We start from the raw sequence: 233883 nt of genomic DNA, 5'->3' as shown, positions 1-233883 counted from the left end.
ATTATTCTGCTGCAACCATAATTTGCCAAAAATGTAAAAACAATCAATTAAACGAAATATCAGGTGAGAATATGTATGCTATGTTTAACTCCCGAACATGCTATGGTAAGTTGAATGCTTATTTTTTGTTGTTGAACCAGAAATGAATGTTATGGATGTAAACTGAGACAGGGAGAAACAAACGTCACCCTGAACGTGAATGTGCACTGCAGCCGATAACAGCCACTTGTGAGGCATACCGCTGACATCTTTTCTCTAAAAATATAATATTTGGAAGTCTTGCACCTTTGTCTCGGTGCGGTCCATTGCCAAGATGGTGATGTCAACAAACTGGATGGTATTTTGGACGCTAAATAAGCAGGCGAATGCAGGCCAAGCACAACTTTAACAAAAAAAAATTGTTTGTTCACTGAAAAAAATGCTAACAGGGGGTGGATGTTAACCAAGGCACCACTGTAGGTGCAATAGACTTGATCACATACAACATTAAGGAGTTGGACAGGAGGACATGAATATTACTAGCATAGCGAGGGTACCTTATTCACTTAACAAATCCAAATGATCAGATATACAGACTGAAGAATAGTTGGTTGAGTGCCAATTATCATTTTAAGATGTGTAGCGAAGCCTACTTTTTTTGTCTGCTGTTTTTTGTAACAAAGTAGTGGGTGCATAGATGGGAGGGGCTCATCCAGCTAGCGGTTGTCATATCCTGTATGATGTCAAGCTGCAACTTTAAAGTAAGCATTTGAGCGCCCGGGTAAACATGAGGGAGATGCTCAAACATGCTCTAGTGGCACATATTACTAGTAAAACATAAAAATTCACTTTTGCATAACACACACTTAAATACACTTTAAATATACACTTTAATGCCCTTTTATGAAAATAACAGTCGCGCCACGATGTTAGCCCACTGTGCTCGGGGTTCTACTCCATCCCTGGTCCCAGTGGGGAGGACTGATAGGGTGCTGGGTCTGTTTACTGGAGACATACTAGAGATCTTTTCCTACTGAGACTGAACTTCACAGGTTCCAGAGGGCTTTAAAGGGGACCTATTAAGATTTTTTTCACTTCTCTGACCTATAAATGTAGTTCGAATTTTGTATTTTGGTGTTAAACGATAAAAGTTTCAGATAATGAGGTTTGCGTATTTGGAAGTGAGCCCTGAAAGACGTTTGGATGGCTCGAAATGCTTGGTTTCAAAAGGCTCCTATACTGTTTGCAGCTAACGGCGAGTGTAACCAACCACCACAGCGTAGGCATTTCTCATATATATATAAGTACATATATACGTATGTATAACTATTAGCACAAAACTACTACTTTATGTTACAACATCAACAGCAACATGATGCTTAACCTTAAACTGAAAGACTTTGGTCATTTAAACAAAAAAAAAACTGCCATTGGATGCAAAGGACCCCAGATGACACACATTGGTGTGTCAGAGGGTCCGCCAGCTGCCTGCATGATAGACAGATGGCCAATCAGAGGAAGAAGGAGACAATGGCAGCTTTTATTTCTTCTGCGCACATTCCACTGGAAGAAAGGCCCGAAAGTGACTTGTTCACTGTGTCTGGGTTGCGGTGCTTCCCGTTGATGTTGTCATTTTGTAAAACGAGATCTGGAAAGCATTTTTTTTTTCCTAAGTCAACATTGTAAGACCAGATTTCCTGCGAGGCATATGTTCATTGTCACTATTCTATTTGTATCAACTTTCGCAGTAGGCAAGTGGATCAATAGCAAAATATCAATACTTCAATTCTGGTATCGATTCTCATTTTACAATATTCATGTTTTGACACATTTGGGATGAGATGTGTTTTGGAGAGAAGCAGTAATAATCACAAGACATGATCTAATTTAAGCTCTGCTGTGTTCTTAATGATGCCATATTGGCAGGACTTCTGCCTGTAAATGTTAAGTACAGTAATCCCTCATTTATCGTAGTTAATCGGTTCCAGATCCGACCGCAGTAAGTTTAATTTCTGCAATATTAATACATTGAATATTTTTGTAGTTAGAGCATAAAAAACCTGCTTATGACTTTCTAAATCTGATTTTCACCTAGCGTAGTAGGTAAATAGTACATAAAATAAGCCATTTAAGATAGAAATAAGACTTTTGTTTCAATGCATGTCTTCCAAATGTGGACAGGAAGGGATGTTGGAGATGCCACAATGCCTGTCTTTGGCGATCAGTTCTCTGTGTATTACTAGTGACACCTAGTGGCCACTATAGACTTCTTCTTTCTCTTTCGGCTTTTCCCTTCAGGGGTCACCACAACAAATCAATTGCTTCCATCCAACTCTGTCTTCTGTATCTGTATCTCTCACACCAACTACCCTCATGTCCTCCATCACTCTACATCCATAAACCTCCTCTTTGGTTTTACTCTACACTCGTTCCTGATCCTATCTATCCTGGTCACTCCCAATGAGAACCTCAGCATCCTCATCTCTGCTACCACCACAGATTTTTTTTGTGAAAGATGAGAATTAATTTTATTTACTCTAATTTTCCTTTATTTTTCCAGACAACTCCCCTTATTTTAAAATGCAAACATTATAGTAAGTAGTGCTGCAGCTATCGAATAGTTTACTAATCGAGTATTGCACTGAAAATTTTGTTGATTATTCGAGTAATTGGAAAAAACATAATTTTAAAGTAAAATTAAATGGTGTGGGGCGGCACGGCGGTCTGGTGGTTAGTGCGCAGACCTCACAGCTAGGAGACCAGGGTTCGGTCCCCGCCCTCGGCCATCTCTGTGTGGAGTTTGCATGTTCTCCCCGTGCATGCGTGGGTTTTCTCCGGGTACTCCGGTTTCCTCCCACATTCCAAAAACATGCTAGGTTAATTGGCCACTCCAAATTGTCCATAGGTATGAATGCGAGTGTGAATGGTTGTTTGTCTATATGTGCCCTGTGATTGGCTGGCGACCAGTCCAGGGTGTACCCCGCCTCTCGCCCGAAGACAGCTGGGATAGGCTCCAGCACCCCCCGCGACCCTCGTGAGGAAAAAGCGGTAGAAAATGAATGAATGAATTAAATGGTGTGATCGACGCAATTCTTTTATCCGTTTCACGCTGGGACGGCGATACAACGGAGTCACAGATACATGTCACTGTGTTGAACTTCTTGTTTTGCCACATTTTCTGTCTGGTTAATTGTTGTAGCCGTTATAGTTTGTATGGTGGCCATTCCTGACAGGGAAGTAGCTGTAAAATAAAAAATTAAATTTAAATATAACTAGTATCAGGCTGCATGGTGGGCGAGTGGTTAGCACGCAGGCCTCACAGCTTGGAGGCCCAAGTTCAATTCCACCCTCGGCCATCTCTGTGTGGAGTTTGCATGTTCTCCCTGTGCATGCGTGGGTTTTCTCCGGGTACTCCGGTTTCCTCCCACATTCCAAAAACATGCTAGGTTAATTGGCGACTCCAAATTGTCCATAGGTATGAATGTGAGTGTGAATGGTTGTTTGTCTATATGTGCCCTGTGATTGGCTGGGCTGTGATTGGCTGGCGACCAGTCCAGAAAATGAATGAATGAATCAATAACTAGCATCGTTAAATTATTTTATTTTGTCTCCATGCATAATTGATAACTGATCCTGTTTTCTCCCTTCTCTTATTTTCAGCATATATGAAAGCAATACACCCCCCAAGGATTTGCTTTTATTCTGAACGGTCAGCAATGCCAAAACCAGTGTAGCCCAGCGTCCCCCTCCACGGCTGCCCTCATAGATCCATGTCTGGCCATGCTGCTTCCTTGCGAGCTCCAACACTGGTGCTCATGTTACAGAGTACACAGCGAGACAATGGCATACAATCGCACACATCCACTCGCGCCATTACACAAACAAGTCAGCACATAAACACCTGCATTGTGCCTTCTCACTTTTTAGGGGAATTTATGACATGTGACATATTTCTTCCTGCAAAGCATCAGATGTTGTGAAGTGTGCGCGCCCTTTTTTGGTAACCTCGGAACGTTGTTGTTTGCCAAGTCTGCAGCAGGCTCTCTTTAATTCAGATACCAACTGATGAGGTGTTACATACAAAAATATATTATTTCATATGAAAAGAAGGCTGTGCTGAGGGTTCATGGGCAATGATCTGTATCGGGGGTGTACAAACTTTCCACCAAGGGCCACAGATGAAAAATTAAAGGACGCAAGGGCCACTGATATTTTGTAAACAAACAAATATAGTCGATTGTATATATTTCAGGAAAACATGTTTCTCTTTTGCCCTATTTCTCCAGTTTTCCTCTGTTTTTTAATTTTTTCTTAAATAACTCTTGTAAATTTTCTTCTCGCAATATGACTTTTTATCTAGCTTTCCAAAAATTAAATATTTTTTTTCATTACTATTTCAACTCTATGCTACAAAAATGACATCTCATCTTATTATGAGTTTATTTTGGTAAAATGGGAAATTTTCTCATTAGGAAAATACTTTTTTTCTCTTAATATTTTGAGTTTATTCAGCTAAAATTAGTGCTGTTTTTTCAAAAAATGTCCAACTATTTAAATTATTTTTTTGTAAATCTTCTCGTAATTATGACTTCATATACCCATAATAGTCTGAACGATATTTTGAATTTCCCGCAAACTACTAATAAACCTGTGTTAGGTATGTTAATTATTATGTTGTTCTCGTAAAAATATGAAATTATCTTCTTAGATAATTATTTTTTTTGTCTTAATAGTTTGACTTTATTATTTTGGGGGATTTTTTGTTTTTTAATTCTATTTTTATAATGTGCAACAGGCCAATAAAAAGCCACAGACCACAAATGGACGTTGGACTCCCTCCTGGTCTAAATTATTCATCCTAAATTGTAGAGCAAGACTCTGTTCCAACATCAGTGAATGAATAATCAAACTGATGAAATAAAATGAGACTTATTTAAAACTCTAATATGGGATATTTACTGGTAAAAGTACCCATTGTACTTGCCTCCAGTCCATATATGAGCAAAAGCAAGAAATATTAGGTCCATATTTCATATGCATATTGGTTGTAGAGCAAAGTCTTGAAACTCCAAAGCCTCCGCACTCACCCCCCCACCCCCACACACACACACTTTCCCTCCTTCCCCCCGTGTCTCAGGAATGTGGGAATGATTGCCTTAATTTTATAAAGCACACGGCTTCCTTTGGTTCAATTTTCACCAACGCCATTAAAAAGAAGAAGCGGTTGTAAGGTCAGCGAGAAGCCATCTGGTTTCACCATCGCCGCGGCTTTAATGACCAGGTAATAAAAGTTCAATTTGAGAGAAATTACAACAGATGTTCCGGGGCTGAAAACACAGTCGGGTGAAACCTCAGCCTTACAGCAGCGTTGCTGCCGCTTTGATATACGCTGTAATATTACAAATGTTTCTGTGTTTTATAGTGTATTAAAGCTACCATGTAGCGTGGAAGCTGCCCCCAATATGGGATAGTGAAGTATATTGCAGGTTGTAATGAGGTACTAAGTTTCAACAGTACTTTGTACCGCAAAGACGATGATTCATCTCTTCGTCTATTCGTCACCTGCCCTTCATTTTAACCACAAATGTTCTTGTTCTTGCAAAAGTACACGCTAAGAATAGACATCATGCTAAATTACTACCTGTCTGACAACAAAAGGAAGCTTTGTATTTACAGACTAACCTCCAAGTCAGGTTGGGGTTGGTTCAAAATCAGCTGGCGTTTTGCACTGAATGATGCAGTCATGCCTGGAAAAAGGGTGGATCATAAGTTAGAGATTGATGTCATTCAAAAGCACTAGTCTTTCTGTCGAGACAGAGATAATCTCTGTGGAGTGACAAGGGGGAAAAAAACATGACAACGATGAGCAGGAACATTTAACAAGTTCACCTTGTCATTCAAAATCCACAGCTTCACGCTATCATGTTTTTTCAAAAATATATGAATAAACCACGCTGGTTCATGGTTGAATATGCAGATTTAATTATACATCAGGGCTGCATGGTGGTCGAGTGGTTAGCGCGCAGACCTCACAGCTAGGAGACTCGAGTTCAATCCCACCCTCGGCCATCTCTGTGTGGAGTTTGCATGTGTGGGTTTTCTCCGGGTACTCCGGTTTCCTTCCACATTCCAAAAACATGCTAAGTTAATTGGCGACTCCAAATTGTCCATAGGTATGAATGTGAGTGTGAATGGTTGTTTGTCTATATGTGCCCTGTGATTGGCTGGCGACCAGTCCAGGGTGTACCCCGCCTCTCACCCGAAGACAGTTGGGATAGGTTCCAGCACCCCCCGCGACCCCCGTGAGGAAAAGCGGTAGAAAATGAATGAATGAATGGAAATATGCAGATTTAATTTTACATCCGGGCTGCATGGCGGTCGAGTGGTTAGCGCGCAGACCTTGCAGCTAGGAGACTCGAGTTTAATTCCACCCTCAGCCATCTCTGTGTGGAGTTTGCATGCGTGGGTTTTCTCCGGGTACTCCAGTTTCCTCCCACATTCCAAAAAAACATGCTAGGTTAATTGGCGACTCCAAATTGTCCATAGGTATGAATGTGAGTGTGAATGGTTGTTTGCCTATATGTGCCCTGTGATTGGCTGGCGACCCTTGTGAGGATAAGCAGTAGAAAATGAATGAATGAATGAATTTTACATCCCCCCATAGACCCATAGCCACCACCTGCGGGGGCATAACGGTCCGGTGCATTGCGTTTTGGGTGGCGGTCAAGGGCGGGCGCCTGGGCGTCCTGCTCTTTGGCGGCCAAATCTGGTTCTTGGAACATGGAATGTCACTTCTCTGGCGAGGAAGGAGATATAGTCACCTTGATCCACAGTTTGAGTTCTGGAAGAAAATTTCTCAAGAGGGGCTGGACCTTGTTCTATTTTGGAGTTGCTGCAGGGGAGAGACAGCAAACTGGTGTGGGCTTAGTAATAGCCCCTGGCTTGGTGACTCTGTGTTGAAGTCATACTTGGGTCATTTCACTATGCCTTTGGGTTGTGGAGGGGGTCCTGACGTCGTTTGTGCCTTCTTGGAGTCCATCAGAAGGGTGGTGGAGAACACCCCTTACTTCATCCACCATTTTCTAAATGAATAGTATATCTGCTATGTCAATCTAGAGAGAACAATAGTGCTGAAAGTTTTACAATATCTCACCCTAATTTCCAATGCGCATAAAAGAAACAGTATCCTTTCATTTCCTGTCAAAGCGTTTAGTTTTGAGGAGCTCCAGTAAAAAGTCAACGCGAAGGAGTCACCCGTCGAGTTCACCGCTGAACCGTGAGAAAGCGTTTGCTCCGCTGACACATTTCTCAACCAGCCAACGCAGGAACGAACAGTAAACTTTTCAAGGAATGTTTTGCACGGAAATATCCAATTGAACGTCCTCGGGGCAGGTAATAATATGTTCATCTGTGTTCTCATGTCAGCCAGTTGTTACCTGTGTGAAAGTCATCCAAGCATTCATCATCTGTGTAGTACACACAATGTGACGCAACAACCACACTTTTTACTACAGTCACAACAGACTGGAAATGACATGTGTCCGAAATGCTTTGGAAGACATGCTAGCATGCATGCAATACAGATATCCTCAATGTTTTGTAATCATAAAACAAATGCTCAATGATTAATGGATAATTAGTTACTAAGTCCTAATGGCACATTTTGCTTGATGGCGGCCATGTTTTTCAACAAGTGTTGCACACACTTTATACACATGTGCTTGTCAGTCCGCTAAAGGTGTACTAAATAATGTAATGGTTTGGTTATACACCCTAAGGAGTGCATTGAGTTGTGTGAGAAATTTCAAGTCAATTTAATTCATTTAGTCAAACGTTTAATAATGGCACCACCATGCGATGTATTTGTAAGCACAGCAAACACAGTAGATGTGCATGTGTATCGACAAATTGTCACCCTTTTTTTTTACCATTGTGTATCATATGTTGTGTGTCATAATTCTGTCACATAGGTATTAAACAAATCATCATAAATGCCAACACAGTTTGTATCAGGGGTTTGAAGTCATTTTTAGCATCAAAATTGTCATAAAAACTGTCGTACTCCTTGATGAATACACGTACAGTCATGTGACGCTTATTTTTAATAATATCAAATTCAACCGAACAATGTACATGTAGACAAACAACCATTCACACTCACATTCATACCTATGGACAATTTGGAGTCGCCAATTAACCTAGCATGTTTTTGGAATGTGGGAGGAAACCGGAGTACCCGGAGAAAACCCACACATGCACGGGGAGAACATGCAAACTCCACACAGAGATGGCCGAGGGTGGAATTGAACCCTGGTCTCCTAGCTGCGCTAACCACTCGACTGCCGTGCAGCCCCGTACATTTGAAAAAAATCCCTTCTTTTTCTTGGTTAATTGGTTCCAGACCCAACAGTGGTAAGTGAATTTTCCCGAAGTAGGATTCCTTATTTAGACATGGAATATTTTCATAGACAAAGCATAGAAAACCAACTTTCTAAATACAGTTTTTAACATTATTAGAGTCTTCTAGCCATGAAATGACACCTTTACACTCATATTACCCAATATAGTAGACATAATCAAAGAAAATAAGACATAATATTGACTCACATTGTTGTTGTTGTTTATTCCTGGCTTATGAAACATTACTGACACCGAGTGACCAGTGCACGATACTACATATCTGTGTGTCAATGCATTTTGTGAATGTCTTATAATTGCATTTTAGTTAATTTAGTAATTTTTATGCTTTATTATGCTTAACTAAGGCCACAATTTGTAAACTACAAGTTTACTGATACCTGTCAACCCACATAAAATGTGTGCAAGATTGGTTGACGATATCCACGACTGTCTGCAAAGACATTGGTGCAGTGTATGGGAATTTTTCTTGTGTCGGAGGGAAGGAATTTTCTTTATTTTCTATCAAATTTCCCTTGTTTTCAAATGCAAACATTGACAGTTATGACGGCAGATACGTGACTCAACCCGAGTCCCAAACATCCAGTTCACTACTTGGCCATGTGAATAAAGGAGGTGGTCAAAGTTTGACTTCAATCTGAAGTAAACGAGCAGCAAAAACAACAGTTACATTGAAACGTGTGACAAGTGTGTAAACTCCTGAAAAGTGAAGCACGGCACATGCGATTGACACTCATACACTCTTGCCGTGATGGATCATCCCCTCCTGAATGCAAATAAAGCAAAACCCTCAGCCAGACTCTCTCTCACATGATGGATGAGCTCCTAAGAGAGTTTTTTTTTCCTTTTGAAACAGGACCGCGCTCCAAAAACCGACACACCAAAACACACTTTCAAGCCCCTCCGCTTCCTCCTCGTGGCTTCCCCAAGGTGAAGGATAAGTTCACTTGTGGGTTTTTTGTATGTTCCCACGACGGGCCAGAATGCATCAGGCGTACAAACCGTCCATGCCACGTTCTCTTGCGCTGACAAAGATGAGGTGTGTCGGGAGTATTGTGTTTCCGCACATGTGACTCACAGGTAGGGGTGAAATACTTTCACAACAACAAGGTCTATTGTTAAGATGGCATAACGTTTGTTAGCGGTGACAGAATTGTGATAGGTTTTGCTTTTGGGAATGTTTTTTGAAAAGAAAAACAGGGAAAAGAAAAATATCTTCCTCCTCCCGACAGTTATTAATGATAACCTCCACCTTGCACAACAGAAACAAATCCAACCACTATAATCAGCATTATATAAACATACAATAACCATATTCTACAATTTTTCATTAATTTTACACAAATATAAGTCTGAGAGGTTCCACAATAGCGTATTGGAAGTGTGTTAGTCTTACTGGGAACACGCCATTTCATTTCATGCTAATGAGCACTTCAACCGTAACACTCGCAACAGTAATCTGTCTTATTAATATAATTATTATGATTATTAGAATTATTGTCCTTGTGAGATAATTGAAACCGGCAATAAAAGCCTGTTGTTTCAGCAAAAAGTCTGGCACGTGTATGTTTCACTGAACATTACAGTCACATTACTGACACCTAGTGGCCGGTGTAGAATACGATATGTCACAATTTGAATGTGTCTTCTTAATCCCTTGTTGTTGTCAAATGATTATATTTTTCAATTAGACCATCATGTGTTTCAAATTAATTAATCATGATTAATCACCTGAAATATGCCCATTTTAACAGTATTTTATTGAAAGAAAGATATATCACAGGACAAAATTAATATTTTTATGTATTAACAGCGCCAAAGGACCTAAAACTGTAAATGAATTGTATTGAAATTTGTATTTCCCTTTATTTAAACCACACATACGCTCATAATAAAGATGTTAATGTTCGGTATGTCCCTTAATGCATGTCGTGGTCGTCTACTGACAATGAGGAAGTGTCGTTCCGATGCGTGGAGGCATGTTCATGAGTTGGAGATACATATATGGTGTTAGAATTGAACTGTTGTTGATGTGTTTCAATAAAGTTAGTAAAGCGTCAGACTCTGTGAGATGTGAGAACGCTACACCGTGCCTCCATCTGTCATCATAACATAGGTATGGTTTGCTGTGATGCGTATGCATTAATTATGCAAAAAAATTAATATATGAATTTACTTTTGATAAAACATAGTCGAGGAATTCAAACGCAATGTGTCGAGGGACGCCTGCACTATTTATCACACACAATAAAGTAAAATTAAGGAGTAGGACAAGAGGACACAAATGTTAATGTTAGCAAACACAAATGTTAGCAACACAAGTGACAGTGCTAGCATAACAGTCACATTTTAACAGCAGCATCATGCTAGGTTAGCATATTTGCTAAAGAAAAATTATGAAAAAATGATCAAACTTACAGCTGATGGATGGTTGGCAGAGCTTCATTCATTTTCAAATGTCTAATTTCAAAATGTCTAATATTCTAATCTACAGTATCTTCAGGTTAGAGGTTAGAGGTCAAGTGACCGTTTGAGCGCCTTTTCTATTCAAATGTGGAACAAACAATTGAGAAAGATGTTTGATTTTTTTTGGGACACATTACTGTTGGAACTCATTTTGTATTTGGAGGTTCAAATAATGTTCACAAACTAGTCGATAAAACCACTGCCATGAATGATGTCACATAAAGTGTCCGACCTTAAATGCACCACTCTATTTTACATTCATTCACTGCTTTGTGTTAACGCAAGGATTAGTCATTGAGCACAAAACGATTTAACAGGTCATCAATCACACACTGTTGACAGACAGCATGCGGAGAACTTCCTTTTTTAAGAAGAATTAATTATGCCCTAATTATATTTTCACATGCTGACCTTTCAGTCAACTCTGCCTCTACTTTTTTTTTGGCACTGGTTAAAGACAGGCAGGGGAGAGAGTGTGATTCCAAATTGCTGCTGTCAAAATGTCTGCAATTACTTTAATGGTTCTTTAATGTGTTTGCATCGCTGGATTTCTCCACCTTTTACATTATATTGAGCAGATTCTGTAAGTCATAATTTGGTAAATGGGTACTTTAAAGTGGAAGAAAAGCAAAGTTTGGTCGGTAGTATGGTCGGTTCGTATGGTTTGTAGTGTGAACATGATGATCCAAACCCTTGTGTGCACCAAAAAAGTAGACGGTGTTAAAATGTGTTAAAATGACAGCATAAAGCATGCAGAAATGACACAAGTGCAAATATTTTGTCACTTCTCTGTGTGTGTGTGATTAAAAAATAAGATGCTTAAATCAATAACAAAAGTTATCCTTTCATTTGTTGTGTGTAGTTATGTAGCAAGAAAGTCAATTTTTGATTGCTTTGCTTCACATCATGAACCCCACTACAGAAATGAGTGTTTTCTACACGCCCACTTCTTACACAATTATTTCATGATCAAATAGAAAATGTGTCCATTGCTGAAACTTTTTAAATATGTTGCCTTGACTTCGGCTGCATTGTCTTTTGCATAATTATTTTCAATTATTTTATTCTGTATCTGTAATGTTTGATAGCAAATGTTAACTGGACATAATACATTACCTGTAGCCACATTTACATGAGCAGGTTTTCTCTTTCCGAATGACCTTTCCGAAAATAATGGTATACATGGAAAGGAATATTCCAATCGCGTGTCTACATGCGCTGCTATAATCAACCAGAATAGTCAATGGGGCATGCGCCATTAAAACGTAAACACCAACATTACGTGATACCGACTTCCTCCAGTTTTTCTTTCACTTGTTGGAATAACTCCGTATTGACAGTTTTTCCTTCGTCCAGTCTTGAAATTTAGTTTGAATCAAAAACAAACTTTCCACAGCAGTCCAGTGTCGATTGCTCGCCTGCATTTTTTTAAATCGAAGAACATCTTGAGCTGCGTGTTGCGTCATATCTCAGCATTCGCTGAAAGAACGCACCCGGGAACAGGAAAAGATAAAGTTCAATCTTGCTAATATTTTATAATTAAGCTCGGCACATGTTTCATATACGTAGATATGTATTTTCTTTTTTTAATAAAACTGGACTTGTGAATGGCGTATAGAAGGGTTTAGATTCTGTTCCACAGATGGCGCTAATGCACACGAAAGCTGCTTGCCAACCGCCAATAAACAACAGAAGAAGAAAAACACCACGAAGAAGAACACAGTCTGACAACTTTCTGATTGAGCGGGTACAAGATACCTCAATCGGATTTGGGAAAGGAATATTCCACCCCTGTGAATCCGATTATATATTCATTCGGATTCGGATTGGCACTTTTCTTTCGGAATGAGGTGTATACAAATGTTAGATTCTTTCCCTTTGAGCAAATAACCCGAATTTGGAATATTTGGGTCCATGTATACGCTTGTGTAGTTATTTCGACTGGCATATTAGCAGTAGGCTGCATGGTGCAACAAAATATTTTTTTGGCTTGTCTACCAAAAGTGCTTCTTAGGTGTGTAACAGGAAATGCCTGGAAGTGAAAAGTTCATTCATGCTGCTAAATTACACTTTGAGACAAACAAAGTGTTTAAATCCTTCCTGCATGTTTCTCATCATTGTCATAGCATCACACAAACACCTCCTGAAGCGTCCTTTTTTTTTTTGTTTTGTTTTGTTTTCATTTGCGGTGCAGCTTGAACTTTGACAACGGGATGACTTCCTAATTTGCCATCCCATCATCTTTGCTGTGACATGATGTAAAACGAAGTATTGTCAAGCGCAATCACATGAGAGCTGCGGTGAAACAAGACACTCCACGCCGCTGTTGTGGCCAACGCACGCCAACAAAGCAATCAGAGGAAGGGGATTCCCGCTTTAAAGCGCCGCCAGCGATCAACTTTTAATGACAAACATTGCATGAGTGCACATGTTGTTCAAATCCTGTGATTTTTCTTCCACATAAATACAAAGTTCTGACATTTGTATACCACTCCACTTTGCAAAGATTATGAAAAATTATACTGTGTGTGTCATTAGAATGATACAAGCAAGAGTTTTCTCAGCTTCAGAGTGCATGAGGTCATTTCTGCATAATGTCGAGCTTCATTCCCATGACTGAAAGGCTGTAAAAGTTCACCGTGTGGCTAGTAAGCGCACGTCTCTGGCTTTATTTCGAAATGCAAAGCTCGACATTTAATCACAGGAATGAGTGCAAAGGCTTAAGTTAATTTAATGATGACAATAAATGTAATCGCAGTCGAAAAATTAGCTTAATTCATGTGATAGGACAACTCTCTTAAGACAGAATGCACATAAAAGCAATAATTGGGAAATAATGTTTTAAGACAAATTTTTTAATTAAAAGCAACAGTTTTACTCATAGGTTGTTATGAGTTACTACAGTACTACTATTACTGTTAGTATTACTACTACTTTTAACAGGAGGGAGAATAAGCTATGAAGTGACACAATATCATTCATCAATTCATTAATTTTCTACCGCTTATCCTCACAAGGGTCGCAGAGGGGTGCTGGAGCCTATCCCAGCTGTCTTCGGGCGAGAGGCGGGCTACACCCTCTACTGGTCGCCAGCCAATCACAGGGCACATATAGACAAACAACCATTCACACTCACATTCATACCTATGGACAATTTGGAGTCCCCAATTAACCTAGCATGTTTTTGGAATGTGGGAGGAAACTGGAGTACCCGGAGAAAACCCACGCATGAGATGGCCAAGGGTGGGATTGAACTCGGGTCTCCTAGCTGTGAGGTCGCTAACCACTCGTCCACCGTGCAGCCCCTGACCCTGAAAAAAAAAATACTGTATATACAGTATATATCAAAAAACTGAAAAATAATTAAGCAAAAACCATCCTGGCCTATTTATTTTACCTTTTATGTTAAACCAAGTATATAATATTATATGACTATTATACTAAAATAAATATATATAAACATTTGAATAATGAATGACCAAATTAAACTACCTATTTTTTTTTGGTGTTGTGCTCTCACGTATTCCATGTATATCTGATCAACAAGTATAAGTAACAATGTCTAAATTAGTAAAAACCAAAAGAATGAATCCATGTCACTAGTTTATCCATCTGCTTGACTGTGTTCTCATATTGATCGATACCCAGATGAAATGTGGTATGGTGACCTGCCCTTGATCTACGACCTTCTCGACCTCCAACCCTCGAAAAGATTCCACAAAGCCCATAACAGCAATCTGTAAAAATCAATTATTTGAATGGAATTAGGTAATGTGATAACTTGGCCAAAAGGATGAGATGTTGTCTTACAAGGATGCTTTTAAAACCTGAAACCTGTCCCACATAGTTCAGCTGCTTGAACAAATCCCAGATTGTTTTTTTTTCAGCTACTAGTGGTCATTTGTTGAATTGCAAACTCACCTGTACCTCAAGTATAATTTAAACACCAGTGGATCAAGAATTGATCCCTGAGGTACGCCATATGGAATGGAAATTGAAAAAAATCATCAGACACATTAGATGCAAAAAAACTGCAAAAACTAATCCAACACATTGTACCACCTTCGCCTTTTTGCAATACAAAAAAGACATCTCTTAAAAAGTAACTAGCAAATTCTACTTCACATTTTAAAACAGGTACTTTTTTCCTGTTACTCACCTCGACTTGTAGACCTGTACTTTTACTTGTACTGGAGTGCTAAATGTACTTTTATTTGAGTACAGTGTTTTACTACTCGTTCCTCTCCCTCTGCATGCAAACAACTACATTTCTGAATTTTGCACCTGAATTGTTTGAATTTGAAATTTGATGCATGAGGGACTCCACACATAATTAAAATTCACCGAACATTTCATTAGGTACACCTGCACATTTGAATTACATCAAACACACAAACTCGATCTGGGTGTGTATATGCATATGTACATGTATATGTATGTATGTGTATATATACACATAGTATATATTATGGAGGATACATATATACACCTGTTTACCTCCCCCAGTTTACTAGCTTGTGTGATCCAGGGTGAAACTCCCCTAGGCTTGTTTTCTCTTTTTCTTCTCCTTTTTTCTCTACAAGAAAAAGAAGAAGGGAGGGACAAGAGACTGAGGCTACCTCTGACCTTTTCGGATTATCCACCTGATGCCTGGGGTGAGTGACGAGGGGAAGTAGCGAGTGTAGTGTAGTGCTACAGGTAAAGGTGGGGGGAAAAGGTAGTATGTGTTCATTTCCTTTTTGGGTTTGCTTGGTGGCTCCAGGCAGTGGATTTTCACTGTGGCCTCACCTTGTTGCACATTGTCTTGTCACGGCAAAGTGTGTGAAAACTCCGCCCACATAGTTCTGAAAGGCTGAGCAAGGGAAACTTTACTCAACCTTCAGAAAGAGCCATGCCAGGTCCATTATTATTTTATTTTAGCATTATTTATTTAACAATGCTGGCACTCACAGTGTCTGCCAAGGAAAACACCAGCTGGCCAAGTCCTCACTGAAGGTGCAGGTACCAAATGCACCACCCTATACTACTACTATACTACTGTATCAGGTAATGTCACAAAGTCAAAGTCACTATAGGGTGTTACGTCATGTCTACAAAGATCGAATAATGTTGCAAATATTCACTTAGCATGCTCAGGTCTGGCACCAATTAACTGTGATAATGTGGGAGTATTATAATTAGCATCCAGTACATCCACTCATGTGAAAATATGAGTAATCAGTAATTACTGATTACCAAAATTTCACTGATTTTAAAACAACAGTGTATCAAGAGAAGATCCCGGAGGGACGCCCCACGTCATAAAAACAGAGAAGAATAAAAAATTCACTTACCATGCTCAGGTCTGGCACAAAATAACTGTAATAATGAGGGAGTATTATAATTAGCATCCAGTACATCCACTCATGTGGAAATATCAGTAGATTACCAAAAATTTCACTGATTTTAAAACAACAGTGGATCAAGAAAAGATCCCTGAGGGACGCCCCACATCATAAAAACAGAGAAGAATAAAAAAATCACTTACCATTCTCAGGTCTGGCACAATTTGACTTTGATAATGAGGTATTACTATAATTAGCATCCAGTACATCCACATCCAAAATATTAGTAATCAGTAATTACTGATTACCAAAATTTCACTGATTTTAAAACAACAGTGGATCAAGAAAGGATCCCTGAGGGATGCTCAGGTCTGGCACCAATTAACTGTAATAATGAGGGAGTATTATAATTAGCATCCAGTATATCCACTCATGTGAAAATATTAGTAATCAGTAATTACTGAAAATTTCACTGATTTTAAAACAACAGTGGATCAAGAAAGGATCCCTGAGGGACGCCCCACATAATAGAAACAGAGAAAAATAGAAAATAATGCATTAACAAGAAAGAAGGTGCTGAGTTAAGGTGCTGTGGTTAGCTTGTACCAAAATAAAGCAATGCAAAATTGATAGAAAAGTAGTCATGTCTCTACCATATGTCATGCAAACTCATCCAAATGGGGAGCAATGATTAATAATGAATAGCTCCCAACCAAGCTTATCAGCAATGCATGTATCTGATCAGGGAACACATTCTCTATTTAATTAACAAACAAGTAATTAAGCTTTTAGAAGGCAGTGTTCTTTCTATTAGGTTTATTGATGGATGAGTCAGTGGATCGTCTTGGGACGACACTGATGGATGCTGAGTGTTTTTAACAAGTTGAACCCTTTGCCCTGTCATATCTTACCAGTTTCATAGCCGGGCTGACACTTTTGGAATAACATATTGTACTTTTTTTTGTTGCTGATAATACATGCAATAAAATCCTTGCTGGAGCTCAGCATGTTCTGTCAAGTTGTGTCAAGTTGGCCCGCTCACATTCAGTTATCTGTTTTGCATCTGATGATTGAGCACTTAACGCTACCATCCAGACTCTTCTAGCGTTGAATATAATGTGGAACTCTTCCCGAGCCACAATGTGATTTTGACAAATTAGAACAGTTTTTTTGTGTAAAGACGCTTGGCCCGCTAGAACAGTGTGGAGAATATGTGGCTCTTCTGGGCCCCGGGGTTACCATAATGGCACTTTGGGGATCCATTAAAGTCGACGGCTGCATGTCTCAGTGTGTGAATCATATTTTCTGCTCCTGAACGCAGCTTGAGATGTATGGTTTGAATTTGGGGAGAAATGTTTCTTTTTCTTTGTCTCTTTGTCATACAAAGACACCCAGTAGTAATCAGTCTGTTTTAACAACACAAATGATCAAAAAACAACAACAATGGCATATCTTGTATTTTCTTCTCACCGTGTAGCTGTCAGCCACAAGTAGGAGGCACATTTTATTCAAGAGGAAATTGAAGGCTGCAAGAAACTGTTGTGTTTATTTTTGTAATTTTTTGCATTGTGTCGTCTGTGCAACCAGTAGTGGTTTACATTGCTGATATAGCTGACCAGGAACTATACGTAGTACTTCCTATTACCTGACTGGTCCTGCTTTTGACACAGAAAAAACATCGATTGCAAGTCGAGCCAAACCAAGTATGTTGTGTTATTGAATAAATTAAAGGCTTTGTTGTTACAGTGATTAACTGCAACAGTTAAGGGTGTGAAATGCATGTACACAACATTGGGCACACATCGGTCATTAACTCAAACCAAGGCGGTACATCAACCAGTTATGTGCAGTGACGATAAAAAATGAACACAAAAACTACAAATACAGAGAAATATCGTACGTGGAGGCACTTGCAGTACTCGCTCCTGAACGAGTGGGGGTTTGCATGAGCTCGAAGGTGCTTGTCACTGTCGTCCTTCCATAGAGGAAAAGCCAGTGTTTTTATTTCTACAGGACCAGCTGTTTTGCAGCAAGTCAAATGAAAGATCTTTTTGTGATATATATATATACCCAAGCTAGGATGCATGGCAGTCGAGTGGTTAGCGCACAGACCTCACAGCTAGGAGACCTGGGTTCAATCCTACCTTCGGCCATCTCTGTGTGGAGTTTGCATGTTCTTCCCGTGCATGCGTGGGTTTTCTCCGGGTACTCCGGTTTACTCCCACATTCCAAAAACATGCTAGGTTAATTGGCGACTCCAAATTGTCCATAGGTATGAATGTGAGTGTGAATGGTTGTTTGTCTATATGTGCCCTGTGATTGGCTGGCGACCAGTCCAGGGTGTACCCCGCCTCCCGCCCGGTGACAGCTGGGATAGGCTCCAGCAACCCCCGCCACCCTTGTGAGGATAAGCGGTCGAAAATGAATGAATGAATGAATATACCCAAGCTCACCAGGAAGTGATCATACTAAAACAAAGTATTAAAACTTTTTCTGGAGAAGGATAGAGTGTACATACATATAACATAATATATAACATATCTTAAAGTACATGAAAAGATATTTAAACAAGGATGCTTAGTTTTGGGAACTCGACTTGTTTGTTATGCACAATGCAAACCAAGAGATATTATAGCAAACATTTTTGTTTTGTACAAAAACCCACACTTAATGCGCACTAAATTACACTACACCACATTGCAATGGCAACAGTTTGAATCTATAACAGACTATATCCAGAAAAAAAACTTGTTTGCAATGTAAACACATAATTGAAATAGATTGCGTACTATCATGCACAGATTTTTTCTTGCAAAATAAAAGCTTTTCTCTGTGATACACATGCCATGCCAAGAATACCAGGCCGACTTTCCAAAGAAAATTGCCCACAAATAATCAAGCTTAAGCCTCCAGTTCAACTCTGTTCTGTGAAGTCTTTTTCACATCAGGCCTGAAGCTCTAAACAGCTGCTGCTTCTGCACTTTCTGTCATTGTAGATGAGAAACCCGAGCCTCACTATTGATCAGCCCTCCACTAGCAGGTTATTAGCAGCCTGATGTCTCCACATTCTCCTCAGACAATGTGTGTGTGTGTATGTGATAAATGGCCGACCAAAATAGGCGTAAATCTTCCCAGTAGAGTTAAAGCACCGTGAGGAAGTGCTGTCTATTTCAAATATGTTTTTGATCCTAACCAGTAATTCCTCCAACGCTCTGCTGATGTGACTGTTTTATTTCCTCTTCCAGATGTATATTCAATCATAATTACAATGATAACTGACACAATGTGACCGATTGAGCTAATTTACTGCTGTGCTTTTTGACAGACACACTGATGGTGTTATGGTTCCATCCTTTAAGGCTGACTGTAGTCAATATAACCTGACTAGCCTGTGCACTTGAGAGAATTTAATGGGAAATTGTACAAAAGTTGTGTAAAGGTAAAAATTTACAATTTGCTGCAAAGTTATGGAGTTAGAATAAAAAATACCAAAACCTTCCCAAAATATGCCTGCATAATGCATCCATTCACGACGAATTACTGAGATTTTTTTAATGGTTCAAAATAAGTTGAATTCTAAACTTGGCCTATTGTTCATGAATAACAAAAGAAAAGGCAGATAAAGGCAGGTCTTGAGAAAGAGTGGGGGGGGGGGGGGGGGGTATGTGAGTGAAATAGGGATAGGGATTGGGGAAATGTGGGGAGGGGGCATTGGAACGACATTTTGCAAAAGCACCTCTTAAGTAAAGAAAAACACAGGAGTTGAGCAGAAACAGCTGTGTGCACTGAAGCCTGACATCCCGGGGACAAAGAAAATGTGTGTATGATAAAAATAATAATCATGCAAAATATGAGTTTTATGTTCTGAAGAATGTTAAGTCAGAGGTACTTTAAAGGTACCCTATTATGCAAAACTCATTTTTAATAATGTGCGAACAGCATTATGTGTTTATTACAGGCTATCATCTCCCACACTTGTTTGCTCCACAAAAGGCTGCACGGTGGACGAGTGGTTAGCGCGCAGACCTCACAGCGAGGAGACCCAAGTTCAATCCCACCCTCGGCCATCTCTGTGTGGAGTTTGCATGTTCTCCCCGTGCATGCGTGGGTTTTCTCCGGGTACTCCGGTTTCCTCCCACATTCCAAAAAAAACATGCTAGGTTAATTGGCGACTCCAAATTGTCCATAGGTATGAATGTGAGTGTGAATGGTTGTTTGTCTATATGTGCCCTGTGATTGGCTGGCGACCAGTCCAGGGTGTACCCCGCCTCTCGCCCGAAGACAGCTGGGATAGGCTCCAGCACCTCCCGTGACCCTTTTAAGGATAAGCGGTAGAAAATGAATGAATGAATGAAGAAGGGAAAAAAACAGGCTTCGCTACACATCTTAAAATGAAACCCTCAAGTTTTTCCAATTATTCTTCAGTCCACTACAGACGTGGGAGCTGTGAGTCTGATTATGCTAACCTGGAATGATGTTTCTGTTATAATGTGAGTGTAATGTTAGCACTTAACATCACATACCTATGCTAATGTTGCTAACATTTGTGTCCTCCTGTCCCACTCCTTAATGTTACATTGTAGAATGTGATATATGGCATCCATTATGTTGTTGCAATATTCGGTATTTATAAAAGTGCACAATAACACTCTGTTGGAGACTAGTATGGACAGACACCGCTCATTAGCATTAAAGCTACAGACACACCGAGTAGGGCTAACAAAAAGTATTACAATATGGGACCTTTGGCACACAGCATCCCTTGAATGTTGCATCAGTGCTTCGCCATCATCATGGTAAAGACAGCACAAAAGTGAGTATGGTGTGAATGGACTTGAACACTTGACAAACTTGAATTAAGACACAAACTGACTGAGGGATCAGATGATGTTCACACATTTAGTACAATAATTATACCTTAATTGTTTGAATGGTTTTACTGTAACTGATGACCAAACATGTTGATGACTAGAAAGATTTAGGGAGGTGAACATCTTTATGGTGAACATCTCAATGTTTTACAACAGCGGTAAGGGGAGCATTCTGGGTAATTTCCAAAAACCCGTGGATGGCATGACTAATTGTGGCAGTATTCATTTACGCTCCGTATCGGCTCTTTGGTGCCTTTCCATTTTTCTCACATGTCTCCTTTTTCTCAGTTGCTTCAAGTTTGGCTGCAGTTTTATGAAGCTTTAGTTGACAATCATGATTTATGTCCGAATGTGCTGTGTTCCTACTCTGTGGGCTCCCATAAATCAGTGCAGCCAAAGAACCACAATGCTGCAGCCACGCCTCACAGGACGTCAATGACTATGCTGTAACATCGTATAAGTTCTGTCTGTATATGCTGTATTAAACCACACCACTGTAATTGGCAGGAGTAATTGGTTGACTTTCAAAACCAATAAGATTCATGACAGGGGACTCGGTGACTCAAAGAGTAACAACAAGACCCAACTTGACTTTTCACCTCAATACGGTATTGATAGGGGACCTATTATGCTCATTTTCAGCTCTTGGACTCCTATAGAGGAGATACACACAATAACCTGCACAGAAAGCTTTGTAGATCTTCCAGAATCTGCACCTATTCCTGATGTAGTTCCTTAGATTTCCAAAACAGTCAGTTTTATTTTATTCCATCTATGGCCCGCCCCATCTGTTGTGATTGGTCCCACTCATCTTGTGCAGCTTGTACCTGGGCATGCCCATATAAGGGAGTCCGGCTCCAGTGTTAGAAAAATCCATCTCAAACTTCTTTCAGGGCTCACTTTCAAATGCGCAAAACCTCAACCTGACTGAGTGATAGTAGACAGATCACCAGGCTTTATTTAAAGATGTGTAGCGAAGCCTGACTTATTTATATGTTTTTATCAAGGATGATGCCCTGTAGGACGTGGACTGTGTATACACAAGGTTGCTCACAAATTGCTCACAAACAGGCTCAAGGGAAAACGACATTAAAAGGTGACCATTTCATAGCTGCAAAACAGGAGGGAAACAACAAGGCTTCTTTAACATTTTTCATTCATTCATTCATTTTCTACCACTTTTCCTCACAAGGGTCGCTGGGGGTGCTGGAGCCTATCCCAGCTGTATTTGGGCGAGAGGCGGGGTACACCCTGGACTGGTCGCCAGCCAATCACAGGGCACATATAGACAAACAACCATTCACACTCACATTCATACCTATGGACAATTTGGAGTCGCCAATTAACCTAGCATGTTTTTGGAATGTGGGAGGAAACCGGAGTACCTGGAGAGAAAATCCACGCATGCACGGGGAGAACATGCAAACTCCACACAGAGATGGCCGAGGGTGGAATTGAACCCATGTCATCTAGCTGCGCGCTAACCACTCGTCCGCCGTGCAGCCTTTCTTTAACATTTTATTTTATTTATTTGTTTATAGAAAGTGGCCACATTGGAAGCTGTCATAAATTTCACTTCCTGTATGTGCAAATAACCAGGTGTCCCAATATATTTGTCCATGGAGTGTGTTTGGGCACACACTGTGCTGGATATGTGGTGATGTTTCAGGGTATGAAAACAGACTCTTAAGCCGGTCGGTTTGATCTGATAGGGCAACCACAATGTGTGATGTCAGTGTTTGCAGAGCTTTGACTGGAAAGCCTTTCCATCCTCGCCTTCTCCTCCTTTTCTCCTTTATTCCCTTTCCCTCATAGACGGTTCATGTGTTACTGATTACCAAAAGTCCAGGTCTACATGCAGACCTTCATATGGTTTGAAGCCCAGGTAGCAACACCACTTTGGTGGTTGGTGCACACCATAGAGAACGGGACCCCCGCACGTGTTCTGCATAGACTCACATGCGCCTTGCAGACTACAGACCTGTGTCTTTCCCTGAGGTCCTTTTGATTGACAGTACCCACTCCTGCAAGAGATTACGGTGGAGGACGGGGGGTACGAGGGGAGGGAAAGGGGTGAAGGGGTTTGAGGCCGGGGTGAGGGAAGAGTGAGAAAGAGGCTGGAGGATTAGGCCCACTGAGCTTCATTAACCTGAATGTTTACACAAGCTGATCTCTTGCAATGAGAGGCTTTTCCTTCCCACAAGTGTGCCCACCCCTTTATCCCCCACAACCACCTCAAGAATCTCCTGTCCCTTCCTCCATCCTCCATCACTGGAGCACCATCCGCATCCAAAGGGTCAAACCTGCGTGAAGTTTTGCCACCACGAAATACTGCTAAGATTGTGCAAACCAGCACGGATAATTGAGACTATTTTAGTTTTTGAGTTCTTAAAGATTAATATATAGGTTAATCAAAGTTTAAAGCAACCAAAAAATAATTCCATTGTGTTGGATTGTGGCATTAAAATGATGATATATACATATATGCTGGATTGGTCATATTGAACATCCTGTACCTGTTCTGTGATACCACAGGAAACTTGTGCATGACAAGTTTTGCACTCAGCTGCAACGTCTTTTTTGGACTATAATGACAAATACTGCCAAATAGCCGACACATAGCACATAGCACATAGCACATGCTAATTTCTGTTGTTGATCACATGGTCTCTTCCTGCCACTGCTGGATAGACATGGTGGGACGGAGGGATTTTAGATGCAGGATTAGATTTTAGACCAGGACACCCCTACCACTAATATCGGACGCTCTTTTTGTCCCAACCCTTCCACTGTCATCGCCATCATTAAGGCTGAAGATTATAAGATTTGTCATGGTAATGGTAATGGTAATGGTAATGGTAATGGTTTTATTTCATTTGAACATGCATCAGATTACAATTGAATGCATCACATAATCAGTTCACAGTTCCACATGTCTAAAAAGGAGTAGGACGAAGCAAAGCTTATTAAATCCTACCCCTCCATCTGGTACTTTTACAATCAGTAACTGTTACATTTGTTCACTTCCTGCTTTCCTAATGTAGTTTTTTTTATTTTATTTTTGTGAGAGTGTAATTTATGTCCTTCATATGTTCGGTGGCAGTGTGACTGACTTTGGAGTTGATATTTGTATTAATTAGACACAAAATAAGTCTGGACTTACACTTAAACTTGACTTGTATCCGTGTAACCTGTATACCTGAGCACCACTTTTATCCAAAATTGAGTTTTCGATGTTAATTAGGCATGGATTCCATTGCAAATGTGTTGTTTCCGTTACATTGAAAAACGCTACAATAAAGGCAATCCTTTTATTGGCCAATTCACAAATGTCTCCCAATATATTTTTAGGTGAAATTATAATTTAACAGTGAAGGATCAATACATTTGCTATACAATGCTACTACATTAAAGTACTACCTGGTAATAAAATATGCATTTAAATATACAATCCATATTTAATGACAGTAATAAATGATGCTACACTTTGCAAGTCTTTGATAAGGTTACTTAAGTAAAGTGGGGCAAAACTTTCTGTCCCGTTAAAGCCCAATTCAATAATGCCGTACAACTGTAATATAATGCTTAAGTACAAATGGGGCAAGGAGCCAGCAAATTAGTGCCAGTCATGCGTCCGACATCAAACACACCCGCGTGCACTTTTATTGTTGCTCTCCAAGGACCCATTTAGCCATCGAGAGCTGCGCCTGAGCTGGAGCAACAACACTGGGGGCTATTTGCTTCTCAGATTAAAGAGACTGAAGGAGATAGGCCCCGCCGAAAGTAGCAGTAGTGGCGGCGGCCACTGCCACCGCCGCACGAGACCCGCTTGTGTCGCTTCTCATCTCCAGGAGTGTTTTCGCTCAGCGTTGAGGTGGAAAAGCAAATTAGCATTCACTCTCACTCGACCCAGCTCAGAGGAAAACCCCGGAGAATGCTCTGATGACAGCTGCCAGATTGCCCACTCCAGAGAGTGGAACTGAGGCGGCACGGCTTGTGCTAAAGTAAACAGAGAGAGAAGTCCGCTTCGCTTGACAAAGTAGGCCGTGGAATGGATTTAAAACAACAAAAAAAATCGGCATCAAACGGGCTGAGTGGAAGTGGTTCCGCAAGAGGCACTTCTTTGCTGAGGGCGTGTAATGTTTCACCATCAGTGATCGTGAGCGCTGTGGCGGGTCAGTGCAGGTTGACAGGAAGCGGATGTAGAGGTTTCCACCCAAAACGGCACGGTTTAGTTTGGTGTGGAATGCTTTGGAACTGGAAAAAGCCTTGTCTCTCACACCAGTGACGGGACATAGGTTACCATCACCAACCACTGTTTTTCTTTCTTACAGATATGTATGTTATATTAATACAGATCAGCATATATATGCTTTAACCACTGCTTAGAATGCCACCCAGTAAAATGCTGCAATGCTGACACTGATGGTAAATAAGGGGAACGGGTTTGACTTGGGAGCAATAAGGGGAACACGTTTTTTCACGTTGCAAAAAGTGCCATACATGATATCCAGTACGCCCGCCACATTTCACCTAGCATTTTAATGGTAATGGTAATGGTTTTATTTCATTTGAACATGCATCAGATTACAATTGAATGCATCACATAATCAGTTCACAGTTCCACATGTCCAAAAGGAGTAGGAAGAAGCAAAGCTTATTAAATCCTACCCCTCCATCTGGTACTTTTACAAACGGTAACTGTTATGGTATTTGTTCACTTCCTGCTTTCCATAATATAGTTTACTTTTACAATCAGTAACTGTTTCATTTGTTCACTTCCTGCTTTCCATAATACATTTTATGTATTTTTTAATGACAGTGAATCTTCTCAAAGAACCTTATGACAGAAATTAAAACCTGGATAGAGAGTGTGTTTGGGCTTCTTACCGTATTGGAACGCTTCCCAATTGCCCTGTGATTGGCTGGCGACCAGTCCAGGGTGTACCCCGCCTCTCGCCCGAAGACAGCTGGGATAGGCTCCAGCACCCCAACTGCGACCCTTGTGATGATAAGCAGTAGAAAATGAATGAATGAATGAATATTAATGAGTATTAAGCAATATTAGGCAATGTCACTTAGGGTACACATGAAGTTAGAGGAATTGTACCACTGGATGACAGTGCAGTACAACAAAAAGTAGTACAGTAGGGATCAGTCCTTTTAGTGACCAATATGCCTACCAAACCGAACCATCTGGTAGAAAAATTGCTTGAAAAAGTAGAAGTGGCGTGGAATGTAGAAGAAGAAGAAAAAAATAACCCAGCAAGCAGACAAGAGAGCCAAATCACGACTGCCAAACACCGGCCGTCTACGCCGTCTCAGACAGGAAAGGGGAATCGGGGGGGAAGGGGGGGTCAGTGGAAGAAGAGGGGAGGCAGCCATTGCAGAAAAAGGGGACTGGGTTGTGCAGAAATAGTTTTCTGGGGGAGACATCTGGCTCTGATTAGGAACGGCAGTGAGGGGACAAGCCGGCTTTTGCCACTTGTTTTGACTGGGCCTTTCAGGGGAAGTCTGTGCTGTTTGTTTTCTAATAAGTGGCTCGTTAATTGATGAACACACGCTGGTAGTCAGTACGACTGGAGATTTGCATCTGAAAACACACTCAAAGCATACATTTTGTTTTTAAAAGTAATGTTTTGCTTTATTTTGAATATTTTAGCAGAGTTACATTATTTGTAATAATTAATTATTGTCCACTTTCTGTGTTTAACATGTATCCATTACTATTTTCTAATAGGGGGAAAATGATGTGTAATAGTAAAGTTGAAAGAGTTTTTAGAAAAAAAATAAAATGGACAGAATTATGTAGTAATAAATAAGTACAGAGTCAATAGCTTAACTAAATCATAAAAAAGAATAAATAGAATCGGTTTAAAATTAGATTTTAGATGAGACTACACATAATTTAAGGTGACCTAAAGAGGAAGCTAATTAAAAAAAAATGTGTTTGGTTCATTGATAAACACACTTTGAAATTGGCGTTTACATTTGAAAACATACGCAAAGCACGCATTTTTATACTTATATCAGTAACCTTGTTGAACTCTGCCCCCCCCCCCCATCACTTCATTGCACTACCTAATTGCACTACTGTACATATTACTGTTATTGTATCTTGTCACGTTCATAGATCATACTGTTTATAATCTGTATAATTTGCAATAGCCATACTATAGTCGTTTATATCCCTGTATATATCCACACTGTATCATAGTCACTTCATTGCACTACTTCATTGCACTACTGTACATATTACTGTTATTATATCTTGTCACATTCATACTGTTAATACTGTTTATAATCTGTACAACCTGCAATAGTCATATTATAGTAATTTATATCCCTGTATATATCCACACTGTATCATAGTCATAGTCTGTTATAGTTTGTACATATATCTGTCCATTTACAGCTCTATTTTATTTATACATTTACTTACTAATAAGGTATTTATAAATTTGCACTTCTGGTTGGATGCTAACTGCATTTTGTTGAACTGTACCAGTGACATGAGCAATAACAATAAAGTTGAATCTAATCTAATCTAATCTAATCTAATCTAATCTAATCTAATCTAATCTGATCTGATCTGATCTGATCTGATCTGATCTAATCTAATCTAATCTAATCTAATCTAACATAAATATTAAAAAAAGAAAAAAAGACTGGAAAATGAGAATAAGCATGATTAAATGTAGCATAGACGCTAATATAAAAAAGCCGCTTTTGCCTGGCTGTGAAATATCATCATTTCTGCAAAGAAACATTTCTTTTTTTCTTCAACTTGTGGTGTTGGCCTACTTTGAAAACGACCGTTGTTTCCAATCTGAAATATTTCAAACACCCATGGCAGCAAGTTCTTTGCTGTCACTTCTGCGCAGACATATTGAGTGCAAAAGGAACCTCATGGCACAGCGTCCCCCACCGCTTAATATGCATAAACCATCAAGTGCAGCTATGGCGGCCAAGCCAAACTCAGGCTGCAGGCCTCACAGACGAGAAGAGCAGGAGGCCTTGCAGTTCTTGTTGGCAAGCGTTCCCAGTCAGCTCTCCTCCGCTTATTCCCAAAGTCAATTGCCCATCAAAAACAAGACGGAGACACAAAAACATGATATCATGCTTTCATTTTGTTTACTCTGCTTTCTGATGCCAGTGTGAGAAGACTCTCACACAACGTAATGAGAATCGGAGGGAGGTGAAACTGGAGAGGCAGCCAGCCAGCCAGACCCTCGGAGGTTGGTGACGATGATTGGAGGTGATGTTTGCCTGGTAGCCGCCGCTTCTGCTCCGAGCGTTTTGCTACGTAAATGTCAGAGGGGTCTGAGCCCCGCTGTCTGGCACGGTTAAGCAAAGTCAAAGCTGCAAAGTGAGTGAAGGACGGCAGGGCGATTAGGACTGGCGTTTATTCACTGATGCTGTCTAACAAGGGCCACACTGATTGAAAGTGCATTTGGACATTTACACCATAATCCTGATTGACTAGGAAATGTAAAATAGGACGAACTATAGCCCTAACATTTCAGGAAGCATTTATTTTCACTCATTCATTCATTCATTTTCTACCGCTTTTCCTCACAAGGGTAGCCTATCTCAGCTGTCTTTGGGCGCGAGGCGGGGTACACCCTGGACTGGTCGCCAGCCAATCACAGGGCACATATAGACAAACAACCATTCACACTCACATTCATACCTATGGACAATTTGGAGTCGCCAATTAACCTAGCATGTTTTTGGAATGTGGGAGGAAACCGGAGTACCCGGAGAAAACCCACGCATGCACAGGGAGAACATGCAAACTCCACACAGAGATGGCAGAGGGTGGAATTGAACCCTGGTCTCCTAGCTGTGAGGTCTGCGCGCTAACCACTAGACCGCCGTGCCGCCCTATTTATTTTCAATACTATAGAAAACCAACTTTGATACATTTTAGAGTAGTCAGTGTAGCACAGTTACTATCCACTGAAAATGAAACTACACCACAAGTGAGTGAGATCACGTGACAGTATAGTAGATGTTCAGTAGATGGTTAGCTGCAAGAGTGCTGCCAGTATTGGGGAGATGCATGAATTGAAAGACAACATTCTGAATCAAAGCATGCCCAAAATGAAACTTAACAAGTCCAGTTGTGGAATCGACCAGAGCTGCACAGGTTGTTACTGGAATCCAGTCCTCCATGATGACATCTGTAGTGGAGCTGGTGGATACCTCGCATTCCTCCATCTTTTTTTCTCTTGAGGAAGCTCCACAGGTACTCAATCGGGAGGAGACGTACACAAGCCACTTGGAAAACCAGATTCCCAGGGCAAGGGATCATTTGCTTCTTTTAACCACAGTTCTTCTCTGTCGGCGGCACTCATGCAGTGACATAGTTACCCTGCTACTCAATTGTGTTGCCAGCTATTTGGACAATGGTAATGGTTTTATTTCATTTGAACATGCATCCGATTACAATTGAATGCATCACATAATCAGTTCACAGTTCCACATGTCCAAAAGGAGTAGGAAGAAGCAAAGCTTATTAAATCCTACCCCTCCATCTGGTACTTTTACAATCAGTAACTGTTACATTTGTTCACTTCCTGCTTTCCTAATATAGTTTAAGTTTTTTTTTTTTTCAATTGTACACCTTGGACTGGAACAATAACAAATACCCCGACAAAAATAATATTTGTAGATTTTTCTCAGGGGAAAAATGGTAATGGTAATAGTTTTATTTCATTTGAACATGCATCAGATTACAATTGAATGCATCCCATAATCAAATCACAGTTTCACATGTCCAAAAGGAGTAGGAAGAAGCAAAGCTTATTAAATCTTACCCCTCCATCTGGTACTTTTACAATCAGTAACTGTTACATTTGTTCACTTCCTGCTTTCCTAATATAGTTTACGTTTTTTGGGTTTTTTTTTTATCACGTACCGAAGTACGAGGTGATATGACCATTCAATGACATAATGGGTACCATAGTAAGTGTCAATATAGTGATATGTATAGCACATCATGACTGGTTCAAGACTCTTCATCCTTGTATTTAGCAAACATCAACTGCTTGTATTGTTTCTTGAATTGGCTCATCGTTGTGCATTGTTTGAGTTCCTTAATCAATCCATTCCATAGTTTGATTCAATAATGGCTGTGCGGATGGTAAATAAATACCGTTAACGTAACAGTTTGTACTGTAGCAGGCCTGTGAACACTGGGGTGTTGAACCTCTGGCTGCCACACCTTGGCAATACTCATACGTTTTATTCTTTTTGGGGAGGTGGGAATCAGTGTAAGATTATCCACAGGATGGGGAAACCAGCTGGGAAATGAAGAAGGACAGCGAATGGAGGATGCTGCCTCTGCTTACCAAACACAAACCCTGTTGCAGGCGTGAGGAGGAAGGTGTGAAGGAAACGTATCAATATCACCGCAGACGCTGCTCCCGTTTCTCAAGGGAGGGCTTTCTCATATGTAAGAGAGAGACCACATGTATTCCATTTGGATTTGTCAGACTGATAAATGCACTAATACTAGGAGACCAGCATTTGGAGGCTTGTCAAAAAGCCTCCATATGAAAGGAGTGCTTTGGTGTTGTAAGGACCTTCTGAAAAAAAAAGGGGGCTAGTCCAAGATTCTTTATATGACAGGAACGCTTTTCTGTTTTTTGATGTTGCTTTTGCTGACTTTGTGGCTTATTTATATTATGCAAGCTGACACTTACCATTGATAAATAGCAGGACCACCATTGGTAGGTATTGATGATGCTTGAGCAATCATGGACAGTGGTGCAATTGGCTCATATTGATTGACAGCAGGCGGCACGGCGGTTGAGTGGTTAGCGTGCAGATCTCACAGCTAGGAGACAAGGGTTCAATTCCACCCTCGGCCGTGGAGTTTGCATGTTCTCCCTGTGCATGCATGGGTTTTCTCCGGGTACTCCGGTTTCCTCCCACATTTCAAAAACTAGTGTGAGTGTGAATGGTTGTTTGTCTATATGTGCCCTGTGATTGGCTGGCGACCAGTCCAGGGTGTACATCGCCTCTCGCCCCAAGACAGCTGAGATAGGCTCCAGCGACCCTCGTGAGGATAAGCGGTAGAAAATAAATGAATGAATGAATGAATGAATGATTGACAGCAGGGCCGCACGGGGGACGAGCAGGCCACACAGCTAGAAGACAAGTTCGATTCCACCCTCGGCCATCTCTATGTGGAGTTTGCATGTTCTCCCCGTGCATGCGTGGGTTTTCTCCGGGTACTCCGGTTTCCTCCCACATTCCAAAAACATGCTAGGTTAATTGGCGACTCCAAATTGTCCATAGGTATGAATGTGAGTGTGAATGGCTGTTTGTCTATACTATGTGCCCTGTGATTGGCTGGCGACCAGTCCAGGGTGTACCCCGCCCCAAGAGAGCTGGGAAAGGCTCCAGCATACACCCGCGACCCTAGTGAGCTTAAGCAGTATAATGAATGAATGTGTTCCATTAATTATTTTTACCACTGAATTTTTATAAAAGCAACTTTATCACCAAATATGATCAATATACATGCAAGTACATGACGGATTTGTAACATGGGCCATGTTGGATTTTTACAACTATACCTTGTCATTCTTCCAAGTGATGGGACTGTCGGAATGACCTTTTCCCTCTCTCATTTTTCTGGAGGGGTTCTATCCCATCTTAGGTAATGAGCCAATCATAAGTTACTGACTGCAGGTAAGACCTGTGGCTGTGTGTCATTATCTCATCAAGCCATCAGTCATACACAAGCTGCGGCGCCCTAAGGGGGTCTTTGCCGGTGGGTACACAGGTGAACCCTTAAATCAGGTTTAATTGGGCTGCTGACTAACAAGTGTGCTTGAAAGGTGTGGGAAAGCCATTCGGCTGTCCAGGATGTTTATGAGGCTGTGACAGATGCTACACAAGCTACTTAACTGCATGGACCGAGAAAAAGGGGACTCTAATAGTATGTAATCAATAAAATAACAGCTATTAGGGTTATATGTTTTATTTTTTCACATTACTTTATTATTACCTTCGCCAAGTGCTGTGCAAAGCATAAGTGCAGCAGGGACGTTATGTTGTTGCCGGCGTTTATCTGTTTGTTTGTGCTCAAAATAACGTAAAAAGTTCTGAATGGATTTGAATTAACTTTTCAGGAATTGGCGGACATGGGATATGGAAGAACTGAGAAATTTAGATGGTGATCCGGATCTTGGAATTTTAACAAAGTTTCTTAAAGATTGTGAGATAGGACCATTTTTGGCATTTGTGCATATAACTCCATAACTTGGGGGAAAAAAATGATTCTTTAACAAAATATTCATTCATTCATTCATATATTCAAAATAAAATAAAGTTCAACAAAATATCAAAGACTGATCCAAAAAATTTAGAATTATTATTTTGCCGTGAATCACAATATGGCACTTGACGGAGGTCTGAAATTATTTATTTGTTAGTTAGCTGAATTTCACCCCCAAAAATCTGCAAATAAAAGAGACTTTTCACATCATATTTTACATTTTCAAATTAATTTTATTATATGTGCCTTTACTGATATAGATTTCTTTTTTGTATGTTTGTCACACTTAAATGTTTTTTTTATTAAGAGGGAGAAAGAAAATCCAAAAGCTTTCGCCATCGCCATCGAATTAATTGTCCTCGTCAATCTGTGCTTGCTATGACCTTCCCACCCTCAAAGACAACTCAAAACCCACCCGTTCAATTTTTTTTAATGTGTGACTTTTTATACTTGACTGCTGTGCATTGTTTTTAGTTCTGTATGTTGTATCTTAATGTGCTCTGTTTTTATTCAGCTTTATTTTGTTTTTATCTTACTGTAAGGCATCATTGAGTATCTTGAAAAGCGCTATACATTCATTCATTCATTCATTTTCTACCGCTTATCCTCACAAGGGTCAAGGGGGTGCTGGAGCCTATCCCAGCTGTCTTCGGGCGAGAGGCGGGGTACACCCTGGACTGGTCGCCAGCCAATCACAGGGCACATATAGACAAACAACCATTCACACTCACATTCATACCTATGGACAATTTGGAGTCGCCAATTAACCTAGCATGTTTTTGGAATGTAGGAGGAAACCGGAGTACCTGGAGAAAACCCACACACGCACAGGGAGAACATGCAAACTCCACACAGAGATGGCCGAGGGTGGAATCGAACTTGTCTTCTAGCTGTGTGGCCTGCATGCTAACCACTTGGTCACTTAGACAAGCCTCAAGCATTATATAAGTGAAGAGAAATACCCCTCCTCTCGTCCGAAGTCAGCTGGGATAGGCTCCAGCACACCCTAGTATAAGCGGCATAGAGAATGGATGGATGAATTCCCATCCCAAATTAACAACCTAATCCAGCATCTTAGTCTCGTCGGTTCTATTGATTCTCCTCTCCACTCAACACTGCACATTTATTGACAACTCATAAAGAATGTTTATTACCCTGCTTCCTCTCAGCAGGAACCTTCCCTGCAATCTTCCCAGTCATTTATGAGATCATTTGTCAAAGCCTCAAAGATTTTCTTCTCTCTTTTAATTCATCATCATGATAGTCCCCTGCCTTTTGTACTGTAACTGTACGTGCATGAAGCAGCAAGAGCAGGGGGTAAAACAAGACCATTAACTCCTTCGGAGTCTTCCTATTCCTTTTTAAAAACAAAATTTACAGCTGAGCCCAGACAGTAAAGTCGGGCCCCAGTTCCCAGAAGGAACGCTGCTAAACATTTATGCAAGGCCAGAAGCAAAAAAAAAACCTTATTGCAAACATGTGTCTCTTCCAAAGGAGCCCTCAGAGAGCCATCGAGGGGTGACTGAATCAATGTGCTGAAAGACTGACGGCTAATTCTCAGTGCATCATTTTAAGAGATGTTGGTTGTCTTAACACCTAAGATAAACCAGGTGAAAACCACTGGATGTTGAATGTTATGGTCTGGGGCTGCATGAGTGCTGCAGGCCAACATTGTGAAGCAGAGCATGATGGCAGTTTTTCAACATGATAAATGATGTTTTATTTGTTTTGGACATGCTTAAAAAGTTATATAAAGGTACAGTTCTACACAACTGAAAAGGAGTAGGAAGAAGCATATCTTATTCAACCCCTTCTCCATGTTGTGTGAAGTGTGAAGGTGTGCGCTTAAATTCATTCATTCATTCATTTTCTACCGCTTTTCCTCACAAGGGTCACGTGGGGTGCTGGAGCCTATCCCAGCTGTCTTCGGGCGAGAGGCGCCAGCCAATCACAGGGCACATATAGACAAACAACCATTCATACTCACATTCATACCTATGGACAATTTGGAGTCACCAATTAACCTAGCATGTTTTTAGAATGTGGGAGGAAACCGGAGTACCCGGAGAAAACCCACGCATGCACGGGGAGAACATGCAAACTCCACACAGAGATGGCCAAAGGTGGAATTGAACCGTGGTCTCTTAGCTGTGAGGTCTGCGTGCTAACCACTTGACCGCCGTGCAGTCCTGCGCTTAAATTATTATTCATTCATTTTCTACCACTTTTCCTGACGAGAGTCACGGGGGGTGCTGGAGCCTATCCCAGCTGTCTTCGGGCAAGAGGCGGGGTACACCCTGGACTGGTCGCCAGCCAATCACAGGGCACATATAGACAAACAACCATTCACACTCACATTCATACCTATGGACAATTTGGAGTCGCCAATTAACCTAGCATGTTTTTGGAATGTGGGAGGAAACCGGAGTACCCGGAGAAAACTCACGCATGCACGGGGAGAACATGCAAACTCCACACAGAGATGGCCGAGGGTGGAATTGAACCCTGGTGTCTTAGCTGTGAGGTCTGCGCGCTAACCACTCGACCACCGTGCAGCTTATTCAAAAGTATTTAAATATGTGCAATTTACACTGTACATTATTGTTCATATTTGATGTAATCTATTTATTCTCCACATTATTATTATTATTATTATTATTATTATTATTATTATTATTATTATTATTATTATTATTATTATTATTATTATTATTATTATTATTATTATTATTATTATATGGGAGCCAGGCAATGACATTTCGTTGGCAATTTCACTGCTGTGTTATTGTGCAATGACAATAAAGAAAGTCTATCTATGTAAGAAATAGTGGAAAAAGTATGAGTGTGTGTTTTATTATGACTGAAAACATGTTCAGTGAATCAGTCACTAGCACTGACACCCACAACCTTAGTCACTGCCTCTTCCAGGCTTCAGCTGCTGCTGCTGCTGCTTCTGCTGTGCGCGATTAATCGTCACCACGTGCCCACTGAGCACACAAGGCAGCCACAGGTATGTCCCCATCACCCGGGGCCACACCAGTGAAAGCCAGCTTGCTGTCAGAACCTTTCGGGCGTCCAATCACACTAACGAGATGTGATTGAGTGCAGCGCTGCCAACGAACAAACATTTGTTCCGTGCATATACCATCCACTGATGTATGGAGACTTTCCTTGTGTATGTCCATTTATCTGTCAGGCTGTGGCTGCTTTGACTGCTGCGCCGCAGTGGAAAAGATAATCACGCACTGGCAGATGGGGAGTAAAAAAAATTGTCCACCTGGACAAATTTTAACATTCTGTGTGTTCTTGGCTGAGTGTGCAAAAAAAAGGGTTAACGCCTGATCAAGTTTGTAGGAATTAAAAAAAACAAGTGCACACTTGACAAGCCTTTGGAACAAGGGATTTTAAAAAAGCAGTACTTTTCTCCTTGTTAGCGGGTGCACTCGTGCACGTCTAGAGACCAGTATGTTTACATATACACGATACAATCAGTCCTCCTACCAGTTATTTATAACTGTCACCTTGCATGATAGAAATAAACGTAAAGACTCGGAATAGAAATCAAAAAACGGTTCTTGTTGAGTACAAATAATTCCCTAATTGGATTTCAGTTGCCGCAAATGACATCATCATAAAGTTTTACTTAGTAGTGAGTACTGATAAGTATTGTTACTACCTCAATCAATCATATTTATTTATTTAACAACCCAATACAATACACTCATATGTGACTTTACTCACCTGTATACACCAGTCATTATTTGCACTATGACCCATTTATCATTGCACTAAAATTAATATATCTGCTCCTGCATATGCTCCTGTGCAATACTATGTGTATATTTTGGATACCTTGTATATATCTTGTTAAATTGTCTTTTTTACTCTATACTTTTTTTTTAAACTTGACTACTGCACTGAAAGGAGAAGCTCTCCAATCTCGTTGTACAGCTTGTATAATGACAATAAAGGCCATTCCATTCGTAATCATCCTACATATCTTTCATCCCAGTCTGATGTTATTTAATTAATTGTTTTTCATTTTTATTCATTTATTATTCCTGAAGGTATGCATACCAAGCATTTTGTAGTAGGTTCTTACAAACAGGAGTGCTCTCCTGTCATGATTGTATTAGTCATTTGGTGAAATAAAGGATTTAGCTCTGACTTACACTGTAAATCGCCCTAATTTTATTACTCTACGATCAGTAGTCAATGATATAAATTATGTCAACAAATAATGTCTGACAGTTGCTAGAACAAGCTATAAAAACGGCATCATTTTCCCTCATTACGCATGCTCAAGCCCTCGGGGTCGAACAATTGTCCACGGTTGGGTGTTTCCCATTGACACAATACATAGCTATGTGGGTGTAAACATACAATAGGAAAAGGAATGAGAAAATAATTGCCGTCCCTTGGCCGTATGTGTGTGTTGGATGTGCTGGGTTCTTTTTTCCATGGTTTTGCATTTCTTGTCATGCGAGTGGTACGTGAACTCCAGTTTGGAGCCAGGGGCGTTTGCCTTGACCCCAGCAACAACTTTAGCGTGTTTACCTTCAAAACACTTTCTTCTTTTTCATACAAAGCAGATACTTTAGTAAAATACAAGACAGACTGGGGTTGTTCTCCTGAGGCAATATGGAGGTAACTTTTTAATGATTTTCCAACTGAACTGTAATATGTATCACTAGAGAAGGATCACTTGTTGACTATGCTTTTAAGAGATGCTAATTTGTGACGTAGTGGCTTTTCATGACGTCAGAAAGGAAAAACGTCCTCCCCCAGCTAGTTGGTCCACCCCGTGTATAAGTCCACCACTTCACAGAGGTCAGCTTTGTAAAAAAAACTTTGTAAAAAAATAGGGATGTTCTGTTCAGAATTTTATGGTTGTTTGTCTATATGTGCCCTGTGATTGGCTGGCAACCAGTCCAGGGTGTACCCCGCCTCTTGCCCGAAGACAGCTGGGATAGGCTCCAGCACCCCCCGCGACCCTCGTGAGGATAAGCGGTAGAAAATGAATGAATGAATGAATGAATGTTCAGGATTTTATGCTGCCGATACCGATCCCGATAATGCATGAGTGAAATCGTCCGATACCGATACCAATACCGATCACATAGATGCAGTTTAAATGTACCACTGGCTACATTTGGAGGCACCAAGGTTTTTTCTTGTAAGAGATACTTATACAAAATGATATCACTGATATCGTCCGATATCAATCTGTGGCCCATCAATCAGAGCAGGGCTCAAGTAGGACTCATTACATTACTCATTAAATTAAGACACACAAAATGATGTGATACTAAAAGCATTAGTCTAAATCTGGTTCTACCATATCTTACTTATTGTGTGGAAATATGCGGTAATGACTATAAATGCAATCTTCATTTGCTAAATGTACTGCAAAAAAGGTCAGTAAGGATAATTCATAATGCCGCCTACAGAGAACATACTAACTCCTTATTTCTAAACTCATAAATACTTAAACTTGCTGATATAGTTCACCTTCAAACAGCTAAAATAATGCATAAGGCTAAAAATAACCAATTACCTAAAAATGTCATCCAATACTTCTCTACAAGAGAGGAGAAATATGATCTCAGGGAAGAACTACATTTGAAACACTTATATGCTAGGACTACGTTAAAAAGCCATAGCATTTCAGTATGTGGAATCAAACTATGGAATGGAAGTAAGGAACTCAAACAATGCACTACGATGAGCCAATTCAAGAAACAATACAAGCAGTTGATGTTTGCTAAATACAAGGATGAAGAGTCTTGAACCAGTCATGATGTGCTATACATATCACTATATTGACACTTACTATGGTACCCATTATGTCATTGTATGGTCATATCACTGCGTACTTCAGTAAGGGGTACATTATTAAAAAAACAACAAAAAAAACCCTTAAACTGTATTATGGAAAGCAGGAAGTGAACAAATGTAACAGTTACTAATTGTAAAAGTACCAAATGGAGGGGTAGGATTTAATAAGCTTTGCTTCTTCCTACTCCTTTTGGACATATGGAACTGTGAACTGATTATGTGATGCATTCAATTGTAATCTGATGCATGTTCAAATGAAATAAAACCATTACCATTACCATAAATTCCAGCATTATTGTTGGACCTCTGAGACTTATTTAAAATAGTAGAACCACAATACACAGGTTTACCTAACGAAATGGCCTGACCGGTGTTTTCCTTCTTTGTCCACTTTGTTGTTGAGTGAACAAATTGGAGCACAATGCTCTTAAAAAACAATGAACAAATGAATAAATAGCTCTTCATCATTCCCTCCCAGCTTTGTCTCAAACCATTGTGGGAATGGGCAGTGTCATTTTTCTCCTCGGAGAGCTTAGCTAGTTTGGCTGGCTGGCTTGAGAGGGCTCGGGGGTCCATCCCTATCAACCAGCGCCAATGTAAACACAGAAATTCCGTCCCAATTAGAAACGCTAAATGCATTGGACTCGGTACACTACAAGGGCCGGGTCCTGTGCAATTAATGCAGCCTGGGCTCCCACTGGCTTCCTCGGATGGCTGGGATGGTGGAGATGTATACAGTTTCAGTTCAAGGCCAGTGAGTGGAAGTCTGATTGGGCAGGTTGGACTCATCATGGAAATATAAACACAGGGGGATGAACTTGGGGGCTTGTGGGGTGGGAGGGGGTTGAGGTTTTCTTTGGGTCAGTCCTGCAGGGTTGCACCGCAGCAGGCCAGGAAGATATGTGAGGTGAGGGCGTCCTTTGAAGAACAGGCATTCAACAACAGACTGTGGAAAAAGAAGCAGACACACGTTTTCATTGGCTTTAAATCTGAATTCTTTCAAACAGAAACTTGCGATAGCGTCGATTATCCTTGGATTACTTTGCAAATTGATGGTGCAAGTGTCATTTTATACAGTCATACAATTTGGACTTCAGTAAAACTTCATCATAGGTCAAATAAAACCTCGCTTCCCAAAGTCAGGTACACATACTACGAGGGATACACGTTTTTATACACATTTTTATCTGAGGTAAGTGAATAAAAAATGAAAAAAAATTAGCGCTAAACACTGCTAATTACGTGTGCAACTGAATGTCTCACGGTGAATGGAGAACCGAGCAGAGTTCATTGCTCTGTGTGCTCCATATGAACAATAAGTAAGTTTGATTATTATTTAGTGGATTAATTCATTCACTACCAAAAATGTATATATACGCTCCAAAGGTTTTTTTGTGCAAAAGACAAAAAGAGGTGATGATGCAACTCCACAATAGAAGAGTACATTTTATAAGAACTCAGCATGCAACTTTCCTACTGAAATACATGTTGCACAGCAAACAAGAAGTAAAAAGCCACAGAATCTTGTAGCATTGACGAGATTACAAAAGTTGAATGCATTCACAATGTGCACAAGTGCGTAATTGCATGCAAGCACGCAGTTCAATTCCAAATGTCATAATTGTAAATATAAGCTTAGTTGTTTATATATTTTGCCTAATTATATATGGCTAAATTTGTGTGAAAATGAAAGTTGTGCAGGGCTGCACAGCGGTCAAGTGGTTAGCGCGCAGACCTCATCGCTAGGGGACCGGGGTTCAATTCCACCCTCGGCCATCTCTGTGTAGAGTTTGCATGTTCTCCCCATGTGTGGGTTTTCTCCGGGTACTCCAGTTTCCTCCCACATTCCAAAAACATGCTAGGTTAATTGGCGACTCCAAATTGTCCATAGGTATGAATGTGAGTGTGAATGGTTGTTTGTCTATATGTGCCCTGTGATTGGCTGGCGACCAGTCCAGGGTGTACCCCGCCTCTCGCCCGAAGACAGCTGGGATAGGCTCCAGCACCCCCGCGACCCTCGTGAGGATAAGCGGTAGAAAATGAATGAATGAATGAATGAATGAAGGCCATGCTTAACTACTGCTTTATTATGATTGTTAAACTTTCCCCATTAATTTGGTACTAAATTATTATGCAGACTTCAACCACTCAACCAAATTCAAGGCATTCAAACGGAAGGATGCCAACATCAAACTGGAATTAAAGATATGTAGGATGATTACAAAAATACACATCTTGACCTAGAATTACTCTAGAATTAAATAGTTAATTATACAGGTGTCCAGGTGTAGGGAGTACATGGACAAATTGAAGTAGAACTAAACAGTGATATGCAAGAACTTTGAGGACCTAATACTGTATATCCTAACAAGCAAAGTCAAGTATTTTAAAGAACTGTATACAAAATGAATGTAATATGAAAACACATTTCCAGCACAAATAGGATCCCCTTGAAACTAATCTTATGAGTGATGATTACACACTATAAACTATAGGGAAGAAGTTGATAAGAAGTGAAGAACTATTGTGTGTTGTTGTACAGTGGCCATTGTTGTATTGTTTGTTCCTTAGGTGTTGGCTTACTCTCAGCCTGTCTGGGGTGGTCTGGTCGCTGGCTGCCTTGCTCTAAGAGCCTACTCATGCTCAGCCATAATACCGACTTCACGGTACGGTAATAGTACGACTTCACACCCTAACACCCAATTTTAATTTTTAGAACTATTTTCAGTCTTTTTTGGAGTCGTTCTGATTATTTATTTCACTCAAGTGTGCTGCTGTCATTAACTTCTTGCAAGGGGGCCATTGCAATAATTAAATAATATGTCCTTTTCTGCTGCCCATCCATCCATCCATTTTCTATGCTGCTCATCCTCACTATGGATGAGCAGCTTTCTTCGAGCGACAGCTTTCTTCGAGCGAGAGGCAGGTTATCTTACATAGTAGGCTATTTCAGGCCATCATAGTCATTCTGATTATGCATTTTGCACAAGGTTGCCGCTGTCAATTAACTAGCACATTCTATTCTCCTGTATTAATGTAATTTATCTGACTTTGTGGACTATTTCAAGTCATCACAGTTGTTCCGATTATTTTGCACAAGGTTGCCACTGTCATTAATGACTTGCAATAGTGTTCTACTCTGCCATATTACTGCAATTCCTTGACTTAGTGGGCTATGTTCAGTCTTATTTGTAGTTGGTCTGCTTACAAATGTAGTCACATGTGAGCGAACGTGTTGGGGGTTTGATTGAGTCTTTGTATATCATTTTGATGATGAATCGTGTATCACGGAGCACATTACAGGGATTCTATGATTCTGCTATGTTAAGTGCATGTGTATGTGTGTGCATGAAATCGTGTGGGGCTCTTTACCACCTTTTCCAATCGTACCAAAATACAGTGAGTCAGTGCACTTAGACAAGACATGTTAAGTGGGCCCAGTCATGGTACAATTGGACTAGTGTGAGTACACCCTAAGACAGTTTGCTAACAGAGCTCTCACTCCATTGCCTATAATGAAAATCCATACTAAACATTTAGCACTGTGTGAGAAAGGCTGGAAATTCAATAAGATGCTTAACACAATTTATAAATGACAGGAAGAGGCAATCGAACACAGAGGGCTAAAAAACTAAGACGAATGATTTTCTGTGTGAAATGCGTTCATTTGGCTAAAACCTTGCTGCAGTGTCAGCAGCCTGTGTGCACAGATTGGTGGAAAATGGTACTCCAAGAGCCAAAATGAATCCCAATGCTGTTTTTTTTTCCCCCTGCAAAGATGATCTCTCATGCCGTCAGGAGGCGTCTTTGCTGAGGTGTTCCCCAAAACTAATGGCTGCTCTTGGACGTCGATAGTAAACTAATCTGCAGCCTGCAAGGCACAGGAAGTAGATCTCATTAGCGCTCATTGGACTGTCTTCTAAGGAAACTTTCATCTTTGGACAGCAAGCCCTTTTGAAAGCCAGCCTAATGTCACTTACTAGCTGTGGGGTTAATGGTCTATGCAAGATGTCTAATATGAGCCATGAAAGAGTGAGGTCATCTATAAGATGCTGGTGTTTTAACATGTGTGCATTCACAGCTGCAGTTCTTTTAACACTCATTCGCTTTCATGAACCTTATATATTTTAGACTATTTTACACTAACTAAGTGTGTAAAAACTATTAACGTCACACAAAAAGGATGTCGAGATTATACGTTTTTACTTACACATACTTACGAAACCTTAATCGTCTCAAAGTAACTATACAAATATACGGAGACGTGCTGCCACTCTGCGGGGAAACTTGGAAATTGCAGTAAAAACACACTTTTTTGCCGACGAGGGTTATAAAATGATGCACATGAAAGCGTTTTTCTCTCAGACTACTTTATTATTTAATGTTTGTTAGTGATAATGCAGATATAGAGCATTTTAGCGCTCATACGACTACAGTAAAGTTAGATATACAGTAACTGATTCGGACTTCCGCTATATGTTGTCATTTATATGTTATATGTTCAAGTTGGTGGACTAGTCGCTTAAATTTAATCTAAATATGTGGTTATTTCCGTCACGGTGGCTTAAAAGATGAACATTTTACTTTTATGACAGATTTTAGTTTTAGTTCTGTGACTATATCGGCAGAACCGGAAGTTTGAATCTATCACCATTATCGCTGTCTTTACCCTAGCCACGTGAGCGTTACTAATAAATGATTTTATATTTACATTTACATTTTAAATGACACACCAACAACAGGCTCGTCTATGATTACTAGACAAGTGGTGTATTTAATGACAAAATAAAATGAGTGATATCCATATTTTTAGTTGATAAGTTGATACCGGATATCCGATTCAGTTCAGGAAGTGTCCGTCTTGTTTTTGTTTTTCGACTGCTTCGTTTCGACGTTTTCTTACCACTTCAGCAGCAAACTTCACTCGCGTCCTCTCGGCTTTCAAAATGGGATGCGATGGTGGAACTATTCCCAAAAGACACGAGTTGGTGAAAGGACCCAAAAAAGTCGAGAAGGTGAATTACGTTGGCGAACTTTGCTAGATTGCTAACTAGCTCACGGCTAACGTCCACTTCGTAATCGTGGCTGTTTGTTTTTATAACGAATTACCGAGTCTAGAAGTCTCATTTTAAACACCCCTCTCAGAAATCCCTCTTAGTTTTTCCCAGTGGTAGATTTCTTTACATGGCTAGCTTTCCTAGCATGCTAGCTAGCTTTCCGTCGCTGAGAGAAATCATTGTTGTTTATCCAGGGAGCTGTTGTGGTTAAAACGCCACCATAAACTCGATTTGGATTTTTGTTGTTTGTCGCGATTAATATGTGTACTTTACAATTGCTCACAGGTTGACAAAAATGCAGAATTGGCTGCCAAATGGAAATACTGCGCCCTAAGTCAGGAGAAACTCAGACGTCCAATTGTTGCCTGTGAACTGGGAAGGTAAGTGAAAATGTAAACTAAATTTAAAATAACATATGAAAATGTGCACACTATGTTTAATTAAGTCCAACTACTTATTTGTTGTAGGCTTTATAACAAAGATGCTGTCATTGAATATCTTCTGGATAAGTCTGCCGAGAGACCTAACACTGAGGCCGTGACACATATTCGTGGAACCAAGGTGGGCTTCTTCTTTTTTTTTTGGTATTTACTCACCAGACGAGACGATGCATGAGATTGGGTCCATGCAAATTAGTCGGATTTTCCATTTGAAAGGGGTGTGGGTTGTCTCCAGGTACTCTGGTTTCCTCCCACATTCCAAAAATATGCATGACTCTAAATTGCCCATAGTTATGAATGTGAGTGTGAATGGTTGTTTGCCCTGTGATTGAATGGTGAATCCCGCCCAAAAGAGTCAGCTAAAACAGGCTCCAGTCTAGAGAGGACCACAATCGCAAAATTGTTCTCTCACACTTTAAAAAGTTAGTACATACCTCATGAACATCATATCCACTTCCCTGTTCTCGTGAAATCTTGTCACGTTGTACTCTTATGTCATGAGTATACACAGTATTAACGATTCATACAGTACTTGGAAGTGTGTGGAATTATTGGATTTGTTTTTGGACTACAGGATATAAAAGAACTCAACTTGACGGATAACCCAGAGTGGGAGGGAGAGAGAAGGAACACCAAAGGAGACAAATATGAAGACATCCACTGTGGAATGTTTATTTGCCCTGTTGTCGGGTTAGAGATGAACGGCAGGCATAGGTAAAAACAACACCAAACTCCACATAACATGGCGAATGAAAATGTAATGCCTGATGTTTTAATTTTCAGGTTCTGTTACCTGCAGACATGCGGTTGTGTCTTCTCGGACCGTGCCCTCAAGGAGGTGAAGACCGAAATCTGCCACAAGGTGAGCGGCACTTACACTTTTAGCCAGTAACATTAAGGCATTTTTGGATATGATAAATAGCTTTTATTTTAATGCAAATGTATATTTAGGTACCCAAATGATTTTACCATATTCAGACAATACACCCACCTGGTATATGTTTAGGACCGTTTATATGCACGTCTGGTGACGAGAAAAGCAAAATGTTCATTGTTATTGTTTGTGGAGAAGAAAGTTTAAGTGCAGAAGATTTAGCTAATTTCCATTAATTCTCATAAGGGGAAATAAGTAAATAAAAAAAAACTATAGAGCTAAACTTGCCATAGAAGTTTTGTGGAAATTTAACATAAATGTTGTACCATTTACAGCCACGGGAAACAATTTCACAATAATATTCTGATTAAGCAATCAGAACAAAGAAGAACAGCTGCCTACCAGTTTCATAAACACAAATTACTAGTTATTGATCAATGTTAAAAAAAAATCAGTGCATCATCCCATTTCCGAGACAACATTTTGGATGTTCCTCCCGTAAATGTGTGCAAACAATCTGGACAACATTATACTGAAAGTTCACTAATAATTACCACCATTGAGTTTATGCTGCAGCACACTTGTTGAGACTGCTACTGCTGCTTAAGTTGCTCTGTGTGGCCAGCAGCCATGACGCCTCTATGGGAACAGTGGCCTGGCTCAGCACCTTGTTTCTGTGCCACTGCTCCAGACAGTCCAGAGCCTCTGGGGAGACGTGGCTGTCAAATTTGTTGGCAAACATGCTGTTCCTGTTGATGATCCACGGCAGGTCCTCCACTCCGTAGATGCAAATGTCTCGTACATAACGGCCTGGAAAATGACCAGAGAAAGTACTCATAGTTTCCATATCTATTATTTTTCAACAATTTTAATTAAAGTGATAGTTTGGATTTTTTTTTACATGAAGTTGTATGACACCCTCATAAGCAGCGAAGCTTGTCAACAGCGACTCACTCCCCACTCCCGTGTCCGTGTCCTGAGTTCTGGTTGGATTTCGGTGCTAAGGAAAGTGGTTCCACTTAGTTGGTGGGGACAGTTAAGTCATGAGTTTGGCTTCTCAAAACAAAATGTGTTCAAAAGCATAATACAATTGCATCACAAAAATGTCTAATCATAAAAATCAGACCTTGGGAATCACTCTGCATTATTTTCTCTGCCGTCGTATCACTTTGCGCTCCCGCCTGTCAATTGTTGCGCACATTTGCTTCACCACTTTCACAGTGTTTACTACTTGTACAGTAAAACTAGACATCTGATTATGAAACAAATGATGATGACATTCCTTTTAGCACAAAGCCAAAGGGATATATTTATGAACCGGAATACACAGACGTCGCCGAACTTCATCAGATGGAGTTCAGTGCTAGTGCCATAGAGTTGAGTAACAACAACAACAACAAGGGGCTAATGGGTGGCAGAAATTAGCTAGTTCTTACCTGTGCTACTGGAACAGCAGAACCCTTCAAAACACGTCTCATCCTTTGTCCTGGGCGTGTAGGAACATAATCCTCCTTGCAAAAGTGTGGACTACACACACAAAGCTGTTTCACCCTAGCCGCTATTGTTCCCACATTATAGCCAATGGCAAGCAGCCAAAGTTGTCTAATAATAATGCCTGTTACAGGAAAATGATGGAATTTATACGGTGCCACTTTCTTGCTGTACCAGCCCGGATAATTACAAGTATGTACGTACGTCTCGTGTTACAGTGACCACCGTGATCCGTGCATCGAAACACTGTGAAAGACATAGACAGCAATGGACAGGCGGGGAGTGCAATGTGTTGAGACGGCATAGAAAACTAGAAAATTCCCGCGGAAATTTTGATGGACTGGCCACCTGTGCTGTGAACCTCGGGCCCGGTGTGCCAACGGCTACCGCGGTAGCACCTAGCAAGAAAGCCTCAAGTGCGGAAAAGGTTGATGCAGTCCCATAGTGTCCCCACATCATGCCAAGTGTGTATTTGCCTTTAAACTTGAGTAAATTAGCTAAAATGCTAACATGCTAACGGCTACCGTGCTAACACATAGCAAAACAGCCTCAGGTCCTGAAAAGTTTGGGGCAGTCCTACAGTGTCCCCACATCATGCCATGTGTGTATTTTCCTGTAGACATGAGTAAATTAGCTAAAATGCTAACATGCTAACAGTCATCATGCTAGCACCTAGCAAGAGGGCCTCAAGTTTAGAAAGTACCAAGGTTGTCCTATAACCTCCCCACATCATGACATGTGCTTAGTAGCCTTTAGGCATGAGTAAATTAGCTTAAATGCTAACATGCTAACAGTTATCATGGTAGCACCTAGCAAGAGAACCTCAACTTTAGAAAGTGCCAAGGTTGTCCTGTAACATCCCTACACCATGCCATGTGTGTATTTGCCTGTAGACATGAGTAAATTAGCTTAAATGCTAACATGCTAACAGGCATTATGCTAGCACCTAGCAAGAGAGCCTCAAGTTTAGAAAGTGCCAAGGATGTCCTATAACCTCCCTACATCATGCCATGTGTGTATTTGCCTTTAGACATGAGTAAATTAGCTTAAATGCTAACATGCTAACGGCTAACATGCTAGCAACTAGCAAGAGGGCCTCAAGTTTAGAAAGTGCCAAGGTTGTCCTATAACCTCCCTACATCATGCCATGTGTGAATTTGCCTGTAGACATAAGTAAATTGGCTTAAATGCTAACATGCTAACGGCTACCATGCTAGCAACTAGCAAGAGGGCCTCAAGTTTAGAAAGTGCCAAGGTTGTCCTATAAACTCCCTACATCATGCCTCGTGTGTATTTGCCTTTAGACATGAGTAAATTAGCTTAAATGCTAACATGCTAACGGCTAACATGCTAGCACCTAGCAAGACAGCCTCAAGTTTAGAGACTGCCAAGGATGTCCTATAACGTCCCTGCATCATATATGTGTGTATTTGCCTTTAAACATTAGCAAATTAGCTTAAATGCTAACATGCTAACAGCCATCATGCTAGCACCTAGCAAGAGAGTCCCAAGTTTAGAAAGTGCCAAGGTTGTCCTATAACCTCCCTACATCATGCCATGTGAGTATTTGCCTTTAGACATGAGCAAATTAGCTTAAATGCTAACATGCTACCGGCTAACATGCTAGCACCTAGCAAGAGAGCCTCAAGTTTAGAAACTGCCAAGGTTGTCCTATAACGTCCCTGCATCATGCCATGTGTGTATTTGCCTTTAAACATAAGCAAATTAGCTTAAATGCTAACATGCTAACAGTCATCATGCTAGCACCTAGCAAGAGAGTCCCAAGTTTAGAGAGTGCCAAGGTTGTCCTATAACCTCCCTACATCATGCCATGTGTGTATTTGCCTTTAGACATTAGTAAATTAGCTTAAATGCTAACATGCTAACGGCTAACATGCTAGCACCTAGCAAGACAGCCTCAAGTTTAGAAACTGCCAAGGTTGTCCTATAACCTCCCTACATCATGCCATGTGTGTATTTGCCTTTAGACATGAGTAAATTAGCTTAAATGATAATATGCTAACGGCTACCATGCTAGCACCTAGCAAGAGAGCCTCAAGTTTAGAAAGTGCCAAGGTTGTCCTATAACCTCCCTACATCATGCCATGTGTGTATTTGCCTTTAAATGTGAGTAAATTAGCTTAAATGCTAACATGCTAACAGTCATCATGCTAGCACCTAGCAAGAGAGCCTCAAGTTTAGAAAGTGCCAAGGTTGTCCTATAACCTCCCTATATCATGCCATGTGTGTATTTGCCTTCAATGTGAGTAAATTAGCTTAAATGCTAACATGCTAACAGTCGTCATGCTAGCACCTAGCAAGAGAGCCTCAAGTTTAGAAAGTGCCAAGGTTGTCCTATAACCTCCCTACATCATGCCATGTGTGTATTTGCCTTTAGACATGAGTAAATTAGCTTAAATGTTCACATGCTAACGGCTAACATGCTAGCACCTAGGAAGACAGCCTCAAGTTTAGAAACTGCCAAGGATGCCCTATAACGTCCCAGCATCATGCATGTGTGTATTTGCCTTTAAACATGAGCAAAGTAGCTTAAATGCTAACATGCTAACAGTCATCATGCTAGCACCTAGCAAGAGAGTCCCAAGTTTAGAAAGTGCCAAGGTTGTCCTATAACATCCCTACATCATGCCATGTGTGTATTTGCCTTTAGACATGAGTAAATTAGCTTAAATGTTAACATGCTAACGACTAACATGCTAGCACCTAGCAAGACAGCCTCAAGTTTAGAAACTACCAAGGTTGTCCTATAACCTCCCCACATCATGTCATGTGTATATTTGCCTTTAAAAGTGAGTAAATTAGCTTAAATGCTAACATGCTAACAATCATTATGCTAGCACCTAGCAAGACAGCCTCAAGTTTAGAAAGTGCCAAGGTTGTCCTATAACCTCCCTACACCATGCCATATTTGTATTTGCCTTTAGACATGAGTAAATTAGCTTAAATGCTCACATGCTAACAGTCATCATGCTAGCACCTAGCAAGAGAGCATCAAGTTGAGAAAGTGCCAAGGTTGTCCTATAACCTCCCTACATCATGCCATGTGTGTATTTGCCTTTAGACATGAGTAAATTAGCTTCAATGCTAACATGCTAACGGCTACCATGCTAGCACCTAGCAAGAGGGTTTCAAGTTTAGAAAGTTCCAAGGTTGTCCTATAACCTCCCTATATCATGCATGTGTGTATTTGCCTTTAAACGTGAGTAAATTAGCTTAAATGCTAACATGCTAACAGTTATCATGCTAGCACCTAGCAAGAGAGCCTCAAGTTTAGAAAGTGCCAAGGTCGTCCTATAACCTCCCTATATCATGCCATGTGTGTATTTGCCTTTAAACGTGAGTAAATTAGCTTAAATGCTAACATGCTAACATGCTAGCAACTAGCATTTAGCCACAGAGAGAGTTCAGAAGTTTATCTAAAAAATGAGCCATCAATCACGTTTCTACGTGGCCGTATGGCTGAGCTACAAGGCTGTGAAAAGTCTGTAAATTCTCGTTTTCTCTGGAATGCGGCTGTTCTAAAAATAGAATGGTGTACCTAATCTAGTGGCCGATTTTTTTTTCTATCGCGAATAGCGTCGCCATGGTTACACGAAACGTTCCAAAAAATAAATACCGCTGTAGTCCCGAGCGTCACGATTCCGACGGTGTAACATGTGTGGGGGTCCTTCTTGCGGTTTTGGCCGCATTAGGCGCGCAAAAATGGGAAGATTAAGATATAATAAGAAGAAAAATAACTAGAAAATTCCCGCGGAAATTTTGATGGACTGGCCACCTGTGCTGTGAACCTCGGGCCCGGTGGGCCAACGGCTACCGCGGTAGCACCTAGCAAGAAAGCCTCAAGTACGGAAAAAGTTGATGCAGTCCCATAGTGTCCCCACATCATGCCAAGTGTGTAATTGCCTTTAAACTTGAGTAAATTAGCTTAAATGCTAACATGCTAACAATCATTATGCTAGCACCTAGCAAGAGAGCCTCAAGTTTAGAAAGTGCCAAGGTTGTCCTATAACCTCCCTACATCATGCCATGTGTGTATTTGCCTTTAAATGTGAGTAAAGTGGCTTAAATGCTAACATGCTAACAGTTATCATGCTAGCACCTAGCAAGAGAGCCTCAAGTTTAGAAAGTGCCAAGGTTGTCCTATAACCTCCCTACATCATGCCATGTGTGTATTTGCCTTTAGACATGAGTAAATTAGCTTTAATGCTAACATGCTAACAATCATTATGCTAGCACCTAGCAAGAGAGCCTCAAGTTTAGAAAGTGCCAAGGTTGTCCTATAACCTCCTTACACCATGCCATATGTGTATTTGCCTGAAGACATGAGTAAATTAGCTTAAATGCTAACATGCTAACGGCTACCATGCTAGCACCTAGCAAGAGGGTTTCAAGTTTAGAAAGTGCCAAGGTTGTCCTATAACCTCCCTATATCATGCCATGTGTGTATTTGCCTTTAGATGTGAGTAAATTAGCTTAAATGTTAACATGCTAACAGTTATCATGCTAGCACCTAGCAAGAAGGCCTCAAGTTTAGAAAGTGCCAAGGTTGTCCTATAACCTCCCTACATCATGTCATGTGTGCATTTGCCTGTAGACATGAGTAAATTAGCTTAAAAGCTAACATGCTAACGGCTACCATGCTAGCACCTAGCAAGAGGGCCTGAAGTTTAGAAACTGCCAAGGTTGTCCTATAACCTCCCCACATCATGCCATGTGTGTATTTGCCTTTAAACGTGAGTAAATTAGCTTATATGCTAACACGCTAACAGTCATTATGCTAGCACCTAGCAAGAGAGCCTCAAGTTTAGAAAGTGCCAAGGATGTCCTATAACGTCCCTGCATCATGCATGTGTGTATTTGCCTTTAAACATGAGCAAATTAGCTTAAATGCTAACATGCTAACAGTCATCATGCTAGCACCTAGCAAGACAGCCTCAAGTTTAATAACTGCCAAGGTTGTCCTATAACCTCCCTACATCATGCCATGTGTGTATTTGCCTTTAGACATGAGTAAATTAGCTTAAATGCTAACATGCTAACGGCTAACATGCTAGCACCGAGCAAGACAGCCTCAAGTTTAGAAACTGCCAAGGATGTCCTATAACGTCCCTGCATCATGTCATGTGTGTATTTGCCTTTAAACGTGAGTAAATTAGCTTAAATGCTAACATGCTAACAATCATTATGCTAGCACCTAGCAAGAGAGCCTCAAGTTTAGAAAGTGCCAAGGTTGTCCTATAACCTCCCTACACCATGCCATATGTGTATTTGCCTTTAGACATGAGTAAATTAGCTTAAATGTTGACATGCTAACGGCTACCATGCTAGCACCTAGCAAGAGAGCCTCAAGTTTAGAAACTGCTAAGGTTGTCCTATAACCTCCCTACATCATGTCATGTGTGCAATTGCCTTTAAACGTGAGTAAATTAGCTTAAATGCTAACATGCTAACGGGTCCATGCTAGCACCTAGCAAGAGAGCCTCAAGTTTAGAAACTGCCAAGGTTGTCCTAGAACCTCCCTGCATCATGCCATGGGGGTATTTGCCTTTAAACATGAGTAAATTAGCTTAAATGCTAACATGCTAACATGCTAGCAATTAGCATTTAGCCACAGAGAGAGTTCAGAAGTTTATCTAAAAAATGAGCCATCAACCACGTTTCTACGTGGCCGTATGGCTGAGCTACAAGGCTGTGAAAAGTCTGTAAATTCTCATTCTTTTCACTGGCATGAGCTGTTCTAAAAATAGCCCAAATGTCCCTAATTTTTTGAACCATTGATTTTTGCGTTTTTCAAACGCGAATAGCGTCGCCATGGTTACACAAAACGTTCCAAAAAATAAATACCGCTGTAGTCCCGAGTGCCACGTTTCCGGCGGTGTAACATGTGTGGGGATCCTTCCTGCGGTTTTGGCCGCATTACGCGCACAAAAGTGGGAAGATTAAGATATAAGAATAACTAGAAAATTCCCGCGGAAATTTTGATGGACTGGCCACCTGTGCTGTGAACCTCGGGCCCGGTGGGCCAACGGCTACCGCGGTAGCACCTAGCAAGAAAGCCTCAAGTACGGAAAAAGTTGATGCAGTCCCAAAGTGTCCCCACATCATGCCAAGTGTGTAATTGCCTTTAAACTTGAGTAAATTAGCTTAAATGCTAACATGCTAACAATCATTATGCTAGCACCTAGCAAGAGAGCCTCAAGTTTAGAAAGTGCCAAGGTTGTCCTATAACCTCCCTACATCATGCCATGTGTGTATTTGCCTTTAGACATGAGTAAATTAGCTTAAATGCTAACATGCTAACATTCTAGCACCTAGCAAGACAGCCTTAAGTTTAGAAACTGCCAAGGATGTCCTATGACGTCCCTGCATCATGCATGTGTGTATTTGCCTTTAAACGTGAGCAAATTAGCTTAAATGCTAACATGCTAACAGTCATCATGCTAGCACCTAGCAAGAGAGTCCCAAGTTTAGAAAGTGCCAAGGTTGTCCTATCACCTCCCTACATCATGCCATGTGTGTATTTTCCTTTAAACGTGAGTAAATTAGCTTAAATGCTAACATGCTATCAATCATTATGCTAGCACCTAGCAAGAGAGCCTCAAGTTTAGAAAGTGCCAAGGTTGTCCTATAACCTCCCTACATCATGCGTTGTGTGTATTTGCCTTTAGACATGAGTAAATTAGCTTAAATGCTAACATGCTAACGGCTACCACGCTAGCACCTAGCAAGAGAGCATCAAGTTGAGAAAGTGCCAAGGTTGTCCTATAACCTCCCTACACCATGCCATATGTGTATTTGCCTGAAGACATGAGTAAATTAGCTTAAATGCTAACATGCTAACGGCTACCATGCTAGCACCTAGCAAGAGAGCATCAAGTTCAGAAAGTGCCAAGGTTGTCCTATAACCTCCCTACATCATGTCATGTGTGTATTTGCCTTTAAACGTGAGTAAATTAGCTTAGATGCTAACATGCTAACAGTTATCATGCTAGCACCTAGCAAGAGAGCCTCGAGTTTAGAAAGCGCCAAGGTTGTCCTATAACCTACCTACACCATGCCATGTGTGTATTTGCCTGAAGACATGAGTAAATTAGCTTAAATGCTAACATGCTAACGGCTACCATGCTAGCACCTAGCAAGAGAGCATTAAGTTTAGAAAGTGCCAAGGTTGTCCTATAACCTCCCTACATCATGCCATGTGTGTATTTGCCTTTAGACATGAGTAAATTAGCTTAAATGCTAACATGCTAACGGCTACCATGCTAGCACCTAGCAAGAGGGTTTCAAGTTTACAAAGTGCCAAGGTTGTCCTATAACCTCCCTATATCATGCCATGTGTGTATTTTCCTTTAGACATGAGTAAATTAGGTAAAATGCTAACATGCTAACAGTCATCTTGCTAGCACCTAGCAAGAGGGCCTCAAGTTTAGAAAGTACCAAGGTGGTCCTATAACCTCCCCACATCATGAGATGTGCTTAGTAGCCTTTAGGCATGAGTAAATTAGCTTAAATCTTAACATGCTAACAGTTATCATGCTAGCACCTAGCAAGAGAGCCTCAAGTTTAAAAAGTGCCAAGGTTGTCCTATAACCTCCCGACATCATGCCATGTGTGTATTTGCCTTTAGACATGAGTAAATTAGCTTAAATGCTAACATGCTAACGGCTACCATGCTAGCACCTAGCAAGAGAGCCTCAAGTTTAGAAAGTGCCAAGGTTGTCCTATAACCTCCCTACATCATGCCATGTGTGTATTTGCCTTTAAATGTGAGTAAATTACCTTAAATGCTAACATGCTAACAGTCATTATGCTAGCACCTAGCAAGAGAGCCTCAAGTTTAGAAAGTGCCAAGGATGTCCTATAACGTCCCCGCATCATGCATGTGTGCATTTGCCTTGAAACATGAGCAAAGTAGCTTAAATGCTAACATGCTAACAGTCATCATGCTAGCACCTAGCAAGAGAGGCTCAAGTTTAGAATGTGCCAAGGTTGTCCTATAACCTCCATACATCATGCCATGTGTGAATTTGCCCGTGGACATAAGTAAATTAACTTAATTGCTAACATGCTAACGGCTACCATGCTAGCAACTAGCAAGAGGCCCTCAAGTTTAGAAAGTGCCAAGGTTGTCCTATAAACTCCCTACATCATGCCATGTGTGTATTTGCCTTTAGACATGAGTAAATTAGCTTAAATGCTAACATGCTAACGGCAAACATGCCAGCACCTAGCAAGACAGCCTCAAGTTTAGAAAGTGCCAAGGTTATCCTATAATGTCCCTGCATCATGCATGTGTGTATTTGCCTTTAAATGTGAGTAAATTAGCTAAAATGTTAACATGCTAACAGTCGTCATGCTAGCACCTAGCAAGAGAGCCTCAAGTTTAGAAAGTGCCAAGGTTGTCCTATAACCTCCCTACATCATGCCATGTGTGTATTTGCCTTTAGACATGAGTCAATTAGCTTAAATGCTAACATGCTAACGGCTAACATGCTAGCACCTAGCAAGACAGCCTCAAGTTTAGAAACTACCAAGGTTGTCCTATAACCTCCCCACATCATGTCATGTGTGTATTTGCCTTTAAACATGAGTAAATTAGCTTAAATGCTAACATGCTAACAATCATTATGCTAGCACCTAGCAAGAGAGCCTCAAGTTTAGAAAGTGCCAAGGTTGTCCTATAACCTCCCTGCATAATGCCATATGTGTATTTGCCTTTAGACATGAGTAAATTAGCTTAAATGCTAACATGCTAACGGCTACCATGCTAGCACCTAGCAAGAGAGCCTCAAGTTTAGAAACTGCTAAGGTTGTCCTATAACCTCCCTACATCATGCCATGTGTGCAATTGCCTTTAAACGTGAGAAAATTAGCTTAAATGCTAACATGCTAACGGGTCCATGCTAGCACCTAGCAAGAGAGCCTCAAGTTTAGAAACTGCCAAGGTTGTCCTAGAACCTCCCTGCATCATGCCATGGGTGTATTTGCCTTTAAACATGAGTAAATTAGCTTAAATGCTAACATGCTAACATGCTAACAATTAGCATTTAGCCACAGAGAGAGTTCAGAAGTTTATCTAAAAAATGAGCCATCAACCACGTTTCTACGTGGCCGTATGGCTGAGCTACAAGGCTGTGAAATGTCTGTAAATTCTCGTTTTCTCTGGAATGCGGCTGTTCTAAAAATAGAATTCTGTACCTAATCAACTGGCCCATTTTTGAACGTTTCGGTTAATAGCGTCGCCATGGTTACACAAAACGTTCCAAAAAATAAATACCGCTGTAGTCCCGAGCGTCACGATTCCGACGGTGTAACATGTGTGGGGGTCCTTCTTGCGGTTTTGGCCGCATTACGCGCGCAAAAAAGGGAAGATTAAGATATAATAATAACTAGAAAATTCCCGCGGAAATTTTGATGGACTGGCCACCTGTGCTGTGAACCTCGGGCCCGGTGGGCCAACGGCTACCGCGATAGCACCTAGCAAGAAAGCCTCAAGTACGGAAAAAGTTGATGCAGTCCCATAGTGTCCCCACATCATGCCAAGTGTGTAATTGCCTTTAAACTTGAGTAAATTAGCTTAAATGCTAACATGCTAACAATCATTATGCTAGCACCTAGCAAGAGAGCCTCAAGTTTAGAAAGTGCCAAGGTTGTCCGATAACCTCCCTACATCATGCCATGTGTGTATTTGCCTTTAAACGTGAGCAAATTAGCTTAAATGCTAACATGCTAACAGTTATCATGCTAGCACCTAGCAAAGTGCCAAGGTTGTCCTATAACCTCCCTACATCATGCCATGTGTGTATTTGCCTTTAGACATGAGTAAATTAGCTTAAATGTTAACATGCTAACAATCATTATGCTAGCACCTAGCAAGAGAGCCTCAAGTTTAGAAAGTGCCAAGGTTGTCCTATAACCTCCCTACATCATGCCATGTGTGTATTTGCCTTTAAATATGAGTAAATTAGCTTAAATGTTAACATGCTAACAGTCGTCATGCTAGCACCTAGCAAGAGAGCCTCAAGTTTAGAAAGTGCCAAGGTTGTCCTATAACCTCCCTACACCATGCCATATGTTTATTTGCCTGAAGACATGAGTAAATTAGCTTAAATGCTAACATGCTAACGGCTACCATGCTAGCACCTAGCAAGAGAGCATCAAATTGAGAAAGTGCCAAGGTTGTCCTATAACCTCCCCACATCATGTCATGTGTGTATTTGCCTTTAAACGTGAGTAAATTAGCTTAAATGCTAACATGCTAACAATCATTAAGCTAGCACCTAGCAAGAGAGCCTCAAGTCTAGAAAGTGCCAAGGTTGTCCTATAACCTCCCTACACCATGCCATATGTGTATTTGCCTGAAGACATGAGTAAATTAGCTTAAATGCTAACATGCTAACGGCTACCATGCTAGCACCTAGCAAGATAGCATCAAGATGAGAAAGTGCCAAGGTTGTCCTATAACCTCCCCACATCATGTCATGTGTGTATTTGCCTTTAAAAGTGAGTAAATTAGCTTAAATGTTAACATGCTAACAATCATTATGCTAGCACCTAGCAAGAGAGCCTCAAGTTTAGAAAGTGCCAAGGTTGTCCTATAACCTCCCTACACCATGCCATATGTGTATTTGCCTGAAGACATGAGTAAATTAGCTTAAATGCTAACATGCTAACGGCTACCATGCTAGCACCTAGCAAGAGAGCATAAAGTTGAGAAAGTGCCAAGGTTGTCCTATAACCTCCCTACATCATGCCATGTGTGTATTTGCCTTTAGTCATGAGTAAATTAGCTTAAATACTAACATGCTAACGGCTAACATGCTAGCACCTAGCAAGAGAGCCTCAAGTTTAGAAACTGCCAAGGTTGTCCTATGACCTCCCTACATCATGCCATGTGTGTATTTGCCTTTAGACATGAGTAAATTAGCTTAAATGCTAACATGCTAACATGCTAGCAATTAGCATTCAGCCACAGAGAGAGTTCAGACGTTTATCTAAAAAATGAGCCATCAATCACGTTTCTACGTGGCGGTATGGCTGAGCTACAAGGCTGTGAAAAGTCTGTAAATTCTCGTTTCCTATGTGCTGTTCTAAAAATAGAACAAGAAATTCCCTAATCAAGTGGCCCATTTTTTAACGTTTTCGTTAATAGCGTCGCCATGGTTACACAAAACTTTCCAAAAATGAAATACCGCTGTAGTCCCGAGCGCCACGTTTCCGGCGGTGTAACATGTGTGGGGGTCCTTCTTGCGGTTTTGGCCGCATTACGCGCGCAAAAAGTGGAAGATTAAGATATAAGAATAAAAAAAATAATAATAACTAAACAGCAATAACAATATGGGCTGGCTCAGTAGCCAGCCCATAGACTGCTACTGCAAGTAGCAGTCTATGGGCTGGCTACTGGGCCAGTCCATAACTAAACGCACAAGGAATAACAATATGGGCTGGCTCAGTAGCCAGCCCATAGACTGCTACTGCAAGTAGCAGTCTATGGGCTGGCTACTGGGCCAGTCCATAACTAGAAAATTCCCGCGGAAATTTTGATGGACTGGCCACCTGTGCTGTGAACCTCGGGCCCGGTGCGCCGACGGCTACCGCGGTAGCACCTAGCAAGAAAGCCTCAAGTCCGGAAAAGGTTGATGCAGTCCCATAGTGTCCCCACATCATGCCAAGTGTGTATTTGCCTTTAAACAGGAGTAAATTAGCTAAAATGCAAACATGCTAACAGTTATCATGCTAGCACCTAGCAAGAGGGCCTCAAGTTTAAAAAGTACCAAGGTTGTCCTATAACCTCCCCACATCATGCCATGTGTGTATTTGCCTTTAGACATGAGTGATTTAGCTTAAATGCTAACATGCTAACGGCTACCATGCTAGCACCTAGCAAGAGAGCCTGAAGTTTAGAAAGTGCCAAGGTTGTCCTATAACCTCCCTACATCATGCCATGTGTGTATTTGCCTTTAGACATGAGTAAATTAGCTTAAATGCTAACATGCTAACGGCTACCATGCTAGCACCTAGCAAGAGGATTTCAAGTTTACAAAGTGCCAAGGTTTTCCTATAACCTCCCTATATCATGCCATGTGTGTCTTTGCCTTTAAATGTGAGTAAATTAGCTTAGATGCTAACATGCTAACAGTTATCATGCTAGCACCTAGCAAGAGAGCCTCAAGTTTAGAAAGCGCCAGGGTTGTCCTATAACCTCCCTACACCATGCCATGTGTGTATTTGCCTGAAGACATGAGTAAATTAGCTTAAATGTTAACATGCTAACGGCTAACATACTAGCACCTAGCAAGACAGCCTCAAGTTTAGAAACTACCAAGGTTGTCCTATAGCCTCCCCACATCATGTCATGTGTGTATTTGCCTTTAAACGTGAGTAAATTAGCTTAAATGCTAACATGCTAACAATCATTATGCTAGCACCTAGCAAGAGAGCCTCAAGTTTAGAAAGTGCCAAGGTTGTCCTATAACTTCCCTACATCATGCCATGTGTGTATTTGCCTTTAGACATGAGTAAACTAGCTTAAATGCTAACATGCTAACGGCTAACATGCTAGCACCTAGCAAGACAGCCTCAAGTTTAGAAACTACCAAGGTTGTCCTATAGCCTCCCCACATCATGTCATGTGTGTATTTGCCTTTAAACGTGAGTAAATTAGCTTAAATGCTAACATGCTAACGGCTACCATGCTTGCACCTAGCAAGAGAGCATCAAGTTGAGAAAGTGCCAAGGTTGTCCTATAACCTCCCTACATCATGCCATGTGTGTATTTGCCTTTAGAAATGAGTAAATTAGCTTAAATGCTAACATGCTAACGGCTACCATGTTAGCACCTAGCAAGAGGGTTTCAAGTTTACAAAGTGCCAAGGTTGTCCTATAACCTCCCTATATCATGCCATGTGTGTATATGCCTTTAAACGTGAGTAAATTAGCTTAAATGCTAACATGCTAACAGTTATCATGCTAGCACCTAGCAAGAGACCCTCAAGTTTAGAAAGTGCCAAGGTTGTCCTATAACCTCCCTACATCATGCCATGTGTGTATTTGCCTTTAGACATGAGTAAATTAGCTTAAATGCTAACATGCTAACGGCTAACATGCTAGCACCTAGCAAGACAGCCTCAAGTTTAGAAACTGCCAAGGATGTCCTATAACGTCCCTGCATCATGCATATGTGTATTTGCCTTTAAACATGAGCAAATTAGCTTAAATGCTAACATGCTAACAATCATCATGCTAGCACCTAGCAAGAGAGTCCAGAGTTTAGAAAGTGCCAAGGTTGTCCTATAACATCCCTACATCATGCCATGTGTGTATTTGCCTTTAGACATGAGTAAATTAGCTTAAATGCTAACATGCTAACGGCTAACATGCTAGCACCGAGCAAGACAGCCTCAACTTTAGAAACTACCAAGGTTGTCCTATAACCTCCCCACATCATGTCATGTGTATATTTGCCTTTAAATGTGAGTAAATTAGCTTAAATGCTAACATGCTAACAGTTATCATGCTAGCACCTAGCAAGAGAGCCTCAAGTTTAGAAAGTGCCAAGGTTGTCCTATAACCTCCCTACATCATGCCATGTGTGTATTTGCCTTTAGACATGAGTAAATTAGCTTAAATGCTAACATGCTAACGGCTAACATGCTAGCACCTAGCAAGAGAGCCTCAAGTTTAGAAACTGCCAAGGTTGTCCTATGACCTCCCTGCATCATGCCATGTGTGTATTTGCCTTTAGACATGAGTAAATTAGCTTCAATGCTAACATGCTAACATGCTAGCAATTAGCATTTAGCCACAGAGAGAGTTCAGAAGTTTATCTAAAAAATGAGCCATCAATCACGTTTCTACGTGGCCGTATGGCTGAGCTACAAGGCTGTGAAAAGTCTGTAAATTTTCGTTTCTTTCACTGGCATGAGCTGTTCTAAAAATAGAACTGGGGTGTCCCTAATATAGTGGCCGATTTTTTTTTCTATCGCGAATACCGTCGCCATGGTTACACGAAACGTTCCAAAAAATAAATACCGCTGTAGTCCCGAGCGTCACGATTCCGGCGGTGTACCATGTGTGGGGGTCCTTCATGTGGTTTCGGCCGCATTACGCGCGCAAAAAGTGGAAGATTAAGATATAAGAATAAAAATAATTATAACTAGAAAATTCCCGCGGAAATTTTGATGGACTGGCCACCTGTGCTGTGAACCTCGGGCCCGGTGGGCCAACGGCTACCGCGGTAGCACCTAGCAAGAAAGCCTCAAGTACGGAAAAAGTTGATGCAGTCCCATAGTGTCCCCACATCATGCCAAGTGTGTAATTGCCTTTAAACTTGAGTAAATTAGCGTAAATGCTAACATGCTAACAATCGTTATGCTACCACCTAGCAAGAGAGCCTCAAGTTTAGAAAGTGCCAAGGTTGTCCTATAACCTCCCTATATCATGCCATGTGTGTATTTGCCTTTAGACATGAGTAAATTAGCTTAAATGCTAACATGCTAGCACCTAGCAAGACAGCCTTAAGTTTAGAAACTGCCAAGGATGTCCTATGACGTCCCTGCATCATGCATGTGTGTATTTGCCTTTAAACGTGAGCAAATTAGCTTAAATGCTAACATGCTAACAGTCATCATGCTAGCACCTAGCAAGAGAGTCCCAAGTTTAGAAAGTGCCAAGGTTGTCCTATCACCTCCCTACATCATGCCATGTGTGTATTTGCCTTTAAACATGAGTAAATTAGCTTAAATGCTAACATGCTAACAATCATTATGCTAGCACCTAGCAAGAGAGCCTCAAGTTTAGAAAGTGCCAAGGTTGTCCTATAACCTCCCTACATCATGCCATGTGTGTATTTGCCTTTAGACATGATTAAATTAGCTTAAATGCTAACATGCTAACGGCTACCATGCTAGCACCTAGCAAGAGAGCATCAAGTTGAGAAAGTGCCAAGGTTGTCCTACAACCTCCCCACATCATGTCATGTGTGTATTTGCCTTTAAACATGAGTAAATTAGCTTAAATGCTAACATGCTAACAATCATTATGCTAGCACCTAGCAAGAGAGCCTCAAGTTTAGAAAGTGCCAAGGTTGTCCTATAACCTCCCTACACCATGCCATATGTGTATTTGCCTGAAGACATGAGTAAATTAGCTTCAATGCTAACATGCTAACGGCTACCATGCTAGCACCTAGCAAGAGAGCATCAAGTTGAGAAAGTGCCAAGGTTGTCCTATAACCTCCCTACATCATGCCATGTGTGTATTTGCCTTTAGACATGAGTAAATTAGTTAAAATGCTAACATGCTAACGGCTACCATGCTAGCACCTAGCAAGAGGGTTTCAAGTTTACAAAGTGCCAAGGTTGTCCTATAACCTCCCTATATCATGCCATGTGTGCATTTGCCTTTAAACGTGAGTAAATTAGCTTAGATGCTAACATGCTAACAGTTATCATGCTAGCACCTAGCAAGAGAGCCTCAAGTTTAGAAAGCGCCAAGGTTGTCCTATAACCTCCCTACACCATGCCATGTGTGTATTTGCCTGAAGACATGAGTAAATTAGCTTAAATGCTAACATGCTAACGGCTACCATGCTAGCACCTAGCAAGAGAGCATCAAGTTTAGAAAGTGCCAAGGTTGTCCTATAACCTCCCTACATCATGCCATGTGTGTATTTGCCTTTAGACATGAGTAAATTACCTTAAATTCTAACATGCTAACGGCTACCATGCTAGCACCTAGCAAGAGGGCCTCAAGTTTAGAAAGTGCCAAGGTTGTCCTATAACCTCCCGACATCATGCCATGTGTGTATTTGCCTTTAGACATGAGTAAATTAGCTTAAATGCTAACATGCTAATGGCTAACATGCTAGCACCTAGCAAGACGGCCTCAAGTTTAGAAACTGCCAAGGTTGTCCTATAACCTCCCTACATCATGCCATGTGTGTATTTGCCTTTAGACCTGAGTAAATTAGCTTAAATGCTAACATGCTAACAGTTATCATGCTAGCACCTAGCAAGAGAGCCTCAAGTTTAGAAAGTGCCAAGGTTGTCCTATAACCTCCCTACATCATGCCATGTGTGTATTTGCCTTTAGACATGAGTAAATTAGCTTAAATGCTAACATGCTAACAGTCATCATGCTAGCACCTAGCAAGAGAGTCCCAAGTTTAGAAAGTGCCAAGGTTGTCCTATAACCTCCCGACATCATGCCATGTGTGTATTTGCCTTTAGACATGAGTAAATTAGCTTAAATGCTAACATGCTAACGGATAACATGCTAGCACCTAGCAAGACAGCCTCAAGTTTAGAAACTGCCAAGGTTGTCCTATAACCTCCCCACATCATGTCATGTGTGTATTTGCCTTTTAACGTGAGTAAATTAGCTTGAATGCTAACATGCTAACAATCATTATGCTAGCACCTAGCAAGAGAGCCTCAAGTTTAGAAAGTGCCAAGGTTGTCCTATAACCTCCCTACATCATGCCATGTGTGTATTTGCCTTTAGATGTGAGTAAATTAGCTTAAATGCTAACATGCTAACATGCTAGCAATTAGCATTTAGCCACAGAGAGACTTCAGAAGTTTATCTCAAAAATTAGCCATCAATCACGTTTCTACGTGGCCGTATGGCTGAGCTACAAGGCTGTGAAAAGTCTGTAAATTCTCATTCTTTTCACTGGCATGAGCTGTTCTAAAAATAGCCCAAATGTCCCTAATTTTTTGAACCATTGATTTTTGCGTTTTTCAAACGCGAATAGCGTCGCCATGGTTACACAAAACGTTCCAAAAAATAAATACCGCTGTAGTCCCGAGTGCCACGTTTCCGGCGGTGTAACATGTGTGGGGATCCTTCCTGCGGTTTTGGCCGCATTACGCGCACAAAAGTGGGAAGATTAAGATATAAGAATAACTAGAAAATTCCCGCGGAAATTTTGATGGACTGGCCACCTGTGCTGTGAACCTCGGGCCCGGTGGGCCAACGGCTACCGCGGTAGCACCTAGCAAGAAAGCCTCAAGTACGGAAAAAGTTGATGCAGTCCCATAGTGTCCCCACATCATGCCAAGTGTGTAATTGCTTTTAAACTTGAGTAAATTAGCTTAAATGCTAACATGCTAACAATCATTATGCTAGCACCTAGCAAGAGAGCCTCAAGTTTAGAAAGTGCCAAGGTTGTCCTATAACCTCCCTACATCATGCCATGTGTGTATTTGCCTTTAGACATGAGTAAATTAGCTTTAATGCTAACATGCTAACAATCATTATGCTAGCACCTAGCAAGAGAGCCTCAAGTTTAGAAAGTGCCAAGGTTGTCCTATAACCTCCCTACACCATGCCATATGTGTATTTGCCTGTAGACATGAGTAAATTAGCTTAAATGCTAACATGCTAACGGCTACCATGCTAGCACCTAGCAAGAGGGCCTGAAGTTTAGAAACTGCCAAGGTTGTCCTATAACCTCCCCACATCATGCCATGTGTGTATTTGCCTTTAAACGTGAGTAAATTAGCTTAAATGTTAACATGCTAACAGTTATCATGCTAGCACCTAGCAAGAGGGCCTCAAGTTTAGAAAGTGCCAAGGTTGTCCTATAACCTCCCTACATCATGTCATGTGTGCATTTGCCTGTAGACATGAGTAAATTAGCTTAAATGCTAACATGCTAACGGCTACCATGCTAGCACCTAGCAAGAGGGCCTGAAGTTTAGAAACTGCCAAGGTTGTCCTATAACCTCCCCACATCATGCCATGTGTGTATTTGCCTTTAAACGTGAGTAAATTAGCTTATATGCTAACACGCTAACAGTCATTATGCTAGCACCTAGCAAGAGAGCCTCAAGTTTAGAAAGTGCCAAGGATGTCCTATAACGTCCCTGCATCATGCATGTGTGTATTTGCCTTTAAACATGAGCAAATTAGCTTAAATGCTAACATGCTAACAGTCATCATGCTAGCACCTAGCAAGAGACCCTCAAGTTTAGAAAGTGCCAAGGTTGTCCTATAACCTCCCTACATCATGTCATGTGTGTATTTGCCTTTAGACATGAGTAAATTAGCTTAAATGCTAACATGCTAACGGCTAACATGCTAGCACCTAGCAAAAGAGTTTCAAGTTTAGAAAGTGCCAAGGTTGTCCTATAACCTCCCTACATCATGCCATGTGTGTATTTGCCTTTAGACATGAGTAAATTAGCTTAAATGCTAACATGCTAACAGTTTTCATGCTAGCACCTAGCAAGAGAGCCTCAAGTTTAGAAAGTGCCAAGGTTGTCCTATAACCTCCCTACATCATGCCATGTGTGTATTTGCCTTTAGACATGAGTAAATTAGCTTAAATGCTAACATGCTAACGGCTAACATGCTAGCACCGAGCAAGACAGCCTCAAGTTTAGAAACTGCCAAGGATGTCCTCTAACGTCCCTGCATCATGTCATGTGTGTATTTGCCTTTAAACATGAGCAAATTAGCTTAAATGCTAACATGCTAACAGTCATCATGCTAGCACCTAGCAAGAGAGTCCCAAGTTTAGAAAGTGCCAAGGTTGTCCTACAACCTCCCGACATCATGCCATGTGTGTATTTTCCTTTAGACATGAGTAAATTAGCTTAAATGCTAACATGCTAACGGCTACCATGCTAGCACCTAGCAAGAGGGCCTGAAGTTTAGAAACTGCCAAGGTTGTCCTATAACCTCCCCACATCATGCCATGTGTGTATTTGCCTTTAAACGTGAGTAAATTGGCTTATATGCTAACACGCTAACAGTCATTATGCTAGCACCTAGCAAGAGAGCCTCAAGTTTAGAAAGTGCCAAGGATGTCCTATAACGTCCCTGCATCATGCATGTGTGTATTTGCCTTTAAACATGAGCAAATTAGCTTAAATGCTAACATGCTAACAGTCATCATGCTAGCACCTAGCAAGAGACCCTCAGGTTTAGAAAGTGCCAAGGTTGTCCTATAACCTCCCTACATCATGTCATGTGTGTATTTGACTTTAGACATGAGTAAATTAGCTTAAATGCTAACATGCTAACGGCTAACATGCTAGCACCTAGCAAGAGAGTTTCAAGTTTACAAAGTGCCAAGGTTGTCCTTCAACCTCCCTATATCATGCCATGTGTGTATTTGCCTTTAAATGTGGGTAAATTAGCTTAAATGCTAACATGCTAACAGTTATCATGCTAGCACCTAGCAAGAGACCCTCAAGTTTAAAAAGTGCCAAGGTTGTCCTATAACCTCCCTATATCATGCCATGTGTGTATTTGCCTTTAAACGTGAGTAAATTAGCTTAAATGCTAACACGCTAACAGTCATTATGCTAGCACCGAGCAAGACAGCCTCAAGTTTAGAAACTGCCAAGGATGTCCTATAACGTCCCTGCATCATGCATGTGTGTATTTGCCTTTAAACATGAGCAAATTAGCTTAAATGCTAACATGCTAACAGTCATCATGCTAGCACCTAGCAAGAGAGTCCCAAGTTTAGAAAGTGCCAAGGTTGTCCTATAACCTCCCGACATCATGCCATGTGTGTATTTGCCTTTAGACATGAGTAAATTAGCTTAAATGCTAACATGCTAACGGATAACATGCTAGCACCTAGCAAGACAGCCTCAAGTTTAGAAACTGCCAAGGTTGTCCTATAACCTCTCCACATCATGTCATGTGTGTATTTGCCTTTTAACGTGAGTAAATTAGCTTGAATGCTAACATGCTAACAATCATTATGCTAGCACCTAGCAAGAGAGCCTCAAGTTTAGAAAGTGCCAAGGTTGTCCTATAACCTCCCTACATCATGCCATGTGTGTATTTGCCTTTAGATGTGAGTAAATTAGCTTAAATGCTAACATGCTAACATGCTAGCAATTAGCATTTAGCCACAGAGAGACTTCAGAAGTTTATCTCAAAAATTAGCCATCAATCACGTTTCTACGTGGCCGTATGGCTGAGCTACAAGGCTGTGAAAAGTCTGTAAATTCTCATTCTTTTCACTGGCATGAGCTGTTCTAAAAATAGCCCAAATGTCCCTAATTTTTTGAACCATTGATTTTTGCGTTTTTCAAACGCGAATAGCGTCGCCATGGTTACACAAAACGTTCCAAAAAATAAATACCGCTGTAGTCCCGAGTGCCACGTTTCCGGCGGTGTAACATGTGTGGGGATCCTTCCTGCGGTTTTGGCCGCATTACGCGCACAAAAGTGGGAAGATTAAGATATAAGAATAACTAGAAAATTCCCGCGGAAATTTTGATGGACTGGCCACCTGTGCTGTGAACCTCGGGCCCGGTGCGCCAACGGCTACCGCGGTAGCACCTAGCAAGAAAGCCTCAAGTACGGAAAAGGTTGATGCAGTCCCATAGTGTCCCCACATCATGCCAAGTGTGTATTTGCCTTTAAACGTGAGTAAATTAGCTTAAATGCTAACATGCTCACAATCATTATGCTAGCACCTAGCAAGACAGCCTCAAGTTTAGAAAGTACCAAGGTTGTCCTATAACCTCCCTACACCATGCCATATGTGTATTTGCCTGAAGACATGAGTAAATTAGCTTAAATGCTAACATGCTAACGGCTAACATTTTAGCACCTAGCAAGAGAGCATCAAGTTGAGAAAGTGCCAAGGTTGTCCTATAACCTCCCTACATCATGCCATGTGTGTATTTGCCTTTAGACATGAGTAAATTAGCTTAAATGCTAACACGCTAACGGCTACCATGTTAGCACCTAGCAAGAGGGTTTCAAATTTAGAAAGTGCCAAGGTTGTCCTATAACCTCCCTACATCATGCCATGTGTGTATTTGCCTTTAAACGTGAGTAAATTAGCTTAAATGCTAACATGCTAAAAGTTATCATGCTAGCACCTAGCAAGAGACCCTCAAGTTTAGAAAGTGCCAAGGTTGTCCTATAACCTCCCTACATCATGCCATGTGTGTATTTGCCTTTAGACATGAGTAAATTAGCTTAAATGCTAACATGCTAACGGCTAACATACTAGCACCTAGCAAGACAGCCTCAAGTTTAGAAACTGCCAAGGATGTCCTATAACGTCCCTGCATCATGCATGTGTTAATTTGCCTTTAAACATGAGCAAATTAGCTTAAATGCTAACATGCTAACAGTCATCATGCTAGCACCTAGCAAGAGAGTCCCAAGTTTAGAAAGTGCCAAGGTTGTCCTATAACCTCCCTACATCATGCCATGTGTGTATTTGCCTTTAGACATGAGTAAATTAGGTTAAATGCTAACATGCTAACGGCTAATATGCTAGCACCTAGCAAGAGGGTTTCAAGTTTAGAAAGTGTCAAGGTTGTCCTATAACCTCCCTATATCTTGCCATGTGTGTATTTACCTTTAAACGTGAGTAAATTAGCTTAAATGCTAACATGCTAACAATCATTATGCTAGCACCTAGCAAGAGAGCCTCAAGTTTAGAAAGTGCCAAGGTTGTCCTATAACCTCCCTACACCATGCCATATGTGTTTTTGCCTGAAGATATAAGTAAATTAGCTAAAATGCTAACATGCTAACGGCTACCATGCTAGCACCTAGCAAGACAACATCAAGTTGAGAAAGTGCCAAGGTTGTCCTATAACCTCCCTACATCATGCCATGTGTGTATTTGCCTTTAAACATGAGTAAATTAGCTTAAATGCTAACATGCTAACAGTTATCATGCTAGCACCTAGCAAGAGAGCCTCAAGTTTAGAAAGTGCCAAGGTTGTCCTATAACCTCCCTACATCATGCCATTTGTGTATTTGCCTTTAGACATGAGTAAATTAGCTTAATTGCTAACATGCTAGCACCTAGCAAGACAGCCTTAAGTTTAGAAACTGCCAAGGATGTCCTATGACGTCCCTGCATCATACATGTGTGTATTTGCCTTTAAACGTGAATAAATTAGCTTAAATGCTAACATGCTAACAATCATTATGCTAGCACCTAGCAAGAGAGCCTCAAGTTTAGAAAGTGCCAAGGTTGTCCTATAACCTCCCTACATCATGCCATGTGTGTATATGCCTTTAAACGTGAGTAAATTAGCTTAAATGCTAACATGCTAACAGTTATCATGCTAGCACCTAGCAAGAGGGCCTCAAGTTTAGAAAGTGCCAAGGTTGTCCTATAACCTCCCTACATCATGCCATGTGTGTATTTGCCTTTAGACATGAGTAAATTAGCTTAAATGCTAACATGCAAACGGCTAACATGCTACCACCTAGCAAGACAGCCTCAAGTTTAGAAACTGCCAAGGATGTCCTATAATGTCCCTGCATCATGCATATGTGTATTTGCCTTTAAACATGAGCAAATTAGCTTAAATGCTAACATGCTAACAGTCATCATGCTAGCACCTAGCAAGAGAGTCCCAAGTTTAGAAAGTGCCAAGGTTGTCCTATAACCTCCCTACATCATGCCATGTGTGTATTTGCCTTTAGACATGAGTAAATTAGCTTAAATGCTAACATGCTAACGGCTAACATGCTAGCACCTAGCAAGACAGCCTCAAGTTTAGAAACTACCAAGGTTGTACTATAACCTCCCCACATCATGTCATGTGTATATTTACCTTTAAACGTGAGTAAATTAGCTTAAATGCTAACATGCTAACAATCATTATGCTAGCACCTAGCAAGACAGCCTCAAGTTTAGAAAGTGCCAAGGTTGTCCTATAACCTCCCTACACCATGCCATATGTGTATTTGCCTGAAGACATGAGTAAATTAGCTTAAATGCTAACATGCTAACGGCTACCATGTTAGCACCTAGCAAGAGGGTTTCAAGTTTAGAAAGTGCCAAGGTTGTCCTATAACCTCCCTATATCATGCCATGTGTGTATTTGCCTTTAAACGTGAGTAAATTAGCTTAAAGGCTAACATGCTAACAGTTATCATGCTAGCACCTAGCAAGAGAGCCTCAAGTTTAGAAAGTGCCAAGGTTGTCCTATAACCTCCCTACATCATGCCATGTGTGTATTTGCCTTTAGACATGAGTAAATTAGCTTAAATGCTAACATGCTAACGGCTAACATGCTAGCACCTAGCAAGAGAGCCTCAAGTTTAGAAACTGCCAAGGTTGTCCTATGACCTCCCTACATCATGCCATGTGTGTATTTGCCTTTAGACATGAGTAAATTAGCTTAAATGCTAACATGCTAACATGCTAGCAATTAGCATTTAGCCACAGAGAGAGTTCAGACGTTTATCTCAAAAATGAGCCATCAATCACGTTTCTACGTGGCCGTATGGCTGAGCTAAAAGGCTGTGAAAAGTCTGTAAATTCTCGTTTTCTATGTGCTGTTCTAAAAATAGAACAGCGATTCCCTAATCAAGTGGCCCATTTTTTAACGTTTTCGTTAATAGCGTCGCCATGGTTACACAAAACTTTCCAAAAATTAAATACCGCTGTAGTCCCGAGTGCCACGTTTCCGGCGGTGTAACATGTGTGGGGGTCCTTCTTGCGGTTTTGGCCGCATTACGCGCGCAAAAAGTGGAAGATTAAGATATACGGAATAATAACTAAACAGCAATAACAATATGGGCTGGCTCAGTAGCCAGCCCATAGACTGCTACTGCAAGTAGCAGTCTATGGGCTGGCTACTGAGCCAGTCCATAATAACTAGAAAATTCCCGCGGAAATTTTGATGGACTGGCCACCTGTGCTGTGAACCTCGGGCCCGGTGGGCCAACGGCTACCGCGGTAGCACCTAGCAAGAACGCCTCAAGTACGGAAAAAGTTGATGCAGTCCCATAGTGTCCCCACATCATGCCAAGTGTGTAATTGCCTTTAAACTTGAGTAAATTAGCTTAAATGCTAACATGCTAACAATCATTATGCTAGCACCTAGCAAGAGAGCCTCAAGTTTAGAAACTGCCAAGGTTGTCCTATAACCTCCCTACATCATGCCATGTGTGTATTTGCCTTTAGACATGAGTAAATTAGCTTAAATGCTAACATGCTAGCACCTAGCAAGACAGCCTTAAGTTTAGAAACTGCCAAGGATGTCCTATGACGTCCCTGCATCATGCATGTGTGTATTTGCCTTTAAACGTGAGCAAATTAGCTTAAATGCTAACATGCTAACAGTCATCATGCTAGCACCTAGCAAGAGAGTCCCAAGTTTAGAAAGTGTCAAGGTTGTCCTATCACCTCCCTACATCATACCATGTGTGTATTTGCCTTTAAACGTGAGTAAATTAGCTTAAATGCTAACATGCTAACAATCATTACGCTAGCACCTAGCAAGAGAGCCTCAGGTTTAGAAAGTGCCAAGGTTGTCCTATAACCTCCCTACATCATGCCATGTGTGTATTTGCCTTTAGACATGAGTAAATTAGCTTAAATGCTAACATGCTAACGGCTACCATGCTAGCACCTAGCAAGAGAGCATCAAGTTGAGAAAGTGCCAAGGTTGTCCTATAACCTCCCCACATCATGTCATGTGTGTATTTGCATTTAAACATGAGTAAATTAGCTTAAAAGCTAACATGCTAACAATCATTATGCTAGCACCTAGCAAGAGAGCCTCAAGTTTAGAAAGTGCCAAGGTTGTCCTATAACCTCCCTACACCATGCCATATGTGTATTTGCCTGAAGACATGAGTAAATTAGCTTAAATGCTAACATGCTAACGGCTACCATGCTAGCACCTAGCAAGAGAGCATCAAGTTGAGAAAGTGCCAAGGTTGTCCTATAACCTCCCTACATCATGCCATGTGTGTATTTGCCTTTAGACATGAGTAAATTAGCTTAAATGCTAACATGCTAATGGCTACCATGCTAGCACCGAGCAAGAGGGTTTCAAGTTTACAAAGTGCCAAGGTTGTCCTATAACCTCCCTACATCATGCCATGTGTGTATTTGCCTTTAAACGTGAGTAAATTAGCTTAGATGCTAACATGCTAACAGTTATCATGCTAGCACCTAGCAAGAGAGCCTCAAGTTTAGAAAGCGCCAAGGTTGTCCTATAACCTCCCTACACCATGCCATGTGTGTATTTGCCTGAAGACATGAGCAAATTAGCTTAAATGCTAACATGCTAACGGCTACCATGCTAGCACCTAGCAAGAGAGCATCAAGTTTAGAAAGTGCCAAGGTTGTCCTATAACCTCCCTACATCATGCCATGTGTGTATTTGCCTTTAGACATGAGTAAATTAGCTTTAATGCTAACATGCTAACAATCATTATGCTAGCACCTAGCAAGAGAGCCTCAAGTTTAGAAAGTGCCAAGGTTGTCCTATAACCTCCCTACATCATGTCATGTGTGTATTTGCATTTAGACATGAGTAAATTAGCTTAAATGCTAACACGCTAACGGCTAACATGCTAGCACCTAGCAAGAGAGTTTCAAGTTTACAAAGTGGAAAGGTTGTCCTTCAACCTCCCTATATCATGCCATGTGTGTATTTGCCTTTAAACGTGAGTAAATTAGCTTAAATGCTAACATGCTAACAGTTATCATGCTAGCACCTAGCAAGAGACCCTCAAGTTTAGAAAGTGCCAAGGTTGTCCTATAACCTCCCTACATCATGCCATGTGTGTATTTTCCTTTAGACATGAGTAAATTTGCTTAAATGCTAACATGCTAACGGCTAACATGCTAGCACCTAGCAAGACAGCCTCAAGTTTAGAAACTACCAAGGTTGTCCTATAACCTCCCCACATCATGTCATGTGTGTATTTGCCTTTAAACGTGAGTAAATTAGCTTAAATGCTAACATGCTAACAATCATTATGCTAGCACCTAGCAAGAGAGCCTCAAGTTTAGAAAGTGCCAAGGTTGTCCTATAACCTCCCTACACCATGCCATATGTGTATTTGCCTTTAGACATGAGTAAATTAGCTTAAATGCTAACATGCTAACGGCTACCATGCTAGCACCTAGCAAGAGAGCCTCAAGTTTAGAAACTGCTAAGGTTGTCCTATAACCTCCCTACATCATGCCATGTGTGCAATTGCCTTTAAACGTGAGAAAATTAGCTTAAATGCTAACATGCTAACGGGTCCATGCTAGCACCTAGCAAGAGAGCCTCAAGTTTAGAAACTGCCAAGGTTGTCCTAGAACCTCCCTGCATCATGCCATGGGTGTATTTGCCTTTAAACATGAGTAAATTAGCTTAAATGCTAACATGCTAACATGCTAACAATTAGCATTTAGCCACAGAGAGAGTTCAGAAGTTTATCTAAAAAATGAGCCATCAACCACGTTTCTACGTGGCCGTATGGCTGAGCTACAAGGCTGTGAAATGTCTGTAAATTCTCGTTTTCTCTGGAATGCGGCTGTTCTAAAAATAGAATTCTGTACCTAATCAACTGGCCCATTTTTGAACGTTTCGGTTAATAGCGTCGCCATGGTTACACAAAACGTTCCAAAAAATAAATACCGCTGTAGTCCCGAGCGTCACGATTCCGACGGTGTAACATGTGTGGGGGTCCTTCTTGCGGTTTTGGCCGCATTACGCGCAAAAAAAGTGGAAGATTAAGATATAAGAATAATAAAAATTGGTAAACACCACAAGGAATAACAATATGGGCTGGCTCAGTAGCCAGCCCATAGACTGCTACTGCAAGTAGCAGTCTATGGGCTGGCTACTGGGCCAGTCCATAATAATAGCTAAACAACAATAACAATATGGGCTGGCTCAGTAGCCAGCCCATAGACTGCTACTGCAAGTAGCAGTCTATGGGCTGGCTACTGAGCCAGTCCATAACTAAACAGCAATAACAATATGGGCTGGCTCAGTAGCCAGCCCATAGACTGCTACTGCAAGTAGCAGTCTATGGGCTGGCTACTGAGCCAGTCCATAACTAGAAAATTCCCGCGGAAATTTTGATGGACTGGCCACCTGTGCTGTGAACCTCGGGCCCGGTGGGCCAACGGCTACCGCGGTAGCACCTAGCGAGAAAGCCTCAAGTACGGAAAAAGTTGATGCAGTCCCATAGTGTCCCAACATCATGCCAAGTGTGTAATTGCCTTTAAACTTGAGTTAATTAGCTTAAATGCTAACATGCTAACAATCATTATGCTAGCACCTAGCAAGAGAGCCTCAAGTTTAGAAAGTGCCAAGGTTGTCCTATAACCTCCCTACATCATGCCATGTGTGTATTTGCCCTTAGACATGAGTAAATTAGCTTAAATGCTAACATGCTAACGGCTACCATGCTAGCACCTAGCAAGAGAGCATCAAGTTGAGAAAGTGCCAAGGTTGTCCTATAACCTCCCCACATCATGTCATGTGTGTATTTGCCTTTAAACGTGAGTAAATTAGCTTAAATGCTAACATGCTAACAATCATTATGCTAGCACCTAGCAAGAGAGCCTCAAGTTTAGAAAGTGCCAAGGTTGTCCTATAACCTCCCTACACCATGCCATATGTGTATTTTGTAGCGTAGGCTTTTACCAAAGGTATCAAAACGATTCCAAATAGGAACAATGGTTGGGCGCCAGACAGGGAAAAGATAAACTGACCTGTCAATTAACAAGATAACCTTTGGATTTATTCATCCGGCTAGCCTAACCTGTGCTACAGAAGTGAATAAAAAAAATACATAAGATACTCCAAGTCAATATAACTTATATATTCAAATCCAGAAAAAGAACATTCAAATTATTCAAATCATCATTTGCATTTCATGTAATCACAGAAAAAATCCCTCAAATTCTCATAATGAAAAAATTCATATTCACAAAATAATCTACTGCAAACTCAAAAGCGGATTCACAAAAAATAAATTAAATGTCCATTAATTAAATTCGATAAATTAGGAACCCAGATAGTCTGTTCTCTCCGTGAGGCGTGGGAGTGTGTGTGTGTATGGGTATGTGTGTGTGTATGGGTATGTGTTTGCAGGGGGTTAAATAGTTCACAAGTCATTTCACAATCAGTTCCGTCCAGTTCGATATGAAAGAAGGGGCAATGATTAGTGTAGGTGTATGGGTTGGGAGCTGTAATGTTCCAGGAGCTGAGGAAACCAGAAGGTAAGGGGAATGTGAGGAGAAAGGAAAATGGAGGAAGCCAGGAGAGTCAACGGAAGGAGACCAGACTTAGCTTTTGCCGACAAAAGAGGAGGGACAAAACAGCCACGGACAGCAGGTCCAACAGAGCCTCAGATCCAACCTGCTTCAAGAAACTTTCTTCTTTACCGCTGATAATTTGTCTTGTCTCAGTTTCTCCTTCAGTTTCCACATTAACTTGAGTTCATTCCTTTTTCGATTAGTGTCTTGAATGACTTAAAAATAGTTGGCTCTTAGTTCTGATCGTCTCCTTTCTTTTCCACTCTCACTTCACACGCTGAATCTCCTTTTACTCTGCCCTTTGTTCTCTTCATGCTCACAGGTGTTCCCTAATTAAATAACTTCCCCCTCCTTCTCCTGCTCAGGTGGCCAGAATTATTTGAGGTTTCCTCTATTCTCTGCCACAATTTGCCTGAAGACATGAGTAAATTAGCTTAAATGCTAACATGCTAACGGCTACCATGCTAGCACCTAGCAAGAGAGCATCAAGTTGAGAAAGTGCCAAGGTTGTCCTATAACCTCCCTACATCATGCCATGTGTGTATTTGCCTTTAGACATGAGTAAATTAGCTTAAATGCTAACATGCTAATGGCTACCATGCTAGCACCTAGCAAGAGGGCCTCAAGTTTAGAAAGTGCCAAGGTTGTCCTATAACCTCCCTACATCATGCCATGTGTGTATTTGCCTTTAGACATGAGTAAATTAGCTTAAATGCTAACATGCTACGGCTACCATGCTAGCACCTAGTAAGAGAGCCTCAAGTTTAGAAAGTGCCAAGGTTGTCCTATAAACTCCCTACATCATGCCATGTGTGTATTTGCCTTTAAATGTAAGTAAATTAGCTTAAATGCTAACATGCTAACAGTCGTCATGCTAGCACCTAGCAAGAGAGCCTCAAGTTTAGAAAGTGTCAAGGTTGTCCAATAACCTCCCTACATCATGCCATGTGTGTATTTGCCTTTAGACATGAGTAAATTAGCTTAAATGCTAACATGCTAGCACCTAGCAAGACAGCCTTAAGTTTAGAAACTGCCAAGGATGTCCTATGACGTCCCTGTATCATGCATGTGTGTATTTGCCTTTAAACGTGAGCAAATTAGCTTAAATGCTAACATGCTAACAGTCATCATGCTAGCACCTAGCAAGAGAGTCCCAAATTTAGAAAGTGCCAAGGTTGTCCTATCACCTCCCTACATCATGCCATGTGTGTATTTGCCTTTAAACGTGAGTAAATTAGCTTAAATGCTAACATGCTAACAATCATTATGCTAGCACCTAGCAAGAGAGCCTCAAGTTTAGAAAGTGCCAAGGTTGTCCTATAAACTCCCTACATCATGCGTTGTGTGTATTTGTCTTTAGACATGAGTAAATTAGCTTAAATGCTAACATGCTAACGGCTACCACGCTAGCACCTAGCAAGAGAGCATCAAGTTGAGAAAGTGCCAAGGTTGTCCTATAACCTCCCCACATCATGTCATGTGTGTATTTGCCTTTAAACGTGAGTAAATTAACTTAAATGCTAACATGCTAACAATCATTATGCTAGCACCTAGCAAGAGAGCCTCAAGTTTAGAAAGTGCCAAGGTTGTCCTATAACCTTCCTACACCATGCCATATGTGTATTTGCCTGAAGACATGAGTAAATTAGCTTAAATGCTAACATGCTAACGGCTACCATGCTAGCACCTAGCAAGAGAGCATCAAGTTGAGAAAGTGCCAGGGTTGTCCTCTAACCTCCCTACATCATGCCATGTGTATATTTTCCTTTAGACATGAGTAAATTAGCTTAAATGCTAACATGCTAACGGCTACCATGCTAGCACCTAGCAAGAGGGTTTCAAGTTTACAAAGTGCCAAGGTTGTCCTATAACCTCCCTATATCATGCCATGTGTGCATTTGCCTTTAAACGTGAGTAAATTAGCTTAGATCCTAACATGCTAACAGTTATCATGCTAGCACCTAGCAAGAGAGCCTCAAGTTTAGAAAGTGCCAAGGTTGTCCTATAACCTCCCTACATCATGCCATGTGTGTATTTGCCTTTAGTCATGAGTAAATTAGCTTAAATACTAACATGCTAACGGCTAACATGCTAGCACCTAGCAAGAGAGCCTCAAGTTTAGAAACTGCCAAGGTTGTCCTATGACCTCCCTACATCATGCCATGTGTGTATTTGCCTTTAGACATGAGTAAATTAGCTTAAATGCTAACATGCTAACATGCTAGCAATTAGCATTTAGCCACAGAGAGAGTTCAGACGTTTATCTCAAAAATGAGCCATCAATCACGTTTCTACGTGGCCGTATGGCTGAGCTACAAGGCTGTGAAAAGTCTGTAAATTCTCGTTTCCTATGTGCTGTTCTAAAAATAGAACAAGAATTTCCCTAATCAAGTGGCCCATCTTTTAACGTTTTCGTTAATAGCGTCGCCATGGTTACACAAAACTTTCCAAAAATTAAATACCGCTGTAGTCCCGAGCGCCACGTTTCCGGCGGTGTAACATGTGTGGGGGTCCTTCTTGCAGTTTTGGCCGCATTACGCGCGCAAAAAGTGGAAGATTAAGATATAAGAATAAAAAAAATAATAATAACCTAGAAAATTCCCGCGGAAATTTTGATGGACTGGCCACCTGTGCTGTGAACCTCGGGCCCGGTGCGCCAACGGCTACCGCGGTAGCACCTAGCAAGAAAGCCTCAAGTACGGAAAAGGTTGATGCAGTCCCATAGTGTCCCCACATCATGCCAAGTGTGTATTTGCCTTTAAACTTGAGTAAATTAGCTTAAATGCTAACATGCTAACAATCATTATGCTAGCACCTAGCAAGACAGCCTCAAGTTTAGAAATTGCCAAGGTTGTCCTATAACCTCCCTACACCATGCCATATGTGTATTTGCCTGAAGACATGAGTAAATTAGTTTAAATGCTAACATGCTAACGGCTAACATTATAGCACCTAGCAAGAGAGCATCAAGTTGAGAAAGTGCCAAGGTTGTCCTATAACCTCCCTACATCATGCCATGTGTGTATTTGCCTTTAAACGTGAGTAAATTAGCTTAAATGCTAACATGCTAACAGTTATCATGCTAGCACCTAGCAAGAGACCCTCAAGTTTAGAAAGTGCCAAGGTTGTCCTATAACCTCCCTACATCATGCCATGTGTGTATTTGCCTTTAGACATGAGTAAATTAGCTTAAATGCTAACATGCTAACGGCTAACATACTAGCACCTAGCAAGACAGCCTCAAGTTTAGAAACTGCCAAGGATGTCCTATAACGTCCCTGCATCATGCATGTGTTAATTTGCCTTTAAACATGAGCAAATTAGCTTAAATGTTAACATGCTAACAGTCATCATGCTAGCACCTAGCAAGAGAGTCCCAAGTTTAGAAAGTGCCAAGGTTGTCCTATAACCTCCCTACATCATGCCATGTGTGTATTTGCCTTTAGACATGAGTAAATTAGCTTAAATGCTAACATGCTAACGGCTAATATGCTAGCACCTAGCCAGACAGCCTCAAGTTTAGAAACTACCAAGGTTGTCCTATAGCCTCCCCACATCATGTCATGTGTGTATTTGCCTTTAAACGTGAGTAAATTAGCTTAAATGCTAACATGCTAACAATCATTATGCTAGCACCTAGCAAGAGAGCCTCAAGTTTAGAAAGTGCCAAGGTTGTCCTATAACCTCCCTACACCATGCCATATGTGTATTTGCCTGAAGACATAAGTAAATTAGCTTAAATGCTAACATGCTAACGGCTACCATGCTAGCACCTAGCAAGAGAGCATCAAGTTGAGAAAGTGCCAAGGTTGTCCTATAAACTCCCTACATCATGCCATGTGTGTATTTGCCTTTAGACATGAGTAAATTAGCTTAAATGCTAACATGCTAACGGCTACCATGTTAGCACCTAGCAAGAGGGTTTCAAGTTTAGAAAGTGCCAAGGTTGTCCTATAACCTCCCTATATCATGCCATGTGTGTATTTGCCTTTAAACGTGAGTAAATTAGCTTAAAGGCTAACATGCTAGCAGTTATCATGCTAGCACCTAGCAAGACAGCCTCAAGTTTAGAAACTACCAAGGTTGTCCTATAACCTCCCCACATCATGTCATGTGTGTATTTGCCTTTAAACGTGAGTAAATTAGCTTAAATGCTAACATGCCAACAATCGTCATGCTAGCACCTAGCAAGAGAGCCTCAAGTTGAGAAAGTGCCAAGGTTGTCCTATAACCTCCCTACATCATGCCATGTGTGTATTTGCCTTTAGACATGAGTAAATTAGCTTAAATGCTAACGTGCTAACGGCTACCATGCTAGCACCTAGCAAGAGGGCCTCAAGTTGAGAAAGTGCCAAGGTTGTCCTATAACCTCCCTACATCATGTCATGTGTGCATTTGCCTGTAGACATGAGTAAATTAGCTTAAATGCTAACATGCTAACGGCTACCATGCTAGAACCTAGCAAGAGGGCCTTAAGTTTAGAAACTGCCAAGGTTGTCCTATAACCTCCCCACATCATGCCATGTGTGTATTTGCCTTTAAACGTGAGTAAATTAGCTTAAATGCTAACATGCTAACAGTCATCATGCTAGCACCTAGCAAGAGAGCCTCAAGTTTAGAAAGTGCCAAGGATGTCCTATAACGTTCCTGCATCATGCATGTGTGTATTTGCCTTTAAACATGAGCAAATTAGCTTAAATGCTAACATGCTAACAGTCATCATGCTAGCACCTAGCAAGAGACCCTCAAGTTTAGAAAGTGCCAAGGTTGTCCTATAACCTCCCTACATCATGTCATGTGTGTATTTGCCTTTAGACATGAGTAAATTAGCTTAAATGCTAACATGCTAACGGCTAACATGCTAGCACCTAGCAAGAGAGATTCAAGTTTACAAAGTGCCAAGGTTGTCCTTCAACCTCCCTATATCATGCCATGTGTGTATTTGCCTTTAAACGTGAGTAAATTAGCTTAAAGGCTAACATGCTAACAGTTATCATGCTAGCACCTAGCAAGAGAGCCTCAAGTTTAGAAACTGCCAAGGTTGTCCTATGACCTCCCTACATCATGCCATGTGTGTATTTGCCTTTAGACATGACTAAATTAGCTTAAATGCTAACATGCTAACGGCTACCATGCTAGCACCTAGCAAGAGGGTTTCAAGTCAAGAAAGTGCCAAGGTTGACCTATAACCTCCCTATATCATGCCATGTGTGTATTTGCCTTTAAACGTGAGTAAATTAGCTTAAATGCTAACATGCTAACAGTTATCATGCTAGCACCTAGCAAGAGAGCCTCAAGATTAGAAAGTGCCAAGGTTGTCCTATAACCTCCCGACATCATGCCATGTGTGTATTTGCCGTTAAACATGACTAAATTAGCTTAAATGCTAACGGCTACCATGCTAGCACCTAGCAAGAGGGCCTTAAGTTTAGAAACTGCCAAGGTTGTCCTATAACCTCCCCACATCATGCCATGTGTGTATTTGCCTTTAAACGTGAGTAAATTAGCTTAAATGCTAACATGCTAACAGTCATCATGCTAGCACCTAGCAAGAGAGCCTCAAGTTTAGAAAGTGCCAAGGTTGTCCTATAACCTCCCTACATCATGCCATGTGTGTATTTGCCTTTAGACATGAGTACATTAGCTTAAATGCTAACATGCTAGCACCTAGCAAGACAGCCTCAAGTACGGAAAAGGTTGATGCAGTCCCATAGTGTCCCCACATCATGCCAAGTGTGTATTTGCCTTTAAACTTGAATAAATTAGCTAAAATGCTAAAATGCTAAAGGGTACCGTGCTAACACGTAGCAAAACAGCCTCAGGTCCTGAAAAGTTTGGGGCAGTCCTACAGTGTCCCCATATCGTGCCATGTGTGTATTTTCCTTTAGACATGAGTAAATTAGGTAAAATGCTAACATGCTAACAGTCATCATGCTAGCACCTAGCAAGAGGGCCTCAAGTTTAGAAAGTACCAAGGTTGTCCTATAACCTCCCCACATCATGACATGTGCTTAGTAGCCTTTAAGCATGAGTAAATTAGCTTAAATGCTAACATGCTAACGGTCATCATGCTAGCACCTAGCAAGAAAGCCTTACATTAAAAAAGTTCCTGGGTTGTCCTGTAACCTCCCTAAATCATGCCATGTGTGATTTATCCTTTAGACATGAGTAAATTAGCTTAAATGCTAACATGCTAACGGCTACCCAGCTAGCACTTAGCAAGATGGCCTCAAGTTTAGAAACTACAAAGGTTGTCCTATAACCTCCCTATATCATGCCATGTGTGTATTTGCCTTTAAACGTGAGTTAATTAGTTTAAATGCTAACATGCTAACAGTCATCATGCTAGCACCTAGCAAGAGACCCTCAAGGTTAGAAACTGCCAATGTTGTCCTATAACATCCCTACATCATGCCATGTGTGTATTTGCCTTTAGACATGAGTAAATTAGCTTAAATGTTAACATGCTAACGGTTAACATGCTAGCACCTAGCAAGACAGCCTCAACTTTAGAAACTGCCAAGGTTGTCCTATGACCTCCCTGCATCATGCCATGTGTGTATTTGCCTTTAGACATGAGTAAATTAGCTTCAATGCTAACATGCTAACATGCTAGCAATTAGCATTTAGCCACAGAGAGAGTTCAGAAGTTTATCTAAAAAATGAGCCATCAATCACGTTTCTACGTGGCCGTATGGCTGAGCTACAAGGCTGTGAAAAGTCTGTAAATTTTCGTTTCTTTCACTGGCATGAGCTGTTCTAAAAATAGAATAGGGTGTCCCTAATATAGTGGCCGATTTTTTTTTCTATCGCGAATACCGTCACCATGGTTACACGAAACGTTCCAAAAAATAAATACCGCTGTAGTCCCGAGCGTCACGATTCCGGCGGTGTACCATGTGTGGGGGTCCTTCATGTGGTTTCGGCCGCATTACGCGCGCAAAAAGTGGAAGATTAAGATATAAGAATAAAAATAATTATAACTAGAAAATTCCCGCGGAAATTTTGATGGACTGGCCACCTGTGCTGTGAACCTCGGGCCCGGTGTGCCAACGGCTACCGCGGTAGCACCTAGCAAGAAAGCCTCAAGTGCGGAAAAGGTTGATGCAGTCCCATAGTGTCCCCACATCATGCCAAGTGTGTATTTGCCTTTAAACTTGAGTAAATTAGCTAAAATGCTAACATGCTAACGGCTACCGTGCTAACACATAGCAAAACAGCCTCAGGTCCTGAAAAGTTTGGGGCAGTCCTACAGTGTCCCCACATCATGCCATGTGTGTATTTTCCTCTAGACATGAGTAAATTAGCTAAAATGCTAACATGCTAACAGTCATCATGCTAGCACCTAGCAAGAGGGCCTCAAGTTTAGAAAAAACCAAGGTTGTCCTATAATCTCCCCACATCATGACATGTGCTTAGTAGCCTTTAGGCATGAGTAAATTAGCTTAAATGCTAGCATGCTAAAAGTTATCATGCTAGCACCTAGCAAGAGAACCTCAACTTTAGAAAGTGCCAAGGTTGTCCTGTAACATCCCTACACCATGCCATGTATGTATTTGCCTGTAGACATGAGGAAATTAGCTTAAATGCTAACATGCTAACAGGCATTAAGCTAGCACCTAGCAAGAGAGCCTCAAGTTTAGAAAGTGCCAAGGATGTCCTATAACGTCCCTGCATCATGCATGTGTTAATTTGCCTTTAAACATGAGCAAAGTAGCTTAAATGCTAACATGCTAACAGTCATCATGCTAGCACCTAGCAAGAGAGCCTCAAGTTTAGAAAGTGCCAAGGTTGTCCTATAACCTCCCTACATCATGCCATGTGTGTATTTGCCTTTAGACATGAGTAAATTAGCTTAAATGCTAACATGCTAACGGCTACCATGCTAGCAACTAGCAAGAGGGCCTCAAGTTTAGAAAGTGCCAAGGTTGTCCTATAAACTCCCTACATCATGCCATGTGTGTATTTTCCTTTAGACATGAGTAAATTAGCTTAAATGCTAGCATGCTAACGGCTAACATGCTAGCACCTAGCAAGACAGCCTCAAGTTTAGAAAGTGCCAAGGTTGTCCTATAACCTCCCTACATCATGCCATGTGTTTATTTGCCTTTAGTCATGAGTAAATTAGCTAAAATGCTAACATGCTAACGGCTAACATGCTAGCACCTAGCAAGAGAGCCTCAAGTTTAGAAACTGCCAAGGTTGTCCTATGACCTCCCTACATCATGCCATGTGTGTATTTGCCTTTAGACATGAGTAAATTAGCTTAAATGCTAACATGCTAACATGCTAGCAATTAGCATTTAGCCACAGAGAGAGTTCAGACGTTTATCTCAAAAATGAGCCATCAATCACGTTTCTACGTGGCCGTATGGCTGAGCTAAAAGGCTGTGAAAAGTCTGTAAATTCTCGTTTTCTATGTGCTGTTCTAAAAATAGAACAGCGATTCCCTAATCAAGTGGCCCATTTTTTAACGTTTTCGTTAATAGCGTCGCCATGGTTACACAAAACTTTCCAAAAACTAAATACCGCTGTAGTCCCGAGCGCCACGTTTCCGGCGGTGTAACATGTGTGGGGGTCCTTCTTGCGGTTTTGGCCGCATTACGCGCGCAAAAAGTGGAAGATTAAGATATAAGAATAAAAACTAGAAAATTCCCGCGGAAATTTTGATGGACTGGCCACCTGTGCTGTGAACCTCGGGCCCGGTGGGCCAACGGCTACCGCGGTAGCACCTAGCAAGAAAGCCTCAAGTACGGAAAAGGTTGATGCAGTCCCATAGTGTCCCCACATCATGCCAAGTGTGTATTTGCCTTTAAACTTGAGTAAATTAGCTAAAATGCTAAAATGCTAACAATCGTTATGCTAGCACCTAGCAAGAGAGCCTCAAGTTTAGAAAGTGCCAAGGTTGTCCTATAACCTCCCTACATCATGCCATGTGTGTATTTGCCTTTAAATGTGAGTAAATTAGCTTAAATGCTAACATGCTAACAGTTATCATGCTAGCACCTAGCAAGAGAGCCTCAAGTTTAGAAAGTGCCAAGGTTGTCCTATAACCTCCCTATATCATGCCATGTGTGTATTTGCCTTTAGACATGAGTAAATTAGCTTAAATGCTAACATGCTAGCACCTAGCAAGACAGCCTTAAGTTTAGAAACTGCCAAGGATGTCCTATGACGTCCCTGCATCATGCATGTGTGTATTTGCCTTTAAACGTGAGCAAATTAGCTTAAATGCTAACATGCTAACAGTCATCATGCTAGCACCTAGCAAGAGAGTCCCAAGTTTAGAAAGTGCCAAGGTTGTCCTATCACCTCCCTCCATCATGCCATGTGTGTATTTGCCTTTAAACATGAGTAAATTAGCTTAAATGCTAACATGCTAACAATCATTATGCTAGCACCTAGCAAGAGAGCCTCAAGTTTAGAAAGTGCCAAGGTTGTCCTATCACCTCCCTACATCATGCCATGTGTGTATTTGCCTTTAAACGTGAGTAAATTAGCTTAAATGCTAAAATGCTAACAGTTATCATGCTAGCACCTAGCAAGAGAGCCTCAAGTTTAGAAAGTGCCAAGGTTGTCCTATAAACTCCCTACATCATGCCATGTGTGTATTTGCCTTTAGACATGAGTAAATTAGCTTAAATGCTAACATGCTAGCACCTAGCAAGACAGCCTTAGGTTTAGAAACTGCCAAGGATGTCCTATGACGTCCCTGCATCATGCATGTGCTTATTTGCCTTTAAACGTGAGCAAATTAGCTTAAATGCTAACATGCTAACAGTCATCATGCTAGCACCTAGCAAGAGACTCCCAAGTTTAGAAAGTGCCAAGGTTGTCCTATCACCTCCCTACATCATGCCATTTGTGTATTTGCCTTTAAACGTGAGTAAATTAGCTTAAATGCTAACATGCTAACAATCATTATGCTAGCACCTAGCAAGAGAGGCTCAAGTTTAGAAAGTGCCAAGGTTGTCCTATAACCTCCCTACACCATGCCATATGTGTATTTGCCTTAGACATGAGTAAATTAGCTTAAATGCTAAGATGCTAACGGCTACCATGCTAGCACCTAGCAAGAGAGCCTCAAGTTTAGAAACTGCTAAGGTTGTCCTATAACCTCCCTACATCATGCCATGTGTGCAATTGCCTTTAAACGTGAGTAAATTAGCTTAAATGCTAACATGCTAACGGGTCCATGCTAGCACCTAGCAAGAGAGCCTCAAGTTTAGAAACTGCCAAGGTTGTCCTAGAACCTCTCTGCATCATGCCATGGGTGTATTTGCCTTTAAACATGAGTAAATTAGCTTAAATGCTAACATGCTAACATGCTAACAATTAGCATTTAGCCACAGAGAGAGTTCAGAAGTTTATCTAAAAAATGAGCCATCAACCACGTTTCTACGTGGCCGTATGGCTGAGCTACAAGGCTGTGAAATGTCTGTAAATTCTCGTTTTCTCTGGAATGCGGCTGTTCTAAAAATAGAATTCTGTACCTAATCAACTGGCCCATTTTTGAACGTTTCGGTTAATAGCGTCGCCATGGTTACACAAAACGTTCCAAAAAATAAATACCGCTGTAGTCCCGAGCGTCACGATTCCGACGGTGTAACATGTGTGGGGGTCCTTCTTGCGGTTTTGGCCGCATTACGCGCGCAAAAAGTGGAAGATTAAGATATAATAATAACTAAACGCACAAGGAATAACAATATGGGCTGGCTCAGTAGCCAGCCCATAGACTGCTACTGCAAGTAGCAGTCTATGGGCTGGCTACTGGGCCAGTCCATAACTAAACAGCAATAACAATATGGGCTGGCTCAGTAGCCAGCCCATAGACTGCTACTTGCAGTAGCAGTCTATGGGCTGGCTACTGGGCCAGTCCATAACTAGAAAATTCCCGTGGAAATTTTGATGGACTGGCCACCTGTGCTGTGAACCTCGGGCCCGGTGTGCCAACGGCTACCGCGGTAGCACCTAGCAAGAAAGCCTCAAGTGCGGAAAAGGTTGATGCAGTCCCATAGTGTCCCCACATCATGCCAAGTGTGTATTTGCCTTTAAACTTGAGTAAATTAGCTAAAATACTAACATGCTAACGGCTACCGTGCTAACACATAGCAAAACAGCCTCAGGTCCTGAAAAGTTTGGGGCAGTCCTACAGTGTCCCCACATCATGCCATGTGTGTATTTTCCTCTAGACATGAGTAAATTAGCTAAAATGCTAACATGCTAACAGTCATCATGCTAGCACCTAGCAAGAGGGCCTCAAGTTTAGAAAGTACCAAGGTTGTCCTATAACCTCCCTACATCATGCCATGTGTCTATTTGCCTGTAGACATGAGTAAATTACTTTAAATGCTAACATGCTAACGGCTAGCACCTAGCAAGAGGGACTCAAGTTTAGAAAGTGCCAAGGTTGTCCTATAACCTCCCTGCATCATGCCAAGTGTGTATTGCCTTAAGACATGAGTAAATTAGCTTAAATGCTAACATGCTAACGGCTAACATGCTAGCACCTAGAAAGACAGACTCAAGTTTAGAAACTGCCAAGGATGTCCTATAACGTCCCTGCATCATGCATGTGTGTATTTGCTTTTAAACATGAGCAAATTAGCTTAAATGCTAACATGCTAACAGTCATTATGCTAGCACCTAGCAAGAGAGCCTCAAGTTTAGAAAGTGCCAAGGTTGTCCTATAACCTCCCTACATCATGCCATGTGTGTATTTGCCTTTAGACATGACTAAATTAGCTTAAATGCTAACATGCTAACGGCTACCATGCTAGCACCTAGCAAGAGGGTTTCAAGTTAAGAAAGTGCCAAGGTTGACCTATAACCTCCCTATATCATGCCATGTGTGTATTTGCCTTTAAACATGAGTAAATTAGCTTAAATGCTAACATGCTAACAGTTATCATGCTAGCACCTAGCAAGAGAGCCTCAAGATTAGAAAGTGCCAAGGTTGTCCTATAACCTCCCGACATCATGCCATGTGTGTATTTGCCGTTAGACATGAGTAAATTAGCTTAAATGCTAACATGCTAACGGCTAACATGCTAGCACCTAGCATGACAGCCTCAAGTTTAGAAACTGCCATGGATGTCCTATGACGTCCCTGCATCATGCATGTGTGTATTTGCCTTTAAACATGAGCAAATTAGCTTAAATGCTAACATGCTAACAGTCATCATGCTAGCACCTAGCAAGAGAGCCTCAAGTTTAGAAAGTGCCAAGGTTGTCCTATAACCTCCCTACATCATGCCATGTGTGTATTTGCCTTTAGACGTGAGTAAATTAGCTTAAATGCTAACATGCTAACGGCTAACATGCTAGCACTTAGCAAGACAGCCTCAAGTTTAGAAACTACCAAGGTTGTCCTATAACCTCCCCACATCATGTCATGTGTGTATTTGCCTTTAAACGTGAGTAAATTAGCTCAAATGCTAACATGCTAACAATCATTATGCTAGCACCTAGCAAGAGAGCCTCAAGTTTAGAAAGTGCCAAGGTTGTCCTATAACCTCCCTACATCATGCCATGTGTGTATTTGCCTTTAGACATGAGTAAATTAGCTTAAATGCTAACGTGCTAACGGCTACCATGCTAGCACCTAGCAAGAGGGCCTCAAGTTTAGAAAGTGCCAAGGTTGTCCTGTAACATCCCTACACCATGCCATGTGTGTATTTGCCTGTAGACATGAGTAAATTAGCCTAAATGCTAACATGCTAACATGCTAGCAATTAGCATTTAGCCACAGAGAGAGTTCAGACGTTTATCTCAAAAATGAGCCATCAATCAGCCAAACGGCTACCATGCTAGCACCTAGCAAGAGGGCCTCAAGTTTAGAAACTGCCAAGGTTGTCCTATAACCTCCCCACATCATGCCATGTTTGTATTTGCCTTTAAACGTGAGCAAATTAGCTTAAATGCTAACATGCTAACAGTCATTATGCTAGCACCTAGCAAGAGAGCCTCAAGGTCAGAAAGTGCCAAGGATGTCCTATAACGTCCCCGCATCATGCATGTGTGTATTTGCCTTTAAACATGAGCAAAGTAGCTTAAATGCTAACATGCTAACAGTCGTCATGCTAGCACCTAGCAAGAGAGCCTCAAGTTTAGAAAGTGCCAAGGTTGTCCTATAACCTCCCTACATCATGCCATGTGTGTATTTGCCTTCAGTCATGAGTAAATTAGCTAAAATGCTAACATGCTAACGGCTAACATGCTAGCACCTAGCAAGAGAGCCTCAAGTTTAGAAACTGCCAAGGTTGTCCTATGACCTCCCTACATCATGCCATGTGTGTATTTGCCTTTAGACATGAGTAAATTAGCTTAAATGCTAACATGCTAACATGCTAGCGATTAGCATTTAGCCACAGAGAGAGTTCAGACGTTTATCTCAAAAATGAGCCATCAATCACGTTTCTACGTGGCCGTATGGCTGAGCTAAAAGGCTGTGAAAAGTCTGTAAATTCTCGTTTTCTATGTGCTGTTCTAAAAATAGAACAGCGATTCCCTAATCAAGTGGCCCATTTTTTAACGTTTTCGTTAATAGCGTCGCCATGGTTACACAAAACTTTCCAAAAACTAAATACCGCTGTAGTCCCGAGCGCCACGTTTTCGGCGGTGTAACATGTGTGGGGGTCCTTCTTGCAGTTTTGGCCGCATTACGCGCGCAAAAAGTGGAAGATTAAGATATAAGAATAAAAAAAATAACTAGAAAATTCCCGCGGAAATTTTGATGGACTGGCCACCTGTGCTGTGAACCTCGGGCCCGGTGTGCCAACGGCTACCGCGGTAGCACCTAGCAAAAAAGCCTCAAGTGCGGAAAAGGTTGATGCAGTCCCATAGTGTCCCCACATCATGCCAAGTGTGTATTTGCCTTTAAACTTGAGTAAATTAGCTAAAATGCTAACATGCTAACGGCTACCGTGCTAACACATAGCAAAACAGCCTCAGGTCCTGAAAAGTTTGGGGCAGTCCTACAGTGTCCCCACATCATGCCATGTGTGTATTTTCCTCTAGACATGAGTAAATTAGCTAAAATGCTAACATGCTAACAGTCATCATGCTAGCACCTAGCAAGAGGGCCTCAAGTTTAGAAAGTACCAAGGTTGTCCTATAACCTCCCCACATCATGACATGTGCTTAGTAGCCTTTAGGCATGAGTAAATTAGCTTAAATGCTAGCATGCTAACAGTTATCATGCTAGCACCTAGCAAGAGAACCTCAACTTTAGAAAGTGCCAAGGTTGTCCTGTAACATCCCTACACCATGCCATGTGTGTATTTGCCTGTAGACATGAGGAAATTAGCTTAAATGCTAACATGCTAACAGGCATTATGCTAGCACCTAGCAAGAGAGCCTCAAGTTTAGAAAGTGCCAAGGATGTCCTATAACGTCCCTGCATCATGCATGTGTTAATTTGCCTTTAAACATGAGCAAAGTAGCTTAAATGCTAACATGCTAACAGTCATCATGCTAGCACCTAGCAAGAGAGCCTCAAGTTTAGAAAGTGCCAAGGTTGTCCTATAACCTCCCTACATCATGCCATGTGTGTATTTGCCTTTAGACATGAGTAAATTAGCTTAAATGCTAACATGCTAACGGCTAACATGCTAGCAACTAGCAAGAGGGCCTCAAGTTTAGAAAGTGCCAAGGTTGTCCTATAACCTCCCTACATCATGCCATGTGTGAATTTGCCTGTAGACATAAGTAAATTAGCTTAAATGCTAACATGCTAACGGCTACCATGCTAGCAACTAGCAAGAGGGCCTCAAGTTTAGAAAGTGCCAAGGTTGTCCTATAAACTCCCTACATCATGCCATGTGTGTATTTGCCTTTAAACATTAGCAAATTAGCTTAAATGCTAACATGCTAACAGCCATCATGCTAGCACCTAGAAAGAGAGTCCCAAGTTTAGAAAGTGCCAAGGTTGTCCTATAACCTCCCTACATCATGCCATGTGTGTATTTGCCTTTAGACATGAGCAAATTAGCTTAAATGCTAACATGCTAACGGCTAACATGCTAGCACCTAGCAAGACAGCCTCAAGTTTAGAAACTGCCAAGGTTGTCCTATAACGTCCCTGCATCATGCATGTGTGTATTTGCCTTTAAACATAAGCAAATTAGCTTAAATGCTAACATGCTAACAGTCATCATGCTAGCACCTAGCAAGAGAGCCTCAAGTTTAGAAAGTGCCAAGGTTGTCCTATAACCTCCCTACATCATGCCATGTGTGTATTTGCCTTTAGACATGAGTAAATTAGCTTAAATGCTAACATGCTAACAGTCATCATGCTAGCACCTAGCAAGAGAGTCCCAAGTTTAGAAAGTGCCAAGGTTGTCCTATAACCTCCCGACATCATGCCATGTGTGTATTTGCCTTTAGACATGAGTAAATTAGCTTAAATGCTAACATGCTAACAATCATTATGCTAGCACCTAGCAAGAGAGCCTCAAGTTTAGAAAGTGCCAAGGTTGTCCTATAACCTCCCTACATCATGCCATGTGTGTATTTGCCTTTAGATGTGAGTAAATTAGCTTAAATGCTAACATGCTAACATGCTAGCAATTAGCATTTAGCCACAGAGAGACTTCAGAAGTTTATCTCAAAAATTAGCCATCAATCACGTTTCTACGTGGCCGTATGGCTGAGCTACAAGGCTGTGAAAAGTCTGTAAATTCTCATTCTTTTCACTGGCATGAGCTGTTCTAAAAATAGCCCAAATGTCCCTAATTTTTTGAACCATTGATTTTTGCGTTTTTCAAACGCGAATAGCGTCGCCATGGTTACACAAAACGTTCCAAAAAATAAATACCGCTGTAGTCCCGAGTGCCACGTTTCCGGCGGTGTAACATGTGTGGGGATCCTTCCTGCGGTTTTGGCCGCATTACGCGCACAAAAGTGGGAAGATTAAGATATAAGAATAACTAGAAAATTCCCGCGGAAATTTTGATGGACTGGCCACCTGTGCTGTGAACCTCGGGCCCGGTGCGCCAACGGCTACCGCGGTAGCACCTAGCAAGAAAGCCTCAATTACGGAAAAAGTTGATGCAGTCCCATAGTGTCCCCACATCATGGCAAGTGTGTAATTGCCTTTAAACTTGAGTAAATTAGCTTAAATGCTAACATGCTAACAATCATTATGCTAGCACCTAGCAAGAGAGCCTCAAGTTTAGAAAGTGCCAAGGTTGTCCTATAACCTCCCTACATCATGCCATGTGTGTATTTGCCTTTAAACATGAGTAAATTAGCTTAAATGCTAACATGCTAACAGTTATCATGCTAGCACCTAGCAAGAGAGCCTCAAGTTTAGAAAGTGCCAAGGTTGTCCTATAACCTCCCTACATCATGCCATTTGTGTATTTGCCTTTAGACATGAGTAAATTAGCTTAATTGCTAACATGCTAGCACCTAGCAAGACAGCCTTAAGTTTAGAAACTGCCAAGGATGTCCTATGACGTCCCTGCATCATGCATGTGTGTATTTGCCTTTAAATGTGAATAAATTAGCTTAAATGCTAACATGCTAACAATCATTATGCTAGCACCTAGCAAGAGAGCCTCATGTTTAGAAAGTGCCAAGGTTGTCCTATAACCTCCCTACATCATGCCATGTGTGTATTTGCCTTTAGACATGAGTAAATTAGCTTAAATGCTAACGTGCTAACGGCTACCATGCTAGCACCTAGCAAGAGGGCCTCAAGTTTAGAAAGTGCCAAGGTTGTCCTATAACCTCCCTACATCATGTCATGTGTGCATTTGCCTGTAGACATGAGTAAAGTAGCTTAAATGCTAACATGCTAACGGCTACCATGCTAGCACCTAGCAAGAGGGCCTTAAGTTTAGAAACTGCCAAGGTTGTCCTATAACGTCCCACATCATGCCATGTGTGTATTTGCCTTTAAACGTGAGTAAATTAGCTTATATGCTAACACGCTAACAGTCATTATGCTAGCACCTAGCAAGAGAGCCTCAAGTTTAGAAAGTGCCAAGGATGTCCTATAACGTCCCTGCATCATGCATGTGTGTATTTGCCTTTAAACATGAGCAAATTAGCTTAAATGCTAACATGCTAACAGTCATCATGCTAGCACCTAGCAAGAGAGTCCCAAGTTTAGAAAGTGCCAAGGGTGTCCTATAACCTCCCTACATCATGCCATGTGTGTATTTGCCTTTAGACATGAGTAAATTAGCTTGAATGCTAACATGCTAACGGCTAACATGCTATCACCTAGCAAGAGAGTTTCAAGTTTACAAAGTGCCAAGGTTGTCCTTCAACCTCCCTACATCATGCCATGTGTGTATTTGCTTTTAGACATGAGTAAATTAGCTTAAATGCTAACACGCTAACGGCTACCATGCTAGCACCTAGCAAGACAGCCTCAAGTTTAGAAAGTGCCAAGGATGTCCTATAACGTCCCTGCATCATGCATGTGTGGATTTGCCTTTAAACATGAGCAAATTAGCTTAAATGCTAACATGCTAACAGTCATCATGTTAGCACCTAGCAAGAGGGTTTCAAGTTTAGAAAGTGCCAAGGTTGTCCTATAACCTCCCTGCATCATGCATGTGTGTATTTGCCTTTAAACATGAGCAAATTAGCTTAAATGCTAACATGCTAACAGTCATCATGCTAGCACCTAGCAAGAGAGTCCCAAGTTTAGAAAGTGCCAAGGTTGTCCTATAACATCCCTACATCATGCCATGTGTGTATTTGCCTTTAGACATGAGTAAATTAGCTTAAATGCTAACATGCTAACGGCTAACATGCTAGCACCTAGCAAGACAGCCTCAAGTTTAGAAACTACCAAGGTTGTCCTATAACCTCCCCACATCATGTCATGTGTATATTTGCCTTTAAACGTGAGTAAATTAGCTTAAATGCTAACATGCTAACAATCATTATGCTAGCACCTAGCAAGACAGCCTCAAGTTTAGAAAGTGCCAAGGGTGTCCTATAACCTCCCTACACCATGCCATATGTGTATTTGCCTGAAGACATGAGTAAATTAGCTTAAATGCTAACATGCTAACGGCTACCATGCTAGCACCTAGCAAGAGAGTTTCAAGTTTACAAAGTGCCAAGGTTGTCCTTCAACCTCCCTATATCATGCCATGTGTGTATTTGCCTTTAAACGTGAGTAAATTAGCTTCAATGCTAACATGCTAACAGTTATCATGCTAGCACCTTGCAAGAGAGTCCCAAGTTTACAAAGTGCCAAGGTTGTCCTTCAACCTCCCTATATCATGCCATGTGTGTATTTGCCTTTAAACGTGAGTAAATTAGCTTAAATGCTAACATGCTAACGGCTACCATGTTAGCACCTAGCAAGAGGGTTTCAAGTTTAGAAAGTGCCAAGGTTGTCCTATAACCTCCCTACATCATGCCATGTGTGTATTTGCCTTTAGACATGAGTAAATTAGCTTAAATGCTAACATGCTAACGGCTAACATACTAGCACCTAGCAAGACAGCCTCAAGTTTAGAAACTGCCAAGGATGTCCTATAACGTCCCTGCATCATGCATGTGTAAATTTGCCTTTAAACATGAGCAAATTAGCTTAAATGCTAACATGCTAATAGTCATCATGCTAGCACCTAGCAAGAGAGTCCCAAGTTTAGAAAGTGCCAAGGTTGTCCTGTAACCTCCCTACATCATGCCATGTGTGTATTTGCCTTTAGACATGAGTAAATTAGCTTAAATGCTAACATGCTAACGGCTACCATGCTAACACCTAGCAAGAGGGTTTCAAGTTTAGAAAGTGCCAAGGTTGTCCTATAACCTCCCTGCATCATGCCATGTGTGTATTTGCCTTTAAACGTGAGCAAATTAGCTTAAATGTTAACATGCTAACAATCATTATGCTAGCACCTAGCAAGAGAGCCTCAAGTTTAGAAAGTGCCAAGGTTGTCCTATAACCTCCCTACATCATGCCATGTGTGTATTTGCTTTTAGACATGAGTAAATTAGCTTAAATGCTAACACGCTAACGGCTACCATGCTAGCACCTAGCAAGACAGCCTCAAGTTTAGAAAGTGCCAAGGTTGTCCTATAACCTCCCTACACCATGCCATATGTGTATTTGCCTGAAGACATGAGTAAATTAGCTTAAATGCTAACATGCTAACGGCTAACATGCTAGCACCTAGCAAGACAGCCTCAAGTTTAGAAACTGCCAAGGATGTCCTATAACGTCCCTGCATCATGCATGTGTGTATTTGCCTTTAAACATGAGCAAATTAGCTTAAATGCTAACATGCTAACAGTCATCATGCTAGCACCTAGCAAGAGAGTCCCAAGTTTACAAAGTGCCAAGGTTGTCCTTCAACCTCCCTATATCATGCCATGTGTGTATTTGCCTTTAAACGTGAGTAAATTAGCTTAAATGCTAACATGCTAACGGCTACCATGTTAGCACCTAGCAAGAGGGTTTCAAGTTTAGAAAGTGCCAAGGTTGTCCTATAACCTCCCTACATCATGCCATGTGTGTATTTGCCTTTAGACATGAGTAAATTACCTTAAATGCTAACATGCTAACGGCTAACATGCTAGCAACTAGCAAGACAGCCTCAAGTTTAGAAACTGCCAGGGATGTCCTATAACGTCCCTGCATCATGCATGTGTGTAATTGCCTTTAAACATGAGCAAATTAGCTTAAATGCTAACATGCTAACAGTCATCATGCTAGCACCTAGCAAGAGAGTCCCAAGTTTAGAAAGTGCCAAGGTTGTCCTATAACCTCCCTACATCATGCCATGTGTGTATTTGCCTTTAGACATGAGTAAATTACCTTAAATGCTAACATGCTAACGGCTAACATGCTAGCACCTAGCAAGACAGCCTTAAGTTTAGAAACTACCAAGGGTGTCCTATAACCTCCCCACATCATGCCATGTGTGTATTTGCCTTTAAACGTGAGTAAATTAGCTTATATGCTAACACGCTAACAGTCATTATGCTAGCACCTAGCAAGAGAGCCTCAAGTTTAGAAACTGCCAAGGTTGTCCTATAACCTCCCTACATCATGCCATGTGTGTATTTGCCTTTAGACATGAGTAAATTAGCTTAAATGCTAACATGCTAACGGCTAACATGCTAGCACCGAGCAAGACAGCCTCAAGTTTAGAAACTGCCAAGGATGTCCTATAACGTCCCTGCATCATGTCATGTGTGTATTTGCCTTTAAACGTGAGTAAATTAGCTTAAATGCTAACATGCTAACGGGTCCATGCTAGCACCTAGCAAAAAACCCTGAAGTTTAGAAACTGCCAAGGTTGTCCTAGAACCTCCCTGCATCATGCCATGGGTGTATTTGCCTTTAAACATGAGTAAATTAGCTTAAATGCTAACATGCTAACATGCTAGCAATTAGCATTTAGCCACAGAGAGAGTTCAGAAGTTTATCTAAAAAATGAGCCATCAATCACGTTTCTACGTGGCCGTATGGCTGAGCTACAAGGCTGTGAAAAGTCTGTAAATTCTCGTTTTCTCTGGAATGCGGCTGTTCTAAAAATAGAATGGTGTACCTAATCTAGTGGCCGATTTTTTTTTCTATCGCGAATAGCGTCGCCATGGTTACACGAAACGTTCCAAAAAATAAATACCGCTGTAGTCCCGAGCGTCACGATTCCGACGGTGTAACATGTGTGGGGGTCCTTCTTGCGGTTTTGGCCGCATTACGCGCACAAAAAGTGGAAGATTAAGATATAAGAATAATAAAAATTGGTAAACACCACAAGGAATAACAATATGGGCTGGCTCAGTAGCCAGCCCATAGACTGCTACTGCAAGTAGCAGTCTATGGGCTGGCTACTGGGCCAGTCCATAATAATAACTAAACAGCAATAACAATATGGGCTGGCTCAGTAGCCAGCCCATAGACTGCTACTGCAAGTAGCAGTCTATGGGCTGGCTACTGGGCCAGTCCATAACTAGAAAATTCCCGCGGAAATTTTGATGGACTGGCCACCTGCGCTGTGAACCCCGGGCCCGGTGGGCCAACGGCTACCGCGGTAGCACCTAGCAAGAAAGCCTCAAGTACGGAAAAAGTTGATGCAGTCCCATAGTGTCCCCACATCATGCCAAGTGTGTAATTGCCTTTAAACTTGAGTAAATTAGCTTAAATGCTAACATGCTAACAATCATTATGCTAGCACCTAGCAAGAGAGCCTCAAGTTTAGAAAGTGCCAAGGTCGTCCTATAACCTCCCTACATCATGCCATGTGTGTATTTGCCTTTAGACATGAGTAAATTCGCTTAAATGCTAACATGCTAACATGCTAGCACCTAGCAAGACAGCCTTAAGTTTAGAAACTGCCAAGGATGTCCTATGACGTCCCTGCATCATGCATGTGTATTTGCCTTTAAACGTGAGCAAATTAGCTTAAATGCTAACATGCTAACAGTCATCATGCTAGCACCTAGCAAGAGAGTCCCAAGTTTAGATAGTGCCAAGGTTGTCCTATCACCTCCCTACATCATGCCATGTGTGTATTTGCCTTTAAACGTGAGTAAATTAGCTTAAATGCTAACATGCTAACAATAATTATGCTAGCACCTTGCAAGAGAGCCTCAAGTTTAGAAAGTGCCAAGGTTGTCCTATAACCTCCCTACACCATGCCATATGTGTATTTGCCTGTAGACATGAGTAAATTAGCCTAAATGCTAACATGCTAACGGCTACCATGCTAGCACCTAGCAAGAGGGCCTCAAGTTTAGAAACTGCCAAAGTTGTCCTATAACCTCCCCACATCATGCCATGTTTGTATTTGCCTTTAAACGTGAGCAAATTAGCTTAAATGTTAACATGCTAACGGCTAACATGCTAGCACCTAGCAAGAGAGTTTCAAGTTTACAAAGTGCCAAGGTTGTCCTTCAACCTCCCTATATCATGCCATGTGTGTATTTGCCTTTAAACATGAGCAAATTAGCTTAAATGCTAACATGCTAACAGTCATCATGCTAGCACCTAGCAAGAGAGTCCCAAGTTTAGAAAGTGCCAAGGTTGTCCTATAACCTCCCTACATCATGCCATGTGTGTATTTGCCTTTAGACATGAGTAAATTAGCTTAAATGCTAACATGCTAACAGCTAACATGCTAGCACCTAGCAAGACAGCCTCAAGTTTAGAAACTACCAAGGTTGTCCTATAGCCTCCCCACATCATGTCATGTGTGTATTTGCCTTTAAACGTGAGTAAATTAGCTTAAATGCTAACATGCTAACAATCATTATGCTAGCACCTAGCAAGAGAGCCTCAAGTTTAGAAAGTGCCAAGGTTGTCCTATAACCTCCCTACATCATGCCATGTGTGTATTTGCCTTTAGACATGAGTAAATTAGCTTAAATGCTAACATGCTAACGGCTACCACGCTAGCACCTAGCAAGAGAGCATCAAGTTGAGAAAGTGCCAAGGTTGTCCTATAACCTCCCTACATCATGCCATGTGTGTATTTGCCTTTAAACGTGAGTAAATTAGCTTAAATGCTAACATGCTAACAGTTATCATGCTAGCACCTAGGAAGAGAGCCTCAAGTATAGAAAGTGCCAAGGTTGTCCTATAACCTCCCTACATCATGCCATGTGTGTATTTGCCTTTAGACATGAGTAAATTAGCTTAAATGCTAACATGCTAGCACCTAGCAAGACAGCCTTCAGTTTAGAAACTGCCAAGGATGTCCTATGACGTCCCTGCATCATGCATGTGTGTATTTGCCTTTAAACGTGAGCAAATTAGCTTAAATGCTAACATGCTAACAGTCATCATGCTAGCACCTAGCAAGAGAGTCCCAAGTTTAGAAAGTACCAAGGTTGTCCCATCACCTCCCTACATCATGCCATGTGTGTATTTGCCTTTAAACGTGAGTAAATTAGCTTAAATGCAAACATGCTAACAATCATTATGCTAGCACCTAGCAAGAGAGCCTCAAGTTTAGAAAGTGCCAAGGTTGTCCTATAACCTCCCTACATCATGCGTTGTGTGTGTTTGCCTTTAGACATGAGTAAATTAACTTAAATGCTAACATGCTAACGGCTACCACGCTAGCACCTAGCAAGAGAGCATCAAGTTGAGAAAGTGCCAAGGTTGTCCTATAACCTCCCCTCATCATGTCATGTGTGTATTTGCCTTTAAACGTGCGTAAATTAGCTTAAATGCTAACATGCTAACAATCATTATGCTAGCACCTAGCAAGAGAGCCTCAAGTTTAGAAAGTGCCAAGGTTGTCCTATAACCTCCCTACACCATGCCATATGTGTATTTGCCTTTAGACATGAGTAAATTAGCTTAAATGCTAACATGCTAACGGCTACCATGCTAGCACCTAGCAAGAGAGCCTCAAGTTTAGAAACTGCTAAGGTTGTCCTATAACCTCCCTACATCATGTCATGTGTGCAATTGCCTTTAAACGTGAGTAAATTAGCTTAAATGCTAACATGCTAACAATCATTATGCTAGCACCTAGCAAGAGAGCCTCAAGTTTAGAAAGTGCCAAGGTTGTCCTATAACCTCCCTACACCATGCCATATGTGTTTTTGCCTGAAGATATAAGTAAATTAGCTAAAATGCTAACATGCTAACGGCTACCATGCTAGCACCTAGCAAGACAGCATCAAGTTGAGAAAGTGCCAAGGTTGTCCTATAACCTCCCTACATCATGCCATGTGTGTATTTGCCTTTAAACATGAGTAAATTAGCTTAAATGCTAACATGCTAACAGTTATCATGCTAGCACCTAGCAAGAGAGCCTCAAGTTTAGAAAGTGCCAAGGTTGTCCTATAACCTCCCTACATCATGCCATTTGTGTATTTGCCTTTAGACATGAGTAAAGTAGCTTAATTGCTAACATGCTAGCACCTAGCAAGACAGCCTTAAGTTTAGAAACTGCCAAGGATGTCCTATGACGTCCCTGCATCATGCATGTGTGTATTTGCCTTTAAACGTGAATAAATTAGCTTAAATGCTAACATGCTAACAATCATTATGCTAGCACCTAGCAAGAGAGCCTCAAGTTTAGAAAGTGCCAAGGTTGTCCTATAACCTCCCTACATCATGCCATGTGTGTATATGCCTTAAAACGTGAGTAAATTAGCTTAAATGCTACCATGCTAACAGTTATCATGCTAGCACCTAGCAAGAGGGCCTCAAGTTTAGAAAGTGCCAAGGTTGTCCTATAACCTCCCTACATCATGCCATGTGTGTATTTGCCTTTAGACATGAGTAAATTAGCTTAAATGCTAACATGCTAACGGCTAACATGCTAGCACCTAGCAAGACAGCCTCAAGTTTAGAAACTACCAAGGTTGTACTATAACCTCCCCACATCATGTCATGTGTATATTTACCTTTAAACGTGAGTAAATTAGCCTAAATGCTAACATGCTAACAATCATTATGCTAGCACCTAGCAAGACAGCCTCAAGTTTAGAAAGTGCCAAGGTTGTCCTATAACCTCCCTACACCATGCCATATGTGTATTTGCCTGAAGACATGAGTAAATTAGCTTAAATGCTAACATGCTAACGGCTACCATGTTAGCACCTAGCAAGAGGGTTTCAAGTTTAGAAAGTGCCAAGGTTGTCCTATAACCTCCCTATATCATGCCATGTGTGTATTTGCCTTTAAACGTGAGTAAATTAGCTTAAAGGCTAACATGCTAACAGTTATCATGCTAGCACCTAGCAAGAGAGCCTCAAGTTTAGAAAGTGCCAAGGTTGTCCTATAACCTCCCTACATCATGCCATGTGTGTATTTGCCTTTAGACATGAGTAAATTAGCTTAAATGCTAACATGCTAACGGCTAACATGCTAGCACCTAGCAAGAGAGCCTCAAGTTTAGAAACTGCCAAGGTTGTCCTATGACCTCCCTACATCATGCCATGTGTGTATTTGCCTTTAGACATGAGTAAATTAGCTTAAATGCTAACATGCTAACATGCTAGCAATTAGCATTTAGCCACAGAGAGAGTTCAGACGTTTATCTCAAAAATGAGCCATCAATCACGTTTCTACGTGGCCGTATGGCTGAGCTAAAAGGCTGTGAAAAGTCTGTAAATTCTCGTTTTCTACGTGCTGTTCTAAAAATAGAACAGCGATTCCCTAATCAAGTGGCCCATTTTTTAACGTTTTCGTTAATAGCGTCGCTCGCCCATAGACTGCTACTGCAAGTAGCAGTCTATGGGCTGGCTACTGAGCCAGTCCATAATAATAATAGCTAAACAACAATAACAATATGGGCTGGCTCAGTAGCCAGCCCATAGACTGCTACTGCAAGTAGCAGTCTATGGGCTGGCTACTGGGCCAGTCCATAACTAAACACCACAAGCAATAACAATATGGGCTGGCTCAGTAGCCAGCCCATAGACTGCTACTGCAAGTAGCAGTCTATGGGCTGGCTACTGAGCCAGTCCATAATAACAATTTGTGAGGTCAGTTTTTTTTTTTAAATTAGGCATTTTTGTAATGCAATTATATTATACTTTTCAGCGCATATTGTTTTGAGAAGCCAAACTCTTTAAATAACTGTCCCCAGCAACTGGAACTGGAACTACTTTCCTCAGCACCAAAATCCAACCAGAACACGCCATTTAAAAAAAAAAAAAACCTTGCATGAAAATTGCAGGACTAGTTATGTTCTTTGTCATGTTTCTCACAGCAGTGATTTTAACCAAAAAAGGCAAATGTTTTCATTGAATCTCAGATAAAACTGACTTTTAGGTAATCATTTACATTTGCACTGAGAAAGTTCCTGTCGACTGAAGCCTTGACATCTGCAATCCTGGCTGGAGCCACTTCAAGACAGGTAGTGGACCATTTAGTTTAAACAAATATTTATCAGCGATATAGACCTCCATATTTGTAGACAAAATGTCATAATCTACAGTACCATTGCAGCCGTTGTGCTTGTCTCCTTCTTGATCCCGCCACTTGATAGCTCGGATGGCTCCCGCCCAGCCTCCATCTGGGTTGCTCCCTGGAGCATCTTTGGACGGAACCCAAAACCAGACAGAGCGCATCCTTTTTCCATGGTCTAATAGAATATTACCAAAACTATCATCATCTAGTAATCAGAGTTTTACCTTTGATGTGGTTAAGCGTCACCCAGTAGTGCTCGTCTGGACTGAATGTGTCCCTGGACCACTCCAAGAGGTCGCGGGCTTTGGGGCTCTTCAGAACAAAGTTGACAAAGCCTCTCGTGAGTGCGTAGTAGGCTGTCCCAAAATATATTTGCATGTTGTGTGGAGGCGGACCTTTCTTGAGGCCTTTGAGGGCCATGTGATAACCAACTATCTCCTTGTGTTGGAGCTGCGTCCGGTGCCTCATATGCGCTGGCTGCTTGATCCCCGGTGTCATGTTGATGTCACGCCACTCTTTGCTCTGCATATAGCGCACCAGTTCCAGGTTGCTCTTGATCGGGAAGTCCTGTCCACACAAGTTCACCACCTTCCTCCAGCCGACCTTGGATTTGACCAAGTCAGTCATGCAGTTTAAATCTGCCTTCAGGCGGGAAAAGCCAGCGTAGGTCACGATCTCGCTCCGACTGGACAGGAAGATGTTTTCAAAGCAGTTAACCAGCTTCATTATGGCTGCTCTGTACTCCTGCGGAGCCTTTGCATCCACATGAACGCAGTAGACATTTTGGGGCATGTAAATCGCCCGAAGTATTCGCACAAAAAGCTCCAGCTCCTTGTGAACAGTCAGGATGAACGCTAAAGGATAGTTCTCCTCTTCATCGCTCAGGGGTGTTGAGATGAAATGAAGGTCCGTCATGAAATGGGAGCATTGAAGATCATTGTTTGTAATATAGCTTTGTATCTGTTAATAGAGAACACATTATATTATGACAATTAACAGAAAACCACAAAGTCCTTATAGTCATACCTGACAGTCACGTCGATGCCATTTGGTCTGTTCGTGAGTGGCAGGAAGAAAAGCACAGCATTGGGCAGAGAAAGGCCGACAAGTCAGTGGTTCCATGGGTGGGGCCTCCTTTGGCAATTTGCCCCGCAAGTAAATAACGGAAAAGACCATCACGCTCATCCCTAGGCATAATAGGAAGATGCATTTGGCCCCTTCAAGCTGGCACATAATAGACCTGCTTCTTCTTGTCATTCAGACAGCACCACTGCAAAGATGAAACACACATGGAAAAACCCAGAATTGGAACAGGTCTCATGGGGGTTTGGGGAAGGTTGAGTTATGTAGGTTGCCACTAATTCAGAAAATTGGTAACACTAAGAAACGCTTGGTAATTTTTTGTTTTAGGATCGCACCAACGAGATGGAAACGTGAATTACGTGTAAGCAGCTGAGGTTCTACAGTATCAAAATAACAGTAATAAAGCAAACATCTGAAACGGAGTAAGACGAAAGCAGTAAATTGACACTTGTTGACACAGGTTCAGCCTGGCAGGTCCACCGATATAAAGACGGTGTAATGACGAGCCTCATGCCACCTAGTGAGAATGCATTTGTTTTAAATGTTGTGCATTTTCTAAATATGCATACCTGTTGCAGGACTCATTTACATGAGTAAAGTCTTTATGCTGAATAATGCTATAAATTACTGGGGATGATTTATGCAGCGGTCACCTTCCCGGACCACCAGAAAATGTCCAAGAACTGTGGAAAATTGATACAGAAGTAATTGATTCCCTCATTTGCAAGTCAAACTCCCAGCATGCTGCTTGGAGGAATCTACTTAGCTGTGTAAATAATCTCACATTTCACAGATTTTGCTGTCTATATTGTCATTGTATCTTTGTAAAAAATAAAAAAAAAGCAGAGGCTTTTATCTAAACACGGTTCAAGATCAACATAGTTTTACCTTAAGGAAGATCAGCCCTCATCCGTTTGGAAATCAGCACCATTAGTCTCAGTCTGAAGTCTCAGTCGCAATCCCATCAAAGTCCTTTAAACTAGAACAGCAGCAGTAGTTGTTGCTATACTGAATATGTCCCTGTTTGATTTGGTTGTCAGCTTTGTGTGTACATGAGATACAGCATGGTTACCAATGCGTAGCGCACGCACACACACATCATTACACCTTACACATACACTCTCTCCCTGAGGTCCTCCTCCCCCACAGAGTACCCTGCTCACGTGTTGTCTCAGTTTCCATTATTTTCCATTGTTGTCTTTAGCTCTAGCTAAATGCACGCATATCGAATCAGCCTCACTGTCTGCTTAAGAACTCAAATCGCAGCATCCTTTCCTGGCTGTCCCGAGTTGGTTTGATGCTTGCTCAGCTCCTGAGATGATCCCTCTTGTGTCAGATAGAGAACATGGCGGCGGTGGCGGCTCACACCCACTCAGCCCCGCCCCTGCATTGCTGGACACAATAGAACCCCCCCACCGGTTTACCTTCGTATTTGTGTTGGACTGATCTCATGAGGCACACCGCCTTGAAACACTTTTATCAGTTCACTGCTTGCGGTGTTGTGCTTCCTGCACCCGTTTGTTCTGTCACAAGTAGGACAAAATAAGAGTGAAATAAAGATGCAAAAAGTCTAGAACAGGGGTCAGCAACCTACGGCTCCAGAGCCGCATGTGGCTCTTCAGCCTCTTTGTTGTGGCTCCCTTTGCAATGCTCAAATATTTGTTTTAACACCCAAATGAGGAAAATATGCATCTTTGTAATTACTTTTGAAAAAAATGGGACTTTCTGTGAGACCGTATACTAGCAAGAGTACTTGATCAACTCCGCTTTTTCTCCTCTGAACTACTTTGATACCCCAAAATTCCCTCCAAATCTGGCAGTCAATCAAAATCTTGGGAGACTCGCAATTTGCTCTGGATGTGAGCATGTTGCTACACATTTCTTGCACGGGGAGAACATGCAAACTCCACACAGAGATAGCCGAGGGTGGGATTGAACTCGGGTCTCCTAGCTGTGAGGTCTGCGCGCTAATCACTCGACCGCTATGCAGCCCCTATATTCTGCTGTTAAATTATATTTCGCGGCTCCATTCTATTTTTCTTCAGTGAGCGAGGGGGTAAAATGGCTCTTTTGATAGTAAAGGTTGCCGACCCCTGGTCTAGAATAATCTGTCGTGACGACAATGAGTCTGTAGTAATTATTCCAAATTGTACATGTTTCTTGATGTTATTTTTACTCCAGTATCTTATTTACCTATGAATTTATCCTTGTTCTGTTTTTTATTGCTATCCTTAATTGGATTCATTTTTATTTTATTAACTTATATGACATTTTGCTTTTATCTTGGTTGACATTTGTATTTATATATATATATATATATATATATATATATAAAACCAAAAATAACTTTTTCCCAATACCTACCATTCCTTTTTTCTTTCCTTCATCGCTACATAAGCCAGCTATCCATTGTTACACATTGCCTATTTGTCTCACTTAAAATAAAAAAAAGCAGGAAGTGAACAAACTGATGTACGCCAATGAAATATCGGGAGTGTCAACATATGAAACGGCATGACTGAATTATCAGTAACAGAAATGGAGAAGCTTTATGATTAAACAAGCTCTGCTTCCGCCTACTCTTTGTGGAAATGTAACTACGTGATGTTTCTAAATGGAAGTTGTTAAGCCTATCTGGAACAAATGAACCATGCCTTACCATACATTCAGATAAGATATTTTGCTGCTAAACAGTCTCTGTGTATTTACATTATGGTCTAGGACATCTGAGTGCCAAAGCATTGTTTTTTTGTAATGATTGTGTTTGCCTAGAAGCACGATTCATGACCGAGTTTTTACAGAGGCGGTGCAAATGATGAGCAATAACTCGATAAATTTGGATGCCAACATGGATTGAGGCAGGATTTTTAAATTTTTATTTTGTCTTTTGCATCTTCCTGTTTAGGGGAGTGTCCAAACCTTTTCCACGGAGGGCCACATACTGAAAAGGGAAAGGCTACAGTGGCCACTACATATTGTATATTTGTGTATGGCTTTTTAGTACATTCTGGGGGGAAAAAAATAACATACAGTAAAGACAAGCTTTGTGTTATTTGCTTCAAAATGCTGAACAAACTAATGCCCATGCTTGTAGTTAAGGAAGATATAATCGCAAAGACATACAGTAATTGCTTTATTAACAAGCAGCAAACACAACATGCTGTAAACACACTCATCTCTGTTCTCATCTCTAGTCTACTATATTTTTAAACTTGTACCGAAGTCACCCAAACATAAGACTGACTCCACTCTTTTCCAAGAAGTGGTTTTGGAAAAATAAGACCTCCAATACAAAATAAATAGAGTCTTTTATTCGAATGAAAGAGCCACAGTATACCCCTTGTTTGGCAATAACTAATCAGGAATTAACTGATCCTAATATAACTTTGTCCCTACCGTTGTGTGTGTTTTTTTTTTTTTATATGCTTCAGTGCGGTGACCCATTTCAAGATTCAGACATCATTGTGCTCAACGGCACCAAGGAGGAGGTTGAGAAGCTGACTCAGAAGATGGAGGAGAAGCGAGCCAAAGCCAAAACCAAAACTAAGGTGAGTGTGGTAATCCACCAGATTTTATGATAACGTGCATTATTTAAGCAAGAGTTGACATTTTATGTACGCTAATCAATGTGTTATATGTCCTTAAAGAAGTCAAAGAAGAGCAAAGCTGCTGAAAGTGTGACCACCTCATCACAACCAAAAGGTTTGTGTGAACAACCCAGTCAGATTTATGACTCGTGTACGGCTTACAGCAATACGACGAGAGACTCGTCTGGAAAGTTAAGGGACTGTGCATGATAGCAGCCGTTTTACATAAACAAAACAAAGACTTTACATGCTCATTTGTGTTTGTTTTTTGGTTAGAATGGACATTAGAATGTTGTATTCAAATGTCCTTACACAGAGTACAAAGTAAATATTTCCCCAAATGACCCCTCGAACCACCATCGTCACCATGCCTTTCTCTTATTGTGGTCGGAATATTCGTACTTATGTCTGCACTTTTGCAAAGACCTCTTCCCTGTGCGCTCTTCCCCCCCTGTGTGGGTTGCTGTTGGTGGGGATTCCCGTTTAGCTCTGTCGCCAGCCAAAAAAACACCTGCACTTTATTTATTTATGGTAGTTCCTATCACAACCTGAGGACCAAACCTCTTCCTGTCCACATAAACGCATAAAGAAATCGGAATTGACCTGCAATGTAAACATAGCCTAACGCCTCATTTTTTTTATGTTCCAACTTAACCGTTCATGTATGAAGTTAACAGTTCACTATGAGTTACTAATAGTGAAAAACATGCATGAGGCATGAATAATATCCATGAATACATTTGGGTTTTTTTGCCAGTGTGGTTGTCAAATGATTATTACATGTACAATATTACACCCTTACAAAGCCTTTATAATCTTAAATAAATACATCAAAATAAGTAAATAATGCTGCCATTTGTACTGGATACCATAGGAATTTCAAATATTATAAGGGTAACTGGGTCTGCGCGATGGACGAGTGGTTAGCGCACAGAGACCCAAGTTCAATTCCACCCTCAGGCATCTCTGTGTGGAGTTTGCATGTTCCGGAGTTGCATGTTCCGGAGTTGCATGTTCCGGAGTTGCATGTTCCGGAGTTGCATGTTCCGGAGTTGCATGTTCCGGAGTTGCATGTTCCGGTTTCCTCCCACATTCCAAAAACATGCTAGGTTAATTAGCGACTCCAAATTGTCCATAGGTATGAATGTGAGTGTGAATGGTTGTTTGTCTATATGTGCCCTGTGATTGGCTGGCGACCAGTCCAGGGTGTACCCCTCCTCTCGCCCGAAGACAGCTGGGATAGGCTCCAGCACCCCGGCGACCCTTGTGAGGAAAAGCGATAGAAAAAGAATGAATGAATAAGGGGAACTGCACTTTTTTTTCCCCATCATTCAATCCCTATATGAAACATGAACACATATTTATTTCCCTTTTCTGTGCATTATAATATAAGAAAATTAGTTAATTTCTTACAATGCTGTCTATTTCGACTATGAATCCCTCTAAAAATTAACCTCTAACAACGTTGCATTGTTTGCTATACATGCTCTGATCATGCATTAACACAATTACTGATGATAACATGTAATAGTTGCAGTATCTTGCAGTATTTGGATGATTTAAAACACTACCAAAACACATTTTGTTTACTTTGGTGTTACATGAATCCCTGTTACTGTGTATTTGCTGTGTGTTGTGTTAATGACCGAAGACTGTGTTGCTCTTCTTCATGCACCTCTGTCCTAAAAGAAGCGTATTTCCAGTCTGTTCAGCAGTAATTGACATTGCTTCTGACTTTTGTGCAGATGACAAACAAGTGAAGGTAGCACAAAATGGCGAGCTCCACAGCAGTGAGGAAAGCAGCCAATCAGGTACCGATACATGCCATTTTAACATTTAGTGTTTGCGTTTGTTGTTATTTTACAGCCATTCATTTGGTTTGCATTATTTTTTGTCAGATGTGGCAGGACCCTCGAGTTCCTCAGGCTCATCCAAAGGCAGCAAGTTGTCATTGTCGTCATCATCATCGGCCGCCACCAAGAGGTCCATCCAAGAAATGGAGGAGAAATCTGAAGCCTTCAAGTCCCTCTTCACCACCCACAGCTCTGCCAAGCGCACCAAAGAGCAGATCTCCAACTGGGTCACCCACACGCCCTACCACTTCTAATTCTCTCTCTTTCACACAGCTTTCCCTTGCCACCATTGCGTGCGCCCATGTTGCTCCATGTTTAGCTGATGTGGTGGACAGTTTAATGACTCCCCGGGCTGCTCACACTTTTGTTTTGCAGCATCTCCCCATGGATTAAGGTCCTCTCAGGTGATTTCAACATTTTTTTGGTGTAGTTTTTTCTCCTAGAAAGGTGTGCAGTCCCTTTCAAATCAATGAGATCTGACTTTTCGTTTAACCCCCTCGTGTTCTCTTAAAGACATTTAAATTAGTAGTCATTTGTATTACACATGCATTTGTGATATGAGCGAGTCTCACAATAAATTAACATAAAGCCATTCCCCTCTGTTTTGTGTATTGTTTAGCTGATATTGCTGATCTTTATAGCAATTTTTCAACCTAAATATGAGATCATTTACACAGTATTCAGTGCAAAGTAATAATCACACTCGCAATCAACTCGCTGCTGAACCTTGTTTGGAAAATACATCATAAACAAGCTGCTGCGTAATTATTACATAACCCATGCAGAATTATTACAGAACCCATTGTAGAACCACACTGCCTCCTACTGACATAATTATGTGGTGTTCTCATGTAGCTGATTAACTCACATCAACACTTCTATCAAGAGTCACAAGTCAGAAATAACACAATAATTAAAATATTTCATATTTAATTTTTATAAAACAACTGAAAATAAAGCTTGTCTGGTGGTCTTTAAATTGTGCTGGTGTACCTAATAGTGTCCGGAGAAGTTGTACTGTGCAAAAACAACCACAAGGGGGTGGCATTGGCTCGTTTGGCGAAAACGATATCATAGTTATAGGTAATATATCGAACAATGAACGCACATTCCATAATACAATTTTGTGTTGACATTCTTTATTGAAAGCAAAAACTGCATAGAGTAGTTTATTCTTTTTAATGATGAATTCATAACATATATTTGTGGACTGGTGTGATGGAGCGTATTTTATTTATCAGCTGTTTTTGAACAGTAAAGGTTTTGAATTGAAAACAATGTAATGTAATGCTTGTAATGTATGTACAAAATGCAGGCGACAGCTATCAATAACAGTTTTTAACACATTGATACACAAATATCAAACATACCATGCTACAACCAATATAAATAGAAATTAAACACAACACAACTCAACACATTTAGTCATTGTACATTTTTCTTTTTTTTCTTTTTTACACGATGCATCCCTTCTATTCCTTTTTTCTCTTTACAGATAAATTGTTCAATTTAGTAAAAGTAATTTGAGAGTTTGACAAGTTGATAGAGTTACGTTTGTCATATTTTCTCTTGAGAAGGATACCCAATAGCGTAGCTGTGACGACACTTTTGATGCGTTCATTAATTAAAGTCAAAAGTGTTGTGGAAGATCAGATAACAGGCGGCGTTTTTTTAGTCCTTAAAAGGCCTCCCTGGCTTTTGAAAGCGGATTCTTTTGGTCAGCCTGAGGCCATGTGGCTTTTTTTTGTAAAGGGAGGGTGGGAGGTGGAATTACCTAATCTTGAAATGTGTGTGTGTGTTTGTTTCTTTTTTCGCCTTTGCTTTTAACCTGTGGAATAGTTTAGTTCTGTAATAGCTGATAATTACGGAATTAGTTAAATGAGTTGCGAAAACAAGCAATAAGATTACTAAGAAAAATGTTTAAATGATCATAATGTTACTCTTTTAGGGAAAGAAAGGGAAAAAATCACACTATCATTTGTGCATATTACGTTTTTGCCCCATTCAGGTGTGTTGTGATGGTGCCTGGCGCATGCGCAGTGAGCAGTCACCAGGTGACGATGAGCATATGAGGCTTTCATGGTTTCACTCACTGGTCGAGACTGGAGCTTTGCAGATGTCTGTGCTGGACAGGATAGACTGGAGGGTGAGTTTTAACTTTTTTTAATACGCTCAAAACCTTAAAAAATAAATTGGAAAAAAAAATTAATTGAGTCTTTCTCATTGTGAATTGTTTTAGTGTAGGATAAAAAATATTTTATACTGCTAAATGACTTTTAGAATTGTTTTTAATTATAATTAATCATTTTACAGGTTAATAATTGGCTATAGAGTTTTTTGACACAATAATTATACCTCATAAATACATATTTTATACATCTTACATATGTATGTCTTTTGTGGTTATGAATAATTATATTTTATTCTCATAAGTCTATAAGTCTCATCTGGGATGATAAATCAAATTGAATCCTTGGATATATATATATTTTTAATGCAGATTTATCCACAAATGTTATTTTAATTGCTAGAAAAAAAATGTGAAAAAGACACACACAAGGGAGCATTTGAGTGTGTTTCAAAACGTGAGGCCAAGCGTGAGTAAGCCCCTTTAAGTCTACCCTCTGTCCATTCTGACGTAAAATAACATTTTAATCAAGCACTTCTTCACTTAATCTCCGAACCCCAGCCAAGCATCTTGTTGTTCCCATGCATGCAAGCATGCATGCATGCATGCTGGCTCTGTAGGGTCTGCTCGGTCCGGCTGTTTCAGTGTATAATTTAATCTCACGAATTATAATCTGACGTTTGCACTCGTCCAGCCCGGTGCAAAACCCATTTAATTAATATTATAAAGTGTCACTGTAAACGTGCATCTAATTATTATAGCCTATTCTTGGAACACAGCAATTTAAAACTAAAAAAATACAAGTCTGCAGTTATAAAAAGGAGGTAATACTATTTTGATGGCTGAATTGATACATGCTGAATCTTTAAAGCAGCCTTTTTTCGGACCTTGCAGAGCTCCACCAAAAATGCAAATGAGGTTAAGAAAGAAAGTAGCTTTTGGGAGGGAATGTTGCATGCCAGTTAGCCCCCCCTGAGGGCTTATTAGAGTTGAAACCAGGATTCTTAACCACGTCATTTGTAGAAAACAACAACGAAAAGAGTGCTATATCTGAATGCTCATTATTCAGTCATTAAACTGGAGTTTTTTTTAATAATATTTACTGTTAATAAATGTTGTATACTTGTAGAAAACCACCCAATATGACATTAATATAGTAGTTAATTATGTTGCAATTGTAATGTACTATGTAAATAACTAAACATATGTATTATTGCATGGCTACCAATAATATATTATAAACTATCATCTTTTCATATTCGTAAGGTAAACAAACAATGGAATAATAAACCACGTGTGCACAGCTACCTAAAACTGACTATAAAAATGTCCAAAAAGGGTGACAAAAGCGAGTAGTTAGTGTAAAACATCCATAAAAGGCTTTTCCACTGTGGTTTTTTGCTCTTCTGACAACCTCCAGACGGACAGTAGTCTGATTGGCTGGGAAAAAATTAGCCAATCAGAAATGTCCCCATTCAGGTTTTCTTTTTCCTGTGACGTCACCAAGCAGGATAACGCCCACCTCCAGTCAAAACTCTACTGACATTTTGCATATCTGCGCTGTTTTCGTCCATAAGAGGGAGTCAAGTTTTTTAAAAAGCACTGGTTGGGCCCAGTTGCTCCACAGACGCGCCGAGCCGCCACGGAGAAGAGACTTCTTTATTTTCTCTCCTTTATTAGTGGCAAAGTGGCAAAGTTTCCACTTTGGCGAGGTGGCAACCAATTCCCACTCCATTAAAAAGGTCTTTTTTTTTCCAAACACAGCCTGGATTAACTCAAGCGGCTTTTTAAATTAACTTTTTCGTGTGTTTTTTTTGTAATTGTTTCGCTATGTTGTGGAAACTAGCCGACAACGTCAAGTATGAGGATGACTGCGAGGTGAGTTGAAGGACACTGGGAAAAAAGAATGATTGAGGGTGACGATGGAAGTTTAAGTGTTGATATTAATGATGTTAAGACGTACAGGTGTGGTGACATTGTGGAAGTATGTGTTTAGATGTGGAAAAGTTTTTACAATAGCGAAAAAATTAATAACGGCTAACAACTGAGCAGGATGTCAAAATTCCCGTTTAATTGTAAATACTGTAAATTAAATTTGATGACGTTTATCCATTATCCTCCATCTTCCAGGAGAGACACGACGGCAGCAGCAATGGCAACCCGCGGTTGCCTCACCTGCCAGCTGTCAGCCAACACCTCTACAGCCCGTCTCCCTCCCTCTCACACTCGGCGAGCTCGGACTTCCAACCGCCGTACTTTCCTCCCCCATACCAGCCCATCTCCTACCCGCAGTCCGGTGACCCTTACTCCCACCTGGCCGACCCGTTCAGCATCAACTCCATCCACCAGTCCTCGCCGGTGTCCAACCAGCAGCAGCAGCCGCCGTGGCCCGGTCGCCAAAGCCAGGAGGGCCTGGCGGCGCACGGCAGGAGCGGCCTGGCAAGCCAGATCCTCGGCCTGGAGGGAGGCGGTTCCTCCGGGGTGAGAAGGGAAGCCTTCCGCCGGCCGGAGCTTCTTGCACCGCATGCACACGGCATTGAGTCGTCGGTGATCGGGGAGAACATGGGCATGCATGACATGGGCCATGGGATGGAGGACGTGCAGGTCAGTGAATGTTACTTGAATAGTATTTCAAACACTTCAAATATTTCATTATTAGTGTTTACATTACAAGTGTGCCCAAAGTGCAGCCTGAGTGCCATTTGAGGAACGCCACTTAAATGTATGGACCGTAACAAACTGTCAATCTAAAATAATATATTAAAAAAACAGCAAAATGGTGCAATGTACTGAAAACTGTTATTTTTGTTTCCTAATAAGTAACAATATTTCAGATATAAATAATGTGTCTGTGTCTGTACCTGCACATATCTACAAGGACTGTAAAAAAACTAAGAAAAAACAAAAAAATTATATGTTTATTTCTACCTTTCTAGCAAAATATTAAAAAACCTCTCATTATGAGGCAATTGTACACCACTATGCAATAATACAAATCATGAAATGTATCCACACTGATAATTATTATGCTTATAATGGCATATTGTAGAAGGCACATGTGAAAGTAAACAGCTCCTTGAATGGGCCGCAGCTTATTTTTTTATTGTCCCAAGGCCTCCATTCCTTACACCAGGAACTAGCTGTGCATAGGGCCCCATGGTCCATGCTATAGAATGTGGCATGCATATAGTTCTTCTGACATGAGTGGGGGTTTAGTTTCGACAATGACCCCTGATTGGCTGAGTCCCCCAAAATTTGGAAACATTTAAATAAGGTTTTGCTATCAGTTCAATTTCAAAATAACATCTTTTTTTTTTGCATGTGGCCCCCTTTAAAAAAAAAAAAACACAGTTTGGACACCGTTAATACATAATATGCTTTTAATTTGAAATTGCACTTTTGTTCTTTTTCTCAGCACGTAGATGACCACAGTATTATCATGGCAGATCAGACCGTTATCAAAAAAGGTGAGTGTCTAATATTAATATTATAACAAATTGAAGAAAAAAAAAGACAAAAATATGCTTCCTGGGTTGTAAAAGCTGCTGTAATTACACACAACTGCTGGATAGTTACGCTAAACCCTCTGCCTTGTTGTGCATGTACACCCTCTTGGTTGATGATCCTCCATTACCTGTGAGATGCACTTAACTTAAGCTACATGTGATCCCATTTTGGGTGTGTTTGAAACAAAACAAAAGAAACAAAAAAAAAACAAAAAAAAACTCCAACAATCTTTATGGCATTCTGCCAGAGCAGGAAATTAGGAGATGATCCCACATTGGGATGAAGGGGTGTGGCGGGGTGCAGCCTTGCATTGCATGTGAAGTTTTAGTAATTTGTTGGGACATGAACTGTTTTGATTGAGATGCTTAATTCCCGCATGCTTTGTCATCGGGAATCTATTATACATGATTTGAGTCAGAGCCGCAGCACGTTGTCTAATAACATTTTTAATCATTGACAGACTCATGTTCTGTCACTTAACGTCTTTGACGACAAATGGATAGATGCAGAGACTGATCGATGTGGGTTTTAGAACACTAAACCTTTGTACGTATACCTCGACTCAATGAGGTACGCTTTACAGCATCACTTTTAAAAACAAGAGGATAGATGTTATAAATGGTGGACCCCAACATCATGTATTGGCATACATACTGTATATGTCAGAGGTCTTCAAAGTCCGGCCCAGGGGTCACATCTTTATTGTACTGGCCTTGGAACCGGCATTGGAACATTACCAAGGAATATTAGCACCACAGTGAAAATAATAGTTTTGTTGAATATTGACCCTATGACAGAATATTACTAACAAACATACCTACAGTAAATATAGTAATAGTAGCTACGGTGTTTGTTGACCTAAACCACAAAAAAGGGGGGAAATCAGACAGACGCTTTTATTTATGAAATTATATATGCCAACTTATTTTTTTTTAGCTTTAATAATGTTTTAGAGTGCATGAGAAAGTGAACAAAAATATATCTCTCTTTGACGACTTCTTCACTTATTAATTTGTATTATTTTTAAATTACATGTTGTAATAGCAGTAAGGACGATGGCATGAGTAGCTTTTTTTTAAAGTGCACACAGAGGTAGAGAAAGGCTGTGGATGCTGACCACTCATGATACTACTGCTATATTGGAGGTTGCCTACAGCCACAACTGGTAAATGTCAATGTTGTGTTGTAATCGTACACTATTGAGTTTTCTACACCACGCACCAGACGATCATAAGAGGTCTGGCAGTTAACAATTAGCATTAGCATTAGCATTAAATCTAATAGATTGAATGCAATTGCCACAAACCCTGAGATATTGTCTTTTTGACTTTTAACTGCATATCAAGCAGATCATGACCCATAGTGGATAGTTTTTATTTTGTTTAATAAACAAAAAGAGTAATAATATTAAATATATGGTTAGCAAAAAGTAAATTCATAATATGATAATGAACAAATAAAGTTCAGTCATGATACAGGAAACCTACATAAAAAAATGCTTTAGCTAGACAGATCGGAATGTGATAGAGCCATAGTAATGACTCATCACGTCCTGTTCCCACGCTCAAGGGTATGCTGTGGGCAAACTAGGCTTTCTTTCCACTCGGGAGAAAACGCGGCGGCGTCACATCACAGTCAGTCCGTCAGCGATATGTGCACCATGCAGCCTCCACATGTGACTCTTGTGATTTGTGTCTCAGTATTAGGACTGCGAGGGGGCAGGAGCCTTGATCGCGTACAGAGGACTTGTTATCAGGGGGGCATCCTTGCGGGTGAGGATGAAGAATGATATACAGTAGCTTTTGTTGTGTATTTATTTAGTGTGCTGTATTGTCCTTATGTGTCCAGTGACTGTACGTGCTGATGTAGAGGGGGGGGGGGGGGGGGGATCATATCTCAGCCCTTTTATTACACTCAAAATACTGTAAACGTATATTTATAGTGTCGATTTTTAATTAAGGATGTTGGCTGATTAGCTGATATTAGATCAGGAGTTTAGTGTATGTCTGTGACCCTGGGTTTGATGCTTTAGTAGGCATAGCAAAAATAATGCACTGTTCTTACACTGTTAGTACAGTAGTTAGTATTAACCATAGCAAAATACTACCAGTCAGAACTTTTACATGTAGGATTTTTTTTCCAGTACATAACACATTGTGTACATGGTCAGTATTAGTGTTCAGTTTCAGTGCCCCCTCCCATCTCCAAGTCCCCCCAGTGAGGAGTATTACAAATATGTGTTACTCCTAACATGAACCACTTTGAAGTGATGTACATAGCATTAGCTTTATTGTTGCAACTTGTCAGCCATCTTGTTGGAAGGCAAAATATTGCAATATTGCAATATTGCATTGCAAAATATTGCAATATTGCAATATTGCATTGCAAAATATTGCAATATTGCAGTATATTGCATACTGCAAAGTTCAGCTGTGTTTGTCTTACTCGGAAAAAGCTTCATATTCTGTTTCATGTATTCCATAAAGATAATATATAAATACTTCAGTAACATGATCTATTTTGTAATTATACTTTTGTAGCAAAATACAGCAACTTGTCAGTTATATTTGTGGCATGTGTAAATATGAAAATACTTTTTATTTACTAGAAAAACATTTGTTTTTAATTTTTTGTTTATGAATATGATAAACATGAATCAGTCTAACCCTAACCCCCCTGAAAATGCAGCATTTTTGTGGCAAAAAAATTTAATTTTGGGCTATTTTGTGGAGTGGAGTGTATTGTAGTAAAACATTTAGAAGATGGTTAACATTCTTGTGGTTGTTTGCAGAAAAAAAGATCATACCCCCTACAATGAAACCCTTGATGTGACAATATAGCATTTTTGCTGCATCTTGTTGGCCATTTTTGTGGAATGTGTTGCTTTTTTTGTTAAGTGTGTCCCTTTGGTGATGTGTGTGCATGTCCATGTAGCTCATGCAGGCTCAGGGACCATCAATGACCCGTCCAGTTCAAAATTCCCCAAAAATCCCTTCTAAATCCAAATAAACCATGTTTAACTTTACCTTGCAGAAGATAATATAAATGATCATCGGCTATCAATCAGACTGACTCCTCAGCATCTCACCCAGACTGTCCTTCCTTCCTGTCAGGGCCTGTGACTCTTCCCAAAGGCAACGCACTGGGCCTCCCCTTCCAGAAGGAGTCCTTGCTGGGAATGGTTTCAAACCCCACCGAGGTGTTCTGCTCTGTCCCGGGTCGCCTCTCGCTGCTGAGCTCCACCTCCAAGTACAAAGTAACGGTTGCCGAGGTCCAGAGGCGACTTTCGCCACCGGAGTGCCTGAACGCATCACTGCTGGGCGGAGTTTTACGCAGGTCAGAGCACTAAACCTTTCAATTGTCACATAAGGATGTCAAATAGTTATAAAGGTGGCCTAGTAGTTAGCGTGTTGGCTACACAGTCAGGAGATCGGGAATACCTTGGTTCGATTTTCTGTGCTGTGGTGATAAAAAATGAATACAAAAAATACAAATACAGAGAAATATTGTACGTGGAGAACGTCCTGAACAAGAGGGGGTTTGCATGATCTAGAAGGTGCTTGTCACTGTCGTCCTTCCATAGAGGAAAAGCCAGCTGTTTTGCAGCAAGTATAATGCAAGATATTTTTGTGATATATATACCCAAGCTTGGCTGCATGGTGGTCGAGTGGTTAGCACGCAGCTAAGAGAACTGGGTTCAATCCCACCCTCGGCCATCTCTGTGTGGAGTTTGCATGTTCTCCCCGTGCATGCTCGGGTTTTCTCCGGGTACTCCGGTTTCCTCCCACATTCCAAAAACATGCTAGGTTAATTGGCGACTCCAAATTGTCCATAGGTATGAATGTGAGTGTGAATGGTTGTTTGTCTATATGTGGCCTGTGATTGGCTGGTGACCAGTCCAGGGTGTACCCTGCCTCTCGCTTATAAGACAACTGGGATAGGCTCCAGCACGCCCGCAACCGTCATGACGATAAGCGGTAGAAAATGAATGAATGTTAGTGTGGATTTTTCCTCAGAGTGATACCTCACTGCAGATAATAACTACACTGATAGGAGTGTCGGCACTGAGATGACCTCTTGCCACATGTAGTGTGTGTGTGAGGTTACAGTATACACTGTCCAACACCGCTGACTGGCAATTTAGTGCTTGGAGTGCACGTTTGGCTCTTCCCATGTGTCCGTGTTTAAGCATTTTTTTTTTAAGTAGGTCATTTAGTACAGAGGAGGAGGAGGATTGTTAGTGGGGGGTGGGGGGGATGGTGACGCAAAGGGCCACCACACATGCACGAACGCACACACACATATACACACATACCCCGAAAGACGCTGCCCATCGCTTGACCGCCACTCAAGCGTAAAAAAAAAAAAAGCATCAAAGAGGGACTTATGTTGTGTTATTGCAGATGACACAAACAGTATGGGTGATGCCTGCTTCATTTTCTCTTGGTCTTTTGGGTAAATTAAAGAGCTTGTTTATGTGCAATTTATTTGATATTAATAGATCCTGTGTGGGTGAGCTGGCAAGGGCTCGTCTGGCAGGTTATTTTGACCAACCTTTTTTTTTTTTTTTAAATGCTCGACATCAATCAATCCCAACAGTGTTTTTCCTTTATTTTTTACATTGGGTTTTTTTTTTCTATTATTTCTTCATTTTTGTTACAAAACAATGTGTTCAGTATGCACTGCATGTACAACCTTTCTTTTTTTAAATGCTCGACACCAATCAATCCCAACTGTGTTTTTCCCTTTATTTTATACATTGTTTTTTTTCCTATTATTTCTTTATTTTTGTTACAAAAAATGTGTTCAGCATGTGCTGCATGTCCAACCTTTTTTTTAATGCTCAACATCAACCAATCCCAACAGTGTTTTTCCCTTTATTTTTTACATATTTTTTCCTATTATTATTTAATATTATTAATATAATATTGTAATAATATATGTATAAAAAATATATAATAATATTATATAATAATATCATTTTATAATAATTATTAAAATATTATTATTTAATAATATTATTATTATTATTATTCCTATTACTATTCTTCATTTTTGTTACAAAACAATGTGTTCTGCTGTCATAAAATACGCAGCATTACAATTTTAACATTCATAACAGCCCTACAAGTGTATAAACAAGTTAAGCGCTTCAAATTAAAAGTACATTTGTGTTACTAATTTTTAGTTTCCATTGAACTTCAAATGCAATGACATTTTTATTGTGCTTTTGTCTTACTGTGTTTTAAAACTTGATTACTTTTGTTAAGTTGACAGCCACATTAATTTGTGCATGTGTGTTGTGTCTCTGTAGAGCTAAATCGAAAAATGGCGGACGCTCGCTAAGAGAAAAACTGGACAAAATCGGGCTCAACTTGCCTGCTGGAAGACGGAAGGCGGCCAACGTCACTCTACTTACCTCACTGGTGGAAGGTAGGACATGTCACTCACTCAGCGACGCTTTTTCCCTCGTCAACTGTAATTAGTCTCGGCCTAGAATGTGGCTTCAATAAAGTGAGAATGCAGGAATGTCAATCTACATGTTTCAAAAGCGCTATAAGTGCTCAGGAAAAGCCGTGCCCTTAACGCCATTCATCATTGACATTCTTAGTGATGGAACGTAAGTAGCACAGCTTTTGTCTTAACGTCGGGACTCTGTGTCCTTTTTTTAACAGCATTAAACGACAATAGGGCTGCACGGCGGTCAAGTGGTTAGTACGCAGACTTCACAGCTAGGAGACCAGGGTTTAATTCCACCCTCGGCCATCTCTGTGTGGAGTTTGCATGTTCTCCCCGTGCATGCGTGGGTTTTCTCCGGGTACTCCGGTTTCCTCCCACATTCCAAAAACATGCTAGGTTAATTGGCGACTCCAAATTGTCCATAGGTATGAATGTGAGTGTGAATGGTTGTTTGTCTATATGTGCCCTGTGATTGACTGGTGACCAGTCCAGGGTGTACCCCGCCTCTCGCCCGAAGACAGCTGGGATAGGCTCCAGCACCCCCGCGACCCTCGTGAGGATAAGTGGTAGAAAATGAATGAATGAACGACAATAGTCAGTCAATATATGTGATTGTGGCTTACCCCCCCAAAAAAGTATGCCATGCTCAATAGCACCTTCCATCTGCAAGTGTTTGGTCTGCAGTGGCTCCCCACTTTTTTTTGCCCGAGTACCAGAATCAGCTGAACACAATCCAGTTCATTGTGTCATTCTCCTGGGGGAGTCTTGGACCACCACATGCTCTTCTCCTTTTATCGCTGCATCATCATGCATGGAGACATTTAGGGGTTTCCAGCACTTGGCAGTCGTACCTTAACCCCGACAGTAATCAACTAGCCACGGGCGACAACCCACAGTACGGTTAGACTCTTTCTTCCTGTTTTCCTTCTGATTTTGATAAACAGTCTGATGACTCCGAGAATGTCTGAATGCTGTGTGTTATTTAGGGACCTTACTGCCTCAATCGGGACTTGTTATCCAGCTTGCATCTTGCCAGGAGGCCCGGCTGACCTTAAAGCTTCTGAATAGGAACCCGCATCCTCCACTGTAGTAGGGGCCAGTAGACCCCCTTAGGCAAAACCCCCTCTGCTGGCGTTTTGATTCACATGAGCCCATTATGATCATGCAAGTTAAGAGGGGAACTTATTCATATCAGCTCATCTTACCTTGGAGCTAAAGGATAATATCAGGGTTCCTATGCAAGTATGGAAAAGTGTGGAATTTGATTTGATTAATTTCCAGGTCTGGAGAGCTATGGAAAATTAAATATATTCTGGCTATTGAGCAGCCAGATGTTCTTCTCTAGGGCAATTAGTCTCATTTGTGTTCTATGGTTATCATCACACATTACTGATACGCTTATGTGGTAGTAACACAGACTAAAAAAAGCTAAAGAAGAAGCTAAATACTTTTAGTAGCTCAGCAGAGCATTCCTGTCATATAGAACTGGGGTTCTCCAACCACTGGGCACTAAAAAAAATACATTTTTAAAAACTAAATATACATTTTTCTGTAAATGCATCAAATTTTGCATGCGACCCACTATGTTTAACAGTACTTGAATGCACCATCGTACTGTGCTATGTGTATTGCTATGTACTATGTGTATTGTGTATTGTGATGCTCTTCTATAGGGCAATTAGTCTAATTTGTGTTCTATGGTTATCACACGTCACTGGTGCTCTTATGTGGTAGTAACACAGACTAAGACACAGACGTGAGGATAAGCGGTAGAAAATGAATGAATTAATTCAAGGAAAATTATAAGCATAAAATAGTGTGTGTGTGTTAAATATATGTTCTGGTCCCCCGGACAATTTTGTTAACTCTTTGCGGCCCTCGAGTCAAAATATCCCCGCCCCCCCCACCCGGGTTAGGACTTTGACTAGGCCACTCCAAAGTCTTCATTGTGTTTTTCTTCAGCCATTCAGCGGTGGACCTGCTGGTAGGTTTTGGATTCTTGTCCTGCTGCAGAGCCCAAGTTGGTTTCAGTTTGAGATCACGGACATTTAAGTGTGATTAACATGCAAAAAAGTACGAAATCAGGATGCGGTCCAACACTTTTTAATACCACTGTATTTTCTGTATAGTCTGGAAAAAGTTTGTGTCATATTAACGCAGTGCACTCTTGAATTTGAAGCTCTTATGACACTTTTGTTTGTTTGCTTTCTCCTCAGGTGAAGCGGTTCACTTAGCCAGAGACTTCGGTTACGTCTGCGAGACGGAGTTTCCTGCCAAGGCGATTGCAGAGTACCTGGGCAGGCCTCACGTGGAACGCAATGAGGTTAATTCGCGCAAGAACATGCTCCTCGCTGCCAAGTGAGTGCCAGAGGAATTTCCCTTTTTATTAGAAGACTTCTGTGTGTATCACACCCGGATTTAGCTGGAAATACTACAAACAGTATTACGTCAAATCATAACAAGACTTGTAGTGTTGGTAAACAAATAAAGTTTTAAAATTTAACGAGATGTAGTAAATCTTTGTATAGTTTTAATTGCTTTTGTAATAGTTTTTCTTAAATCCTGCAGGCAAATTTGCAAGGAGTTCACCGACCTGCTGACCCAGGACCGCTCACCGCTGGGCAACTCGCGACCGGCGCCCATCCTGGAGCCGGGTATCCAGGGATGCTTGACTCACTTCAGCCTCATCAGCCACGGATTCGGTTCACCGGCCATCTGCGCCGCAATGACGTCGCTGCAGAACTACCTGAACGAGGCCCTCAAACAGGTGGATAAGATGTACCTGAGCGCTGGCGGCGACACGGCGGGAGATGGCGGGAGCAAAGCGGCCGATAAACTGGACAAGCACCGGAAATGAGACGCTCTCCTGGGAGAATCCATTTTTGAACTCGGAGAAGCATCCTTCATGTTGCCGTATGCTTTTTTTTTTTTTTTTTTTTGACTTTTCTACAATGGAGAGCTGTCTGTTAACATGACAAACAACTTTGGGAGACGTTGGTGGAGGACAAGAGCAGGTGTGCTTTTTTTTTCTTTTATTTCCCCTCAAGAGGACATCATTTCAAGATGCTGTGATCTCCCCATCCTCCTCCTACTCCTCCTACTCAGTGCTGTCTGGAGGCAAATCCTCTGATTTCCTGTGTCTCAACACAAGGACCACATTTTATGAAAAAGAGACGCAATTCTTTCTGGTTTAAAAAAAGTCGAAAAAAAAATCTGATTATTGTTTGTGGTGCACCACGTCACTCACGTCAGGATGGATCCAGTGTTATTGTACTTTACTGACCTTCAGTCTGATGAGGTCCAAGAGAAACCTTGTCAGTGTTCACACAGAGGATGCTGCCATGTCTTTAAAACTAACGATGGACATAAGAATCCATTCATTCACTGATTCTTACACTGTGATACCAGTACCATCGGTAGTACGTGGAATTATTAAAATTTGAACGATACACTACAAAAATGATGTTTAACATATATTTTAAATCTCTGAGTAACTACACGTGCACAGGAAATAGTTATCATGTTGAACATTAACCCTTGTCTCTTCGATTGCCATTGTTCACTCACAATACAATCCAGGTTTAAGCCCTAAAAAGATGACTCACATATTTATTAAACACATTTAAAGCACAAAAAGTATAGCTACTCATTAATAATGGATAATAATGTCATGTAATCTATGAGTGGAGTCATGGTATAATTCCATGGTATAATTCCAGTAACAGTTTCTGATATTACCAAGTCCTTCCAAAGCCAAACAAATGTATGTGTATAAGCACACAGCTATGGTGCGTTGAAGGACCTCTGGACAAACTGCGACATCTCAACTCTTGGCGAAAAAGCATTATCAGTGAATCCACAATGTGGACATTAATCCACACTGCTCACCTGTTGTAATTCCAGTAACAGTTTCTAATAGTTACCAAGTTCTTGTGTGTCTAAGCATACAGCTATGGTGCGTTGAAGGACCTCTGGGCAAATTGCGACATCTCAACTCTTGGCGAAAAAGCATTATCAGTGAATCTTAAAGACGTAAACATTGAAAAAAACAAAAATTGTCGACTTTATTGGTACATGCATGTTGTGCATTTTACTAGTATTATCACATATCTATACAATATTACCAACTGAGGGCGTATGAGGTGTGTACTACGAAAAACAATTACACACATTGTGTGGAAATTCATATTGTTGATTACCTGCGCTTCCATACAATTGAAATTGGAGTCGCTGATTTAAATGCAATTTTAAAAAATATATTTGAGGTATTAAGAAGTTTGAGAACCATTGAATGAATGTATTCATTAATTATAAATGAGTCAAGTTATTCATTTGTTTACCACGTTATATCCTCTTAGTATTTAAAAAAAAATGACAACCTAATGATGAGTTTACTTTGTGTGTTGTGAGAATGAGTGGACATATACTGTACATATTTCTTTCTGATTAGACATTAAATCCCAATATAGAATTTTATCCACACTCCTGTCCCAGATGTAAATATTTTCTAATTTATGTTGTAATTTAATTGGCTTTTTTTGTTGTTGTTATTGTAAATATTTTTATTTTGTTTTCGTTGGTGTGTGGTTTTTATGATGACGTGTTTTATAATAAACGGGTTAGTTTTCTATTGAGTAGAAGATTAGGAAGTTGGGCGTGCTGATCATGATGATGTAAAAGATAAAAAAAAAAAATCAGGAAAAACTAGACGTGATGTTTTATAGCGAGACACGGTATTGTCTCGCTATTTCACTGATTGGTCATGTGTATGACCATTTTCCTTTTAATAAAACAGCAAAGTGAGGAGAAGAAAGGCTTCATTATTTGCTGTTGTGTAGTTTTTGGCCTCTGTGAAGCCAGGCAGCATCATGTGATGGACTCACAACGTTCGAGCTGTTCTAATTTTAAAAGGATACAAACCAATTGGCTCCAGGCATCATGGAAACTTTTTTTTAACTGTTCAGGTGATATTTTAAGTCACATTGTGAACTGTCAACAACAAAAAGTTAAATAAAGCTGCGATAAATTAGAAAAACACAGGCAATAAGGAAAATGGAATCTTTAAATTCACCTCTACACTACATTAACAGGTGTCAACTTTTAATTTGTTTTGTTTAATAAAGTTTTATAAATAGTGGTAAACAAACAACAATGATCGTTGTAGTTGCACATCGTATCGTTCACCACAAACAGATTTCCCCTGCTTATTATAGATAAAAACTTATTTCAATCTGCGATTAAATGCGATTAATTCTAAGTTAACTGTGTACAAAATGCGATTAATCACGATCAAACATTTTAATTGATACATATAAACTTCTTGTTACACTTGAATGTCAATTTAAAATGTAAATCGTGTAAAAAAATCTACACTAATTCGAGTTTAGTAACTTCTTTTTACACTTAAAAATGTCAATATATTAATCCTCATTCTAATTATAAAAATTGTGTTGCTGATGTTAGTGGTATTGAGCAGCCAGATGCTCTTCTCTAGGGCAATTAGTCTCATTTGTGTTCTATGGTTATCATCACACGTTACTTATGTGGTAGTAACACAGACTAAAGAAAGCTAAAGAAGAACCGAAGAAGAAGAAGCGAAATACTTTTAGTAGTCCCCAACCACCGGGCACAAAAAAAAATACATTTTTAAATAACTCTGTCAATTTTTCTGTAAATGCATCAAATTTTGCATGTGGCCCACTATGTTTGACAGTACTTGAATGCACCATCGTACTGTGCTATGTCTACTTTTACCATTTTTTTTCACTTCATATTTGTTCCAAAATACCGATACCAATAATGGTGACGTTATTGAGTGCTAATGTTTATATTTGTTCTGTAATTCATGTTCGCACGCTGCCTGTTTCCATACACATCAAACATGGGCGTTATAATATTCTGACTGAAAAACAAACCCTGATCTCTTACTTGTGGATGGTGGGTTTGTGGGTGCTTTTCATTTGATGTTGTTCCCTTCTTAGTTTTACACAATACCTAATACATAAGATCAATTTGATTACAATTATGTATATAATGAGAAAACGAGAAAATAGAGGTGGTTCCCTTGGTCCAATGAGGTTGGGACCACTGATATAGAGGATCTTTGAGCGTTTTGCAATGCTGGCGAAACTTGTGAAATTTGCTGATAATACAGAACCTGAAAACATTTGCAAAATTTGGGAATTGTTTACAGAAAATAATGTAAAAAAAAAAAAAGACATTTCTCCGCGACCCCTTCAATGTTGCAAGAAAAAATTGCTGGCCTTAAAGACCCGACCGCCTGCTGTGAACAAACATATTATTTTATCGCAGTGCTTTTATTTTGAAACCCCGACTTTGCTGATGCTTTTGACATACCGGAGTGTTTTTTATTTTATTTTATTACATTTTAAATACAAGTATGAAATACAATATGTTGTTGACCTGATGTTAGTTAGATTTTTTAGGCAAAACCCAGAGAGAGCCAATATTTGGGTTGTACCACTTTAACTTGTTTGGGTTGATACAGTCGTTTTCAGAAACCATCACGAGTCAATTATGTTTTTTTTTTTTTTTTTGAAATTTCATCTCTTATGTCTGTTTCCTTTCTGCGTCACTCATGATATTTCTCCCAACCAGTTGTACGGCGTCCAGAGTTCGACACCTCTGACGTACCAACAGCAAAATGGACTAATCATGAGTCACTCATCCGGTAAGTGGCTGCTCTGTCATGCTTATTTGGGCATAATCGCTGTTGCAAAGTGGCCCTTCTTTCCTCACATGTTCCTGCCGAGGACCGAAGGTAGCATTTTGGAAAAAGGCCGAGGCGTAGCCATTAGCGCGTACATGTCAGCTCAACAAGTATCAGCCTCTCCCCTCAGAACCTGTTCAACCAGAACTGTCAGCACAGTGGCTCAGCGGTTGACTAGAAGTCGCTGGTGTTAGAGATCAGATGATAGGATGAGGAAGGAGGTATCGGTGAAAGTTGGGGGAAGAGCAAGATGTTATGGACGGTTTAGGAGACACTTACTGGGTGCTCCTCAATACATTACTGTAATCTTCCACACATTGTTGACGCCAGGGAGAACCTAGAAGAACTGCCCAGTAAAGCTCAAATTCAGTTCATAACTTTGGAGCCACTCACATTTTTCCTCGTATTCCTCCGACGAGGAGAAACCTTCATATCGAGCAGGGGTCGGCAACCTTTACTATGAAAAGAGCCCTTTTACCCCCAAATCTGGGGGGAATTTTGGTGTATCAAAGTAGTTGATGGAGTACTCTTGCTAGTATTGGAGATAAACTTACATTAATGTATGTGTAAATGACTGTAAACTTACCTGATATGTTTATATGTATAGCCCAAACAAATTTCCATGACGCTGTTTTTTTTAAATTATCGCTAATTAATTTTTAGAAATTAATTTTTAGATATGTAAAAAAGTAAAAGTATTGCTTTTTTCCTTCATGTTTACCTGTGTGAGAGAGAACTGAATAATATATCCTGTCTGCTCATCCTCATGCTCATCCAATCACCAGTCAGAACTCAACCAGGATGCATTCATGGTCTTACATAAACTTGGATTTTTTAAAACTCATTACAATTTCAATCCTACCCTCTGCCATCTCTGTGTGGAGTTTGCATGTACTCCGGTTTCCTCCCACATTCCAAAAACATGCTAGGTTAATTAGCGACTTCAAATTGTCCATAGGTATGAATGTGAGTGTGAATGGTTGTTTGTCTATATGTGCCCTGTGATTGGCTGGCGACCAGTCCAGGGTGTACCCCGCCTCTCGCCCGAAGACAGCTGGGATAGGCTCCAGCACCCCCACGACCCTCATGAGGATAAGCGGTAGAAAATGAATGAATGAATGAAGTTTAAAAAAAAATATTCGAGTATTGCTAAGGAAAACACAACAAAGGGCTGAAGAGCCACATGCAGCTCTGGAGCCATGGGTTGCTGACCCCTTAAAAACAAGTGCTCCTGTCAGATAAGGATCTTTGACTTGTACTGTATACTTGTATTTTTGCACTAGGTTCTCAAAATCAGCAGAAAACTCCTGTCATATAGGAGATCTTTGACTAACATTTTTGCAGTAGATCATTGAGTAGATCCTTTCCAGTGGATCATTGACTCCAGTAGACACTGTGGCAGATTCTCACATGCGATTACTAGCCTTGTATATACAGAATGTTCTTGTAAACAACATCCATATTTGTTGTCCATTGTTGAATATGTGATGTGATGGCTTGTCAAACACTTTATGACCCCACATGACCAGAAAAGACCCCAAACTGATTCTTTCCATTGTGCTGTATGGCCTCGGTCAGCGGAGCTGCACCGCGCGGAACAATGTGAGTCCATGGCAGGGATTTCAATCTTGCTGAATGCTTCTGGAGACTGCACTGGAGCTGGATTCAGTGTGAAATATACCTTCATTTTGCAACAACAGCCCACATTAGTCGGATAACGTGCCTGGAAGTGCACCTGTTTGATACCGCAGCCTGCTTCTTAAGTCATGGTTTGTTTTCCAGTGATGCATCCATGGTCACAGTCGACTGTGGGAGTGATTCACAGACTAATAAGCACAGAAAAGCAGGCGAGTGTAGACTTGTCCAGCTTAGTCAAGGAATCCCAATAGCACTCTTTTATTTTGAAAGGCTCTGTAGTTCAGATTGAGTGAACCTCCAATGTAGGCCACAGTATGACAGCGTGGAAAAAAACATTCATTCTTGTTTATAGTGTTTTTTTCCGCCCATTTGCGACCAAATGACTGCTGAAATGCATGACTAAATATATTTGTTATTTTCCTGGCGACACAAAGATGGAGAAACACAATGACAATGAAAGCCACACATAAAAATGACCTTTTGCAGCTTTTTAATGCTGTTTTAATGCTGTTTTAATGCTGTTTCCAACTGGACTCCATACAACCTTTGGCCTCAGCAGTATGTTGCATATTACGGCTTATTTGCAGTGAGACTAATTGCTTGCATGCAGTTCTCCACCGCTGAAACCACTTTAAGAGGAGCGACATCTCAACGTGGCGTATTGTGACACCGGCTAACAGCACATTCTCCTTTTCTGTGGAACTCTGCAGTGGAGCTTGAATTATTTCCAGCACAGAAAGTAGATGGGACCACAAATCCAAATGAGGAGGGTACGTAAAACCAACACACATCATTTGAAAATAAATATTCTAAAATATATCTTTGTTTTTTTTTTAAATAAATAAATAAATAAATAAATATCTTTGTATATTTATAAATATAAATGAACATTATTTATATAATATTTTCATTATATATATTTATAATATAATATTATATATATATATTTATACATATTTAATGTATGTATATATTTTGTACTTGTATTTTTATGTATTTTGGTCCATTCTCAGGTGAATGACAAAAAATAAATAAATACAAAAAATATTTATATCTTTGTATATTTATAAATATAAATGTATATTATTTATACTATATTTGTATTATATATATTTGTAATATAAATATTATATAGATATTTATACATATTTAATGTATGTATATATTTTGTAGTCTATATATTTATAATATAAATATTCAATATATATATTTATACATATTTAATGTATTAATTAATTTTATTTTTATGTATTTTGGTCCATTCTCCGGAGAATGACAAAAATAAATGAATGAATAAATAAATAAATAAATGTATATTTATAAATATATAATATTTATATTATATTTGTATTATATATTATAATATAAATAATAAATATATATATTTATACATATTTAATGTATGTATATATTTTGTACTTGTATTTTTATATATATTTGTTTTATTTTGTACTCCTTTTTGATGGTAACTTTTAGTGTGAGTGGTCTGTCTGCCCCCAACATGACTCAGAAGTAACACCTGGACTTGTTATGAGTCTTCTTGGGAATGTAGTCCAGCAGCTGAGGAGGATACTTGAAGTATCTGGTCAGACTGCTTTCCTTTCATTTGTTCACAGGTAGCGTGGTCGCAGAAAGGTGAAAAAAGAACAGCACAACATGACAGCCAAAATGTAAAAAAATGTAAGACACTAAAACATTCACTGATATTTTGTTGTACAGTAATTTGTTGCCACATCATGTTTCCAATTTTGTGGCTTCACTCTATCATACTTTGTCAAAAATATAAAATTTTTTCATTAATAAATCTTGCTGTTGAAAGGTGGAATGCAGCCTATTATTAATAGTAAAAAAATAAAATAGTAAAGAAGTAAGTGTAGCACCATGAATTGCCTTAAAAACAACATTAAAAGTTTTAAAATCAACTCTAAAACGGACTAGAAGCAAAACAGCTCTTTATTTGACAGGAGTCAATCATAGGTTATGAAAAAAATAACATATATAACAATTGGAAATGTCATGGTTTTATTACTCAATATAGCAGTCTGACTCACGATTTCATCTTAAAAACAAGGCTACGATCATCACACAGCAACTTAACATAAAAAGTATATTTAAAAATATTCAACACAAGTACCAATACAAGTTTAAAATAAAAATAATAACTTTATCAGTGAGCCATAAAGACATAAACATGTAAGAAATGTAGGCTTTTTTTAACAGTGGTATATTTATAAATATGTATTTATAAATAGCATATCAAAGCATACTCCACATACTGTACTTCAGTTTTGTAGGTGGCCCCTGTGAAAAAGGTTTGGAACTGAAATAAATGTCAGAGGGTCAGTACTTAATTTTTTAAAAAGTAACTGTTGTGATTTCTGGGGAGGTGGGGGGGCTGAGAGGGTTTGCGTGTGTGTGCAGGGAGGAAAAGAGGGCGGGTTCTAAATGCGTTCTCAGCCTAATCCCTGAGGAAAATGTGGAAGAAATTAATCTAAATTACAAGGATGAGTCTGGAGTCTGGAGGGGCAACAAACGGAAGAGAAGGGGAGGAGGGAAGGTTCCTTTTCTTGTGTTCTGTACTTTGACCATTCTTCTCCTCCCTTGTTCCTTATCCACTGGCTCCAAAAGACACGCCCCTTTCCCTCACCCCCAACCAATTAGTAGCCAAGTGTAGCCGCTGTGGATAGTGGACCCCTCTGTCCCCCTCTCTGTCCCCTCTGCCCCCTTGGCTGGGGCCTCCATGTACAGACAGCAGATGTTGTCGGTTCTCAGGGAACGTACGTCACTTTGCAGGCCTTCTTGATAAACTGTGACGCCATCAGCCACCAAGCAGAACCTACATCAGCATCACTGTAAGAACACGTAGCTTTTATATATTTTTTTTCATTTTTAAAATTTTTTAATTTTTTTTATTTTTTTTCATTTTTTTCAATTTTTTCATTTTTTCATTTTTTTTCATTTTTTTTCATTTTTTTTACTTTTTCATTTTTCATTCCGGCCCAGGAGGAGCCAAAAAAAAATGTAAACTCTACCAGCGTTCCTGCTATAAAAGCTGAGCTAAGCAGCTCCGATGTTCCTTTCTCACAGGCCCGCCAACATGAATCAATTGATCGGAAAAAAGTGTATCGAGATATTGCTCATTGTTGTCATGGTAATAGGATTAAAGATTATTACAGGGGATTATTGATCTGTCTGAGTCTGACCGTTCCTCACATCTTCTATCTGTCCTCATCGCCTCTGTATCGCCTCCACATGGTCCATTCTCATGGGAACGACAAAGTGACAACGACAGGGAGAAACCACCTGCTGCAACAAATAAACTCAATGATAGATACTGTATGTGATACTATGAGGTATACTATAGTACAGAAATAGTACAACAGTAGTACACAAGACGGTGGACAATCAGACTGAACATCTCAGTGGAATATTTCCTTTAAAATACATCGGACCGATTTGATGCCATCTACGGACCAGTGTTGGCTCATGTGCCAGCGGTTGAACACAGCTGCCATATTTATTGACTAGAAATATTTTTCTAAATTTGAAATTTTATAGGTCGAGTGGTTAGCGCGCAGACCTCACAGCTAGGTGACCCGGGTTCAAGTCCACTCCGGTTTTTCCTCCCACATTCCAAAAACATGCTAGGTTAATTAACGACTCCAAATTGTCCATAGGTATAAATGTGAGTGTGAATGGTTGTTTGTCTATATGTGCCCTGTGATTGGCTGGCGACCAGTCCGGGGTGTACCCCGCCTCTCGCCCGAAGACAGCTGGGATAGGCTCCAGCACCCTCGTGAGGAAAAGCGGTAGAAAATGAATGAATGAATGAAATTTTATATTCATCACAATTCATGATTTGTTTCTACATATTTATATAATTAATTAATTATCAGATTTTTTTTCATTATAAATATATATATAAATATATATATATGAAAAGAGCAAGGCAAGGAGAAAATAAGAGCCGCATACGCCAAGGCAAAGCTGCTTTGAATGGACAAAAAATGCTTCCAGTATGGAGTGAATCATTGTTCAGCCACACTCATTTCCTGCATGTGTTTATCCAAAGAGAGGATGAAGCTCGTCCAGACTTGTTTGCAGCATGGAGCATTATAGTGTGTGTGTGTGTGTGTGTGTATGTGCACTCTTGCCTCTCTATTCTTATGTGTCACATCCCAGCTTTATTGTGAAGGCATTTTTTTTTTGTGGTGACAGTTTTAGAAGAAAAAAAAAAAGACACGGTTGAGCTCCTTTCACAATATTAGACCGTGTGTGTATTAGGGGTGTGAATCTCAGCACTGAGGATGATTCGATACACATCTTGATGCACTGCCAGCGATACGATACTTTAACGATACATGGAATTTTGTGGCGATACGATTCACCCTCTTTAACGATGCGATATGAAGTGATAATCGTTTAGTTCAAAGCAATGCGATTTGATATGATATGGTGCAATTTCTTGAGATATGATCCATTTCAACATGATGCAAATAAGCAAAGGAAGAAAAATCGGATGTCAGAAAATGCCAGTGTTTGAGGGCGGTGTTTTTCGACAAAAATCACAAGGTTAGTATGTTGTTTTTTTTCTGTTTTTTCAACTTGCTTCTAATGCACTTTTCTGGTCTAAAAAAAACAGATGAAACCTCACACACGCTCAACAGGGGACCCAAAAGCATCAAAAATGGCATAAAATGTCAGGTTTTGAGGGCTGTAGTTTTTGACAAAAATCACAAGTCAAAAGTATGTCGTTTTTTTTCATTTTTTTCAACTTGCTTTTAAAGCACTTTTCTGTCAAAAATAAAAGTGGAAACCTTACACACACTCAACAGGGGACCCAGAAGCATCCAAAAATGGCATAAAATGTCAGATTTTGAATTGGGTGATTTTTGAAAAAAAAAAAACGTAAGGGGTTAGTATGTCGTTTTTTTTCATTTTTTTCAACTTGCTTTTAAAGCACTTTTCTGTCAAAAATAAAAATGGAAACCTCACACACACTCAACAGGGAACCAAGAAGCATCCAAAAATGGCATACAATGCCAGATTTTGAATTTGGTGATTTTTGAAAAAAACGTAACTTGCTTCCAATGCACTTTTCTGGTAAAAAACAAACAAACAGGGGAAACCTCACACACGCTCAACAGGGGCCCAGAAGCACCCAAAAACGGCATGAAATGGCAGATCTTGAATTTGGTGATTTTTGAAAAAAACCTTAAGGGGTTAGTATGTCTTTTTTTTCATTTTTTTCAACTTGCTTTTAAAGACCTTTTCTGTCAAAAATAAAAGTTGAAACCTCACACACACTCAACAGGGGACCCAGAAGCATCCAAAAATGGCATAAAATGCCAGATTTTGAATTTGGTGATTTTCGAAAAAAAAAACAAACGTAAGGGGTTAGTATGTTGTTTTTTTCATTTTTTCCAACTTGCTTTTAAAGCACTATTCTGTCAAAAATAAAAGTGGAAACCTCACACACACTCAACAGGGAACCCAGAAGCATCCAAAAATGGCATAAAATGCCAGATTTTGAATTTGGTGATTTTTGAAAAAAATATAAGGGGTTAGTATGTCGTTTTTTTTCATTTTTTTCAACTTGCTTTTAAAGTCATTTTCTGGTCAAAAATAAAAGTGGAAACCTCACACACACTCAACAGGGGACCCAGAAGCATCCAAAAATGGCATAAAATGCCAGATTTTGAATTTGGTGATTTTTGAAAAAAACCTAAGGGGTTAGTATATCGTTTTTTTCATTTTTTCAACTTGCTTTTAAAGCACTTTTCTGTCAAAAATAAAAGTGGAAACCTCACACACACTCAACAGGGGACCCAGAAGCATCCAAAAATGGCATAAAATGCCAGATTTTGAATTTGGTGAGTTTTGAAAAAAACGTAAGGGGTTAAGTATATCGTTTTTTTCATTTATTCAATTTGCTTTTAAAGCACTTTTCTGTCAAAAATAAAAGTGGAAACCTCACACACACTCAACAGGGGACCCAGAAGCATCCAAAAAAGGCATAAAATGCCAGATTTTGAATTTGGTGATTTTTGAAAAAAACGTAAGGGGTTAGTATGTCGTTTTTTTCATTCATTTCAACTTGCTTTTAAAGACCTTTTCTGTCAAAAAAAAAAGTGGAAACCTCACACACGCTCAACAGGGGACCCAGAAGCATCCAAAAATGGCATAAAATGCCAGATTTTGAATTTGGTGATTTTTGAAAAAAACGTAAGGGGTTAGTATGTCGTTTTTTTCATTTTTTTCAACTTGCTTTTAAAGTCATTTTCTGTCAAAAATAAAAGTGGAAACCTCACAGACACTCAACAGGGGACCCAGAAGCATCCAAAAATGGCATAAAATGCCAGATTTTGAATTTGGTGATTTTTGAAAAAAACCTAAGGGGTTAGTATATCGTTTTTTTCATTTTTTCAACTTGCTTTTAAAGCACTTTTCTGTCAAAAATAAAAGTGGAAACCTCACACACACTCAACAGGGGACCCAGAAGCATCCAAAAATGGCATAAAATGCCAGATTTTGAATTGAGTGATTTTTGAAAAAAACGTAAGGGGTTAGTATGTCGTTTTTTTCATTTTTTTCAATTTGCTTTTAAAGCACTTTTCTGTCAAAAATAAAAGTTGAAACCTCACACACACTCAACAGGGGACCCAGAAGCATCCAAAAATGGCATAAAATGCCAGATTTTGAATTTGGTGATTTTTGAAAAAAACGTAAGGGGTTAGTATGTCGTTTTTTTCATTTTTTTCAACTTGCTTTTAAAGTCATTTTCTGTCAAAAATAAAAGTGGAAACCTCACAGACACTCAACAGGGGACCCAGAAGCATCCAAAAATGGCATAAAATGCCAGATTTTGAATTTGGTGATTTTTGAAAAAAACCTAAGGGGTTAGTATATCGTTTTTTTCATTTTTTCAACTTGCTTTTAAAGCACTTTTCTGTCAAAAATAAAAGTGGAAACCTCACACACACTCAACAGGGGACCCAGAAGCATCCAAAAATGGCATAAAATGCCAGATTTTGAATTGAGTGATTTTTGAAAAAAACGTAAGGGGTTAGTATGTCGTTTTTTTCATTTTTTTCAATTTGCTTTTAAAGCACTTTTCTGTCAAAAATAAAAGTTGAAACCTCACACACACTCAACAGGGGACCCAGAAGCATCCAAAAATGGCATAAAATGCCAGATTTTGAATTTGGTGATTTTCGAAAAAAAAAAAAAAAAAACGTAAGGGGTTAGTATGTCGTTTTTTTTTTCATTTTTTCAACTTGCTCTTAAAGCACTTTTCTGTCAAAAATAAAAGTGGAAGCCTCACACACACTCAACAGGGGACCCAGAAGCATCCAAAAAAGGCATAAAATGCCAGATTTTGAATTTGGTGATTTTTGAAAAAAACGTAAGGGGTTAGTATGTCGTTTTTTTCATTTTTTTCAACTTGCTTTTAAAGTCATTTTCTGTCCAAAATAAAAGTGGAAACCTCACACACACTCAACAGGGGACCCAGAAGCATCCAAAAATGGCATAAAATGCCAGATTTTGAATTTGGTGATTTTTGAAAAAAACGTAAGGGGTTAGTATATCGTTTGTTTCATTTTTTCAATTTGCTTTTAAAGCACTTTTCTGTCAAAAATAAAAGTGGAAACCTCACACACACTCAACAGGGGACCCAGAAGCATCCAAAAAAGGCATAAAATGCCAGATTTTGAATTTGGTGATTTTTGAAAAAAACGTAAGGGGTTAGTTTGTCGTTTTTTTCATTTTTTTCAACTTGCTTTTAAAGACCTTTTCTGTCAAAAATAAAAGTGGAAACCTCACACACGCTCAACAGGGGACCCAGAAGCATCCAAAAATGGCATAAAATGCCAGATTTTGAATTTTGGTGATTTTTGAAAAAAACCTAAGGGGTTAGTATATCGTTTTTTTCATTTTTTCAACTTGCTTTTAAAGCACTTTTCTGTCAAAAATAAAAGTGGAAACCTCACACACGCTCAACAGGGGACCCAGAAGCATCCAAAAATGGCATAAAATGCCAGATTTTGAATTTGGTGATTTTTGAAAAAAACCTAAGGGGTTAGTATATCGTTTTTTTCATTTTTTCAACTTGCTTTTAAAGCACTTTTCTGTCAAAAATAAAAGTGGAAACCTCACACACGCTCAACAGGGGACCCAGAAGCATCCAAAAATGGCATAAAATGCCAGATTTTGAATTTGGTGATTTTTGAAAAAAACGTAAGGGGTTAGTATGTGGTTTTTTTATTTTTTTCAATTTGCTTTTAAAGCACTTTTCTGTCAAAAATAAAAGTTGAAACCTCACACACACTCAACAGGGGACCCAGAAGCATCCAAAAATTGCATAAAATGCCAGATTTTGAATTTGGTGATTTTCGAAAAAAAAAAAAAAAAAAAAACGTAAGGGGTTAGTATGTCGTTTTTTTTTTTCATTTTTTCAACTTGCTCTTAAAGCACTTTTCTGTCAAAAATAAAAGTGGAAGCCTCACACACACTCAACAGGGGACCCAGAAGCATCCAAAAAAGGCATAAAATGCCAGATTTTGAATTTGGTGATTTTTGAAAAAAACGTAAGGGTTAGTATGTCGTTTTTTTCATTTTTTTCAACTTGCTTTTAAAGTCATTTTCTGTCCAAAATAAAAGTGGAAACCTCACACACACTCAACAGGGGACCCAGAAGCATCCAAAAATGGCATAAAATGCCAGATTTTGAATTTGGTGATTTTTGAAAAAAACGTAAGGGGTTAGTATGTCGTTTTTTTCATTTTTTTCAACTTGCTTTTAAAGCACTTTTCTGTCAAAAATAAAAGTGGAAACCTCACACACGCTCAACAGGGGACCCAGAAGCATCCAAAAATGGCATAAAATGCCAGATTTTGAATTTGGTGATTTTTGAAAAAAACGTAAGGGGTTAGTATGTCGTTTTTTTCATTTTTTTTCAACTTGCTTTTAAAGTCATTTTCTGTCAAAAATAAAAGTGGAAACCTCACAGACACTCAACAGGGGACCCAGAAGCATCCAAAAATGGCATAAAATGTCAGATTTTGAATTTGGTGATTTTTGAAAAAAACCTAAGGGGTTAGTATATCGTTTTTTTCATTTTTTCAACTTGCTTTTAAAGCACTTTTCTGTCAAAAATAAAAGTGGAAACCTCACACACACTCAACAGGGGACCCAGAAGCATCCAAAAATGGCATAAAATGCCAGATTTTGAATTTGGTGATTTTCGAAAAAAAAAAAAAAAAAAAAAACGTATGGGGTTAGTATGTCGTTTTTTTTTTTCATTTTTTCAACTTGCTCTTAAAGCACTTTTCTGTCAAAAATAAAAGTGGAAGCCTCACACACACTCAACAGGGGACCCAGAAGCATCCAAAAAAGGCATAAAATGCCAGATTTTGAATTTGGTGATTTTTCAAAAAAACGTAAGGGGTTAGAATGTCGTTTTTTTCATTTTTTTCAATTTGCTTTTAAAGCACTTTTCTGTCAAAAATAAAAGTGGAAACCTCACATACACTCAACAGGGGACCCAGAAGCATCTAAAAATGGCAAAAAATGCCAGATTTTGAATTTAGTGATTTTTGAAAAAAACGTAAGGGGTTAGTATGTGTTTTTTTTCATTTTTTTCAACTTGCTTTTAAAGACCTTTTCTGTCAAAAATAAAAGTGGAAACCTCACACACACTCAACAGGGGACCCAGAAACATCCAAAAATGGCATAAAATGCCAGATTTTGAATTTGGTGATTTAAAAAAAAATGTAAGGGGTTAGTATGTCGTTTTTTTTAATTTTTTTCAATTTGCTTTTAAAGCACTTTTCTGTCAAAAATAAAAATTCAAACCTCACACACACTCAACAGGGAACCCAGAAGCATCCAAAAATGGCATAAAATGCCAGATTTAGAATTTGGTGATTTTTGAAAAAAACGTATGTCTTTTTTTGTCATTTTTTTTCAACTTGCTTTTAAAGACCTTTTCTGTCAAAAATAAAAGTGGAAACCTCACACACGCTCAACAGGGGACCCAGAAGCATCCAAAAATGGCATAAAATGCCAGATTTTGAATTTGGTGATTTTTGAAAAAAACGTAAGGGGTTAGTATGTCGTTTTTTCATTTTTTTCAACTTGCTTTTAAAGTCATTTTCTGTCAAAAATAAAAGTGGAAACCTCACACACACTCAACAGGGGACCCAGAAGCATCCAAAAATGGCATAAAATGCCAGATTTTGAATTTGGTGATTTTTGAAAAAAACCTAAGAGGTTAGTATATCGTTTTTTTTCATTTTTTTCAACTTGCTTTTAAAGTCCTTTTCTGTCAAAAATAAAAGTGGAAACCTCACACACACTCAACAGGGGACCCAGAAGCATCCAAAAATGGCATAAAATGCCAGATTTTGAATTTGGTGATTTTCGAAAAAAAAACAAAACAAAAAAAAAATGTAAGGGGTTAGTATGTCGTTTTTTTTTTTCATTTTTTCAACTTGCTCTTAAAGCACTTTTCTGTCAAAAAGTAAAAGTGGAAACCTCACACACACTCAACAGGGGACCCAGAAGCATCCAAAAAAAGCATAAAATGCCAGATTTTGAATTTGGTGATTTTTGAAAAAAACGTAAGGGGTTAGTATGTCGTTTTTTTCATTTTTTTCAACTTGCTTTTAAAGTCATTTTCTGTCCAAAATAAAAGTTGAAACCTCACACACACTCAACAGGGGACCCAGAAGCATCCAAAAATGGCATAAAATGCCAGATTTTGAATTTGGTGATTTTTGAAAAAAACGTAAGGGGTTAGTATATCGTTTTTTTCATTTTTTCAATTTGCTTTTAAAGCACTTTTCTGTCAAAAATAAAAGTGGAAACCTCACACACACTCAACAGGGGACCCAGAAGCATCCAAAAAAGGCATAAAATGCCAGATTTTGAATTTGGTGATTTTTGAAAAAAACGTAAGGGGTTAGTATGTCGTTTTTTTCATTCATTTCAACTTGCTTTTAAAGACCTTTTCTGTCAAAAAAAAAAGTGGAAACCTCACACACGCTCAACAGGGGACCCAGAAGCATCCAAAAATGGCATAAAATGCCAGATTTTGAATTTGGTGATTTTTGAAAAAAACGTAAGGGGTTAGTATGTCGTTTTTTTCATTTTTTTCAACTTGCTTTTAAAGTCATTTTCTGTCAAAAATAAAAGTGGAAACCTCACAGACACTCAACAGGGGACCCAGAAGCATCCAAAAATGGCATAAAATGCCAGATTTTGAATTTGGTGATTTTTGAAAAAAACCTAAGGGGTTAGTATATCGTTTTTTTCATTTTTTCAACTTGCTTTTAAAGCACTTTTCTGTCAAAAATAAAAGTGGAAACCTCACACACACTCAACAGGGGACCCAGAAGCATCCAAAAATGGCATAAAATGCCAGATTTTGAATTGAGTGATTTTTGAAAAAAACGTAAGGGGTTAGTATGTCGTTTTTTTCATTTTTTTCAATTTGCTTTTAAAGCACTTTTCTGTCAAAAATAAAAGTTGAAACCTCACACACACTCAACAGGGGACCCAGAAGCATCCAAAAATGGCATAAAATGCCAGATTTTGAATTTGGTGATTTTTGAAAAAAACGTAAGGGGTTAGTATGTCGTTTTTTTCATTTTTTTCAACTTGCTTTTAAAGTCATTTTCTGTCAAAAATAAAAGTGGAAACCTCACAGACACTCAACAGGGGACCCAGAAGCATCCAAAAATGGCATAAAATGCCAGATTTTGAATTTGGTGATTTTTGAAAAAAACCTAAGGGGTTAGTATATCGTTTTTTTCATTTTTTCAACTTGCTTTTAAAGCACTTTTCTGTCAAAAATAAAAGTGGAAACCTCACACACACTCAACAGGGGACCCAGAAGCATCCAAAAATGGCATAAAATGCCAGATTTTGAATTGAGTGATTTTTGAAAAAAACGTAAGGGGTTAGTATGTCGTTTTTTTCATTTTTTTCAATTTGCTTTTAAAGCACTTTTCTGTCAAAAATAAAAGTTGAAACCTCACACACACTCAACAGGGGACCCAGAAGCATCCAAAAATGGCATAAAATGCCAGATTTTGAATTTGGTGATTTTCGAAAAAAAAAAAAAAAAAACGTAAGGGGTTAGTATGTCGTTTTTTTTTTCATTTTTTCAACTTGCTCTTAAAGCACTTTTCTGTCAAAAATAAAAGTGGAAGCCTCACACACACTCAACAGGGGACCCAGAAGCATCCAAAAAAGGCATAAAATGCCAGATTTTGAATTTGGTGATTTTTGAAAAAAACGTAAGGGGTTAGTATGTCGTTTTTTTCATTTTTTTCAACTTGCTTTTAAAGTCATTTTCTGTCCAAAATAAAAGTGGAAACCTCACACACACTCAACAGGGGACCCAGAAGCATCCAAAAATGGCATAAAATGCCAGATTTTGAATTTGGTGATTTTTGAAAAAAACGTAAGGGGTTAGTATATCGTTTGTTTCATTTTTTCAATTTGCTTTTAAAGCACTTTTCTGTCAAAAATAAAAGTGGAAACCTCACACACACTCAACAGGGGACCCAGAAGCATCCAAAAAAGGCATAAAATGCCAGATTTTGAATTTGGTGATTTTTGAAAAAAACGTAAGGGGTTAGTTTGTCGTTTTTTTCATTTTTTTCAACTTGCTTTTAAAGACCTTTTCTGTCAAAAATAAAAGTGGAAACCTCACACACGCTCAACAGGGGACCCAGAAGCATCCAAAAATGGCATAAAATGCCAGATTTTGAATTTTGGTGATTTTTGAAAAAAACCTAAGGGGTTAGTATATCGTTTTTTTCATTTTTTCAACTTGCTTTTAAAGCACTTTTCTGTCAAAAATAAAAGTGGAAACCTCACACACGCTCAACAGGGGACCCAGAAGCATCCAAAAATGGCATAAAATGCCAGATTTTGAATTTGGTGATTTTTGAAAAAAACCTAAGGGGTTAGTATATCGTTTTTTTCATTTTTTCAACTTGCTTTTAAAGCACTTTTCTGTCAAAAATAAAAGTGGAAACCTCACACACGCTCAACAGGGGACCCAGAAGCATCCAAAAATGGCATAAAATGCCAGATTTTGAATTTGGTGATTTTTGAAAAAAACGTAAGGGGTTAGTATGTGGTTTTTTTATTTTTTTCAATTTGCTTTTAAAGCACTTTTCTGTCAAAAATAAAAGTTGAAACCTCACACACACTCAACAGGGGACCCAGAAGCATCCAAAAATTGCATAAAATGCCAGATTTTGAATTTGGTGATTTTCGAAAAAAAAAAAAAAAAAAAAACGTAAGGGGTTAGTATGTCGTTTTTTTTTTTCATTTTTTCAACTTGCTCTTAAAGCACTTTTCTGTCAAAAATAAAAGTGGAAGCCTCACACACACTCAACAGGGGACCCAGAAGCATCCAAAAAAGGCATAAAATGCCAGATTTTGAATTTGGTGATTTTTGAAAAAAACGTAAGGGTTAGTATGTCGTTTTTTTCATTTTTTTCAACTTGCTTTTAAAGTCATTTTCTGTCCAAAATAAAAGTGGAAACCTCACACACACTCAACAGGGGACCCAGAAGCATCCAAAAATGGCATAAAATGCCAGATTTTGAATTTGGTGATTTTTGAAAAAAACGTAAGGGGTTAGTATGTCGTTTTTTTCATTTTTTTCAACTTGCTTTTAAAGCACTTTTCTGTCAAAAATAAAAGTGGAAACCTCACACACGCTCAACAGGGGACCCAGAAGCATCCAAAAATGGCATAAAATGCCAGATTTTGAATTTGGTGATTTTTGAAAAAAACGTAAGGGGTTAGTATGTCGTTTTTTTCATTTTTTTTCAACTTGCTTTTAAAGTCATTTTCTGTCAAAAATAAAAGTGGAAACCTCACAGACACTCAACAGGGGACCCAGAAGCATCCAAAAATGGCATAAAATGTCAGATTTTGAATTTGGTGATTTTTGAAAAAAACCTAAGGGGTTAGTATATCGTTTTTTTCATTTTTTCAACTTGCTTTTAAAGCACTTTTCTGTCAAAAATAAAAGTGGAAACCTCACACACACTCAACAGGGGACCCAGAAGCATCCAAAAATGGCATAAAATGCCAGATTTTGAATTTGGTGATTTTCGAAAAAAAAAAAAAAAAAAAAAAAACGTATGGGGTTAGTATGTCGTTTTTTTTTTTCATTTTTTCAACTTGCTCTTAAAGCACTTTTCTGTCAAAAATAAAAGTGGAAGCCTCACACACACTCAACAGGGGACCCAGAAGCATCCAAAAAAGGCATAAAATGCCAGATTTTGAATTTGGTGATTTTTCAAAAAAACGTAAGGGGTTAGAATGTCGTTTTTTTCATTTTTTTCAATTTGCTTTTAAAGCACTTTTCTGTCAAAAATAAAAGTGGAAACCTCACATACACTCAACAGGGGACCCAGAAGCATCTAAAAATGGCAAAAAATGCCAGATTTTGAATTTAGTGATTTTTGAAAAAAACGTAAGGGGTTAGTATGTGTTTTTTTTCATTTTTTTCAACTTGCTTTTAAAGACCTTTTCTGTCAAAAATAAAAGTGGAAACCTCACACACACTCAACAGGGGACCCAGAAACATCCAAAAATGGCATAAAATGCCAGATTTTGAATTTGGTGATTTAAAAAAAAATGTAAGGGGTTAGTATGTCGTTTTTTTTAATTTTTTTCAATTTGCTTTTAAAGCACTTTTCTGTCAAAAATAAAAATTCAAACCTCACACACACTCAACAGGGAACCCAGAAGCATCCAAAAATGGCATAAAATGCCAGATTTAGAATTTGGTGATTTTTGAAAAAAACGTATGTCTTTTTTTGTCATTTTTTTTCAACTTGCTTTTAAAGACCTTTTCTGTCAAAAATAAAAGTGGAAACCTCACACACGCTCAACAGGGGACCCAGAAGCATCCAAAAATGGCATAAAATGCCAGATTTTGAATTTGGTGATTTTTGAAAAAAACGTAAGGGGTTAGTATGTCGTTTTTTCATTTTTTTCAACTTGCTTTTAAAGTCATTTTCTGTCAAAAATAAAAGTGGAAACCTCACACACACTCAACAGGGGACCCAGAAGCATCCAAAAATGGCATAAAATGCCAGATTTTGAATTTGGTGATTTTTGAAAAAAACCTAAGAGGTTAGTATATCGTTTTTTTTCATTTTTTTCAACTTGCTTTTAAAGTCCTTTTCTGTCAAAAATAAAAGTGGAAACCTCACACACACTCAACAGGGGACCCAGAAGCATCCAAAAATGGCATAAAATGCCAGATTTTGAATTTGGTGATTTTCGAAAAAAAAACAAAACAAAAAAAAAATGTAAGGGGTTAGTATGTCGTTTTTTTTTTTCATTTTTTCAACTTGCTCTTAAAGCACTTTTCTGTCAAAAAGTAAAAGTGGAAACCTCACACACACTCAACAGGGGACCCAGAAGCATCCAAAAAAAGCATAAAATGCCAGATTTTGAATTTGGTGATTTTTGAAAAAAACGTAAGGGGTTAGTATGTCGTTTTTTTCATTTTTTTCAACTTGCTTTTAAAGTCATTTTCTGTCCAAAATAAAAGTTGAAACCTCACACACACTCAACAGGGGACCCAGAAGCATCCAAAAATGGCATAAAATGCCAGATTTTGAATTTGGTGATTTTTGAAAAAAACGTAAGGGGTTAGTATATCGTTTTTTTCATTTTTTCAATTTGCTTTTAAAGCACTTTTCTGTCAAAAATAAAAGTGGAAACCTCACACACACTCAACAGGGGACCCAGAAGCATCCAAAAATGGCATAAAATGCCAGATTTTGAATTTGGTGATTTTTCAAAAAAACGTAAGGGGTTAGTATGTCGTTTTTTTCATTTTTTTCAACTTGCTTTTAAAGTCATTTTCTGTCAAAAATAAAAGTGGAAACCTCACACACACTCAACAGGGGACCCAGAAGCATCCAAAAAATGGCATAAAATGCCAGATTTTGAATTTGGTGATTTTTGAAAAAAACCTAAGGGGTTAGTATATCGTTTTTTTCATTTTTTCAACTTGCTTTTAAAGCACTTTTCTGTCAAAAATAAAAGTGGAAACCTCACACACGCTCAACAGGGGACCCAGAAGCATCCAAAAATGGCATAAAATGCCAGATTTTGAATTTGGTGATTTTTGAAAAAAACCTAAGGGGTTAGTATGTCGTTTTTTTCATTTTTTCAAGTTGCTTTTAAAGCACTTTTCTGTCAAAAATAAAAGTGGAAACCTCACACACGCTCAACAGGGGACCCAGAAGCATCCAAAAATGGCATAAAATGCCAGATTTTGAATTGAGTGATTTTTGAAAAAAACGTAAGGGGTTAGTATGTGTTTTTTTTCATTTTTTTCAACTTGCTTTTAAAGCACTTTTCTGTCAAAAATAAAAGTGGAAACCTCACACACACTCAACAGGGGACCCAGAAGCATCCAAAAATGGCATAAAATGCAAGATTTTGAATTTAGTGATTTTTGAAAAAAACGTAAGGGGTTAGTATGTCATTTTTTAATTTTTTTCAATTTGCTTTTAAAGCACTTTTCTGTCAAAAATAAAAATTCAAACCTCACACACACTCAACAGGGAACCCAGAAGCATCCAAAAATGGCATAAAATGCCAGATTTAGAATTTGGTGATTTTTGAAAAAAACGTATGTCGTTTTTTTCATTTTTTTTCAACTTGCTTTTAAAGACCTTTTCTGTCAAAAATAAAAGTGGAAACCTCACACACGCTCAACAGGGGACCCAGAAGCATCCAAAAATGGCATAAAATGCCAGATTTTGAATTTGGTGATTTTTGAAAAAAACCTAAGGGGTTAGTATGTCGTTTTTTTCATTTTTTCAAGTTGCTTTTAAAGCACTTTTCTGTCAAAAATAAAAGTGGAAACCTCACACACGCTCAACAGGGGACCCAGAAGCATCCAAAAATGGCATAAAATGCCAGATTTTGAATTGAGTGATTTTTGAAAAAAACGTAAGGGGTTAGTATGTGTTTTTTTTCATTTTTTTCAACTTGCTTTTAAAGCACTTTTCTGTCAAAAATAAAAGTGGAAACCTCACACACACTCAACAGGGGACCCAGAAGCATCCAAAAATGGCATAAAATGCAAGATTTTGAATTTAGTGATTTTTGAAAAAAACGTAAGGGGTTAGTATGTCATTTTTTTAATTTTTTTCAATTTGCTTTTAAAGCACTTTTCTGTCAAAAATAAAAATTCAAACCTCACACACACTCAACAGGGAACCCAGAAGCATCCAAAAATGGCATAAAATGCCAGATTTAGAATTTGGTGATTTTCGAAAAAAAAAAAAAAAAAAAAAAAAAAACGTAAGGGGTTAGTATGTCATTTTTTTTTCATTTTTTCAACTTGCTCTTAAAGCACTTTTCTGTCAAAGATAAAAGTGGAAACCTCACACACACTCAACAGGGGACCCAGAAGCATCCAAAAAAGGCATAAAATGCCAGATTTTGAATTTGGTGATTTTTGAAAAAAACGTAAGGGGTTAGTATGTCGTTTTTTTCATTTTTTTCAATTTGCTTTTAAAGTCCTTTTCTGTCAAAAATAAAAGTGGAAACCTCACACACACTCAACAGGGGACCCAGAAGCATCCAAAAGTGGCATAAAATGCCAGATTTCGAATTTGGTGATTTTTGAAAAAAACGTATGTCGTTTTTTTCATTTTTTTCAACTTGCTTTTAAAGCACTTTTCTGTCAAAAATAAAAGTGGAAACCTCACATACGCTCAACAGGGGACCCAGAAGCATCCAAAAATGGCATAAAATGCCAGATTTTGAATTGACTGATTTTTGAAAAAAACGTAAGGGGTTAGTATGTCGTTTTTTTCATTTTTTCAACTTGCTTTTAAAGCACTTTTCTGTCAAAAATAAAAGTGGAAACCTCACACACACTCAACAGGGGACCCAGAAGCATCCAAAAATGGCATAAAATGCCAGATTTTGAATTTGGTGATTTTTGAAAAAAACGTAAGGGGTTAGTATGTCGTTTTTTTCATTTTTTTCAACTTGCTTTAAAGCACTTTTCTGTCAAAAATAAAAGTTGAAACCTCACACACACTCAACAGGGGACCCAGAAGCATCCAAAAATGGCATAACATGCCAGATTTTGAATTTAGTGATTTTTTAAAAAAACGTATGTCGTTTTTTTCATTTTTTTCAACTTGCTTTTAAAGCACTTTTCTGTCAAAAATAAAAGTGGAAACCTCACATACGCTCAACAGGGGACCCAGAAGCATCCAAAAATGGCATAAAATGCCAGATTTTGAATTTGGTGATTTTGGAAAAAAACTTAAGGGGTTAGTATGTCGTTTTTTTCATTTTTTTCAACTTGCTTTTAAAGCACTTTTCAATCAAAAATAAAAGTGGAAACCTCACACACACTCAACAGGGGACCCAGAAGCATCTAAAAATGGCATAAAATGCCAGATGTTGAATTTAGTGATTTTCGGAAAAAAAAAAAACGTAAGGGGTTAGTATGTCGTTTTTTTCATTTTTTTCAACTTGCTTTTAAAGCACTTTTCTGTCAAAAATAAAAGTGGAAACCTCACACACACTCAACAGGGGACCAAGAAGCATCCAAAAATGGCATAAAATGCCAGATTTTGGATTTCGTGATTTTTGAAAAAAACGTATGTCGTTTTTTTCATTTTTTTCAACTTGCTTTTAAAGCACTTTTCTGTCAGAAATAAAAGTGGAAACCTCACACACACTCAACAGGGGACCCAGAAGCATCCAAAAATGGCATAAAATGCCAGATTTTGAATTTGGTGATTTTTGACAAACAACGTAAGGGATTAGTATGTCGGTTTTTTTTTTCATTTTTTTCAACTTGCTTTTAAAGCACTTTTCTGTCAAAAATAAAAGTGGAAACCTCACCCACACTCAACAGGGCGCCCAGAAGCATCCAAAAATGGCATAAAATGCCAGATTTTGAATTTGGTGATTTTTGAAAAAAACGTAACTTGCTTCCAATGCACTTTTCTGGTAAAAAAAAAAAAAAAAAAAAAAAAAAACACACAGGGGAAACGTCACACACGCTCAACAGGGCCCCAGAAGCATCCAAAAACAGCATAAAATGGCAGTGTTTGAGGGCGGTGATTTTTGACAGAAATCTTTTTTTTTTTCCCAACTTGCTTCTAATGCCCTTTTTTGGTCTAAAAAAAAACAGGGGAAACCTCACACACGCTTAACAGGGCCCCAGAAGCATCCAAAAATGGCAAAAAATGCCTGTGTTTAAGGGCTGTGATTTTTGAGAAAAATCACAAGGGGTTAGTATGTCGTTTTTTTCTGTTTTTTCAACTTGCTTCTAATGCACTTTTCTGGTCTAAAAAACCTCACACACACTCTAACTATTTGAGAAACTTGACAAAGTGGAAAGACCAACTTTCATCAGTGGACCCAAACATTGACAGTAGGATGAAAAATTTCAGCTGACTGCTTCAGCTGAACACATGGCTGTCCAAATCCTTCATTGAGAATCCAATCACTTCTGGCCACACCTGAACAGAGGTGGAGTGAGACGGCTGACTGATAACCTCATCCAAGCTCTGAAGCTTTGGACTAGATCCCATGCTTCCACCGAGAGTAGAGAAGATGAGCTGGAGAAGAACTCCTGCCTCGCTGTCACTCAAGGACCCAACGAAGAATCCAGAAATGGTTGCCCTCGCTCCTGACATGGCAAGCTCAATGATCCTATCCTCTCCCTCCTCAGCCCATTCCATCAACCAAGGCTTTCCCAGCTCGGCCTCCACCATTGGTGCCCGCAGTTGCTATTCCCAACAGCGTCAATATGTCTAGGACACTAAGGGCCTTTGCATTAAACCTCATATTTAGCAGAGGCCCAGGGAAGTAAAACAATAACTACTGTCAAACCACATCAATTAGTTCAGAGACAAACAGTTAAAGTATCTGATCAAAGCATTCTAATCCATATCCCTTGTAAGAACACAGTGCCCAGTTCGACTCTAGTTAAGATTAAACATGCTGTGCTCAATGTCAGACCTTTAAGTAATGCATCATTTTTATTTCATGAGCTCAACATGCTATTCTGATTGAGTCTAGTCCTCTGAAACGTGACAAAACCAGGGTGGGGGTATGTGTGCCATATTTGAGGTGGTTAGCATGTCTGGAGATGAGGAAAGTCTGGATTCTAAGGAATGGGAATCCAAAAGCATTCACCAAAAATCAGTGAATGTATGGTGCAGTGCTATTTCAATATTATTTGTGTAATTTACTGTTTATGCTGTACATTGTTGTTCATATTTAATGTAATCTATTTATTCTCCACATTATTATTATTATTTATTATTTCATGGGAGCAAGGCAACAACATTTTGTTGGCAATTTCACTGCTGTGTTATTGTGTAATGACAATAGAGTCTATTTATCTATCCATCCATTCATCATCCATCCATCCATCCATCCATCCATCTGATATATATGAAAAATACTACTAATAATAAATAAAAACACAAAAATTACAATAAAATAATATAGTAATAACATCCACAAGTTATAATAAAATAATGAATTACAAGAAATCATAAATCTAGAAAAAAATTCTGAAATTTGGAAAAGTGGCAATTTCACTGCTGTTTAAAAAATAAAATAAATAGAAAATAAATAAATAAATACATAAATAAATAAATAGATAAATAAAAAAGGAAGTCTATCCATCCATCCATCCATCCATCTATATTTGCGTAATTAATTGCCATTAAACAGAAAAAAAACTGCGGAAAATAATCCATAAATGCTAAATGAAGGTGGCAAGGAAAACACAGGGATGAGGAATTGATGTCCTCAGGCTGTACTTGTGTCAATATGCAAACACCACACTGTGCGCTTTGTGCCTCAAAGCAGACAAACAGACATTTGAATAAAAAAGTCTGTGCTTGTTTGAAGACTGAGTGTCCGACAAATCGCAGCAAATGTTAAAATTCATAAACCAGAAATGTGATCTTTTGTGGTTTTTTTTGTTGTACGTTTGAGACACATTTGATGCACCTGCCTTTTTCCAGCTAGGACAAAATAAAAGCGCTTGAACACGTTAAATGAGCGTGACTGCTACACAGGCAACGAATCTGCTGATGCAACCACCGCTGGACAAACTGGCACGTCAAAAACAACATCAACACACACACATAAATAGAAAAAAAAAACACAAGGGAGGATAAGAGTGAGGGATGCCAGATGTGTTAGATGGGGGGGAGGTGATAAAGTTCATATCAGCATGTTTACACTCTGCAACTGCTGCTCTTCAGTCTTGTCTGATGAACTATAATGATTCTTATCATGGCCTTTAAAGTGGGAAACAAAGAATTACGTCCACGTCATGCTACACTTGGCATGAGAGCACCTGTTTGGGTGTGGGAGGACCGCAAAATATCAAGTAACACCAAGTCTTCACAGTGTAGCACCTTGCAACTAGGATACACATCATTTCTCTTCTCTTTATCCTCTACATCCTTCCATTTGGGAATATCATCCGTCGATATGGCCTCAATTTCCACTGCTAATATTCAAGTATACATTTCCACCACCTCCATCAACTCCAACATCCACTCCACCCTCACCAACTGCTTAACTGATATCAAAACTTGGATGGAACAAAATTTTCTTAAACTTAACAGTGACAAAACAAGATATTATCATCATCGGTCCCAAAAACATCACAACACCCACCCATAACTTCAGATCTTGGTATCTTCCTGGACCCCACCCTTTCATTTGAGCCCCACATCAAACAGTTAACTCGGACTGCATTTTTCCATCTTAAGAACATAGCCCGACTCCGTCCATCACTTACATTCTCTGCCGCTGAATCCCTGATCCATGCATTTATCACAACCATTATTGACTACTGCAACAGTATTCTCTATGGTACAACATCCAAAATCCTAAACTGGCTTCCTGTCCCCCAACGCATTCACTTCAAAATTCTTCTCATCACCTACATAACCTCGGTACGAGGTGCATTATTAAAAAACAAACAAAAAAAAAACCTTAAACTGTATTATGGAAAGCAGGAAGTGAACAAATGTAACAGTTCCTGATTGTAAAAGTACCAGATGGAGGGGTAGGATTTAATAAGCTTTGCTTCTTCCTACTCCTTTTGGACATGTGGAACTGTGAACTGATTATGGGATGCATTCAATTGTAATCTGATGCATGTTCAAATGAAATAAAACCATTAGCATTACCATTACCAACTTTTTATACCTGACTGTTTTAACTGTGTATAAACGGATGAATGTTGTATTTTAATGTATCTTTTACTCTGTTTACTTGCTTTTATTCAACTCCATTATTCTGTAAAGTGTCTTTGAGTATTTTGAAAAACGCTATACAAATAAAATGTATTATTATTATTATTATTATTATTATTATTATTATTATTATTATTATTTTATTCCTGTCCGTTGGTTCCTTCAATAAAATATGTGGTGTCCGTTTGTTTTGATCCTTAGCATGCATGAGTGACTATGAATAAGAGGCCTGAATGTATGTGTAAGTGTATAAGCTTAAACCATTGCTTGCATGCAAGTGTGTGTGTGTATGTGTGTGTGTGTTTAGTGCTTTGTCCAAACAGACAGACACAAGACGTCTCCAACAAGCAGGAAAAATGCGGTGCTTGAAAATATTTGTCTTGTTCTGACACGTTTCATCATTTTCCAGCACCACACCAACTGACTCACTTTACATATGCTGTCGAAATTTTCTACGTTTTCCGCTGTTTTGCCCGCTATTTGATTATTACTGCAATGACAGAGATATATTCTATATTTATTCAAATAAATGTGAATATCCAAAGGCTAATATGATAATGAGGTTCCTGTAGAAGCTTAGCTTAAAGCATAAAGCCCATTTCCTGTGTTTGCAGGTCATCAGTGCTGCGAGGTACACCACAGTACTTCCGTCTTTTCCTTGTCTTTGCCTCTGAGGGGGGTGGGGGGGGGCGCGCTGTCTGAACTGTCTTAATTTTCATCTGATTCCAATTTCGTTTAAGTGTGCCCCTGGAAGTTGTCTTTAAAGGACCCACTGTATGACATAAGAAGGTCTTTTCCTTTTGACTTTGGAAAACTAAAGGGACTTGGTGCAGAATCCACTCAACCTTGGTTCCATCTCATAATAAAAGCAAATGTGAATTTAAAAAAAGTTATATTAATAATAGAATATAATTCAGGCCAGGCCATCGGTATGAACATTATGGGAAACTTTTGCTTGTTAATTTCACATATTTGACCGCAAACCCACAAATTCCCCTAAGAGAAAATGAAAAAGACCCTTGACCTTTATTACGACATCTGATTAACAACAAAAGCAGCAGTTATTTGCATGCGTGTTTATGTCTCGGCTTTACGACCGTTCTTTGGATGCCGCAACTGTGTTGTGTTGTGTAGTGCTAGGTACTAGCTGGTACTAGCTGGTACTAGAGTTCCCAACCATCATTGTCTCTGTGATGTTGAGGCAGTTTGAGTCTTCCACCCACCATGTAAACAACATTTTGTACTGTGTGTTCTCATGCAGCATGAAGGTGAAGTGGTGACAAGTTCTTTTATTGTAGCCAAACTCTGAATCATTTTCCATTGTCAGGAGACAAGACAGCTGTTTGGAATATGGTGATCACACCTGAAATATAAAACAAGTTTCCTGTGTCAAGAGAAAGCAGTAATTGTCTTTACATTTTGTCGTTCCCTCCTCTTGTCTGTTTCTTACTCTTTGATTATCATTCATTCATTCATTCATCCATTAATTTTCTACTGCTTTTCCTCACGAGGGTCGCGGGGCATGCTGGAGCCTATCCCAGCTGTACACCCTGGACTGGTCGCCAGCCAATCACAGGGCACATATAGACAAACAACCATTCACACTCACATTCATACCTATGGACAATTTGGAGTAATTGTGAAATATAATACTGAATAATACATTGCAACTGTTTTTGTTTTACTATTTTTTTAATGATTTTTTTTTTTACTAATTTCAATTTTTTTTACAATGCACAGTGGAGAATATGAGTATTTGATTAGTATTCATATCATAGTAAGTATTTAATTTACCGGTTACCTAGACAGAATGTAAAGAAAAATCCTGCAAAAATTACATTAAATAAATTTTATATATAATACAATTTGGATTTGAATGAGGGACATCAGTATTTGACCGAGTACTTGGTGTACACAGATGTTTCTTGTGGTCGGGGGAGATGTACTGGTACTGTACTGGTACTGTACACAGGGCACATATAGACAAACAACCATTCACACTCACATTCAAATAAAATATATTAATTAAATGTAATTATTTGTTGTTCAGAGCATAGAAATCCTCTTTATGACTTTTTAACTAAGGTTTTTAGCATTATTAGAGCCCTGTAGACATGAAATAACACCCCTATAGTCGCCTTTACACTCCTATTATTCTTTGTTTATATCACTTTGCGTAAGCTATGGGATCACTGCAGGTGGAAATGCTGGACCGTGATGTAGCGAGGTACGACTGTACAGTAATTAATACCAGATTACACACACAGTTTGTGTGCTCGTGCATGTGTGTGTGTCTGCATGTGTGTGTGTGTAGAAAGAGCAGCAAGTGAAGGAGGGCTTAGGGTTAGTATGTACACACATAAACATCCTGCGGGCAATGGGAGTCATTCTGGGAATATTTATCTTTGCTGGTAATGCAAAGAGGCAGCCAACCTCTAATCTGGCCCTCAGCTATTTGCTGTGAAATTTCCCAATGGGAGGAGGGAGAGATGGGAAGTAAGCCGGGATGCAGGATGGAGGAAGGAAGTGGCAAAGTCAAGTGCAGAAGGGAAGAAGGAAGGTAGTTGTCTGGTCCTTACGTGTGCATAGACAACATATAGATGTGAGGGGGGGCGGGGGGGGGGCCTGAGGCGGGGTGATGAGGCGTGTTGGGAGTTCTTGTGTTTTGGTGGGCCTGTGAGGCAAAAAGAGGTGGGGTGATGGAGATGTGCGTTCATATATGTTTGTGTGTGGCCCCGCCTCCCCGGGGGCCATGCGGCATCTCTCAGCATCTCGCCTGATTCAAAGTGAATGGCAGCGTGCCGTGTGGCTCCATCGTGGCCAAATGACTTGTGACACTCCTCGCCTTGTTCTCTGACGTCTGAGGAGACGAGACGACACACACACACGCACACACACATAAAAACACATGTAAGCTAAACCGTCATCATTCTTCATTTGATGCGTCCCAAAGAGGAAACAGTTGGTAGTTTTACTGTTTACTCCACATATGTTTTGTCTTAACATCTCTGACCTAAACCAGCAAAATCCTGAAATAAGACAAAGAAAAAGACACACACACATTACACAGCTCCACCTCTTAATATTTGTGATGTTGCAACATATTTGCATTAATTTTTATGACGGTATTCATATTTTAACGGTGCTCAGTGTGTCCATTTGGGTGGCTTCGGAACTCTGTCATCATGTCACATGCAGTCTGCTCAGTACGCCGCTTGTCCTTGCCTCAGGCCACCCGCGACCAAGATATGCTTGATTTGACTCGCGCCATGTTTTCTGGTACACGCTGAACTTCATCACAGAGATTTGGACTGAAAACGTAGAAATCCAAGTCCAGTAATGCCTCGTTTATTGCAGTTAACTGGTTCCAGGCCGGACAGGTCAATTTCCACAAAACAAAATTCCTTATTTATAAACAATGTTTCCTCTAAACTGAATATGTGTGCTATTGTGCTGCTTCAGTGTTCATAGCAAATCCATACAACGCACAAAATACAATCAATCAGTGAAATAAAGTTCACTTTGTATCTTTTCACAATACAACTCAGTGAGTGGCAGGGAAAAAACAAATAGTAACATAATATAACAAAATGACAAACACTGTCCAGCCAATGATAAGATCCTGTTTACACATATTTGCTTATGCAGCCAATTAATTCATTAACAATGCACAAGCCTGTCACGATAACGAATTTTGGTGCTCGATATATGCTATTAATTATCGACCGATATTCAATAATTTTTTACTTTTAAAAAACAATTATCATTAAGATTATCATTCAAAGATCATTGTCAGTCTTGAGCCACTAGACGGTACTCAAGTGTTGTGTACTTGGTGTGAGGAATACCATATTAGCTAGAGCGTCACCACGTCATACACATTTCTTACTCTTGGTGTAAAATAACATAATAACATAATGGTAGCCATTATGTTATGTCATTGTATGGTCACATCACCTCGTACTTCGGTACGGGACAAAAAAATAAAAAAATTAAAACATTTAAAGGAAAAAAAACCCTTAAACCATATTCAGAAAGCAGGAAGTGAACAAATGTAACTATCTTGACAGTTACTACGGTACCCATTATGTCATTGTATGGTCATATCACCTCGTACTTCGGTACAACACAAAAATAAAATAAAAAAATAAATAAAAAAACTTAAACTATATTAGGAAAGCAGGAAGTGAACAAATGTAACAGTTAGTTATTGTAAAAGTACCAGATAGAGGTACTCCTTTTGGACATGTGGAACTGTGAACTGATTATGTGATGCATTCAATTGTAATCTAATGCATGTTCAAATGAAATAAAACCATTACCATTACCAAAAAGAACTATACACAGAAACACAATAGGTGGATAAAAACAGACAATACACTACCAGTGTATAATGCAGAATAGTAACCAACTACCATGTGAGCTCTAATCATATTGTTTTCCAGCCTTTTTTTTGTACAAAATTTGTACAGCAAAGCACTCTGGGAAATAAGAAGTTCTCTCAGGGATAATGCTGTGCTTGAATTCAATGCATACAGCGCATCACCGCTTCTTGTGCATTACAAGCTGCACAGCCACACTGGAACTGTGGCATTTGGCTTACAAACTATCGCCTTTATGCATCATTCATATTAGCATCTGCTTTTTAATGGTGAGTTTTTTTAATCAAGAAAATATTAAGTTTTGATTATTGTGACTATTACTATTGGTTAGAGCTAAATGCATACTGTCAATGAAAAAAATAATCAGTATGACCCAAAGTTTGTTATGGGAATAAATTGACTCATCTAATTTGCATATGACGATGTAACAAATAAATGAATTACAAATAACATATTTGTCATTTTGAGAAAAAAAGGTTTGCTACTACAAGAAAAATACTGTAAAAATATTGTTTCACACAAAGTGAAACAGTAATGTGGCAAGAATAAAAAACAAAAAAACAAAAAAAGTAATTTACCATGCTAAATATTTCATGTTACGTGAAAACGTTTTTGTGAGAAAATACAACACAGTATTTCTTCTTGAAATACTCTTTTATTTTCTCACTAAATTCACCTCATATTAATTTATAGAGGCTCATTCATGAATGTTTTAGTGATAATTGGCAACCCGCTCGTTAGTTGACAATCTTCATTGTAAGCGGTGGATTACGCAAGCAACGATGTATGTGTGGTGTTGCATCTAAGGGCAAATGACATACTTGTCTCTTTCAGTGAGTATCATCCAGACAAGGACTATACATGGCTGCCCTTCCCTCTGGGCCTCTCTAACCCCTCTCTGCAAAAACAGCACACTGAGGGTGTCTATCGAGACAAAAATCACTCATTAAAAACTCTCTGATCAAACAAGAGGACAGTTTCAACACGCTGGCTTCTGAGCTGGGAGGTCATCGTCAAAGTCGCCTCCTCGTTATCCTGTTATCCCGCCTTGGGTACTCGTACCTCTACGCACGACGGCACGCTGCCAGCCCCGCAGACGATTAATTAACCAATTAGGAGCCCTTCAGAGGCGTTTGAGGGCCCTCTTGTTGTCGACGGACACACACGGATACACGGGCTTCAATTATAGGGAGACGTCGAGCAGTGAGTGCTGTTCATCTCTCCCTGATGATTAGGTGAGGGACATTTTACGCTAATTGAATTAGGATTATTATCATGATGTCCACTCATTTCGCTCTTTCCCCAAAGCGCCTTCCTTATTAAATTTCAGAATCTATCATATGGAAGACACGGACATTTTACACATCTTTTTTTTTTTTGGAATGATCACTGTTTTGCTCTGAGCCAAATGTTTTCTTTTCAAAAAATCTTTTGTGTCTGCAAATTTACCTAAAGGGAAAGTCTGTATGTCTGACTTTTAGGGGGGCACGAGGGCTATAGTAATAAAGTGGAAGCTCTTAAATTGGATTCTCCAAAAGAGTTGCTAAATTTGGCATATGATCATTTTGGAACATTAAAAAAATACCTCCAAAGTACCTCCAGAGTTGGTAACAGAAACTATGCTTTAACTTTTGCTTTTTGTGACAAAGTCGTTTTGCTGCATTGTTGCAATGCTTAAGTTATAGGCCCGTTTGTGACGTATTGCACTGTGATCGCTCATGTTTTTTTTTACACTTTGTATTATTATGTCACACACTTGTTTGACAGTTAATAAAGTGTACAGTTGTCTCTTCAATTTGATCAAGGGGTCAACCCAGAATTATCCTAATACCCTAATACAGTATGTCTCTAAAGATGTGCAAACAAGGGAAAAAGCCCAGGTAAGAGTGTTAACTCTGCACTTCAAAAACTACAATTTAAGTAAAAAAATCTTACTTTTACTTATTTTTGATTTATTTTCAAAGAAAAATATGTCGGTTTTAATTTTTATTGGCTTTAATATTGGTTAAACTTCAATTTTTGCAGTATGTGTGATTTTTTTTTGGCTTTTTGTGGTTTTTATTTGCAACACATCATGCATAACATCACACAAGATGCCAAATATAGCAAGATCTAAATTTTGGAAGCATCATGATAGATTGCCAATATGTTTGGCTTATTTTATCTACATTTTTGGTAATGGTAATGGTTTAATTTCATTTGAACATGCATCAGATTACAATTGAATGCATCACATAATCAGTTCACAGTTCCACATGTCCAAAAGGAGTAGGAAGAAGCAAAGCTTATTAAATCCTACCCCTCCATCTGGTACTTTTACAATCAGTAACTGTTACATTTGTTCACTTCCTGCTTTCCATAATACAGTTTAATTTTTTTTTTAATTTTGAATTTACGTATATATTTTTTGACCCGTACTGAAGTACGAGGTGATATGACCATCCAATGACATAATGGGTACCATAGTAAGTGTCAATATAGTGATATATATAGCACATCATGAGTTCAAGACTCTTCATCCTTGTATTTAGCAAACATCAACTGCTTGTATTTTTATCCCAAAAGTCCCACTAGGAAGAAGAATGTCGATACAAAGTCGTCGTATGTTTTGTTTTGTTGTTTTACACTGCTTAACTTCTTTTCCCACTAAACATGTAAGCGGTCCATGTGTGATGAGAGTTGTATTACTTATATGACAGTTAACATGAAATAAAATGTACAGTTCAATTCAACCACAGTGGATTGTGTTCGACCTCAGCATGTCAAGCTTTACGCTGCCCTCCTAACCAAAGCGACAGAGGCCTTGTACTGCTGATGCAATGTGGGCCGCAGCACAGTATGCTGAGTGTCAAGCGCTGCCCGGCTCGATTAGGGCAGCAAGCAAGTGTGGGGGGCGGGGAGGAAGGGACAAGACATGGGAGCCAACCCCCTGCTTGTCATTCTTTCTTCATTTATCTGCTCACACTTGGAGGCAACCATCACAACACATGTGACCCCGATAGGACGGCACGCAGATACTTAGTTAAACGATGCCTTGACCTCTTGCTTGATACATTTGACCTCACGACACACTGGTCTGTGGAGAGTGTTGACCCCACAGCCCGGGGGGCCTTTTCAATGAGAGTAGCATACAAATATGTAGCATGGATGATGCTCACCATGCTTTGTACTTTCATATAAGTTATTCAGTAATGAATGAATGAATAAGTGAATATTCAATGGATGAATATTAGCCACGTTTACATGAGGAGTTTTTCTCTTTCCGAATGGAATCTTCTTTCCGATCGAGCGGTTACAAGATACCTCAACCGGATTGGAGAAAGGAATATTCCACCCCTGTGAATCCGATTATATATTCATTCGGATTGGCACTTTTCTTTCGGAATGAGGTGTATACAAAGGTTATATTCTTTCTGTTTGATCAAATAACCCGAATGGAATTGGAATATTTGGGTCCATGTATTCGTGGCTATTGAGTTCTACTGTGTGGAAACTCACTTCTGTCAGTCAGTTCTGAAACCAGTTAACCACGATAAACAAGGGATAACTGTAAATTGACCAACAGTGTGTTTATGTCAAACATTTAGTAGCATCTTAACACACTTACTAGAAATAATACGTCATAGTTGCTGTCTTTGCCAGCGGAAAAGTCTCAGTAGGGAATACCAGTAAAATACGACACAACTGTCAAGGATGACAAAAAGTGGTCAGGTCTTTACAAACGTTACATTAAAAAAATGAACTAAACTAGGCTGTTGGCAGGGTCGATACATCTCCATCTATACACCCCCCCACCCCCATCTGTTAGTGATCTCCTGGACCACTGTGAGCACAGTGAAGGAGCACAGTGGAGAAAAAAAACAAGGGGGCGGAACAAGAGTTTTTTTTTTTTTTTTTTTACTGCATCCTGGTACATCCTGTCTTAATGAGCCCCCCCTCTCTGTCTGCCCATCTGTCCCCAGCGGGATTGGTCGCACAGCTCCCCCCCCCATACCCCACCCGTGATAGTCCAGTGGTATGTTCACTGTTAGTGTTTATGTATTTTAGTCAAAGGTAACATCCCCTCTGATGGAAAAAAAGCACTGTTGGCATTTTGTGGCTAGAAACATCATTTCTAAAAGATGGCTCCCCCAGGAGGACAGGGATTAAGATATCCATCCTTAACCTTCCCTGATGACCCCTCTCCGGGGTGTAGTCTCATTAGCCTGAACTGCAGTGGCTTGTTAACCCCACTAATCGAAATGGGAATGAGCATAAAAAGAAGCCAAGAATTTACTGCTAAGGTGCGCACTTCAAAAGAAACGGGGGGGGGGGGGGGGGGGGGGGGGGTATCGGAAGACATCATTCAGTTTCTTTTTCTTACCACTCTTTGCTTCTCACTTTGTTATGTTCATTGTGTCAAATCGCACCCGCTGCACTAGAGTAAACATGGCATCAGGTTCCCTCAGAATTGAAGCTAATACTGTATACGTTTTAAAAAGACGTGCTGCAACACGTGCTAATCATGTCAAGCACAACATGCCAACGCCGTCACACTCCCATACAATAAATAAATACCGTATTATCATTAACCATCCATCCATTTTCTGTTTAGTTTGTCTTCATTCATATAATCGCCGTTCTGTTTTCGGGTGAGAGGCAGGGTACACCATGGACTGGCGGCCCAGGAAATCATATAGACATTATATAGTCATGACTCATAGGGTGACCATATTTTGATGACAGAAAACCAGGAAACTGGTAACAAGATACTTCAATGATACTCAAGGTTTACTCAAAGATATCTTATAATGAATAGACAGCTGTTATATTAGAAAATACTAAAAGTGTGAAAGTTTGTAAAAATGCTAAATACAAGGATGAAGAGTCTTGAACCAGTCATGATGTGCTATAAATATCACTATATTGATACTTACTATGGTACCCATTATGTCATTGGATGGTCATATCACTTAGTACTTTGATATGTGACAAAAATAAAATTTTAAAAAATGATAAAAAAACTTAAACTATATTAGGAAAGCAGGAAGTGAACAAATGTAACAGTTACTGATTGTAAAAGTACCAGATGGAGGGGTAGGATTTGCTTCTTCCTACTCCTTTTGGACATGTGGAACTAATTATGTGATGCACTCAATTGTAATCTTTATTTCAAATGAAATAAAACCATTACCATTACCAAAAAGAACTATACACAGCAACACAATAGGTGGATTAAAACAGACAATACACTAGCAGTGTATAATGCAGAATAGTAACCGACTACAATGTGAGCTCTATGTGTTTTCCAGCCTTTTTTTTATTTGTACAAAATCTGTACAGCAAAGCACTCTGGGAAACAGAAAGTTCTCTCAGGGATAATTCTGCTTTGCTTCTTCCTACTCCTTTTGGACATGTGGAACTGTGAAATGATTATGTGACGCATTCAATGTAATCTGATGCATGTTCAAATGAAATAAAACCATTACCATTACCATATTTCTGACAAAAAATATAATGGTGGCGCTGTTATATCACCACAAAGTTTGAGCCCGTGAACAGCTCAGCTCACTTTACAAAAGACCCACTATAACCATAAATGCACACTTTTAAGGGACTGACAAGCACATGTGTGTAAACTTAGAACAAGATTGGTTGCAAAACAACCACAGCGAGACTGAGAAACTGATTGGCCACAGCAGTCATTGAGTATTTGTCTAATGATAATGAAATTTTGAGAAAATCTGTACTACATGTATACTAGCATGTCCTCCAAAGCGTTTTGAACACAACCCTTCGGGGGCGCCGCAAACGTCATGTACAGTAGTACAATAGTGCCTTGTAGACTATGGCAAATGGGCTTGTAGACGAATGGGCTCGATCTAAACAATATATATAAATCAATAAATAATGATATAATAATAAGTCTTAGTATACTACACTAGTTGTTGTAACCCAGCTTAGTCTCTTCACCTGAAATCATGGCCTTACAAAGTAATGTCTTTTAATTCAAAGCAACAGCACAAAGTATGATGGCGCTGAAGGCTTGACGGTGTTTATGTAGGAAATTCCAATGAATCTTTTGCCAGGCTCATTCAAAATACCCCCATGATTGACCCCATTCTTGATTTGCAGATGCATTTCTATCAATCAGCTCGTGTGTGTCTAAGCGCAACTGTCTGTACAAATAACAAGCATCACCTTGCGCCTAAAAGCTGAGGTGCGGGATAATAGAAAGAGCAGGTTGGTATTAACAGATTTCATTGCCGCTATTGTGGCACACCGTGGAATCAGGATGAGGCCAAATCCCTCCCTGGGCCGACCTAACCAAACCACAGCGTCTCGCTTTGTTTGACTCGTATATAAAAAGAGGTTTGTGCTGAAACTGACACGACAGCAAGCAAACAAGCGCAGTGTAAGTGACACAAAGGATCCAGAAGGTAAACATGTAGCATTGAATAAATGGATTACACGCTCGTCTTGACAAAGTACCTTTCTGCACCTTGGGGATTTTGCAGTTTGCTAAGTGTTGACTGCCGCTCCCGTCCCAGTGAATAGATTTGGTTGTAGACGAGGTCTGTGGAATGGCTGTCTGCATGGTTCTGTAATGCTTTGCTATTGTTAGCGGTTACTACATTGGTTCTATTATCGGGATACTCACACTTTGTATAACAATTTGTTGGTTGTTTTCTTGCTTTTCAAATAAAAAAATAGTTTGATGTGGTAACCTTAGATTTTGAGTGCACACATGTATGACATACATAATGCAGCGCTCCATCAATACGAGGATGTTTTCCACTCAACAGCATGTGTGAGTGTGCAGACCCTAAACACCCTCAATCATCACCATGTTGGCTACATAGAGGAAGGGGAGGGACTAACTTGAGTGGTTGCAATTCAAAATGACAAAGCTACCTTCTACTATAAAAATCCAAAATATATATTTGCTATTTTTGCGTATGTACGTTATACATATAAATCAGGGGAGCATGCACTTTTTCAGCATGCAAGTTACAAGTTTCAATAAAACATATACATTCATTCATTTTCTACCGCTTATCCTCACAAGGGTCGCGAGGGGGGGTAAACCCTGGACTGGTCGCCAGCCAATCACAGGGCACATATAGACAAACAACCATTCACACTCACATTCATACCTATGGACAATTTGGAGTCGCCAATTAACCTAGCATGAGTTTCTGAGTTTTATACGCCACACTAATTGCTTTTTTGCAGTTATATCAAAGTTAAAGGAGACCTATTGTGCTTTTTTCCACTTTTCTGACCTATAAATGTAGTTAGAGTGTTATATTCTTGTGTTAAACAATGCCAAAGTTTCAGATAATGAGGTTTGCGCTTTTGGAAGTAAGCCCTGAAAGGCTCGTTTTCAGAAGGCGTTGCAAAATTGGTCCTTTGTGACATCACAGAGGCCAAGATTAGCCACTAGCCAAGATTCCCTTGTATGTATTGTATTTCAATATGTATGAATAATATGGGGCTGCACGGCGGTAAGCGGTGGTTAGCGAGCAGACCTCACAGCTAGCAGACCAGGGTTCAATTCCACCCTCGGCCATCTCTGTGTGGAGTTTGCATGTTCTCACAGTGCATGCGTGGGTTTTCTCCGGGTACTCCGGTTTCCTCCCACATTCCAAAAAAATGCTAGGTTAATTGGCGACTCCAAATTGTCCATAGGTATGAATGTGAGTGTGAATGGTTGTTTGTCTATATGTGCCCTGTGATTGGCTAGCGACCAGTCCAGGGTGTTCCCCGCCTCTCGCCCGAAGACAGCTGGGATAGGCTCCAGCACCCCCGTGACCCTCGTGAGAAAAAGCGGTAGAAAATGAATAATATGCTGGTCTGCCATGACGCTAACAAGAAGCTAACAAGCATGCACCAACATAAACCTTTTAACCTCATTTTAGTATCAAATTCTACTATCATCATTATGGTCTCTTCTGACTCAGCTTGAACTTCACTCGGTGTCGGTCACGGCCTCACAAGAACGTGTGGATGGACAAAGCGTGAAATGAACACCAGCCGGTAGCCCACATCTGTCAGGTAGGCCTTATTTGAATAATTAGATGAGACAAGGAAGTAATAACCATCAGCACTAGCAGCCACGCTGGGATATGACAGCTGGGAAAAACACTGAGCAGTGCAAATATTTTCACACACAAGTTTGAAATACGCAAAGAAACGATATAACTTGTGTTATGTATTAAGAAGTTCTGGATGAACACAAGAACAAAGAAACTCTTAATTGGAGGAACAAATACATTGACGCAATCAATGTCCCGAAATGTCTTTCTACATCTTTTTCTTCTATTTTATTTATTAATCTTTCATTGTTTTGCCTGAAAGAAGTAAAAAAAAAATCTGTCATTGCACTTGTCACTTTGCTGCATGTCAAGAGTACAGAATGTATTCAAGCCTGTGGCAAAGTGTGACCTTTTAGGCCCAGCCCGGACGCAGTTTTCCCCTAATTAAGCCGTCCTCTTCATGCATACGGAAATTCATATCCACACACACACACACACACACACACACTATGATGCCTCGTTCATTAGCCAGACATAGGGATCAGCAGATTAATTTAATCTGCATAAATGCAAATGTCCTGCTTGGGCTTCTACATTTTTAATCATAACATAATAATATGGACACATTTCTAATTAATGAAATGATATTTATAACTAAAAATATGATACTCGACAACATCACAGGAATATTAGAGGAACATGAAGGTGATTTTTTTTAATGTCCCACTGCAATTCATAAGTTTGAGACAATGACCACTTGATGACCTCATTAAGGCATTAAACACATAATAACCTCGTTATGTGGCACAAATTAACCTAATTCTGGAGGATCCTACAAGGCCTCGTCAGTGACAAGTCTGTGACATAGCGCAGGCGTGACAAAGAAACAGGACACGTCTTCCTGCCTGAAGAGCAAGCTTGAAACAAAATCAAGCGTGAAAAAAAAGACCTTCGCTTTATTAGACATGCAAAAATAAGCAAACACATGTTTACTCTCATAGGCCGACATACACATGGACGGTTTTGATCTACGCAAAGACGCAAAATGAGGAAGGGAGTGTCCTTGAATGTGTCAAAGTGATTAGGTAAGATGAGGTCGAAAAACAGTGGACGGCGCTCAATTATAGTATATTTAGTTAAATATGACATGGAATAAATACTAAAGATGCTTCCAGTCAATGTATTGGTACCAATAATTGACATGATTTTATTTTCATTCATCAGTATATTTAGTTTAGGGATCAGCTCCAGCATATCTGTGACCTGAGTGAGAATCAGCGGCATAGAAAATGGATGGATGGATGACATGGAATAAATTCTAAAGATGCTTCCAATCAATGTTGAAAAATATATACAGTATTAAATAAAAAAAAACAGGCGGGCTGCACGGCGGTCGAGTGATTAGCGAGCAGACCCCACAGCTAGGAGACCCGAGTTCAATCCCACCCTCGCCCATGCTAAGTTAATTGCCGACCCCAAATTGTCCATAGGTATGAATGTGAGTGTGAATGGTTGTTTGTTTATATGTGCCCTGTGATTGGCTGGCGACCAGTCCAGGGTGTACCCCGCCTCTCGCCCGAAGACAGCTGGGATAGGCTCCAGCACCCCCCGCTACCCTCGTGAGGATAAGCGGTAGAAATTGAATGAATGAAAAAAAAACAGGCAATGGGGACACAATATTATATATGTAGTTCAAACATTGCTGGAAACTTGTGATATAAATAGTGAAATAGATTAAAAAAGAAACATAATCACATATGATTTATTACAGATATTGTTATTATTGTTTATTTGATTTCATGTTCCCAACTTGAGATCAAAATAGAGCCAAAAACAGAACAATATAACATCCAATCATGTCACTGAATACTTTTCCCAGTAACCTTGAATGTATATTCAAAATGACGCATACACATTACTAACAGTGTACACACACTCGGTATAAAAGAGCTTTGGTGTCATTTAAAGTATATTAATGTGTGTTATTGCTACCTAAAAGGAACCTAAGCACCACTACCAGTGACTGGGCCTTGCAGCTTCCACTCTCTGTATGTTACGTCCTGTTGTGCTGAGCGGGGCCATACGGACGGACGTTTAACAAGTTCCCCTCCCGCCTTTTAAAGGCACGTTTAAACAAACATGACTCTCTCCCCCCCTGTGCATCCGCCGCCAGCCTCCCTTTGAGCCCGCCACTGTGTGAAAAGGTGGGAGAGAGATATTATAGTGTGTGTATGTGTGTGTGTGTGTGTGTGTGTGTGTGTGTGGAAATACTACAGGCTTGACCTCTAGTAAATACATGAGATTTCACACAGGGGGCCAGTGGATGAATGGAGCTGCCTGCCTGGAGAGTAGATGCAACAGGCCTGCGCTCATTAGCCTCCCTGAGCCAAGACAGGAGAAGAAAAGGAGGCAGGGCTTTACCGGGGTTTACCCTGTTGCTGCTACAAAAGAGGGCGTTCATGAGCGTGTCAATCCCTGCTGGGGGCCACTGAAATGGAAATGCAGTAATTGCTATGATCTGATGAATGGTCAGCTCTTCACCGCTTTTAGTAGGTTGAAAAAAAAAACACTTTTATTGCAATTTGTTGGTCTTTGAAAGCTCCTGAACATGAGATTGATGACCCGCTGCCAAAATATTAGGGACACACTGACAAAAGGAGAAGAAACTTTGTATGTAAAGTTTGGAGTAAAACATTGTAATGTTATGAGAATACGTTGGCATTTTACAAAAGTCACCTTATGACGCATGAGAATAAAGTCATATTATATGAGAGAAAATCACATTTTAAAAATAATATCGCAATATTACAATCATAAAAGTTGAGGACTTTTTCCTGTAATAATACAACTATTTACTTGTAGTACTGTATTACAACTTTATTGTTGTTACTTTAAGGTTTTTTTCTCATGGGATTACAACTTTATGATGATGGAGGCTATTTTGGTATCCAACGGTTTTTGGAGGTGTGTGTTCTATTACATGCAGTCATCTTTTTTTGTCCGTTTTTATATCTTTATAATGCACACAAAAGAGAATGTATTCATTCATTTTCTACCGCTTTTCCTCACAAGGGTCGTGGGGGTTGCTGGAGCCTATCCCAGCTGTCTTCGGGCGAGAAGCGGGGTACACCCTGGACTGGTCGCCAGCCAATCACAGGGCACATATAGACAAACAACCATTCACACTCACATTCATACCTATGGACAATTTGGAGTCGCCAATTAACCTAGCATGTTTTTGGAATGTGGGAGGAAACCGGAGTACCCGGAGAAAACCCACGCATGCACGGGGAGAACATGCAAACTCCACACAGAGATGGCCGAGGGTGGAATTGAACCCTGGTCTCCTAGCTGTGAGGTCTGCGCGCTAACCACTGGAGCACCGTGCATTTGTGTTATGGTGGAAGGAAATTAGCTTAACTTAAATTCACTAAAGTGGCCATTTTTACCTTGTTAACGGTGAGGAAAAATGTAATTTCCAACAGTTATCATTTGTAATAAAATAATTATGTGACATGTGCAACTATGTTATATAGTCCTAGTCTAATTTGATTTCATTTTCATACATTTTTGTCTTGCATCAGTATTGATAATGCTAAATATTCATAATAAACTAAAGGTAAAGTTCCACTCCAGTCCTGTAGATGGCTGTAGTGGTTTACAGCTTCATTGGCTAAGAAGCCATATTTAGCCTGAATTGGAGTTTTGTTGTCAGTTTACTAAAATGTATTTGGTCCTTTTTTTTTTAAATAAAAGTTGCTCTTTAAGTGCACCACCATAAATGGTAAACATTAAAGGAAACATTAAAGGTCTGCATTGTTACTTGTATGAGCAGCACCATTGTTTGGCTTTTAGACCTTTGCGTGTAAACAAGCCCTCAATTTGGCAAATCCTTCTCTTTGCGTCACAGGCTAAGTGTGAAAACAAAAGCAGTGTAGTGATCTCACATGACAACGACACAACCTGACATCTGCAGCCATGTCTTCAAGCAGCAAACGCTTGTTTCACAATTAATTTGGTTCACGGACCCGCTTGCTCTCCGCGTGGACTGACACCAGTTCGGCAGAGATTTGGCTCATTTTGCTGATCGCAGGACTTTCTAAAAGAGTGTGAACAACCCCTACGTACCCTGCAAAGGCTTTTTTTTTTGTTTTTGTTTGTCGACATCATGTTAAACAAGCCGGACGTGCCTGTGAGTTTCTTCCAGTTTGTCTAATTGAGACACTGCATGGAGAAGCTACGGGCTTTCTTTTGCCCGTAGCTTTTTAAACCGCCTTGGCAGCCCGCGTGTGTGTAATGCCAAGCTGGAGGCTGCGTCTTTGTACGCACTTCAGACTTTTTCTTATGCATGCATTGAGACGAATGAATCCCTCCAAATTTTTTTTTTTTTTTTTTATTTGGCACTCATCAGCGGGTGACTTGTGAAAAAGCGCCCAAGTGAGGATTGTAAGTGAGCAGGACACTCGTCACAGGTCCGCCCATGAGACTCAGTGACACCTGTCATCACAGCTTACTCTGAAGACCTGCTACGTAGCACCTCCAGCCTCGCCTCCGATGCCGTGGTACCACAGAGGGATGGGGAGAGGGGGGGCAGCAGTTTAATAGATCCTCTCTGTTCTCTACTGGTAGCTAGGTTAGCGGGCACATTGTGGGCTGAGAGGAGGAGGATGAGGAGACGGAGAGGGAAGTCGGCCTAGTTGTCCTTCAGATGATGTGTTCAGGGCCCTGTGGCTGTGACTTCCCACATGACTGCATGCTCAGGACAAAGAGGATGTGTGTGTGTGTGTGGGGGGGGGGGGGGGGGGGGGGGGGGCTACTGTTCATGCATTGCTTTGTAAACAATCTAATTAATCTTTCTTGTGAGATTAAATAACCTTTTTGTTCAATGCCAATTTTTATGCACGATTTTTGGATATATCCTGCTTGGAGATTCCTGGCTACAACCTCATAGCATTCCATTTAGAAGAAAACAAATAATATGGGTCTCTAATTAGTGCTGCATCAAAAAAATCAAAGATGTATATAATTTTGTGAGTGCTCAGTATCCAGTCATGCACTCATATTATATAATACATTGTTATGTATGAATATCTGCCTTTTCTATTATTACTGCCTACTTCACATTTGATGTTAAGGTCAATAAAGGGCTATAATTTATTGCTCAATCGCTAATTTAGCCACTTCGTTTGCATATATAGATATTGATCTGACTCTGTTCATACTGACAACCATTCACACTCACATTCATATCTATGTCGCCATTTAATCTCGTTTTGGGAATGTGGGAGGAAACCCACGCACGCATGGGGAAAACACGCAAACTCTACACAGAGATGCCCAGAGTGGGGAATCGAACCCGCGCTAACCACACAATCACCGTGCAGCCTATTTCCCCTACTAATTATAGAAAAAAACTTATTTGTATCTGCGATTAAATGTGATTAATTCTTAGTTAAACAAAATGCAATTATCGTGATTAAATATTTTATATGATTGACAGCTCTCATTTAAATATCATTAATGATAAATAAAGATGTATATAATTTTGTGAGTGCTCAGTATCCAGTCATGCACTCATTTTATATAATTAAGATTAAGATTAAGATTAAGATATGCCTTTATTCGTCCCTCAGTGGGGAAATTTGGATACGTTGTTATGTATAAATATCTGGCTTTTCTATTATTACTGCGTACTTCACATTTGAGGTTGAGGTCAATAAAGGGCTATAATTTATCGTTAAATCGCTAATTTAGCCACCTCGTTTGCATATAGAGATATTGATCAGACTCTTCATACTGACAGACAGCGACGGTTCTGCACTCCAAATGAGCGATTATTAGTCTGTCATGCGTCGCCATACTGAAAGTCGCCAAGACAGAAGGAGGAGGGGTCGGGTGGTCGGAATACTGGCTGTTTGGTTCAGAAAGCATTTAACAACTTCCCCTGGAAATTGAAAGAGGAAATAGTTTTGGGCTGGATTGCAGTGGGGAGGTGGGGGGGTGGGGGTGGGGGGTGGATGAAGCCCATATGAGGACCAGATGAAGAGAGAACACGGCAACCAAACAGGGCGGAGGGGGGGATCCTTTGATGTCTTTCGATTTACATGTCCCAACAAGACCAACGGCGGAAAAAAAAAAAACAAAGTGGTATTTTTGTGTATTTGTGTACAAGACAGGATTGTGTGTTTATGAGGTCTTTTACAAACTTTTCAAGATCCCCCCCCCTCCTCGCCAAACCGACTCTGTTCCTCACTAATGACTTCCATCCAGTGTGTTTTTTGTGTGGATGAGAATACTGTAAGAAAACATGCCAAGTCAATATCTAGGGTTGGGCAAGATACTTTCAAAGTACTTTAGTATTTAGTAATGCAACCTATGTTGCATTATTTCTTACTGTATTCTTTTGGCCCATATTTCCAAAATTGATAACCCTCTACATTAAAGTTGATGTAGTTATTGTTTACCACAAAGAGATTTCCCCTACTATCCATTTATCCAATCTATTTTCTATGCCGCTTATCCTCACTAGTAAATAAACATTCATTCATTTTCTACCGCTTATCCTCACAAGGATCGCGGGGGTGCTGGGGCCTATCCCATCTGTCTTTGGCCAAGAGGCGGGGCACACCCTGGACTGGTCGCCAGCCAATCACAGGGCACATACAGACAAACAACCATTCACACTCACATTCACATCTATGTTGCCATTTAATCTAGTTTTTGGGAATGTGGGAGGAAACCCAAGCAGGAGGAAACTCCACACAGAGATGCCCAGAGCAGGGAATCGAACCCGAGTCTCCTCGCTGTGTCGCCTGCGTGCTAACCAATCACAGTTTATTTCCCCTCCAAATTATAGATAACAACTTATTTGTATCTGCGATTAAATGCGATTAATTCCGAGTTGAACAAAATGCAATTATCGTGATTAAATATTTTATTCGATTGACTCATTTAAATGAAATTAAAGCTAATTTGTTACATACTACTGTGTATAATCATACTGTTGACAATATTACAGCAAATAAACATGTGTGGGCTGCACAGCGGTTGAGTGGTTAGCACGCAGACCTCACAGCTAGGAGACCAGGGTTCAATTCCACCCTCAGCCATCTCTGTGTGGAATTTGCATGTTCTCCCCGTGCATGCGTGGGTTTTCTCCAGGTACTCCGATTTCCTCCCACATTCCAAAAACATGCTAGGTTAATTGGGGACTCCAAATTGTCCATAGGTATGAATGTGAGTGTGAATGGTTGGTTGTCTATATGTGCCCTGTGATTGGCTGGCGACCAGTCCAGGGTGTACCCCGCCTCTCGCCCATAAACAGCTGGGATAGGCTCCAGCACCCCCCGCAACGGTAGAAAATGAATGAAAAATGTAAATGTCATAGTTGACATTAAACTGTGGATGCAATGTAGACTACATTTACTAATTCTTTTAAAGTAGCAGCTGATTCAACTGATATCCTGACAAGTGTTCCACAACACCAGTTTATTCATTTTTTTAAAGCTCAGCACTGAACAGTCAATCAGGTTCACAGTCATGCGCCCTTTTAACTGTCAAGAATTTCAAACTGAACTCACCGCAGGTGTTTTCCTCTACCTTGCAGTGTTTTGCAATCAGTTATACTGTCAGTAAATTATTTTTTTTTAATGTTCTGCTTCAGTTAGTGCAAGTAAAACAGGAAGGTCGATTGGAAGCAGGCCAAAGAGGGGGCGGGGGTTCACAATGAGGACGGGACACCCGCATAATTTAGGATTTCATCCAAATTGGGACCTGCACGGTTCTGGCTGCAGAGTGGCGTCTCACACTCGCTTGTGTTTGTGCTTGGAGTCTTCGGGCGAGTCATGTTGAGAGCTTGGCGTGGCGTTCTTATATCAGAACATGACTAAGGCATGTGTTATGACATTTGGTGGTATTTGCATATTCATTTGTGACATTAAGAATCCGTCTGCAACGCCTTAGGTGTTCTCTACTTCCTTGTTAAGAATACACTTTCCTTGTCTTTTTGCTAAGTGGCCAGACAGTGGAAGAGAGTATATTTCAGCCACTGGAGGTTACAAAACAAAAAAAAAAGGGAGTATTCAAGTATTCAAGTCTAGCTCTCACTCACTCTGGCTTTAATCAGGTCGGAAAAGCTGTGTTCTCATGCGATGCAGAGTCAAACACTCGCCCTGAGGATGGCGGGGGGTGGGTCAAGCATGGTGTGCTGTGTGTCGGGGGAAATAATATTGCGGGTTTTTTCCGAAAACCTCCACAAAAAGCAGCTTTATTTGGTCGATTTTGAAGTGATATTTATTGAAGAATCCAGAGAACAGAGACATTTTATAAATTGCTGTTTAACTGTCTTTAAAGGGGTACTACGGAGTGTACCGTCACTTTAAGACGCAGTGATTTAATGCTCTATCTATATGAAAATATACTGCAACAGTAAGTTGCAATATGTGCTCAACCAGTCCTGGGTGTACCCTGCCTCTCATTCAAAGTCAGCTGGGATAGGCTCCAGCATACTCCCTACGATCCTGGAGTGAGGATCAGCGGCATAGAAAATTGGTCGGTACCATTTGGGTTGATTCACGTATGATTTTTACCTGCAAATTAGGAGACCAGATATACTTTTAAACTGTTTAATCTTTATTTACAATGGCTGTGCTGTTTGGGTAGATTTCCATGTTTTGTTTTGTTTTTTACCTAAGAATGCATTGTCATTTTTGTCCTGCTGTTAATAAAAGACAAGAAGGAAAAGTGTAAAAAAAAAACAGGGACCATGAATGTAAATGGTATATTCCACTGTTTATACATTTCAGTTACCGCGGGTGTGTGGTTTTAGTTCATCGGTATGGAATTTTTACCCAAGAATCCAGTGGTAGTTTAAGTTGCAATAATAATGTAGGTGGCAGTGATATGCATTATAAGGTGGACAATGACAGAGAGAGGTGGCACGGCGGTCTGGTGGTTAGTGCGCAGACCTCACAGCTAGGAGACCAGGGTTCGGTCCCCGCCCTCGGCCATCTCTGTGTGGAGTTTGCATGTTCTCCCCGTGCATGTGTGGGTTTTCTCCGGGTACTCCGGTTTCCTCCCACATTCCAAAAACATGCTAGGTTAATTGGCGACTCCAAATTGTCCATAGGTATGAATGTGAGTGTGAATGGTTGTTTGTCTATATGTGCCCTGTGATTGGCTGGCGACCAGTCCAGAGTGTACCCCGCCTCTCGCCCGAAGACAGCTGGGATAGGCTCCAGCACCCCCCGCGACCCTCGTGAGGAAAAAGCGGTAGAAAATGAATGAATGAATGAATGACAGAGAGGAAGCCATGTTTTCTAAGGATACCACCGCCAATGGTGTAGTGGTTAGTGTTCTGGACTTTGGAGCGAGATTCGGGTTCGAATCTCCACTAGTAAGCAACATCGGTATTGGTCAGGAAGGGCATCCGGAATATAAATGGCTCAAGCCAAACATCAGTCCGAAATCAGGAAAGAAACCACTGCCAGTTGTTAAAACAGGCACCCCTTACTGGGTTTCCTGTGTTATGGTTTTTCTGAGAAATACACCACATGGTGGCCCATAGGGGGCGCCACATATTTCATTACAGCAAAAAAAGAAAATTGATATTTGAGCTCTGCGGTATCTCATCCCAGTGACTTCACAGTAAAGAAGCAGGAAGTAGAAAGGTTGAGCGTGGGGTCGATGTAAAGCAGCCTGTTTGCAGTCAAGCACGTCTATACAAGGGCAAGGGGAAGGAAAGCGAGAGACAGGAGGAGGGCGGGGGGGAGAAGGGCAGGACGCCTGGCCTGAACTAGAGTTAGCGGGTCTTTCAGTGTTCCCAGGGCCTGTTTGTGAAGGCAGCGTTCGGGGTTACAGGTCTGGCCCCAAGCACTGGCGCTGTCACTGGGAATTACAAAGAGGATAAGAGTGTAACCTGCACTAACGCGGCAACACACAGCCTGGAGGATGAGGAGGATGAGGAGGAGGATGGGGAGGGGGAAGCAAGGAGGAATTCCTTCCAGTGAATTTTTCTTAGACCAAATATAAGGCAATACTTTTTCTCCAGAAAAAGATTCTCAAAAATACATTGTCATATCCGGGGTCGAGAGACGAGGTCAGAGCCTTTCTTCCCGTCACTCACTCACACACATACCAGTAACCTGGAAAAGCGCAGCTGTGACACCAAGACCCATGTTCGAAATAGTGTTGATCAATGAAGCAATCGTTTATAGTAAAGAAATACTGTATGATATCCTTTTTCACCGCAGTTGTTATTTCCCGTGATTTTGATTTGTTTTGTTATTTTCCAAAAATGGGTAATGGAAAAGAGAGGTTCATAAAGCATAACACGTTCTTGGGGGATCACAAAGTCTAATGATGAAAAAATACTCTAAATACAGATTACAATGTTCCCCATGGGACACACACATACATTTTCCATGATATCGGACAATAACATCTAAACACAGTATCACACTTTAACACACCATATCACTCTCATTTTTTTTCCACGTGTACAGTTCAAAGATAGCACAAATAAAAAAATGTCCGTTTTGAATAACCATGACAAAAGCACCCCATTATTCAACATATCTGTAGAGAAGTTTAAGCATTTTTGAGAGAAAGAGTGCCCCCCAGCGTTGGTATAGGGTACTACTGTATATCATGTACTGTGTTATGCCATAACATACTGTAAATTATGTTTACAGAATGACTTACTGTTTACAAATATATCAGAAGCACACACATTGAATTCATATCAAGTTCATAATCAACATATATAATAATATATATATTGGGGCCGCACGGTGAACAAGTGGTTAGCATGTTGGCCACATAATTGGGAGATTGAGAGGACCTGGGTTCAAACCTCTGCTTGGGCATCTCTGTGTGGAGTTTGCATGTTCTCCCCATGCATGCGTGGGTTTTCTCCGGGTACTCCGGTTTCCTCCCACATTCCAAAAACATGCTAGGTTAATTGGCGACTCCAAATTGTCCATAGGTATGAATGTGAGTGTGAATGGTTGTTTGTCTTTATGTGCCCTGTGATTGGCTGGCGACCAGTCCAGGGTGTACCCCGCCTGAAGACAGCTGGGATAGGCTCCAGCATACCCCTTTGACAATGAGGATTAAGCAGCATAGAAAACTAATGAATTAATGAATAAATATCCCATCGTGTATAATGCATAATGAGGCAGTTTTGTAAAACATATGTTTTTATATGGCAACTTTAATTGCCTTGAGAGTTGTTTATAAATAAAAAGTAACAATAATAATTCTGATATGGAAATAACGATTCATATTTTGGACATATATATTGCTTTTCCAGATACGCAATATGCTTAACAGAAGCAAGAACAGAAGAACAGAAGCAAACAAAACAACAACAACATTTTATTGTTGTCATTATCTGCAATTTAATACAATTAATAATACAATTGTTTATTTAAATGTATATATTAATCTCACACATTTTTGATGTAGAATTTATTTAATAAAATATATAATTTTATTTTATATCAGCTTCAGTTGCATAATTTATACAACATTGAGATGAAATGTATAAAGAATAAAATGGCAAAGAATGTGAGTGCAAACCAAAGCAGGTGTGGAATTCCATGCTCACCCGGGGTTAAAACAGGGTCATTGACGAGGTCAAAAGGTCCTATAGGTACCCCCACAACTTTTCTGTCTTTAGAAACACACACACGCACACACGCACACACATGCACAGAAGCATTGTGAAGGTCCCTTTTGTCACGCAAACAGGGCTGGGCAGGGCTCCAATATACAGACAACATGCCAGGTTAAGTGACGGGTGTGGCGAGGTCACAAAGATCACCATCTCTTTAATTACGTAGGACAGGACGTGGTCAGCCACTTATATTTCAGCTTACCTGGAAGTGTGTGTGTGTGTGTGTGTGTGTATACACAATAGGAGTTGCATTCATTCCAGCATTCCAATTCCAGCTTGATACACTGAAATTGCTCATGAATGCACATTGGACGGTTAAATTACTGTTAAAGGGGAATTGCGCTCATTCACAATCCTTATTTGAAACATGAACACATATTTCTTTCCCTTTTCTGTGCTTTATAGAACAAAAAAACAAGTTAATATAAGCTAGTTAACAATGCACGCCTATTCCGAAGCCAATGGGCTTCCTCTCAGTTCTAAAACTGTTTCATTTCTTACCAGGAAAAAAAACAAATGACTCCATGCCATATGCATGCATGCCTAAAGGAACATGCTTTCACCGACTACTACAAGTAATAACTTAATGACTCTACTAGCCTACTTTCTCTTGAGGCTTAGAGGCAGGAACACACTCTTTTGGAGCGTGACCACATCACCCTGCAGCTCTTCCCCTGTTGTCATGTGCTTCAGGTGCACACAAGGAAACCCTGTTATGCTTTTTTCCTGCTAGTATTACAAATTGGAACTACTATTATGGACTTTGTACAGTACATAGACTTAGTTTTCAACTAAAGTTGAGACAGTTAAAGTACATATACAAAATCACTGTACAGTTACTTATTTAACCCCTGTGTTTTTTTTGCAAGGTGTACACATTTTTAATTAGTGATAATTTTCATTTTAATATTAACAATGCTGAGCTATTTACATTTTTTCATTAGTTCATTGCAAAATACTGGAATTGTATGATTTATTTTATTTTTTTGACTATGAATGAATCTCTACAAAACAATTGTGTCGGTCCGGAATTGCAATAAATAATAAATAATAAATAATAAATAATAAATAATAAATAATAAATAATAAATAATAAATAATAAATAATAAATAATAAATAGTAAATAATAAATAATAAATAATAAATAATAAATAATAAATAATAAATAATAAATAATAAATAATAAATAATTATTTTCAGAATGTATTTTCAGATTAAAATAAATAGTGCCATTCCATAGTCATTTGCATTACTGTAAGAGTCGGCCCTCGCTTGGTTTTCATGCATACGTTGCCTCATACACATTTGGTCAGGATTGCATTGCAATGAACTAAGTATGAAAACACGCTGAGATGTTCTTTGTTACTGTCTCCAACCAAAGTTGCATGATTTTTATTATTTTATGTTTATTATTTTAAACTAAACACAAGTTTTTTTTCCCCTTTGTGGCTTGGTCTCATCTAATCAGCATTGTCTAACGAATGCACTGCAGCCAAGATAAAACCCCTTTCAGCTTTTGTTTACAATAAACAACATGATAGGCATCACACAAGAGGAGGCCCTCAGGCTGGAGAGTGCAGGGCTAACAAAGAGGAAGGGAAAAAAAAACGACTTCAAATTAAACAAAATGTTGAATTACGACGTGATGATGATAATGATGAGGACGACATCTGCCACAGAGCTCCACAGAACACCACGCTCTGGAATTTTTTTCCAAGTTTTGCTTTCGGATTGTAAATCTCCAATTTGCAATGACTGTAAATTGTAAACGGTTGCAGCTCCACCTAAATAGTAGCGCTGATTACTATGAAACAGACACCGCTGTATTTACTTTCCAACAATCAACTAAATAAGAGCATAAAAACACGAAAGTAAGGACAACCAAAACTAAAGTCCAACCTGTGATGTCTAACATGACTTAAAATGATGGCTATTAAAGACGTGAGTAAGGTCTTTTATTTTTCTAATCTGATAAAACACCCCAGAAAGATATGCAGCATTTTGGTAATTTTTCGAAAACTGATCTTATTTTGCACAAATAGTGTTTTTTTTTCAATCCCTCGCCACTTCACACTCCGAATTTCACAGATTCACTCTACCATGGCTTTTCAAAAATATATACATTTATAAATCATTGCTGTTTTGTTACAATTATAAGATACCCAGAAAATGTGACATTGATGAGACAGCAGCCACTGTGTACAGTCCCGGACAAGAAGTAGGAAAAAACAACAATAAACTCCCAGTGCTAAAGAGTAAGTCTTATTTATGTTTGAAATGATTTATTTTCTGTTATTATATCTGCAATATTGAGTAATATGAGGGTATAGGTGACTATAGGGTTGTTATTTCATCTCTAAAGGGCTCTAAAATTGCTTTTAAAAATGTATTTACAAGGTTTTCTATGCTGTAACTGCAAGTATTAAATTTATAAATATTGGAAATTGACTTATCATGGTCGGGTCTGCAAGCAATGGACTGCAATAAACATGGGATTACTGTATCAAGTGTTGTGCTAAATGCTAAATCCTATGGCTAAAAACTACATTACATTTCAATGTACTATTACTAATTAAACTCAACTCTCTTTGCAGCGATTGTGTATTGGTCTGACATATTTTAAAGTCAATTTGATCAAGTCACTCAGAGACCGACAACAAAAGAGAGAGAAAGAGACTGACAAAATGTGTGATGAAGGAATTATGAGTTTGTTAAAGAAGATGACAGCTTTAGTGGTTTTAGTTCCCATGCTGTTTAACTAGCTATGGCGCATGAACTGTTCAGCATATAGTTTGGAAAAACAAATACATGAATTTAATCAAAACATAATTTTATTCCATTTTATGATGTTGATAACTGTATGTGTGGGGGGCGGCAAGGCTCAGGTGGTTGAGTGGTCATCTCCCAGCCTAAGGGTTGCAGGTTTGATCCTCCTGTGATCATGTGGAAGTATCCTTGGGCAAGATACAGAACCCCCCGGTTGCTCCTGGTGCTGCGTCACCAGTAAATGTGTTAACAGTGTCAAAGTGCTTTGAGTGCCTCGGAGGTGGAAAAGCGCTATACAAGTGAAAGACCATTTACCATTTTACTAATCTTTTTTAAATTTAGTCATTGCTACTAATACACTAATATAGGAGTACATTCTATAGTATGTGCACACTTGTACTTTATAGAGTTGCTAATGTCATTTAACACTCGTATGATGGTGTTGCATGTTAAAATGTTCCTTGAAACATTGCATGTACAGTTAATAGAGGCTTGATGATGGAAATAATTCACATGGCATTTTTTCCTATGGTGTTTCCGATGGTGTTCCAAGATTTCTGTACATTTTCTTACTTAATTCTTGAGTCCAAAATCCAGCGACTCAAAAAAGTGGAAAATACCACTCTGAAAAAAAAAATATAGCGCGTAATTTGGAAAAAATAGAAATTCTAGCTAAATTATTTTGAGAACTGGAAAGCTGGAAAGTTCATCACAAACTGGAAAGTGTGTGATGTACCCTTTCATAGTATTCCAATGATGTTAACTTGTGCGACTTTTAGGAATCGTCCCCGCCATGGGAGTCCCGTAAAATGAGCAGTTCTTCATGAAAGCTCGTAATACGTATCTGTCGTCCATAGGAAAGCAGTCGAGTTGGAACTTGTTGCAATGTGTCTCTCTACTTAAGAATGAAGAATGCAACCCTGTTTGTTGCTTAATTGCTGCAAAGGTATAAGTCACAGTAGCATGGTTGGCGATGTAAGCGTTTCCACCAAGCAGAAAAAAAAAAAAATGAATATTTTTTTGTAATATCGGTACTCAAATTATCAGAATAATCCTCGCAGCCCCAGTTAGTAGTTTTATCCATTACTTTCTGACAGAACCCGGAACCCCAGAAACACAAATAACATGAATGACACTGCTGCTTCATTATGTGCTTTATTTTACCTTCCACATGGACAAACTGACATTTCTCACGTTGTGAAACGTTTACATTCCCCTGGCATAATACACTCACATGAATGAAGTCTCCTCCACAAATCATCTGTCTAGCACCTTTCTTTTTGCCCTGACAAGGTCATTACTTTGCCTGCGAGGCAGTAACCAGTAACCTACCAACGTCGAGCCGTTGTCAGTGAGGCGACTCAATACCGCAGGTGAGAATGTGGTGATGATTTGGTTTATTTGCGAATATTGTAAATTTTGTGACGTTTTGACAGAAACCGGGCAAATGTCTTCAACTGAGGGAACAGGTGTAAAGTGCCTGTCACTTCTGCGTGCTATGATAATTAGCATAGATATATCTCTGTACGTGTCATGTTGCGTAAAGCAGTTACTTTAAACACTAAAGTACAGTAGAATATGCAATGAGTCATTAGTTATTTCATTTCAAATTAAGTAAGCCTATTTTAACCAGAAAACTTTTGCAAAGTACTTTTCCAAAGTAACAATAAATATACTACAGTATCCCTTTTTGGTAGCACGAGCGAATACAGAAAAACCTCAAGTTAATACGCCCATAAAAATGTCTATTTTTGACACAGGGCTCACCCCCCCCCCCCCCCACTCCTGAATCTTCCTGCTAGCTTGACATTGAGGGTGACCCTCCCCTTCTCTCTTCAGTTGTTATTGTTTGACACAATCTATCTATCCATGGGGTTGTATGGATATGAGGTATGCTGGAGCCTATCCCAGCTGTCTTTGGGCGAGAGGCAGGGTACACCCGGTACCTGGACTGGTTAACTATCAATCAATCTAAATTGCGACACAATCTATATTTAAATAGGACCCATTATGCTTTTTCTACTTTTCTGACCTACAAATATAGTTAGAATGTTGTATTCTTGTGTTAAACGATGCAAAAGTTTCAGATAATGAGGTTTGTGCACTTGGAAGTGAGCCCTAAAAGAAGTTTGAGAGGGCTCAAAATGCTGTTTCAAAAGGCGTGGTAAAACTGCCCCTTTGTGATGTCACAGAGGGACAGACTTCCTTATATGGTTCATAGTTAGGAAGCACATTGGCCATGTGACCAATCACAGTGGAGTGGGTAGAATAAATTAAAATAGACCTTTTTCCAGGAAGCATAAATCCAAGGAAATACAGCTGTAATTGGTGCAGATTCTGAGTGGGTTATTTTCTATGTGGGTTATTGTGTGTAGCTGCTCTATCGGAGACCACAACACAATACAAAGGGTTGAAAAATTTGCATAATAGGTCCCCTTTAATCCCTAAATATGCCTCACATACGTATTTCATACATTTAAAAAATTTTAAAATGAATCGGAGGCAGGTAGCCTTTAGCCTGATCGTCAAGCTAACGCTACAAGTTAGCCGCGTCTACATAACGCACATGTTATTTCTGATCATACATCAACTTGTTTTCACTTTGTTGCAATTTTTGAGGCTGGATTGATTGTGGAAACAAGCACTTCTGGAGCCAAACACACTTTTGCATCTCACACAGTGTGAAAAGTCAATGCCTGACAAAAAAAAAACATTATTTGTGACATTGAGGGCTTTCTAAGAGTGGTACATATGTGCTTCATTATCACGTATTTAAATTATGGTGAATGAGATATCCTCACTGAAAAAATGCCCTATTTTTGGAGACAAATCAAATAATTTTTTGACCAAAAATCCGAACATTTGTGGATCTACTCTACAAATATAATACAAATACTGTTCAGAAAAAATTGAACTGAAATTGAGCGAATAGCCAAAACAAAGAAAAACTACTTCTGAGTATATGTGGTACATTGTACACAAGTACAATGCACCACATAAAAAGAACGCTCCATTAAAAAAAAAAGACACCGTGACATATCGGCGTGTTGACATGATTAGCAATTTGACGAGCGCTACTCGGTGTTGACGCTGATGAGTCTGCCGGCGGATTACTGCAGGCCAGCTTTGAAATGTCACTCTGACTTGAATCTCTGCTATGATTCACTTTCTCCCTCTCCCTTTATTTTCTGCTGCATGATACTGAGCATGAGGAGAAATGTCAAAGAGTAGGATATCTTCTTAATAGGACAAAAGTCAGTGGTCTTAAAAATATTCTGAACATTAACTTTCCCGTGGATGGATGAGGAATTAGAATATTGGATCTGTTGCTGCTGTGTTGTACAGTCCTAATCAAAATGTTAACACCAGTTAAAAAATGTTAAAAATTCAGGACGTCCTAAGTACAAAATGCAAAAATAACAAATGGTAGTGAGACACAAAAATTTTTTTGCTTAAGGAATTTTTTCCAAAGAAGCATTAAAGTGAAATAGGCTGTTCATCACATGATCAAAAGTTTAAAACTGCAGCCTTTGAAAGACCAAATTTATGCAAAAATGTGGCTTCAATGGCAATTTCTGTCAGGTATTCACACTGTCATGATCTCTTCATGGCAAAGGCAAAAAAGCTTTCTGTCTTTGAATGTTGCAAAAGTTCTCTTTATCATCAACTTCTTAAAGAAATCCCATGGGGATACGAACCAAAAAGTCAATTGTCACCAGCCCTGAGCCGCAGGATGTAATTGTCCATCAGGACAGGGGACGTTCCTCAGCCCACAAGAAGGTTGTTACTGGTGCTGAGTCCATTAACCATCAGATGGCATCTGTGAGAGAATGCCCTCGTCTTTTTGGTCATGACAGTGTTTTTTAAGAGGGCAACTTTGCAACCATCTTGCATGTTCCTTTGATCTGAAACCAACCGAGAACATTTGGGGATTGATGGAAGGTGAAGCTTACAAAAATGGACGTCAATTCCGGACAGCGGATGCCTTCTGTGAAGCCATCTTCAAAACCTGGAGCAACAGTTCTGCTAGCCTCCTGGAAAACACTGGCATCAAGCATTCCTAATCCAATTCTTCAGGTGATTAATAAGAATGGCTCAACTCCGCATTACTGCGTTTTTTTTTTATTTCTATTTTAGAGAAGGTCTGGGTTTTTGAGCTATGTGGTCCAAGAGAGCTACTTTGTCCTTTTCTGCATTCTCATGTATTTCTAACCTGTATTAAAGTTACAAAATAGGTTATTATATGGAATGGATTTTCAATTTCCAGTTATAGTCCATTTTTACATACCAAAATTTCAGTATTTTCATATCCAAGTACCTCTAATTTTGTTGATATTTCACTTCACTGCATTATCTTGTAATTAGTCCGCTTCTCATTTTCATGCTCTCCAGTCAACATCTTCTCAACTTCTTTGCAACTTAGTGTCTTCTGGTCTTAAGGGCGCAACGTGGATGTAATTCTAATTAGCTTCCCACTGAATAATTACAGGCCTGTCTCTGCGTATCACTATGACATATTATACACTATACTATACACTATGTGCGTGTGACTTCACATAGGATAAATATGTGGTGTACTGTACTGCATGTCTTTGGTGTAAGTGTCGCTCTGAGACGCTTAATCATTCAACCATAAATCATTACAATAATACACATTTTGTATGACGTTCACACATAATGAACTACAAAGCTAATTAATGGTTGGACTGAATTAGTGTGCCTTTTTATTTTTCTATACATGCAAATGAGCAAATCTGTGTTTATTTCTTGACCCAGAGCGCAAATTAATGAATGAGTTTTCACAGGTTTGAGTTAATTAAAGGTGTTAAACTGTAAAGTGGCTGACAGGAGTATTCAACAAAAACTACACTTGGACATTTGAGTGAATTTCCCTCATTAAGGCGGCACTTCCACAAGCATTGACAAGGACGTGACAACAACCTGCTTGGTCTGGTTTTTGAGGTCGAGTTGTGATGAAGAGCTGTGTACCAGATTGTGTCAATTACTGTAATCCTCTCGAATAAGCACACAAGCTTACTTTTTACTTTACTTACTTTTTTTTGTTTACTGAAGTGAATTTTTAACTTTCTTGCTTCAAACTTTGGCATTTTTTGACAGTTAAGAGTAATATTAAACATGACAAAAGCGATGCAGTGTTGGTGAAGATATAAAAAAAACTAAACTATTTAACTTGATTCAATTTTGATTAATTTTAATTTTATTTAAGTATATTTTCTTCAGTTTCATACAATTCAATAAATCTTCCACATATTCCACAAGGTCATGTTTTATTTATTTTTTGCTGTAAAGTGGCAGGAATCGCACTTAAAAAAAATGTTCATACGCGTGTGTGTCTTGAGTTTTCTCGGTTTCCTCCCACATTCCAAAAACATGCTAGGTTAATTGCCGACTCCAAATTGTCCATAAGTATGAATGTGAGTGTGAATGATTGTTTGTCTATATGTGCCCTGTGATTGGCTGGCGACCAGTCCATGGTACTGGTGTACTGGTGTACCAGGGTACCTCTTGCTCGAAGACAGCTGGGATAGGCTCCAGCATACCCGCGACCCTCGTAAGGATAAGTGGTAGAAAATGAATGAATGATTCACTTTTCATTAATTTTAATTTTATTTGAGTACATTTTCTTCAGTTTTATGCGATTCAATAAATCTTATTCTATGAGGGTTTTTTTTTTGCTGTAAAGTCAGGAATCGCACCTTAAAAAAATATTTATACCTGTGTGAGTCTGAGTTTTCTCGGTTTCCTCCCACATTCCAAAAACATGCTATGTTAATTGGTGACTCCAAATTGTCCATGGGTATGAATGTGAGTGTGAATGGTTGTTTGTCTATATGTGCCCAATGATTGGCTGGCAACAATGTCTTGCTGAAATATGCCCCAGCATACCCCGTAACACTAGTAAGGATAAGCGGCTTAGAAAATGTATGGATGGTTTTGTGCTATGACACACTTCCCCAACTTGCTGCGAAACATAATGAAATATTAAATAAAATCGCAAAGAAGTTCATTTTACAGACAAATAGTCCAGTTTGTTTGTAGTTTCTCATAAGATGACGATACAGTCCGTGTAGCTGCACCAACATGGCGGCATTATGAATGGCCACACATGTCCTGATCTGCTTGATCTGTGCCCATCCGCTCCAGTTTCTGATTTGTTCCAGCAAGTCCATGGGAATGGCGACCACAAAGAACCCCCCCAAGGACAGGATTGAGATCCTCAACATTGTTATGAGTAACATTTGAAGCAACGGCACAGTAACAACACACACTAGAGAACAGTCAAATATTCTTGAGTGGAAATGTGTTTTGAGTATTGTGTTCAGGAAATTAGAAAAACATGAGCGGGAAATGATGGAATTTCCAATTAGGGACTTTATTTTGGGGACAAAAGCTGCTCTGTAATTTCTCATACACAATGTTCAGGAAGTAATGGAACGCTGTTTTATATTTTTCATTTTAAATGAAGATGTCATCCCTTGGAATTGAAATTATTATTAATTTCTATCTTAGCTCTTAAAAAAAGATGCCATGTCTTCGACTGTAATAAATTATATTACAATTACAAATTATTCTTAATCTACATTATTTGAACAACAGTACGTTTGTGACAAGGGTTGGGCATCGAGCATCGAAAGGAACCTGGACAAATTCTCTTGGAATTGTTCTTTTTTTTTCCTTTTGGATCCTTCTGTTTGGTGATCGAGAAAAAATCATTGGGAAAAAATGGCGGCATAATACCAACAAAGAAGAATCTGCAAGTGTGTGTTCATCCATTTCAACTCGGAAAGTTTGGCAAGCGAAACTTTTATGACCCTACATCTGAAAAGAATTGGAATCGAGAATTAATAAAAAAAAAACCACAAGGATTCGGAAAAATTCCGATTCAAACTATGCCCAACCCTATTCGTGACAAATGTAGTCTCGGCCTTCCTTGTTTTCTTCTCATCATCCTCCCATCCTCGATAGGCCATAAATGTGTCAGGGATCAAACAGCAAAGGTCATATCTTTTTGCTTACCTTATAATTATCTTTACCTTGCACAAATATTTTTACAACTGTCTTCTGAGGGTCGTTCAGGTTAGTTGAAGACTGGAATTTCTTTAGCACTAAGATGAGGTTCTTCTGGAAATGAAACAAAACGAAAAATACATCAAACATACTTAAATTATAAGTGTTTTATTAAATGCATCATCGAACAAGAGTTTGGGTTGGATTTGAATATCATTCCCATTTTTTATATTCAAAAATAATATTTACATTATATATGTATTCATATTTTATATGTTTTTAATAACAAATGTTTTTCTAAATGTATTCATTTTAAATAAAAAATTCTAAATGACTGCATTCAGATTAATAGTGTCTTGTCCTTCTGCTCTAATGATATTTTAACCAATCAGAAACCTGAAGAAAGTTATTTGTGGAAAATGAGGAATTCTCATAGACTGCAGGTGATGGGGTTAAACCTTTGACTCCAGCCCTGGCCCCGCCCCTCTCCTCTCCCCGCCTTCTACACCCCAGGGGCAAAAGAGCGGGGTGGGAGTGCGGCGGGGGGGTTGAACGACTCATGCCGTGCCAGAGATTCACACCGGCAATTTGAGCTGTCATCCTGCTCATGAATCACCTGGCTAAGGCATCATTACTGGGGAAGATTTATTGGACACACATTTTCATACTGAAGTAGCAAGTGGAAGAGCGCCTGAGGGCTGGAAGAGATAGGTGGGCAATATGTGAGATGAAGAAAAAGTTAGACAACTGTGTGGTAGAGGTGAAGAGTCTGTCAGGACTTTTTAACGGTATCCCAACCGCAGAATATGACAATTAAAAGAAACCTGATGCAGATATTTTCCTGGGAACTGACTCAAACTTAGAGACTAGATATGATTCAACTGGATAATAAAATGAGCTCACATTACAAACATACAACACAAAGTGGCAAGAAGCACTTTTAAGCAATATTAACACTTTCTGGACCAAATATTACTCCATACATAACTGTTCACGGAATTTCTGCAAGGAGATATGGGTAAATGACTACATTCAGTGTTTTGCAATAGAAAGGTCAAATTGAAAACATTCCAGGGAAACACAAATACTGAAATATACTGATTGCTGAACAAAACAACACACAACACAACACAAAACAAAACAAAAACAAAAAACCCAAACCAAACCAAACCAAACCAAACCAAACCAAACCAACCCAACCCAACCCAACCCAACCCAACCCAAACCAAACCAAACCAAACTAAACTAAACTAAACTAAACTAAACTAAACTAAACTAAACTAAACTAAACTAAACTAAACTAAACTAAACTAAACTAAACTAAACTAAACTAAACTAAACTAAACCAAACCAAACCAAACCAAACTCAACAAAAGTAGTAGTAATGTGATCTGATATGGCACTGCACTGAAAAATAAAGTTAATTTTTATGACATAAACAGTTGAACCACCTCCAGTTCATATTTATAACCCTTCTATGTCGAACAATTCAAGTCCTGTCCACCGTTTCTTTATTATTATTACATAAGTGTCTGCTTAAGCCAGCATTGACATAGACTACATGATCAACCACGACTCTTGAAATACATTTGTCTGTTTATGTTGACATAGGCTTTAGTTGATTCAGCCTATATCGACACCACCTTGTTCTTAACTCATTGACTACCAAAAACATCTGTAGACATCTGTAGATGTAGAATTCGCGGGAGCAACAGATGCATCTTGTTTGTGAATTTCAGACGCAGGTATTTCTGTCCCAGTAGGGGGTAACAGTTCTGTTTTCCTCCAATCGGCAGTAACAGCTTGGATATGAACTAAAACAAAAAATATGGACGTTAGTCACCGTTCTGGTTGAATTTGCTTCAAATCAAATTTTCTCTGTCTTATGGTTAAAATCAGGTGTTTTTGCTCAAACCACTCTATGTTCTACTGACGATTTATAAAGACCCCCAAAGGCTAAAAACAAACTCTTTTTTTCTGATGAAAGAAGAGAGTTTCTTTACATAGTTTCAATGTTTATGCAGTCCTAAAACTCAATATTCTGTGGAGCTGCCTAAAACTGTATGGAGCTTTCTTCTCTGAAAATTGCTGGCAGTGAGTGAGTTAAATGTTTGCTTAAGTTCATGTCGACATATATGGCCTGCCGCTATTTTCAAAATATAATTTATCCATTTATATCAACATGCATATTATAAAAATATTTTTAAAAATGGCCATTTATGTCAACATGCATTTTAGTAGTTATCTTAGTATTGTTATGAGTGTTTTATTCACCAATAATTGCTAAGCTGCTTTCTTAGATAAGAGTATAACATCTCTGCATACCTTACAGCAAGCCCGCTCCACACTCCTCTTCTCTTTTGGGTTGGTTCTAAGTGGTAGGCAAAAACTACTGCCCGCTATAGCCCCACCCCTGAATAATATACTCCTTAAAACAAGACACATATGCACAAAACAACAATGTCAACAAACTGCTGTAGGTGAAAAAAAGTGTGGATAAACAGTACGTTACGTTATTATGAGATAGTTACTTTTTTTCGATTTAAAACAAAACATCTGATGGTGCATTTCAGCTCCTGTTGACTGGTGGAAGCTGGGTTTTTATGCCATTAATGCACTCGATCCTATGTAAAACAATCTTTGTACTGAGTATTGCATGTGGCAGACATCCACACACAGCTAGTGGAGTGTAAACACAACGTTCCACGCAACATCCCGTGATGAACATGACCGTAGGCAAAGGTGAACCAGCAGAGAAAGAACTGGAGTGTTGCATTCATGCGGTGCCAGACGCTCCGTGTGATGTCTCGGCCTCTTGGCTGCACTGTGCTTGTTCTCTGCCGCCCGCGGCCATATTGCGTTCTCCAGGTGAGGCCCACATGCATCTGTGTGATCGGCTGGCTTTCTCTTTTTTTTGGCTCCCAGCTTAATTGCTTTCAAGAGGCTGTGTGTAGACAAAGGTAGCATTACTGCAGGCTATGCAGCAAATATTGTATAATTGTTTTTCTTTCCTATTGTGTGTTTTCATATTGTTTGATGTGTGACTCAGTGAGACTGCATTTTAAGAGTGAGGCTATATGGTGAGGTATGTGGGTGTGTGCATGCATGGTTTTCTATGAGACATCAAAAAAACTAAATAGAATATCCATACATCCATAGCTTATCCTCATAGGGTCGCATAGGGTACACTGGATCCTACCTCCACCTATGGACAATTTGGACTTGGCAGTTAAATAAATAAAATACATCATTTACAAATAACCCACAATAAATTTATATATGATACAATAAATTGATACATTATTGTTTCTGTTATTTTAAACAATATATTTTAATTTAGATGTTGTGACACATGACAACCACTTGTCAGCCAGTGCAGGTGCCGTTTTCAGTTCATGGTAAACAGTGACATCTAGTGGCCACTACTTGCAATTTATGCATAAACTACTCTGACAGTTCCATTTTTACTCCTGCTTAAATAACAATATAATAAACTACTATAGGAAATACATTTTTAAGTAAAAGTAAAGACATTATAAATGTATTTGCATCAGAGAGTATATGAGCTGATACATAATGCTTAGTTAAATTGTACGTATATGTGAGACCAGCTATGAAAATTAACAAGAAATTGGCATAATAATGTTTTACATGACTGTACATTGTAGTACACACTCTAATGGTTGAAATTATGAGACAAGAAGAGCTGACCACTTGATGGCAGCATTGTTACAGACTGAACTCCAGAGGACACTTGGTTCAGATGGCTTTTGCTGACAAGTCACATCTGAAGGGCTTTTAACCTCTCTCCCCTCCTGGTGGTACTGCTGGGAATTGATACACTGCATGATGCATTTGGGTTACGCTCTGCCTTTTTTTTCTTTATTTTGCTTGATTACATTACATGACATCACCGTAATTTAGACAAGACAAGCAGTCCTCTTCACAGCAAACGCAAGGTGTCAAGCGTTTCAAGTTCTTATGAAGGAAAGCAGCGAGAAATCAGACTGGCGAAGGAACAGGTGGCACTGTCACATGGGTTGTTTCAGAGGAATTCTGCTAAATGTTCTCCAATTGGTTGAGTCTGACCACAACGAGTAGAGAGATTGAGTGGAAACAGGTGTGGACAGGTGTGTTTTGTTGCCCAGGTGTGTCATTGCTTGCAATTTACATTGGAATCAATAAACAGCAATGAATGTCTACACAACGGTGGTCGAGGAGACCCGGGTTCAAACTTTCATGTTCTCCCCGTGCGTGGGTTTTCTCCGGGTATTCCGGTTTCCTCCCACAGTCCAAAAACATGCTTGTTAGGTTAATTGGCGACTCCAAATTGTGAAAGTGCCCTGTGATTGGCTGGCAATCAGTCCAGGGTGTACCCCGCCTCTCGCCTGAAGACAGCTGGATTAGAGTCCAGCATGACCGCAACCTTAATTAGGATAAGCGATTGTTCGGCTGTTGACCTCCACGGCACCAGTGGTGCGTCCGACAATGAGTGTGCAGAGGTGCAGATTCGGGAATATCTAGTTTTCTGTGCGGGTTATTGTGTGTAGCTGCTCTATAGGAGTCTCAATACAACTCAATAGAAAGGGTTGAAAAATGAGCATAATAGGTCCTTTTTAAATGTTCAGTTGTCCATTCAATAGCAATTTTTAATTATTTTTGCATCATTTTGTGCATGTCAAACTATAATTATTATATATAAAGTATGTTTTGTGTTAATATTTTGGGGTGTCTGTAATGGATTTCCTCTTGTGTTAGCTTTCTGGTATCATGTCTTATATTAATAAGAGAACATGTATGCAGAAAGTTTGAAAGCTTCTTTGGAATACATGAAAACAGACTGTTTTGGCGGAATAGGTGCAGATTCGGGAATATCTAGTTTTCTGTGCGGGTTATTGTGTGTAGCTGCTCTATAGGAGTCTCAATACAACTCAATAGAAAGGGTTGAAAAATGAGCATAACAGGTCCCCTTTAAATGGTCAGTTGTCCGTTCAATAGCAATTTTTAATTATTTTTGCATCATTTTGTGCATGTCAAACTATAATTATTGTATATAAAGTGTGTTTTGTGTTAATATTTTGGGGTGCCTGGAATGTATTTCCTCTTGTGTTAGCTTTCTGGTATCATGTCTTGTATTAATAAGAGAACACGTATGCAGAAAGTTTGGGAAAGATGGGAGCAAGCTTGTCAGATATTCCTGTAGTCACTCACCATAGTCATCTACAGATGTAAATTTTGGACAACACATTTCCAATACACACTTGTGTGACCTGCTATTTAAAATATGGTCAAACATATGAATATGGGCCATTTAAATGAACCAAACAGTATTTCTCTTCCTTCTTGTTATCCTTGCATGCCTTTTGATTTCAGGCCGCAAGAAAGCCTTAATAAATGGAAAAGACTCATCTGTCATTCCATCTAGCCTTGCTGGCGTTCCTCATTGTATCACTCAGCAAGCCCATTTTAGTGGAGATTTTGCAATCTCTGCGGTAGTTTGATAGCCTGATAGTCTAAAAGGCCGTCTGAGTGGGGAATATATTCAGACCTTTTTTTTTTCTATAAGCCTGTCGACCATTTTTTGTGCTTGTTTACGGCCCTTTTGTACACGTTTATTTCCTATACAACATCCCAAAAAGGTTATTTTTCCCCAATGTAACACAATGCTCTGCAGCCCTCCAACTGATGTGTCCGGTGAGACCGATGTTCGTGGATGCAGGAAACAAATCATCCAAGTGAAAAATAGCGGCCGTCAGGTTCTCTCTGTCAAATGGCAAGCCAGAGAACTCTTGTAGGCCATCGTTTATTCATGCACTCTAACACCTTGGGAGAGGCTCACACGAATAACATATAGGCTTCTCCTTGAGTCAGGGCTATAAAGTAGCCTAAAAGACACTTTGGGAGGCCTCTTTAGGAAAAGAGGAAAACATTGTAGGCCTGAAACTCTTTTTTACCCCTCATCTTGCTAGAAAAAAAATGACTTTTGGAAACCAATTGAACTTGTGTGCATGTGTTAAAATTTCCCTCCAATGAGAACCCTTGCATGCTTCACACCTCCATGCTTGCTGTGGAGTACTTATTAAATGGGAAAGATGCATGCTAAGCTCCTATTTAATATACTTCTGCCACCTTGCGGCCATTTTTATGGACTAAAACTGTCCTAAAAATGATCATGATCACCTCTTCTTGCCTCTCATGCATAAAACGTAAAAGAAGTATTAATACATTTTTGTCTACCTCTTTGGGATTAGGTGTTTGAGTTGAAAAAAACCCTTATAAATAGATAGGTCAATTAGATAAATTGTTTACTGATGATTGAGAACAACTAAATCTGCTGCGTTGCAATGCACTCTTGCCATTAACTACATAAATTTGCAATATTTTATCATCTTCAGGTGGGTTTTATCAGTCATTAACACAGGCCCAGTTGCTGATCCTGTTCAATTCACTGTTAATGATTTAGAATTACATTGATTAATTCTTTAGTGTCACTTAGCTCATTCAATCCCAGCCAAATGCTCATTATGTATTCATTCTTCACACTCTGTGATTGGTCAGTCACACACAGTGGCCGCCTCTCCCTGGACGGCGGCAGCTCAGCCGTCTCTCATTCATGTAGGCGGTGCATTTGGCAAGTTAAAAATGGCCACTGTTTTGGTTTTTATCAAAAGTTATTTGCGAAACTGAAATCTAATTTCACACTTAAAATAATGTACAGATGTAAGCCCCACATATTGCCGGTTAAACCACGCCTATGTCGAGTTTATGCCCCGCCCAGATACGGATAAATTTAATTTAGATGGATGAACAGATACAGATTGTGGTATGCCCATTCATTCCTACAAATAACCCTATCTGGGTCAGGAAATATATAACAACACCAGTGAAGAATGCTGAAACAAAACTCAATGGAAAATCTTACCAAGTAAAAGTTCAGCTGCTTAGTTGTCAGAGCAGAATCTCTTATTTAAATGACACGTATGAGACTCGCCCACCATACTAGTAGCACCGTCAGTTATGATGCTAGCAAGCTTTGACCAGTCCACAGCCAACTCTTGCCAGGTTTGGCATACTTTGCCGAAAATATCCTCCCCCGTCGTACTCCCTTTGAGACTTTGGAGGGTTGCCAGCTCCTCGCACATCTCAAAGTTTGCACTAACTCCACAAATAAAAATGTGCAGCTGTACTGTCTCCTGCACGTTTGTGCACTCATCCAGTGCTAATAAAAAAAAAGTCAAATTTGTTCGTCTTCTGCTGCAGCTGGGCATATATATTACCCCTGATTTCTTCAGTGCCTCTGGCGATTGTACTCGCTGACAGACTCACGGCATTTAAGACATCTTTCTTCTCAGGACACACCTCCTACTCAGTTGAGCAACCCAAAAACTGTCCCAAACGCGGAACGCACATCACGGATGCAGCAAGCATGAAACAGGCTTTACTCGATCACTTGGCCAGACTGAAAAAAAACATAATGTCTCTGGCATTGTTCAGAAGGGTCGTAGTTTAAGGACACATGGAATATATAGCCAGTTGGAGTGATATTGTGCTGCCCTCCCTATTGTACTGTTGCTTTAAGAGCAAGGCAGCACTTAGGGGAGGGGCAAATCTTGAGAGCAAGACCAGGAAGTAAAGCCAACAAAGTGGCTAGCATCAGAGCTTGGGACAGTCTTGGGGAAAGATTTCTGTAAACACTAATGTAAGTTGAAAATGACTCATAAAATTAATATAATACATTGAAATTTCATATAAATTTTCAATATATATCGGTGGGTGACATTGTACGTTGACGATATTTACACAGAAAAGGTTGTGTGCTAACCGGAATATTGGCGCTAAAGTTTGCGTGTTTTGTAATTGTGTGTGTTATGTGACTCTGCAATGAACAAATATATTGTTAAATACTGTTTACAGAGGTGATGTGTTACTTGCCAAGTGTGTAGCTGCTATTGTTCAACACACTGGAAGAAGTAAGTTAATCTGCCTCTAATGTACAATATTACACACTATTATACACTGATTTGAAAATGTAACTGTTCCATTGTGACTGTGTAACATCTGAAAGTATGTGGCAAGGGAAAGATTTATTAGATTTTTTTGTATTTGTTTTTTTTTTTTTTGCAAGCCACTACTGCTGCCTATTGTGTTTAATAGTCTTTTACATGTTTTCTGGAAGTGTAGTTTTTGGTTGTTGGTGAAAGTCAGGATAACCGGCACCTAGTAGGACCGATATTCAGTGCTAGGAACAGAAGAAAGCAAATAGCAGTATTCAACTTCACTTGCCAACCTCAGTTTTATTGTCATTAATTCTGAATATTCCATGTCCAGTCGGGAATAAAGACTCACATAAAATTTTGCGCTTGGTCCAGTCCGGCCACATATAGAACATAATGTAGTATCTACAGAGTCTTTCTTTATGTTCTATGATTCAAATGTAAACAGCAGAAAATTACACATTTTACAGTAACCGCACTTCCAAGTACACAGTTAAAGCATTCGGATACGTTTTTCTTTAAAGACTAAATGAGGACTATTTAGGAGATATGTCAGATTGTAATATACTGCATTTTTATACTGCATAGGTTTATAGGAGCATGTGATGGATGTGTGTGTGCTGCTTTACACTAAAGGCCCCCACTGGGAGATGCATCTGTCTTGACTTAAATTTACATGCATGTATGTAGAGGGTGGACACAATAGCACCAAGCAAGATGTGCACACAATTATTCTTTTTGTATTCACAGATAATAGCTGTAGCATCAGTCAAGATGTCTTCCTTGGCTTCATTCGGTGAAATATTACATATTTTGTCAAGGATGGAAAGGCTGCCGCTGGCTGGAAGTTGATGGAGGAGGTGGACGAGTTGCTCACTCTGGAGATTTAGGAGGAAGGTCTTCCCACTTCCTGACAACGCATGAACGTGTGGGAGTGTTCCTCAACTAAAGGAAGGAAAATAATGAGCAAGAAGGATATTCCATTGGAATAACAGCTAACGAGGGAAGAGGACAACTCAGGAGGTCTATCAGACAATATAATCTAAAGTTGTTTTTTTGTTTTTTTTCCCACTGCTGCTAAAATTCCACTTAATACTGCTTAGATATTTGTAAAGGCCTCTCAATAGAGGACTTTATTCATACATACTTTTCATGTTGGATGAAAGAGGACCTACTGGAAACTGCAGCAGAGTAGGAGTTCTGAAAAGTTTTGGACCTACAAATGTACATTCAAATTCGAGAATCACATTTGGTAACCTAATAAAATTTTGCAGTTCCCACGTGGGGCTGCATGGCGACCAAGCGGTTAGCTCGCAGGCCGTGCAGTGAGGAGACCAGAGTTCAATTCCACCCTCGGCCATCTCTGTGTGGAGTTTGCATGTTCTCCCCGTGCATGTGTGGGTTTCCTCCCACATTCCAAAAACATGCTAGGTTAATTGGCGACTCCAAATTGTCCATAGGTATGAATGTGAGTGTGAATGGTTGTTTGTCTATACGTATGTGCCTTGTGATTGGCTGGCGACCAGTCCAGGGTGTACGCCGCCGTTTGCCTGAAGACAGCTAGGATAGGCTCCAGCACCCCCTGCGACTCTTGTGAAGATTTAGGGTATTCCACCCATGGCCCACCTCCAGGCACGCCCACTCCGCTGTGGTTGGTCACACTCCCGTGTGCATGGAAACATATAAACACACAACACACAAAAATACAATAGCCTTATCTGTGCATTGTGGGAAACCATGCATTGCCAAGATAGAGTCGTTTGTATTGAATTGCTGTTTTTAAAATGTTTTTAAATCACATCTTAACGATTATGCAAGTGTTTACCACAAAAAGATTGACATCCCTACTTATAGATAAATGCATATAAATATGAGTCAACTATGGCTAAAATGCAATTAATTCTGATTTTAATCGAATGACAGCCATAATTTTTTTGGTATTTTGACCCAAAAAAACATGAATGCTGAATTGCAAATATGCGGAAATCCAATAAATAGCCTTATAACGAGCCAGTGTATGGATGTTTATTTAAACCACAAGCACATATTGCTGCAAGTGAAGTGAAAAAGAGCTCAAACAAAGACATATTGTCGAGGACTAGTAATTATGTGTTTTCTATGTAACATATGTACAATGGCTACTGTGAATGTGTGTGTGTGTGTATATAAATAGAGCAGGAATAAAAAGTATGTGTTTGCAGCACAGGAGCCAGGCTATGCTGGTGCCAGTGCCTTCACAAGCTCTCTGATGAATGGCCTACGTCTTAACAGCAGATACATGTACAACCCGTGTGGTATTACAAGGCCTGCTGCTGCTCTAACAACCCCCCTTTTCCACTATATGGCAAAAAGAGCACTCTCGTCTGTAAACACCAATCAGTCATGTTCACTTGTGTTGATTCTTTCACTGCTGACCGTCGCTTTAAATCGTGACTTCCTCTTGCTAGTGTCGCTTTCTCTTGAGGGATTTGTTAGGTCTCTGCTCCACATGAGTGCCTTGAGATTACTGTTGTTGTGATCTGGTTCAATAATATATAACTTCTACTTTAAGTCCAGTAAGCCAGTGGGGAAGAGTACCCGGTTGAAGCAGCGCAGTGCTTCTTCTTCTACCTTTTAAACAATAAAACGTAGAAAACTCTCATGACTTTGACATGTCTTATTGTGTAGGATCATGCTGTCTATCGCCACCCCCCCCATGTGCTAATTGATGACCTTGGTGTGTCCCATCTTCTCACCCACTGACTGATCGGCGTAATCGTCGGGATCATTATTAGCGAGATCACCAGCTCCCCCGCCCCCGACACAACGCCATTCATCACATCAAGACTTAATTGGATTGCTAATTGATGTGTAGAAACCCATGTAATTGCACTAAAAGGCACTTTCTGGTGAGCAGCAAAATGAAGGGGTGGAATGGGATGGGGAGAACACTCAAGCTGTCAGACACACTGTGTCCACGGCATGGTCACATGGTGGGATATGTCTGACCATCATGAGAAACACGCATGCGGATTTAGCCTTTGTCTTCTGACTTTGTAATGTTGTTCTAACAGTAATAAGGTACACAACTCGGAAAAAAATTAGAATTTCAGGATGGAACTAAAATTCACTATGCGGGTGATCCTTTGTAAACCTTTCAATGCACATGTTCAGTGTCCCAGTCCTTTCAATAATCAATGGCAAATGCATTCACATTTCATTTGAATGACGTGCAACGGAAATGTCTTTTAATATTGAATACATTTCCAATAAAGATACAGTAAGGGCAACCAAAATTTTAAGTTTACCTGACACTTTTATTTTGTTTTTCCAGCATGAAAAATAATACAATATTAATAACAAAATAAAGTGCACAAGGTACCTAGGTAGTCATCATTGTGTAAAATCCCATGGCGCCTTAGTAGGTGGTAGGAAAGATTTGTCGCGTTGCTGTGATATTTTCCTTGACCTTTACATATCCTACAAACAGCGAGACATTTATTTAGAACATCTCCTTCTTTGCAAAAGCCAAAGTGTTTACACACACTAGACTGCAATGGTGACTTAATTATTTATCGCTCGCCGACTTGTGCTTTGCCATGCTACCAGTTGTCTACTCATGATGTATTTGGTGAAAGAAAATTGATTCATTAACGAGATAATGCAATGTCAGTATTGCGTGTGAACTCTGAAAAGCTGAAACTTGACTGAAATGCAGTGAAATTTGTTGTAACATAGAATGAAAGCAAGAATAGTTTGAACTCTGGAATCAAACTAACAAGCTCTGTGTCAGTAACCAAGTTGAGGTACACACATTTCACAAACTGAATCGGGAAGACCTGAGTTCGAATCTCCGCTTGGGCATCTCTGTGTGGAGTTTGCATGTTCTCCCCGTGCATGCGTGGGTTTTTTCCCGAGTACTCCAGTTTCCTCCCACATTCCAAAAACATGCTAGGTTAATTGGCGACTCTAAATTGTCCATAGGTATGAATGTGAGTGTGAATGGTTGTTTGTCAATATGTGCCCTGTACCCTGTGGCTGGCGATCAGTCTAGGGTATATGCCCAAAATCAGCTGGGATAGGCTCCAGCACACACACCCGGCACTCCCAATGAGGATAATGATGGATGGAATCAGCCCCACCTGTCGACAAATTAGGGGTGACGGCGCATATAAGGACTGCAATTGGACATGGAAAGCATGTACCGGACCGTCGTGGTGAAAAGGGAGCTGAGCCAGAAGGCAAATCAATTAACATGTCGATCCATGTTCCCCACCCTCACCTATGGTCATGAGCTTTGGGTCACGGCCGAAAGAATGAGATTGCAGATACAGGCGACTGAAATGAGTTTCCTCTGTGGGGTGACTGGACTCAACCTAAGAGATAGAATCAGGAGCTCAGTCATAAGGGAGGGGCTCAGAGTAGAGCTGCTGCTCCTTCACACTGAGAGGAGCCAGTTAAGGTGGCTCGGCCATCTAGTGCCTCCCAGATGACACTCCCGGTGCTCCTAGTGGAGCTGGAGGAAGTGGCCGGGAAGTCTGGGCTTTGCTCCTGAGACTGCCGCCCCTGCGACCCGGACCCTGATAAGCGGAGGCGAATTCATGGTTATTACATTCATGAATACTCTCACAAAGTTTCTTTGAGGACCATGTATTTGCTCAGTTTCTCAATCAATCAGTGAGAGCTGATCATATTTTTACAAGAACAGACCCAATGGTGTTTTGGACACAAAACTGATATTCCGCCAACTATGTTGTACATGTATTTGTGTTGCAAGCAGTGGAGTGTACCACAGTACAGACATACTGTATGCACTAATAATTATACCCTACAATGAAATGTTACTTGGAGTGGACTTGGGGTATTAAAACGTTCTTCTCCTGGCTTGACAGGGGTATCACTGTTTGGTTTAATGTTGGTATGGTGGACCAGAACATGGGACGCTGGTATACCGGCACAAAACGTAGCATATACTGTTATGCTTGTAGCTGGTCTATGCTGTTTTTTTACAGCAGGGTTTTGCATAAATCTTGATTACATAACTTATTAATTACATTACATAATAACACTGCACAATATATTAATGCATCATATTGTTAAAATCTTCTAAAACATGTAGCAAGTGCATGCTTCAGAGAGAAAAATATGAGCAGACCAGTTATGCCAGTGTCAACTCCATCAGGTATTTGTAGCGGCTGAGTACTTCAGTGTGTGTGTGTGAGTAAATGTGTGTGTCACCTGTCACTGTCCAAATCAACAGTGGTGGCCAGAGCGTGCAGAGCCAGCAACGTGTCAGGTGCTGGACATCAACACCTCATGGGGCACAATGTCAATCTGGGCCGACAAGTGCTCATCACTGCACTGTGATTTGTGGCCACACACCTTTGGGGGGGCATCATAGGTTTGTGTGTGGCCGTTTTTGTGCATGCACGCTTAGTAAAGGATAAGACAGTGAGAGTTTTTATTTATTTTTTTTAATCTATGATGACTCAGAAGCTGAAGTGCATTGGTCTTTTGAACTTCAGAGCAGACACTGAAACCTGCTGCATCTGTCTGCACATATTCCTACTGCTGCCTCATTAGTGTCTTTAGTGGGAGGGTTACCTGGCTTTGGCTGACACTAAAGTCCATTTTAGTTTCCATGATTATGCAAAAACAGCATAATTAGGTTCTATGAAACTGTTAAAGGATGGACAGCATGTGGACCAAGAAAAGACCATGATTTAAGGATTCAGGGAATTTACTGTAAATGCACTAAATATAAGAGGAGACTTTATGTACTGTACCTAAAATGCAAAGAATATGAGCCATTAATTGGAAGCAGGTGAAAACTGGAGTTTCAAAATGTAATGTATAATATATGTATGCGTTGAAAATTATATACTGGCACTGCATTTTTAATAACTTTGTCGGAGGGCTGCATGGATTCCACCCTTGGGCATCTCTGAGTGAAGTTTGCATGTTCTCCCTGTGCATGCGTGGGTTTTCATTCCAAAAACATGCTAGGTTCATTTTATCCTCAGTATACTTGTTAATGATCACAGCATGTATATCAAACGATGCAATGTTGGTTGAGTTTTTTTTTAGAGGGATTCATAGTCAAAATTGGCAATAGTCAATGACATGCATTGTTAGCTAGCTCATATTAACTTGTTTTCTGGTCTTATAATACACAGAAAAGGGAAAAAAGTGTGTTCATGTTTCACATAGGCGGCACGGCGGTCGAGTGGTTAGTGCACAGATCTCACAGCTAGGAGACCAGGGTTCAATTCCACCCTCGGCCATCTCTGTGTGGAGTTTGCATGTTCTCCACGTGCATGCATGGGTTTTCAACGGGTACTCCGGTTTCCTCCCACATTCCAAAAACATTAATTGGCGACTCCAAATGAGGTATGAATGTGAGTGTGAATGGTTGTTTGTCTATATTTGCCCTGTGATTGGCTGGCGACCAGTCCCGCCTCTCGACCAAAGACAGCTGTGTCGAGGGATCGAACCGTCAACCTTCTGGATGACCTGCTCTACCTCCTGAGCCACTGCCACCTAATTCACACCCACATTCAGGGATGTTTGAGAGCTAATGTTAAAAGCCACAGTCATTACAACATTTACAAATACAGTACAAAAATACAAAAAAAGGGCAGAAGAGCGCCGTGCATTGTTGCTTTGTGCGAGCACATTCCAACATGATTATGTCATTCACAAGTAACACAGACACCCATTCCCACACGCGAGTCTGTCCTCCCTCTTATCCTTCTCTCTCCTTCACATGCTCTTAAATCTCCAACCAATTCCACCTATGCCATCACTAATGTGACAGTAGACAATAGGTTGCGGTACCTCGACAAGACTTCCACCTAATAATTAGCGAGCGCTTTTGATCCTCGTGTCCCCGTGATTCTTGGATGGCTTCCTGGTCTTTGAAGGTGGTTCTGACAGGAAAAAAAGCTGCTTTCAACTACCCAGAATCCGTTTGGCTGTGCCTGTGCAACTCGGCTTAGCTCTCCACAGGCCTCTTAAGGTAAAAGAGCTGTCCCAGCAATCGTGCGCCTCAGCTGGCAGGAGCGTCTTAGAAGCTGCTAGCGACACACTAAGCGGGGGAATCCTGCAGTGCATTAGCAGAATTTAAAGAAAGAGCGGCTAAACTAGACACTTCCATGCTGGGAATGTCTGAGATCAAGTCTCCCAATTTCATGTTGAGCGTGTAATATTGTATGTCTTGTATTTTCTTTCCTCCTTGTCCTTTTGAGTCATATGCTGATCATATTATTATCAGATTATTAGCAAAAAAAAGCATATCAGATTATATTACCTGGATCAAAAAATCTTTGAAAGTTTTCTCTAAAGTTTTCTAAATATTTACTTAAATCTTGTCAATATAGGAATTATGTGTGCATGTAATTGGTATATTGACTTGTAAGATAGTTTTGTAGTGACTTATGCTTCAATGCTTCTTTGTTATGCTTGCATAGCTCGGGACTCACCTCAGTATTAAGTTCATTTTTGATACAGCAAAAACTCAGTTTTTGTTGGAATTTACATGTTTCTCTGGAAAGTGTTCCCAAAATCTGGATTCACTAACTAAAGGCTGGACTGCAGTGTATTTGTTTGCAAAGTATAAGTTAGACTTCCTGTCCCTCAATTAATGTCTTTTGTGTCAGAATCTGGTATGCCTTTATACCATACTGAATGTTCTGTAGCAAAAAATCTGTTTCCCGAATACATGTAGTATCTTTTAACCTCTACTTCCTGACATATCTCCCTGTCCTTTCTTTGCTTTGTGGGCAGTAGCAGTTAGTAAGTAAGCTGTTGATGCTGCTTGTCATATTCACATAGATAAAACTACTCACTGTTCTCATATCTGCAACAAATACATTTTACTTAGTAAAAAATCTTAAATTAAGATTTTACTACCAAACATAAGCAGGACCTTCAAGCTGGAAATACTTACTTTAAGAATAAAGTACATTGTTTACCTTGTTATAACCGATAAAAAGTGAAATGCAACATTGACTGGGTAGGGAGAGCGAGGATTGAAACTTCTACTTTTTGGACGATCTGCTCTACTTCCTGCGCCAGGGCATTGCTGACGTAATACAACATACTAGTGTAAATTAATAAATCTGTATCCTGAAACTTGTCCACAAACCTTGAAATAAGCCTAAATCCATCTAAAATGACAGAAGGGCTTGACAAAAATAAGATAAACTGACTACATATTAAGAAAAAAATATATAAAAAAATATATAAATATTAAAACACGCAAAAATGAAAACTTAACCCAAATTAATCCTGACACTAACCTGAAACCTTGAAATAAGCCCAAATTCAGCTCAAAAAGTCTACTTGTTCCACCAATATATATCTTAACTCATGCTAAATCACAACCAGAAGTGCTAATTTGATTAGATGGTAAATGGTCTTTCACTTGTATAGTGCTTTTCCACTGTGAGCACATTTAGCTACTGCTGATGACGCAGCATCTGCAGCGTTCAATATCAGTTCACTATCTTGCCCAAAGATACTTACACCTGATCACAGGAGGACGGAGGATCGAACCCAAAACCTTCAGGTTGGGGGGAGACCACTCTACCATCTTATCGATATTTATTTCTTTGAACCAGTATATACCAAGTTGCTTTACAAAATCTGTTATTTAGTCAATGATCTGTATTGGTCATAAAAAATGCTTTACAGTATGTCAGAAAACTTTCTGTTTAATTAAAATGTTAAATGTTAAAACATTGTTGTTTAACACTTCCTAAATTAAGCCTTAATTAAGTTATTGAATCTTTAAACATGATTTTTCTTGGCGGGAAAAAACAAAATAACTCATTTTTAAAGTCATTTGCTAGATTTGAACACAACAAAGTGTAATCCCTTATTCTAAAATTAAGGTTATACTACTAAATCAATAAGTAAGTAGCCATTAAAACTAGGCAAATTATCTATAGAAATATGACTTTAAATCTTGGCAAGTGGCAAATAATTTAGTACGGAATTAGTACAGCCATAGTTAAAAAAAAAAAAAAAGCCTTGAAAAAACCCACACTATTTTAGTGAGATACTATGCTGTTGTCCTTAATCAATCTTTTCCTAGTTCGCTTGGAAAGACAACAGAAAATGGAGCGCTGCGGGTTCCGCCTGTGATAAATATGCTAAGTTTTTTTTTTGTTGCAGGCTTTGTGCCAAATTAATCACTTCATTAGCTCAATATACAATTGAATGAATAATTAAAATGGATGTTTATTCAGTCTGCTCTGTCACAAGCTCCGCTGCTAACAGCCAAGTGTTGGCCGTTATGCATAACAGTAATTCGAGCATGAATGCAGATGACGATGATGGCAGGCAAAACACGTTTGGTTGTGCACACCTGAATCAATGGGGGAAAAGAGAAATATTCAATTTTTTTGAATTCATCTAGCTTCCCTTTCAATATTCCTCTTATCATGCAAGTGCTACACTTCCCCAGGTGCACGGAGCGGCACAATGCAGGATAAAAGCGAATGGAACTTATTATTTTTTTCAAAGGCACATTGTAAGCGGGAACAAAAGGGGCGAAGTGCGCCATTTACAAATCATTATACCCAAAGGGAAATCTACTTGTGGATGACATTGAAGCTAAAAGTGCACAGCAAGTAAGTCGGACGGCGACTTTGTTCCATCTAAAAGCTTGATGTTTTTAGGCCTGGGACTAAGTGGCCCAACACAAAGCTGGCACGGCAGAGAAAGCCGCGGCGGGAAGGCACTACACATCATCCTGTCATTTGAGCACAGCCGGAGCAAACACAATGCACGCCAGTTTAGAAGCATCGATTCTGCTTCTCTTTCTGTTTCATCCACTGTCAAACAGCGTTGTGCACGCTAAGCCCTGAGATGATGCCTCTTGCATTAGCTTGCATGTTTTCTTCTGTCTGGTGACAAATCAAAGCAGATTAAATTCAGTGACTCACGCCCTTGTGTGAATTTGTTAATGTGGAATTAAACGTTAAGACGAGAGAGCTTGGCGGTGTCCATGGTGCACACTCGGGTTTGTTTAGTGTTTTTAAGCGTGAACAGAGTTTAATCGCCGTGACAGTGGAACATTGTGTTTTGTGCTGAGTAGAAATGTTCAAGCCGCAGTGACACCAAATGCGTTGTGTCATTTTACTCGTTTCAGCCATTTTTTGTGACAGTGTCACCTTATGTGCCGATGTCTTTTTTTTCTTCTTATCTTATCTTAGAATTCCACCGATTTATAGTTGTATTTTATCATATGAGTGAAAAAAAATATATTCTTTCTGTTTTGGATGTTTTTCCACTTTAATAAATCAACCCATGATATGCAACACCTGACTCGCATAATGTATACTCTTCTTCCCATACTAAATCATTTGTAGCAGTAGCCATGGCAATAATGATGGCATATAATTAGGGTTTCATATCCCTCAGCTTCCTCCATAATTGCACTCTCCAGAGCAGAAATCTTCATTTGCATGTTTCTCAATACAAGGGAAACTCATTAATAGTGGACAATAAGGATTAGAAAAAGGCAAAGCCCCGTACTGTAACGTGGGAGCTAAAACTCCATAGGCCTCTCAGTCTGCCTTTGTGGCGATATCTAACTCCTCCTTCTTGCGGTTAGTTGTAATGAAGGACGCATACATGTGCAGCTTCACGCTGTCAATGAGCCACTTCTCAGTGATGTCTCTTTTAAAGAAACTTTCACATTGGTTCGTAATAACTGACCAGGATCTGCCATTGCCATGCTAAACTATGTTGGTCTGGTGCATGTTCTGGTTCAGCTTTTAAACTAAATTAATAGGGACGTTGCAGTCTGAAGCAGAGGTACGTGTTTTGAATGACTGGTCTGGCAGTGAATGAAAATGCTTTGATAATCACAATGCTGTTTTCATTGGCTATTTAGCTACTAGGGTTATGAACGATAAACCAATGCAACCAGCTATCCAATTTGACAAGCGAGAGATATGGCTCCATGGGTAGCAGCCCCCTGGATCAATAAGAATCAGCCATAAATCCTTAGATTAATCGATTGTAAAAACATGCACTGGGTATCGTAAGACTAGCAACCGGATGACATTGAGTCTCTTAACGCCAGAGCCTGAGGTGCCAGTGACTGTCAACTGTTGTGTCGTAGCTGACCATAACTGAAGACATGAATGAATGTAAATAAGAGCAGAATGTACAAAACATTCATTCATTTTCTACCGCCTTTTCCGAGGGTCGCGGGGGTGCTGGAGCCTATCCCAGCTGTCCTCGGGCGAGAGGCGGGGTACACCCTGGACCGGTCGCCAGCCAATCACATGCCACATATATAGACAAACAACCATTCACACTCACATTCATACACATTCATACCTATGGACAATTTGGAGTCGCCAATTAACCTAGCATGTTTTTGGAATGTGGGAGGAAACCGGAGTACCCGTAGAAAACCCACACATACACGGGGAGAACATGCAAACTCCACACAGAGATAGCCGAGGGTGGAATTGAACCCTGGTCTCCTAGCTGTGAGGTCTGCGCGCTAACCACTCGACCGCCGTGCCGCCTTGTACAAAACATATGCACAAAAAACTTTAACTGCAACACAGACAGATGTCCACAAAGAAAATGAGCCCCCAGAATAGAATACATTTATTATAGTGTTATTCTTTGAGATCATTTTTCAAATGAAGTAAGCAGCGGCTTCTGCGGATGTGATAGTGACTGCGGTGTAAAGTGGGTGAAAGATTAATTAGGCAAAACTATATTACCAAGGCAGGAATTAATGTGAGAGGAAGTAGTGCTATGATGAATGGATATTTTAAACATGCAAAAAAAAGTTGTGCATGGGGTGGGGGGTGCACACAAGGCCTCCGTGCAGTGACAAAACTAGTCAGCAAATCCCAGCGTGAGCGTCCTCGTGTTCCCTCCAGAGTTAGTCCTTCTTCATTTATTTGCAGCTGTCTGCAGGCCTTTAGTAAACAACGCGGCTGGTGCCACAGTCAGGGTTTCACCTAATGATAATGAAAGGCACGATTAGATTGGTCAATCTCTTTCTATAGTGTGGAAGTACATCACAAAACCATTCTATCTTGCTGAGACAGCCTGAGAGCCATGGTCATCTCAATTGATGGAAGTAATGCTCTGCATTGTGAATGCCAGTGGGAAAATACTTCGTAACTGGCCTTGAGGGAGATAATAGGAATTTTTATACAAAGTAATTTGAGCTTTTTACAAGGACTTTTTCAAATTTAGTGTTGTTTTGCCAGAAGGACAGCGCTAAAGTGGGGGTACGTATCTTCAAAGATTTGTAGATGGAAAAGCATTCATCCATACGACAATTCAGGGACCCAATTTGTTATCTGGTTGTGATTTAAAAAAATATATATTCAGAAAAAAAAACAATTTCTTGTATTTGGTAATAACAGTTAAATATCCACATTGACCAGAACGTCCATATTGACTGCCCACCCCCAATAGCAACAATAATTGTTTGATCCTCTACGACCTTTACAGTGCTTCATAGCTGCACTGTGTGCTGTCAATTGACAGTTGCGACAGAGCAGCGTGAAACAACGCCACTCGTGCCTAGCAAAATAATGTCTGGGAGTGAAAAAAGAAACGCGAGAAAGGTGAGAGAAGAGACGCAATCGATAAGGGTGTCAATATGTGACCTGTTTTTATTTTTATTTTTTTTTGTAGCCGAACCAGACTGTGTCATGGTAATCAACCTCTTAATGAACTGGGTCAAAAGCTACTTAGCTGACGGGAAGCAATATGTAAAGGTAGGAGAACACACAAGTTTAAATATTACATGTGGAGTACCCCAGGGGTCAATGCCTCGACCAAAACTGTTCAACTCTGTTGTGTTCAAATAAAATTAAATCATTATCAATACATTACCAAATAAACTAGCATAACGTTAACATGTTGTGTTAGCCTCCATATCATTGCATTTAATCAGCAAGGGTAAATATTTAGCATATATTATTGAATCAGTTGTCCCTTACCCATTTACCATGTTCAAAAACAAATGAGTCATCAGCAGCCCTGTCTTTCCATAAATGTATCTTTTCCTGTCCCAGTGAAAAAAGTGAGTCACTGGGAAAGCAAGCTGATTTTTTTTTTTTTCATGGTACCCGGAATTTCTGGCGGCGCCACTGTATTCATCTCATTCACCTTGAAGGTTCTATCTCTTCTTCAGAAAATGCAAGGTCCAAACACATACTGCATTTGCTTCATAGCCCATGGCTGCCAGGATTCTGCTTATATAAATGGTCCCTATACTTCTATTATACATCCAATATGAAATGGACATTGTAGACATTTTTATTTTTATACCAGGCACGCTATTGGATCCTTGGAATAGAGTCTTGCCTTTGCATGCATTGAGGAATAGACTGCAGATTGTTCAAACAGATGAAATGGATGGAGGGAATACTACTCCATTCAGTTATTCACAATCTGGAAAAAAAAAACAAATTGAAATGATGTAATATTTGTTCTGCTAGAGTCTGCGGATGACAGATGTAAAGGAGCAAGTCTTGTGGGGCTAGTTGTATGGGGGAGGGGGGGTACTCTGTGATCCATGTGATTTATACAACGGTTTGCCTCCCATGTAGAATAGTGCATAATTTAAACAGAAATACAGAATATTCGTCTTTGGGATGTATTTATATTTCTGACCAGACATTGGTATATGGTTGTTAAGGCATATGTATGAATAAATATTGGGAATGATAACAGACTAAAGTCAGCAGAACGTCTTCTTTAGGATTGTCTCATACGCCAAGTTCTTAACAGCTGTTTAAAAAGACTGACCATTATGACAGGGAGCCATTCAGGCTGTTTTAATCATGTAAGAAGCAATATGAGGACCTTTTTTTATTGGGCATAAACCTTTCTAACCCTTCTACTCAAGCAAAGTGGAATCTTTTGGACAAAGTAGCTTAGTTAGCTCACATGTGCTACGCTCTTTGGTGGTCCATCGTTATAACCAATGACGCAAGAGTTGTTCCCGGAACAACCCTGTCTCGCTCACACCAACTACTCTAATGTCCTCCTTCACTGCATCCATAAACCTCCTCTTTGGTCTTCCTCTACGCCTCCTACGTGGCAGCTCTAAATGCAGCATCCTTCTACCAATATATTCACTATCTTTTTTCTGGACATGTCCCATCCATCTCAGTCTGGTGTCTCTGACTTTATCTCCAAGGCCTCTAACATGTAATGTCCCTCTGATGTACTAGTTCCTGATCCTATCCATCCTGGTCACTCCCAATGAGAACCTCAGCATCCTCAGCTACCCTTAGTTCTATGTCCTGTCTTTTACTCAGTGCCACTGTCTCAAGACCAAACAACATGGCTGGTCTCACCACCTTTCTTTTCATTTTAGCTGAAACTCTTACGGCTTCGAAGGAATAAACAACATAAAAACATTATTATACATGGTTTGTATTTATTATGATTATGAAGAAATATTAATTATATCACCATGTTGTTACATTACCTTATCACTTTTCTATGTCTTAAAAAAACAATCACATAAAGAATACAGGACGTGAATAAATGTACTGCAACAGATAGTGGGGTAGTATTAAATAAGCTTTGCTTCTTCCTACTCCTTTTCCTTTTGTGAAACTGTGAATCGATGTATGTGATGTACAGGCATTCTGTTGTCACTTATATGCATGTTCAAATAAAAATAAACCATTAGCATTGTCATACTTTAGCAAGTGTGAAAAAATATTTTTCTTTACTTTCCTCATGCTGCAGTTCCTCCCTTCTTCTGGCAGGGGAGACCTTACTCACACGTTTGTGGTTGGACAAGCTATATGAAGGTTTTGTTAGTCCCAAGCTTGGAGTCTAAGCTGGTGTAATTCAAGTTGACGCTGAAGTGAAATGAACTGATGAAGTTCTTCCTCTGCAAGTTTAACAGCTATGTGTGCGTTTCAAAAGCACATACTGCAGTGCCGTGCACCGTTCTAAAGGGTAACCATATTGCTCTGTCAAAAATGATCAAAGCCTGAGTTTGGAAACCCGGCAAGACAATACCACCCAAGCTGCTCCCTTTCCAAACAAAGGTGGCATTTTGTCCTGGAGGAATTGTCCACAGGAATAAAAAAAGTAGGCTGTACAGGCAGAAAAAACAAGAGAATTGATACAAATAGTTGGGTAAAATAGTCTGCATTCCTGTGAGACAAAATGAAATGTTCTCCAAATAGAGAAGGTGTAAGACGGGGGAGTCTAAGTGAAAAGAATATTTAAACAAAAATCCCCCTGTTAAACTCACCTTTGCCAATCTAAAGTTTGTTTACCTCGCTGTTTGTGCACGTCAAAGTATTCCGAAGCTGCGGCCGTGACAGACAGTTGTGAAGTGAAGCGGTAAAAGAGGACCTTATTGATCATTCCTGTCGACGCTCGGTGACTACTGAGCTGAAGAAATCCAATGTGTAGAGGATGAGTGAGTCTTGACTGAGCACTGCAGGTCATAGAGCAACAACAGTTCAATTTCTTGAGATAGAAGATATTTCCTCATGGTGCCTCGCATGAAAATAAAAACACTGGTTGGCTGGTGCTTGTCGAGACAAGTTGAATGAGTCACTCTCAACGCTGAGAACGGTTTAACGTCAAAAGTCCCTTGTGCATTCACTATAAATTCATATCTTATAGGCTGGAGATATGAAAAAATAATTATAAAGTCACATTCCTTTCACGAATTGTTTATTTTGTTCTATTGATGTTTGTGCCACATGTAAATGTACAGCTTTTGAAATTGCATTTTTACTTATTTATGACTGTATTAGCACTAAACCTTTTGTAAAGACAAAATTATACAAAATATTGCAGTTTTTTAATAACTTATATTGCATATTTCAGTATTTGTCTTATTTTGCACATTCATTCATTAATTAATTTTCTACTGCTTATTCTCACAGGGGGTGCTGGAGCCTATCCCAGCTGTCTTCGAGCAAGAGGCGGGGTACGCCCTGGACTGGTCGCCAGCCAATCACAGGGCACATATAGACAAACAACCATTCACACTCACATTCATACCTATGGACAATTTGGAGTTGCCAATTAACCTAGCATGTTTTTGGAATGTGGGAGGAAACCGGAGTACCCGGAGAAAACCCGGACCAGAAAACAAGTTAATATGAGCTAGCTTTTTATGGAAGGAAAACCGACGCATGCAGGGGGGGGGGCATTCAAACTCCACACAGAGATGGCCGAGGGTGGAATTGAACCCTGAATTCCTAGCTGTGAGGTCTGCATGCTAACCACTTGACCACTGTGCAGCAAGAAATATAACGTGGTCATTCATTATCATGAAATGTGAGCTGACATCAGTTTGAGGGAAGCTCTGTATGCTGCCAATATCGGTATTGATTGATGTCGGTATGCAGGTGAGTAAAAGTAAAAAAAAAAAAAAAAAAATGATCCGAAGCTGCTATGATTCTAATCAATCATTTTCGTGTGATCAAATTCCAGACATTCTTGCTTCGGCTTGGAACTTCAAGTTGGAAACCTCTTGAATACATCATACAAACCACTGGAGTAAAAGCGGTGCAAGATTTTATATTTGGGAAAAACATGAAAAAGGTCATGAATCTTTTAATTAAATCTGACTGACGAGTCCATCCATGAGGGTTTAAAGTTTTTGCCCACTTTGGTTTAGAAAGTAGTCTTTTCTTATTAGCTCAGAATAATAGTCTCAAGACAGACAGATGCCAGCTGATGAATTGTCACGATTTGTATACTACATACTTACTTTTTTGGCGCTTTATGTTTGGTTTTAGCCGTGGTGTATTCAAGTCAGTGTCATTTTAAGTGTAAGTCACGGTTTATTTTAAGGACACAATCTGTCATCTGATGTTTGTCGAAGTTAGAAACATACTGTTGCCAAAAGCAACCTTGCGACCATTGCACTTGTCAAAAATGTGACAGAGCAGATACTGACTGACAGACACCGCTGCTTACTGCTGTTTATCTCAATGCCCTTGTGACTTTCTTATGGCTACCAAGGAGTCTTTATACTGTGCACATCAGTAATGCTTATTTGAAATCAAATCTATGTTAATTAATACATATTTTCTCTCTCTTTTGCTCTCTCTACAGTATATGTATACATAGTATATATAGTTAATTGAGTATCAAAGTTGAACAGCTCCCTTCCATTATTAGGTACACCTGCACAATCAAATGAAATCCAATACAAAATTTGATTGCAAGAATTGCATTATTGCATTATTATTCTGTTTTCATTAGGAACATGAAATCCCTTATCTTAGTTATGCAATTCGGTTTTGTCATTCAATAATTACAAAAAAATGTGCCAACACCCACACAGATTCATGTACAAGCGACACTCCAGCTGGCATAGAGGTAAAGGAATTCTGCTCTTTTGTAAGCCTGTTGATCAGAGCTTTGGTTTGATCTAAAATGTACAACTTGCCTGTATTTTAAGTTAGCAGCAGGGTGATACTTCCTGGCGCTGTGTTGTGTCGAACTGGATATATTTAGTAAAATTAGATGCAAGTTTGAAAAATCACTCCTCTCTTTCACAAGTATCCAAGGCACACGTCGATGCTACTATTGATTTTTTTTGGTTATTGTGAGTAGATCTTCTTTGCATGATCCTTTCATTGTGTCGACTTTGATTGGGAATTCATTGCTTCACCAAACAGGCTGCATGGCAGTTGAGTGGTTAGCACGCAGACCTTACAGCTAGGAGACAAGGGTTCAAATCCACTCTCGGCCATCTCTGTGTGGAGTTTGCATGTTCTCCCCGTGCATGTGTGTTTTTTTCTCCAGGTCCTCATTCCAAAAAAACATGCTAGGTTAATTGGCGACTCCAAATTGTCCATAGGTATGAATGTGAGTGTGAATGGTTGTTTGTCTATATGTGCCCTATGATTGGCTGGCGACCAGTCCTGGGTGTACCCCGCCTCTCGCCCAAAGACAGCTGGGATAGGCTCCAGCACCCCCGCGACCCTCGTGAGGATAAGCGGTAGAAAATGAATGAATGAGCAAAATAAGACAAATACTGAAATATGCAATATAAGTTATTAAAAAAACGCAATATTTTGTATACATTTTGTCTCTACAAAAAGTTTAGTGCAATTTGAAAAGCTGCACATTTACATGTGGCACAAACATCAATAAAACAAAATAAACAATTAGTGAATGGAATGTGACTTAATTTATCATGATCTTGATTTATCATCTATTTTTTTAGCACAAAAAAGATATTCACACATATCAGCTTTTATCGCGGACCCCACTACTAACTGTAGGTGTTTGTTTCATATTAATTTGGTCCATTTATGGTTGTTTATTCCATTAATTGAAACAACATGATTCAGATTGATGAAGAAAATAATCATAATTGTAATTGTGTGTACAAATATTGTCGTACTGAAGCTATTCAACAAGCAGATTTTTTATGATTTTTAACATTTTTGGTGTTTGTACACTGTGATTGGCTGGTGACCAGTCCAGTGTGTACCCCGCCTCTCGCCCGAAGACCGCTGGGATAGGCTCCAGCACCCCTGTGACCCTTGTGAGGAAAAGCGGTAGAAAATGAATGAATGAATGAATGAATGCTCAGTCAGTGTTATTGTCAAAACAGAGAAAGAAAAAGCAATAATTCGCACATCGGCCTTTCCTATTTCCTACCATAATCACAGTAAACCTAAGGTCTGCGTATGCTTTTACATATTGCCTGGTAATTTTTATGCCGGTTCTTGGAGGTTGGAGTTTTGTGTATCATTCATTGATGCTGAAAGTTTGCCACTCTTTGAAAAGCACTAAGAAGATAGAATTGTAAAGATTTGGCCTTCAACCTTTTAATTTCCTACTGAATACAAAACCAGTACATGATGTTTTTTTTTTTTACTTTTTGAATATTGCAACATTTTTGTGACCCCTGTGCTCCCTCCCCACTATCTCAGCCGTCCACATGTCTCCTCTTTGGTGACAATGTTTACAATGGAGACTGACCCTAATGTCTCTGAAAGAGAACATTGCATTAATGGAAGTGCTAATTGTCTTTGGCATTGGCAAAATCATCACAATCCAATGTCAGGGGTGCTTTGTCTGCTAAATCAAGAACCGGCTTTAAATAGTAAAGTAAAACTTTGATTAATTACAGCGGGTTAATATCGCTATAAGGGAAGGGGTGGTGAGCGGGGAACGGCTGCCTGCTCTCCGAGGGGGCCATCCATTTGGCTTCAAAAGGAAGCTTTAAATTTGAAAGGGTTTTTTTTGTGCCTTTATAGCTGTAGAAATGTGTGTCCTCGTGTAGAGGAGTGTCTGATATCACCCTTCCGTTGTCGCTTCCTCTAAAGTGTCGACGCCGAGGACGACATAATGACTCTTGTGTCCGCCCTTCTACTGATTATGTCAATCTGCTACTCGACACATGATTCTACAGAGAGGTGATGAACAAAATGCCCTCCTCCGATTTTTAAACACTGAACACCACAATATCGCCATAATGAGTTAAATGTCACTCTGCAATTGAATTGAATCTGTTGGTGAAAGGGCGGACAGGCTTTCTTTCATGATAGGAGGGGCTTGGTTTTAATGCAAACATTGGCCGCTGCTGATCTTAACTGCTGGAGCCAAGTTTTAATGGCCCATAAAATGTAGTCGCTAATTGATGCAGTGTAAAGGGTACGGAGCGCCGGCTGCGAAGGGGAACTTCTCATTTGTGCAATCATCTCTTGCAAGGAGGCTATTTTACACGATTAAATGTTGTGTCATGCGCTCTCGTTCCCATCTCGCCACAGTAATGAATTACTCGTGCAATAAAAGGCATCTGCTAACTGTATTTACCAAGTACTTATAATGTGTCGATTTATGTGAGATTAGCCTGTAGCGCAATCACTACGCAAATGCCTCAATAGCAACTGTTGTTGACTGCTTTTGGCCATATGGAGAAGACTGGCATACTGCTTAACTACCATATACACATTAACCACCCACCCATGTACACTTAACACTGGTGTTCCGCAAGGTTCCCTGAGGTTCCGGTTTTCATTATTTACTGCAGATTAGGGATGATTTGCATTCATATCATACTTATATGTACATATTTTAAGTCTGGAATTTACATGGATTAATCGGATGTTGCTATATGTATTGTTATTTCCCTATACGTATGTGTACTGTGTATGTGTGTAAGTGATCATTTAGGCTTTATTCTTTAATTATTTTGAAGCTAGTGATTCATGTAAATATGGCAAATCATTTGTCAGCTTTGTTGACTGTATTTTACTCAAAAGCACCGTGTTCAGTACTACATACAGTTTTCCAACTGACTTATCACTAGCCAAATCAGGACGTAAAAAAAAAAAAAAAAATCTGTGACTGATGCACGATCGTGCCCACTGTTTTGTGAAGTGTATAATTTACATTACAAGATTTAAAGTTGCATACTGCAACATATTGAGAGGGGTGTAATATTTAAGTACCCTTTTGTCAGCCATACATGCAAAATGCTTGATGCCACTTTTGTGCTACTGTGCAAATGTACCAGTAAATGCAGGTTACTATTACCACTGTCTGTGTACTGCTAACTGAAAATTAACAACATTTTTATTGTGTAGGTACCATGTCCATTTTAGGATGACTTAACGGAATAAGGCAAAGGCACATTTCAAGGAATTGTTGCGCACCACGCATGTTATGGAACAACTTTACCAAGCAGAGCCATTTTCAACGTCCCAATTGCATGTGAATGAGGCACCGCTGATCTTCTCTGTGTCTCTGGACAGGCGGTCACTGTGTGTGACTGGCTAATTACAGAGCTTGAAGAGTGAATACATAATGAGCATTTTCTTTAAACCCGAATACGGATAATTACGAGATGTACTCGTTTCATACTCGTACCCGGCAAAAATCCATTATCCGTAACGGAAACTAATTTTTAACTAGTATCCGGCTCATCCTTACAGCAAATCTACTTCAAATGTTCTATATTCTACAGCAATGTCCACATCCTATTCCTAGAATACAATGTGATGAATCATGGCCACATTAGCTGAGGTGGAAGCTCAAATCTTTCCTCAGAGAGGAAATCAAAAAATTGCAGTCATGTTGTTATGATAGGCTATGCACTCAATCATAGCCAATGTCCGTTTCTAAACTTTGTCAAATCTCAATCATTGGCTGACTGAACTAGCGTGCGTGTGCATGTTAAATTGGGCAGAGCTTTTATACTGAAAAGCGAAAATAGAACAGGCTATAATGCTTGCACTACTTTCGAATGTTGGCACCCTTGAGGCCAAATTACTTTTATTCTATGTCAAGGCCAGAGCCCCATTAATTTTTAATACTATGTGACATAACACGATTGAAGTAGATGGTGTCATAAGTCAGTTCATTTCTATACAGCTTCTTGTCATTTGGGTCACGGTGGGCAGTCAATCGCAGGGCACATGCTGGATCTACAAACAATCATTAAAACTCAAAGTCATACCTACGGAACATTTACAGTCTCCAACTAACCTAACATGCATGTTTTTTAAACTTGTTTTCCACCGTTTGGCCACCAATTTTTTAAAATTTTTTAAAATCAGTTTTATTATGAAGACACAAATTCATTTTTTAATGATATAGCAAAATTAATCACTTCTCATTTCCACAGAAAACATCTGTACTGTACTTCTTGCAGTGGTGTTCACACATCATCCATTTTCAGAAGCTACTCAGGTCAGTAGATATGAATTTGAAAGAGATTACAACAGGACATTTTTGCTTTCAACTGACTTTGGGAGTTGGGTATATGAGCGTGTCACAAAGAAGACAGTACACATGAATTATTGTGGTTTACACGCTGGCAGGCATTGCCAAACTGTAGATCACGGCAGGCTGACATCAAGTCATGACGCTGCCTTCGGGCTTTGACAGTTTAGTCGGATGACAAACGAGGTCTTGTGTAAATTTGTGTATCCGCCAAATGAAGTTTTTTTTTCTCAAAGTAGATATTTGACATTGTTACTTGCTGTATGTATCTCCGGATAAACATCCTTATGTGAATGGCTGGGAAGGAGAATTAAAGCCTATGAATACATGTACTTCTTTAATGGTTTAGCAAAGGTTTGCAGAAATTAGGTTGACCTCAAGTCGAATCCAGGAAGGATTGCTTATTTATAAATGTAATATTTTCATGATTACAGCATAAAAATAACCTCTTTAGGATCCTTCTGAATATTTTTTTTTACATTATTAGATACCTCAAGACACAAAACCCAGGAGATTAGTTGCTACTGTGGAATCAACTAATGGGGATTAATTTTAAACAAAAACAGCTAGTGATCAGTGTAGAATACTACATATCACAATGTCATTGAATGTGTCTTCTGAATGCATTATACAGTTTTTGCATTTAAATTTCTTTAGCCACTTGGAAATTTGCTCATATATGCAATTTTTCCATTCTCTAAAAATAGGCCATATTCATCATAAAATTGATTAATTCATACATCTGTAAAACCGTGGTAGTGGGAAGTGAAGCAACACGTGTCTACAAGGTAAACAACAAGGTACTACTCTTCTGATGGCAATGCGTGAAAGAAAACTCAAACGGCGAGGTCAACATCAACGATAAAGAACATGTGAAAGGATCTGCTCCTGTGAAATGGACAGTGATAAGCAGCTTAGTGTTTCCAGTATCAGACTTTCTCACACCAATAAGCCTTGCTGTTACAAGCGGGCATGGTCGTGACACGTGAAACGTTTTGCAGGTTAAAAAAAAAAATAATTTTAATCAAGGCAATTGTCCTGCAGGAAACAAACCAACTCATCAACAACTAGCATCAAACAAAGGACAATCAGTCAAGGCACACACCTGAACCTAAATAGGAGAAAGGAAATTGCTAACAGGTGTGGAAGAAAGGAGGGCAGGATCTGAGACACAACAGGAAGTGAATGGGAAAATAAGAGCGTCTAAAGCGGGACTAAACTAGACAGGGAATAACGAAGGAAATGGAGACAAAATGAGGGCATAGAAACCGGAGACACAGGAAAAGGAGGAAAACATAAGGAGCTGTCATGAGGGGGTGCAGTCCAAATCGTGACACTTGCAACAATCCTTCCAATGTGCAAGCCAACCACAGGGATAAAAGTAAGGAGTTGTTCTCCTTTTTATTCATTCATTCATTCATTTTCTACCGCTTATCCTCACGGGGGGTGGGGTGGTGGTGCTGCAGCCTAACCCAGCTGTCTACGGGCGGCCAGCCAATCACAGGGCACATATAGACAAACAACCATTCACACTCACATTCATACCTATGGACAATTTGGAGTCGCCAATTAACCTAGCATGTTTTTGGAATGTGGGAGGAAACCGGAGTACCTGGAGAAAAAAATTGGTGGCCACAAGAGAATTGAACCCTGGTCTCCCAGCTGTGAGGTCTGCACACTAACCACTCGACCGCCGTGCTGCCACGTTATCCTTTTTATTTCTGTTTAATTTAATTATAATATTACAGCTGTTTCGTGTATGTACTTCTTGTATTCGGTTTATGCTGGAAATGACTTATGTGAAGTTCCAACTAACACTAGAAGTCAACGTACATCCTGTCGTGGGAATGTAATACGTACATAGACTCGGCACCTCCTGTACATGAATATCTATAGATGTATAAACATTTTGAAATTTGCAGAAAAAAACTGTACGTGGTATCAAGAGAGCATAACATACCCCATGCGAAGACAGCATTATTGTTGGATTTCCATAACTGTTAAGACAGGCTTTGTGTAGCAAGACAAAGTTTGATTGATTGCCTCCAAATTTATGTTGTCTCTGCAGCAGGAGTATTTGTTAGCGATGGCTCAGCTAACCTTCCTCTCTAAGCTGGGAGCAACAATAAAACACTTGTCAAGCAAGACACAAATAATGAGCTGGCCTCTGGAGCAGAAATCTCAGACAATGTAATTTGTGATTAGTTTGATGTTTTATTAACAAACGCTCACAACGTCTGGATCGTTTCTGCTTCATTGTGTTGGCATCTTAAGTGTAGGTTTTTTTCGATGTAATCCTTTTATTATATGCAATTACAAAAGCGGCTCAAACTAGGGCAGCAATGTAACTCATAAAGTAACATTCTACCCCAATGACCTGAGTGTTGACAACATAGATTGCGTATGAGAGATGCTATATTGTGTACAGTACTAAGGCTTTAGCTATTAAAAATGATGCTATACATCGTCTTCATGGCTGCAGTGCTTTGGGATTTGTGAGCACTGGATAACTGCGTGATGATGCATAGTGCTGAGGATACATAATGAAAACCTAAGCTCATTTCATATTGGTTTTCTCCTGACGCACTACCGCAAATATTTTGTCTTTTTCCTCCTCTGTACAAGCCCAGTGGGAACTGAAATACTTAAAGCGGGAGAGGCCGGCGGCAATGGAATGGTTTTTTTGCAACGTGCCGAATGTGTAACTTTGTGCTGTGTAACATCACTTCTTACAGCAGCCGAGACAACCAAATATCAACTGAAATACGCAGAACAATAGCTCTGGGCAATAGCCTTGCTTGTGACCTGAATCGTTATTATTTTGCTATTCCACACACAGATCCACATCACCTCTTGATTAACAGCCTCCACATAATCACAACAGCTAATTGTGCGTCCTAATTTCAGACATTTTGGTGCATCTTCAAATCAAGTGCTTATCTTATGAATGCCAAGGCCATGTTTCTAAATGATTGAAGTATTGCACTGCATCGGAAGTTATACAGTGATGGCCCCCCTGGTAGAGGTTTTGTATTGTATAGTATAATTACTACGACTGGTCACAAGATTAAAACGTGACAACAGAAAAATGGGCATTAGGCCCGGGACGATGATAAACAAATTAATCAATCATACAAAACTGGCAGGAAGACAATTCATTCTATGCATTGGTTTCAGCACCTTGGTGCATTTGTTCCATAGAACAATGGCATGACTGAAGTGAGCCCTTTTGTCGTATTGTCGCTTTGTCTTAGTGGTTGAAAGCCGGGCAGGTAACATACACACAGCGCACATAAGAGCCTTGTGAGGAGCATTCATTCATTCATCGCCGGCCAATCACAGGGCACATATAGACAAACAACCATTCACACTCACATTCATAACTATGGACAATTTGGAGTCGCCAATTAACCTAGCATGTTTTTGGAATGTGGGAGGAAACCCACGCATGCACGGGGAGAACATGCAAACTCCACACAGAGATGGCCGAGGGTGGAATTGAACCCTGGTCTCCTAGCTCTACGCGCTAACCACTCGACCACCGTGCCGCCTCTTTGTGAGAAGCAATGCATGGTAATGTAGTAGAAATTCAATTAGTAGGTTGCAATATATTTTTATATGTTTATTATTTTACTTTTATTAATGTAATGTAATGTAATGTTAAGCTCTTGTCTTGTAGAATATTCTGTATATTTATATATCACAGCTTGCTCCAATAGATTGACCACCGATCAGTATCGGCCAGCATATGGTGATAAATGCCCATGTTGTCCTTCCCACTTTCACTCAAAACACAAGTAATCATGTCTCCTGTCTGTGGAAACAAACTGCTAACACACGAAACCCACACTATCCTGAACCCATTAATACAAATTATAACCAAATTTAAACGTAAAAATCATTAAAACCCTTTAATACGACATTTGAAGAACAACACTTGGAGTATGGTGACTTTTGGAGGCTCACAGCAGCTCATGTGAAACGACAGCCAAGTCATGTAGTTGACACTCACTCATATATGTGTGTGACAGTCAGACGGCTTAGCTAATAACCCGAAAAAATAATTGAATTCATCGGATGAGAGCATCCTTTCTCAGCGGCGGAAGTTCATCCGAGTCTCCTTAAAGAAAGCGTTTCATCCTCTGGAAGTTTCACGACTTGTCTTCAAAAAGTAAGTTAGATATTTTTTTTTGGTCGAAATTAAGTTGATTGATTAGGAATTGCCTATTTTTGGGGGCCCTGGCAGTCAAGGGACCTTGGAATTGTCCTGACTTCTCTCCTCTCATAAATAATCAATCAATTCATTTTCTATACTGATTAACCTCACTGGGGTCGCGGGCATGCTGGAGCCTATCACAGCTGTCTTCGGACAAAAGGCAGGGTACACCCTGGACTGGTCGCCAGCCAATCACAGGGCACATATAGACAAACAACCATTCACACTCACATTCATACCTATGGACAACTTGGAGTCACCAATTAACCTAGCATGTTTTTGGAATGTGGGAGGAAACCGGAATACTCGGAGAAAAACACGCATAGGGAGAACATGCAAACTCCACACAGAGATGCCCAAGCGGAGAATCAAACACAGGTCTTCCTGATTTCCTGACTGTGTGGCTTACATGCTAACCACTCGTCCATCGTGTGGCTCATCATAAATAAATTGATGTAAATTCTTGTAATACTCATGTGTATCAGGTACAGTAGCTTTCTTTGGGTTGATTCCCCAGTGAACACTCACTTCTTAAAGTTGGATGTTTTTACAACCAATCACGGAACAAGTAGAAGGCTTGTCATTGACAAAGAATGGTAAAACCACTAGTAATATTATAGAGTCTTGCTATACCAGCAATTTAGTCCAGTATACCTGTATACTGGTTTTAGACTGGATTTGGGTTCTAGGGTGGTTCTGCTTAAATACGACCTTCAATATGCTGGAACGAAGGGGCAATCTGGTGGTCTGTTTTGCAGCAAATGTTTGTCTCATAATACTACTTATTTATCCTCTGATGGAAGTACAAATAAATTAAGTACGCTCTGGTAATGAGAATGCTCACACTGATCAGTCACAATGTTAAGACCGGTGACAGTTTTACTGCCAAAACAGAGCCGCAATAACTCCTCTCCTCATGAGACTTTAATGCTCGATTTTTATTGCATGTTTAAAAGAGGGGTGTTAAATTATTTTAATAGTGCCTCTAATTTGCGGCGCTGTTGAACTGTAGAGGTTTGGGCTATATTTTGTGGCCATCATTCATGCACACAAAATGTCATTAACATTCTGTTTGGCCAACTTCATAAACTTGACAGTCTGAAACACAAGATGGAGGTTTATAGAACGTTGAGCGTGTCGGATTTATTACACATTGGCGTTTTAGAAGAAATCACTGTCCTGAGTGCTGAAAATGGCTGCTTTGAAAGAACCAGCTGATTTTTTAAATGTTTTGGGGGGTTTTTAGCACATAGCAAAGATGGCATCTACCAGTGGTTCTCAAAGTCATCCCACTGAGTACCAACCTCAATGGTATGTTGATTGACACAGGGGGTACGTGAATAAAAATGAAAACAATTAGCGCCTAAAAGTCAAAATTACGAGTGCACCCGAACAGCTCAAAGTACAAGGAGACTGCAGCAAGTTGTTCCTTGCTCTGTGTGCATCATAGGATCAAATAAGTAAGTCTGAATGATTACTTTAAACTTATATCTAATGTCAACATGCAAAATACACATTTTTCAGCTGGAATTACTATAAAATGAATGAACCAGTGGGTACATGGCCTCAGGTCAAATGTCTGAAGAGGTACGTGACTGTAAAAGGTTTGGGAACCACTATGATATACATCAATTTGGGAAGCCAAGTCATACTGAAAACAGAGACACATTTATGTAGGAGGACATGGAAGGGTACCAAATGGACTGCACTTACCCAAAGTGTTGCTGGTTTTGCATACTCCAGAAAACCACAAGGTTATAATACAGTAAGTACAGTAAATGCAGGAGAGTTCTCATCATTGTTGTTTGCTAGGGTGTTTCTCATTGCTGCTGTCCTTTTTGGACATGTATGCTCCAGATGGAGCCGAGTGGACTAGAGCTTTTTTACTGAGCAGATTCTGTATCAGTTGTTCCCCACATTGGTTTGGCTACTTTTTACAGATACGGACAGTTAACAAAACTAACAACAGCACATTCATACAATATTGTGATCTCAGATTCAGGCCAAACGCCTTCATTTATCTGCTAAAATAGTCTTTTGCAATGTGAGCCTTGGATAGCTATCCCACATGGAGAGAGAAATAAAAAATAACATTGGACTTCCAGTTTGATTCTGGTGTGTAGAGAAAAAGAAAAACAAGTTGCCTGATCTCTTTGATAAGTGCTCGATATACTCTCCCTTGGTGAAAGCCTATTCTTCCACCAGGGACCCCAAGTACCTCAGCGGATAGAGAAAGCCTCCTTTACATCTGCAAAGCTGTTTCCTTGTAGAAGGAAGGCGGGTGAAGGTCACCACATCTCCAACAGAGAGGGGGTTTTGGTGGTAAAGACTTTAAAAATGACTGAGAGTGGGTGAGAGGTTCTGTAATGTGGAGATCTACAGCAAAGAAACTTGCCAAAGTCGGCAACTTTGCATTCTTTGTTCTCCGGTTGCATGTGGGCCCCATTTTTTTTTTTTCCCATCGATTCACAAAAGACATTCAGCATATTTTACACGGTGACCCCGTTCTCGTCTCTTGTCGTCTTAATTGCCAACTGGATAGCTATGAGAAACATAGAAGGGTCAGTATGGGGTCACACGTGTAGGAGGCCTAGTATTACTACCACCACGGAGAGTCGGGTTCTGAAGTCATTTCCAAAGTGTTCAACTAAGAAAAAGTGAAGACCAGATCCTTGCACTTTGTAACTTTTGTTCCTAAATATGTTCTTACCTGTTATTTATAAGAACACAATGGAGTCGGTGGCCATCTTTATCACTGCTATTGTCTCCGGGTATATTATTCTGGCCTCCCCTTTAAGATTTTATTGTTTGTTTTTAAGGTGTTGAATGGGCTGGCCCCCCAAATACATCTCGGACCTCGGCCAGCTCCAACTTGTGGTGCCTAAGACGAGACTTAAGACCAGGGGGGATCGAGCCTTTTCTGTGGTTGGCCCCAAACTATGGAACCCTCTCCTGTCCCAAAGTAAAAAAAAAGGCCCCCAACATCGAAAGCTTTAAAACCCACTTTTATTCTCTGGCTTTTAACTCGGAGTGAGTTGTATGGTCCTGTGTCTTTTAGTTCTTTGTTTTTATTGTAATTGGTTTTATTTTTTATACTTTAATTGCTTTGTTTCTTGTTTTTAATATTTTAATATCTATTTTACTATTTTATTTCTTAAATGATCTTTTAGTTTTGGATTATTACTTTTTAATTTTACTAGTCTGTGCAGCACTTTGGAAACTCTGTTTTATAAAATGTGCTATATAAATAAAGTGGATTGGATTGGATTGGATTGGATATTAAGCATGAGTTTCATTGGACAGAGAATGAATGCAAATGGTTGTCCATTCTACTTTCAATTACCGATTTTCATCATTTAATTTTATTTTAGCGGTGAAGTTGGAACATGCCATTTTTGTGCAATCAAGGCTCCAAAACTGATGAAGTGTCGATAAGCCAACTGCTCCACAGTGAAAGTGAAAAAGTGCATGCAGCATTCACTGTATTGTTGGCATGGAGACACATTGTACTATACAAGACTAAAAAAAAAAAAAACACATAGTGAAGGAATAACAGTTTGCGAGTCACAAATAAGTGTATAGCCTACCGAGGCACCCTGTTGTACAGTGAATGAACAAATTACTTCAGTGACCAACTGATTGTACATTACATTTACAGAGCCACACGTCTGTTGAACAAACACATTTTTTTTTGCCATTTCTAGTCCACAACAAGACACTTTAATATCAGGCCAGGGTAGTTCAGTTGTATTTCGACACAAGCAATCAAACCCTACTTCAAAAGTGTGCTCTCCTCCTCCCAAGTTAATCATGTGCCTCTTGAAGGCGGAAAACGTTTGAGGAAGTTGAGATAAATAGCCAATTGCGAAACAGAATGGAGGGAGAAAACCCTCTTACACGTATAATGGTAGGTGTGTGTCGCAGGGCGACTTTTGCAGGAGAGGAATAACTGATGGGAATGTCATTTCCTCAATCGTTTTTAATTTTGTGTGCACCACATACAGTTATCTGGAAAAAGAGGAAAGGGAGTTTGGATTGCGCTCGTCCGTCACTACATCACAGTTCAAACATCACTTCCTCGGTCCATCGCTGTTTTTCAAACATTAATTAAATAATGAATGATCGCTGTTTTGTGCTAAACTACTGTCTAGTATTGCTCCAAAAATATGCATATTTAATTATAAAAATGGCAAAATGAACTAAAATTATTGAATTAAAAAGTTTCCTATTCCATTACTATGAAAATATTCATTCATTCATTTTCTACCACTTTTCCTCACGAGGGTTGCGGCCTTGCTGGAGCCTATCCCAGCTGTCTTCGGGTGAGAGGCGGGGTACACCCTGGACTGGTGGCCAGCCAATCACAGGGCACATATAGACAAACAACCATTCACACTCACATTCATACCTATGGACAATTTGGAGTCACCAATTAACCTAGCATGTTTTTGGAATGTGGGAGGAAACCGGAATACCCGGAGAAAACTCGGGTCTCCTAGCTGTGTGGCCTGTGCGCTAATCACTTGACTGCCGTGCAGCTGCACTGTGAAAATATGCCATATAAAAAAAAAAAAAATCCGACTTCAAGGAAATTTATTTTTCACGGTCAGTTGAATTTTTCATTCTAATGAGCATTTGTCGACTGTTTGTCTGTTTTGTTTTGTCTTTTGAAATAAAGTTGGACAGCATCAAAAGCAAGCTGTCTTTGATTAAAATACTATGAATAATAGCTGCAACATTTGTAATCTGACAACAACTTTATCAAAGGAGTTTGATACTGACAAATGAAACAAATGAAACTGACATGATTTGTCTCTAATGCAAAGTTATTGATCGTTGCGAGTGGAATCGCTCGTCTGTTTTGGACCAAGAAGAATTTGCTCCATGGCGCAGGTGTTTCTATGAGCGAGTGTGACATCTCCCCGGTTTTTTCACACTTCTCAGATGGAGTGACTAACAGCCGAGTGCCATTTGTGAGCAGGCGGACGGCCACAGATTTCCTGTCAAGCCTGGCAAGTCTAATTAGTGGAGCTGAGAAGGCTGGCTGAGAGAGAGCAACACTTGCCAGGGCTGCTACAGGGTCAGAGGTTCAATGACACATTCACCAAGACAGTGCATCACTAACTGTGTCGCACTCTCACATAGGCAACTCTAGGTTTTAATTTTTCTTGGCACGTTTAATGTTTCATTCATGCATCCGGCAGCCAAGAATGGATCACTTGCAGCACATAAACATGATTTTCCCACCTATTACAATAGTTTATTTACCTTATATAATTAATTTCCGTAAGTACCCAAATGATGATCAACACTGTTCTTAGTAATGACTACTGCTAACACAACCAGAAAGCTCATTTTTCAGTCTCTAGGTCTCTAGAGTCATGCAGGAGTTTGAACCCGAGGGACCATGCTCAGTCTGGGGTACATAATATGCCCCCCCCCCCAGCCAAGTGTTACTCAGCTGCCCCCCACCCCGCCCTCACCCTTTTCAACAAAGCGATATTCTTTAAAGGCTGCCACGGGCAAGGCCAGTTAGTGTATATTCAAGTGGACAGGCGAGCTGGCAGCCTAGAATGACCAATGACTCGCGCAGTGATCCGTTCACATTCAAAGACGCAAGAAAATGAGACACTGGCTGCTCTTGTCACATGGCTGTTTCTATCACTGCTACCACTGGTATTCCTTATTTATTGGTTTAGTCGGTCACTAGCCACGTTTACATGGACATGAATATTCCAATTCCATTTGGATTATTTGCTCAAACGGAAAGAATCTAACCCTTGTATACACCTCATTCCGAAAGAAAAGTGCCAATCCGAATGAATATATAATCGGATTCACAGGGGTGGAATATTCCTTTCCCCAATCCGATTGAGGTATCTTGTACCTGCTCAATCGGAAAGTTGTCAGGGTGCGTTCTTCTTCGTGGTGTTTTTCTTCTTATGTTGTTTATTGGCGGTTGGCAAGCAGTTTTCGTGTACATTACCGCCATCTGTGGAACAGAATCTAAACTCTTCTATACGCCATTCACAAGTCCAGTTATAGTAAAAAAAGAAAATATATATCTATATAAAAAATGTGCTGAGTTTAATTATAAAATATTAGCAAGATTGAATTTTACCTTTTCCTGTTCCCGGGTGCGTTCTTTCAGAGAATGCTGAGATATGACGTAACACGCAGCTCGAGACGTTCTTCGATTTAAAAAAAATGGAGGTGAGCAATCGGCACTGGACTGCTGCGGAAAGTTTGTTTTTGATTCAAACTAAATTTCAAGACTGGGCGAAGGAAAAACTGGCAATACGGAGTTATTCCAACAAGTGAAAGAAAAACTCGAGGAAGTCGGTATCACGTGATGTTGGTGTTTACGCTTTACTGCGTATGCCCCATTGACTATTCTGGTTGATTATAGCGGCGCATGTAGACATGTGATTGGAATATTCCTTTCCATGTATACCATTGCTTTCGGAAAGGTCATTCGGAAAGAGAAAAACTCCTCATGTAAATGTGGCTAATGTTGGAAAAATGTGTCATATTTGCACAATAATAATCACTACTAATCAATGTCATATTCTTCATCAGTGCCAAGATGTGATGGTATGTCCTTTGTGTAAGATATCATCCATAGGTCCTAGATAGTCTTCCCTTTATTTTAGGTTGCCCCCTCCCATTGCACATACATCCGATTTAGTAACATCACATTCTGTTGACGTTTCGACATTTCTATTTTGAAGCCGTCTGGGTTGTTTAGGTTGTATTGATTTGTTTCTTTGCAGGCAGGTTTTATTAAATAGTACCTCTTATTCTTTTCAAAAGAACTTGTCTCGTCTGTTTTGAAGCTGGCAGAAAATGTTCCCTGTTGAGCGTTGTTACACATCAATCCTGATTTTATTTTCACATCATCACATGTGTTTAATCCGTTGGGTTTTTTTTTTGCAGTATGTCTACTTCCAATCTATTCCAACTGCAATGAACTCAACTCAAAACAATATTAAACTCAATGGTGTAGAATCCAGCCAACGTAACGAATTTTTTTCTTGTCACACTTGACACAGTAATTTGCGCCCCATCAACCTCTAATATTGCCGTATGCATGTGTGTCTGTCTTTCTCATAGTTTGCCTCCAAGCAGGCAGGAAGATGGTTCGCTCTGTGCTTGTTTCCAAGCCCCTGGGCGCTGAAGTGAGCTCTCTTGTCAGTCATCCAGTCTTTGTCTCTGTGAGGCGAGGTGAGGCCGCTAGAATACTCACAGCCGATGAGTGTTACGTGGTGAGGAGCAATGCAAGGTAATGTAGTAGGAAGTGAGAAAGATGATTGCAAAGCCCAATGCCACAGCTTCTTTGTGGGAATATATTGCCTTCAAACCAAATGAGGTCGGAGAAGACATCAACATGGATGAGCCACAATGCCAAATTAGTTTGATAGCAGTGTAGTCGGGTGGCTAAATACCCGTAATGGTAAAGTGGCTACAATTGCGCCTCGTGGCACTGCCCTCTCAGGAAGTCGCTGGGTCTAAGGGGAAACAAGAGGGACAAAAAGGTCACCAAGGTAACACAAAATAGAGCAACACAACAGAACCAAACAAATTCATCATTCTCATCTTCTGTATCTGAATTGTGCTCAGCAATTTGGCCATCAAACATGCCGGGTTCCCTCTCTTCATTGTTGGAGTTAGTATCGTTGGCAGATGACTGTTGAGCAATGATGCTTTCGCCAAAGCTCGGACAACATTTAAAGCAGATAACTTAGCGGAGGGATTAAGCATATGTACATAAGTTAAGCGTACGTACTGTACGTATTACGTTGTGTTCTTTGATTGGTTTATGCGTACATATTACTTCCCTGTGTCAGTAGGAAAGTCAATCAAATGGAGCTCTTACCAAAGTAGCGCAGCGTTTATACAGACTTTCGAACTCTGTAGACACAGAAAGTGCACTGTCGATTTTTGACAAAATTAAAAGTTTTTAAATATTCCTTATAGTGCGTAAAATACGGTACTCAAGACAATGAAGTGGAGATTTTGACACTGTGATTGGTTGCTGTCCGGGAAACCGTACCACCATTACATTTCTCTCACCTAGGTACCTATTCCATCCTCCAACTAAAGGAGTCTAAGTGTGGTAAACGAGTTAATCATAAATATCTAATTAATTTAACGTATACAGCTATATGCTGCACCTGAAATAGGCTCCATAATGAATTGAATGTAATTTAATGTTTCAATGCTTCATCAGTTCATGCTCAATGACTAGATAGGACTGCTCTAGTCTAAGAACTTCATTCAAGAGCCAATGTATTTACCTTCTAAATGTCCAGACAGGAATGCTTTGGCTCTTTAGTGGTGTCAAATGACAATTGTACAGAAGAGACACAAAACAAAGAGTTGAGAGGACTGACTTTCTTCCACTTCTGGTAAAGAGTGCCCTGGAAATTTACCAAAATACCATATTTTCTTTCAAGCTTTATTTCTTCACAAACTGAAAGAACAAATTATACGTTATTGGTTACAAAATAGCAATTACATTTTTTTTCCATGTCTCGCTTTTGGTACACCTTTCATGAAAATGACCCAAATACTAGAGAAAAAGTACAATTAACATTTTCCTAATGCAATATTTCACCGGCTGTGGTGACTGCAGCTCATTTTATTGAAACTATACATTTTGAGGGGGAGAGGGTCTATATTAAAAAGGTGGAACCTTCCATGGAATTCTGTTTGCTTTCATTGTCAACCTTTCCTCCTGTTCAATACAGACATAATTCTACTGGGGCATGTTCATGTTTAAAGGAGACCCAGACAATGCTTGGAATGCTTTCAAGATACCTTAATTAGTCAGGTTCAATACGTGCACCTTCCCAGCACTAGTTGATTGAGGGGAGTGTATAAAATTGAAAAAAAAAAAATTATCTATTACTTTAATTAGAGGCGTATTCGAGAGGGAGGTTAATTACAGTCACATTCATTAACATTCACAAGTATGTTTGTAATTTGTGTTCAGTGCTTTTATCTACACATATGAAGAGTAATTAATTGGATTTCACCTACTGACATTTTGACACACCGACATTTTTTATTTTGGACGCAATGGCCCTAATTGGAAACACAAAGGCTCACAAAAAAAACAAAAAAAAAAAACAATACATGACTAATTAGGACAGACACCTTTTGGTTTTGTAGGGAATTTCGGGAGAAAGGAAATTGTAATCCTTCATACTTTCTTTAAAGATTATGAAAATAATTAAAGTCTTTTAATCTAATATATATATAGTATGCAGTTGCCGCAATGTGACATTTATACTCATCAAGATGAACAATGGATTCATTAGAATGAATTACCAATCCTAATTGACTGTAATTGAGCCATGCCTGCAGGCGCTGGTACAGATTTTAGCATAAACCTATCTAACATTTAATAAGTGTTATATTTCAATGTAAATGAAAGGGGATTTACTTCTTGGGTATACCTTAATGGGGAATTTTGTATTAATTTGCCACTTTAATGTTGAAAAGAGAGAAACCACTCAAATAATACACTCATCGTTCTGCAAGAATACAATTTAAAGCTCAGTAGAAAAAAAAAAGAACATATGAAGAGATGAAATTGACCCTTGCAAACTGTTACTCGCTCCACTTTAGGTGATCCTTATGCTCAGTCAGTCAGGTTATTTGGTGAGCATGATTTTCTCCAACATTCTGTCATTTCAATTCCCCTGGATGTGTTAAGTGGGAGTGTTTTCATTATGCTTAAGTGTGTTGCCTCAGGCTTCAATTATAAAAGGCTTATGTGCTCAATATCAGGGCTTAGGACCAAAACATCATGCATTTGAAAGGAAACACTGCATTGCTCTTGTGTTGTTTTTGATTTTCTTGCTATCGTATTTTTGTTTTGGATTTTTCCCCTGCAGCAACTTATTTTTTGGGAGGGGGTTAACCCAATTTTCTACACTGATTATTATTTGAAGGCTACATAAACAGAGCTCTTTGAGCCATACGCATGGTATACAACCTTTAACAAAGTGGTTGTACCGGCCCGCTATCTGTACAGCAGGCCACGCTAAGCCCTTTGTGATAGGCATAGATGTGTCACATCTAGCAAAGAATTCATAATGTATGAACAAGCTTAAGCTTGTTCATCTACTAATGCATTGCCAGTGCGTTCTGTGAATGCAGATGACCTGCATTTGCATTAACAAGAGAGAAATGAAGATAGATAAAAGACCTAACCTTCATTGAATCATCAGAATAATAAGCAACAGTCCTAGTAAAGGAAATGTTTTGTCACCTTTGCCAGCATGTTAACGATAAAAAATTCTGCATACAGTGGCTCCTTGGTTAGCGACATTAATCTTTTGGAGAATGTCCCTGAAAACCAAAACGTATGCAAACCAAAAAAAAAAAAAAAATCCATAGGAAGTAACACACATACATAATTAATTCACTCTAGACACTCAAAAAATAGACACAAAATACATTTTATAAAGAATAGTTATAGTTGCAGATGAAAAAAAAGATTGCATTTTTTTTGGTCGCAGTCAACCATGAAACAGCGACTATTTATTTATTTTGAAAAGCCATGATATAGTGCAGCCGCTCCCTTTTAAAGGTACACAGACGGCCATAAATAAATATTACATATAAAAGAATAAGTAATTTCGAAGTTCATGGAAATATTGTTCAGTGACGATTGCATAATGATGTCAGTAACCATAAATAATGAAAAATAAAGTGCAGAACTAATTTAACAGAAAACACATTTAATTTTTGTAAATAAATTCTTCTACTGAAATCATCCTTTTTATAAATAATATGCTGTAGTTTATATTGCTTAATAATAATAATATGTACCATGCAATTATTTTACTCTGATGTCATCCAGAAGTCTAATTTGGCCAGCATGTACAAGAGGAAGGATTCTGTGCTAGCAGGCTTTCACAGTGGGGCTGATGGAAAAACTTGGCATCCCAGTGAGGGTAATGGGAAGACAGGAAGGAAAAATTCAAGCAAAGGTATGACAGCAGCTACTTAAAATCAGTTTTTTGTAGCTTCCGGGCATAGTGTCTCAGAACATTGAATCAATTGCAACTGGACTGCTGAGGTTGGGTTGTCTGGGCATACCTATGCAACAAATCCCTTGTTTGCTGTTTGCAGGGACATGTTTGTTGTTCCATCATTTTGGATTAAAGTTAAAAGGAACATTCCACAATGGCATTAGCCACGTTTACATGAGGAGTTTTTGTCTTTCCGAATGGAATCTTTCCGAATGACCTTTCCGAAGGCAATGGTATACATGGAAAGAAAATATTCCGATCGTGTGTATACATGCGCAGCTATAATCAACCAGAATAGTCAATGGGGCATGCGCAGTCAAGCGTAAACACCAATATCACATGATACCAACTTCCTCAAGTTTTTCTTTCACTTGTTGGAATAACTCTGTATTGCCAGTTTTTCCTTCGTCCAGTCTTGAAAAGAATGCACCCGGGAACAGGAAAAGATAAAGTTCAATCTTGCTAATATTTTATAATTAAGCTCGACACATGTTTTATATATTTATATATATATTTTCTTTTTTAATAAAACTGGACTTGTGAATGGCGTATAGAAGGGTTTAGATTCTGTTCCACAGATGGCGGTAATGCACACGAAAGCTGCTTGCCAACCGCCAATAAACAACAGAAGAAGAAAAACACCACGAAGAAGAACACAGTCTGACAACTTTCCGATTGAGCGGGTACAAGATACCTCACTTGGATATTATATTCCACCCCTGGGAATCAGATTATATATTCATTCGGATTGACACTTTTCTTTCGGAATGAGGTGTATACAAAGGTTACATTCTTTCCGTTTGAGCAAATAACCCGAATGGAATTGGAATATTTGGGTCCATGTATACGTGGCTACTGATAGCTTTTTCTACTGCTAATGATATTGTTGCGCGAGTGATGACTTACTCTACACACCAACAAGTTTGCTAGCTCAGTTATTCCTGGTCTGGAATTATTTTTCTGTTTTACCTTGGGATTGTAATACGCAATTTGCAATAAATGCACTGGTTATTTGAGTGGTGAGTAATGCCGGGCTGAACTCGTTGTGGCTCCGGTCCTCATCCAGTTTGGCTCGTTGCAAAGTGCCACTCTGCACGCTGCAAAGTCGCAGTGTTATATATTTTTTTTTTTAGTGACCCCAAACAGATTCTTTCCATTGTGCCGTACAACTGCCAGAGTTGCACCGCGCAACCTATCAAAGAAAACAACCATACACATTTGTAATGCGCAGTTGTTCGTTTTTCATGCTGAATGAACACCGCTAACAAGGACATATCAAGGTGAAAAACATCTCTGGAACACTTCACCTTCAGAGAATCCTGGTATCAAGAAGGTAAATACAGTACATCTACAAAAGGTTAGTAAAGGTCATAAATAGAAGGTGATTAGATGTACTGAGGGGAGAGCTTTCCCAGAAAGTGTGAGCATATATAAAAAGCTGCTGGAACATCTCACCTATAGAGACATCGAAAGAGCTGATAACCTATGCTTTAATGATCCCACCTGGGTCATTCAAATTAGAGGACCCTCGGGATAGCAAATGAGATGAATGGAGATATAATCCCAAAACACGGCAGGTTTCATCAAGCAGACACTAGTGATATATCTCCTTTTAAAGGTGCTTAATGTAGATGGGTGGAAGCTTTCCAGTGATGGAGCATATTATCTGTCACTCCTCAAGGTTAAAGACACTAAATCCAGAGGAATCCGAATTGTTAAAAAGGCCATTTCAACATCATCTTAGTTATTTATTTATTTTTTTTTATCATATCTGGAACAGTTACGGATGATCAGTGCCATTATGAGTGATGAGGGCTCTTCTCTCGTTATTCAAAGTGGGTGCTCGAGGTGAGAATGACTTTCATTTCCACGGCAGATAAGATCTTTGTGTGGCTTGCACATGTAGACGAGCTAGTTGCTTAAAATATGTGACCTGCAGCCATGTCCGCTTGAATAATTGCTTGTTCAGCTAAAAAAAACAAGGGTAAAAAGAAGAACCTTCACCCAACCAGTTCTTTTTGTGATAATAGGACATGTCATGAAATGGGAGCATTAAAAATACATAGAAACTTACACTACAAATATTTTTTTCTTTTCATCCATATGGTTTTGATTAACATCCAACATAAGATTCCGAGTCATCTCATCGGAAAAGTCAAGTCAGAGCTTGTTGAATTCAAAGGAAAACAGACTGCTTTGTTCAAAATTTACAAACCTTTGCTTTGGAATTATGTCATGTCAAATAAACTGACTTTTTAAAACAGAAACAAATCAATTTTAAAAGAATTTCTGATAACTGTTTCATATACCTGGGATCAAATGTAATCAGTACATGCTCCTTTTTAGCTTACCCAGACTTTTAATTAGGGATATTCTGATCAGCTTGAGTGAAATCAGCCGATACCGGCATCGATACCAATACCGATCACATACAAGCTATGTTATTTCAAGCCAAACAAAGTCAATATGCTTGTTTTACCAGAACATGAAGAAAATGCTGGTATCCACATCTCACGGTTTGTGTTTCACAATGCATTTATTTCTAATCTTCTCACATTAACTGAAAACTTGAATGAAAAGCAGGTTGGCCCACCTCTACTGGGCCCCTTCAGACGCATCCGCTGCCTTGCAGCCGACCACTACTTCTGTACTCCCAGCATCTTTAATCTTGGCACCACTGCTGAAATCAGTGTGCACAATGCGCGGTTTAAACACAACGCAAACGCTCGTCACGGTCTACGCAAACTTTGCCCGCTTATTGGACAGCCAAACTGGGGAAGTGCAGAAGTGGTTGCAGAGGGCACGAATGTCACACGTCAATGGAGGGCGATGTATCCCCGCACACAACAAAAGTTCCTCCTGCGACATAGTGTCCAAATGCTCCCAAATTTGTATTATGCAAATACAGTGGGGTTGGAACTGGGGCTTTAGCTGTGCGGCCTGCATGCTAACCACCCCATTTAAAAATGTATTTATAAAATCACACACCAAGAATAGCCATATCATCCTGAAAGATATAATAACAATAAAATGGAGAACAGGCTACCAGGCGTCTGTTAACGTAACATGATGTTGTATGGCGCATCCTCTCGATTGCCATGAAGCTATGTTCTCCATTCGTCATCCACTGCTCCCACAGCTGATGCAAAACTGGCAACAACCGAGGCCAGACTTTCCAGCTCGTTTTTGATGGGCTACGCTGGACTTTTTCCACCCAATCAGGTAAGCAAAACAAGAAATTATGTCGATCTTATGCCAACATTGAAGCAGTAAACAAATTATACTTTATACTAGGAATATGGTGGCCAATTCAAATATCCAGCTAGCTTAATGCTGTGTACTTTACTGACGTTAACACAAGCTTTAGTTAACTAGAACCTACGTCAAATGGTCACCTTACTTGTTTACCATGGTGAAGATTTTTCACGTTGGACGTTAGATTTTCTTCTCCATCGCTGTTACTTTCAGTTTTTCCTTATCTCCGTCGCCAAATGCTTGCTCATGTGTGGTCCATTTGTTTTCCTTTGATATCTGAGAACATATAGGTAGTTGATTAGAAAATTTATAAGACACTGTATCCCCCGTAAATACACCGTACGCACCATTTAACATATAACCAGCTCACATCACCTTCCTTAAACAAACGCTTCAGGAACTCCACCACACCCTGATTGATTAGCTTGAAGACGGTGTTCGGTATCAATTAGCTTGTGTTTTTCAGCCTGCCCGCTTCCTGATCACAGAGTCGACTCACTGCTTGCTGAGAGTTGGAAGCGAGAGGTAATAGCCTAACCCCTAATTGGATTCCCTTTGCAAGTGGGCACAGGAGAAAATTAAATCAAGACTAATGAGCGCCCAACAACACAAAAAGGAAGATAAATCGTTCAATAGCGTGGAGACAAGCGAGGATGGCGAACTTTCTGTCTCGTCTATTTTCTTTGCTCAACCAAGCGGACGCTTGGGAGAAGAGACGCTAATCAAACACGTTGCTCTTCTGCGTTAAAGGAGTGTTCATAAAGCAAACTCGAATAGCCATACCTTGTCATGACCAATAACATCTCAGGTCAATGTAATTTCTTTATAACCAAACTGGTTAATAGCTTTTTGGTTTTGGGACGGGGTGACTTCAGGCTTGCTGGTACTGAAAAATCTTTTAATAAACTTTGGTGCACAGTCAGGACATTTCCGTTATCAGAATATTACATTATGTTTTGTCTTGTTTGTTCCGACAAGAAATGAGCCGCATACGGTAAACATCAGTGTTACATGCCGCTGAATGGTAATAGCCAATTACTCCCATCAAAATCCAATTGTCCAGACTCATATCTTCCATATTTAATTTATCTCTAATGTTCTCATTATGAGATTACTTTGTCCTCAGTGGCAACACTCTCTGTGGGTGGCACATATGTACAGTTACACAAGTTAAGATCATTTTATTAAAGAAACTAAAGATAAAAAAACACCACATTTAGTATCTCGGCTGAGTGGCAGATGATGCTGAGGTCAACACAAACGTGTCTTTGTTGTCAAAAAATGATCCACAAACAACCCAAAAAAGGGTTGACTATGTGTGGCACAATCATGGCCTGTAAATAAACCTACACTAAGGAAAAATCAATTCTGTCATTTTTGGAAGGGTTTCTTTGTCCCTAATTTAAACCAAAAATACCCTTGATGATATTTGAGGTGAAATGTTTGTTTTACAAGGTCTCAATAGTCCTTCAAATTAGGGTTGTGGCGGTTGGTGTGATTAAAGATTCTGGAGAGCATGACAGAAACACTGACCCTTTTCCCCCACCGTAGTTTGATTGAAGCATGGTAGCTCTGTAGCCATAAACTGGAACAAATATTGAGCACAAATGAAGAAAGAAAAGAGTATTTTGATTGATTGGAAGTTAGTTTTAAAGCCCTGACAGATGGCTCTAGTAGCAAGACCAAAATTATTTGTATCTAATGTAGCTGTTTTTGAGTTATCACAGATTATATCACCTGATTTGAGCAGGGGAGGTATTGTTTTTATTTTCATATACCTTGGCATAAAAGTGTCCCAACTAACCAGTTTTTTTTTAATTGCAGTTAAAGCCAGTGGAGCAATAAAAAACCAAAACACAATTGTCTGGTAAACATTATAGTATCAGTATTACGTTATTGATATCATTCATAAAAATACAGTAAGATATGCAACATTTCTGGATGAATACAATTATGTCAGAAATCATATCATGAGCTGCATGCCCGAGACATTCTAAGGTATTTTTTATTTTGTTACTTTAACAGTTGATAAATCGGAGCAAAATAAGCACTACATGCAGTGTGTATTTTAAGCCATTTGTGTCATGGGGGAAACAGATCTAAATATGTGGTACACCTGATTTATCACCACAGGCTGACTGGGTTGCAGGTGCGTCTGAAACATGAGCTACTATTTTTGCCCACCCCAAGCAGATATAAACAATGTAATCAGTATAAAATAACATTTGAGCATCATTCTTAGGAGTAGTTTGAAATCAGTTGCGTTTTGTGTGTGTGTTTTTGTTCCCAAATGATGGTTCTAAATGCGGAGTGCATATTTAATTGTGGCCACAAACAAAAAGCAAGCTATCGCCTTGTAATCGTTCCACGGGAAAAAGTCTGTACCCTTGACGGTCATTCGTTTTGAGGTTTATGGACTCCAAACAAGCACATTTCCCACCGCATAGCTTTGATTAAGTCATTTATTTCCCTCCTCTGCCTCCTACAGCTCTAACAGCTAGTAGTGACACTGTTGACTATCAATTCAAGTTTTTTTTTTTTTCCTCATCAGGGAGTGATGCCTTGTTTTGAAACCTTTCAGACTTTAACCTTCAATGCATGAATAGTGGAGATTATTTCCATTGAAAGCTACAGTACAAGAGTGCAGGCGGTTACTGCTTAATTTCAGTTTAACTGATGTCTGGATCCTTCCCTGTTTGTCTCCCGTCTCATTGTTTTCAGATAAAACAGCTCATATCAAGTCAGTTTAGGCCCCTTTTCTGCACAACTGAAGAATGTTATCAAAGAGTCACTTGAGACTTTCGCCTTTTATTCAGTTCTCAGTCTTGCGTTGTTGTGACCTCTTCCCAAAGTGAAAATGAAGCACACCAAACGCAACTTTTATAGTACGCAAAGTCAAGACAAGTAAGAACTAGTGCTAAAACACATACAGGAAATTCTGTAAATGTAATGTCATGTCAAATAGAAGTGCTTTTCAAGAAACACTTTAGCATGCAAGCCATTATTTGTGGCTTATTTCAAGTTTTGCCATTCCGCAGCTATGTACGTACTGGAATTCAGTAATGTTATAAGTTCATGACATCTATTGTGACATAAAAGTGAAAGTGGAATTGAAATTTGTCCTTGTAAAGCGAAATTAACTTTGTTTGCACGCTGCTGAACCACTGCGGCCATCATGAAAGGTAAAGATGGTATATTTGAACATGGAAAAGGATCCGCTTATATGAAATGGACAGTAATAACATAGCACACAGCATAAGCATCTGCTTTAACCTCTTTTTGAAGCAGACTTCATCCACCAACATCCACATACTGGAAGGCAGGACATTTTCTAATTTGCCATTTAAAATGTGATGGGGAGGAAAGAAGGAAAAATCCTGATTGCTTTAGGAGATTACCTTGAAAAAGCTGATTGGCTGTCTGATTGGGACCAAAAGTGTAATGACAGGTGCTGTTGACTGAGCAAGTCCGCCTTCCGCCTTCTCGCTCACATTATCAGGCCATCATGGGAGGACGGCAATTTCCCAGCGTTTCATTTCATGAGC

At 39.8% G+C, this 233883-nt stretch overlaps 3 protein-coding genes and 1 long non-coding RNA gene across 9 annotated transcripts; 2 read left to right on the top strand and 2 right to left on the bottom strand.

The window, feature by feature from the left end:
- Positions 1-43020: 43020 nt before the first annotated feature.
- rtf2 (replication termination factor 2) lies at positions 43021-107051 on the top strand. Its single transcript, XM_058055474.1, has 9 exons — positions 43021-43204; positions 43532-43626; positions 43714-43807; positions 44261-44400; positions 44470-44548; positions 104451-104567; positions 104667-104721; positions 106352-106417; positions 106505-107051. The coding sequence occupies exons 1-9, from the start codon at positions 43136-43138 to the stop codon at positions 106711-106713; spliced, it is 924 nt and encodes a 307-aa protein (XP_057911457.1). The 5' UTR covers positions 43021-43135; the 3' UTR covers positions 106714-107051.
- gcnt7 (glucosaminyl (N-acetyl) transferase family member 7) lies at positions 44372-102335 on the bottom strand. 3 transcript variants are annotated; one of them, XM_058055472.1, is made up of 6 exons: positions 101908-102335; positions 100963-101206; positions 100161-100896; positions 99968-100063; positions 99811-99872; positions 44372-45370 (listed from the first exon to the last, which is right to left on the bottom strand). In XM_058055472.1, exons 2-6 carry the CDS (start codon positions 101191-101193, stop codon positions 45221-45223), a joined length of 1275 nt encoding a protein of 424 aa, XP_057911455.1. In that variant the 5' UTR covers positions 101194-101206; positions 101908-102335; the 3' UTR covers positions 44372-45220. The 3 variants fall into 3 exon arrangements, with proteins under 3 accessions (XP_057911455.1, XP_057911453.1, XP_057911454.1); XM_058055470.1 differs by lacking the exon at positions 99811-99872; XM_058055471.1 differs by lacking the exons at positions 99811-99872; positions 101908-102335 and adding an exon at positions 101589-101678.
- Positions 107052-108445: 1394 nt separating the features above from the next.
- tfap2c (transcription factor AP-2 gamma (activating enhancer binding protein 2 gamma)) lies at positions 108446-122682 on the top strand. Of its 4 annotated transcripts, none has more exons than XM_058055592.1 (8): positions 108446-108605; positions 110718-111191; positions 112003-112054; positions 113795-113866; positions 115208-115430; positions 117409-117527; positions 119771-119912; positions 120123-122682. In XM_058055592.1, the coding sequence occupies exons 1-8, from the start codon at positions 108492-108494 to the stop codon at positions 120409-120411; spliced, it is 1485 nt and encodes a 494-aa protein (XP_057911575.1). In that variant the 5' UTR covers positions 108446-108491; the 3' UTR covers positions 120412-122682. The 4 variants fall into 4 exon arrangements, with proteins under 4 accessions (XP_057911575.1, XP_057911577.1, XP_057911576.1 ...); XM_058055593.1 differs by lacking the exon at positions 108446-108605 and adding an exon at positions 110028-110465 and having other exon boundaries at positions 120123-122681; XM_058055594.1 differs by lacking the exon at positions 113795-113866.
- Positions 122683-201634: 78952 nt separating this feature from the next.
- Positions 201635-222393, bottom strand: LOC131106564 (uncharacterized). Its single transcript, XR_009120093.1, has 4 exons — positions 222160-222393; positions 205390-205553; positions 203414-203536; positions 201635-202086 (listed from the first exon to the last, which is right to left on the bottom strand). It is a non-coding gene; the product is annotated as an uncharacterized LOC131106564 (long non-coding RNA).
- Positions 222394-233883: the final 11490 nt, after the last annotated feature.

The sequence above is a fragment of the Doryrhamphus excisus genome, chromosome 18 (genome assembly GCF_030265055.1).
Source record: "Doryrhamphus excisus isolate RoL2022-K1 chromosome 18, RoL_Dexc_1.0, whole genome shotgun sequence".
Taxonomy (NCBI): domain Eukaryota; kingdom Metazoa; phylum Chordata; class Actinopteri; order Syngnathiformes; family Syngnathidae; genus Doryrhamphus; species Doryrhamphus excisus.
Note: the sequence above shows the minus strand (reverse complement) of the source record. Positions and strands in the feature narration are given on the sequence as shown.

Excerpts from the sequence above, each read along its gene's own strand:
- rtf2 (XM_058055474.1), top strand. The coding sequence starts at position 43,136 with ATGGGATGCGATGGTGGAACTATTCCCAAAAGACACGAGTTGGTGAAA. Across the intron at positions 44,401-44,469 it reads GAGATGAACGGCAGGCATAG|GTTCTGTTACCTGCAGACAT; the intron begins GTAAAAACAACA and ends TTTAATTTTCAG. Across the intron at positions 44,549-104,450 it reads AGACCGAAATCTGCCACAAG|TGCGGTGACCCATTTCAAGA; the intron begins GTGAGCGGCACT and ends TATATGCTTCAG.
- gcnt7 (XM_058055470.1), bottom strand. The coding sequence starts at position 101,193 with ATGACAAGAAGAAGCAGGTCTATTATGTGCCAGCTTGAAGGGGCCAAA. Across the intron at positions 100,064-100,160 it reads GACGCTTAACCACATCAAAG|ATGCTCCAGGGAGCAACCCA; the intron begins GTAAAACTCTGA and ends TTCCGTCCAAAG. Across the intron at positions 45,371-99,967 it reads CAAGCACAACGGCTGCAATG|GCCGTTATGTACGAGACATT; the intron begins GTACTGTAGATT and ends GTCATTTTCCAG.
- tfap2c (XM_058055592.1), top strand. The coding sequence starts at position 108,492 with ATGCGCAGTGAGCAGTCACCAGGTGACGATGAGCATATGAGGCTTTCA. Across the intron at positions 111,192-112,002 it reads ATGGGATGGAGGACGTGCAG|CACGTAGATGACCACAGTAT; the intron begins GTCAGTGAATGT and ends TCTTTTTCTCAG. Across the intron at positions 112,055-113,794 it reads TCAGACCGTTATCAAAAAAG|TATTAGGACTGCGAGGGGGC; the intron begins GTGAGTGTCTAA and ends TTTGTGTCTCAG.